The 288,358-nt window shown below is 43.9% G+C and overlaps 2 protein-coding genes across 3 annotated transcripts in view; one reads left to right on the forward strand and one right to left on the reverse strand.

Moving 5' to 3' along the window:
• The first annotated feature begins 8,240 nt into the window (after nt 1-8,240).
• Nucleotides 8,241-164,976, forward strand: STK32A (serine/threonine kinase 32A). Its single transcript, XM_066589824.1, has 13 exons — nt 8,241-8,281; nt 16,871-17,035; nt 71,883-71,938; nt 74,037-74,188; nt 93,457-93,630; nt 117,198-117,235; nt 127,749-127,838; nt 134,523-134,620; nt 136,146-136,262; nt 158,524-158,649; nt 159,717-159,845; nt 161,866-161,930; nt 164,308-164,976. Exons 2-13 carry the CDS (start codon nt 16,984-16,986, stop codon nt 164,390-164,392), a joined length of 1,182 nt encoding a protein of 393 aa, XP_066445921.1. The 5' UTR covers nt 8,241-8,281; nt 16,871-16,983; the 3' UTR covers nt 164,393-164,976.
• A 29,811-nt stretch (nt 164,977-194,787) lies between these two features.
• DPYSL3 (dihydropyrimidinase like 3) overlaps nt 194,788-288,358 on the reverse strand; it is a 140,932-nt gene continuing 47,361 nt past the window's right edge. The window contains exons 1-14 of one of the 2 annotated variants that reach the window (XM_066591264.1): nt 267,442-267,631; nt 240,686-240,774; nt 234,607-234,791; nt 233,190-233,354; nt 227,652-227,713; nt 227,287-227,367; nt 218,959-219,027; nt 214,706-214,826; nt 206,849-207,005; nt 205,244-205,385; nt 203,417-203,587; nt 200,324-200,503; nt 196,905-197,067; nt 194,788-195,297 (exon numbers count right to left, since the gene is read on the reverse strand). In XM_066591264.1, coding sequence (XP_066447361.1) covers nt 195,206-195,297; nt 196,905-197,067; nt 200,324-200,503; nt 203,417-203,587; nt 205,244-205,385; nt 206,849-207,005; nt 214,706-214,826; nt 218,959-219,027; nt 227,287-227,367; nt 227,652-227,713; nt 233,190-233,354; nt 234,607-234,791; nt 240,686-240,774; nt 267,442-267,480 — 1,716 coding nt within the window. In that variant the 5' untranslated portion in view covers nt 267,481-267,631 and the 3' untranslated portion in view covers nt 194,788-195,205. Of the gene's footprint in view, nt 195,298-196,904; nt 197,068-200,323; nt 200,504-203,416; nt 203,588-205,243; nt 205,386-206,848; nt 207,006-214,705; nt 214,827-218,958; nt 219,028-227,286; nt 227,368-227,651; nt 227,714-233,189; nt 233,355-234,606; nt 234,792-240,685; nt 240,775-267,441; nt 267,632-288,358 lie in introns of those variants that run through there. The other variant, XM_066591263.1, reaches the window with a different exon arrangement.

A 288,358-nucleotide genomic window follows, 5' to 3' on the forward strand; every position in this document is an offset into this window, starting at 1 on the left:
TATTGGACAACAACTTGCCGGGTTTTCCTCTCTGGCCATTGTACTTAATGGGGCTTTCTGAGTTATTTCTATCATTACCTCACTGGAAAAAACTTGTAGACATTACACCCTGTAAACCTTGGATTGGCTGAACTATCACTCCACATTTAACAATAATTCCCTTGGGGTGTCTATATTGATCGTTAAAATTGGTACATTCCTGTCTCCAAGAACTCGAAACAAATTCACAGGGTGGGTATGTTCTTCTACATTGTCTTATAATGTTCCGTCCTCTTACTTTGATAGTTGTGAACGTTCCACCTTCTGCAAATTTAATACTCATCCAAGATTTAATATGTTATACTTTTTTTTCCGGGCATCCCAGTGATATGGATAGTACACGTTAATATGCTGCTTCATAGAGTTAGACAAATTCAAAGACATGCCAAGTCCTCCAAATCTGCACCATGTAACAAACTACCTTGTGACTCTACAAGAAGACAAAACGGTAGACATTTTGTGTCACCTAGACTCCTCAGACATTTACCTGATATTGTGTATACTAGGATTGCTAGATACTCAACAATATTCTTCATCTCAAAACTATTACACAACAGACTCTGCCATGGGTTAATTAGATGAATGATACCATCTCCATCTTTACATAGGGGGGTGCTGTGTGCATTGGACTCCCCTCATAGTGGATCCCCAGAGACTTTTTACACTATATGGTCCTTATAAATCCATTCTCCTCTTACACATATTGCAAGAAAGTAGTGAGACCATGGGACTATTATTTGTGTTGCATGGTTTTTATCACGAATGTTAGCGCAATATTCACTAGTTGGTATGTTTTCAGGTGGCCAAATTCAAAGAGTTAATGCCTGAGTTTGAGAAAGCTTACAAATCACACACAGCATTAAATGTAATAGGAAGTCATCTGATATATTAGATAATCAGAAGAAATATTTATACAAAGACATTTGAAACTAGGCTAGAAGACGCCTCACTCGTAAATATCTATAATTTATTATAATTCATATGTATCAACAAGTACAGTGACGTCTCTTTAAAGGCAGAACGTTTTTCATGAGACCTTGGTAAATAGCCATTGGAAACGGACTTGTAGGTTGCAAGACACAATGGAGGATAGAAAATATTATGGTTTCTCTCAAATGTATTTGTTCCAGATTTCCACTTCTGCTTTTAGAGTGCAGAAGAGACGCTGGACTCAAACAGACTTCTATTTGTAATATTTTTTTTTATTGTATGTCTAATGTGAATCGCAACTGTATTCTATCATACGTTGTATAATGTTCATCCTCATGGGGCTTTTTTTTTGTCAAAAAAACATTTTTCTCAATACTTAGGAAAGAGTTTCTACGTTTTCTGTATGTTAATTGAAGTATTAAAGATGTTTTCCAAGAGTAAATTACTGATATTCTCAGGATAGATCATCAATAGTTGATCAGTGGAGGTCCGCTGCTTGGGATCCCTATGATCAGCTGACTAAAGAGACTGCAGCACTCAGGTGAGCGCTTTGGCCTCTACTCAGGCATGTGATATCACATACATTGCTCACATGGCCCAACAGCAGGTCAGTCCCATTCAAGTGAATCAGATTGAGTTGTAGTACCAGATACAGCCACTATACGATGTATGATGCTGCGCCTGGTATGGACTGAAATGAGAGTAGTGTTCAACCAAGTGCTGCTGTCACTTCAATCAGCTGATCGGCGGAGTTCCCAAGCATCAGACCCCCTCTGATCAACTATTGCTAATATCCTGAGAATAGGTTATTGATGATCCTTGTCAAAAACCCCTTTAATGACAAACAAAGACAATTAATGAACTTTATTTCTGCCTAGAATAAAATATTGATTTATGTGTAGAAGAGTGGTTGCAGGCAATGTCTTAGTCTTCTTATGCAACATTTTGTTTAAGATTTTGCATCTTACATGCAAATGTAGTAAATCGCTAAATTGAGTGTATGTTGCTTTAGGCAGCTTGAGGCCCGGGCTGCTTCAAGGTGCTGCACAGGAGGAGACAATACAGCTGCAGTGAGTGATGTGTTTGATTCTGTGACTCCTCAAGTTCAGAGTTGGTTCTGCCACATCAGAAAACCAGGAGTTGGTTATCCCTCTGGGAATATGGAGAGAGAGAGATGGAGGACAGGTCTATTCCCGGTATAATAGACAAAACTAACCCCCAGTCCGGAATATACCCAGGGTTAAGGCTAGATTATACCCTGGTTATATTATGGCCTAGGCCAAACTATACCCGGGGGTGTAAAATAGCCTAGGCCAGACTGTACCCCTCCAAACCAGAATATACCCCTCATAGCATAGCCGGTCATTTGCAGAACGAAGTTAGCTCTTGGACTGAAGCAACAGCTCTTCCAGATAAAAGTGCCAAGTCGGTAGCAAATTTTTGGTACTCAGTTATTTGCTGCCTTGGCTGTATGGACACTCTGATTAGCGACCGGAATCGAGAGTTTGTGAACTCAATCATCGACAACCTGACGGAGCATTTTCAAACAGATCACCGCATTTCATCTGCCTACCACCCACAAACAAATAGTCAGCGGGAATGTGATAATCAAACTCTTAAAGAATCTCTTAGTAAGCTTGTCAATGCCCAAAGAAACAACTGAGACCAGTCCATCCTTGGTGTTCTGTTTGCCTATCACACATCTGTGCATGCCTCAACCAAGTACACTCCATTTGAAGTCATGTATGGACGGAAGGCCAAGCTTCCTATGAACCTGAAATCCTCAGAAGCTGACACTGTGGACCCCATACCCTTTTCAGATGATGCCAACCCTGATATGCAGGATACACTGACAACTATTCATAAAAAGCTATGGTTAACTGTCAGTACCAACATCCACTCTGCCCAGGAACACCAGAAGCGTGCCTTTGATTGCCAACACAACAGCAACAAAGAAATCATTGCTGGCTCCATCGTTTATCTCAAGAATCAGTGCTGTATTCATCGCATAGGTTCAAAGATGGAACCACGCTGGATTGGACCCTACGTAGTTGTGGGATCCTTGACCAAGGGACGAGTAAATCTTAAGAACAATAAGACTGAGAAGATATTGAGCAACACCTTACATGCCAGCAACCTTAAGATTTACCAGGATAAAGAGGCTTTTCTACCACCCCAGTCCCCTGATGAATGTCCCAGTGACACTGCCAATGACTGTCCAAAGCAAAAGACACTCAAAAGATCACGTGAAGAACCAGACAATGATGATGTCTACATCTCACAGAAACACAAGCAGACCACCAAGACTTTCAACCCATCATCAAGTTCAGGAAGGAAGTATCTTAGCACCAATCTTGGCCTTCTGTTTGGTAAAGTTGTGTACTATGGATACACAAGGGGCCTTGGACAACCATAGCATACATATAAGAACAAAGGGAACTACTGATTCCAGGCCAACACTCCACTCCATTGCAGGAGGAATTTTTCATCTTTGTGTAAGTCCAATATTTTTACTGATTGAAGTTTTTCTGGTTGAAGTAATAAAAGTCTATGTGTTTATGGTTTTAAGTCAGTTAGTTTTTTCACTTAACTTTCCTGACAAAGCTGAACCCAAAATAAAATGTTAAAACATTAAGTAATTCTTGTGTATATTACTCAACACTACTGTTATCTTGGGGGTATAATCCGGCCTTAGGGAGTATGAATTGGCCTAGGCCATAATATACCCGGGAGTATAATCTAGCCTAGGCCCTTTTAACCCGGGGGATGGTACCCAACTTTCCGGGACTCTGCCGTCAACCAGACAAGCAGCCATCACCTTCTGCCACAACGCTACAGCAATCCACCTAGTCTGTACCCAATATGGCTGAGATTGCAAGCTTAAAGTCTTTAGAACACTGGCTGACTTATATCCAGCTTTCCCAGACTTCTGCACGCATGCAAAGCGAAAGCCCAAATCATCTACCTGGCCAATCCAGCACACTCCACAGCTCTACAATCATCACACAATACAATCAAACGCTTGATAATGGCCTCTTTCCTCTTGGTTCCCGAAGGCTCTGCCCTGTCTAGACTTCCTCTCTCTATCAGGGATAAAAGAGACTCCTTCCATTCCGGCCTCCTGCACTGCACTTGACCAATCCATTAGGCCTGACTAAGTCTGACTGGCTTAAGCTCCACTTTCAGCCTCCTCACTCTGCTCTATTTTACTGCCAACCACCTCACTCACTAACCACTACCTTACCAACTGCTACCTCAAAAACTAGCCTCTACAGTTATATATACAACTAAAGGGTGATTTGCTCAGCCAATCCCGGGGTTGCTTAAAATTACTGACAAGATATGCAAGGTTAGGGTGAATTCTGCACAGTCACTCAATATTAGGTTACACAAACACCAGACAAATGAACTTACCCAGACAAGGCAATACACATAACAATACACAGTCTACCCCATTTAACAGTACAAACACATACACACCACAGAAGGTAGATATTAAAGGGGTTGTCCCGCGCCGAAACGTTTTTTTTTTTTTTCAATAGCCCCCCCCGTTCGGCGCAAGACAAACCCGATGCAGGGGTTAAAAAAGAAAACCGCACAGTGCTTACCTGAATCCCCGCGCTCCGGTGACTTCTTACTTACCTGGTGAAGATGGCCGCCGGGATCTTCTCCCTTGGTGGACCGCAGGTCTTCTGTGCGGTCCATTGCCGATTCCAGCCCCCTGATTGGCTGGAATCGGCAGGTGATGGGGCGGAGCTACAAGGAGCCGCTCTCCGGCACGAGCGGCCCCATTCAGAAAAGAAGAAGACAGGACTGCGCAAGCGTGTCTAATCCGGCGATTAGACGCTGAAAATTAGACGGCACCATGGAGACGAGGACGCTAGCAACGGAACAGGTAAGTGAATAACTTCTGATAACTTCTGTATGGCTCATAATTAATGCACAATGTACATTACAAAGTGCATTAATATGGCCATACAGAAGTGTATAACCCCACTTGCTTTCGCGGGACAACCCCTTTAAAGTGCTGGAGGGTCCCTACTCTGGGACACTACAGTCCCCCCCTACTTAAAGAAAGCTGATCCCGGCGCTCTCCATAAATCAGAGATTATAGCAGAGATGAGAATCCCTCAGTGAACTTACCCATAAAACATCCTCTAACAACCTCCATTAAAGATGGCTTTTCCAGATTCGAGTATTGAGGGAAAATAATCTCTAGACAAGACTGGTGAGGGCATATTTTAACTCTCTGGTTGCCATTTGACATTCAGCTTCCCATTTCTAGAGATAGAAGTTTAATTATGATAGCATGCAGAATTTTTAGGACTTGCCAGTACCTTTTTGAAATCACTGCTGAGTCAGGTGGAACCAGGGATGCATCAGCATATGCTATGGGGCCCTTACAAAATTATTCTCCCCGAAGCCTGAAATAATGAAACACACTGATACTGACACACAGAAAGAAATGGGTGTCTTGCTAGGGTATTGGGTAGGAGTGACATGAACTTCACCTCCTCCTCCCTCGACTTGGCAGACGGCCCATATAGCCTACGAACGTCCAGATAGAACTAAATAAATAAAAACACAAAAAGAAAATGGGGATGTACACCAAGAAGTGCACAAGCAGACACTGGAAAAAAAATTTAGGAACTGGTTCATCAGCTACTGACACACATCCTGTACACTCTTTTACAATTAATTGCATACATTTCACCATAAGGATATCACTGTACTTCACCTCCTGTACATTCTCTTTAAATCAGTTTTAAACAATTTTATAAACCTAAACATCTCAGGACATTTTTAATATAAATATGACTTTCAATGCATCTTCACATATACTTTGACTCAAAATGATCATCCTGAAAAAAAATCAATTTTCTGATTACTGTTCATAACAAAATAGAACCAATGTCTCTGCAGCGGTGGACAGTAATGTTTGCTGGTGAAAGGAATCACCCTGGAAAACCAACAAGGATAAATGGTGTTCCCATCCCAGGCAAACAAATGAAAAGGTAGTTCACATGACACGGGAGTCCATTAAAAGTCTTTTCTTTCAAATAACTAAGTGCTCAACCTAAATGGAAGTCCATGATTGCAACACACAAACAAACATCAGTGATGTAATCAAAAGTCTCAACGCTGTAATGAGTCTTTAGAATCATTGGAAAAAGGGAAATAATGTATTAATAAGCCCTTCTACTGAGATGAACCCAGGGAACTTTGTGCTCTTCTTCCTCCTCAGTAGTGAAACTTGTGTGCATTGCATTGCTCCCAAAAGAACTAATCCCTATTGAGGAACATAAGGAAGGGCTCCAGCAACAAAAGTCTTCACCACTTAAGTCTCCTTCCTCAGGGACAGTGTTCACAGAAGGTTAAAAAACCATAAGAAAAATTATGGTCAGAATACCCAACCACATAGGGCCAGAAATGTTTGGGAATATAACGAAGGCCCTCTGTGTCTTATCACGGTGGATAAGGATCCATGGTGGATACTTTGAAAGAACAGGTCTGGTTAGGGTGAAGGACCCAATGGCGGATTCTACAAATGAGGGCTTTTCTTTAATGGGGGCAACTGTCCCGACTGGGGACGGTATCAAACTATGTAGGACAGGGCTGGGCCCACTTACCCCTGCATACTGATGGCTGATCCTCAGCGGGTCCCTCTGTAATTGGAGCCAAAAATATCACCTCTTACTGGCGGGGTTGGTTGTAGTGTCAGCCAAGGACGGGATTTTGGGTGGCCGCAGAGATCTCAAAAGAGGCTTACGCAAAGGCAGGAGCTCCTATGTCCCCTCTGTCAGCAGACGGGTCACTTCTGGCTTCTTCCTTCAGAGCTGGGGCATAATAGGAACAGTAACTGCAGCAGCACACACTTCCTCCTTGGCAGGGACCTCCACAATGGGATGAGCAGACACCAGCTTCACTATAGACATCAGCTCCAACACCTCTTTCCCATCCCCAAAAGGCCTGCAGGGCTCCAGTGGCGGATAGCCAGCAGGCACGCCTCTTTTAGGCATTGCGCAGCTTGGTGATGTCCCACAGCCTCTCTTAGTCCTTCTCACTTGCTCCCTGCTTCCTTCTCTCTTTCACCCGCTCCTACGGCACTCTGCGTAGATTCTGCCCAGAGGGCACTCGAGTAAACTCTCACCATCTACTTTAGGGTGGAAGTCATGCCCCCCTACTTTTTCCTCACCTGTGGTGGGCTTTTTCCTTGGCGCCAAAGTTTTGCGGGTCTCTTACAAGTGATAAAGATGAGCCGGTGCCATCTTGCAACACTATGGCGCCTCTTGAATTTTCCTACAATTCGCTGCCATCTAGTATGGCCAAATCGCCCAGTAAGACCACACAGTCCCTTGGAACACATAAGGTATTTTAACCACCATTTTCCCAATAAAAGTTGCATTTGTAATCCACAGTTTAGGGCATAAAAAAACTATTTCTGCATGCTCTGACGTGGAAGGCACGAAGATATCATCCTCTACGTGATGCTAAAGTCAATTCCTGCGCACTTCTTCGACAACATCTGGCTAAAATTGTCATATTACCTATTACTAGAATAAATGTTGAGTGATGCAGCATTCCAATGATTTTTTTAATCATCAGGCTCACTAGTCAACGCATACAGCCCAACCCCACCGAAGACCGGAAGAGCAGGTAGGATGTTATGTACAACATCTGCCTGAACAACCAACCACTAACCCGGAGGTGGTCCTATGAGAAGCAACGATCTTCTGAGCCCACCACAGACCGGGAACCTCTCCCATTTTGCCTACCTTGACCATTTCTAAAAGTTTTATGGAGAGGTGATTGAGGCAATGGTGGTTATTTTTCAGGATGCCTACTGTATCAATAGCAATATGGTAAAGCTACAATCACTCAAATACTTTCAAGACATTTATTAAAAGATCATGTTTTATTCTAAAGTGTCTAAAGCCACAGCACAGAAAATCTTTGCAAAAAATGTCATTTGTTGGATTTAAATCACTTTGGAAATCACCGCTTTGATGATTCACTGAATAGGCATATTATCAGCACAGCTTTTAGTACCGTCTTCATTTGCTAAAACTTTACCAAGTTTTATTCTATAATGGCTATCTTAGCACTTTCCTCTAGGGGGCAACAAAGGCTTCAGTCAGCAGTAAGCAGAGAAACCTCCCAGGGACTTCCCTTTGTAGTGAACTTGTGCTGATGAGAAGGAGCAGCCTGTATGACTGGCATCCAGTGTCCCTCTGTTACCTCCTCCAGCATCTTCTCATGAGTCACCTGTCTTCCAACCACAAATTCTCCTTTATTCTCACTATGAAGCAAGGTAAGGCAGCTGCACTGTGTGTGAGTTCTTACTATTACTACTATTGCCCCTGACTTAACTAAGTGCCTATATCTTATTATTATCACTAGTAGTGTTATTAATAATAGTTTTGGTACTATTTATAATCCCATTTCTATTGGAAAATGATTTATTTTTATTGCTCACCTTTTACAGTATAATGAGAAGTGAATGTCTGATTTGTATGTTTCATATAGCAAAAATGTTATTCTAGTTTTCTCTATTGCACAATTAACTGAATGTATCAACCAGCATCAGAGGAAGATTATTTTATGCTGCTTCCAGAAATGCATGTGTTTGAATGTAATTTCTCTATATATCACTCTGCTTTATTACTAATGCAGATCTCAAACAGATGAACTCTGTAGAACAATATTGTTTGCCCATCATCACAATGCTAGGGCTTCATTTGTATTAAGCAAATTCATGCAATTCCTGGACAATTAATTTCATCATTTGTATATATTCTTGGCATATTGTTGAGAACAATTAGCATTTCGGTTTCACAAAATCAATGTTCATATATTCCTATCATTGGCAATTGTCCTGCAACAGTTGCACTAGAAGAACCTTGTGTAGTCCACATCTGAGGGAAGCAAATGCAGTAAGTGCAGTGTGATATTTTGTGTCAAGTACAAACTGCTACATGTCTACATGATGAAAATATTATTACATTGTAGGTAAACATTGTAAACTTTGTAGCTTGCACAGCGTATAATGAATTATAACTCAAGCACAAGCCATAAACTAATATAAAGTGTCAAAGATGAAGGCAAATGCCCTCCTTTCCACTATTTAGTAGGAAATTCTGAGAAGTTCAAATAACATTATGCTTAGGAAATAAATTGAGATTATTTCTGCTTCTCATTCTTTTACATCCGGCTTGCAGTATTAGTTGCTTTTGGTCTCATGCACCAGGCAGAGCCATTGCACAGCCCATGAATTTCAATGAGCAGACTCCCTGCGACTTAGTACTTCGGCATCTCAGGTACTCTGCTTGGCATTCTTTGGTAGATCAGTACAGCACTATATGCAACATGCAATGATTTCTGGCTGTGCCTGTATTGGGCAGTGTTAAAGTAACCTAACTAACTGGTTGATACTAATTCATAGGTGATTATTAGTACATCACATAGTCATGTTATGCTGCCGGTTCTACTAGATTTGGTTTCTTTAAAATGTATCCAGCAGGATAGTGTTAATAGCAGTTTGGTGCTTCATTAAATATCACAAGTCTAGACAGAGTGTTTTGTCAGTGCACACAGATCAGAATCCATCAGCTGAAATAGTAAAGATGTAAACCAGATGATTATATGGCCTTGTAAAATGTGTGCAGTCTATTAATTCAGCAGAACTGAACTGCAAATCATTGGACTGAAGACTTCATCCTAGGATTGGTTCCTCTTATAGTCATTTATACTATTACTTGATTTTGGGCCACAGACACACAGACCAAAGCCACACAGGGAATTTTGGGGAATTACTTTTAGTTTTTTTGTTTCATTACTGGAAAATATTAAAATATGACTTCCCATTCACACACAACATTCTGTGTTGCTATAAAATTATGATCTTGATGCCTCATTGAATTTAGCATTTTCCCAATAATTTGAATTGAAATAACATGCATGGATAGATATTGGTGATATTTAGCATATACTGTAGTACCACATGTGTGTTTTCTTATGGAGCGAGTTCTAGAAACATGTCAGAAGACTATTTGTTTAAATAAAAATGTCCCCAGAATACTAAAAAAATATGAAAAAATATGGAAAATTTTCTGTCGACATATAGTATCACAGTTTATGTATTTCATATTGTATTTATATAGTACAACCCCAATTCCAAAAAAGTTGGAATGCTGTGTAAAAGGTAAATAAGAAAAAAGAATGCAATGATTTGGAGATCTTGTATAACTATATTTTTTCACACTAGAACAGAGAAAATATAAGAAGGGGAAAGTGAGACATTTTTCCATTTCATTAATATAAAAAAAACAAAAAAACTCCCTCATTTTGAAATTAACGGCAACAAAAAATCTTACAAGAGTTGGGACAGGGGTAACAAGAAGCTGTAAAAGTAAGTGGTACTTATGAAAAAACAGCAGGAGGGTCAATTTTTTTACTGAGTCCCATGACGGTGTATAGAAAGAGCATGTTAGAGAGGCCGAGTATCTCAGATGAACTATTCTTTCACTGCGGCAGAGGAGTCGAATAAAGTAGATCTATCTTCACTGTACAATTCCTTAAAACGTAACTTTTATTTGTTATCCTAAATGAGACAGGCTTAAAGAGACAAACAAAAACATAAGAAAATAATTTTTCGTATCTGGAATCCCAGTAGTACAGAGATAATAGCAATTATGAGGCAAAATAAGTAGCTTCCCTCAAATACCAAAGAGGTATGCCCAGATGCAAATATTAGCTTTTGAGATTTGTCTGGACGGGAAAAAAGGGTACTTAATAGTGATGAGTGAGTATACTTGCTAAAGGCAATTGCTCGAGGGAGCATTGCCCTTAGCGAGTACCTGCCCGCTCGAGACAAAAGGTTCGGGTGTCGACGGCGGGCAGGGAGCTGCGGGGGAGAGCGGGGAGGAACGGAGGGGAGATCTCTCTCTCCCTCTCCCCCCCCCCCCCGCTCCCACCTGCTGACTGCCGCTACTCACTGCTCCCCCTTTCGTCTCGAGCAGGCAGGTACTTGCTAAGGGCAATGCTCGCTCGAGCAATTGCCCTTAGCGAGTATACTCGCTCATCTCTATTACTTAATATTCATAGACCCTAGTCGGAATACTGTTATCCCGAAACCAGATTCGGTATCAATTGCTAAATTGTGAGAAAAGTAGAGAGAACACCTTTTACGGCGTTCCTTCTTCCTAAAGGCACTCAATGCTAGATCTATCAAAAAGGTGGCTCAATGCATTTCTGCCGGGTAACCGGTCCTCAGAAACCATAGTAAACAAATGTTCATAATCTTGGTGCTATCTTTCAGTATAGTGTCACCGTCTTGCGCAATAGAGTTAGTTTCTCACAGAGTTTCACCTGATCCTTTGAAATAGAGGTCAGGAAAAGCAACTCACTTCACTTGAGATTTTAGGTCCCTAATAAAACCTAGGTCAATACCATAGGATGTTAGGACTGTGTCTCTCACCAAAAACACCAGGATAAATTCCTCAATAAAAGAGGACAAGTATCCCAGAGGAGATTATACTGGTAGCCCATCCAAAATGGAGGATAGAGCTATCAAAAATTAGATCCCTTAATAGCAACCAGGGAAAAATGCCCTGGATTAGTGGAGCAAAAAACCCCTATGAGATTTAGCTAGAGGAGCTCCTGATGGTCAATCCGTACAGCGCCTAGTTATCTATGCCTGCCTAAATAGGAAGTCTTTTCTAGGCTGGCTAAAGTAGAGGAGATTGTGGTGAGGAGCACCAAAATAATAAGCAAGGAAGCAGAGCTGCACCTCCAATCTTGATGGTAGACTAGAGTTATATTGGCCAAGTATCTCAGAAGCAAAGATAGTCAGAAGTTCAACAATCTGTGAAAAACTGCACCTAAATATTGTGGAACAATTGCAGAAAAATGTTCAACGTAAAATTATGAAGACTTTGAATATCCCGCCATCTACATATATATTATTATCAAAAGATTCAGAAAATCTGGAGAAGGCCAACGGTCAATATTGTATGTGTGAGCTTTACAGGCCCTCAGGCATCATTGCATTAAAAACAGGCATGACACTGTAATGCACATCACTGCATGGGCTCAGGAATACTTCCAGAAATCATAGTCTGTGAACACTGTTTGCTGTGCAATCCACAAATACAAGTTAAAGTTGTATCATGCAAAGAAGTTATATATTAGCACAATCCAGAAACAGCAGCATCTTCTCTGGGCCGAGCATCATTTGAAATGGACTGAGACAAAATTGATAACTGTTGTGTGGTCAGATGAATCAAAATGTGAAATTCTCAATGGAAACCACAAATGCTGTGTCCTGTGTGTTCTCAAAAGGAAATGGAGCATCCAGCTTCTGATCAGTACACAGTTCATAGCCTGCATCTCTGATCGTATGAGGTTGCTTTAGTGCCTATGGCATGTACAGCTTACATATCATGAAAGGCACTATTAATGCTGAGCAACATACAGAGGGTTTAGAAGAACATTTGCTCCCATCCAGACATCTCTTTGCATATTCCACCAAGACAATTCTAACCCACATACTGCCTCCATCACAACAGCATGGCCTCACAGATGAAGAGTCCGGGTACTGAACCGGCTGCCTGCAGTCCAGACCTTACACCAATAGAAAACATTTGGTGCATTATGAAGTGAAAAATGCAGAGAAGATCCAGGACTGTTGAGCAGCTAGAATCCTACATCACACAAGAATGGAACAACATTCCTGTCCATAAACTTCAGCAATTCGTCAGATGTTTACTGACTGTTGTAAAAATGGTAGACATGGCCCTGCCCCAACTTTTGTGAGATGTGTTGCTGCTAATTATTTTCTAAATGAGTTTATTTTGTTAAATGGAAAAATGTCTCATTTTCACCTTCTAATATGTGCTATATTGTGAATAAATATGGTTATGAGATGTCCAAATCGCTGCATTCTTTTTTTTCTTAACATTTATTTATATTTTACACAGTGTCTCAGCTTTTTTGGAATTGGGGTTGTATATTGCACCTTTTTATATGGGCTCTGTATGTGTCTAATAGGCAATGCAAAGAGCCACTGGAAAGAGCAGCTCCAACTCTTGATTACTTGCCATGACTACGTCCAAGGCCTCATGCCCACGGCAGGGTTGGATTCCGACTGAGAAACCTCGCAGCGGAATAAGAGATGGTGCCAGCCAAAGACCCTATGCTCAACTGTCCAGATTTGCGGCGAGTGTCTTGGCCTGCGCGTCAGCGCGCATGTGCAGTGCAGGGCATGACGCTGCCATCGCATCGGCAATGACGTGGATCCACGCCGACTTGCGGCGGGGCAGACGGCTTCCATTAACTGCAATGGAAGAAGTCTGTGCAATTTTCCACACAGGATAGGATATGCTGCGTTTTCTTCTCCCGTGAGCGAAAAATCACAGTTGATTTTCGTTCGTGGGCAGGGAAGAATCTTTTAACATGGCATGTCTATGGACGGACATTGCTGCCGAATTCGTGGCGGGCATCTGGCCGCGAATTCTGCAGCGATAATCCATCCGTGGACATTGGGCCTTACATTGTAGCTCATTCATTTGAATGGGCACCTTGTAATATAAGAAACCACACAGATTCCATGTATTGCCATGCTGCTGTATGTATGAGGCATACAGATACTGCAAAGTTGAACTTGATTGTGATAAATGTCTGCGACAAGTTTCCTTATCTGAACCCATTAAAAAAAAAATATTAACTGCAATTAAAAGTGTAAAGAAACCGTGGCACAGAAAGGTATCATAACGTGTTAAAAGTCATGTTAAACTCTGATACAGCTATAAATGTTGAAAATTTATTCTGAGGTATACTCATAAAATAACAACATACTTTAATAAGGTTAGACGATGACACAATGCTATGATGTTCTACAAATTACTCCCAGTGGTGATCTAGAGGAAGACGAAATGACGGGGAGGCATTACCTCTCTTTGTATGTACAGTTCTGAGATTACACTTTACACCAAATGACATCATTCCTGACTTGTGACATAATAGTACATCATAAACAGGAGGCAGTTAATGCCCCCTGATATACTATTACATCATGGTAATGGCACTGTCACAGGAGCTGTGCCCATATCACCGGGGAGAGGGTAGCGGTGGATGTTATTAAGGCAAAATTCTGTGCCATGACCAAAGGAGAGTCTCCAATTCCGGGCCTGTAAATCAATGTTTTTAGCTTTAATATAACCTGATCCCAGCCGTTTCACCTCTTAGATGCCATGGTCAATACTAAATTTGGTATCTAAGTGGTTAGGCAGTAAAAGAGACTCTTGTCGCCCCCTCAGCATCCCTAAAATGTGATTGCGGAGTGACAATAAGTTGCAGTGCTCGAGTAATGTGCCTTAGCCGAGTATCTCCCCGCTCGTCCCTAAAGATTCAGGGGCCGCCGCGGCTGACAGGTGAGTTGCGGCGGGGAGCGGGGCAGTGCGGCCGGGAGAGAGGGAGAGAGAGATCTCCCCTCCGTTCCTCCCTGCTCTCCCCCGCAGCTCCCTGCCCCGCGGCGGCACCCGAATCTTTCGGGACGAGCGGGGAGATACTCGGCTAAGGCACATTACTCGAGCGAGTAGTGCCTTAGCGAGTATACTCGCTCATCCCTAGTATTTACCTAAAAGGTCTTGCCTAAGGCAGGGTCTAGTAATGTAGGTTGCCTTTTGCTAATTGACTGACTGGCAAACGTATATGAGTGTTCACAATATTGCAAAGTGAAGTTCCATCAGGAGACAAACAACACTAGGCATTAATGGAGGTTAAAAATAAATCAAATTCATTTTATTAACATTAAAAATCCCCATAGAATGCAAACATAGTAAAATAAAAGAAAATATAAATATATTTGATTTCCCTGGATTCTCTGTTATTTATGCCATGTGCCTATAATATAAAAAACACCAAAAGATGATGGTGAAATTACCTTTTTTCACCCTCTTTTACAAAAATTTAAAACATCAGAACCCCTAATGAATGAGTTGTGTGTAATCTATAATGGAATCAATGAAAAATGTAAGTTATCCTGAAAGAAAGAATTCCTTAAAGTTACGTCGATGGAAAAGTCATTGTTTTCGGGAAAGTGGCAGTTCAAAAAATTTTAGCAAAAAGTTTTTTATTCCAAAAAAGTAACACAAAACCATACATATCAAGTTTAATAATATTTTTACCTTCATTGAACAAAGTAAAAAAAAAATTTTTTTGTTGCTGTTTTATCTTGTTCACCCCTCCGCCCTTCAAAAATGAATAAATTAATATGTTACCTAAAAATGCACCACTGAAAAACATAATTGGTCCTGCAAAAACTCAAGTCCTCATCCGGTTATGTCAATGGAATAATAAACAAGTTATGGCTCTTTCAAGAATGAAAAAAAATTGCTGCTTCCTGTTCCTGAAAGCCAAAATAGGTAGTGTCGTTTAAGGGGTTAAAAATCAAGGACTGGGGGCATAGAAGTGGGTATAGAAAGCAAAAGTGGTAGTATTAGAAAAGAAAGATAGTAGATACATACAGTATTACAGCACACAATAGTACATGCCTATATGGATCAAATTGCCATAATATAGGAATAAGAAATATCGTGTCTGTAGCCCTAATCATCCTCTTCTGTTTAAGTGGTTTTATCACTGTACTATTAGGGTATGTCTATGTGAAGTAGCAGCAGTGTGTGGGCTAGCAGAGGCCTAGAGTGGTGGTGGCCACAGGGCAAAGAGTAGTGAGAGTGGAGCTGTTCCCCACGCAACATCAAAAAGGCTCAATGACCAGAGGCTGAACATGACTAAAAGCCGCATGGAAAGAGAGGGAGTCTGCCTTCCTGTAGGGAATCTGTCCTTGAAGTAGATGATCTGGGACCCAGATGAAGGAGCAAGCTGCTAGAAACCTGAGATCAGTCCAACGACTTTAGTGTGCACACACTAGAGGCAATGCCGATGACAGATGAGTTCAGACTGGGGGACTACCTCCCTGAAGGAACTGTGATGCACGGGTTGCAACATGGGGTTAATGGTTGCTGGTTACCTGTTAGTGAGTGATGCTGGGTGCCGTACAGTTAGTGAGCAATGGGAGGAATCATGACATTGTAATAGGGCACTACAATCAGTGGCGCTCTGTGCTAGTTTGAATAGTGGTATTATACGCCAGTTTAAGTTTACGTTAGGTGAGACGGTATCCCGGGTGCAGTGAGTATACCCTGAGCCCGGGATACTGTCAGGCGGGGGAAGAGAGTTTAGCTCTGCTGAACTGCCTCCCCCTCTCCATCCCCTTGCTGGCTGCCAGCAATGGGAGGGGTCAGAATGGAGTGGGAGCTAGTGTGCTAATATCCCGCCTCCTCCCTTTGCTGGCAGTCGGCAAGGGGTGGAGAAGGGGAGGGAAGGGGGAGGGACTTTAGCAGAGCCTCTGCTAAACCCCCTCCCACCTCCCTTTTCCGGCTGGTCACATAGGCTCCCATAGGAGTCTATGGGACCACCCGCCATATTCCAGCCGGAAGATACTTCCAGATATATCTTTTCTGGCCGGCCATTTTTACGCACTGGAAAATCGACCATCCGAACTGCCAATATACGCTTGTGTAAATAAGCACTTATGGTGCATTTACACGGGTGAAAATCGTGTGAATTTTGTTCGGCACTAAACTCACATGAAAGTGCCACCCGTTACTTGTAATTTCTGTATTTACAAGCGTTGAGAAGCCGCAGCATGCTCTATTTTCGTGCGATTCTCGGGCACGACTCGCTCCCACCTGTATGAATGCACTCAGTCACTGTTTATAGAGTGTAGGAGGAAATACAAAACCCAGGAGAACGTTAGGAGAACATACACGTGCCATGCAGATCTTGGCTTTGGTCAGCTGATCCCCAGTGTGCTAATAAGTGTTGCTTCTTTCTGCAGGATGAAGTAGACAAGTCTCTCCGGTCTTCCTGCTAGATATTCGAGAACTGATAATCAGCGCTGTGGATCTGATGAGGATGTAACTACGGGACGTGAGCCTTGCACAAGTGACGATGGGAGCCAATAACTCAAGCAAAATCCCCGTGTGTGATGACAATGAGGATGGTGAGGGAGCCTGGCTGAATTACTCTTCCATTTAACATAGTTTGAATAATTGACTCGTTAGTGAGTGATTATAGAATACACATTTCTGGAGTTGGGCTCCTTTTACACAGAATGATAAATCGTTTGATAACAGAGTTCGCTGGCTGTTCATACAGGCACATGAGTCATTCCCAATTTTATTTGGACTTACTTTTGCAAGTCGTTCAATCAGTCACATTCACTTCACCTGTGAACGACTAGTCAATCGCTGTTCACATGCAACAACTCACCAACAAGTGAATGATTTTTATGCCTGCAGAAAAGGAAAGACTAACAGGAAGTGAACAAATTCTTTCGCCCAATCGTTGGCCGTGTTTGCATCGAACGATTATGGTTCAAATTCACATGATCCAACAACACTTCAAACAATCATTCAATGTAAAAGGGCCCCTACAGTCTTGAACTCTGGTCAGTAAGGCTGCCTGTCCACGGGCATTGCGGTATCCCGAGGCGGACCTCCGCCGCCCGAGAGCAGGAGCCGGCAGGCGGATCTCCGCTGTCAGCCTTATCTAATAGGTAGGCTGACCGCGGAGGACCGCAGAGAATCACGGCAAATTGCAGCATGCTGCGATTTGCCATCCCCGAACGGAGAATCGCAATGATTCTCCGCTCTTGGACAGGGGGGAAGCGCTCTCCATAGCAGCGCTATGGAGAGCTTTCACTATGTTCCCCAAGGCCGGAATATCGCCGCGAAGAACACAATGAAAACCCGCCTGTGGACAGGCAGCCTAATAGTTGAAGGAGCTGCTATATACTATCCTGCAAAAGGTAATTGGGCAAGAAGTAAAAGTAGTACTTATTTACATATTTTAATACTTAGTGGGGCCTGTTTTCACTATAATGGCATTGGATTCTCTCCATGGCATACTTTCTATTACCACTTGATACTCTTCGGCTGCTATTTCCCTCCATTCATTCTGCAAATGTCTGGTGATTTCTCTTAAAGAAGATGGATGCTGTTTATACTTCCTGAACCGACGTTGCAGATCAGTAGGATCCTGGTCGGGACTACTGATTTTTGCTCAGGTGTCCAATTAGAATAGTGTAAACTCCCATCTAAATATTGGGTTCTCACTTTGCCTGTTTACGGTAGTCAGCATTTATCTACAGGCTCTATGATAGGGATCTTTGAGGGATTACAAATCTTAACTGAAATGCCAAAGCCTTCCGGTAATTGAAGCAGTCTCTTAAATAACAGTAGACTTCTATTGTAACAAACTTTAATGTAATGAAAGGGTTAAAATGCAGCAGAACCCCTTATTTCTCAATGATATAGCGGTTGTTTAGTAGTCCTCTAACTACCATTTTGAGAGTGCATTTAGTGGCATCCTCTAGTCTGGCACTTCTCAAAATATGAAGTGAGGGTCCCCACCAGTGCCAGACACAAAGCAGAAACACCAATGCTAAAGCTGCACTGACAATGTTATCTTTGCATTATCAGTGCACTTTCTGTGTCTAGAAGGATGAAGAACCTGCAGTGATATCCGGGTCACATCACCATGAGTACCAGTGGGAGTTTGTAGCTCTTGCAACATTCTTGCTTCCACTTCCAGCCTTTGTCCCTTTACAGGGGATCAACTGTTGGGCAAATGATACTCGACACTCATCCCAGTGATGCTCGCTCCTGCACTACTACACAGGAGCGAGTATCGCTGGCATCGCTCACTGCACTGCCGGAATGGAGGTGAAGCGGGCTAGGGAATTTTTTTTCCCACCTGCCTCCATTCACAGTAAGTAGATAGTCTTTCAGAAGTGAACGACTGCTGAATTGTCAGTTGTTCAGTCCCTGTACGGGAATCTAAACGATTCTGAATAATCGGCCCATGTAAAAGGGCCTTTAGACTCATTACCTGTGCTCCAGCCCGTCTGCAAGGGGTGGGAAAGGATGGTTTGTGGGAGAATGCTATTGTCATTAGGAGAAGAGAAAGTACTGTAAGAGCAGTAAGACTATGGAACTCTCTGCCTGATGACATGGTGATGATGAACTTGATAGAAGAGTACAGAATGGGCCCAGACGTCTTTCTTGAGTGTAACAATATTTCATGTTATAGTCACCAATTACTTCAGAATGATCGGTTACCCGGGGATTATTCTGGTTGCCAGATTGGAGCCAGGAAGGATGTTTTTCCCCTTAAATGGGGAAAATTCGCTTCTAACTAGAGATGAGCGAACGCGTTCGTCCGAGCTTGATATTCGTGCGAATATTAGGGTGTTCGGGATGTTCGTTATTCGTGACGAACACCATGCGGTGTTCTGGTTACTTTCACTTCCTTCCCTGAGACGTTAGCGCGCTTTTCTGGCCAATTGAAAGACAGGGAAGGCATTACAACTTCCCCCTGTGACATTCAAGCCCTATACCACCCCCCTGCTGTGAGTGGCTGGCGAGATCAGGTGTTCGCCTAATATAAAAGTCGGCCCCTCCCGCGGCTCGCCTCAGATGCGGTGTGAGTTAGATGAGGGACAGTGCTGTTTATACCGGAGCTGCTGTAGGGAAAGAATTGGTAGTTAGTGTAGGCTTCAAGACCCCCCAAAGGTCCTTATTAGGGCCACTGATAGCTGTGTGTTGGCTGCTGTTAGCAGTGGGATTTTTTTTTTTCTCAAAATCGCCTCTGCAGACCGTTGCACCTGGCATTAGGGACAGAAGTGCTGCATAGGCAGGGAGAGTGTTAGGAGTGAGTGTAGCCTTCAAGAACCTCAACGGTCCTTTCTAGGGCCATATTTATCCGTGTGCAGTACTGTCCAGGCTGCTGTTGGCTGTGCTGCATTTTTTTTGGGCTTCTCAAAATCGCCTCTGCAGAGCATTCCACCCTCCATTGATACTGCAGGGAAAGAATTGTATAGGCAGGGCCACAACACAGTTATTATTCATAGAATATACGCAGTGCTGCCTGTTGGTGGGAAAAAACTGAAAACAAATCTATTTGTCCAGCCTGTGTCCGTCCTTACGGGCGGTGGACACGTGTGAGCTGCGTGAAAAACATTGCTAAATCATACGCAGCCAGCTACGCTTTACTGCTGGCTTCGCCATTTGCTTTCCTTAATTGGGAAAAAAAATACCTGCTCTCCAAGAGTTATAATAACTCTGCTACCCTCACGTTCTGTGACACATAAGCAGGGACACAGCACAGTTATTAAACTTCTCAGGTTCATTGAATATACGCAGTGCTGCCTGTTGGTGGGAAAAAACTGAAAACAAATCTATTTGTCCAGCCTGTGTCCGTCCTTACGCCTGTGGAGACGTGTGAGCTGCGTGAAAAACATTGCTAAATCATACGCAGCCAGCTACGCTTTACTGCTGGGTTCGCCATTTGCTTTCCTTAATTGGGAAAAAAAATACCTGCTCTCCAAGAGTTATAATAACTCTGCTACCCTCACGTTCTGTGACACATAAGCAGGGACACAGCACAGTTATTAAACTTCTCAGGTTCATTGAATATACGCAGTGCTGCCTGTTGGTGGGAAAAAACTGAAAACAAATCTATTTGTCCAGCCTGTGTCCGTCCTTACGCCTGTGGAGACGTGTGAGCTGCGTGAAAAACATTGCTAAATCATACGCAGCCAGCTACGCTTTACTGCTGGGTTCGCCATTTGCTTTCCTTAATTGGGAAAAAAAATACCTGCTCTGCCACAGTTAATAACTCTGCTACCCTCACGTTCTGTGACACATAAGCAGGGACACAGCACAGTTATTAAACTTAGATAATTCATTCACTAGAGGCAGTGGGGCCTTTCGTTTTCCAAAAAGGGCAAAAATTATATTTGGCCTGCAGTCTTGCGCCAATTTATTTCCTGCCTGTGAAATCAAATCACTGGTAATACAGCATGCTGAGGGGTAGGGGTAGGCCTAGAGGACGTGGACGCGGCCGAGGACGCGGAGGGCCAAGTCAGGGTGTGGGCACAGGCCAAGCTCCTGATCCAGGTGTGTCGCAGCCGACTGCTGCGCGATTAGGAGAGAGGCACGTTTCTGGCGTCCCCACATTCATCGCCCAATTAATGGGTCCACGCGGGAGACGGTTATTAGAAAATGAGCAGTGTGAGCAGGTCCTGTCCTGGATGGCAGAAAGTGCTTCGAGCAACCTATCGTCTACCCGCAGTTCTGCGCCGTCCACTGCTGCCAATCCGAATCCTCTGTCTGCTGCTCCTCCTTCCTCCCAGCCTCCTCACTCCACTACAATGACACCTGCTCAGGAGCGGGAACACTCCCAGGAACTGTTCTCGGGCCCCTGCTTAGATTGGGCAGCAGCGGTTCCTCTCCCACCAGAGGAGTTTATCGTCACTGATGCCCAACCATTCGAAAGTTCCCGGGGTCCGGGGGAAGAGGCTGGGGACTTCCGCCAACTGTCTCAACAACTTTCTGTGGGTGAGGAGGACGATGACGATCAGACACAGTTGTCTTGCAGTGAGGTAGTAGTAAGGGCAGTAAGTCCCAGGGAGCAGCGCACAGAGGATTCGGAGGAAGAGCAGCAGGACGATGAGGTGACTGACCCCACCTGGTGTGCAACGCTTACTCAGGAGGACAGGTCTTCAGAGGGGGAGTCAAGGGCATCAGCAGGGCAGGTTGCAAGAGGCAGTGCAGTGGCCAGGGGTAGAGGCAGGGCCAGACCGAATAATCCACCAAGTGTTTCCCAAAGCGCCCCCTCGCGCCATGCCACCCTGCGGAGGCCGAGGTGCTCTAAGGTCTGGCAGTTTTTCACAGAGACGCCTGACGACCGACGAACAGTGGTGTGCAACCTTTGTCGCGCAAAGCTCAGCCGGGGAGCCAACACCAACAGCCTCACCACCACCACCATGCGCAGACATATGATGGCCAAGCACCCCGCAAGGTGGGACAAAGGCCGTTCACCGCCTCCGGTTTGCACCCCTGCCTCTCCCCCTGTGCCCCAACCTGCCACTGAGATGCAACCCCCCTCTCAGGACACAGGCACTACCGCCTCATGGCCTGCACCCACACCCTCATCTCCGCTGTCCTCGGCCCCATCCAGCAGTGTAGTTCAGCGCACCGTTCAGCCGTCGCTTGCGCAAGTGTTCGAGCGCAAGCGCAAGTACGCCGCCACGCACCCGCACGCTCAAACGTTAACCGTCCGCATCGCAAAATTCATCAGCCTTGAGATGCTGCCGTATAGGGTTGTGGAAACGGAGTCCTTCAAAAGTATCATGGAGGCGGCGGCCCCGCGCTACTCAGTTCCCAGTCGCCACTACTTTTCCCGATGTGCCGTCCCAGCCCTGCACGACCACGTCTCCCGCAACATTGTGCGCGCCCTCACCAACGCGGTTACTGCCACGGTCCACTTAACTACGGACACGTGGACAAGCACAGGCGGGCAGGGCCACTACATCTCCCTGACGGCACATTGGGTGAATTTAGTGGAGGCTGGGACAGAGTCAGAGCCTGGGACCGCTCACGTCCTACCCACCCCCAGAATTGCGGGCCCCAGCTCGGTGGTGGTATCTGCGGAGGTGTATGCTTCCTCCACTAAAGCACCCTCCTCCTCCTCCTCCTCCTCTGTCTCACAATCAAGATGTGTTAGCAGCAGCATGTCGCCAGCAGTCGGTGTCGCGCGGTGTGGCAGCACAGCGGTGGGCAAGCGTCAGCAGGCCGTGCTGAAACTACTCAGCTTAGGCGATAAGAGGCACACGGCCCACGAACTGCTGCAGGGTCTGACACAGCAGACCGACCGCTGGCTTGCGCCGCTGAGCCTCCAACCGGGCATGGTCGTGTGTGACAACGGCCGTAACCTGGTGGCGGCTCTGCAGCTCGGCAGCCTCACGCACGTGCCATGCCTGGCCCACGTCTTTAATTTGGTGGTTCAGCGGTTTCTGAAAAGCTACCCACGCTTGTCAGACCTGCTCGTAAAGGCGCGCCGGCTCTGCGCACATTTCCGCAAGTCCCACACGGACGCTGCCACCCTGCGCACCCTGCAACATCACTTTAAGCTGCCAGTGCACCGACTGCTGTGCGACGTGCCCACACGGTGGAACTCTACGCTCCACATGTTGGCCAGGCTCTATGAACAGCGTAGAGCTATAGTCGAATACCAACTCCAACATGGGCGGCGCAGTGGGAGTCAGCCTCCTCAATTCCTTTCAGAAGAGTGGGCCTGGTTGGCAGACATCTGCCATGTCCTTGGTAATTTTGAGGAGTCTACCCAGGTGGTGAGCGGCGATGCTACAATCATTAGCGTCACCATTCCTCTGCTATGCATCTTGAGAAATTCCCTGCAAACCATAAAGGCAGCTGCTTTGCGCTCGGAAACGGGGGCGGGGGAAGACAGTATGCCGCTGGATAGTCAGGGCACCCTCCTGTCTATTTCTCAGCGCGTACAGGAGGAGGAGGAGGAGCATGAGGAGGATGAGGAGGAGGGGGAAGAGACAGCTTGGCCCGCTGCTGACGGTACACCGGCTGATTGCCTGTCATCCTTTCAGCGTGTATGGCCTGAGGAGGAGGAGGAGGAGGATCCTGATAGTGATCTTCCTAGTGAAGACAGCCATGTGTTGCGTACAGGTACCCTGGCACACATGGCTGACTTCATGTTAGGATGCCTTTCTCGTGACCCTCGCGTTGCACGCATTCTGGCCACTACGGATTACTGGGTGTACACACTGCTCGATCCACGGTATAAGGAGAACCTGCCCACTCTGATTCCCGAAGAGGAAAGGGGTTCGAGAGTGTTGCTATACCACAGGACCCTTGCGGACAAGCTGATGGTAAAATTCCCAGCCGACAGCGCTAGTGGCAGAAGGCGCAGTTCCGAGGGCCATGTTGCAGGGGATGTGCGTAGATCGAGCAGCATGTACATCCCAGGCAGTGCAACAGTCTTTAAGGGCCTGGCCAGCTTTATGGCTCCCCACCAAGACTGTGTCACCGCTCCCCAGTCACGGCTGAGTCGGCGGGAGCACTGCAAAAGGATGGTGAGGGAGTACGTAGCGGATCGCACGACCATCCTTGGTGACGCCTCTGCCCCCTACAACTACTGGGTGTCGAAGCTGGACACGTGGCCTGAACTAGCCCTGTATGCCCTTGAGGTGCTTGCTTGTCCTGCGGCTAGCGTGTTGTCGGAGAGGGTGTTTAGTGCGGCTGGGGGAATCATCACAGATAAGCGTAGCCGCTTGTCAACCGACAGTGCCGACAGGCTAACACTCATCAAGATGAACAAAGGCTGGATTTCCCCAGACTTCTGTTCTCCACCAGCGGACAGCAGCGATACGTAAGCAATACGTAGGCTGCACCCGCGGATGGAAGCTACGTTCTCTCTCACCATCCAAAACGGGGACATTTCTGCTTCATCAATCTGTGTCTAATATTCCTCCTCCTCCTCCTCCTGCTCCACCTCCTGAAACCTCACGTAATCACGCTGAACGGGCAATTTTTCTTAGGGCCACAAGGCTCACTCAAATAATTTTTCAGAACAATTTTTATAAGTTTCAATGCGCTTAAAAGCATTGGAACTTTAACTTGAACCAATTTTTCGTTACACTGGGCTGCCTCCAGGCCTAGTTACCACTTAAGCCACATTAACCAAAGCGATTAATGGGTTTCACCTGCCCTCTTGGCTGGCCATGGCCAATTTTTGGGATGTACATTAGTACTGTTGATACAGCAATTTTTGTGGGCCCTCGCCTACAGTGTAATCAAATTAATTTTTAGCCCACCTGCATTACAGCTGACGTTACCTCAGCTGTGTTGGGCAATGCAATGGGATATTTCTATGTACCGCCGGTGGCTTCCTGGCACCCACCCAGGCAGTGGGTCCACAGGGAGTTAAACCTACATGTGTCCACTTGTAAAGAATCCCAGTCTGACTGGGGCATGCAGTGTGGGCCGAAGCCCACCTGTATTACGCACGACATTACTACCTCAGCTGTGTTGGGCAATGCAATGGGATATTTTTGTGTACCGCCGGTGGGTTCCAGGGAGCCACCCATGCTGTAGGTGCACACTGAGTTTTTAATACATCTGTACACTTCTAAAGAACCCGTCTGACTGGGGCATGCAGTGTGGGCCGAAGCCCACCTGTATTACGCACGACATTACTACCTCAGCTGTGTTGGGCAATGCAATGGGATATTTCTATGTACCGCCGGTGGCTTCCTGGCACCCACCCAGGCAGTGGGTCCACAGGGAGTTAAACCTACATGTGTCCACTTGTAAAGAATCCCAGTCTGACTGGGGCATGCAGTGTGGGCCGAAGCCCACCTGTATTACGCACGACATTACTACCTCAGCTGTGTTGGGCAATGCAATGGGATATTTTTGTGTACCGCCGGTGGGTTCCAGGGAGCCACCCATGCTGTAGGTGCACACTGAGTTTTTAATACATCTGTACACTTCTAAAGAACCCGTCTGACTGGGGCATGCAGTGTGGGCCGAAGCCCACCTGTATTACGCACGACATTACTACCTCAGCTGTGTTGGGCAATGCAATGGGATATTTCTATGTACCGCCGGTGGCTTCCTGGCACCCACCCAGGCAGTGGGTCCACAGGGAGTTAAACCTACATGTGTCCACTTGTAAAGAATCCCAGTCTGACTGGGGCATGCAGTGTGGGCCGAAGCCCACCTGTATTACGCACGACATTACTACCTCAGCTGTGTTGGGCAATGCAATGGGATATTTTTGTGTACCGCCGGTGGGTTCCAGGGAGCCACCCATGCTGTAGGTGCACACTGAGTTTTTAATACATCTGTACACTTCTAAAGAACCCGTCTGACTGGGGCATGCAGTGTGGGCCGAAGCCCACCTGTATTACGCACGACATTACTACCTCAGCTGTGTTGGGCAATGCAATGGGATATTTCTATGTACCGCCGGTGGCTTCCTGGCACCCACCCAGGCAGTGGGTCCACAGGGAGTTAAACCTACATGTGTCCACTTGTAAAGAACCCCAGTCTGACTGGGGCATGCAGTGTGGGCCGAAGCCCACCTGCATTAAGCACGACATTACTACCTCAGCTGTGTTGGGCAATGCAATGGGATATTTCTGTGTACCGCCGGTGGGTTCCAGGGAGCCACCCATGCTGTGGGTCGACAGGGACTTCACAATAGGGAGTTGTACCTGCCTGTGTCTATGAATTAAAAAGCCCGGTCTGACTGGGGCATGCAGACACCTTGACAGAATGAATAGTGTGTGGCACATAGGTTCCCCATTGCTATGCCCACGTGTGCAGCTCCTGATGGCGGTGGCACAGGATTCTATTTCTCATTTCTTCTGTACAGCATTGTGGGCTATCGCTCCGCCACTTTTAAAGAGGGTCGCTGCCTAGCCGTGCCAACCTCTGCAGTGTATGCCTGCGGTCCCTCGTCATGGCAGACGCAATTCTAAATAGACATGAGCGTGGTGTGGCATGAGGGCAGCTGAAGGCTGCGCAGGGACACTTTGGTGTGCGCTGTGGGGGGGAGGGGGTGCGGTTGGGCAGCATGTAACTCAGGAGAAGTGGCAGTGGAGTGTCATGCAGGCAGTGATTGTGCTTTGTTGTAGCTAGTGTGGTGCTTAGCAAAGGTATGCCATGCTAATGAGCGCTTTTCAGAAGTAAAAGTTGTTGGGAGGGGGGGGGGGGGGCCCACTCTTGCCGCTATTGTGGCTTAATAGTGGGACCTGTGAACTTAGGATGCAGCCCAACATGTAGCCCCTCGCCTGCCCTATCCGTCACTGTGTCATTCCCATCACTTTCCTGAATTGCCCAGATTTTCACACATGAAAACCTTAGCGAGCATCGGCGAAATACAAAAATGTTCTGGTCGCCCATTGACTTCAATGGGGTTCGTTGTTCGAAACGAACCCTCGAGCATCACGGGAAGTTCGTTACGAATAACGAACACCCGAACATTTTGGTGTTCGCTCATCTCTACTTCTAACTCATTGGGGGGCAGAGCTAGATAGATATATGACTTTTTTTGGCCCAACATACTATGTTACTTAATGCTGCTGCCAGAAAGGGGGGGGGGGGGGGGGAGAAGGCAGACAATGCTGTTGCCAGAAGGGAATGGGGGACAATGCTGCCAGAAGTGGGTTGGGGACAATGCTGCTGCCAGAAGGGGATGGGAACAATGCTGCTGCCAGAAGGGGATGGGGACAATGCTGCTACCAGAAGTGGGTTGGGGACAATGCTGCTGCCAGAAGGGGATGGGGGACAATACTGCTGCCAGGAGGGGATGGGCGACAATGCTGCTGCCAGGAGGGGATGGGCGACAATGCTGCTGCCAGAAGTGGATGGGCGACAATGCTGCTGCCAGGAGGGGGTTAAGGAAAGGTGGACAGTGTTGCTGGTAGTAGTGCTGCATAATGGTTTTTGGCCGTTCTAGCAAGGTATTGTGTGCTGCACTGTGGTGACTGTATGGAGTTGATGGGGAGGTATGTTGTACTGCACTGTAGCTTTCAGTGCTACTACTGGGTATTTTGTTTACTGCATGGTGGTTTGCACTGCGGGGAGTAATATGGCATTGTTATATTTGATCACTAGTCCCGAAATGAAAGTTTCTCTACCATACAAGGACTTAAAATATTTATGGTTTTGTTCGATTTTTTTTTTCGTTTTCTTTTAAAATTTTATTGTCTGCGGCAGGAAAAACACTTATATATATATATAAAAAAAAACGCTTGTCATTAGTAGAAGTATATAGAAGTATATAGAGTTTTCTGAATTCTTCCTGTATCCTATGATTCGTATGTACCATCAACCTATATACCAGCACACACAATATATTAGAGTAAACCTTGGTCGGTTAGTCCAAATACACATATAAGACTCCATTCACACGAGGCAGTTTGGTTGCAAAAAAAACCACACCAGACAGTGCATTGGTGAAACCAGGAGTGTTTTTACTGTGTTTGTAGTAGAATGTGGCAAAAAAACAAGCGCAGTTTTGCAAATGCAATTTTTGGTGTGGCTTTTATTGCTACTGGACTGCCTTGTGTGAACGGAGCCTGACTGGCATTTTACACAGGATGGAATAGGCTGCACAACATAGCCCAATCCACTGTGGAATTCCACACCAAAATCCACAAGTCTAGCTGCGGAATTTGATGTGGAGTTGCAGGCAGATTTTAAGTCATTTTCAATTCTGCATCAAAATCTGCAGGTAGTCTGCGGAGTTTGATGCGGCATTTACTGCAGTTTGCGGTGCGTTGTGTAGCCTATTCCGTCCTGTGAGAAAGGTCCCTTAGAGGAAATGGTCCAATTAAACAGTCCTAATACACTCTTAGAGCTCCTGTTCACGGGCGATTTTGCATTGCGTTACATATCGATAATCCGGCCGCAAGTAATGCACAGCCCCCTGTCCAGGAGCGGAGAATCATAGCGATTGTCCGCTTGCAAGACTCAAATCGTGGCATGCTGTGATTTATGGAATAGGCTGCACAACATAGCCCAATCCACTGTGGAATTCCACACCAAAATCCACAAGTCTAGCTGCGGAATTTGATGTGGAGTTGCAGGCAGATTTTAAGTCATTTTCAATTCTGCATCAAAATCTGCAGGTAGTCTGCGGAGTTTGATGCGGCATTTACTGCAGTTTGCGGTGCGTTGTGTAGCCTATTCCGTCCTGTGAGAAAGGTCCCTTAGAGGAAATGGTCCAATTAAACAGTCCTAATACACTCTTAGAGCTCCTGTTCACGGGCGATTTTGCATTGCGTTACATATCGATAATCCGGCCGCAAGTAATGCACAGCCCCCTGTCCACGAGCGGAGAATCATAGCGATTGTCCGCTTGCAAGACTCAAATCGTGGCATGCTGTGATTTGCCGCAAGTCTTTGTGGTGAGCCTATCTGTCAAATAGGCTCACCACAGAGAGTGGACAGTTCTCACCCCCTGCTCCCCAGAGGCGAAATATCACTAAAGAATACACAATTCTAAGCATTTTTGCAATATGTCTTATCAGCCTATTTTGTGATTTTTTAGTAGCGAACATCTTATGCAGCTATGTGACTCCAGCTATGAGAATCCATTGCTAGGGAGATCTGTCATCAACTGGCGACATAGCTGAATATAGAGCTCTACTCTTCACTGCGCCTGCACTGTATCTGTAGTGCAGGCACAGCAGCTTACGTACAACAGTTTATTAATAATTGCTGCCTTTTATTTGATTCTTATAACTATATATATTTTACCAAATACCTAAAGCAATTTACTACAATGATGCAAAACATGCCACAAATAAGGTATCACGAGATATATATTTCATTAGATACAAAAATATAATACCAATAGAAGATGATTCACACAGCACAAAACGACACTAACGTAATCTTGTATTCATAATGTGGCGATTATTATTTCGCTCTGTCTACCTGCCATTATGAATATGATAGGGGGGAAGTATTTTTCATATGCAGTTCCATTTTACACCTTTACATTCTGTAAAATTATTTGCACTTTTTTGATGTGTTCTATTTGTCGTTTATGAACTTTTTATGTATGAACTTATTTGCTTCTCGTACGCTTTCTGTTGGTGGCCACTTTTGTGTTGTGTGAATCACATATTTTATTAGATACAAAATGCAAAGCCAATAAAAGATGTTTGATATTTTATTCGGGGCATTTTTTGGCATCATTTTTGCGTATTGGTTTAGAAATTTGTTCTGACTAGAGATGAGCGAGCACCAAAATGCTCGAGTGCTCGTTACTCGAGTCGAACTTTCAGTGATGCTCGAGAGTTCGTTTCGAGTAACGAACCCCATTAAAGTCAATGGGCGACTCAAGCATTTTTGTATATGACTGGTGCTCCGCTAAGGTTTTCATTTGTGAAAATCTTAGCAAATCACCAAAGTCATGTAAAGAACACAGAAATGGGTAGGGCAGGCGAGGAGCAACATGCAGGGCTGCATTTCGGGCTCTGAGGTCTCACTATTAAGCCACAATAGTGGCAAGAGTGAGACCCCCCCCCCCCCCCGCACTGTCAGCATAAAGATCGTTCTCCTCTGCCACAGCTGTAACAGCTGTGGCAGATCAGAACGATGTTAGCCCATTGAATTCAATGGAGCCGGCAATACAGCCGGCTCCATTGAAAGCAATGGGCTGCCAGCGAGCGCGGGATGAATTTTCGGGAAGGGCTTAAAAATATAAGCCCTTACCTGAAAATCATCCTAAAATGTGTAAAAAAAAAAATAGAAACAGGCTGGAGCTGTCCAGCGCATTGAATTCAATGGAGCCGGCAACACAGCCGGCTCCATTGAAAGCAATGCGCTGCGGGCGATCTCACGATGAATTTTCGGGAAGGGCTTAAATATATAAGCCCTTCCCTGCAATTCATCCAGAATTGTGTAAAAATAAAAAAAATATATATACTCACCTGGTCCCGGCAGACGGAGTTCAGCCGCGGCCGGCTTCAGTTCTCCTGAACTGCTCTCTGTAGTATTCAGCAGCCGGGATTTAAAATCCCCGCCTGCTGAATGAGCTGCCTCTGATTTGTCACAGCCTGACCAATCAGAGGCAGCTCTCACTAACACCCATTCATGAATTCATGAACGACAGCTGAGAGCTGCCCCTGATTGGTCCCTGCGCTGAGCCAATCAGAGGCAGCACTCACTCACACCCATTCATGAATTCATGAATGGGTGAGTGAGAGCTGCCTCTGATTGGTGAGGCTGTGACCAATCAGAGGTAGCTCATTCAGCAGGCGGGGATTTTAAATCCCCGGCTGCTGAATACTACTCACAGCAGTTCAGGAGAACTGCCGGCCAGACGCGGCTGAACTCCGACTGCAGCGGAAAGGTGAGTATATATATATATTTTTTTTTTACACATTTTAGGATGATTTTCAGGTAAGAGCTTATATTTTTACGCCTTTCCCCAAAATTCATCCCGCGCTCGCCGGCAGCCCATTGCTTTCTATGGAGCCGGCTGTACTGCCGGCTCCATTGAATTCAATGGTCAGTGCTCGTTTAATCGAGACGAGTACCGCGTGGTGCTCGTCTCGAGTAACTAGCATCTCGAGCACCCTAATACTCGAACGAGCATCAAGCTCGGACGAGTATGCTCGCTCATCTCTACTGACAACACATCGGATGGGGGGGAGGTGGGGGGGGGGGACATCCAAGACATGGTTCAGGCATCTGTAAATTCTTCGGGAACAAACAGGACAATACATGGTTTAGGTATCTGACAACCATTTGAACGGAAGGGACTTGCGTATTCACCCACCAACAGACAGAGTGGAATGCACCACACCAGACTTGGGCATCCAACAACCATTTGGACAAGTGGCACAAAGAGGACAGGAAATAGACTAAACGTGGATAATACTGGATCCAGCAAAGGTCTGCCCAGCATGCATGCTTACAGAAGAATAACTGGCATCCACGTGAGGGCAGGACTGGAATAAACCCCTCCATTACAGCTGGTTGGCTGACTAGGGAAAACTCCTCACTGTTGGCCATTTAGTCCATGCATAACAGGAGCTCTAGAAGCTGAAAAGAGAAGGAAACATAAAATACTGAGGCATTCCAGAGAGACATCTAAGAGAACTTCTGCAGAGACAGAGAACAACGAAAGACACGTGACAGACCACTCCTAAGGAAAGTTCTGCAGTGACTGGAAACACAGAGGGATTTTCGACAGTTGGCTCCTAAGGAAGTTTCTGAAGGAACAGGAAACAGGCACTCATCCACAGTGTGGAATGATAGGGCACATGCACCAGCAGTGCAATCACATGGGCCAGAGCTGACGACGGGGCGCAACCCTGTCACTGCCTGTTTACAGATGGCAAGCAGCAACACCATCCTATGCTTAATATAGATTCTATTCTTCACATCATGCCTGCTGCCCACTGGGATCTGAGTCAGAGTCTTACACCCAATGTACTAAGAAACTGACACAGTACATTGAGTCCTGGCGGTGAGCAAGCGCGATGTGAAGAGTGGAAGCCATATTCAGCATAGGACAGCTTCTCCTCACACAGCACTCATGGCTTTAGAAAATGATCCTATGGGGGGGAATATGTTGTTAAATGAATCAAATAATAGGTTATTTTTTATTAGAATTGCAGCTCATAATTTATAAAAAAATAAAGGAGATCCGCTTTAAGAATGGACTATAGAAAGAGTAGAGAGAAGGAAACGAGCAAAGACTATTATATTGAAGTACCTTGGATATTGTGGAAACAGGGTCATGACAGCCCCCCTCTGCTGAAAGGCACAGTAGGCTGCCATTTATGGTGTATTAAGACATATAAATGATCCAGAGCTTAACATGCTGCATGACCTTGTTGTGTCCCTGCTCTTCTCTTTAAGTCTTACACTATGAGCCTTTTGTAGCTCAGATATCAGAAAGGAAAAAGCCTCAGGTTTTGCCTTAGGCTTTACTCTGTTTTATTTGCCAGTCAATGATGGAATTTTCTATATTTGGGGCTCCGATTTAAAAAGTGCTTTTATCTGAAAGTGTCCTTGTTGGCCATTGCAACCAATTTCCATCTTTTATTCATTCAGAGCCGGTCCGAAAATGGCTTTTGAGTTGACACATTTTGTTAGGATATATATTATGCTACTGTGCTTCCCTGAAAAAGAGACCATGTCTTATATTAATTTTTGCCCCAGAAGAGGCACTAGGTCTTATTTTTGTTGGAGGTCTTATTATACTTAGCAGGCTCAGTCCAGTCCTCCCGCTCCTCTTCATAGCCCCAGCGAGCGCTTCCCGCAGTCCTCGGGGCTCATGCAACATCACTTTCTAGTTACAGGATTCATAAATCCCACCTCTAGGAAGTGATGGCTATGATTGGTTCATCAACCGCTGAACTAATGTAGCGCTTGATAAACTAATGCAATGGCTGTGATTGGTTCACCCAATGCTGCATTGATTGGCTGAGCAGCGGTCGAAGAACCAATCAACAACCAGCGCTTTGTGGAGGTGGAATTTATGAATTGCCTTGTCTGGAAATCATTCAGTTCAAACAGAGGCGTAACTTGAAGCTTCTGGGCCCCAATGCAAAACCTGTAACAGGGCCCCCAACTATAATGCTTTATTCATAGTACTAGGCTCCCTATATGGAGAAGAGAGGCCTTATGGACCCCTAAGGCTCCTGGGCCCGGGTGCAACCGCATCCCCTGCATCCTCTATAGTTACCCCCCTGAGTTCAAATACCAATTATTCAGTTGTTCTCATTCACTGGTGCAGTGAACGTAAACGATTTGCGAGTCAATAATGTATCTGCCTGTATTAACAGGCTGTACAAGCAAACTCTGTCATTCGTCGCGTGTTCACTCATGCATACAATACATTGTCCCGTGTAAAAGCACCCCTAGGGTGGCTTCATATTGGCATATGTGCAAATGCACACACTTCAGTGCAAAAGTAATAATCTTACTAAACCAGAAAGAGGTTGTTTATAATAGAAAAACCCTTTATTCCCAGGCTTTCTACGTGGGCGAGACCATGCCCCCTTCCATTGTGTTGTGTGTGAATCTCTGCTTTGCTAGAGGCGGGAGATGAGGGTCAAATTCCAAGAATAATTTTGGACCTTTTCAAGAAGGCTCCTGTTTATTACTCCAAACACAACTGCTTAAACAATGTCTCAGAGCTTTAGCTGCCTTTCTTCTCAGATGGCAATTTGTTACTGACATTTTGAGAAAGGCAAAGATCTTCCAGCTACGTCTGATGACCTTTGCTTGGTGTAACTTTCCACCATCAACATGTTTTTGTTGTCTACAGTAGGAAAGACTTCAGGACACTAGGGCATAGCAAGGTGTAATTTGACACACAATGGAGGACTAATTGTGCACATTTAAAAGTCACAGTATAAATATCTAAATTATAATCCTGTGCAACATAAAGATCAAACACTAATGACTGCAGAACAAAGTACTGGATCTACATCTGCAGAGTCTGTAGGCCAAGACGGGGCTGGCACTCCGCGAATACCCCAAATTCCTTCTAGATGGCCAAGGGCAGCCAAGTTTCAAGTCACTTTGTCGGTATTTGTAAACTAAAACCAAGAATGGTACCAACACAGGGAAAAAGGATCATGAAAAGATTTGCACCTCTTCTACTTTTTGCCCTTCACAGACTAGACTCTTTAAAATGATTATTCTTTATTGAAAAGTATCTAAAAACATACATTGTAGCGCACCCCATCATTGTGATGGGCGATGAGGCGCGCTAAATGCGGTAAAATAGAGAACCATTGCTTATTGGGGCCAGAGTGGGGGTCCTCTTACTAATTGAGGCCACAAAAGGCTCACTACTGCAAATTGGGTCCACAGTGGGGCTTCATAGATGTCATATTACTTAGAGGAACCACAGCAGTGGCACTTCTACTTTTTGGCACAAAAATGGGGACACTATTAGTGGAGCAACAGAGGGTGTGCTATTACTTTTTCAGAGTACAGCAGGGGCACTGTTATATAGTGGGACCACAGTGGGGGACTGTTCTCTAATGGGACTGTAGCTGGGGCACCATTACTATAAGGAGACACTGAGGTTCGTTAAGGGTTACAGAGGCAAGATGGGGAGTGGGCAGAAGCAAGTTATGGCTGGAAAAAATCTCAGTTGTGGTCTGGAGAAGAAAACTGAATATGGACAACTGCAAACAGACAACATCGCGTCTGATCACTGGAGTACATTATATGATAACTCTAAACCTGCAATCAAGCTGGGACATTTGTCTGAAACTGACCATATAGAAAAGAAATATTGTTCCTGGTTCTGGTGCTGTATTTATTTTATAAGCTTGATTCTGGTAGTCATTTTTTGAGCTTCGTTCTAGAGCTGTTTTTGTTATGAGATCAGTTCTGGGCCTGTATCTATGTACTAAGGTTGGCTCTAGTCCTATATTCATTTTATGAGCTTGGTTCTGGTGACGTATTGATGTACTGAGGTTGTTGTGCTGTATTTATATTACATAGATAAAAAAGTTAAGAATGGAAGGATACAGTGTGGCTGGCTGCACACAGCCAGGTTACGTCCACCCGCAGGGGCCTTTGGCTGCACAATTTTGTCAGTAATTTGCATGGCCATGGTTTGGCAAAGTGTGGCCATCTGCAGCATGTGTTTCTATCCTTAGGGTATGTTCACATGGGGAAATCCAACGCAGATTTTTCCATGCGGGTTCTGCATCAGATCACCATGCAGTTTTAGCCCTGTCCATGGGTAATATCCACGTGTGGAATTTTTTAATAAAGGCAAGCTGCGGTTTTTTGTAACCATTTGGCACTGCTTAGGATTTTGTGTTAGACTCTCAGTAATAGAACCTTTTAGGCACACATAGCTTGCAAGTGCCATTGATTTAAATAGATATTTGCATTCAGTGCTGTGTCACATTTTCAATAGCAGTACTGTGAAAAGAAATTGAATGTTACATCTAGATTCTGTAGCAGATCCTGGGGTTTTAACGTTACTTGCTTGTAACTTATTTTTTAGGCCATTTTTCAGGCTCTGTTCACATCTGCATGATGAAAAACACAGCATGGTGTTGGATCCACCTTGTGATGGACACCAACTGCACCGGATGGAACCCAGTAATGTCTAATGGGGTCTGTTGGGTCCAGCTGAGGTGTCCGGAAAACATAGTACTGTTTTATTTTCTCCATACAATGGAGTCCCCAACACAAAAATCAATGACTGTATTTATATCATTTCACAGTTGCATAAAAAATTCTCGAAAAAGATGCTCTTAATTTAAAGAGGTTCGTCCTTGTAATACCGTGTTTTCCTCATAAGACCCTGTCTTATATTAATTTTTGCCATTAAAAAGAGGCACTAGGGCTTATTTTAGGGGATATCATATTATACTTACCTAGCAGGCTCAGTCCAGGTCCCTCCCGATGCTCTCCTGAGCTCTGACGCGCTGAAACGCGGCATTGATTAGCCAATTAATAAATTCTGATGGCTGTGATTGGCTGAGCAGCAGTCGAAGAACCAATCACTGCAGCCCAATGAACCAATCACAGTCATCGCATTGGTTCATCGAGCGATGCATTGATTAGCTGAGCAGTGTTTGGGAACCAATCAGAGCTATCACTTCCTGGAGGTGGCATTTATGAATCCCTTAACCAGGAAGTGATTTTCTGTGGGTGAACGAGGACTGCAGGACACACGGCGGAGCTCCGGACAGCAGCAGGAGGCCCCCACTACTGAGCCTGCTAGGTAAGTATTCCTTTTTTAATGTTATACAGCCAGGGCTTATATTTCAAGCCTCCCGGAAAATTCCCAAAAATCAGGGTATGGCTTATTTTTAGGGTAGGTCTTATTTTTGGGAAAACAGGGTAGATATGAGTAATATGTTTATATTACAAGCTGTATAATCTTTTTGCACTGTTTTCATTAGGACCAGTATTCCTGAGATTTGGCCACAGCGGTTACTGTGATAGTTTGTCTTACTGTCAGGGGTGTTCCATTGATGATGCAAAATGAGCCTCCTGCCTTAGGCAGTGCCTCCTAATTGGAAGGGGTGCGGCACAACAGACAGAAGAGGAGAGGACCTCTGATGTGTAGAAGTGTTTTCTGGGCCTAAGGACTCGCGAGCTGCATGTATAATAAATCATTTTACTGTGGAGTGAGCCGATGTATCTCCGCGTATGGCAGGGATTTTTGACTGTGCATGACCACGTATTTCCCGCACGTTGTCATGTGCCGTCTTCCTGCTTTCATCATTTTATTTCCCATTCTGTCACTTAGCGACATTGCATATAAATGCTGCACATACGCGATGTAATCGTGCATGTATGGCGTTTAGTACGCACCTATAGAGAACAATAGGCCTCTATTATGCGTAATGCGCAGTAAAATAGAAAATACTGTATTCGTTTTTACTCGTATATTATACACAGTGAAAGAAATGTTAGTGTAACAAATGTATTTGAATTGCTGCGATGTACCGCGTATTATACGCGAGCATAAAGCGCAATTCAAATACGCTCGTGAGAGCCTGGCCTAACGTAATGGTGTTTACAAGTTACTGTGACTTGTAAAAACAGAAGTCAGCAGTGAGTGAGGCCCCAGCAGAATGTGTCCTTTGTGCAAGCCTTAGGGCGCCTACCCACTTGCGTTGCCGATTTTCGCGCGTGAAAAATGCGGCGTTTTTGCGCGTCTTCCGCGCGGTTTTCGCAGCGTTTTTTGCGTGTTTTTTGCAGCCCTCCATTGACAATCATGGGTGCATTAAGAGAAAAATAAGGAGACATATGCAACTGACAGTTCCTATGTGAAAAAACCCCACGAAACGGAAAAAAAAACCCAGATGGACGAGAACACATTCTATACTAATTGCTCTTGAGAAAAAATGCAAAACAGCACAGGAAAAAAAATCGCAAGTGGGTAGGCACCCTTAGATACGATAATTGCCAATTTCAGCATTTAGTAATTGTATGTTTACAGTAAGCCTGAGATAATGTAAAGACCCATTTACACGGAGTGATGATTGCTAAAAAGCGATCGTTTTTTTAGCGATAATCGTTGCGTCTAAACGCGCGGCCATCATGCACTTTTCGTGCACTGCTAGGTGATTGTTAAATTCAGTCCAACCTAAAAATCGTCCTTCAGCCTTATCAGCAGTTCTCCATGGGAAGTGCTGATAGCATTGTTTCCCGCTGGAGAACAAAGGATCTGAATGCAGATAAGAGCCCTCAGGCTATAAACTGCTTTCAGCTAAGGCTTCATTTGCACACTTAATTGCTCTTAAGTAGCTGAGTAACTACTTAACAGTTTATGCAAAATGATCGCTCAAAGCTGTCATTCAAACTGTTGTTTGAGCGATCGTCGCTCCCTGTAAATGGGCTTTAACTGCTAGTATTAACATTTTACAATTTTATATGTTCACATGTAGATTTCAGCTAATGTAACTAACACGTTAGTTGTAACTTTTAGAATATTTTGATAATTATTGCTGAGTTGGGAAAACCCAACCCATCAGTCCTATGATGATTGGATGACAGCCGGGGACGTCTGCTCATGATCAGCTTGTGCTGCAGTGTGCTTTTATATATACTTTTTACTCAAAGAGCTTCAGAAGAGCAAGCCAATCTTGAAATGCCACTTGTCTGTTTCAGGGCTCTTTCACACGAGCGCCTAAACAGCGAAGTTTTTACACCCAACTCATATACGTGACCATCTGAGCCATTGGTTTCCAATGCATCCGTTCACATGGGCGAATATACGGCGCGTAAAAAAACATTGAACCGTGAAAAATAAAACATACGCGACTGAAATACATGCCGACGCATATATGCTGGGCAGAAAGAGAGTTCTGGAACTATCTTTTGCCCCAAAAAACGTCGGTAGCTCTCATAGACTCCTATGGGAGCTGGACAAAGAAAGGGAGGGGGAGGTATTTTAGCAGCATCCAACACTGCGAAAAGCTTACTGTTGCCTCTATATAGGCATTGGAAGGTATCCCAAGGATTTTTGCAGATTGAGGGTTCTCCGGAGTGCAATGTATTTTTTTGCTAAAAACAAAGCTCATGGTCGTGTGAATGGGCGAGAAAACACTGTCGTGATCGCAGAAAAATGCCCATACTGATAAACGGCATAGGGCTGTATTCTTGCATCGAATTTGGCATACCTGATTGAGTATTACCTATATTAAGTGATTACTCTGACAATATGCATTACCTAGTATGAGATTGTTGGGAATCTGACTCCGGTCACCCCAAATGATTAGTTGTTTGAAATGAGTGTTGTGGCCTCTTTATTGTATACCAGACACAGGACAGCACATTTTGTAGTGGCAGTGCCCGGTATTGCAGCTCAATCCTATTTGATATGGAGTTGCACAAAGACCATATGACCAATGAATGTGATGTCACAGGCCGAGAAAGAGCCACATCCACAGCTCTTCAAACAGCTGATCAGTGGGAATATCGTGAGTCGGCCTCCCACCAAACTGATACATTAATATTTAAGTCCTGAAAAAAACTTTAAACTCTTACCCATTTAATTTGTTCTATAAGGTTCTACTTGCAATAAAATCTTTTTGATGCCGTGCACAGATAAATCTTTCTTATGTAGACAAGTAGCTGTACTGAGTGCACAAAGGTGGTACCGGTATTAGTGTATCTTGACGCCACCAGGCACTGCTGGTGGAGTCAAGATTGACAGGGGGATGATGCCCCTTGAACGTGATTGGCTGCACGGCTGCTTGCCCTGTAGGTCCTGGAAGAACATTAAAGAATTGGCAGCAGTGGAGCGCAGAATGGGGGTAGCCGACATAATGGAGCCCCGAGCCAGCGGAAGACAGCACAAAGATGTTAGGATGGCTAGCGGGACGCAGCACAGACCGGCCGGCCACCCACCTGGATCGGCGGCGAAGCGCATCCTGCGGCCGCAGAAATTCTGACCGGAGAGCGGGGGAGCTGACGTTATGGAGCCCTGAGGCGGCGGTCCCCACGGAGGTGACAGGCAAATGCCGGGACACAGTGGACAGATGCCGGGCGACTGTCCCGGCGGTGTAGCATATGCACAGCCTGCTGCTGCGGAAAGAATAGGGAGCAGTGAGCGGGGTTCCAACGGGCATCAGGGATCACAGAGGCGGCAAGCACGGCACGGACCTGACAGCCAGAATCCCTGCGGCTTCTGTGTGTGTATTGATTAGTGCCTGGGCTGCAGCCTCAGCCTGAGGGTTACTTTCCTTCGTAGCCTTACATAATTAAATGTTAATGCAGGCCAAAAATGGCAACATTAACATCTAATAATGTACGCCTGCGAAGACAAGTAACCCTCAGGCTAAGGCTACTGCAGCAGCAGCCCAGGCACTAATCAATGCACACTGTGTGCAGTTAGGACTTTCCCGTCTTGAGCCAATCAGGGGCTAGGGGTGTGAGAGGGGTGTTCTCCCTGTCAAACCCCTAGCTTCCGGTGGCGTCAAGATACACTAATACCGGTGATACCTTTCATTTGAGTTGCATGGTAATGGAATTTGCAATATTGCTGGTCTGTTAGCAGCCTGAAATGTACAATTTTGAGAAATGTCATTGCAATAAACAATGACTATTTAATCAACACTATGATTTCTGATGCCACAAGATGACTTTACAACAGAGATTCTTGCTTCCAGTAAGTATTTCCAATCAATTATCTTAATCAAAAAGCTTAACTTGTCAGGCGTTTTACATAAGGTATAAATGTCTTGCCTTTTATATTTGGCTCTGCAGTGTAATCAATCTGTATTATTAAAATTTGTTAGCATTTATTGCTGATTCAACCCTGGCACAAGAAATAATATATGACTAAAAGGGGGGCCGGTTGTAAAGCTGCATTTGGGTCATACATCATCCAGGCAAGTCCAGCAACTGCAGTGCTACATTTAATTTTGTTGTTCTTAAGTCCCTACATAATACATTGAAAACCTGCAAGGGGTTATGTGGGTAAACTTTTTATGAATCCTTATGGTCCTACTAGCAAAATACAGTTGATAAACAAAAATTTGTAAGGCTGTGCCTTAACAAGTATTGACCTTGTAATGTCCAAGTGCTGCATGCAAGATGCAAGTATGGTGGCCTCCAAGGACGTCACCAACACTTCAAACTAAAAGGAATTAATGTTTGCAATGGACCAATAAAGACATCAAAACATGGGTAATACAAAATCTGGCAAGTAACAGTAACAGAAATCAGGGAACCATATGGCTAACTTTGATATGGCAGACCCTGCCTAGAAGCAGGACCCCCCAACACACACACAATATAATGCTCCACATCAGGAACCTTAGGGGCCTAATCTGTCCCTAGATGGAGGATAAGCAAGATGTTTAATGCAGATGGAAAGAAAAATGTATATAACTGTTTTTGGTAGAAGTGAGTAAGCCCCACACAGAATAGATAGCCACAGGGACCAAGCTGATAGGAATCTGCTGCTTCACCAAACACATCAGGCAGGAAAATAATCAGCACCCATGTGAAGGTTGGCCCACTATACACACACTTGAGTTATGGCTGATTGGCCAGCTAGGAGAAACACCTCCCAGTGAGCCAATCAGTCCAAGAAGGCCAAGGGCAAGAAGTAGGGTTGTGTAAGAAGGGCACACTATACCGTGAGCCGACTGAAGGATTTATGACAAAGACCATCTCAGGTGCATTCGGCAGTGACAGGACGAAGGCACCAATGGTGCCCAGTGCAGAATAACAGGGCACACGCCCATGTGGACCAAGGCTGCCGGTTTTTGCTATGTCAGCCCAGCTCCACCTCCTGATCACAGTTGGTATGCTATAAAACAAAGTTATTTTTTGACATTAAATGGGTTACACAAAATGACCTTTCTGATTAGTTCACTAGACATGCCATAAAACTCTGATAGGTAGGGTCTTACGTCCCCTGAGAAGGGACAGATGCCATGCACTATTTGTGTGTCTGCAATGAAATGAATAACCGTATTTCTTTTAGGCCAGTTTCATGCATGTACAGTTTGACCATTTTCTTCTTGATGGGTTGTTCTAGTTTAGTCTTGGAATTAGTGATAATGTTGAGTAGACTGTTACTAAACAGAAGAGGATTTGGAATATCCTCTGGTGGTCATACACTATTTAGCTGTTTTACTACGGTGTTTTCCCAAAAATAAGACACTGTCTTATATTAATTTTTGCCACAAAAGAGGCACAGTGTCTTATTTTCGGGGGGATTATACTCACCTGATCTGCAGTGTCCCAATGGTCTCCGGTAACATCACTGAATGGCTGTGATTGGCTCATCGAGCGCCGACTGTGAGTAGCTGCTGGCGCTCGATCAGCATATCACAGCGCTAGTTTTGCTGGATGCGGGATATTCAAAGCCCCGTCACCAAAAGAAGCTGAGATGGCAGGCGGGAAGGACTCTGCAGTTTGCCGCAGCGCTGCCGGAGACCATCGGGGCGCCGCGGACCAGGTGAGTATTGATTTTTTTTTTGGCAGTTTAGCTAGGCCTTATTTTCGGGGGAGGCCTTATATGCAGGGAAAAATTGTATATGCAGAATTAAAAAGTAAAAGTTTAATTTTGTTAAACTATGCCACAGGGAAAAACGCTGTTATTAATCTGTAAATTAGGCTGCTGTCACACACAGCGTTGGTTGCCGCGACTTTGATTAGCATTTTCTAATGCCTGTCACTGTAAGGAGGTGAGTAAAAAGTGCAAAAAGGCACAAAAATAGAGCAGACTGCGCTCAAAAATTGCTGCGTTTAAATGCTAGTCTGCGAGGCCCCATTGAAATCAATAGGAGCGTTGCACTGCAATTTGCACAGGGTTTGGAACACCGCGCTAATCGTGGCAATAATCGTCTTGTGTGAGAGCGGCTTTAGAGTTTTCCAATTGAATACCTAGTTACATGCTAATGTTTCCCAATTTCAACCCTTTTTGCTAAGAATTCAGCATTCCGTTATTTATTACACTGGCATGTAAGAGCAGGTTAGTGGCGTACAAGATTTCTTCATGAATGGTGGAGAGAGGTTCTGTTTAAAGGGCATTTCCTTGCAAAACATGAAAAGTAGCCCTTATTGGTAAAACAGAATTTAGGGTGAAGGCCATTGTTCGTAATATTTCTTTTGTAGTTTAACATGTAGAGCTTACTTTAAAAAGTTAGTCCTAGAATTGACATTTATCACCTATCCAACAGATAAGTGTTAAATGTTTGATTGCTGCGTGTCCCGCCACTGGGACCCTCACTGATGACAAGCATGGGGGCCCCGTGTCCACCTATCCTCCTCACTGTACTTACCGCAGTGAAAAGAACTTGAAAGGAATGACATTTATCATCTATTCTGTAGTAAGGCAATAAATGGCAATCTGGGAATACCCCTCTAACTTCTCAGGTAACCGGTTGACTTGTTCTCATTATGTCTTTATTGCACTGCAGTTTGTTAAATGTAAGGACAACGAACAATTCACATTGAAAATTGAGATGTTCACTGGATTCTCCCTTTAAGGAAATTTGAAAGTTGGGGAGAGGCAAGCATTTGTAGCCATATTTGAGCAGACAAATAAGGCAATCCTAAGGACATGGGTATATCTATCATGGTATCAGGCATGGCAATTGCTCTGTGGCCAGGCAACCAAGAAGAACTATCTCCCATTCAGAAATGATATGGATGATGGAATAGGAAAGCATTAAGGGGTAGAGGAAAATAGAAAATTTCATATAGACATCAGGTGGACCTTGAAGAGGAGGATAACAAGCATAGTGGAGAGCAAAATAGTCATAGGCTTTTAAAATCCTCAATTAACTTGCTGTTGGGTTCCATTCTAAGTTTTTGCTTTAGAGCCCCATGGATAGAGATACTAAGTTTTCTTAGGGGTAGTTAGTTCAACTCCCTACAGCAGTGTTTCCCAACTCCAGTCCTCATGGACCCCCAACAGGTCATGTTTTCTGGATTTCCTCAGTATTGCACAGGTGATGTAATTATTGTCAGTCACTGGCGTGATTAGAGAGGATGCATGGGATGCGGTTGCACCCGGGCCCACAAGCCTTAGGGGGCCCATAAGATCACTCTTCTCCATATAGGGAGCCCAGTACTATGAATAAAGCATTGAGTTAGGGGCCCTGTTACAGGTTTTGCATTGGGGCCCAGGAGCTTCAAGTTACGCCTCTGTTGTCAGTGCTTCAGATATTGCCACAGGTGTTCTTACTATAGAATATCCTGTAAACATGACCTGTTAAAGCTCTTGATGATTGGAATTTTGAAACACTGCCCTACAGCAATGCTTCTCAAACTGTGCAGTACTTACCTCCCAGTTGTAGGTGAGGCTCAGCTGGGAGAGGTAAAAGGGACTTATACCCCGTAAAAGCTTTGTACAGAATATAGATTGTAAGCATCACTGTTGTACAACAGTAACTATGTTAATGTCTTGATTGCATGTTGGATTGATTATGTATTCTGCAGAGCAGTAATCAGCATAACTAATGCGATGTCCTAGATCAGAAAAAACTCTAAATTTACCTGCGGAAATCAAGCATAGAATACTACTTATTTGCAAATTCCTTGCATTGCCACGCTTATGTAGCAAAACAATGCTTCAATGTACCCAGACTAGAAAAGTTTCCAACGAAATAGCTGCAATAAAGGGAAGAACTCCTTAAAATGCACTTTTTGGAAATAAACTATTCCTCTAAGCTCTTGCCCTCGTTTCCTGCTTACCCAGTATGCCATGGAATTGGGAATTAGTTGGCAACTGAAGCTTCCAGATTTTGGATGAAGATCACATTTGTGTTTCTGTAATTTCTTTGTCTTCTTTTCATTATGGCTATTAACTCCTTAAGGTGGTGATCCAGGCCAGCAATAGTAGATGAGTAGGGATCAGATCACTGCTTATCAGCTGTTTGAAAGGGCCTGAGTTGTAGCCTCCCTTATTTTAACCAGTATAGAGATCAGTTGGTTCTGCCAGATGCCATAATGCAGTGTATTGCATCTTCCTTCCATTCACTTGAATAAGATAGCACAAACGGATCTGTTGACCAGTGTAACCATAGTGTTAGGGATCAAACCGGGAACCTCTTGCGCTCCTATCAGCGGCTCATTTCCCTGGGCTATCCAGGCTTTGGACCATTTCTTGCTGAAACCCAGCCTTGTTCTATGTTTCCTTGCTCCTGTTAAGTCCACTTCCTGTTTCCCTCTTCTGGCTCCACCCTTCTACTAATTGGGACATCCTATAAGAGCCTGACTGTGCCTCAGATCCAGCACATGATTATTGTGCTTCACAAGCCCTTGATCAAGCTCCTCTTCCTCCTGCTCATCTGCAATTGTACTGTTACCTCCTGCTGCTGACCACTGGATTCCATTTGATTACACTTCTGTCTCATCCCATTGTACTGCATACCGATACCTCCTGCTGCTGACCTCTGGTTTCCATTTGACTACGCTTCTGTCTCATCCCAGTGACCGTCACGACTACTACACCTGCAACTCCTATCCAGCGCCAGTAAGAGTTAAAATATAGAGCCTGGAGCACCAGCCCCCTTTAAGAGCTGATCAGCGGGGTCCTGCGAACCACACCTCCATCAATTAATTTTGATGGCCTATCCTAAAGATAGGCCATTAATTTTAAAAGCCCAGAACCCTTTTAAGAACACAACCAGTTTTCACTTTGAGGATTTTGAATATTTATTTGTGCCTGACTGAGTTCCAACAGGCGTTACGCTTTATGTTTCCCATTTACATACTAAAATATGAGGATTATTTGCAGGACAAGTTGTTATATTTAATAACACCATTTTGACATATATCTTGGAATTTAATTTCATTAAAGAGAAACACTAATACAAAACAAAGCGATTTTTGTCTTGTTTTTGGGGGGGAGTTTCTACACAATGAAGCATGCAGTATTTATAATGAGACACATTGAAAGGGGTATTCCCATCTTCTCAAGTTATCCCTCATCCACTGATTCCTAGATTTAGTTCCTGGCACATCCAAAAGTTTAAGGGTTGTCCAGTCTCATCAATCAACTTACTTATTGCTGCTTACTGTAAATGATCTATACAGTTCCTAACTGTATATTACTGCCCAATATGTATATGATTTCATCATATGGTGCAAATCTGATCTTAGAAAAACTTAGTTTATGGGGCTAAAAGTAGGTGACAGATTCCCTTTTAACCCCTTATTCACATGGCCCTTTTTTATCCCATTTTCGTCCCCCCCCCCCCCCCCCTTTTAAAAAATTGTAACTCCTTTATTTATCCATCGACATCGCTATATGAGGGCTTGTTTTTTGCAGGACAAGTTGTATTTTTCAATGGTGCTATTTAATGTACTAAAAAACATTTTAAGAATTCTGATCAGAGTAAAATGAAAAAAAAAAACAACTTCCACCTTCTTTCGGTGTGTCTCGTTTCTGCAGTGCACAAATTGCAACAAAATTAACATAACTTTATTCTAACGGTCAATACTATAACCATGGGACCAAACTTTTATAATTTTTTTTTTGCTATACTACTTTTATTTATTTATTTTTTAGAAAAAAATATTTTTTTAAATTATTTTCTGTCGCCATTTTCTGCGTCCAATAGCTTTTTATTTTTCCATCAACATAGTTGTAGGAGGGCTCATTTTTTTGCGGCACATCCTGTAGTTTGCGTTGGTACCATTTTGGAAAATATATGACTTTTTCATAGCTTTTTATAGCATTTTTTCTTGGAGACAGGGTGACCAAAAAAGCACATTTCTGGGTTCTTAGTTTTCTTTTCGGATGATGTTTATCCTGAGAGGTAAGCAATGCATTACTTTGATAGATCAGACTTTTACAGACGCAGTGATACCAAATCTGTATATTTGTTTTATAATTTAGATTCTTTTATTGTAAATATGGCAAATATGGTGTTTTATTATTTTTTTAGTTCCCAGAGGGTCAACAACTAGTGATGCTTTGATCGCTCCTGCAGGGGTCCGTACGTTGCCCCTAAACATCGTTCGGGGGATTTAAATGCTGATGTCAAAATTGACAGCGGTATTTAGATGGTTAAAAAAATAGCTCCACCTAGTCACGCAGCTGAGCAGAGCTGTTGCCGCTGGGTGTCGGCTGTAATAAACAGCCAGCGCCCATGCATTATGAATGGAGGTCGCCCTGCGATCTCCCTTCATACATACCCCGACCACGCAGGACGTAACTGTACGTCTTATAGCGGGAAGGAGTTAAAAGTGCATTCAGACGACCGTATATCGGCTGGGTTTTTACGCCCAGCCGATATACGGCGTCTCTCTCTGCAGGGGGAGGAGGCTGGAAGAGCCAGGAGCAGTGCTCTGAGCTCCCGCCCCTCTCTGCCTCCTCTCCACCCCTCTGCACTATTTGCAATGAGAGGAGGCAGGACGGGGGCGGGCCTAAGTTCCAGGAATTAGCTCTGCCCCCGTCCCGTCTCTCCTCATTGAAAATAGTGCAGGGGGGTGGAGAGGAGGCAGAGAGGGGGCGGGAGCTCAGAGCACTGCTCCAGGCTCTTCCAGCCTCCTCCCCTTGCAGAGAGAGACGCCGTATATCGGCTGGGCGTAAAAACCCAGCCGATATACGGTCGTCTGAATGCACCCTTAGGGCGCCCACCCACTGGCGATTTTTTTTTTCCCTGCGAAATTCGCAGCATTTTTCCCTCTGCAGGGGTCTATGGGACTTGTAATGTTAAAATCGCGATCGCGCAAAATCGCGATTTTGCGCGATTTTAACATTACAAGTCCCATAGACCCCTGCAGAGAGAAAAATGCTGCGAATTTCGCAGGGAAAAAAATCGCCAGTGGGTGGGCGCCCTTATGCTGAGCTATAAAATCTGTTTTGTTTTATTTATTTATTTTCTAAGCATCTGAAAGTTTCTAAATTTGGCAAATAAACCTAATTTGTAATGGAGGTTGAAAAATTTTGATTGCAGCTATATTATGCACCTAACTGGCTTTCTGCCAATAACTTGCAGACAAAATATGTAAAGTTGTGGAGTTCTTTAACTACAGATAGTTCTTAGTTAAACTTGCTTAGGTCAAGATGACATGGGCTGAAAGAATCTCAAGGATAATGGAAAGCGTTATCTAACCACAGAATACAAAAACAAAACAAGATACTTGTCTTGACTAGCAGATGCACACTGCGCCCTAGTATGCATCATTAGCCTAAGACCCTACACACCTGCGTTAATGGTTCAGTGCATGAGCAGCATTGGCCAGTCACATCAGCATGTAGTGTCTTAGACTACCAATGCGTACTATGCACAGTGCAGTGTGCGTCTGGTAGTCGGAGAAGTAGACGGCCACCTTTGTTTCTCCAGGACCGAAGGCTTACTTCAGGCTTCTTCAAAGGTTTGTTATTCCTTAGAGATTCCAACTTCATATTGAATCTCTTTTTATCAGTGGGGTCTCAGAGGTCGAACCCCAAGTAATCCTACGTTGATCGCCAATCTGGCTTATAGGTAATAACTGTTTTGATGTCCCAACACTTTTAAAGGTTATGTTAGGGAATTAAATTATGAACAATTTAGTAATATAACAAAAATGAATTTACCTGGTTGACTTTACAGCAGCAACCCTCTGAAGCATTGGATTCCAATGCATTCGTTCAGATGGGCAATTTTCTGGCGTGTAAAATTGGCCAGAAAAGATGGCACATACGCTGTGGATTCCAGCCATGCAGCTGAAAAAGATAGATCTTTCCCTATCTTTTGCGCACGATCACCTGGCAGCTCCAATTGAAGCCTATGGGAGCTACCAGCAAGGAGAGGGGAAGAAAGGGAGAAGGACTTCAACAGCAGCTCATGCTGTTAACTTATCTCCCTCTCCCATATGCGTCTATGGGAGTTTCTATTGACGCGATCAGTTGGCAAAGGGAGGGTGAGTAAGGGGAAGACAGCTTGGCATTGCTAAACTCTCACTCCCCGGCCGATGAAATTCCGAACTGCGGCATATATACGCCACACCCGGCTGTGTGAGTGGTTGAGAAACTGTGAGATTTTGCCACAAATTGGTCGCAGCTTTTTTTGGTTCATGCGATTTTTGGTCGTGATACATGCAGTGACCTGTGTGAAAGAGGCCTGAGTGTGAAAACACCCTTAACCCTTTAGTGGCACACCCGGAAGATCTCCGGGGCTTACTGCACTGACCATGCAGTTAAAATTGTTATAATGTATTCTTTCATTACAAAAAAAAGTTGCAATGTGATTGTTGCATTCCTTAGTAAATACTTGCGAGATTAAATTGCATTGTTGACTCATTTAAAAAAAACCCTGCTTTGTGAGGCATGACATGGTAATACTAAACCTGCCACTGAAGGGGTTAATGGAGCAATTCCACTTATAATATACAGATAGAGCATGCACCAAACATCCAAGGCATAGCGCTATTTACTGAATGTGCCGGGTGTTTGTTCAGCGCTCTAAGCTGTTTGCATAGCACATGGGAAGTGCTTGAACAATACGCTACGCAAATAATTAACATGGTATTTGCTACATCTGTAATTAGATCTGAAATTAGAAAATTGTCTAAAATAATACTTAGGCTGGATTCACACGAACGTATGTCGGCTCGGTTTTCACACCGAGCCGATATACGTCGTCCTCATCTGCCGGGGGGGGGGGGAGGATGGAAGAGCCAGGAGCAGCAACTGAGCTCCCGCCCCCTCTCTGCCTCCTCTCCACCCCTCTGCACTATTTGCAATGAAAGGAGGTGGGACGGGGGCGGGGCTACGTTTTACAAATTAGCCCCGCCCCCGTTACTCCTCTCCCCATTGCAAATAGTGCAGAGGGGTGGAGAGGAGGCAGAGAGGGGGCGGGAGCTCAGTTGCTGCTCCTGGCTCTTCCACCCCCCCCCTGCAGATGAGGAGGACGTATATCGGCTCGGCATGAAAACCGAGCCGATATACGTTCGTGGGAATGCAGGCCACAGGGGCCTCCAAACCAGAGTTTCACATTCAGTAGTAAAAAGGAAATATATTAGATACTAATAAGTGGATTGAATTCTTTCATGATCGAAAAAGTTTCTATGATAGTTTATTGTGAAATACGGTAAGTGATGACATTCAGAGTTTATGATGGAAGAGGCATCAGTGAATAAATCCCTGTAATTACTGTACCATGCTATTATTCTTGGTTCTGTAGCTCTCCTTTCCATGAGCTGGAGTTTCCAGCCAGGTTAACTCAAAAGTAATACAGCACATAAGCACTCAAGAAGAATAATAACACGGTGCGGCCAATTCTATTCCCAAAATGGCAGGTCTGTGCAACAAAATAACCGTATATTAGTACAAGCAGATAAAAATGGCATCGCTATCATCCAATAAACATGGCACAATACCTAAAAATAAAAATGCACCCACAGGGGCAAGTTTACTAATCCTGCCTAATAGTTAGTCTGTGTTCACATTTCTCTTCTGGCTTTCCGTCATGGTTTATGTCATAAATGCCAGGAAAAAAAATAGCACAGCGTGCTACTCGATATTTTCGGGTAAAATGACGCAAACCAGACAGAATGCATTACATTCAAGATACAGGTCTATACAGGCACAGCTAGTTTCTGTTGTTTGGCAGACCCTGCATGCATTTTTTTGCCTTTGCTCCATGGCTGAGCAGATGAGCGTTAATTTAAAATGGAAATATGAGCACAGTGTATCTTGGACCAGGCAGTCTAGAAAAGCACCAAAATTCTCTCAGTGGTTTAAGTTGGATGATAAATTGGTATATCATTTATTGAATGGCTTAGTTTGCATTGGAATACCTGTTTGATATGGCATAGAAAGTACTATGACACCTCACTGGTGTGAAGCACAAGAGGCAGTGATTGGTTGCAGTGGCCGCATATGTATATGGGTACCTCACCACTACAGTCATGTTAATAAACCTCAGTGGGGAGAAATGGTTCAGACTGTATACTTCTAATATTTTCTAAGATTATCTGCCCTCAATTAAATTTTTCTTAAAGCATGCCTAACTTTTCAGAATAATCTGTGATGTATATGTACATGAGGAACACTATTACTGATCATTATATGACTTGTATATAGCATTGTATATAGTTTTCTGCAATCTATCTCTAACTCTCCATTTTCCCTGAGCTGTTGCGTAGACTAGCTGCTATGATGTCTTCCATGCACTGCACACACAGAAGACAGAATCCTGCTCCCTTATCTCTCTGTAGCACACCCTCAGAAGTAGCAGCAAGATTATACAGCAGTAGCTGTGAGTCCAGCACTAAAGTGCGATAAAAGATTTACTAGAAGCTGAAGACATGTCTTTGTGATTTGTGCCTCTGTCTCCCTTCGACAGCTCTCTACTGCTCTTCCTCACCTCTAGATTGTATGAGTACATATGGTGTAGAGTTATTCTACTGTGAAATCATTGCCACTCTCATGCCATTTTAGCTCTGTGCTTGGGATTGATTTTTTTTTCCCCCATTAGGGACCTTTCACATAAGACAAAGGTACTAGTGTAGTATGTCTCCACTGAAAGATATGGTTGGCCAGGCTGCACTAGCTAGTCACGTCCGAGCGACCTCCTAGCTGGGTATCTTCCCCTAGGACCTGTGTGATCTGCAGAGCATTCCACGTGGACAAGATATCTGTGCGGTGGGGAGAGCTTGGAGAGTGGAGTGTGTGTGTGTGTGGGGGGGGGAGCGGGGGCTGGTGGGGGAGCGGAGATGAGTGAGCTGTCATGGGGATGGTCTGGTATGCAGGGAGAGGAGACTACAGCCCAGAGGGGGGCACGGCATAGATGATGAGAGCAGGGCCAAAGGGGGAACGGAGATATGTGAGCTGTCAGAGGGATGACCGGTACATGTGAGTGAGATGTGTTGTCGTGGGGATCTGAGAAGGTGTGTGTGCGGGAGCCAATCGGCTGCGGGCGTGATCTGGGCATTACCTGTAGCCCAGCCTGGCCAACCCATGTCTTCCAGTGGAGACATACTACACTAGTACCCAAGATAGAATATTCTGTAACGCATTGTGGAATATGCCATCCTGCAGCATATTCCACCCCAAAATCTACACTTATCATGCAGAATTGAAAATGGCAGAGTCCTGCTGGCAATTCTGCATCAAACTCCGCATATAACAGTACGGAGTTGGAATTCAAGGATGGCATATTCTACAACGCTGTTCCATCCTGTGTGAAAGGTACCTAACAAATTAAGAAAAGCAAAGCCTGCAGGGCATACAATGAATTGAATAGTTGGACTTTATTTTTATTTTAATTTTTCTCTACTTTGCTTTTGAGACATCAAAGAATATTTTTGTTGAAGTATCCACGAGGTAGAGTTTACAAAGCTTTGTTTCCTCAATGTCACATCTCGTCCTCATGGGCAGCTTTAAAAGCGCAAAAGAACTTAATGGTGCTTGAAATCTGAGGTGTTTAACCGCAGCTGTTAGTCATGGCCCTTAATCAGGAGTAGAGAGAAGGAATACAATCTCCTGGGGATTAGCAGAGGCTCTGCAATGCAAAATTGTCTGTGAATATTGTTTTATTAGGAAAACTTGATGCATTCATTAGTAAGATTGCAGGGACATTCTTGTGCTACAATGACCACAGCTGGAGGAAGGCGATATATTAGAACCCAATTAACAGTGGAAACTCTGCAAGTACCTAATCCAGGTCTCAGGATTCTATTTCTGTTTGTGTGGAATCTTGTGATTCTGTTATTTTTCCTCTTTCAGGATATTCAGGGCTTATTTATTGTGATTCCTTTATTTTTGAAAACACAAATATCAAGTATGTCAAATAGAAATTATGATATTTTTTATTTACCAATAAACATTATATTCTTGTTATTATTATTGGGGTGGTGTCACATCTGTGTTGCTAAAATGCAAATTTTAGCTACTTCTGTATTTGGAGAATGGCCTGTGAACAAAATAAAACTTAGGCTGCCTGCAGACGAGCGGGTCGGATCCGGCAGCAAGAATTCTCGCCGCGGGACCCGACCCGAGAGCCGGCAGGGACGAGCGCATACTCACCCGCGCTTGGCGGCCCCGGCTCTTTCATGTGCCGGCTGCCGCGCAGCCGGTGCATGCGCAGACCGGAGCCGGCGGCCGGGTAAGTGCGTGCCCCGCACAAAAATAGGACATGCCGCGGTTTGTTTGCCGCGCGAGATTTTGCGCGGCCAAACCGCGGCTGTCTGCATAGGAGTGCGTATTGTAATGCACTCCTATGCAAACTTTCAGTGGCGGAAATCCCGCGGGAAATACCGCCGCGGGATTTCCCGCGGGCTTTCCGCCACTGAAAGTTTGCATTACAATACGCACTCCTATGCAGACGGCCGCGGTTTGGCCGCGCGAAATCTCGCGCGGCAAACAAACCGCGGCATGTCCTATTTTTGTGCGGGGCACGCACTCACCCGGCCGCCGGCTCCGGTCTGCGCATGCGCCGGCTGCACGGCAGCCGGCACATGAAAGAGCTGGGGCCGCCAGGCGCAGGTGAGTACGCGCTCGTCCCTGCAGGCTCTCGGGTCGGGTCCCGCGGCGAGAATTCTCGCTGCCGGATCCGACCCGCTCGTCTGCAGGCGGCCTAATTTTATGTGCAGTTTTTCTGACAGATTTCCTGGCAGTTTTCATACTTTTTTTTTTTTAGCCAAAGCCCAAAATAGACTCAAATATTACAGGAAGTATAAAGTAAAATGTATCCCTTTGCTATCTGCTCTATCCATTTTTGCACAGAACATCTGCAGCATTTTTAGGCGGGCTTCACACAGGCGTATTTGTGCTCAATATGCAGAGAATAAAATCCATTGATCGGTTCATTCATATTTCCATATTTTGCTCTCGTTTATTTTGCTCTTGTGTATTTGTGTACCAAAGGTCCCCATAGAAGTCAATGGAACTAATTAGCCATTTCACTCGGTGTCTTTGTTTGCTGTGCGCAAATGAACATGCCTTGCGGGCACAAAAAGTACAATGAAATACATTGATGCATGTGCAAAAAAAATCACTCTTCATTCGCAAATACACGGCACATAGGCATGCCCAAATATGCATACGCCCGTGTGCAGCTGGCCTTACAGTCGTAGTGAAATGGATTCGATTTTCAAAATCGCATCCACATGCTGTCTAACAAATGTGTACTAAGTCCTTGTACAAATTGCGGTACGAATCTTTTATCTGCTGCAGGTCCGTTTATACTGTGGATTTTCAGTGTGAATTGTACCTGCTCAGACGAAGTGCTGAAATCCACAACAAATAAAGTAAATCCACTTCTGGGTTTGGATCTGCATCAAAACTGTATGAAAAACCGCCACATAGAATGTGTTAGAACTAGAGATGAGCGAGCGTACTCGGAAAAGCACTACTCGCTCGAGTAATTTGCTTTATCCGAGTATCGCTGTGCTCGTCCCTGAAGATTCGGGTGCCGCTGCGGCTGACAGGTGAGTCGCAGTGGGGAGCAGGGGGGAGCGGGCGGGAGAGAGGGAGAGAAAGATCTTACCTCCGTTCCTCCCCGCTCTCCCCTGCAGCTCCCCGCTCCGTGCCGGCACCCGAATCTTCAGGGACGAGCACAGCGATACTCGGATAAAGCAAATTACTCGAGCGAGTAGTGCTTTTCCGAGTACGCTCGCTCATCTCTAGTTAGAACCCACCCTAAGGCCAGATTCACACCGGGATATGCATATTTGCATGCACATGAGTGTAGCATTTCTGTGGCACTAGCAATGCCTATTAGGGCGCACATTGGCGTATTTTACTGTAGTTTTTGCACCCACAAGGCATGTTCATTTGTGAGCGGCAAACAAAGACTTACCAAATGAAATGGCGAATTTGTCTGAGTTCCAGATGTGTACTTTTTGCAGCAGAATTACACAGCGTATTATACATCTCTATGCAGATTGCCTGCGCATTTGCGCACCCCCCCCCCCATTGACTTCTATGGAAACCTTTTGTCGCCCAAATGCGCAGAGAAGTAGAGCAGCTACTTTCTTTTATTTTTATAATCTCTTTGCGAACGCAAAATACAGAAATGCTCATTTTTTCCTGCGCATTTCAGTCGCTCCAAAAACTCACAGCATAATCTATTTTTCTGTCCCAAGAGAAGTCAATGGGGATGTGCACATTTTTGTGCAGTAACCCAGGAGATGCGTGAAGCACTGCATAATTATGCCCTGTGTGCAGAAAAAGTACAGTAAAATATGCTGATGTTGGAGCAGAAAAACAGTGTTCTTTTTTTTTTTTTTTTTTTTCTTAAATCAATATTTATTGAAATTTTTCATATAAACATACATACTAACACAGAATGGGTCTGAGCACGGTATCCACCCGGCTCGCCAAGACAGAATATATGCTCTTAGTGAAGCAAATAATAGCTTGAGCTAGCACGCAATCCCAAAGCGGGAATAAACTTAAACGACGCGCCTAGGCACAAGAGAACATTTTCAATAGGAGACATAAACATAGACGTAGACCCCTTATACATAAGAGAAAAGGGTGAAACAAACGGGTGCGGGGGCTAGGGGGGGAGGGGGAGCGAGGGACGGGTGGGAGTAGGGAGAGGGGGGGAGGGGTTAGGTTGGGTTAAGAAGCTCAGTCTGCTCCATGGGGTTTACATAAAGCGTATCAGAAAAAAGGAGGGCAACGGATGAATTCCAGAGAGGAGACGCCTCTAAGAGGGGGGGTGACGGCGGGGGGAGTTGGGACTTTGTGGTGGCCCATTGTGCAGGGTCAGTGCAAGGATCTCAACTTGTCGTCTGCTCCACGTTGGCTCCAGGACGGACGTACCCCACTGCTCGCCAGGGGCCCCATGTCTCTATAAATTTATCATGGGTTCCATTCGCCCAGCTTGAGAGCTCCTCTAGGTTAGCGAGGAGGTTCACTCTATCCCTCCATAAGTCTACAGTGGGAGGCTCTTTTTGTTTTCAAAGCAAGGGAATTAGGGCCTTGGCAGTGTCCAATAGCAGAGCGATCAATTTGTGTTTGATGGGGTGAAAGGTAGAGGTCGGTCTCCACAGGAGAACCACCCCAGGGGAGAGCGACAAACCAGGTGACAGCTTTTTCAGAACCTCGCCCACGTCTCTCCAGAAGGGGGATATACGGGGACAATCCCACCATATATGTAGATATGAACCAGTATCCATCTCGCATTTCCAGCAACTGTCTAGTGCAGCTAGTTTGTGGTCATAAAGCCATTGTGGGGTTCTATATCACCTTGCTAGAAGCTTGTAATGTGATTCCTGAGAGGTGACGCAAGGAGAGAGACCAAACGCAGTCTTTAATATGAGCTTAGTATCACTAGGAGATAATGATATATGAAGTTCTCTCTCCCACGAGACGAGGAAGGCAGGCTTCGCAGGCTTTGAGGGGGAAATAAAGTGTTTGCGGATGTAAGATATTTTTCTAGAATTGGAGGAAAGCCCTTCAATTACCAATTCAAATGGGGTGAGTGGTCTGGGGGTTTTGTGTGTTTTCAGAAAGTCATTTAGGACTTTCAGCAGATGGGTAGAAACGAGGAACGAAAGCGTGCGACCCGGGAGAAGGTCCTCTAGGGAGGAAAGGGGGGCCACATTTGCTAGGGACAAAGCATCTTGAAAGTTTTTATCGTCTAGGATCTTCCAGAGTCCCACGGAGCAAGAGTCTATCGATAGGCCCATGAATCTATGTAATGCTGACAGGGGTGCATATGGGGAAGGACCAGGGGCGAGAGTCTTCCCTAGCGTTGCCCAGGTCTCTATTACACCTCTTAAAAGGGGGTTGCTTCTCTGTCTTCCCCTACCTCTCCCCCGCCGGAACCACATATCCTCAAAGAAGGTGGGACCGTAGGCTCCCTTAGCCAGGGACTGGATCATAGGGTCCTTAATCGGGTGGACCAACTCTAACTAGTGGTTGAGTTGGGTAGCCAAATAAAGCTCCCGAGGGCATGGCAGGTCCACTCCTCCTTCCGATCGCCTCTTGATGAGTAGACAATGAGCAAGCCTAGGTCTCTTGCCCGACCATAGGTATCTGGTAAAAATTGTGCGTAGAGCCTTGAAAAAACTGGATGGGATGTGGATCGGAAGAAGTCTTATTTTGTATAGGATAATAGGGATAATGTAGGATTTTAATATATTTTTTCTTCCTAGCCAAGATATGAACGGGAGATCATAGGATCGCAGTAATGTTTTAATTTTCGGCAATAGCGGGGGGAAGTTTGTCTGGTACAGGTCATCGGCTTTTTTTGTGAACTTAATGCCCAGAAATTCCATGTTTGTGTCCGTCCAGGCAAGTGGGGATCTATTTTTAATGGCCTTAAAGCGATGGGGAGGTATTGATATATTTAAGGCTGTCGACTTGGCCAGGTTAATTTTAAAGTTGGAAAGGGTTCCAAAGTTCTCGAGAAGGGTGATGAGACGGGGGAGGCCAGATTCTGGATTTGTAATGAGGAATAAAATATCGTCTGCATAGGCAGTGGCCGTGAGGGTCTCTCCACCTACTCTTAGTCCCTGTATCAGAGGGTCTAGTCTGATTTTTTGAAGGAAGGGTTCAAGTGCCAGTATGAATAAAGTAGGGGATAGAAGGCACCCCTGCCTCGTGCCGTTATTTATATTAAATGCGGGGGAAAGTGAGTTGTTAATTTTGAGTCGCGCGTGGGGCATCGCATATAGGAAAAATATTGCTGAAACAAATTCCGGCGGGATGTTAAACTGCCTCAGAGCTTGCTCCATGTACAGCCAATTGACTCGGTCAAACGCCTTTTCGGCGTCTGTGCCGACAAAAGCGAGAGGTATATTGTGTGTTTGGGAGTATTTCGCTGCATGGAGGAGCCTGAGGCATCCGTCTCTGCCCTCCCTTCCCTTAACGAAGCCCGATTGTTCTGGGTTGATTAGTTTAGTGATGAATTTTTCGAGTCGTTTTGTCAGAATTTTGGCCCAGAGCTTCATATCGAAGTTGATGAGGGAAATAGGGCGATAGCTCCCACAGGATTCGGGGTCCTTGTTTTCCTTAAAGACAAGAGCAATATGAGCTTCCTGCGCCTGTCTTGGGAGGGGGGGTTCCCTGGAGGAGTGAGTTAAAGAGATCGATTAACTTTGGTATAAGGGTGGTTTTAAATGTTTTATAATATATAGGGGGAAGCCGTCTGGGCCTGGGCTTTTGCCCGGAGGAGAAGTACTTATGAGATCTTCAATTTCCTGGGAGGTAATGGGAGTCAAAAGGGAGGCAGCCTCTTCCTCATCTAATTTAGGGAGGTTGAGTTCTTTGAGGAAAGAATCAACCTGTTTCTTGAAGTTGAGAGTAGCGTCGGGGGAGAGGGGATCGCGAAGATTATAAAGGCGGGAGTAGAAACTTTGGAATTCCCTAGCGATTTCGGGTGTGGAGGAAACTCTATGGCCTTCTGTGGTTTTAATAGTTTTAATGAAATTTCTAGTTCGGGCCTTTTTAATAAGTGCAGACGTATATCTACTACCCTTGTTCCCCTGTGCATAGGTGACATGTCCGAGGTAAAGGTATTTTTTATTGTACTTGGATTCAAGTATGAGTTTGAGTTCCCTTCTAAGGGACGCCAATTCCTCAGAAGAGGTCTTACACAGGGAAAGTTTCACAGCGCGTTCAAGTTTGGAGATTTGAGAAAGTTTGTGGTCGATTTCTTTTTGCTGTTTTTTCTTCGCTCTAGAACCAGCAGCAATCAAGAGACCTCTTGTAAAGGCCTTATGGGCCTCCCATATCACAAGGGGTGGGATATCGTCTGACTTGTTTAGTTGAAAGAATTCTTCTAGCCTTTCCTTAAGCTGCAGTCTTTCCTCTTCTGAGTCCAGAAGGGAGGGGTGGAGTCTCCAGCGCCATTCGCGAGGGAGGAGGTTCGGAAGGTGTAGGTCCAGATGGACCGGAGCGTGGTCCGAAATTACTATAGGGACGATTGAGGCCTTTTCTACATGTTGGAGGAGGGGAGAGGACACAAATACATAATCAAGGTGTTGGAAGGAGGAGTGGACCCGCGATAGGAAGGTGTAGTCCCTAGAAGTCGGGTTCAGAGATCTCCAGCTGTCTACCTGATCCAACTCGGAGAGGGAACGAATGAGTTTGCTCAGTTTCCTCTGGGATATGTGCGATTTCCCTACCGAGGAGTCTAGCAGAGGACAGAGAGTGAGATTTAGGTCGCCGCCGAGAATGATCAGGCCGTTAGCGAAGTGTTTAAGTGTCTCTAAGTGTTTAGTCAGCCAAGCTACCTGGTCGGTATTTGGAGTATATAAGTTTGCAAGGGTTATTTTGGTATTGTTAAGCAGTCCTCTCAGGAAGAGAACCCTACCTTCCTCATCCGAGTGGCGTGCCTCGCAAGTGAAATTAAGTGATTTGTGTAGCAAGCTAGAGACCCCTTTTGAGGCAGATGATGGGTGCGAGTTGTGGAATGCGAGTGGATACTGCTTACCCGGTAGGGCCAGGCATCTGTCTCCCCTGAAGTGGGTCTCCTGCAGGAACACAACTCCGGAACCGTATCTCTTTAACAGCAGTGCTATGTGGTGCCTCTTAGCTGGGGAATTCAAGCCATTGACGTTAAGTGTGGTGACGCGAAGGAGGTCCTTCATGTTGCCAGGACAGAGCAGACGAATATTTCTCCTGCTTGAAGGGAAGAAGAGGAAGAAGAGTTACCCGCTTGATAAACTATGTTGTACTGAGCTTGATTTACCTCTACTTTAGCCAAAATGCGGGCAGAGGCTAGAGGGAGTGGACTCGGAGAGCAGGAGGGGTGGTAAGGTAAGGAGAGGAAAGGGGGGGGTTGGGGTATAGGGGTGGATGGGTGGTAGGAGTAGGAGACGGACAGACAAAAATTACAATCACATGAACAGATAGTAAATTAGTGACACCAAGTCCAGGTGAGCGTGGACTTGAGTCTAAGTGGGAGCGAGTTGTCTCTGCTTTAAAATTAAAGGACAGACAACTATGAAATCAGCCTGGTCAGACAGGCGCTCACCGGGTCATTTAACATTGAATGAACAGATGTAACAGTCGCGGAAAGAGGAAACCTTCTCAAAAAAGAAAAAGGAGAGGAAGGAGACAAAAGTTAAACAATGCAACAGCAATACACAAGTCAGCTGGGCTGATGAGTAGAGAGGGCAATGCCTATCTTCTCTGGACCACTTGATGGAGAACGAGACCCCATAGGGCCTGGTCAAAGGGGTGAATGCAGACAGAAACGTTGCCTCGAACAGTCCTGAAAACTAGGTCCTTGAGGGCAGTCCAGCTGAGTGCAACATCAGACATAGGAAAGAAGGAGGTGCGCCTTCTTGCTCAGGTATCCTGAATGGTTGGAGGTTCCTTCATCTTCTTTCTTTTTCCTTTGGGGGACTTAGAATTACCAGCCACCTGCCATGCTTCAGGTGGAGAAAGCTTAGGCAGGCTTGGAAACTCAGGGAGAGGTAGCCAACAAGGCAATTCTATAGGGTCCATCTCCAGGTGCTCCCAGCAGCTACGAAGATCCTCTGGGGAGCGGACAATGAGTCTGCAGCTTTTGTGGAATATGTTGATACCGAAGGGAAACAGCCAGGCATAACGTATGTCCCTCGCTCTTAGAGCCTCCAGGAGGGGACGGAGGATGCAGCGTTTTGCTAGGGTGGCCGGGGAAAGGTCTTGGTAAATCTGAATAGGGGAGTCCCCGTACCTAACACCTTTGCTGAGTCTTGCGGCTTTTAGTACAGCAGAAGTGTCCTGGAAAGACAGCAGTTTGCAGACTACATCCCGGGGAGGATCTGCAGGGGGAGGAGGGGGTCTGAGAGCCCTGTGCACCCTTTCAATGGTTATTGAGGCTGCTCTGTCTGCACCAAGGAGCTGTTCAAAAATTTCTGAGGTCACCTTTTGCAGAGACTCAGTGGCCCAGGTCTCAGGAAGTCCCTTGAATCGCAGATTGCATCTCCTGTTGCGGTTTTCCAGGTCCTCCTGGAGGATAAGTGCACGGTTCAGACAGTCATGATGTTCTTTTAGTATATTGGCAGTGGCTAAAGCATGGGAGGTATAGGAGGCTGAGGCAGTCTCTAAATCTTCCACCCTGCGGCCCATCTGTTTGATATCTTCTTTTATTTCTGTGAGATCAGCCATGATGGGGTTAAGGGCATTAGATATTAACTCCCTCATAAAACCTCGGGACACACTCTCAGAGTCCTCCTCATCCGAGGAAAGGTCACCCTCCCCTTCCTTACTGTGAGCTGCAGCAGGTCCCTGAGCCGGCGCCATCTTGGAGGACGGATGTGGAGAGCGGGAGCCTCGCTCCTTCAGGTAGCGCTGCATGCCTGTCTGATTTTTGGATGATTTGGGGGTGCAGGGTTGTTCTGCTCCCTTGTCCCTCGCGATCCTTCTCATTTCCGCGGCTGTGGATGAAGCGGAGCGACCTCGGGGAGCGCCGTGCTGAGGGAGCTCTGGTCTCAAACAGCCATGTTGCTCCACGGCCAGGCGCCGCCCCCAAAACATTGTTCTTTGCACAGAAACACTGTACTCATGCACAGGCAAACTTTCATCTGCTCTAAGGCACAATGGACAGTAGTAGTGCAGGCTGCATCTTTAAAACACTGCTGTGCAGCCACGTAAATAGATGTATAGACTTACGTTTGCTTCGTATTACATTCCAAAAAACACGGAGCAATAAGTAAAAATATGGTCATCAGAAAGCGTCTGATTACTGTAAATATATCTAGATAATGGCAGACATTTCTGCACTGACTCCAGTAGGGAGCTGGCAGCCTTTTCCTACATGTTCCCACCCTGGAGATGTTAATAAAAATCTTTCATGCTTGAGTTTGTCAGACAGCAGAAGTCAAGCAGGAGTTTGTCATTTCTAATATGTCCTTGACCATCTGAAACTAATTTCTCCCAGTGCACCATTAATCTTGACGCTGATCTACAGCATTCTGCATTTTAGCTCCACTGCTTCTCTGTAATTGCATTGCTGCACTCCCAAACCTATAGATTCTTCATGGCAGGGGGGTCCTAGAATGTTTCATACACCTGGGGGCCCATTGAGTAAAAGTTAGACAGTCCTAAAATATGCAAGTATAGATCACCTATTAGTTGGCTTAGTTTATACCATAAATTGCACCAAAATGTTGTCAACTTTTGGCACAATTCAGGTCACGCCCCATTTTCAGACTGTCTGAAAGTGACTAAAAACACATGATAAATATGGCACAAGCATGTAGGATAGTTTTCTTGCAGAATTTACACCAGTAGGGCTTATTTAGACGACCGTATATCGGCTCGGTTTTCACGCCGAGCCGATATATGGTGTCCTTGTCTGCAGGGGGGAGAGGATGGAAGAGCCAGGAGCAGGAACTAAGCTCCCGCCCCCTCTCTGCCCCTCTCCACTATTTGCAATAGGAGGGGGTGAGACAGGGGCGGAGCTAAGTACCGGCGTTTAGCTCTGCCCCTGTCCCGCCCCTCCCATTGCAAATAGTGGCAAGGGGCGGAGAAGGGGCGGGAGCTTAGTTCCTGCTCCTGGCTCTTCCATCCTCCCCCCCTGCAGACAAGGACACCGTATATCGGCTCGGCCTGAAAACCGAGCCAAAATACGGTCGTCTAAATAAGCCCGAAAACTATTTATTTTGAATGGTAAATAAGTCCCAGTCTGTTTCTTGTCAAACTCTTCAGGCTGGCTTCACATGGGCGTATTTTCACACGCAATACATAGTAAATAGAACCCATTGATTTCAACTGCGCACTTTGGTCACACAATAAACGCAGCATGTTGTATTTCCCTGCGCATTTGGACCCCAAAAGACCCCATAGAAGTCAGTAAGGATGCACAAATGCATGCACAATACACTAGGAGGTGTGTGGAACACTGCGTAATTGCGCAAGATGAAACACATCTTGAAGTCATTAGACTAAATTACGGCTGGGAATATTAGTGCGTATTTTTTGGCATCCACAAGAAGTTCAGCAAAATATGCCAATGTGCGTGTAAAAAGCAACATTTCTGCAAAAACCACTGTGCTTGTCCATGCACTACTACGCATATGCTTGTGTGAGATGACCAGCAAGATGTTAATGGTAGACACATCTCTGTATATAGATAACACTTGCTTACACCACTGAGAATATGTGATGGACACAGAGCATCTTTGCGTAAGACACTCTCCTATAGAAGACAACACATATCTCAATGTGGCTGTTGTAAAGCATGTCTCTGAATGCTGCAAACAGCAGCTCAGGCACGATAATTACCCCATAACCCGGTACAAAAAATTGAATAAAACAAATCTAACATCAGAAAATTTGAATAATTTAGTGAAAAAGAATATGTATCATTGTCTGGTTGTAGAAATATGGGTGATACATTCCCTTTAAGACCTCTATAGACTGCTTCATATACAGGCAGAATCATTATAGCACAATTTAAAGAGGTATTATTACATGTTAGAGCATTCTGCTGGGATCTGTTGTACTACATGGTTTCCAGCAGCAAAGCTTCGCTTCACAGCTTGTTGATTGGGATGGTTGGGTGTGGATTTCTCCAGCCAGCCAATCCCCTAGGTCCCTAAGTTTCAGCGCAAGGTCGTCCATGTCGGGACGATCACCCCGCATGCAGGCAGGTTAGTTGTCTGGAATAGGAACCCCCGAGACCACGAGTACCCATGAAGTGGTCTTGCGTGCTTAAGTATCTAGGCCAAAATACGAACAAATATATTGTACATGTGATAGTTAATCCATCTGGCTAGGTATGCAGGTGAGTGTTTTGTACGCTTGGCAGTCTTTGGTTTAAATCTCTCGACGAGTATGTAGTTCATCTCTCAGTCCTGCAGTTCTGTCTGAGTTCTTCTGAGTTCGTCTGACGCGAAGTATTAAAGTCTGTCCGTGAAGTCTGTTTCTCAGTGTTCGTATTCTGTCAGAGTTCCTGAGTTCTGTCTATACCATCTGAGTTCTGTTGGAATTCCTGAGTTTGGACATTTAGAAGATGTAACACTACAGACAGGTTCTCCTAAACTGCCGCCAGTCCTTTGGTATTTTACATGGTGTTGGTGGTATATTATTACTATAATTTTACATTCCTTTAATTTTATACTAGTATAACTTAAAATAGCCTTCGAGTCCCGTACAAACGAAGATGGCCGCACTACTTCTCTGACTACCTGATGTACAGTGTGCATTCGTTTGCATTGCCAGTCTTAGACACGACATGATGCTTTAACCCTTTCCAATCCAATTTGTATCCTGGTTTTCCTAGGGGGCTTACTCTTTTTCTGCCGTTATACATTGGTGCTATCTGCTGGCTAAAGCCAGTACTGCATGAGGTGACACGGTGGATAGGCTCCGACAGCAGAGAGGCTGGCAAAATACAGTAAGAGAACCCCAACGGATGTCTTCCAACATCGGAGCTGTACAGCCTTAAATCATAATGTCTTCAGAGGTCAGACAGTGGATTGGAAAGGGTTAATTGGCCAGTTCTGCCCATGTGAGCAGCATTGGCCAGTCAGAGCAGCATGTGGTGTTCTGCACTACTGATGCATACTATGCAGTGTATATCAGCTAGTCAGAGAAGTGGTGCGGCCATCTTTGTTTGTCTAGGACCAGAGGGTTAATTTAATGTAAGTGTTCTCTTTGTAATATTATTTTGTGCAATTGGTTACTGATGTTCATATAATGTAATCTAATCATCCTCAGATGTTTCACTTGTAATTATGAGTTATTGGGTTAAGTAACGTAACATTCATGAAGAAATAAATATGTGTTTGGTTATTGAGTGCACATTGTTTTCCTAGTGATTAAAATATCATAAAGTCTTGAAATAAAAAGTAATAGCGATATCTACCTTGTTTCACAATGAACTCGTCACTTCTCAGGATATACTGTTGGGCGGCATTGAACTGAGGTTCATTGGGCCCACCAGTGGAGAATGAGTTCTGAGGACAAACCCCTAATCTGTCCAGTTGTAATATCCTCAGTAAGGTCAAATAGATAAGAAATAACACTCTAGGGCAAATGATGACTCCAAATAGGGCTGTCTTCTACTAGACCACTCTGCTGGTGGTTTTCTTTTCATTCATTATGTAACTATTCCCCCAATTCTAGTGGACTACTATACTGTGCCACCTGTGACCAGACATTTAAGACACATTCGAGCGCATGCCAGAAGCAGGGTGTCGCTGTCAATGGACACATCGTTGATGACATCATCATCTCTCCAGTATATGAACTTTATTTGCCATTTTTCTGCCCAAGCCACGAGCTTATCTAGGTCCGTTTGTAGCCGCACATTGTCCTCCATTGCATTGATTATCTTGTATAATTTTGTGTCATCTGCAAATATTGATATTTTACTGTGCAGTCCCTCTATCAGGTCATTGATAAATATATTGAACACAATGGGACCCAATACTGAACCCTGTGGCACTCCGGTTGTGACTGTGGCCCAATCAGAGTATGAACCGTTTATTACCACCCTCTGCTTTCTATCTCTAAGCCAATTCTTTACCCAGATACACCCGTTTTCACCCAGCCTGAGCTGTCTCATTTTATACATCAACCTATTATGTGCCACGGTGTCAAACGCTTTAGAGAAATCCAGATATACGAGATCAATAGATTCTCCCAGGTCCAGCCTAGAACTTACTTCATTGTAGAAGCTGATCAGATTGGTCTGACATGATCGACCCCTCATGAACCCATGCTGGTGAGGAGTTATTCTGTTGTTCTCCTTGAGATATTCTTGGATGGCGTCTCTCAGAAACCCTCAAATATTTTTCCAGTGACACTTAGTTACCAGGCTCTCTTTTGGACCCCTGTTTGTATATTGGAACTACATTGGCAATGCGCCAATCCAGCGGTACAACCCCAGTCTTGATAGTATCCATAAATATTAGATGTAGCGGCCTAGCTATCACATCACTTAGTTCCCTTAGAACCGTTGGGTGTATTCCATCTGGGCCTGGCAATTTATCGATTTTTAATCCTCTTTAATCAGTTCCGTACTTCCTCCTGTGTTAGGTATGTAATATTTTGCGATTCCCCTGCATCTCATGTGGCATTTCCTTTTTTAGTTCGTGAATGCACTTGAAAAGAAACCATTTAATAGATTTGCCTTCCCCCCCATCATCTTCAATGATTTCTCCTGCAGTATTTGTTAAAGGGCCAGTGCTCTCAGTGCAAATCCTTTTACTATTAATTAGAGATGAGCGAATGTACTCGTCCGAGCTTGATACTCGTTCGAGTATTAGCGTGTTCGAGATGCTCGTTACTCGAGACGAGTACCATGCGATGTTCAAGTTACTTTCACTTTCATCTCTGAGACGTTAGCGCGCTTTTCTGGCCAATAGAAAGACAGGGAAGGCATTACAACTTCCCCCTGCGACGTTCAAGCCCTATACCACCCCCCTGCAGTGAGTGGCTGGCGAGATCAGGTGTCACCCGAGTATATAAATCGGCCCCTCCCGCGGCTCACCACAGATGCATTCTGACATAGTTCAGGGAAAGTGCTGCTGGTGCCGGAGCTGCTATAGGGAGAGCGTTAGGAGTTCTTTTAGGCTTCAAGAACCCCAACGGTCCTTCTTAGGGCCACATCTAACCGTGTGCAGTAGTGTGGAGGCTGCTTTTTGCAGTGTTGCACATTTTTTTTTTGTATATCGGCCGTGCAGAGCATTGCGTCCTGCAGTAATTTTACATTGTCCAGGGCCAGTAGTGGTGAGGCAGGGACAGAAGACATATTTAGTGTATATAGGCAGTGGGCCTTTCCAAAAACATTTGGGAAAAAAAATCTATTTGGGCTGCCTGTGACCGTCCTCAGTGTACAGGGTCTTTGCTGGGGGTAGTTGTCCTAATTCATACGCAGCCAGCTAAGTGTTACAGCAGGCTTGCGCAAAATTCTTTCCTGCCTCTGTGTTGCCTGTTACATCACCGCTGTATTCCTGTCCACAGTGAAACAGTCTGCAGTAATTTTACATTGTCCAGGGCCAGTAGTGGTGAGGCAGGGACAGAAGACATATTTAGTGTATATAGGCAGTGGGCCTTTCCAAAAACATTTGGGAAAAAAAATCTATTTGGGCTGCCTGTGACCGTCCTCAGTGTACAGGGTCTCTGCTGGAGGTAGTTGTCCTAATTCATATGCAGCCAGCTAAGTGTTACAGCAGGCTTGCGCAAAATTCTTTCCTGGCTCTGCTGTGCGTTCCGTAAGCGAAGTCAGCCTCCAACCACAGGCCAATAAGCGGCACATTTAATTACAGCGTTCTGTTTCTGCACTACTGGTAATACAGCATGCTGAGGGGTAGGGGTAGGCCTAGAGGACGTGGACGCGGGCGAGGACGCGGAGACCCAAGTCAGGGTGTGGGCACAGGCCGAGCCAGTGCGGTGGCCAGGGGTAGAGGCAGGGCCAGACCGAATAATCCACCAACTCTTTCCCAAATCGCCCCCTCGCGCCATGCCACCCTGCAGAGGCCAAGGTGCTCTGAGGTGTGGCAGTTTTTCACAGAGACGCCTGACGACCGACGAACAGTGGTGTGCAACCTTTGTCGCGCCAAGATCAGCTGGGGAGCCCCCACCACCAGCATGCGCAGGCATATGATGGCCAAGCACCCCACAAGGTGGGACGAAGGCCGTTCACCGCCTCCGGTTTGCACCACTGCCTCTCCCCCTGTGCCCCAACCTGCCACTGAGATCAAACCCCCTCTGAGGACACAGGCACGAGTGCCTACCGGCCTGCACCCACACCCTCACCTCTGCTGTCCTCGGCCCCATCCAGCAATGTCTCTCAGCGCAGCGTCCAGACGTCGCTAGCGCAACTGTTTGAGCGCAAGCGCAAGTACGCCGCCACGCACCCGCACACTCCAGCGTTAAACGTGCACATAGCCAAATTGGTCAGCCTGGAGATGCTGCCGTATAGGTTTGTGGAAACGGAGGCTTTCAAAAGCATGATGGCGGCGGCGGACCCGCGCTACTCGGTTCCCAGTCGCCACTACTTTTCCCGATGTGCCGTCCCAGCCCTGCACGACCACGTCTCCCGCAACATTGTACGCGCCCTCACCAACGCAGTTACTGCCAAGGTCCACTTAACAATGGACACGTGGACAAGCACAGGCGGGCAGGGCCACTATATCTCCCTGACGGCACATTGGGTGAATTTAGTGGAGGCTGGGACAGAGTCAGAGCCTGGGACCGCTCACGTCCTACCCACCCCCAGAATTGCGGGCCCCAGCTCGGTGCTGGTATCTGCGGCGGTGTATGCTTCCTCCACTAAACCACCCTCCTCCTCCTTCTCCAACGCAACCTCTGTCTCTCAATCAAGATGTGTCAGCAGTAGCAGCACGTCGTCAGCAGTCGGTGTCGTGCGGCGTGGCAGCACAGCGGTGGGCAAGCGTCAGCAGGCCGTGCTGAAACTACTCAGCTTAGGAGAGAAGAGGCACACGGCCCACAAACTGCTGCAGGGTCTGACAGAGCAGACCGACCGCTGGCTTGCGCCGCTGAGCCTCCAACCGGGCATGGTCGTGTGTGACAGCGGCCGTAACCTGGTGGCGACTTTGCAGCTCGGCAGCCTCGCGCACGTGCCATGTCTGGCCCATGTCTTTAATTTGGTGGTTCAGCGCTTTCTGAGAAGCTACCCACACTTGTCAGACCTGCTCGGAAAGGTGCGCCGGGTCAGCGCACTTTTCCGCAAGTCCAAGGCGGACGCTGCCACCCTGCGGACCCTGCAACATCGGTTTAATCTGCCAGTGCACCGACTGCTGTGCGACGTGCCCACACGGTGGAACTCTACGCTCCACATGTTGGCCAGACTCTATGAGCAGCGTAGAGCTATAGTGGAATACCAACTCCAACATGGACCGCGTAGTGGGAGTCAGCCTCCTCAATTCTTTACAGAAGAGTGGGCCTGGTTGGCAGCCATCTGCCAGGTCCTTGGAAACTTTGAGGAGTCTACCCAGATGGTGAGCGGGGATGCTGCAATCATTAGCGTCACCATTCCTTTGCTATGCCTCTTGAGAAGTTCCCTGCAAAGCATAAAGGCAGACGCTTTGCGCTTGGAAACGGAGGCGGGGGAAGACAGTATGTCGCTGGATAGTCAGAGCACCCTCATGTCTATATCTCAGCGCATTGAGGAGGAGGGGGAGGAGCATGAGGAGGAGGGGGAAGAGACAGCTTGGCCCACTGCTGAGGGTACCCATGCTGCTTGCCTGTCATCCTTTCAGCGTGTATGGCCGGAGGAGGAGGAGGATCCTGAAAGTGATCTTCCTAGTGAGGACAGCCATGTGTTGCATACAGGTACCCTGGCACACATGGATGACTTCATGTTAGGATGCCTTTCTCGTGACCCTCGCGTTACACGCATTCTGGCCACTACGGATTACTGGGTGTACACACTGCTCGACCCACGGTATAAGGAGAACCTTTCCACTCTCATACCCGAAGAGGAAAGGGGTTCGAGAGGCATGCTATACCACAGGACCCTGGTGGACAAACTGATGGTAACATTCCCATCACAGCGCTAGTGGAAGAAGGTGCAGTTCCGAGGGCCAGGTAGCAGGGGAGGTGCAGAGATCAGGCAGCATGTACAGCGTAGGCAGGGGAACATTCTCCAAGGCCTTTACCAGCTTTATGGCTCCCCAGCAAGACTGTGTCACCGCCCCCAGTCAAGGCTGAGTTGGCGGGAGCACTGTAAAAGGATGGTGAGGGAGTACGTAGCCGATCGCACGACCATCCTCGGTGACGCCTCTGCCCCCTACAACTACTGGGTGTCGAAGCTGGACATGTGGCCTGAACTCGCGCTGTATGCCCTGGAGGTGCTTGCTTGTCCTGCGGCTAGCGTCTTGTCAGAGAGGGTGTTTAGTGCGGCTGGGGGAATCATCACGGATAAGCGTACCCGCCTGTCAACCGACAGTGCCGACAGGCTTACACTCATCAAGATGAACAAAGCCTGGATTTCCCCAGACTTCTCTTCTCCACCAGCGGACAGCAGCGATACCTAAGCAATACGTAGGCTGCACCCGCGGATGGACGCATCGTTCTCTATCACCATCAAAAACGGGGACCTTTTTGCTTCATCAATCTGTGTATTCTATTCATCCTCCTCCTCCTGAAACTTCACGTAATCACGCCGAACGGGCAATTTTTCTTAGGCCCACAAGGCTCAGTCATATAATTTTTCTAAACAATTTTTATACGTTTCATTGCTCATTAAAGCGTTGAAACTTTCACCTGAACCAATTTTTATTTTAACTGGGCTGCCTCCAGGCCTAGTTACAAATTAAGCCACATTAACCAAAGCGATTAATGGGTTTCACCTGCCCTCTTGGTTGGGCATGGGCAATTTTTCTGAGGTACATTAGTACTGTTGGTACACCAATTTTTTGGGGCCCTCGCCTACAGTGTAATCCAATTAATTTTTTGCCCACCTGCATTAAAGCTGACGTTACATCAGCTGTGATGTGCAATGCAATGAGATATATTTATGTACCGCCGGTGGCTTCCTGGCACCTACCCATGCTGTCAGTCCACAGGGAGTTGTAACTGCATGTGTCCACTTCTAAAGAACCCCAGTCTGACTGGGGCATGCAGTGTGGGCCGAAGCCCACCTGCATTTAATCAGACGTTACCTCAGCTGTGATGGGCACTGCAATGGGATACATTTATGTACAGCCGGTAGGTTCCAGGGAGCCACCCATGCTGTGGGTGCACACGGAATTCCCATTGCGGAGTTGTACCTGCCTGTGACTATTTATAAAAAAACGCGGTCTGACTGGGACATGCAGACACCTTGACAGAATGAATAGTGTGTGGCACATAGGTTCCCCATTGCTATGCCCACATGTGCAGCTCCTGATGGCGGTGGCACAGGATTATATTTCTCATTGCTTCTGTACAGCATTGTGGGCTATCGCCCCGCCCCTTTTAAAGAGGGTCGCTGCCTAGCCATGCCAACCCTCTGCAGTGTGTGCCTGCGGTTCCTCCTCATGGCAGACGCACTTATAAATAGACAAGAGGGTGGTGTGGCATGAGTGCAGCTGAAGGCTGCGCAGGGACACTTTGGTGTGCGCTGTGGACACTGGGTCGTGCGGGGGGGTTGGGCAGCATGTAACCCAGGAGAAGTGGCAGCGGAGTGTCATGCAGGCAGTGATTGTGCTTTGTTGGAGGTAGTGTGGTGCTTAGCTAAGGTATGCATTGCTAATGAGGGCTTTTCAGAGGTAAAAATTGTTGGGAGGGGGGGGGCCACTCTTGCCGCTATTGTGGCTTAATAGTGGGACCTGGGAACTTGAGATGCAGCCCAACATGTAGCCCCTCGCCTGCCCTATCCGTTGCTGTGTCGTTCCCATCACTTTCTTGAATTGCCCAGATTTTCACAAATGAAAACCTTAGCGAGCATCGGCGATATACAAAAATGCTCGGGTCGCCCATTGACTTCAATGGGGTTCGTTACTCGAAACGAACCCTCGAGCATCGCGATAATTTCGTCCTGAGTAACGAGCACCCGAGCATTTTGGTGCTCTCTCATCTCTACTATTAATACAATTGAAGAATAATTTAGGGTTGTTTTTGCTCTCTTTGGCGATTAGTCTTTCTGCCTCCTCCTTAGTAATTTTGATCTTTTCTTTGCATATTTTGTTTTTTTCACTGTATGATTTTAGCGCTTCTTCGCTGCCTTCTTGCTTTAGTTTGCAAAAGCACTGTGTTTACTGCAGTTTCAGCAGCGTTGCCATGTGTTTTTTACAGCGTTTTGGTTGCATTTTCAGCTGTGGTTTAAGCACACGTTTCCCCAAAAATAAGACCCTCTCATATTAATTTTTGCCCCAAAAGAGGCACAGGGTCTTATTTTCGGGGAATGTTTTTATACTCATCTAGCAGGCGCCGTCCGGGTCTCACCCCTGTTCTCTGGCATGCCCGCAAGCTTCCGTGCAGTTGTAAGCACCAACAGAACGTCTCTTGCTGGGAACGGGGTTTGAAAACCCCGCCTCCATCAAGATATTGCTCTGATTGGCTGAGCCACAGCGCTCAAGAATCAATCAAAGCCAGCGCTTGATGCATCAATCACAGCCATTCATTGAAAACGCAACATTAAATGCTGAAAAAAAACACCTGTGTGAGGGAGGCCTTACTGCTAATAGAGGCTCCTGTCACACAGTTATAATAAAGGAGGTCACAGTTTATCCTCCTGACTGTATAATTATGGTCTGTAGTTTTTTTTAGGTGAATATAGTATGCAGAAATAATGGCTGTGTCCTCCAAGCAGGCAGAGATGGTACTGGCCCTAGCTGGTCATGTGATGTTCTGCTGTTGCATCATGTGTATGCCAGCAAAACAGAAGAAAAGTGAGCAGGATGAAATCTCAGCATCAAGATGGTGCCTGATAAGCATCAGACAGAAGAATGCACTGCATGGAAGTGACTGCAATATACATGGCAAATGTACAGAGTGTGGCAGGCAATTAGGTGGGGGAAGGGGGCAGGGATGGAAAATATGCTTTTGCTGAAATGGCCCTTTAAAGCCAAATGACTTGGGTGATGCTTAGTGACTCAAATTCCCATACTCAGTGAGCTGTTTGTGTATAGGATTTCATTGAGTATTTGCACAGGTATATAATCAGTTTTTTTAATGTGTTTTTTTTTTTACTTCTCTTGCAGTGAACTTTAATCATTTTGAAATTTTAAGAGCGATTGGGAAGGGCAGCTTTGGAAAGGTAAATGATTTTACTAACATTCTTCTTAAAGGTTATATGCAGCAAGTCTCATGCACTTCCATTTCAGATCAGACATCCTATTAGTGTATATGAATGCAGTAGAGGACCCACCCTCCATTAATCCGAGATCTACTGTTAGCAGCCACAGTATTAGCTGGTCACCCCTTGACTGCAATGGACATTGTCTTATATTGCAGCAGCATCCAGCTGACAGCAGTGCTTCTTGCAACTGGACCTGCGAAATCAGCTGATTGTTGGGACAGCTTCATTTTTAGGAGGATTTGTTCAGTTTTACATTACTATGAGAGATGAGTGAGCACCCAAATGCTCGAGTCCGCGTTATTCGAATTGAGCTTTTCGTAAAAATTCAAGAGTTCTACTCGAGTAACGAATCCCATTGACTACAATGAGAGACTCGAGCATTTTGGTATGTGGGACGCCGGATGCCGAGCTTTTTGTTTTCCCTGGGTCTCTCTCTCTCTCTCTCTCTCCCTCTCCCTCTCCCTCCCCCCCCCCCCCCTCCCCTGCCTGCCAGTCAAAAAATTTGCCGGGGAGGAGCCAGAAACTGGGGCGATGTCAAACTCGGCTTGATGCTCGTCTGTGTGATGAGCACCATCGACATCGAGCACGCTAATACTCGAACGAGCATCAAGCTCAACAGAGTATGTTCGCTCAACTCTAATTACTATATAGTTATTTATCCTGGTTGATTCCTCTTATATTTTTCTTAAAAACAAGACATGTTTATGGATTACCTTGGTTTTAAGGCAATGCAATGAATAAAAATCATTTCCTTTTATATTACATGTGACATGTAAATGTTAACACGCAATGTTAACACTTTTAATGCCACTATCGTTGTTTTGAGGGTCTCGAATTCCCTCCCTATGATGAGATTCTGAGGCGCCGTTCAGTTGCCATGGCAGCCTTAGACCTTCAGAAGATCCCCAGGACTACCATGACTGATTAGCTATCAAGACATGCCTGTGGCACATCTTGATGGACTATCTGTTAGAACACAGTATAATGTAATACTATGGTATTGCATTATACTTTATGAGTAGAGATGAGCGAACGTACTCATTAAGGGCGATTTCGCAATCGAGCATCACTATTTTCGAGTACCTGACTACTCGGGTGAAAAGATTCGGGGGGCGTCGGGGGTGAGCGGGGGGTTGCAAAAGGGAGTGGGGGGGGAGAGAGAGAGAGAGCTCCCCCCTGTTCCCCACTGCTACCCCCCGCTCCACCACGCCGCCCTGAATAGCCAGGTACTCGAAAATAGCGATGCTCGATTGCGAAATCGCCCTTAACGAGTACGTTCGCTCATCTCTATTTATGTGCAATCAAACAATTACAAGTTCCATTTCCCTATGTGGACAAAAAAAAACAACTAAAAAGGAGTTTCAAAAAAGTGCTAATTATTAGAAAAAATAAAAAGGAATCAGTTTTATTACTATATAGTAATAATAATTTTAAAAAAATGGTATTGCTACATCTGTAAAGGTTTGATCTATCAAAGTTAAGTATTATTTATTCTACATGGTGAGTGTCATCAGAAAAAAAAAACACAACGCAATAATTTTTCAATTAGCAACCTCGTTTCCAAGAAAAAATTGAATAAAAAGTGATGAAAATGACATGTGAACTCCAAAAAGGGTACCAAGAGAAACTGCAGGATTTTACCCCAAAAAAGAGCCCTCGCACAAAGATATTGCCAGAAAAATGAAAATGTTAGGGCTATCAGAAGATGGCGGCAGAAAATAATTTTATTTTTGCCCCAAATATATTAAATTTTTTTAATAGTAGTACAGCAAATAAAGCTGTAATTTTTACCTCAGTGTATAAGCTATAAAATCCAGACATCTCCACCCCCAAGGATGGTGGAATTGCATTTTTGTAAGTACATTATATGGTACAATAAGTAGTACTTTTGAAAAATACAACTCGTTCCGCAAAAAACAAGCCCTCAGACATCTGCATGGATGGAAAAATAAGAGGAGAAAACTAAAATTTTAAAAAGGCACATCATTAACGAGTTAAAAGTATCAAATTTGAAGAGCTATGTCGCCTGAACAGTAACACTGTCCTCCTTTACCAGGTTTGCATTGTTCAGAAAAATGATACAAAGAAAATGTATGCAATGAAATACATGAACAAGCAGAAATGTGTGGAGCGCAATGAAGTGAGGAATGTGTTCAAAGAACTGCAGATCATGCAAGGTCTGGAGCATCCATTTCTAGTCAACCTCTGGTGAGTAGTCAGTTATTAATTGCTTGGTCTGTAGTCACTGACGCAGATAAGATAGATGAACTGCAAAGTGTTACTAAATGTGTGGATGGTTACCGTGAACTTCATGAGGTCTTCTGAATTGTTGTGTAGACCTTTCATTTAGAGCACTGTTAATGAACGCTTCATCATAGTCTGTTTTTCAGCTTGCTATCGCCTACCATCAGGTAACATTGTCACCTGATCTTGAGGCAACGAAGAACAAGTTGCAGTGTTAAGTTGGATACAAAATGTTTTCTAGAGATGAGTGAGCACCCAAATGCTCGGGTCCGCGTTATTCGAGTCGAGCTTTTCATAAAATTCAAGAGCTCTACTCGAGTAACGAACCCCATTGACTACAATGGGAGACTCGAGCATTTTTGTATGAGGGAAGCCAGGTCTCAAGCTTTTTTTTCTCCCTTTCTCTCCAAAAAATTTGCCATTGCCACGCGCTCCGTCACAGCAGGGAGGGGCCAAAAACTGGGGCGGGGTCGAACACCGCTTGATGCTCGTTCGAGTAACGAGCACCATCGAGTACACTAATACTCGAACGAGCATCAAGCTCGGCAGAGTATGTTCGCTCAACTCTGTTTTCACATGCTTCCAAAAATTTTCAATGCAGCATTTCTTTGTCAAGTATTAGCCTTTGAGCACACAGCTGTAATGCGTTTTTGAAATAGTCAGTCGGTGGCACCGCAACTATTTAGAGGTCAATTCTACTCTTAAAAAAATGTCTAAAAAACTTTGGTCAAGAAACTTATCAGTATGTTGTGCTTGTGTTAAATAAAGTCAGTACATCAAATTTTAAAGGGTTTGTCATTACTGGACAATCACTATCCCAGTGTATTATGGAAGATGGACAGCAATTTAGGGACCTTCACTCACTTGGGATGGCTGGTATTAGCCAAAGCAAAGATCCACTAGAAAATATGACTGCTATTCTGGTGGGCTTGGTGCAACCATGTATATTTTATGACTGTCTATTCACTTAAATGAGTGTTGTGTAATATTGTCTTTTCCTTTCGTGAAGTGCATGACTAGGAATGGCAAAAGCTAAACTGTAATACTTAGTAGCAATCTTAACAGAAAAAAAATTCTCAAAGAGCTTTGCATATTGTGTGTGGTTGCTCAGCCACAGAAACCCAAGTTGAGACCACCAGTTATGGAGCATTTTGTGAACGGCTTCCATGCAGAGAACTCTAACCTCAGTGCCAACAAACAATCCCTTTCAAGATGAACTGGAACATTAGTCACAAGCCAGACCACTGCCTAAACTCTAATGCTTTTGAGTGCTCACAGCCATGCTACAGAATGTAACAGAAAGTAGTCCTATCGAGAAGAAGTATATTAGCCAGTTGTCCAACAAAAAAACATTATTTAGAGTTAAACCCAGCCCATAATTATATATATTTTTGTATTTATACTTATTAAAAAATATATTTCTATCCCCAAATATTCCAGGACTAATGTTAGAATAGTGCTATGTGCTGTTTCTGTTGAAGAGCCTTACAGTGTCCAGTCCACCTCGTTAAATGTTCTAAGGTGGTCACACATACTCAGTCTTGCGTCTCTACAGTAATGCTGTCTGTTTTCTTACAACATCTTCATCATTTCTTCTAACATTAGAGAAGACTCAGCAACTACTTCAGAAGTAGTCGCTCACCACACCAGGATCCCTCCACTAACCCAGTGGAGCAGGCAAGACTGAGCAGGTGGAACAATTACTGAGGTGATGAACAATAGAAACAGCATGCAGCACTATTCTAATATCAGTTCTGGAATATTTGGGGATGGAAACCTTTTTAAATAAGTGTAAATACAGGTAATGTTTATAATTATGGGCTGAATTAACTAGAAATAATATTTTTGTGGGGCAACTCATTTAACAGACAATGGCACTGACCAGAGGCATAACTTGAAGCTCCTGGGCCCCAATGCAAAACCTGTAACAGGGCCCCCAACTATAATGCTTTATTCATAGTACTGGGCTTCCTGTATGGAGAGGATAGGCCTTATGGGTCCCCTAAGGCTCCTGGGCCCGGGTGCAACCGCATCCCCTGCTTCCCCTATAGTTACGCCAGTGGCACTGACCAACCCCAAGATTTATACGGTAGCTGTTTTTTTTTTTTAAAACATTCTCTTTTTATTGAAAAGTATTGCAGGAAAAGCAATTTAAAACAGTTGGGTCACGCAGGACCTCAATAGAACCTGCACAATAACATAATCATTCAGCTAGTAGGACCAGAAAACAACCAAAAATAATTCCGCAAATTATATGGATCCTCTAGCAGCATTTCTAAAAATAAAGAAAACACAGTTGAAAGGGTAAGACTAGGAAAGGGCATGAAAAAAACCTTGGATTAGGGAAGGGGGTGGTGGGGTAAGTGCAAGGGTGAGTAAGGGGGAATAACATACAGCGAGTGCATTTGTTTACTCTTCGAATAAAGGCAGAGAGATGTAGGTCTAGTAATTCTTGTACAACACAAGGCAACTCAGAAGGTTGTTAGGGATTGAGGATTGTTGTCTCTTTTACCTCGGTTATACGGTAGTTTTTGAATGAGATAACATAAGAGCAGATGGATGGATGCGTATATAGAAGTATGCATGTATGTAATGACTTTTTGGTTATGCCATTGCTGCAGCAGGAACCTATTTACCATAGAAAATAGCAGAAGCTATGAAAATAGAAATATATGAGAAATGACACCATTATGCTGTTGCCTTTGAAAAATTGTGATTTCAGTTCTGGGGGTCATCGTTAAAAGCTGTGATATTCAATAAGATGATGAGACTTGGCAACCCAATGAAATTAAAATGGAAAAATTTATTATGGAAATATTCCTGCCCAGACAATAATGAAACAGTGGGACATCCTCCAAAAAAGTCCATTAAGGCTTCCAAGCCGCATTCTGCTTTGTTAGACAGTTAAAAAAAGAGTAGATTGGTAGCTTAAAAAAACGGCAAATCAAACACAGAGCATTTTTATTTTCACGCATTACAGTCATTCCTGTCTTGTCTCGTCTATAAATTGTTCATGTCTTCAGTGTAACCTAGATGAGTCAATTTAGTGTTATGACTTAGATAGCTATAAAATATGTGTATATTTCATCCAGGATTACTGCAGAAGAAGTTATACAGAAGGTAGTAACGTCTGGGATGCCTCGGGGATATGCTCACATTGACACAAATAGCGGCTCTTGCTACAATAGCATGGGTTGGTTTGATAAACCCAATAATCTGGAGGTGTTCAGGCATTGCTTTATGAAGGAGACAACCATGTGCAGCTCTTGGAGAGAACGTTGGCTGGGTTCCACCATGAAGCTTTCTGCAGCTTTGTGCCACTTCATTTCAATAAGTAAATGGAAGAACTGGCAGTGTTTGAAAATTAAATGTGGCAATGAATGGACTGAAAGATCAAGATTTACATTATAATCAGTCAATGTTATGGTCTGGCGTGAGTCCTTCTTTCTGCTGAATGATATTTCTCTAAGGACAGTAAAGTCTAACTTTGGCACTTAGGGACACAAGATTAATATGTACGAGCCTTACACACCTGCGTCTAATGCTGAGCATTACGCTAACTGCACTACAGAAACTTCTGTCTTCTAAGTTAACCCTTTCCAATCCACTGTCTGACATCTTCCTACATTCTGATTGAAGCTTGTACAGCTCCAATGTCAGAAGACGTCCGACAGGGTATTCTTACCGTCCACTGCCAGCCACTCCGCTGTCGGAGCCTCTCTGGCGCACACACACTGGCTTTAGCCAGCAGATGGCACCGTTGTATAACAGCAAAAAGAGAAAGCCTTTTAGGAAACCCTGAATCCAAAATTGGATTGTAAAGGGTTAATACATTGCGAATTTAAGAGAACAGTATGTTGGCAACCTACATGACTCATGCCTGCTAGCAATAATTCCACTCTGATTAATCAAATGCAAACTAAGTGTACCTATTAAATCAGGGCTACACGTAAATACATGAAAGTTTATAAACCTATCTTATTACGCAAAACTCTCATCATTTTGCTTCCTTTGACTGTGGCTAAGATTTAGTTCATTGCCTTGTTCGTGTATTGAAATACAGAGGCCCAATGAATGGACTGTAGTTTATGCCTGAAACTGGCAGAAATTATAGTGCAAATCTATGCAAGCTCATAGCTGACATAAATTTGATTTCCTGGCACAAGGGGATGCGCCAGATGTATGAAGAGGAGCATGCCATTTTTGACATACTTGCTTTACGTAAGGTAAAAGGGTCATTGGAGTTGCTGGCACCTACTGCAGCTGTTATTATTTGTAGAGAGGGTCATATACATCTAACCTGTCTTGGATGTTGTAGCTGAGTTCTTGTTTTATTTTCCTAGTGTAGTTTAGAAACTAAAAAGTAAATTTTTATTTTTGTGGGCAAGGAAACTGCTTATTTAGATAGCAAATTACTGTACAGCTTCAATTTTCAAGTCGCTTTTAAGGGGGTTTCCAGACAATTGTTGCTGATTGCTTATCATCAGGATAGGTCATCAATGGTTGATCAGGTGGGGTCTGCTGCTTGGACCCCGACCCATCCGCTGTTTGCTAATTTTTAATGAGAGCTGCACTTGCAATTACCAGCTCTGGCTATTACACAGGGGTCAGAGCTATCTGCTTCCACTCTGTACACTGTGTGTGTCATTGGCAATGGTTTTGTCGATCCGCCTTCCAACACTCAGGTTTGACTTAGGGCTATCTGAAGCAGTACCTGCTTAACCCTCATTTTTGCCCTTGAGCGGGGGCGTAGCTATAGGTGATGCAGGGGATGCAGTTGCACCCGGGCCCAGGAGCCTTATGGGGCCCATAGTGCCTCTCTTTTCCATATAGTAAGCCTAGTACTATAAATAAAGCATTATAGGTGGGGGCCCTGTTACAGATTTCGCATTGGGGCCCTGAAGCTTCAAGTTACACTACTGCCCTTGAGCCTTCCAAGCAGGATATGGTCTTTGCTGTGGGGTCCCCAAGCCATTACTCACACAGTCCCACTTGTGTGGCTGCTTATGCTCCACTAGCCAGGGCACAATACCTGATGGTGTGAACAGGTGCTTGTCCAGAGAACAGGTTGTAGTTAGGACTTGCGGCACAGATGCAATAACAAGATCCAAGCAGAAGGTCAGGGCAGCAGGCTATAACGAAGTATAGAGTCGAGGTCAGAAAGTGAAGAATTCAGAATAGTCAGGAGTTAAGCAGGAGTCAGAACCAGAACAAACACAAATTTGGGCTTTATCACAATAGCTGATGAGACTGATTGCTTAGGCATCCTCCATGGGGGTGGATGCTTAATATAGCTGGAAGTGGATGGTGGTTTGTGAGGGACCTGTTAGGAGCGTATTTATTAGCCCTTTAAGTGACTGGGTGGGAGCATGCACAAGCCCAATGGGCAGACAGAATAGTGCTATTGGTGAAGCAGACATGGCTTACAGGATGATGGTGCCCAACCACTGACCTGGCAGCAGGTAAACCAGTGGAGCAGCAGCAGCACACTGTGAAAATAAGGCTCTCTAATCCCAGCAGACCACCAACCTCTAAGGTTTTGTAGCTCAATGTACTCCACTCACTCACTGGCCTGTAGCTTGTAGAGTCTCATAGAAGGATTGTCCCTTTTAACCAAATGCTGGTGCACAAAAAGATATTCGCCCTTTCATCATCCTCCAGAGAGCCATAACCATGAAGACCGTTGAATCAGTGTAAGGGGTCAGACTGCTGTCTTTGATAAGAGTGTATTCTCTTTAACAGCATCTTCAGGCTGGACTGTGTTCTATTACAGGGTGCTGAGGACTTCCTATAGTAGTGTTCTCTGTGCTGCACAGATAGAGAATACTAAAGTGACTAGTCTGGTAACCAGCAACATTGAATGAGGTCTGTTGGTTAAATCATTTTAGTCACAGATAGATTTGTGCAAACCATTACTATGGAAACTAAACTGATCTATCAGGAGAAGGACCTTGGATTATATCACTAGTTCTGGAGCCACTGATACAGCCCTTGTTTAGTTATGCAGCTGAAGAACCTTAGAGGACTGTGACCTGCCGCTATAAGAATTTAGGGGGCCAGGAAGGAAGTTATGCAGCGATTGGAGTGGAGCGGAGGGTGCAATTAGGGTGACAGAGGTCACATACTAAGGGAAGCAATGAAGACCACATCTGCTGCCAGGAAATACTCCAGTCTCCTCAGCAGTGCCAGTCACCAGGTCAACTGGGCAGCTACAGAAGATGGAGGTTTGTGGCCAAAAGGAAGACATTGGCTAGCAATTGAGAGGACTGTTAGAGTATAGGCCACAAGTGAGTAGCCCAGCAGAACAAGGGTCCAAGCAAACCAGAGGGTCCAGTGCAGGTTGGCTGCGATGAATGCGTAAATGGGGCCTGATCAATACAGCACCAATATGTGATGGATGAAAGGGAGTTTTCCATTCTGCTAAGATGACCAGTAGTGTCACTGACTAGAGAGGCAATGGGACGGTGATGACCAGACTGCTAAATTCAAAGATGAAAATCCAGAATGTTTGCGCAGTGTGTGGCATGAAATGCAAAGGAGCTGATATGGTGCTTCCATAGGTGCGGTGCTGAGGAAGTCATTGTGGTAGCAGGAGCAAGTAAGCTGACAAAGCTGCATTGTGGTGGTATCCCTGTTGAGGGCTTAGTCATTACTGGAGTTTTCCTAATTTCTGCTGGAAGAGTTGAATGCCTGGGGAATAGACTGCTATGAAGTTTATGCAAGTGAACGTCGCCATGGATAGATGGGGATTCTGGCCAGGCCAGTTCGAAGAGCATCACCCCCGAAGCAAGGAGGAACCCTACAAAACTAAAATACCTAAAAGACAATCCAATAAGCCCCAGTTACAAGATTGCCTGTCGATGGGCATTAGGTCCACATATTAAGATTTGGAACTGTTTCTAGATGCAACATTCACATAATGTAACCTTCTGTGGAGTTCTAAATCCTGATTATAATTTTCAGTTTTAGTTAAGTTTTACTTTTGCTGCATTAAAAATGCCTTTGCCTCCATCTGTCACCACCATAAAATCACATACCTATCATTCACCTACTTCATCAGATGTTTCCAACATGCCTGTGTCTCAGCGCTTTCTCACACCAGACCAGAAAGCAGCCTTCAGACCCTTTTCCTCAGAATTCACTAGTTCCCAATTGTAAAGTGCTTGGTACTGCGCCATCCCCCAGTCACAACACATTTATTCCAGCCTATCAACTGCTGGAGCCTCAGTTACAGCTGCATCTTTTGCCTCAACTTACAGCACTATTGCTAGGACTTCTACCTCCTGCAGGACCTATGGCTCATCATCCCAGTAATCAATTTCTCTTCGGCTGACTCGAAATACCATCTCCAGACCAACTCTCAGTCATTATGTTTACCAGGTTAGTGCACCAAATGTAACATGGCCGGGCAGCATCCTGGCCATACTACAAGTTTGCACACATTGGAAACAGAATGACCTGGACTCCATAACAATATTTTTTTATTGGCAGACAACACCTCAATTTATTATTTATCTGGACTTGCAACACAAGGGTGGCAGTGGTATGGGGCTTTGGAGTCACTTGGCCTTAACATAACTCTTCAGTTTAGTTCTTCAATTTGGGGCACTGCCAACTTTACTCTTTTCCAGGCATATTCACTGGCAAGTATGGACACAACTGTTGGTTACTCCTTGGGCTGACACTACTCAGTGGTGTGGACTACAGTGTCTCTTGTATCCTGCAGTTGCACTTGTATCTCTCATGCACTACTTGCTACAACTTTCACCTTTCATTATGACTATAATCAATGTAATCAACTGCATCGAACCAGGAACAGGACAATCTATATATTGTCTTTTTGGGAGACCTGCTGTCCATGTGATATAGTGTGGCTCTACCCCCTCACATTGCCCCATACCATAGTGGTATTCCTATAGCAATATAGTTGTACTCCACTCGGTATCGTTATACCACCGACTTGCCATTGTTTCTTTTCGCCAGCATCACTGCACGATGAGTTGAGTAATGTGTTTTATTACATACACCTGACTGTACTGTAATACTCTGGAGTATAAAGCTCTTCCTTTTAGTCATGCAATTTGAAGTTACCTTTTGACCCTACTTAAATAAATGTTGTTCCATTTCCCCATTTGAGAATTGTACAAAGCATTTACCAAAGTTTATCCCTAAAGAGGAAATTTCTTTGCGCCTCAAGGTGAAGATAAAAATAATGGAGTGTAAATGTGTTTTCCATTGGGATTTTCAAGGTGAAAATGTATTTTTATAGTTATCTAAAAAGTGTGGAAATGAAAGCTCTGCAAAATAAACGTACATTTTGGGAACAGAATGAACTAAGACCACTGCTGTTGCACATACTTGACGGTCAATAGTAACTTTAGCTTTACATTATAGAAGAGTTTTCTTGGCAGTCTATCCTTTTAAAGGTCTCAGGTACAAGGCACAGCCATGGTACATGGAGCTGTTATATTGCAACCATGGAAGTCTGTAACCCTATACTATACTTCTGCATGCCTTGGATTTACTATGGAGGCATACAGAGGCTTATTTTCATATTGAACTTTAGTTGAAAGCAAAAAATTTAACTGTCAACCACATCCTGTAGCATAAGCTATTCTCTTAACTATACAGAATATTTGACATATATATATAAAATACAATATACAGACACACCTACTTCCAAAAAAGTTGGAATGATGTGTAAAATGTAAATTAAATAAATTAATTAACTCATTTAGACATTGATGGCAGCAAGACATCTCAAAAGGTTCACACAGAGGAATGTGCACCATTACAATGCCATGTAAATGTCTCAGAGGTGAGGAAACTATTTGCCAGAGTTTTGGGATAGGAATGTTGCCCCATTCTTGTCTGATGTAGGATTCTAATTGCTTAATAGTCCTGAGTAGAGTTGAGCGAACATACTCTGCCGAGCTTGATGCTCGTTCGAGTATTAGCGTACTCGATGGTGCTCGTTTCTCGAACAAGCATCAAGCTGTGTTTGACCCCGCCCCAATTTTTAGTTCCTCCCCGCTGTGACGAGAGAGAGAGACGGACGGACCGAGGTAAAAAAAAACAAACTCGGCACCCGGCGTCCCACATACAAAAATGCTCGAGTCACCCATTGTAGTCAATGGGGTTCATTACTCGAGTAGAGCTCTCGAATTTTATGAAAAGCTCGACTCTAATAACGTGGACTCGAGCATTTGGGTGCTTGCTCATCTCTAGTCCTGAGTCGTCTTTGCCGGATTTTTCACTTTATAATGCGCCAAACGTTTTCTATTGGTCAAAAGTCTGGACTGCAGGCGGCCGGTTCAACACCCGGGCTCTTCTTCTGCGAAACTACGCTGTAGTGATTGACACAGTATGAGGTTTAGCATTGTCTTGTTGAAATATGCAATTCCTTCTTTAAAAGATGCGTTGTCTGGATGGGAGCATATTTTATAAAACCTCTGTATACTGCTCAGCATTGATACTGCCTCTCAAGATGTGTAAGCTGTCCATAGATTACTAGTCACAAAAAAATCAATGTGCAAATTTTTTATGGGGGACCCTCCCAAAAGTTGCCATGTGGTAAGAAAATGAGTTTTTGAAAGTTTCTGGTGAATTGGATAATGTTAACCTGTGCATCATAAACCTTGTAGTTATGATTTTAGAGAGTTTTTGTTAAAAAATTACAGTTCTTCACTCATAAAAAAAACAACTATTTGTCCTAGAAACCTGATCATGGTCTCATTTTATTGATAATGTTCTTGTCCACAAATATATGAATCAGGCCTAAAAAGGGGTTAAAGTAATATTAGTAAATTTTCAGCGCTGGTCATGCTCTGGATTCCCAAAATCCATATTTCCTGAAAACACCCAAGTTCATGGCTACATGCCATTATCTCTGATTTTAATGTCAATAAATTTATTTTTTCGTGTTTAGAATTGAAGAACAGTTTATGTAAAGTACAGAATGTGTTTTCATAGAAATGTTGACAAACCGAAGATGAAAAAGGGTATTGTATGAGAAAAACACAAATGCGAATAAACTACAAGAAATGTATTTCACAGAAAAAAGATGATTTATTACAAGATAGAAGAATCTGTATTACAAAAAAGAGTATTAAGGTGTATTGTGTCAACTAAAAAAAACATAAAAGAAGTTTGATATTTACTTAAATTTTACATGCTTTAAACATCAGGAAGGGGCTTAGAGAGGGCAGCTTTTGCAGTATCAGGGTAAAGTTTCCTGCATTCTGCTATGACTTGTAACAAGAATTGGCGTTGTTCTTCGTTTTTGGTAATACTTGAATTAAAATCTTGGATCAATTTGACACCCCTCTCTATTGTGTCATTTACCTTTAATTGTTCTACTATCATTTTACCTCTCAAGTAATCAGCATTTTCTAACCAAACACCTGAATCCCTTTCCAAGAAAAAAGTTGCAATTTTGAACCATTGAAAAAAATCTAAGGTTTGAGGAAAAATAAAAAAATCTATTTCCTTGATCAACAGCAAATGTGCTTCTTCAAGGCTGAATTGTGCTCTTACATTTCTGTCATTTAATTCATTTTCAACCTCCTGCTCTTCAAAAGCTAATTCGAAAGCCATTTTTCCTAACTTCTTTATTCAAAGTTTAATCAAAAAAACCTAAATGCCACTTGTTCTGAATTTAGATACCACAGGTGATTTATAAATTTGCCAATTGTTTTTTCTGATACCTCTTTAGCAATTTATTTATAATCAATTTTAACAATTGCAAATCTTGGTTGGGGGCCATAGCCGCCTAGGGGGCATTAAACCAAGCTTTCACATCAATATTAATAATAAACAAACAGATTTGGCCTATTCCATTCTTTTCCACATCATTCAAAGGAAACTGATCCCTAAGAATATACATTTTTAGAGAATAAATGGCTTTGGCCATCCACCTAGCATGATGAATGGCACCAGGTCCCCTGAGAGAAATTTCTTCTTCAGTAGTACATCCCAAAAAATTAAACCTAACTTGAGAAATTCTTTATAGTCATTCCTGGGCGGCTGCTGTTTTAGTTCTTCTAAAAGAAAGTTTGAAATCTCTTTGGGATCATTTATTTTGTTTTTAATATATTTATCCTCAATACCACTTTTTATTTTCTTTTGTCTGTTAGACCACTTATTTTGAAACTTTTTAAAAATATCTGGTTGAGGACCAGTGGTGCCTTTAAAAAGATTTTTAAAATGTGATGACGACTTGCCAGGTATAAAAGATTTTTTCAAACATTTTTTCTAACAGAACACATGTTCCTCTGATATGACCTGTTTACCTCAGTGGTATCAAAACACATCACCTCGATTTTTCCAACTGCCCCCCCCCCCCCTCTTCTACTTCAGAGAATACAGCTTTTGCTTGAGTGATCTCCATGCTATTTTAAAGCTGAGGTACTCCTATCAATTGATCTTTTGCCCAACAGCTAATGAGAATAGCTAGCCTCTCTATACTTTCTCTTTTCAAAATATCTGAAAGCAATTATCCATTCCAGTGTAAAACAACAGCCTCTAAATCTGAATTTTTTAAACCTACTTGTAATTAGCTGGGCCTTTTCCTGTCGAAAATGTTGTCCACAAAGTCACACTGTACTCCTACTTAAAGGGGTTGTCCCGCGCTGAAACGGGTTTTTTTTTTTTTTCAATAGCCCCCCCGTTCGGCGCGAGACAAACCCGATGCAGGGATAAAAAAAAAACAACTGGTAGTACTTACCGAATCCCCGCGCTCCGGTGACTTCTTACTTACCTTGCGAAGATGGCCGCCGGGATCTTCACCCACGGTGGACCGCAGGTCTTCTGTGCGTTCCATTGCCGATTCCAGCCTCCTGATTGGCTGGAATCGGCACACGTGACGGGGCGGAGCTACGAGGAGCAGCTCTCCAGCACGAGCGCCTCATTCAACACAGAGAAGACCGGACTGCGCAAGCGCGTCTAATCGGGAGATTAGACGCTGAAAATTAGACGGCACCATGGAGATGGGGACGCTAGCAATGGAGCAGGTAAGTGAATAACTTCTGTATGGCTCATAATTAATGCACAATGTACATTACAAAGTGCATTAATATGGCCATACAGAAGTGTATACCCCCACTTTGTTTCGCGGGACAACCCCTTTAAGGCTAAAATGTCTACATTTTCACCTAACGTTCTGCAGTAGCTGATATAATTCGCACTCCATCCCTGTCCGAAGTATTACATCTATCCAACAATGACAACTTTTTGGTAAGAATTTCTTTACTTCCTCGAGAGTACTTCATTTTCCTTGCACTTGGCTCCTCTTCCTGATGTGTTCCTGGGATGTCCTCAAATTCATCTTATGTCAGCTCCTCGTCTTCTAATGAGCTGCTTAGAAGAAAGTCTAAGTCTTTTTTTTTGTCGCCTGAAAAACAAAAAAATGCCAAAACAACCTATTAGTATCTCCCCTCTAATAAAACGACATGCAATTAAAAAGAGAGCAAACACACCTACTTGTTGGGATTTTTCCAATCTTACGATCTGAGCTGATTTCCTCTCTTCTCTCTGTTTTTCTGCTCGCACAAAAGTCAACTCCTCCCATGCAGCCAGAACAACCTTTTGTCTCTGGAGTAACAAACACCTAGTCTACTTCAATAGTATTGATGAGTGCATCCTGATGAACAATATCGAAAAGGTCATCAAGGGTTGACTTGAAGGCCTCCACCTTTTCATTTTTGAGCTGCACTTGAAGTTCTGCCAGCATTTTTTTGCAGTCCATAAGGTATGACGTCACACACACGCACTGAAGGTAGCCAGGAGGCAGGGGATGTCACCCAGAATTGCAGTGAGCGATCCTCGGGCCCATGATGCCATTATCCAATGGATAATGGTGATCACGGAACAGTGAAAAAAGGTAACGTTTCAGCTCCCCTCATGGATCGGATCCATTAAGGTAGGTGAAAATACTTACCTCTGTGATGTGGCGTGCATGCTCAAAAGGCCAAAAAGCCCGGCAAATTTAAAATCTCCCTGCGCCCGGCATCAAAGATAGCCAAGTGCAGAGAGATGTCACCAGGGACCGCTGTATGTAAATAACATTGGATAACAGCGGATGCTCCTGTCTGCAAAATGGCAGACGCGTTGGCAAAAGTCGAGACTTGCCCAAGAAATTTTAAATCTCCCTGTTCCTGGTTACCAAAGGGAGTCGAGAGACTGGAGATTTCACTGGAAGCCGCAGTGAGTAGTCCCTGGTCACGTGATCAGTGTTATCAAATGGACAATGGCGATCACGTAAAAGTTTTTAAAAAAGGTCAAGTTTCATCTCTCCTCACCGATGCGTTCAGTGAGAGGAGATGAAACATCTTACCAGAGGCCTTCACATTTGAACCCCAATGCGATCCTCCTCCAAGGACCTTCCCTGGCTTTTGCGCATGCGCCCTCTGGCAAAATGCTGGACACATGTGCTGGAGCTGGGGATGACCTGGGAAATTTAAAATCTCCTTACTTCCAGCTACCAAAGGTAGTCGAGATAAGAGGTAGCCATCTACGATTAGGCTGGGCTCACAGGAGCGTGTAGGAATTGCAGATTCCACAAGCGTTTGATCCGCGGTTCATTCGAATGCATTGGATTACACTAATCGCTCATATTAGTGGGTCAGAATAGCGTAATCCACTCGCAGAAAACAGAACGCAGCATGTTCTATTTTACTGCAGATATCCACATCATAGAACCCATTCTGCTCTATGATCGCAGATATACCCGTAGCCCATATGTAACTACATTGTGTACGGGCTGCAGGCACCCAGGTCATTGCTAAGCGACACCACGGGAAATATAAACAAAAAAAAGGTGTACTGCGCATGACCGCCTGTGTGAGTACGCAGTTATGCGAAGTAGTATACGAGGTCGTATACAGAGCCACGGCCGGGCTCACAGCTGGGATCCTAATGCGGGTCCACAAGCAGATTCCATATACGGCCGTGTGAGTCCAGCATTATTTAGATAGCTACCTGCAATGCGTAATTTACACAAAGTCCTCAGCTTGCCTTCTTGCAGTTCCAGGAGCAGCTTGTTGAGCGCCTTCTGTGTGAGACCACCACACCTCAGCAATTTTGCGAAGCCTCACATCCCTGCCGCTGAGGTCAAGAAATGCCCCCCCTAGAAAAGCATGGGTGGAGGAGGGATACCCGGTTTTATTGCCACATGTGCCCATCCCAACCAGCCTCTGTAATTACCCATTTTCAGAAATACCACACAGTTTACATTATTACTTTTATCTAAGATTTAGGGAATGCCAAAAAGGAACGGGGGGGGGGGGGGGGATTATTTTTAGGAAGTTAATTTTTTTTCTGCTCAAGTGAGCAATGGGGCCTGGACTTTATCCAGTTGTGCCCTGAAATCCAGTGAGTGTTCCCTCCATTATAGGCCTAGCCATGTATCCAGTAAGCAAATTGGGGCTACAATGGGTGTGTTTCTAAACACAGGAAAAACAGAGATTCATTTTGTGGTGTAAATCTTTATTCATATGTGTGCTATACCAAAAAAAAACCTGTTTCTAAATTGACACAATTGCCAAAAAATGAAAATCATAATTTTTTTTCCTTCTGCTTTGCTTCAATTCATTCAAAAACTGTGGGTTTAATATAGGCAGTACACCCCTAGATGAATTCATTAAAGGGTCTAGTTTTCAAAATGGGGTCATTTGTGTGGTTTCTCTGTTTTGGCCCCTTAAGGGCTCTACAAGTGGGCAATGGGACCTAAAACACCTTCTAGCAAAATGTCTGTTCTGAAAGCCACCGGCTGCTCCTTTCAGTTTGGGCCCGTTGTGCATGAAGACATAATAATAGAGCCACAATGGGTATGTCCCTGAACACAGGACAAACAGGGGGATCCATTTTTGGATGTAAATCCTCATTTTCATGTGCACTACAGAAAAAAAAATTGCCTTTAAAATGACATACTCGCAAAATATAATTTGTCTCCTCTAAATTGCATTAACTCCTGGAAAAAAAAAACGTGGGGTCAAAATACTCCTGACACCCCTTAGTGAATATATTAAGCGGTGTAGTTTTTAAATTGGGGTCATTTGGGGGGTTTCTATTATTCTGACACTTATGAGCCTTTGCAATCTTGGCTTGGTGTAGGAAAACAAAATGTTCCACTAAATGGTAATAATTAATGTTAAATTTGTATGTCTCCTAAATGGTTAAAAAATAGAGATGAGCGAACGTACTCGGTAAGGGCGCACTCGGGTGCGCTGTGGGGCGGGGGGTTGCAGAGGGGAGTGGGGGGTAGCAGCGGGGAACAGGGGGGAGCCCTCTCTCTCTCCCTCTCCCCCCCACTCCCCGCTGCAACCCCCCGCTCACCCACAGCGCACCCGAGTACTTTTCACCCGAGTAGTGAAGTACTCGAAAATCGCGGTGCTCGATTGCGAAATCGTCCTTACAGAGTACGTTCGCTCATCTCTATTAAAAAACTAAAGTTTTTCAAATGTGCATCCAGAATAAAGTAAACAGTTTAATATATATATATCTCTTATTATGTTTGCATGTATTTGAGATATTGCAATTGAAAATTTGAAAAAAATGACAATTTTTCAAAATTTTCTAAATTGTGGCGCTTTTAATAAATATACACAAATTCTATCGGTCTACTTTTACCACCTAATTGAAGTACATTATGTAATGAAAAAACAATGTTAGAATCTCTTGGATATGCAAAACCTTTACAGATTTATTCTATGTTACAGTGACACATGTCAGATTTCGAAAATTTGGCTTGGTCATTAAGGTGCAAACAGGCTTGGTTACTAAGGGGTTAATGTTATCCAACTGATCTGAAACTTTGGGAACCTAATTTTCTTACCAATTGACAACTTTTAGGAGGGTCACCCAAAAGATATCGCAAGAAAAAAAATTTCCCCATATACCCTGCAACCACCCATGCCATAGGCACTAATGCAACCCCATACCATCAGAGGTACAGGCTTTTAAACTGTGCTCTGATAACAAGCTGGATCATCCCCCTCCTCTTGAGTCTGCAGGATGCGGCATCTGTGGTTTCCAAAAATTTGAAAATTTTCATTTATCTAACCAGAGAAGAGTTTTCTATTTTGCCTCAGCCCATTTTAAATGAGTATTGGCCCAGAGAAGGTGCTGGTGTTTCTGGATTGTGTCAATTTATGGCTGCTTTTTGCATGATACAGCTTTAACTTGCATTTGTGGATTGAATGGGCAATTGTGTAGATTAAACTGTGTTCACGGACAATTGTTTCTGGATGTATTCCTGAGTCCATGCAGTGATTTGCATTACAGAATCATACCTGTTTTTAATGCCTCCTGAGGGCCCATGGATCTCAAGCATCCAATATTTACCATCAGCCTTCTCCCTTGTGCACAGAAATTTCTCCAGATTCTCTGGATCTTTTGATATTGTCAGGACTCGAACCTGGGAGCTCCCATGCTCCAGGCTATGCCTCTTTTGATTGAGCTATCAGTCCTATGTTTAGCTCCAATCCAAAACCTTGCCCTTGTTCCTTGCTCCTAGTTCCATGCTCCTGTGTTTCCCTGACTGGCTGCACCCTGTTTTTTCCCTAATTAGTTTCCCTATATAAACCTGGCGCTGTCACTCCCTCCTTGCATAATTATTATGCTTCCAGCCTCTAGTCAAGCTCCTCCACTTATGTGCTCCACTTACAAAAGATAATTGCTCCTGTGTATCAACCTCTGTCTTCCCCTGACTACGCTACCTGCCTGCTCCTCTGTACTACACTTTATACTTCCCATGTACCGACCTTTGACTATGCTACCCGCCTGTTCTGGTTCCGACTAGGGACTCCGAACCGGAATCTGATTGCTACAGTACTGTAGATGGTAGGATATTGAAAGTTTTGACAATTTTACATTGAGGAACATTTTTCTGATATTGTGCCACAATTTTTGGACGCAGTTTTTCAGAGTAGTGAACCTCTGACCACCTTTGCTACTGAGAGACTCTGTATATAAAAGAGCATGTTAGAGAGGCAGTCATGTGACTTTGTAGATAATTGACCCTCCAGCTGTTTTTCATTAGTACCACTTACTTTTAAAGTCTTCTGGTACCCATGTCGCAACGTTTGTGAGATGTGTTGCTGCCATCAATTTCTAAATGAGTTAAAGGGGTTGTCTCGCGAAAGCAAGTGGGGTTATACACTTCTGTATGGCCATATTAATGCACTTTGTAATATACATCGTGCATTAAATATGAGCCATGCAGAAGTTATTCACTTACCTGCTCCGTTGCTAGCGTCCCCGTCGCCATGGATCCGTCTAATTCTGATGTCTTCTTGCTTTTTTAGACGCGCTTGCGCTGTGCGGTCTTCTGCCTGGTGAATGGGGCCGCTCGTGCCGGAGAGCTGGTCACCGCGTCGTCATCGTAGCTCCGCCCCGTCACGTGTGCCGATTCCAGCCAATCAGGAGGCTGGAATCGGCAATGGAACGCTCAGAGCCCATGGTGCACCATGGGAGAAGACCCGCGGTGCACCATGGGAGAAAACCGCAGTGCATCCCTGGGAAAGGACCGGCGGCCATCTTTGGGAAAAGGTTTTTTAAAGTCCTTATTTCGTCGGATCGGTGAGTAGCAAGCGGTTTAAAAACCGCTTTCATTTGCTATTTTATGCCAGGGGGGTGACAGGGGGAATGGGGTAAGGTAAAATTTTGAGGTTTGCCGCGAGACAACCCATTTAATTTTTTAAAATGGAAAGAGCACCTATCAGAAAATGAAAGTGAGACAATGTTCTACTGTGAAAAGAATATGGTTATATGAGATTTGCACTGTGTGTATGTATGAACGTATGTGTGTGTATATGTATATAATATAATATTAATAGGTTTGTGTATTTTTAATGGAACTATATAATCATGTGGAGTTGGAAGGGACCTCCAGGTCATCTGGTCCAACCCCCTTCTCAATGCAGGATTCACTAAATCATCCCAAAAAGATATTTGTCCAGCCTTTGTTTGAACACTTCCATTGAAGGAGAACTCACCACCTCCCGTGGTAACCTGTTCCACTCATTGATCACCCTCACTGTCAGAAATTATTTTTCTAATATCTAATTTGTGTCTTCTCCCTTTCAGTTTCATCCCATTGCTTCTAATTTTTTCTTGTGCAGATGAGAATAGGGCTGATCACTCTGCACTCTGACAACCCTTCAGATATATGTAGACCGCTCTTAAGTCTTCTCTCAACCTTCTTTTTGGCAAGCTAAACATTCCCAGATCCTTTAACCATCCCGGTAGCCCTCCTCTGAACTTTCTCAAGTTTGTCTATGTCTTTTTTAAATTGTGATGCCCAGAACTGGGCACAGATGAGGTCTGACTAAGGAAGAGTAGAGGGGGATAATTACCTCATGTGATCCAGACTCTAAGCTTCTCTTAATACATCCCAGAATTGTGTTTGCCTTTTTTTGCTGCTGCATCACACTGTTGACTCATGTTCAGTCTATGATCTATTAGTGTATATAATTTGCTACTCTAAAAAGTGTAATTTTAGAGGGTAGCAACGTTACAGAGTTGCAGTTCTGCCACATGTCAAAATACAGAATGGCTCTCTGATGAATAGCTATTATTAAAGAATTATGCTGTTATCATAACATGAAAAATAAGGAATTGTCCCATTTACATTTAAGCCTCACTGAAACAATCATGTTTAAATACCGTTTGAACAAAGACCTAAATACACATGCATGCATAATTTGGATATATTTAATCCATATTTACAACAGTGCTCGTGTGCATATTTTATCCATACTGAATTTTCATCCATATTTCATTAGTGTTTATTTCCATATTACATATAGAAATACAGATCAGATAATGACACTAGATCAAAATAAGAAACTGTTTCTTCAGGCCAACTTGATTTGATGTAAAAACTGCTTAATACATTTTGAGCTGCATTATAAATTTGGACCACCGATTTAATACACTACATTAATCAAAAATGCACAGTTTTGGATAGCTGCATTAACTAACATTGGTCCATATTCAGGACAGACGCCATATACATAAAGCACATTTATTGCAGATGTATCCGATATGGGTTTGATTCCCATGCTACTTTTCTTAAATTATTAAATGTCTCTTCTTAAATGCATTGGAGATCGTTGGACATCACACATCGATAACGAAGGATCTGGAGACGTTTCTAACTTCTTAATGTTTTTGGATTTTAGGAAAGGATTCCATATAGTCACATTTTTGACATAACATGCTTCGTATTCCAGGTATTCATTTCAAGATGAAGAGGATATGTTTATGGTTGTGGATCTTCTTCTTGGTGGTGACCTTAGATACCATCTGCAGCAAAATGTCCGTTTCTCTGAAGCCTCTGTTAAGCTCTTCATCTGTGAAATAGCCATGGCACTTGACTACTTGCAGAGCAAAAATATAATTCATCGGTAAGTCTGTTCTATTTTCATGCATTTGCTTTGCATGTGCGATCGTATTAAGAATGGTTACAGTTTTCCTTATACTTTAACCTTCACTTAGACCAGTTGTAAATGGGCGATTAATAATACAGGCATTCCCGTGTGCCTCCATCACAGCTGCTGGACCCAACCCAACCCAACCAGAGGCCTAATGACCAAACTGGCAGCATTGTTGGGATCTATGGGGCTGAAGGTTCACATCGCTAGACATGCGGCCAGGACCTGTGCCCATACGCGTACATATATGCTCCTGTACCGTTAGCCTACGGATTATTTTAACATAGTAAAGACAGAAATGGAGTTTAGATCAGTTGTCCAGATGAACGTTCATCTAGCAGCTACCACCCCTGTATTCCCTATTATTCCTGGCTTGGCTGAATGTAAATATAATGGGGATATAGTAGAGCGAGCAAAGTTTCTCTTCCTCTGAGGGAAACAATAGACATACAGCAGATATCGGGGACTATCTAGTATCCCACCATAGACTTTGCACTGTTTGGTCCTGCTGATATTGCTCTGGTCTTCCTTCTAAAATCTAATGCCTATAGCCTGCTTTATGGATTTTTCAAAAACTTGAAAAGGAAGTAAAATACCACAGAGGCATCTTATCTTATCTATGATAACCGGAAATCTGTTATTGTGGAATTTTTCAGCATTTTTTAAGTTTGTTTTTTTTTTCATGCTGCCACTTGTTTTAGTAAAGTCTTAGGGAAATAGGAAATGTGCTAAAAAGGCTGGAAAAAATGCATTCTGCAAATGTAAGGGCATCGGAGAAAATCCACCTTCACATTTCTTCTATAGTTTTGTAGCTTGATGCCACCAAATTCTAATGTTGGTCTTCTCCATTCTATGTGATTAGTCAGCGTGTGACTATCCTAGTGGAGGAACCAGACCTAGAATTTTGTTTTTGTCTACAAAATGCTTTAAAATCCATGTTCTGTGAACTACAGTGCGAATTCCCATTGAACACAAAATCTGCAGAATACACATGGAACATCCAAAACGTGAACGTACCCCAATACACTAAATAAACTGCAGCAAAAACACTTGTAAAAATGCCATGAATGTTAAGTATTTCTAATTGTGTTTATAGCAAGTGAAAAACAGAAAAAAGGTGTATGTCAAGAAAACCTAAAGTTGTCCCCCACTGCCCAACTGAAAGATATTGAACTCTGTAATAAACTTATATTCCACATTGTCCTTTTCCGCTCTGTTGTCAGGCTCCTCGGATTTCTGCAGTTTTTACATAGTGGTGCAATGACATAATATCCATAATGACTGTAAATGAGCACAAAGTTCATTAACGGCTGCAGGATATTACTTTACTGTGAACGAAGTGCCACCAAAGCCAACTGAAGGGTTTTACAATTGTCAGAAAAACTCCTTCAGGGCTTATTCACAGGGGCGAGAATCTCACACATTGTGATATACACGAATATGAACTCAATATGAACAATTTTTTTGAATGGACCTATTGACATGAGCGATTTCCTCCCCCCTTGTGATGCTGCCAGGATAAGTATGGCAGCATGTTCCAACTTTTCACGTTTTCATAGAACCCCTCTCCTGTTGTTTTCAATGGGACCTTTAAAGACATTGCATGCCATGTGATGTGCATACAAGTGCAATGTAATGTTTCCCATTGAAATCAGTGGGAAACACTTGCCGATCCTTTGACTTGCGTAAAACATGAGCCTGAGGTGTTCAATTTCCCCAAAGCGATACAAGGCTTAAAATGAAAAACGCTTCACATCGGCATGAAAAGCATACCTTGGCGAGCGCGTTATGGGGCGCAGTTTCTTGGCCCAACATTGCCCTCGGCTGTGTGAATGTAACCTTAGGCTGCCTTCAAAGATGTAGAATCTCTGCTGGTGGAATTGCTGCAGCAAGGCATGTGGAGGGCCGTTCTAAAATCTCCCTCACATGGTGCATAACATTTCCACTATGCAAGTTTCTGAAAAGTGCTGCATATTCTAAATGTCTATCTATTGTGTGGATTAATGCTACAGAAGCCATACGAGGGTTTACTCCCACGGTAGATTCAAAAATTGTAGCCATATGTCCCCCAGTTCAGTGTAGATTTGGCCACTACGAATTTACAGGATAATGGCTGCAAGCAGGGGCGTAACTAAAGGCTCAGGGGCCCTGATGCAAAATGTGAGCTGGGACCCCCCTCCTCTCTGTTTCTGTACTCGTACCCATACCTAAACCATGCTGCACAGAGACATAACTTGAAGCTTCTGGGCCCCTATGCAAAACCTGTAACAGGGCCCCCAACTATAATGTTTTATTCATAGTACTGAGTACCCTATATGGAGAAGAGAGGCCTTATGGGCCCCCTAAGGCTCCTGGGCCCGGGTGCAACTGCATCCCCTGCATCCCCTATAGTTAGGCCCCTGGCTGCAAGTTTTCCTATGATGATATGATTTCATCCAAGGTGTCCAAAGAAGCTTGTAATGCAGTGCATGGAGGCTGCACGGACTGTGTGCGATCTACATGAACCATTAGGCTCTATTTGTATTAGTGCTGTCAGAAACCTGACAGGCCCATTATAGTCTAATCATTCTGAAAACAGAAACCACGATGCTACGGTGAACAGAGCCGTACCTGCAGTCAACTTGTGATCTGGTGATGATGGGGAATATAATGAAATCTTGAATAAAGCATGAACTATGAACCAGGAACGGACAAAAAAACACAAGAACAATCAAATCCATCCCGAATAAATAAGCACTTTGTAATAGAAATGATTAGGAGCAGTGAGACGTCTTCCGGGACGGACTATTGTATACTTGATAGAATCATTCATGCAGAAGTTGGTGCGATAGAAATGAATTGTTTCTCTGTAATGACACGTAGATTAGTCCATATCAGTCAGTTCCAGGCGGCCAGTTTTATACAGATGTTAATGCCGTGCCATGCTTTGCTGAAGAGTGACGGGCGATTTAAAGCTTTCTTGCCAGAACATTCACATGCATTGCAAGCCTTCCTACACCAACATGTTCTAGCAATGGCCAAAAACATACAGAACATTGATTTACTGATGATTTAGTGATCAAGTCCGAAAGTAGTAATTCCATTGATCATCACCATTGCCTTCTACTCCCCGCTGGTACTGGTGTCGAAGAGAGCAGTGTTTGCCCTTTTTGTAGCAACAACACCAATTCTGTATCAGTTCTGAAGGTCTGAGTGCAACCTCTGTAAATAGATGTGTTATACAATATATTACATGGCAGATTTGCTTCTTATTTGCCCCGACAATGTATGGCTCTTCAGTCCTGGCATTGGCTGGCTGATATGAACAAAAAAAAGTATAAAGTCCTGCAATCAAGCAGGTTGAGTCCTCGACTGTTAGCCACAGCCTGTGCCCTGGAGGACTGGGCAGAAGTGGTTTCTAACTGCTTCTGCCTTCTTCTTTCCAGGCTCCAAAGCACTAAATGAGCGCTATGCAGTGTCTAAGAGAAAGCGCAAGTGAAAACCGGGCAATATGTGCACATTGTGAGATGCATAAATCTTGCACAAATATGAACCCCATTCTATTGAATGAAGTCATATACATGAGCGACTTTTATGTATTTATTTTTCTCCCCCACATCGTGGTGCGGGAAAAAATCGTGGCATGTCCTAACTATCTTTGGGCGTTGCCTCGGAATGTATCGCCCATTGTTTTCAATGCAGCTAGCAAATGCATTGCACCAGAAGATAGCAACTGTATTGAAGTGATCGGAGGTGTACACCTGGCATCCACAGGGACATCGACCTGTGCACGAGCGCGATATTAAGACGATTTTCACTCCCCGATATCATGCTTGGCCGTGTGTAGGAAGCCTAATAGAATCCTATGGATGCCCCAGCTAAAGTGGAAAAGTCAGAAATAACGTGAATGATACCCAGAGGTCTTATTTGACGTCACAGATGTTAAAAATAAAATAGTTACAAAAATAAGTAGTAAAAAAAAATGACAAAATTAAAAAAAATGTATATATACATAAAGAAAACGCCCCTCTGCCGACGCCAACCAAAGCCCTCGCCCTATGCGCCCTGTAATCCAAGACTATACAAATTTTCATATGTAAAAACATCCAAAGCAAAATGAGGGGCCCATTCCTGCATTTTAATTTAGCGGAAATATACAAATTTTAAAAATAACTATAAATTTAAAAATAAACTTTCTTTTTTGCTTTTTATCCCCAAAAACTAAACTGAAAAAAAAAACCTGTGAAATAAGATATTACAAAACAACCTTATAAAAAGATGCCAACTGTGGTTTTCCGCTTGTGTCCTGTTTTGCTATCTGTTCCATTTAAATAAAAACGGATCCATTCAAAACAGGGATGAAAATGCTGATGTGAATGAGCCCTACAACAATTAATAAAATCTGCAGTACCCGTTTGTTGGAGTATTCTGTTCATGTGTCCAAGTGTATTAGAATGTAGGCCCCTTTTAGATGTATAGTGGTACGGCCCACTGCACGCGAGCATAAGCAGTTTTGCACTGTGATTTTGTGGAATTAAAGTTGCATATTTGCACACGCATCTGCGCATTTTACTATACTTTTTTGGGCACACAATAAAATATGCACCGATGCTCTCAGCCACAGGAACAGCCAAATTCTTTAATGAGTGCCAGATGTTTGTTTATTTATTTTTTGTATGAGCATGGAAAGTAGAGCGTGCTGCATTTTTTTTTTTCTTGCGCACTGCAGTTACACACCCAAAATACGCTCTTGTGAACAAACCCATTGAAACCAATGGGTTCTTTTTTCAGCATATTGCGCACACAAGTGTTTCATGTTCAAATGTGCAGGCAAATACGTCTGTGAGAGACCAATCTAAGTCTGGTGTCACACGGGCGTGTTTCTGCGAGTATTTGTCAATGCAAATTAATACGCATACGGTGACAGCTTTGGGTCATTTTCTTTTCTATATACATATATATTTTAATTTTTTTCTGTAATTTTTTTAACTTTTATTTTTTTGTAAATATTTTTTTCTACTATCTCTGTCCCCTATGTCATCATGTAAGACCTCTGGGGGTCATTTTCATTGTCTTTTCTTTACACTTTTCCACTGCAGCTGGGGCATCCATGGGAGCCCCAGTTATAGGGAAAACATCCCCCCGTAGTAACATAAGTCACTGGCAGAGCTGATTAGGGTCTGCTAAGACCCTGCAGCATTGCTGTAACAGAGGGCACCCGGGGTTCACATGATGGTCGAATAGCGGAAGAAACACTTCCACTTTCCAATTCACTACATAGCGCTCATTGAGTGCTATGTAGCCTGTAAAGGAGGAGGCATAAGTGGTTAAAAACTGCTTCTGCCTTCTCCTGATAGTCCTCGGCTGTGACTAACTGCAAGAGCTTTAATCCCGTGCCGTATTTTTACCATCAGACAGGATTAAAGCCCAGGAATAAGTGCCGTAAATTTACTGTGCTTGGTCCTTAATGGGTTAGAAAAAAAGTTGACTTTTTTTTTGTTGCCATCAGTCACCTATAGACTCCCATGTTAAAAACTTATACATTATTGTATATATATATAGAGTATTGGAACAAGTCACATTTTTTTTGTCTTCTACTCCCCTGCGTCTCTCTATTACAATATGGTACATGATGGATCCATATTACTGTAGTGTGCGTGGACTTTTAATTGTTTTAAGTTCTTGAAAAGGATATAACTAGAGATGAGCGAGCACCAAAATGCTCGGGTGCTCGTTGCTCGAGTAGAACTTTTCGCGATGCTCGAGAGTTCGTTTCGAGTAATGAACCCCATTGAAGTCAATGGGCGACTCGAGCATTTTTGTATATGACCCATGCTCCGCTAAGGTTTTCTTTTGTGAAAATCTGGAAAACCCAAGAAAGTGATGGAAACGACACAGAAACGGATAGGGCAGGTGAGGGGCAACATGCTGGGCTGCATCTTAGGTTCCCAGGTCCCATAATAAGCCACAATAGCGGCAAGAGTGGGCCCCCCCCCCCCTAACAATTTTTACTTCGGACAAACCCTCATTAGCAAGGCACACCTTAGCTAAGCACCACACTACCTCCATCCAAGCACAATCACTGCCTGCGGGACACACCCCTGCTCTTCTCTTGGGTTACATGCTGCCCCAACCCCCCCCCCCCCCCGCCCCGTACGACCCTGCATCCGCAGCGCACACAAAAGGGTCCCTGCGCAGCCTCCAGCTGCCCTCATGCTACACGCTCACTTCATGGCCACACCACCCTCATGTCCATTTATAAGTGCATCTGCGATGAGGAGGAACCGGAGGCACACACTGCAGAGGGTTGGCAGGGCCAGGTAGCGAGCCTGCAGTTGAGAATCAATGAGAAATTGACGTTTGATCTTCATTCCAATAAAGTGCCAATCTCCGTCAGGAGCTCCAAACATGGGCATGAGTTACATAGCTATGGGGAATCCATGTGCCCACACAGTATTCACTCTGTCTAGGTGTCAGATAGCTCAATCGACACCGCAAAGGGAAAGCCATCTGCACTTTGCCCCCTACCCAAGTCAGTCAGTGTATTTGTGCCAGACAGGTCAAACACCGCGATGGGAAGTCTGTGTGCACCAACAGCATAGGTGGGTCCAATGCAACCCCAGACATGAACAATAAAGAAATCAGAGTGGCCAAACATGGCAGACTACACTGCACCGACAACATAGGCCTCGGGCCACAGCTTCAGCAATCGTAGGCATGAAGCGGACTTCAATGCTAGTACACCTGTGAAGGTCTCATTAAATCACTTACGTTTTCTTTCACCACTCCAAAGACTGGATTAGCCAGGAAAAAGTTCCACAGGCCCAACATGGCGCCGTTGCAGTTCCCCCGAGACATAGGCCTCGGCCAACAGCTTCAGCAATCGTAGGCAGGAAGCGGACTTCGATGCTAGTACACCTGTGAAGGTCTCAGTAAATCCGTTACGTTTTCTTACACTGCTCCAAAGACTGCATTAGCCAGGAAAAAGTTCCACAGGCCCAACCTGGCGCCGTTGCAGTTCCCCCGGGACATAGGCCTCGGCCAACAGCTTCAGCAATCATAGGCAGGAAGCGGACTTCGATGCTAGTACACCTATGAAGGTCTCAGTAAATCCGTTACGTTTTCTTTCACCGCTCCAAAGACTGGATTAGCTAGGAAAAAGTTCCACAGGCCCTACCTGGCGCTGATCCCCTGACCCCAAGCAGGAGGAGGAGGTGGCCTTACAAGGCCAAGACACCATGACCAGGACCCGCTATAGTCTGTGTGGGAAGCACATTAGCAGGCCCAGGGTCAGGCTCGGTTCCAAGCCTGCACCTTTGTGACCCAAGGTGCCCTGAGTTACATTGCAACGGGAAATCCATGTGTCGCGACATAGATAGTTCAACACTGGAAGGGGCAGTCTTTGATTTCCTTGGCCTAGCCTGTACTGTAAGTGCAGAAAGATGGTATAACTCAGGAAGAAATCGGAACGCCCAACCATGGGAGAGTTTCGCTGAGCCAACTTGGCCTCGGCCAGCAATTCTGGCCTAGTCAGTCACTGTATTATTTGTGCCACATAGGTAAAACACCGCGATGGGAAGACTTAGTGCACCCATAGTATAGACAGACCGCAGTAACATTCCTGTTGCAAAGGTATAAACAGACCCCAGGAACATTTTTGTAGCTGCAGTATAGGCAGACCCCAGTACCATTTCTGTAGTGGAAGTATAAGCAGACCCCAGTAACATTTCTCTAGCAGCAGTATCAGCAGACCCCAGTAACATTTATGTAGCAGAAGCATATGCAGACCCCAGTACCATTTTTGTAGCAGCAGTATAGGCTGTGAGGAAGGAGGAGCAGCAGCCAGAGGATTCAGAGTTTCAGCAGTGGACTGTGTAGAAGACTGGGTGCCTGATACATTGCTGGATGCATTTTCTGCCATCCACGACAGGACCTGCTCACACTGCTATGTTTGCAATAAAGGTCTACCACGTGGAACCATAAATTGTGATATGAAGCTGGGGACCCAAGAAACTTGCCTCTCTCCTAATCCCGCAGCAGCCGGCTGGGATACACCTGGACCAGGAACTCGGCCTGTGCCCCCACCCTCACTTGGAACTCCGCATCCTCGCCTGCGTCCACATCCTCGACCCCTACCCCTCAGCATGGTGGATTACGAATAGAGCAGACACAGACCGCTGTAAATAATTATGGAATTATATGCGTACACTTTCACGCAGAGAGCGGAATCGTAACGCTAACCCTAGGCAGAAAAAAATGGAAGGAAGGCCGCAAACAGGCCTAGCAATGCAATAGTGATGCACCAAAACTCCCACCAGGCACCCAGTAAAATGCAGACGGTCAGAGGTAGCCCAACCAAGCAGCTTTTTGGGGTTTTTTTGAAAAAGAAGATAGGCTATATACTGTGTATATCACTTTCCCTCTATAAGTACCTGTGTTGGCCGTACGCTGAGCGTCAAATTCACTGCAGACACAGGCCGGTGTAAATAATCTTGGAATTATGTGCGTAGACTTTGTCGCTGAGAGCGTTATAGTAAGGCAAACTCCAGGCAGAAAAAAATTGTCAGGAAGGCCGCAAACAGGCCTAAGTGCAATAGTGATGGACTAAAACTCCCACTAGACAACCAGTGAAATTTAATCAGTCAAAGGTAGCCCAACTGAGGTGCTTTTTGTTTTTTTTGGTCAAAGAATGCAGGCTATATTGTGTGTATCACTTTCCCTTTATCAGTCGCTGTGGCCGTATGCTGTGCATCTCTAATTCACTGCAGACACAGCTGGTGTAAATAATCTTGGAATTATGTGCGCAGACTTTGTCGCTGAGAGCAGTATAGTAAGGCAAACTCCAGGCAGAAAAAAAAAAATAGTCAGGGAGGCCGCAAACAGGCCTAAGTGCAATAGTGATGGACTACAACTCCCATCAGACAACCCGTAAAATGCACACGGTCACAGGTAGCCATAAGAAGGAGCTTTTATTTAAAAAAAATTTTTGAAAAAGAATACCGGCTATATAGCGTGTATATGACTTTCCCTCTATCAGGGGCTGTTGCCGTACGCTGTACGTGAAGTTGACGGCAGACACAGAGTGGTGTAAAATTTTTTAGAATTATTGGTGTACAGTTGGAGGCTGACAGCGGTTATGTAACACTAACTGCAGCCAGAAATTTTTTTTACGGAAGGCTGCAAACAGGCCTAGCTGTGCAATAGTGATGGACTACAACTCCCATCAGACAACCTGTAAAATGCACACGGTCACAGGTAGCCCTAAGAAGGACCGTTGGGGTTCACAGGATCCTACACTACCACTCTCCCTATCTCAGCAACGCTGTCCCTATACTATGTAATACAGACTGCAGCCTGAGAACGCTGTAGCTGTAATAGGGCTGCCCGCCCGATATACAAAAAAAGAAAATTTGCAAAACTGCTACCAGCAGCCACAACAGTAATGCACACGGTCAGATGTGGCCCTAAGAAGGACCGTTGGGGTCTTGTACACAGGATCCTACACTTACACTTTCCCTATAGCAGCAGCAGCACTGTCCCTGATCTCTCCCAGTGTGTGACTGTGGCGAGCCGCGGGCGGCTCCACTTTAAATAATCGGGGGTCACTTGATCTCGCCAGCCACTCATTGCAGGGGGGTGGGATAGGGCTGGAACGTCACAGGAGGAAGTTGCAATGCCTTCCCTGCGTTTCTATTGGCCAGAAAATGGCGCAAAACTTTCAGGAAAGGAAATGGAATTGACTCGAACATCGCGTGGTGCTTGCCTCGAGTAACGAGCATCTCGAGTACCCTAATACTCGAACGAGCATGAAGCTCGGACGAGTACGCTTGCTCATCTCTAGATATAACCAAAAATGTCTGAATAATAACTTTCAAAGAATTATAGTAAATTATTATTTTTGATTTTATTGTGTTTTAAATGCTTTCTTCCCTTTCTGTGAAATTGCTGTGAATATCATGTGGCAGGTTCAGTCGGTTTGCCCCGATATGCTCACATCACAGTTTGCACACCCAAATCTTTTCATATGACTTTCATGGTTCTGTTTTCTGATGGTTTTGTTATTTCGGTGTAAGGCAGGCTACAATGTATCCCAGGTAATTGCAATGGCTGGTGAACTACAGATGTGATTGGGCCGCGTGCTTTGTCACATTATTGCCGCCATGCTGTATAATTTCCATTCATGTAAACACGCTCTCTCAATCCCTCTGTGGGTTATAAAGGCCGCACATCTGTTCCAAGCTGATCTGTGATTCTCCGTCAGCCTAGTCACTCATTGCATTTATTTTGTACCCCATGGGTGAAAACACTTGTAATTAAAGGCTATTAAAGATGTGCCAAAGAGGTTTCATCATGTTGCATGTGTTGGCTTGACATAATTCTGCTGGTTTTGCAGCCTCCCTTGTGAGTCGTACCAATTAGCCAATTGCTTTATGTCAGAATAAGTATATATTTATTGGGAAGTTGATTTTCATTTTATGTCTAGTATTGGCCTTTGTTATAGACAACACCCAATGAGGCATTTAGATCTCATCTTCCTTGGCTCCTGTACCATAGATATGGTTTGGGGGGAAACTAGACAATGCAAAACTGTAGTTCCAAGTTATGCAGAAGACAAAAAAAATTATTTAAACTAATTAGGGAAGCCATAACGCCATGACTGGTGGCATGGAAACTATTTACTACCTAGCATCACATGGTGCAGCAACCTATTTTTCCATAGAAGCACTTCTAAGTCTATGAACATTTTTTTAGAAATGCATTAAAAAGCTGATTTCGGCAAAGTCTTTTTTTTTTTTTGCAAAAACATTGTCTTTTGTACAATTTTGCTGGTATTTGCTCCATATTTTCTGATAAAAGTAGCTATAAGTCAATAGGGAATTATGAAACATACTGAAAACACAGCATTTTTTGTAGTGGTGTTTTTCTTTCCTGGCAGTACATTATTTCTCTCAGTGGTCTTTTTTATAAATCAGCATGCTATCCAACATCTTCATGTAAATTTCCCTATAGGCAAAAAAAATCTTGCAAAATGCATGTATTTAGCAAAATATCACTGAAAAAGCTTTAAAAAGTATGAATGTTCTCATTTTTTTTAGTATTTAATGCATCTTTTATTAAATTGCATATAAAGTCATATCCTATACAGCAGCACTGTCGATATTACAGACCTGTAACCGGAGGTATCGATTCTTCTAGGGAAAAGCATCCCTGTATGGTTCCCCTTATAGCACTTGTAAAAACAAAACACATTTGCAATTTTAAAATGCAATTTTTGCACTAGTGCTACACTTTTTATTTCCTTTTTAGTTATTTTTTTAAAAATTGGCTTTAACTTACTGCCTTACCGTTGAAATCTCACAAGCCTATGGGAAAATGCCAAAGATAAACCATGTATAGTATTTGCAGGTTTTTTTTTTAAGAGTCGCTGACCCTAAAAACCAAAATGCTGTGTATGTAGCCTTTTCAGTGCTTTGCACAGACTTTACACTCTCATGCCAGAAGTTATGGTTACTTTCCCTCAGTGAAATACAAAAGAGTACATATGTGCGCTCCTCAAATATGTAGGTCGGGAAGGGTATCATTTCTCCTTAAGTAGAGCACCTGGAAGGTGTTTGAGGAGACACCTATGGGGTAAGGGAGAAGACTTGTAGGGCCACACTTGATGAGAGGCAAAAACCCCAAAACAGCTATGGTATGGTATGTGTATGGTTTTCTGGCTTTGGGTTTTCAATTCCCAATCATCTATATATATAAAGACGAAAGCCCTCACTGACTCACTGACTGACTGACTCGCCAAAAATTCTCCAACTTCCCGATGTCACAGAAACATGAAATTTGGCACGAGCATTGATTATGTCCAAAATAGGAAAAGTAAATGGGTCCCAACTCGATTATTCAATTCTAAGTGCAAAAGAATTAGCGTCCAAAGTTCAGGTACAGAATCTAATTCTCTCACTTCCCGATGTCATAGAAATTTGAAATTTGGCACGAGCATTGATTATGTCATAAATAGGAAAAGTAAAGGGGTCCGAACTCGATTATTCAATTCTAAGCACAAAAGAATTAGCGTCCAAATTTTACGTACGTAATCTAATTCTCTCACTTTCCGATGTCACGGAAACTTGAAATTTGGCACGAGCATTGATTATGTCATATATAGAAAAAGTAAAGCGGTCCCAACTCGATTATTCAATTCTAAGCGCAAAAGAATTAGCGTCTAAATTTTACGTGTGTAATCTAATGCTCTCACTTCCCGGTGTCATAGAAACTTGAAATTTGGCACGGGCATTGATTATGTCATAAATAGGAAACGTTAATGGGTCCCAACTCGATTATTCAATTCTAAGTGTAAAATAATTAGTGTCCAAATTTTATGTACGTAATCTAATTCTATCACTTCCCGATGTCATTTTATATAAAGGAAACGTCGCATGGTTACCTCCACGTGTGTTTTCTGGGTAACGCAAAGAACCATGCAAAATGGTGAACATTTTTTTCCCTCAGTCTCTCTAAAGTAACCACGATTTCATAAGATTTTCCGTGTGAACACCAGATAAACACAAGTACCAAATTAACTTGGGGTGAAGCCGGGTATATCAGCTAGTTGTTATATAAAGACTTGTATACAGGGTCTGAAATTGATTTGCAGGAATGCCTCTCTTCCAATAGGTGGAGCTGTAGAGATATTGTTCTATCTTTCTTATTTACTTCAAAAATGAAGTCACACAAGTGAAAGTGGCTGCTCTCAGGTTCCACAGAATAAACTGACAGACCATAGATCACTGCTGTTCACAATTTCCATTCAGTGCAGTTTCAAAAGTGATCAATGAACAGGCATGTAAAATGAAAACTTCTACTTTTACCTGTGTGACTACATCTGTGAGGCACCTGAGGAGCACACATAAGTACTTTTTCAACTACCGAAAATTAAACACATGCACCATTGATGACTTCTACCCACTACCACGTATTATTATCAGCCCTCAGAAAAGCTCACGATTTCTCCACTCTGGACCTCACAGGTGGATATTGCCAGCTGCTTTATCTTGCCTATGGGACTGTTTGCCATTTGGATTGACCAATGCTCTGGGCACAATGCTTCAGGGGAAGGTGCCTTGGAGATCTCAACTTCGAGTCTACCCTCATATATAACTGGACAAAGTTTTTGTGTATGCTGCCACCTTTTGAGGAACATCTTGAGCATCTAGGTCAGGTCTCTGGATGCATTTGGAATTAAAACGTAACTGTTACGTGTGCTGCTGAGACATGTTGTACTACTGTGCTTCCAGCAGCACAGCACTCTCAGGGTTAATTGATTGAGCTGGCTGGGTGTGTTACTTCCTGCTAGCCAATCTCCTGGATCTGTGCTCACATATAAACCCAGCTCCTGGTCAGTCTCTGTCTGGTGTTCAGGGTGAGTACTCATGAATCCTTGTCTGTTGCAAGCTTGCTGTGGGATCTGTGTTTTGCTGGTTCATGTCCGTTTGCTCATTTATATTCTGTCAGTTTTGTGTTAGCTTGCTGTGTGACCTGCTATCTGTGTTCTATGTGAACTGTGACCGGTGCCTCTGGACTCCTGGTTATTGTAGGGACTAGCAGTATAACCAGGAGCCGCGAAATGGCCCACTAGCTTTCACGTTTTGTACAAAATGTCAACTAATAGCTGGTATTTATATTCAGCTTCCTATATGTTACTTGTGGTTGCATTTTGGCTGCTGTATGCGGTGTATTCTGGCTCTGTGTGTCCTGTTGTTCAGTCCTTGTCATGTGGCATGTGAATGTGTCTTGTTCTGGTGCATGGCTCCTAGGATCAGCTAGGGCCCAGATCTGAAGACTGCTGGGCTGCCCTTATTGGGGCAATGTCCCCACTTAGGTAGGGCCAGGTCAACCTCCCAGTAGCACAGGGTCAGTTTGCCAGAAACCCGTGTGTGTACCCACCACCGAATTAATGTTGTTAGAAGACAATGAGAGACCTGACTTCCAAAAGTTCTCCTCTTTGCTGGTACCTCCTTGGACAGATCAATGCAGACTGGGAGAGAGTGCAAGTCATTGATCCCAGAACTGGTGCATATAAGAAAACTGAGTTGTCCAGCAGCAAAAGCCTAGCAAGGAAGAAATGCCTTGACCTTCGGGGCAAAATAACTACTATCCCAGTGGGAGCAGTAAAAAATAGAATACTATACTGGTGGATCTATCTGCTTACAGAGATGGACATGAAGTAGCAGATTCACATACAGTACCTAGGAAGACAGCCAAGCCCATAGCAAAAGAGATGCATGAGTGAGGGGCTCACTTTGATCCTACCAAGACATTTTAATAGCTGCAGAAAATCGTGTATTGCCCTTAGCTGAGCAAGACCGTAAACTACATGTGCAAATTATGCTGAACAGTGGGCCCCAACTCAAACAATCCGGACCAATGACCACTTGAGGTTCTTATTAGAGACTGTGTACACATTGGGCCATAAACCAGCGAGCATCAATATTGCTTAGTAATGACAGACCATTTTACTAAATTTGCTGTGGCCATCCCTACGCAAGACCAAACTGGACACTGGTGCTTAGGAAAGATGTTGCTGTGCTTGAAGGGGTTCAAAGGAGGGCAACTAAATTAATAAATGGAATGGGAGAACTGGTATATCCGGAGAGGCTATCAAAATTGGGATTATTCACCCTCGAAAAAAAGTCAGTTAAGGGTGCGACCAAATAACTATATATAAATTAGGGGACAATACAAGGATCAAGTAACAAGAGGGCATCCTCTACGTCTAGAAGAAAGCAGGTTTCATCACCAACACAGAAGGGGGTTCTTTACTGTAAGAGCAGTGAGACTGTGGAACTCTTGCCTGAGGAAGTGGTGATGGCAAAATCCATAGAGGAGTTTAAGAGGGGACTAGATGTCTTTCTAGAGCGCTATGATATTACAGGATATAGACATAAAATAACCAGCGGGGTTGTTATTCCGGGTGTTGGAGTGTGGTAGGAACTTTCAAAACGTTGATCCAGGGATTGTTGGTGTCGGCAAGGACCTCTCCCCCCCCCCCCCCCCCAAATGTGCTAAATTGGTTGCTGCCTCATTGGGCTTTTTTTGCCTTCCTCTGGATTAACAAAGGGGGTGGAAACTGGCTGAACTAGATGGACATTGTCTCCTTTCAGCCTAACATACTATGTTACTATGTAAACTGCTGAGTCAGCTGCTCATGCTGTCTGACAGAATTCCATCAGTGTTTCCATATATTTAGACCACGGAGCTTGCTTCCAGGGTCGAGTAATGGAAGAACTGCACAAATTGTTTGGCATGGAAAATAGGAAATTCGGTAGTTTATCGATCTTGCACTTTTGATGCGTGCGAATAGCTTATTTTCCTACGCAAATTCTGGTTATAACGCAATCAAACTGAACTCTTGTGGGAAAATGGTTTGTGTGAATGCACCCTTAGGCTGGTTTCAGACAAGCGTGTAAAAATATGTCCGTAATCCATATGTATTCAGGTTAGTATTACTATATGTCATCAATTTTTCATCTTCCTTTTTCTAACTTTATATTGGGCAAATACTGATCTGCATTTCCCCAATAGAAAAGCATACAAATATGGAGGCAAATGCGCAAAAAATAGAGTGCACTGTGTCTTTGAAATATACCCATAAATACGGCCATGAAAGCAGACGAAAAGTGATTGTGTTTCTCGTTAATAGCTGTTTTACATTATTTGCTTATTTCCACAAACGTGAAGCTTGCGAGAGCTCTTTGTGGTTGGAAACGATATGCTGCTGGGAATTTCATCTATCCACACTTATTTATTCTAAACGCCTGCTCCAATTTCCGTATTTAAAGAAAGTCCCCATTTTGCATGTCACATGGTCAATAAAACACCAAAATGGAATTGGTAGTGTTCGGAGGATGTAACAGACACTCATATATTATTTGTTAGCTGGGAGCAGCTGCAGGACTGAGGTCATTAACTCAATCTCTTCATTACCACACTACACTTTGCAGCTTGGCTGAGTGACGTGCTGCGTGAGTGAACTCAAAATGAGCGATGGGAAACGAAAAACCACAAGACTTTCTAGTTTAATATAATCAATTTCTATGTGCTTATACAGAGGCGTACTGGAGTTGGAAGCTCCTGAGTCCTAATGTAAACTTTGGATACAATCATTTCATAATATACATTGTAGCAATATTTCTACGCCAAATGCCCCTTGGGGATTGTGCATATGGACCTATGGGTTCTATGTGCCAACATAAGGCACCTCCTAGAAGGCTTCCTACATCAGCTTGAGAAAGACCTGTTTGCTAGGTCGAACGTCACACTAATGATGCATGAAGAATAAAATAAGTCCTATGGATGAAATATCATTGCGCCATTGTTGCTGCCGCTTCATTTATACGTTGGACTTCTCTGGGATTAGGGTCTGATCCCTAGTGGCGATCACCAGATCCACTCCGCCCAAGTTGGGGTTATCAGTGAGTGCAGCTGACGAGCATTTGTCTGTTTGGGCTTCCTACACACGGGCGAGCGCGATATTGGGCAGTGAAACTCTGCCCTATATTATACTCACCAACGTGCGGTTTACCCGCGGATGCAAGGTGTTTCTCTTTAAAAATGCCTCCCATCGCTTCAGGTAAAATGGCAATCCTATTCGGTGATGTGTTCCAAGGGAATACCCAGGATAGGGCATGCCGCGTTTTTTTTTTTTTTTTTTTCCCCGCTCGTGCATACGATCCTATTCAAAAGAATGAGGTTTATATTCGTGTGGGATTTGTGCGGCTCGCAACGCTCACAAATTTCGCATGATTTTCTTAGCTGAATGAAAGCGCCCTAAGCAATGCAGGAGAATAACTCCATAGTAATAAAGGCAATGGAGTATTCTATATAAAATTCAAGCCGATAAATAGATTTGTGTAAGGCCATATTGATCCATGAAAATAGATGAGAATAGGACGTAGGGACCTCTCCCACGGACGGAAGAGCCCGCACAATGCACCGCAAAGCTTGGTCAATTCAGCACCAAAATCTGCAGGCTATCCGTGGATTGGAAAATGGCTTAAAATCTGCTTTCAATTCTGCATCAAAATCCACAGTTAGGGCTCATGTCCACGGGCAAAATAAGAATTAAAATCCGCAGCGGATTTTAACTCTTCTCCCGCGCGCGGATCCGCACCCCATAGGGATGCATTGACCACCCGCGGGTAGATAAATACCCGCGGATCGTCAATAAAAGTGATTTAAAAAAAAATGGAGCATGGAAAAATCTGGACCATGCTCCATTTTCATGCGGGTCTCCCGCGGGGACGGCTCCCGCGGGCTTCTATTGAAGCCTATGGAAGCCGTCCGGATCCGCGGGAGACAAAAATCAGATTTTACTCACACGCTCCGGTTCTTCTCTTCGGCGCGGCGCCATCTTCTTTCAGTCGCAGCCGGATCATTTTGCTTCGGCCCGGCGCATGCGCGGGGCACGTCACCGACGTCATCATGCACATCCGCCGAGCCGAAGAAAGAAGATCCGGCCGCGACGAGAGAAGATGACGCCGCAGCGAAGAGAAGAAACGGAGCGGATGGGAGGTGAGTTAATTCTTATTTATTCTCCTTTTCAGCGCTCATGTCCGCGGGGCAGGAGGGACCCGCTGCAGATTCTCCATGGAGAATCTGCAGCGGATCTGATTTTCCCCGTGGACATGAGGCCTTAGACCTGCGCATTTTGGTGTGGTATTCTGCAACTGTGGATTTGACTGCGTCCTGCGGCGTAATTCCGTCCCGAGTGAAAGATTTCATACAGATATTTCTTGCACACAGAAAATACCCAGATGTGAAGCAGTCTCTAGATTGTAGTTTCATGGGGTGGTTTGGGTGGGGTAAAATAGGCATTCATAAAACAGCATGCAGGGATTCTGTGACAGTAGCTCTAAAAATTGAGAGTACATTGGAAACCATGGCAAAAACATAGCTGTCACAGCTGTGGCAGAAGTCCGTGGTATTCTCCCTATGTTTTCAATGGAGCTAGCGCTGCTGCCGCTGGCCCCATTGAAAACACTGACAATTTTCCAGCGTTTTTCTTGCGCTGCGAGGCAAGTGTTTTCACTTGCTCTCGCAGCGCAAGATAGAAAAAAACGCCAGTGGGTGTCCACCCTAAAAGTGATCCTCTGGTCCAGAAAAAAGATGGCTGCACCAGTTTCTGCACTACCTGATGCACACTGTGTATTAGTATACATCATTAGACCTCATTCACACAAGCGTTTTAGCGCAGCTATTGGAGCTGCATTGAAGAATTGCGACCATGTGAAGCATTGAATTCCAATGCATATATTCACATGATTTTTAGAAGAGTGAAAAAATAGCACTGTCAAAACCGGAAATTGGCAACCGTTTTTGGTTGCCAATTTTTTTGCGCTGCGTCTTGACCTATCTTTTGTTGAAAAACCCTGACAGCTTCCATAGACTACCATGGGAGCTAAACAAAATGGGAGGCGGGGTGAGTTGACCTGCGTCCACAACTCGGGAAAGAAGACAGCTGTCTCATTGAAGCTATTGAAGCTATAAGAACTCATTCTGAGGATTTCTGCCGACCAAAGGAATCCTGCGCTGCTTTATGCTTGGGACTTCATCATGGCTATTCTTCATTGATGCGATTTTCGGCCACAATGTGGCCAGCATGAAAATACATGCGCTCGTCTGAAGACACCTGCTTTGATTGACCAGTGCTGCCCATGTGATTGGCCAAAGCTGATCCCATCAGCATGTAGTCTTCGACTACTGATTACACTAATATACAGTGCACATCAGGAAATCAGAAAAGCAATCGGCCATCTTTGTTTCTCCAGAACAGGAGGGTAACTTTAATTTTTTTCGTGCCATTCCTGGCTTTCCAGATAACAAATCTAAAGTGAAATGCATGTTCCTATTGCTGGTAGCTCAGCGTCCTGGTACTGAAGTTGTTAATTTTCTGAGGCTACCTAGGTGAACATTAGTTCCACTTCATTGTGCCATTCATGGTGATGTATCACATTGCAGGCTGTCTGTGTATATGATCAGGACATTAGTGAAGAAGTGATGTAATTAGCCTGCGTATTCCAGGTAATGTCTTGTAAGTCTACTCAAGTGCATCTTGAAGGCAGATCATATGTCCCCCTCCACAGTGCCTGCTGGCTAGTAGTTGGCTTTGTATAAACTAAGAAAAGTAATATCAAGCCTTTAGAATAGAGACAAGGAGCAGCACTGAGGCACCTGATGACCGCCTTGGCACATGGGCACTGCAGTTCTTAAAGGGGTTTTCCAGACAATTTTTATTGATGACCTCTCCTTAGGATAATAGTTGATCGGCTGGGGTCCACCGCTTGGGATCTGACTGATCAGGTCCTTGGGTGCCTGCTGTCATCTATAAAACACACAGGAGTACAGAGGGGAAGCAGATCATTCCCACACCTGTGTTGGGGCTGGCACTGGTAATTGTAGCTGTCATTGATTGTGAGTCATCTGAATAGCCTCATAAGCAGGGGCGTAGCTAAAGGCTCATGGGCCCGGGTGCAAAAGTTTATCTTTGGGCCCCCCAACTTCTCTCGACCTCTTAAGGCAGAGGCATAACTTAAAGCTCCTGGGCCCCAATGCAAAATCTGTAACAGGGCCCCCAACTATGTAAAAGAACCAATGGTTTCCTATAGAAGCGTTCACATGAAGGAATTTTAGATGCACAAAAAGCTTGCACCAATCAAAGATAGGACATGCGACTACAATACTCGCATCTAAGGTCCGTGCTGCTAGAAAAGATAGGACCTGACCTATCTCTGGTGCGCGATGCGAAGGAGTGTCCATAGACTCCTTTAGTGCAGTATACTCGTGATCTTTTCACAGGCTATTCTGCGCTAAAACCACGCTTGTCTGAAGGAGCCCCTAGGCCTCCTTCACACGGGCTAGAAAATCGCAAGACATTTGTGCGTTGTGAGATGCACAAATCTGAACCCCATTCTTTTGAATGGAGTCACACTCGTGAGTGATGTTTTCCCACATGACTCCGTGATGCGATGCAGGAGACATAACGCAGCATGTTTTATCTTCCTGTGTGCTCTTTCATCGCAACACCTATTGTTATCAGTGGAGCTGACGGCAGCATCACACCACCTGCCAGGGGCACACGATGTGATGCGATGTCTCTCATTGATAACGATGGGAGAAACTCTGTGATTCTATCAGCCGGGTTTGACATGAATACACCTCGCATCCGTGGGGAATTCACTTGGTGGGGAGCGCGATATGAAGTTAGGCCTCATGTCCACGGGCAAAAGAAGAATTAAAATCCGCAGCGGATTTTAACTCTTCTCCTGCCCGCGGATCCGCATCCCATAGGGATGCATTGACCACCCGCGGGTAGATAAATACCCGCGGATGGTCAATAAAAGTGATTTTTTTAAAAATGGAGCATGAAAAAATCTGGACCATGCTCCATTTCCGTGCGGGTCTCCCGCGGGCTTCTATTGAAGCCTATGGAAGCCGTCCGGATCTGCGGGAGACCAAAATAGGAATTTACTCACCTGCTCCGGATCTTCCCTTCGCCGTGGCTTCATCTTCTCTCCGTTGCGGCCGGATCTTTTTTCTTCGGGCCGGCGCATGCGTGGGGCACGCAACCGACGTGCCCTGCGCATCCGCCGAGCCGAAGAAAGAAGATCTGGCCGCAACGGAGAGAAGATGAAACCGCAGCGAAGGGAAGATCTGGAGCGGACGAGAGGTGAGTTAATTCTTATTTTTATGCCTCATATCCGCGGGGCAGGAGGGACCCACTACGGATTCTCCATGGAGAATCCGTAGTGGGCCGGATTTTCCCCGTGGACATGAGGCCTTTTAGTCTCATCCCAGTTTCAGACCCGCGTATTGTAACATGCCCGTAATACGGATCTGGAATACAGACATGTTACAGATGACATTACAAAGGTATGTCATCAGTATTTCATCACTGTTTGATCAGAATTTGCTCCATTTTTATCATTGGTCTTACTTTTTCCGGGGTAAATAATTATTTGTATCTGCCCATTAGAAATTTTACCAATACGGAGGTAAAAACGGCTAAAGAGGTTATGCTGCACGTTTAAAAAACTGCAGTGACATAAACAGCCATGGACACATGGATTTACATTGGTGCTATATTACAGCCGGCAAAGCAAGGACCAAATATGGAGGCAAAATACACTTGTGTGAAAGTGGCCATAAGTCATAATTCTTTGCATCAGTTAGACATATATTTATATGGGGGGAAGGGACTTGTTATTTTGTATAGCACCAACTTACTCCGCTTTCAGGTAATTTATTTATTACCCCCCAGCAAGCTGGGTACTTATTTTACTGACCTCAGAAGAATGGAAGGCCGAGTCAACTTCGAGCCGGCTACCTGAACTGTGCGGCGATTGAACTTGCAACCTTCAGGTTGTGAGTGAGAGCTTAGGACTGCATTCTGCTGCCATAGCACTAATATATGGATGGATGGATAGAATTATTATATATATATATTTTTTTTATTTTTAAAGAAAAATAAGATGCATCTGATAATAATGGGTAAAATGTTAATGTGGACTCAGCCTTATCTGACACACTAATATGAAAGTCTTTGTGTATTTGGAAGATATATATATATATATATATATATATATATATATATATATACAGGGTGGAGCGCGTTAAATTGCTTTTTTGAGTTGCAGGTTGTGGCAGCGCTGTTGGTCGAAGAGAGGGGAGAGTGGGCGTTGCTTATAGTGGCTGACGGGAAGTTTGTCTGCAGCTGCTTTTCAGTTGCCATCATGCAGTGGACACGTGAGGAGCGTTCATTTTGTGTTGAAGCGTATTTTTCAAATAACCACTCGATCATTGCAATGCAACGTGCTTTTAGTTTGCGATTTGCTGTTCCCCCACGCGGACGTGTTCCTGGACGGCAATCAGTTGTAAATTGGGTAAATGCATTCAGAACAGCAGGGAATGTGTCATCTGTACGAAGAGGACCTGCGAGAAGTCTTACAACATCACAAAACATCGAACGAGTTAGAGCAGTGGTATTGCAATCTCCGAAACGCTCTGCTCGGAAGCAAGCACTTGCTCTTGGCATTTCAAGACGTTCTCTCCACCGGATTCTTCATAGTGAACTGAATTTTCACCCGTATAAAATGTGCGTGGTCCAACAATTGTCAGCACGGGATTATGTTACACGACGAACATCTTGTGAAGACATGCTTGCAACCATACCTCGTGACGCAATTGTGTTCTTTTCTGATGAGGCACATTTTCACCTCAGTGGGTGTGTAAACAAACAAAACATGCGGTACTGGAGCGATACAAACCACAGAGAAGTTCACCAGAGACCTCTGCATCGGACCGCGTCACTGTGTGGTGCGCCTTATCACCAGTAGGCATCATTGGCCTTACTTTTTTCCGGCAACTGTGAATTCCGAACGTTACTTAACTATGCTGCAGGATTTTTTCCAGCCAGCACTCGAGGCAATGCAATTAGAGGATACATGGTTTCAACAAGATGGTGCCACTGCACACACAGCGAGAGTTACCATGAATTTTTTGAGGCAAACGTTTCCTGAACGGCTTATCTCTCTGAGGGGTGATCTTAACTGGCCGGCACGCTCACCAGACTTAGCCCCATGCGATTTTTTCCTTTGGGGTTACCTGAAGTCTAAGGTGTATTGCAACCGTCCCAACACCCTGGAAGACCTAAGGAACAATATTGACGCTGAGATTGCCAGAATACCAGTCGACATGCTTGAAAGAGTGCATGAGAACTTCAGAAAACGTATGCAGCAGTGTGTGGATAGCGAAGGTCAACATTTGCCAGATACAATATTTAAAACCAAATAATTTGTAAATTCCACTACTGTTCAATGTAAATAAAATATAAAATAAAGTTTTTACAAGTTCATTATTTTTTTATTTCACTCCCAAATTAGCAAATTACCGCGCTCCACCCTGTATATATCGAAAAAGGGTATTTTGGTTACACAAAGTTTACACTGTCGAATGGCAATCAAAAGTTATTATAGTTTGCAGTGTGGTTCTGCTTGGGATTGTGTGTCTGTAACTCTATGAACCATCACCTTCTCCTGGGGCTTCAGGAGTGTTTCTTCAGAGGCTTCCTCTGAATACAACCTGTACGTATTAAAGCGCTACGGGTTGGACTTGCTCAGTAGGAATGACCAGGAGAGACCTTTTTTCTCTTCAGCTCTTGGGGCCAGATTGCTGACACTTAGGGCCACACTTAGTGTGTGTGTGTGTGTGGGAGGGGGGGGGGGGGACAGGGAGGAAGTACAGAGTGGAGCATTTGTGATAAATATAGGTTCAAGTTGTATGTTAGCGGGGATGCTGCGGCCATCTTGGAAAATAGCAAAGCGGGTAAACATCAGAAATAGAGGACAGGATAAGACGGTAATGGCTACCCATAACCAGCTGTGTATTAACAGGGCACAGACACCTTTCTTATCTGGAATGTTTAAAAAATTTGCTTCACAACTTGAATAACCCCTTCAACTATATTGTAGTGCTTGATGTATATAAATACTAATGTGTGTTTTCTTTACCAGGGATATCAAGCCAGATAATATACTGCTGGATGAACAAGGTAAGAGGGGTTCACTTATTTACAGTGCGTATCGCCGTTGACCTGTAAATGTGATGTCTTCTGTTATCTAGAGATTAGCTGTTCACAAACCTGCGGTATTCACCCAGAGGAACCAAGTAAATGCAAGCAAAAAATACTTCATCGCAATTACGTTTAAAATGACACCTAGAATATCTTCATGACTAGGCTGCATTCACACGGGGCAGTTCGGGTGCGATAAAAACCACACAAAAAAATGCATTTGCAAAACTGCATGGTTTTTTTGCCACATTTTACTTCAAACATAGTAAAAACACAAATGGTTTCACCAATGCACTTTTTGGTGTGGTTTTTATTGCAACTGAACTGCCTTGTGTGAATGGAGCCTAAGACAGAGATGTCGTGCATAGAGCCTGTACGGAGGGACGAGAAGTCATAGACATTGTATACCGCTGTATGGTAGCATACAGCACCATGTTGTAATATAGCCAACAGAACATAAAACTATAGAAACTAAAACTACTGGTCCAGCCGTACCAGACTGAAACCACACAAATACAATTAAGTAATAATAACATAAATAACTAATAATATAAAGGCTAAGCACACCGGCATCCACCAAAATGTCTAATTAAAAAAAAAAAATGTTATAGCTCTTTTCGGTTGGGTATATTATATTATATGTGTTGTATGTTGAGTATATCTGAGTATACGGTGATGGGTATACGGCAAACAAAGGCACACATTGAAATGGCTAATGAGTTCCAGATATGTTCTTTTTCTAGCAAAATTACGCAGTGTTTCATGTATCTCCGTACGTATTGCGCGTTCATTTGTGCACACCCCACTCCCATTGACTTCTATGGGGACCTTTGGTGTGCAAATACGCAGAATGTTAGAGCATGTTCAATTTTTTTTTTTTGCACAACTCAAATGTGCGCACAAAATACAGAAATATGAAAGAACCTATTGAAATCAATGCATTCTATTCTCTGCGTATTGCGTGCAAATACAGACTTGTGAAGATCAGTGTGTTATTTTTTTTTCTTTTAATTACCCATTTCATGGATGGAAATGGCACCCTGTTTCCCTGAAAATAAGACATAGCATGATTTTCTAGAATTTTTGAGGATGCAAAATGATTTTTCTGGCTTTTTGAGGATGCTTGAAATATAAGCCCTACTCCAAAATTAAGCCCTGCTAACAGTTAATTTAAAAAGTCAATTTAAATAGTGTCCAGGCAGCTATACATGTAAAAAAGCTAAACCTTTTTGAACAAAAATTAATATAAGACACTGTCTTATTTTCGGGGAAACACGGTATGTTGGGTCAATGATAGCACATGAACAGGTTTCTGTGCGCTGGCCAATGTGAGTTGTGTCTCTTGGGTAGCACTCGTATAGGACCGTCTTAAATCAAACAGCCATTGATTTTCTAAATGTCTACACTTGAGAGACTTGGTTCTGTGGGGTCACAGATAATACTAGTCTTTAATATGCTAATTGCCTGCCGCGTGTTGCATTATAATATGTAGCATTTGTGACATTGTGCACACTTCATGCGCTGTATGGAAAGACGTTATTAGGACACTCATCTCCTGGGTATAAATGTTCGCTAAGAGAGAACAAATGGGACATCAGTACTGTCAGATCTTCACTTGACTGCCTGATGTATGAATGGTGACAGGTGCTTTATTCCAGCACCCGCTGCATTGCAGATTGTTCATGCATCCATCCCCCAGTCACCGTGCCTGTATAAAATATTCATGGAGGTAGATACACAGGACTCTAGTGGGACTGTCTGTCTCCAAGTTCACATTGAAGTATAAACACCTTTAACAAAAAGAAGAATCTTAGCAAATGTTAACCTGTAATGCCCCGTCCTCGGCACTTACAGGGGGCTTCTGCAGCCTCTCTTTTTAATGCCATTTTTTTTGTAACCATTTTATGTAACTTTTCCTCTCTGAGTCAAATCTTGCAACTCCAAATCGATTCTTTTTAAATGTTGCATACATATTCAGCATTGATGACAATACAATGTTTCCGTCATTTCGACCCTCAGCAGCACAAGCCAAACCGTCCGTAAGCCTGAGCTACGCTACCAAGGCTGAAATTTGATGAAGCTGTACAAACATGTTTGAGAGAGATGAAAAGCGAACATCCTCAATATGAGGTTGAAGGAATTCGGGATGTTGTTTGAGTCCTAGTAGGCAAGTCTTAAGCAGTGCAGGATGTTGATGAAAGGAAATATAATACGTTTTTTCAGTAAAATCATTTTAGTACATTATTGAGCAAGTTAGAAAAAGGTAAAATAACTTTTTCTTGTACCACAATTTTAATAGTTAGATGTCACTTTAAATAAAATTGAATTCATTCAATGAAACAGTGTTAACTTATGTGCTGCACGGTTTTATTTAAAGTGAGTTATAACTAGAGATGAGCGAGCATACTCGCTAAGGCAATTACTCGAGCGAGCATTGTCCTTAGCGAGTACCTGCCCGCTCGGAGGAAAAGATTTGGGTGCCAGCAGGGAGCGGCGGGGGAGAGCAGAGGGGAACGGAGGGGAGATCTCTCTCTCCCTCTCTCCCCCCTGCTCACTCCTGCAACTCACCAGTCACCCGCGCCGGCACCAGAATCTTTTCTTCCGAGTGGGCAGGTACTCGCTAAGGACAATGCTCGCTCATCTCTAGTTATAACCATCAAAATTTGTGGTAGAAGAGAGTTACTGCTAACATTTTTGTGCATTATTGATCAAGTTAAATAAAATTGTTTAACCCTGAAAAACTTGTCTTTATGTTTTTTTTTATTCCCAATGCCAGCTTTCAGGGAAGACATACAATAAGCCTATAGGGCATTCATAGATCAAGGGCTTATTGCATGTCATCCCTGAAAGTTGGCAATGGGAGTAAAAAAAACCTAAAGACAAGTATTATATATATATATATATATATATATATATATATATATATATATATATATATATATAATATTTTTTTATTTATTTACTGCGTCTTGAAAACTGGATAATTATGAGTCAGTATGTTTATTTGTGATATAACATTATGATTGCAAATTTTTATATCTGTTTGGCTTCCAAATTTGCAGAAGGTCAAGGCAAAGTAGACAATTATGGTCTATTTCCTGTGTAACTTTCATCATAGTAAATGTGTGTAAGTTCGCATTCATTCTTGGCGAGGGCATATGTACCATTGAGGCAGACCATATGGCTGCACTGGTGTCATCATGTGCAGAGCTTCCCTCACCAGAGGAACTGCATTGTCAGCTAAGTGTTGAAATAATTGATTCCTTATAGGGCGAACCCAGCAAAAGCACATTTTGCCATCCCTGCCCCCCTCACCTGATTGCATCTGATGCTCTGGGGGTTTCTTCTGTATATTGCAGTCACTTCCATGCAATGCATCCTCCTGTCTGATACTTATCTTTCATGGCATTAATGCTGAGATCTCCTCTATTATAACTGCATGGCAGGAGCTGTATGAACATCAAGATTTAAAGCCCATTTACACAGGACAAGTGTGGAGCAAACAATGACACAGAGAGAGTGCATTCTATCTGGGAACCCTTTTACATGCTGCAATCTACATTGATTGCGGCATGTAGAGCGTTAACAGCGGGGATCGCTGGTCTTATTTATCCCTGCTGTTGCGGTGGCAAACTGGCTATCAGTCACATCTGATCCCGTGCCATTCACAGCATGGACATTTACGTCCTGTTGCCTTTCTTTACTGCGAATGGTCCGCATGGCTCGCAGATACAGATTTTTTTTAAACTCCTGCTTTTCACATGGAATTCGCAGCACGTTTGTACTGTCAATCGCGAACAGGATGCGGGTCGTACTACTTCCATTGACATCAATGGAAGCCATCCGTGTGGACACCGCAGGAAAATGGAGCAAGCTGCATTTTTTTTTTATCTGCGGACTGAAATTGGTTTCCGCTCGTGTGCACGAAGAATCACTTTTCCATAGCATGCCATGGGCGGTATTTGCTGCGGAATCCAGAGGCGGACGCCCACTCCAGATTCTGAAAATTCAAATCCGCCCATGTGCATTTACCCTAATGCATACACAGTAGAATTGCTGATCTACGTATCCAACAGAATTGGGCTGTATATACAAATAGTATAAAGTTGTTGATAGCTGCAAGGGTTTTCAATTCATGCACTGCAACTGCTGTGACTGAAGAGGAAGCACCAGATCTGGGATGAATGTAGCCCAGCAGGGAAGAGGAAAGCCTGTGTGGCATAACAATGGCTTTATATCCCATTCACAGCACAACCCAGTAAATGTTTTCATGATAAGGAAACAAAATGCAGAAGGGTTGCAGAGAGCATCGCAGACGTCACTGCCCATACGGGCACAAGTGGAGGGGTCGGGCCTGACAAGTGAAATAGTACTTTTACCTCTCGGCTATACATTCACTTAGTTATGTCTGTATTGGTGATTTCATCTGTTAACTTACACTTTCAATGTTTTTCATTCAGGCTGGATTCACATGACCGTATTTGCACAAACAAAATTTGCACGCACAATATGGGCTCAGTCAGACGAGCAGGTTTTACACGCTGCTACAGCAGCGTGTAAAACCACACTTCTGTAGCAACCAATAGGTTGCTATAGAAGCGTTCACACAGACCCTTTTTAGAAGTGCAGAATCGCCTGTCAGCTCCGTGGTGGCACTGTGCAGTGTGCTTTCCATAGGCTCCTATGGGAGCCGTGGAAGCAGGCTGCCCGCACCACTGATGTGTTCCCGGGCTGCTCCACGGAGCTAGAGACAGTCCGGTAATGCAATCTTTTCCTGCATGTCAGGAGCATACTTTTACATGTTGCTTAGCAGCGTGTAAACCACGCTCATCAGACCGAGGCAAAGTAGTGCATAGAACTGATTGATTTCAAGGGGTTCATTCTCATATTTTGTGTGTGCAATTTGTTTATTCTGTGCATTTGCACAGGAAAATAGAGCATATGGAACTAATTACACTAATTAGCCATTTTACTTTCTGGTTCCCAGCAGCCTGTAGTGGCCTCACCGGACCAGCAGTGCCACATTTGATCAGGCAGCTGGGAACCAGAAACCGATATACTTACCTCCTCCTGGTCTTCGGAGCGCCGCTGCTCCTCTTCTCAGCGCTGCTGTGGGTGGAAGTGTGTGCGCCTGCAGCAGTGCCTCCTCTCCCCCTCCTCTCCTCCTGCAGAACTAAGGAGAAGAGGTTAGGGGAGGAAGATCCCAGATGCACACACTGCCATCAGTTTGTGCATTGGCAGCTGTGCAGCAGAATGATTACCAGCTGGGAATCTGCGGCACCCCATCTGGTAATCACTTTAATGGTGACCAAACGTCCCAAAAGCAGGACAGAAGTCCCGGAAGTGGAACAAATGTCTCTGTCACTGGCGTCCTAGGTGAAAGCAGGACACTGGTCCCAAAGCGGGACTGTCCCGCCTAAATTGGGACTTCTGGTCACCTTACGTAAGCGAGACATTGTAAGTACATATATGTGACTGAAGGTTTGTTACACACACTTGTACCAGTATAGGTTTCTGAATATGGAACGCTTGTTTCATATATGTTCATACTATATTCTAGAGACCTCCCTATGGAGGTACAGAATAGACCTACAGATATGTACAACATCTGAGGCTTTAATATGTAATAATTGGTGTACCTCAGATTATCTAAGACTTTACAGATAGGATTCTTCTTTGCTACATGCATCCTTTTTAAAAATGGCACTACCACACATGTATATTCTCCGCATTGAATCACACTGCCTTGCTGCATTATTTTCAGTGCTACTGGCAGGTGTTCTGTAATTACTGATTCATTTCTAGGTTTCTTTGCATGTCATCTTATTTTATGTGGTTTATCTTAACTGAGTATTCTTGGCATTAACTGTTAATGTCTTATCATCTGGATAGGTCATCAATAGTTGATCCTTCAGCCCACTGTCAGTGCAGCAGGTCTGAATAACTGCATTGGCGGTCAGGGTCAGAAGTGTAATAGACTGCTTCACTCCCATTGAAATTAGTGAGAGTAATGCCTACTGTTACACTTCTGATTCTGACTGCATAGAGGAGCTGGAAGTGCAGTTGAAGGCATCTACTGTTGGAGTGTCGTCATCTACTGTATTACACTTCTGGCCTTGACCACCAATGCAGATGTCTAGCTGATCAGCAAGGATTTCAAGCTGCAAATCTCTGCAAATCAACTATTTATGACCTATCCTGAGGATAAGTCATTAGTATTTTACTACTAAGGGATTTTTCAGATTTTTCAACGGAAAGGTGGCGTCACCCGTGACAACCCTTATATCTGTTTGCAAGTTTATTGGGCATCCCTCTCTGAGGGGTGCCCGAAAGAGGCCCAGCACTGCCCTAGCTGAGGCCATGCGCGTCCCTCCCGGAGGGAGCATTGTAAGTGCTGTTGTGACAAGCCACCATCTTGCCCTCATAGCTCCTCAACGTACACCCTGCGCCCCTAATCTTTTCAGACTTTAACATTCCTGGTTGTTAGTGTTGCATGGATTGGCCTCCTAAGAGACCCAATGATGCTGCAGAAAGCTCCAGCAGACCACGGTCAGCAGTAAGGTGGAACGGGGGCCCTGAGCTGAACTTTTTACACCTGGGCTCTTGAACCTTTAGTTACGCCCCTGGAGAAACTTTCATTATGGCCATGTGAATCCAGGCTTTGATGTTTTCATTGTTTTAACTTTTTCTGTTCATATATTATTTGATAAGATTATTGTATTGCCATTTTTTACTTTGTGTACATAATATATCGTGTGGCCTTTTTTTTTCTTTTATTTCCATGGCTTTTGAGCACCCTCACCGTTGTTTGATTTGGTGGTGGGTATTATTTGCCTTTTGTTCATACTGTTACCTTAAATTATATGGTTTGATTATCTTTCCATCATTGCACTCTCCTACTTACAGCAAGCACTGATTTGGCTTTTGGTGAGACCGAACACAAGCAAATGGGAAAAAGGCCTTTGTAGTAGTGTTAACAAGTAGCTATTGTATTTTATAAACTACCATTATTTATTATATATACTTCTGTCCTAGAAAATGAGGTTTAATAACTGCAGCTTTTGTGCAAAGAAAGAAAATTGCAGTAAACATTATGCAGAATTCTGGTTGAGAAAAGCATAATGTACTGTCATATGGGAAAATAAAAAAGATGTTTCAAACTTACAGCGTTCCTGTAATTTCAGAATATGATGGCCAGAAATAGTGCCACAAATGGTAGCGTAATACTTATTACAGCCTTCAGCCGCCTTTTTTGTGTGTCACTCAGACTCATTAGCCAAGCCACAAACCTACTGCACACTGAGGGGCAAAAACCCTGAAACAGCTGTCTGTGTATGATTATCTGACTTTTGCTTTTCAATTCCCAGTCATTGTTCTAAAGACATGTATAAGGGGCCGGACATTGATTTGCAGGAATGCTGCCATCCAATAGGTGGTGCTGCAGAGGTATTGTTCCATCTCCCTTATTTTCATACTCTGAGGCCGATACTGCCTCCGTGGTAATACACAATACAGTTCCTTAGCATATGCAGGGTCACCGGCTGGGCTCACAGACGGAATCCACTGTGGGCTTCCCGCATGCAGAATCTGAAATGCTCGTGTGAGCCTGGCCTGACTCTCATTCTGCAGCTCCTTCATCCACCCTTTGCCTTCTGCATAGGCATCTATGGCAACATGTATCCTGATCTGCAAGTGAGCTGATCTGTCTAGAGATGGATATTTTATCAGTATTCCAGTGTGAATGATCAGTGCAGAGGGTGTGGGGGGGATTTATCCAAACCAATGTCTTCTCCAAAAGAAAAGGATACCCATCTGTAGACGGGCTGTTTTTGGTTGTTTGCTCATCGTCAGTGTAGAGTTGGGTACTGGTTAGTTGGGAGACTTAGGCGGGCTGCACATGACTGGGTTGGATTGGGCATGCGGGAGCCCGCATTGGAATCCAGCTCTGAACACTACTGTCGACCCTGCGTACCTGCTTTCTCCTGTATTGCAGATGACCGTGACGGCTTGCCGTCAGTCATGCACAATACAGGTTAGTTTTTTTTAATTTTTGTTTTTCCTGTGCAGTCCCTAAGCGATGACGTGGGTACCCGCGGCCTATCCTCAATGTCCATTGCAGACAGGCTGCGGGTCGGATGACTTCCATTGACTTCAATGGAATCCGTCCGTGCATATCCCACTGAAAAATAGAACTTGCTGTGATTTTAAATGTGGAAATTGCAATTGCTGTCCGCTTGTGTTAGCGGACCTATGAATATTCTATTATTCCAATAAGTGGGGAATACCATGGATTATCCGCACTAGTGATGATAGCAGATCCCGCAAATTCAAATCCGCCCGTGTGCATCTGGCTTATAAAGGTAAAAGTTTTTGGCTGGGTTCACACAGGATGGATTTGCCAGGGAAATTCCGTGCAGCATTTCTGTGCGGCAAATCCACCCGCGGCTCCTAATCCTGGGATTAGCCAGCCATGTGGACAAGATTTTGCAAAAATCTCGCCCACGCAAGGCGGCCAATCCATCACGGCAGAACCGGCAATCCGGTGCAGAATTGACAGCATGTCAATTCTTTTTTTTCCATTACGGCCTCATTCCTCTCTATGGTGGGAGAAAGCCGCAACCCAAAGCTGCGTCTCTCCTGCGGAAATCTCACGGCTTTTTGGTGCGGCCAAGGCACAAAATTTCCATCCTGTGGGAACCCATCCTTTAGGTCAGAAGACCATAGTTAAGTCCACATTGTCAATTTGATAATAATAAATGATAAAGTCCACATAAAGAGTACCTTAGATAAAAATTCTCAATTACTCTACAATTCACATGTGTAATGCGCAAAGCCTTTTCCTGCAAAACTTGCCAAACTTTTAAGACTATGAAATATGTTTCAAACGTGATATCCTGGGTCTGCAGTCTTGTTTCCTGGTTTCCTTCCAAGCTTAAAAGCCTGCATTATTACATCATGTCCCTGCCTGTCAGTATATGTGCGCGTCCATTAGCTTGTTGCTTTTCTTTCAAAATTAGGAATTTATGTGACATATACTTTTTGTACTAGCACACAAAGACAGAAAAGTAGAGTCGACACTGGTTCTGTATTAATGTCTGTAACGAAGAAGGCTCTAACAGTGCTCTACCTAGATATTTTTGGTTGTCCTGATCATTTATGGGGCTGCATCAAAATTTTTCTTAATGATGGGCCCCACCCCTTTTACATTAAGCCATGCACTTTGTGACCCCTTACAGTAATAGTGCCCCTTTGTGTCCCCTCACAGTACTGATGACTCTGATATTTTATGTATGGTTGCTCTCCTTCCCTGGATGCGTCACTCACCTTAATGGTCAGGCTGAGCAGGAAAGAACAATGGTAAGGATGAGTGCATCTTCATCCTGCACCATGCCTAGCCTAATTTTCCTTGTGGCAGTGTCCAGTGGCCAGCACCTAAGACAAGGGGTATATTGGCAGAAGGCCTCCTCTCTATCCTGTTTCAGTGGCTCTGGGGCTTAATGTATATGTGTCTTCTGATGTCATCGTGGGCACATGCACACTGCAGGTAGCAGAAGTCACAAGTACACAGAACTTATGGGACTCCATAGCAAAACTCAGAATTGGACCAACCCAACCACCCACTTGTTGTTTTCTCCCAAGAAAAGCAAAATATGTATTCTAGAAGATATGTTTTATCACCCGATGGACTCAGATATAGAGACTCAGCTCCACTACACATCTAAATAAGGCAATCACCAGATAATAGTCAGATACCAGTTCTATGCAGTGATGGTGGTTACAGAGCAGTTACTTCCAGTGCCCACAGGTTATATCATCTTTAATGGTGTTGTCTCTTTTCTTCTCTATCCTGGCCCAGTCTGCCATGAAGAGATCTTCCAGGCATGAATCATCGGCAAACACCATAATCATCCTGTCATTATCTCGAATGGACCTCTCAGTGCCCCCTCTGTAGCCCCACAAAGTAATAATGTGCCCTCTATGGTCCTACTTTGTTACAGCACCGCCTCTATACTCCAATTTTGCTGTAGTACCCCCTCTATGAAGGCACTTTATTATAATGCCACACCCCTGTCCATTGCCAAACCCCAGACTTTTTAGCTGCTACTTGCTGGATCCAGTTGCTTATGGAGCAGGAGCCTAAAGGTGGGTGGTAGTATATGGCATTCCTTTCAGAGTTGCAGGACAACCCCCAAAATCTGAGACTGGCCCGTCGAATCAGGAACTGTTGGGAGCCTTATTAGGAGCCTCCGGTGCAGATTCTCTCATTTTGGCAGTATATAGAACTAGTTTGTCCATTGGTGTCCATTGTGTGATATGTCCGGCACTATTTATAATGGGATCCTCAATGTGGATGTGAACACAGCCATGACTCTTTAATCAAGAAAGGTCCTGCCAAGTCATATTATTTACAGAATTTCTATTTCAATTATGTATTTATCTATATTGTACATTGGTCTTTCTGCAAACACTTTCTCCTCTTGTATTTGTACAGGGCATGTACACATTACCGATTTCAATATTGCTACCATGGTCAATGAAGGTACAAAGATCACAACAGTTGCTGGTACAAAACCTTACATGGGTAAGTATTTTATATCCGGCATTTCGACCCATTTTAGGATGTGCTACCCCTAGGGGAATTGGCTTATTGCTTCGGATCTGGCTTCCAACATGTCCAACAAGAGTTGATTTTGCTAAGGGAATTACCGACCAGCCAGACCTCTCCTCTGCAGTGGAATGTAGCATTACATGGTGGCCATTCAGATGAATGACCATCCATCCAGCTTGAGTCGGTCGGAACGGGAGCCGCTCATACAGAGCAGCTCCTTGTTCTGGCTCACAGAGCGTGACCACGAGTGTGCATAGAGCATATGAATAGTTTGCCTTCATACCTAGTTTTTTTTGCTAAGCTTTTGTCCCTTTAAGGTCTGCCTGTTGGATTTTATTTGTATCTGTTTAACTACTCCTTGAAGGTTGAACTGTATTCTAAGTATGTAAGCTCATTATTGATGCTGAAGGCCTTTTAATTATGCACCCATTCCCAGAATACTATTAAGCTGAACTGATACTTCACTTGTGCTTTCGTCTTTGCTGAGCCAGAACAGTCTCACAAATCAGCTGAACTGAAGCCAACCCGTATCTTCAAAGATTTGTGTAGTCTGTTCTCATTGCCAGGTCTCATTAAATAATACTCGGACCTACAAATAGTGCACCAACATCAACATTATAATGATAAGCATTTGTGCGGTGGAGCAACTTGTAGGACAAAGGAATAATACAATTCACCAATCTTTAATTGATGCCTATACTGAAAGTCATTAAAGGAACATAGGGCAAATTTACTGTAAATAGAAATATATACATATGTTTTACATTATTGTTGACCAGAGGCTCTATTACATACATTCACATAGGAAAACATGTGTACAACCGATAACTAAATATACCATATGGCATCCCATAGCAGTTTACCAGAATGACTGCCAGTCTCCTACATAAGATGTTGCACTTGATATATAATATATAAAAATATTATAGAAATTGTGTTTGTATACTGTATGCTGTGTGTATATCTATCATCTGTGAAGTGTACATTATCCTACAAAAAGTATGTGGACACCACTATCAGTTGAATGGATCGTGCCTTTTTAGCATGTCACTGAACCATGTACATAAGACGAAGACTCTTGGAGGTGTCGGCTATAGTTTGTGAAGGGAACTGCACACTATTGGATATTGAGTTATACCGCTGCACATAAGCCATCTGTCACGAAGCAATGCAATGCATTAGGTTGTCTATAATGATACAGAAACATCGTCAATGGACTATTCAGCAATGGAAGAAAATTCCATGTAGTGGCAGGTCATGCTAATCCATCTCCAAATCAGATGGATGTAGCTGATTGTGGCCGGTCCCCGGGGGAAGCCTTTTGCCTTAGTGTGTTGCGCCAACAGTAAAGTATGGCAGAGGTTTTGTTATGGTGTGGGCATTTTTTACGTGGCATGGTCTCGATCTGTTGGTTGTAGTGGCAAGAATCATGAACACGGAGGTGTACCCTGACATTAATGTGTTGCCAACAACGTGGCAATGCTCTGGGAATGGTCAGCAATCCTTCCAACAAGAGAACGCAACTTGTCACAAATCCAATGTTGTTTTGGGATTATTGATGTTCTATGACTGAAATGGACTGCACAGAGTCCCGACCTGAACCCTACTGAGCATCTTTGGGATGAACTTAAATGTTGGGTCGGGAAATCTGAACATTGTCCCTGTTCTTTGAGAGGACTTGCCAGACATTTGCAGGATAAATGTAGGGAAATATCAGCTGAAGTATACCAGTTGTTAGTAAAAAGAATGCAACAAAGAGTATCAGATATCATTAGGACGAAAGGAGGCCACACTAAGTATTAACATATGTAAATACTACTTTTGATTCTTACTCAATTCAATTACTTTTGGTAGGATACTGTATGCGCGATATATGTGTGTAGTGGTAGCATTAAAGGACATTTTCTCCCCACAAATGACATTTATCATCTACTGTATTCTGATAATTGCTTGGGGACCTCATTGCTAGAACAGGGGTCTTGAGTCTCCCATTCCTTCTCACCACACTAGTCAAAATCACTTTAAATCGAACATTTTTGCTCTATTTAAAGTGTGTGAAGTTAATGGAAATAGCTGCTTCATGAAGTAGGTTGCCTTCATCAACACACCTTGACTTTAAATGGAGCAGCAGTCGAGCATGTGTGCTGCCACTCCATTTAAAGTCCTCCTGACTCGTGTCATTAGGAAAAATAAAAAAACTTGGAACCCCCCGTTAGCCCCAGTGGAGGTGTCAGCAGTGGCTACTAGTGATCATATGTTTGTCATCTCTGTATTGGTAATAAATGCCATTTTTGGGGCTAAGAAAAATTTGAATTCAACTCTACAAATGGCAAGAACACACAGAATGGCCAACATTGGCGGCCAAATGCCCACGGTGGTGGCTGCAGGCAGCCAAGAGCCAGTTTTGTCAACAGATTATCAACACAGCACAATTTTGCAGGTGAGCAGCAGTTGTACCAACAATTAGCCTGTTAAGCAGCTACTTAGTGGATATAATTGCATAATACACTTCTGCACTTGCAAGTCAACCATGTTGGAATACTGTCCATGTCTTTTCTTCGGACTCATTGACACTGTAGTTCTAATATCATTCTGCTTCTAGACGTTTTTCCTAGACCACTATTTAGAATTGCATTTAGAATTGCAATTGTATTTCCAACTTTGCGGTAGCATGGCCACGATACTTTAGACTTGAATAATGTCACTATTATGCTGACATTAGCCAAATTACTTCTACCAAGAAAGGGGGAAATTTTATTTGGATGACAAAATGTTACCATTGTAGCAGAGAATCACTATGTAAGGCTGCATTCCCACGAACGTATATCGGCTGGGTTTTCACGCCGAGCCGATATACGTCCTCCTCATCTGCAGGGGGGGGGGGAGGATGGAAGAGCCAGGAGCAGGAACTGAGCTCCCGCCCCCTCTCTGCCTCCTCTCCGCCCCTCTGCACTATTTGCAATGGGGAGAGGCGGGACAGGGGTGGGGCTAATTTGCTGAACTTAGTACCGCCTCCTTACATTTCAAGTAGTGCAGAGGGGTGGAGAGGAGGCAGAGAGGGGGCGGGTGCTCAGTTCCTGCTCCTGGCTCTTCCATCCCCCCCCCCTGCAGATGAGGAGGACGTATATCGGTTCGGCGTGAAAACCCGAGCCGATATACGTTTGTGGGAATGCAGCCTAAAGGAGTTCAGACGATCAACCCAATAATGAATTACCTAATGCAGGTCTGATTGGAGACAGCATTGTAAGGTTACCACTATGGCTTACCTTGTAGGTGAGAAAATTAGCAATTCTGAAATGCTGCCCTCCATGTATCATTTTTAAAGTATTGGTGAATAATAGAAGCAGATGTATTATTCAGATTTGCCAAGTGAACTTGGGAACTGCAAGGAGCTCTCCTTGCTCTAAGCTCAAGTTGCTTCATCTTCCTGACCAAGTTATTGGGTTAAAGACCATATATTATGGAATGCCTCCTTATGGAGCCTAAGTTTAAAAGGCTGCTTCATTTTTGAAAAATTTTGCGGATTCTAAATCTTCAGTATGTCTATGCTTGTAACGTTTTGTTGGTCTGCTCCAGTATAGGAGCAAAAGAAAGAAAATATATTGGCGGTACTGGATACAGCATAAAGTATGCCGGGACACCAATAGTGCCGGATAGACCCCATTGACTCTTATGGGGTCAGTCAGTTTTCCTTTATAGTGTCCAGAATCTTACCAGAGAAAATGGTGAAGCAGGTTGGCGGATGGGCCCTCTGGGTGCTTACCTTGGCCACGTTGGATCTCTCCAGGTACTAACTGAATGGGATAAAAGAAGAAAAAAACCTCAGCGCTCACACCATAGAATAACTTATTCTATGGTGTGAGCGCTGAGTTTTTTTTCTTCTTTTATCCCATTTATGTTTTTCTCCTTCATGTCATGATTGGAGCTTTCCTCTAGCTGCTCTCTCTTATGAGATTGTTTACAGCACCTATGAATATTCGTTTTCAATTGGAATTCAGGATCATCTATCTACTACACTCTCCAGTATCCTTCTAGTGAGCGCTTTATCCTTATTCATCATCCTTCCAGGTACTAACTGAAATATTGGCAGGGACAGGGCTCTGGACAGGCAAGTCAATAAGAAGGCACAGGATTACTTTATGAGAATGTAGCAGTCGGTAACAGGCTAGAAATTTGTCTTCTGAATTTCGGTTTTCTGTAGTGGCCCATACTGTTTCTGTGAGCCCAATTTTCCCTAGCAGCTGCACTCAAGCATCACTCCCAGCAGTCCCAGTCCTTGGACGCACTTGCTCTGGTAGCCTACAAGCAGTACACTCAACGTCTCTGCCTCTTTAAACAAATATGCTGCATCAAAACCATCAGCTGCTCACATCATGGAACCTGTGTAGGCTCCGTGTCTCTCATATACGCTCATGAGACTCTGGTTATCACCAATCCGCACCAGCATTATGGTGTACTCAGGATTCTGGAGGCGGCAAGACTTAAAATAAACATTACAAGAAACAATTTTCCTTATAACAACTAGGAAAGGAGTTCCCATATCCTTACAATAGCGGTACATGCTCCATCGTAGATGAGAACAAGCCCTTATTTGAAGTTAAGTGGGTGAGTGACATGCAGGGCTAATAATTCCTTCACTGCTTTAATGGCTCCAGTCTAATGCTGCTGATGTTGGATACCTACAACACTGCATTGCCTGAAGGCCTATAATGTGGGTCTCATAGATTTCCTTTATAGTATAGTATATGTGGCTGTTTATTGGGAAACTATCACTAGGAGATCCTTGTATGTTGTAAACGTGAACAAAGAAGTCATGTTCTATGCTCTAAAGCCGAAGAGGTCAACATCTTGTGCCAATGAGAAGATTGTCCAAGAGTCTTCTGCTCATCTATGGTCAGAAGCCATTTTACCAGCAATGACACCTAAGAGGCATTTTTCTGTTTATTACATTATATAGTGTATCAATTACACATGCTATAAACTGATTAGTGAAGGTCTGACAGCTAGGATCCTCAGAAGCACAAGAAGAAAGGATCCTGGTTTCCATTTTTTGTCAGGGCGTTCACATGCAGTAGTCTCACACCACAGTAATCAATGGGAGGTATGGAAACAACCAAGTGAATTTCTATATGAGCAGTGGTTAGATATTTCTAAAACATATAAAAGATAGTGTAACTGTCTTGGAAAATCTGCATACATCCTGCTTACAATGTATTTTCACCGAGGAGGGCGGAATACAGCTTCATATATTACTGGCAAACAGTCCATCAATTAACACAGGGACCTAATGCCCACTAAGGGTTAACAGTCTCAAGTGGAAATAGCGTTTAAATAGTCTCACTCTTTCTCCCATAAGCACATGAGTTTCTTACCAGCTCTGAAGTCCCTTGGGGGACCTCCCTGGCACAGGGGCGTTTTTCTATGTAGGTTATAACCGGTGATGGAAATGACACTTCAAGCTCCCTTTGCAGCTATGTTCAGGCTCTTGTGGCTCTCCTTTGTTCCCAAGGTGTACTTAACTGTCTAAAAAGTGACACTGCTCTCTCCTTTGTCCAGCAGACAAGCTGTCTTTCAGGGTTCTACTACTTCCAAGTGCTGTCTCACCAGCTGTCATTCTGGTGTCACTTCAGTCTTCCTTTTTACGAACCTGGGCATTTCTTTGTTCCAGGGTCTTTAGCCCACATCTGCTGCAGCAGCTGCATCTGGACCACTGTCTATCATGTCCATGAGACTTTTCCAACCATTCAACCTGTCTACAATAGCCTCCACTGTTCACATCAGCAGTGTTGCACACTGGACCAAGATGGTGCCCACTGGTTCTAAAATACTAACGCCCTCTTACTCCTCTGACATCACTCATGTTACCAACCATGTCCAAAGAGGGGCATGGCTTCACGGGGAGAAGCAGCACTAACTTACTTCAAAATATGGGACTTGTTTACACCTATCTACGTTAGGGCTCCATTGGGGCTTTTTGTGTCTCTGTACCACTTTTCGAGCAGAGAAATGAAATTAAAACAGAAAAAAAGGATTCTATTTTTGCCCCATTGCTTTCAATGGGTTTTCAAAAAAAAAAGGACCACTTTCAGAATTATGCGTAATCTTGAAGGGGTTATATCACAAAGACCACTCCTTTTTAGATGGAAGCCACCATCGAAATTAGCTGATCACGGTGGGTTCGTCTTCTCACACATCAGGAGAACAGTTGATTTCGCTAATAGATAACCTTTTTGAGGCCACTTTTAGTCGAGAGTATTACAGACGAGTGTCCCAGCCCAACTACAGATCTACTAATTCAAACTTGATAGATTCCCATAATACTGTAAATGTGGGTCAGTAGATGGTTAGACTAGGACAGCTATCTGTAATCCGGGTCAAAAATGCACCCAAAATACGCTGATGTGAAAGTGACCTAAAGGTGAGTGTATTATAAAGCTTTTTTTATTTGCTATTCCAATCCACAGGATGTTTTTTTGCTACCGCTGAGCAATTGACATAAAATTGGAGAAGCCCATGGCCTGGCATCACAGGGAGATAGCCGGCCAGCAGCAATATATTCATGGTTACTACTAAATAAATTGATTTTCTGCTGAATTATAGAAGTGTTTTAATTTGTGTACAGAGGTCTAGAAATTTAATATAATTTTTCTGTCGCAGCTCCAGAAATGTTCTACCCAAGAGGTGAAATCTGTTATTCTTTTGGTGTTGACTGGTGGTCCTTAGGAGTTACAGCATATGAACTTCTAAGAGGCAGAGTATGTGATCCTCTTCTCCACATATACATTTGTTCTATCATTTCATTCCATTTGTGCAAATTATTGCATGGTTTGTTGTGATTATTATATTAAGATGCACAATGTGATTACTGCCAGGGTAGCTACAAAGAAAATACATTGAGAGAGACCTTTCATCAGAAGGCAATTAGCATTTTCAACATGACAGCATATTCTGAGATTCTGAGAATTACTCGGTATACATTTTTATTAGAGGTGCATTGCTTCATGCATATAAATTGAAAAATTCTTATATTAGCCATATTTGCTTTTTTTTATCATTTGAAGACTATGGAAATTACCAGGCAGCATATTTGACTAGTCTATACAAGAAGTGTCCAACTTCTGGCTTTCCAGCTGTTAAGAAACTAATAACTTCTAGCTTGCCCTTTTGGCTCTCCAGTAGTTAATTGGAGCCAACTGGGTTATACAGTGTCTAGAGAACCATTTTCTCATGGCTAATTGGATTTTGCTTAACAAACATCCTCTTTATAGGTGGATGACTCATGGAGATGTTCTCAATGCCTATGGCCCTTTTACATGGGCCAAGAATCTTACGATTCTCGTTTACCCGACGGAGTGAGCAGTTGATGTGATCACTAGCTAATTCGCACTCGGGCAGCCTGTTAAGATTGCTTGATTCTCATTTAATTCATATTCATTCCTATGTGAAACACTGAATTAGTAGTGTTTAAAGGGCACCTTAAGTACCCAAGCCGATGCTGGTTTTTATGCAGGCTGAAACTGAACGATGAACAAGAACTGCACGATTCTTGTTCGTTGTTTAGTCATTTGCCCGCGATTAAACCAAATGATTATCATTTATTTTTAATTTGTTTTAATGATTTTCTGAGCAATAATCGTTCTGTCTAGATGGGGCATTACACATAAGGTATTAGATAATAAGCCAAGGACAAAAGACTCCCATTTCCAAGAATATTTCCCAACTTTAGTCACATAGCATTTAACCACTGACTAGAGGAAGGTCGCGAAGAACTGAGTTTATAAAGTCCTAAAGACTTTAGAATTCTGAAGGCTACCCAAGTTCTTTATCAGAGGCATGTACCACTAGCTGTAGGACTGAAGAACTGGTAGGGTCTAATCTTCCCCAAATAATATAGACCAGAGTATTTGCTCTACCTACAACCAGTATGCCTGCAAATACTCAAGTGGCATATAGACTCCACACAGCTGAATTAAATGAATGCAGAATCAGTGAACTGAGAACAAAAGAAAACCATAGATTTACTAAATTGTTGAAATGATAACCAGCAAGAGGTAGTCCATCCAATCTAAAATAGAACAGCTCATACCCAGACTAGATGTGCTGTATACGTCACACAGCAATGTGCAAACTAATGCAAGAAACACTTGTGTGATAAAACACTTCCTGCATTACAATACGGTATATTCATAGTGGTATTCTGAAGATCTTCATGATATGTTATATGTACATTGCAGTAAGTAAGTCCTTTATAACTTTAATTGTGTTTGCTTTTTTATCCAGAGACCATTTCACATTCACTCAAGTAGTGCAGCAACAGACATAGTCCATGTGTTCCATACAGCGACTGTTACTTATCCTCCTGCCTGGTCACAAGAAATGGTGTCATTACTGCACAAGGTAAGGTATTGGCCCAGTCTTAATAGCTTAAAGGGGTTGTCTCGCGGCAGCAAATGGGGTTATACACTTCTGTATGGCCATATTAATGCACTTTGTAATGTACATCGTGCATTAAATATGAGCCATAAAGAAGTTATTCACTTACCTGCTCCGTTGCTAGCGTCCCCGTCTCCATGGATCCGTCTAATTCTGCTGTCTTCTGGCATTTTTAGATGCGCTTGCGCAGAAGGGTCTTCTGGCTTCTCTTCGGTCCGGCACGAGCGGCGTTCTGGCTCCGCCACTTCTACGTGTCATCGCGTAGCTCCGCCCCGTCACGTGTGCCGATTCCAGCCAATCAGGAGGCTGGAATCGGCAATGGAACGCACAGAGCCCATGGTGCACCATGGGAGAAGACCCGCGGTGCACCATGGGAGAAAACAGCAGTGCATCCCTGGGAAAGGACCGGCGGCCATCTTAGGCAGAAGATTTTTTAAAGTTCATATTTCGTCGGATCAGTGAGTAGCAAGCGGCTTAAAAACCGCTTTAAATTGCTATTTTATGCCAGGGGGGTGACAGGGGGAATGGGGTAAGGTAAAATGTTGATGTTTGCCGCGAGACAACCCCTTTAATAGCTGTCTACAAGGGCTGTGACAGTGTAGACAGATCAGCCCAATTCTCATCTGCACAAGGAAAGACTAGAAGCAATGGAATGAAACTGAAAGGGAGGAGAGACAGATTAGATATAAGACAGTGAGGGTGATGAATGAGTGGAACGGGTTACCACGGGAGGTGGTGAGTTCTCCTTCAATGGAAGTCTTCAGACAGAGGCTGGACAGACATCTGTCTGGGATGATTTTGTGAATCCTGCACTGAGCAGGAAGTTGGACCCCATGACCCAGGAGGTCCCTTCCAACTCTACCATTTTGACTAATAATCCAGTCAGGTTGAAGTTATAATCAACCCCTTCTGTTGCAGATTTACCACTACAGATTGGCTTACCCCCATCCCCAGTACTCACATTCTCTAACTTCACTTGCCTAGTGACCCAGTGGTCTCTGTATTGTAGCCTCCAGCAATAACTAGACACACGCGGCCATTGCAGCCATTAATTGCCTGCCCCAGTCATGTGTCAACGTAACATGTCATCACTGGGAGGCCAGGTTACAGAGACCTTCCTGGGGACAAGGCAGGTGCTACCACGGAAGCGCTGAGAAAATTGGGAAGGTGAGTAAACTAACTTTTTTTTTCTAAAGTATTACTTTCACCTACAGATTTTGCTGCGAATCCACAGGTGAACCCCTGTAAAATCAGCAATAATAGGGTTTTGTTGTGGATTTTCATTTTCCTTGGAACTCAATGAAGAAAATCTGCAACAAATCTGTGCTCAGTCCACAACAGGAATTGGCATGCTGTGGATTTAAAAATCTGCACTACATGTCAAGTTCCATGCAGAGAAAATCCACAATGCGTGAATGAAGTTTGTTAAATCTCATCCACTGTGATGCTACTCTATTCCACTACGGATCTCCTGCCTGCAAAGCCAAACTGAAAATCTGCACCATTTTAAGCACATGTAACTTAAACTAACGGTAGTCCTACTCTAGGATGCCAGACCATGAGATGTGGGAATGACAAAAACAGGACCAGAATTTAACAGGTCTGGACTAGAGATGAGCGAGCATACTCGGTAAGGCGATATACTCGAGAGAGCATCGCCTTTTTCGAGTACCTGCTGGCTCGTCCCTGAAGTTTCAGGGGGGCCGCGGGGTCGGGGACGGTGCGAGGCAGTGAGGGGGAGCGGGGAGGAAAGAGAGAGATCTCTCCCTCTCTCTCTCCCTCCCGATCCCCTCTGCAACCCCCCGCTCACCCCCGCAGCCCCCCGAATCTTCAGGGACGAGCCAGCAGGTACTCGAGAAAGGCGATGCTCTCTCGAGTATATCGCCTTACCGAGTATGCTTGCTCATCTCTAGACTGGACATCTGTGTGGCGACTACTGAGTTATAATTAATATGGTACAGCAAGAGGGGTTGTGTTAATTCATATCTTGGAAACTTATCTAACTGCCCTTATAAGGTCGAATAAGCATTATTAGCCTCAATAAGTTGTAACTTAATACAATAGTCCAGGGGGTTGTATTTTTCAGGTGGATCAAATAGCTACATCTGAGAATGGTGGAACTGGGTGGGCTTGTGTCTTTGATCAACCTATGTAATTGGACAGATCATATCGAAGCATTTAAAGAGTAACTAAACATTTCTGGGGGGAAATTTGAGTTTTAGATATGGTTTTAAAGACACTTTATAATATGCTTAATCTGATGATTTTGCTTAGTTTTTTTAGTGAAGGCACGGGGAAAGCAGATATTAAAAAAAAAAAAAATCTGAATTGCGCATGACTGACGGCATTACTGAGAATATAAGGTATGCAGGGTCGGCAGCTGGAGACAGAGATGGATTCCGCTGCGGGCTCCCACATGCAAAATCCGACCCGTCCGTGTGCTGCTGGCCTTTCTCTGGAATGTGATAAGCAGCTGATAACACAACCCCTCCATACACCAATAACAGACCCCTACCCCACTGCCTTATATTGAGTAGCTGTCAGATGCTCTGTTGAGGAAAGTTTAGAAACTGTTTTTAAAAAAAAGGCAAAATTGTCTGATTTTAAATATACAACAAAATGTTTTTAAACCATATTTACAACTCAGACCAAAAAAAAAAGTTTGTAAAGGCCCATTTAGCCCAACAATTCTTGTTCAAAATTCGCTCAAAGCCGTCTTTTGAGCAAGAATGGTTGGGTCTACACGCACGAACATCGTGCAGTTTTCGTTAACGAGTCGTTCATCGTTGTCTTCCAGCAAGCTGAAAGACAATGATGAGTCTTATCAAGACCGCGTGCTGAGTTCCTAGCAGGATACCACTGATACTATTGTTTCAGCTGGTATCCCACTTGCAGAACGCAGCAGGAGTATGCAGAAGACAAGCGGTCCAGCTGTGTCCTGCATACCCAGCTTGGAGCACTCAGCTGTATACCAGCTGAGTGCTTCGTGAACACAGCAGGAGTATGCAGATAACAGCGCTCCAGCTGTGTTCTGCATACCCTGCTCGGAGCGCTCAGCTGTATACCAGCTGAGCACTCTGGGAAGACAACAGCTGTATGCAGAAGATAGCAGTCCTGCTTGTCTTCTGCATACAGTGTGAGCCTTCATTTACACACTTATGCAAAGTGAACACTCAAAACTGTCACTCAAACTGCCGTTTGAGCAATTTTTGAGCGATCATCTTGCCGTGTAAATGCACACAACGATTATTGCTCAAAAGATGTCTTTTGAGCTATAATCGCTGTGTCTAAATGGGCCTTTTAAGCATATCTCCAATAATAATTACCTGACCAATCTGACATTGGGCATGGAGAGACGTTGGAGCACTCTGGGCAGATCAGTAGGTGAGGCATCCATCCGACGCCCTAATAAACGGTCTCCTTCATCATAATGTTTGAGAATATTATCTACTGTAATAACGCACGCATATTTTTTGTTTGTGTGCATTTTTACAGGTATTTGCCACCATTTTTTACAGGTGAAACGCAAAAACATTTTTTCTTTTTTTTGATCATTTGGTTCTGTTGGTACCTCTGTTAGTGTCTCATTAATAACAATCGTTATGGTAATTTCAGCTATAATGGGCTATCCTAGATGATAAGTACTTGGCATTATACAGAATACTCTGTATAGTATTTATCATGCGCAATGACGCTAATTATTTCATTTCAACATCCTCTTTGTTCCATACTGTTACCCCCAACGTGGACCCATTAATAGAACTGATTTTTCTTCTTGACTATCTTTTTGTAAGCATTACAGGATGTGGCAGCTGCCGTTTACCATCTAGTGTGCATTTAGCATCTGTCATCCCAGCAGCAGTCACAGTGACCTACCATTGTTACGTTTACAGGAAATTTCACTTAATGTTTCCAGCTCCTAATTCTCCCAGTTATTTCTCTTGCGGCTTTGCTGTGTGTTTTCCCCAGCTGTGTAATTCACGTAATCACAAAACAGATTATTTACGACAATTACCTGGGGAGCCTAGAACATTTACTTGCCCAACTGTCTGTCTCGCTACAATTCACATCAAAGTCTTAGAATCTACTTTGTCACATACTGAAAACACTATTGTTCCGCACACGTAAACAGATAATACCGCGGTTTAGACTGGTAAAGAACACAGCGGGCACCATGGATTTTTTTCTTGTTGATTTTTACAAAATACACAATAACCTCCAACGTAATTACTGTGTTTCTAAACATTTTGCATCAAATCCACTTTACAGGTTTTTATTACTGTATGTTCTAATATAGTAAACTAGTACATGTGCTAATGAAACATTAGGTGTCAATATAATATAAACTGAGCAATGGGAGGAAATCTCTGATTGAAGCCAGGCGCTCGCTCAGAGGCTCAGGCACAATTCGATTTAAAGAGTACATGGACAAGTGTAAAAACATGCATTAGCATGTCCTATTTCTCGTCCGTGATACAGACAGCAATAGGACGAGTCTTTTCATACATCAATCTGTATAGTCCCATAGGCTATAATGGGGCCATGTGCTGCCCATGAATTAACACAGACTACATGCAGCCCCAAATGCCCTAGCCCAGTGGTTCTCAACCGTTTTCAGCCCAGCGCACCCTTTAGGTATTGCGATGGCAGCCAGCGCCACCCAAGCCTTACTAATTTAAACCCAGTCAAAGCTTACCTTGTTTAAGTTAAAAATACAAATTAAAATACGGAATACTTTTTTCCGGAAAGTTTGATAATGTTTAACAGATTAGCATTAATTGTGAAAACATGTCTCTAAAAATTACCAAAGAAGTAATTTAGTCAGCTAAACTTTAGCTGCTAAAATGTAGGTGTTAAATATTTTAAAACAGGTTAATTGTGGATATTATAATAAATAGGTTTTATTGCAGAAGATAATGTTTTTTGGAAGCAAGCAATAATACCATCATATGATAGAAACGTATAACATATAAAGAAAATGCAAGATACACCTTATTCCTTAATGGTCAGAAGACTAATTAAAATGCAAGAACAATGAAATTCAACTAATAATGATAATATTTGCCACAATCAATCTATGTCATTAATGGCTGCCTTGGGCCTGTTGAGCGGACGCCAATTTCATGATATCTGGTTCTATCTTTGTCAATCACAGTCTCAAGTCGCCCCTTACACATATTTGAAGTTTGTTTCTTGCTTTTGTCAGGAGCTGCTGAACTGCGCTGAAGCCCCTCTGCACTAAGTACGTAGATGGAAAAGCTAACACGAGCAGTTTAACGTCCTGCCACAGGATAGGATAGGAATTCTTCACTTTCACCCAAAAACATTCATAGCCACATTGTTGGAAAAGTGCTTGGGCTTCGCTATCATGTTTCAAGTCCATCAACTGCTTTTGTAATCTGGGATCAAATTCTACTGCGTCTGCTGAAAATGGATTGAGTACCCACATTGGTATTTCAAGGGTACATAGATCATGAAACCTAGTTTGCATGTCTTCTTTGGCTTGAGGTGTGAGCAAAAAACATCTAAGTCTGCATCTTGTAGTTTGTCTCCGTCTTCATGTGCAATGTCTTGAAGACTCGGGAACTCAGGTTATTGGTATGAAGGTCCAGTTCAGCAATGAAGGAAGAGATTATAAGTTTAGCCTTAATTAAATTAATTTTGTCTCTTTGCAGCTTTGTGTTGACCTCGTTGAGTTTGTCAAATATGTCTGCAAAATAGGCAACGTCAAGACGTCGTAGTTGGATTGCATCACAAAGGCTTGGGTCAATCGGCTGAAGAAACTCAATAACTGTGTCAAAAGTTCGTAGAAGCGTCGTAAGCATTTTCCTCCTGACAGCCACCTCACTTCGGTGTGTAGGAGATGTTCAAATTCTTTGTCATGGTCTTGACAGAGCTGGTCGAAAAGACGTTCGGTCAAAGAGTGCGCTTTTATCTTGTTAACAGCATTAATTACATAGCACAGAGAATCATGCAATCTCTCACATAAATGTTTAGCAACAGGGTGCTGCCGATGGATCATGCAGTGGACTGCCATTATGCCAGGTATAGAAGATTTTAAATGTGCTATAAATCCACGATATCGGCAAATCATGGATGCAGCCCTGTCAGTTGTGCAAGCAAATATATTTGTTAACCCCTTAGTGACCAAGCCTGTTTGCGCCTTAATGACCAGGCCAAATTTTGCAAATCTGACATGTGTCACTTTAACATGAAAAAACACCTTAAAGGTTTTGCATATCCAAGCGATTCTGACATTGTTTTTTCGCCACATGTTGTGCTTCATTTAGGCGAAAAAAGACCGATAGAATTTGTTTATTTATTAAAAGCGCCAAAATTGGGAAAATTTTGAAAAAATCGTCATTTTTTCACATTTCCAACTGCAATATCTCAAATATGTGCAAACATAATATAAAATGTTTTGCTGAGATAAATATTTCCATCCGTTTAATTTATTTTGGGCGCACATTGGAAAAACTTTCGTGTTTTTTTAACCATTTAGGAGACGTACAAATTTAACATTACTTTTCAGCATTTTGAGGAACACTTTGTTTTCCTACATCAAGCCAAGATTCCAAAGGCTCATAGGAGTCAAAATGATAGATACCCCCACAAGTGACCCCATTTTAAAAACTACACCCCTTAACGTATTCACTGAGGGGTGTAATGAGTATTTTAACCCCACAGTTTTTTTTTAGGAGTCAATGCAATTTAGAAGAGAAAAACTAAAATTTCATATTTTTGCAAATATGTCATTTTAAAGACAGGACTTTTTTCTACAGCACACATGAAAATGAGGATTTACACCCCAGAATGGATACCCCTGTTTGTCCCGTGCTCAGAAACATACCCATTGTGGCCCTAGTATTACGTCTGTATGCACAATGGGGCCCAAAATGAAAGGAGCAACCGGTGGCTTTCGGAACAGAAATTTTGCTTGAAGGAGATTTAGGCCCTATTGCACACTTGTAGAGCCATTGAGTGACCAAAACGATGGAGAACCCCCACAAGTGACCCTATTTTGAAAAGTAGACCCCTTAACGAATTTATCTAGGGGTACGATGACTTTTTTGACTTCACAGTTTTTGAATGAATCTAAGCCAAGCAGAAGGAAAAAATTACGATTTTCATTTTTTTGGCAATTGTGTCAATTTAAAAACAGGTTTTTTTTGTACAGTGTACATAGGAATGAAGACGTTCACCCCGAAATGAATACCCCCGTTTGTCCCGTGTTCAGAAATATACCCATTGTGGCCCTAGTATTACGTCTGTATGCACAATGGGGCCCAAAATGAAAGGAGCAACCGGTGGCTTTCGGAACAGAAATTTTGCTTGAAGGAGATTTAGTCCCCATTGCCCACTTGTAGAGCTCCTGAGTGACCAAAACGATGGAGAACCCCCAGAAGTGACCCCATTTTGAAAAGTAGACCCCTTAACGAATTTATCTAGGGGTACGATGACTTTTTTGACTTCACAGTTTTTGAATGAATCTAAGCCAAGCAGAAGGAAAAAATTACGATTTTCATTTTTTTGGCAATTGTGTCAATTTAAAAACAGGTTTTTTTTGTACAGTGTACATAGGAATGAAGACGTTCACCCCGAAATGGGTACCCCCGTTTGTACCGTGTTCAGAAATATACCCATTGTGGCCCTAATCTACTTAAAGGAAACATGACTAGGCCTATAATGGAAGGAGCACCCGTTGGATTTCAGGGTACAACTGAATAAATTCCAGGCCCCCTTGCCCACTTGTAGAGACATTGAGCGGCTAAAACGAAAAATATCCCCAACAAATGACCCCATTTTGAAAACTAGACCCCTTATCGAATTCATCTAGGGGTGTACTGCGTATTTTGACCCCGCAGGATTTGACTGAATCTAAGCAAAGCAGAAGGAAAAAATTACGATTTTCATTTTTTTGTCAATTTTGTCAATTTAAAAACTGGTTTTTTTGTACAGCACACATAAGAATGAAGACTTTCACACCAAAATGGATACCCCCATTTGTCCCGTGTTCAGAAACATACCCATTGTTGCCCTAAACTACTTACAGGACACATCGCTAGGCCCATAATGGAGGGAATGCCCGCTGGATTTCAGGGTACAACTAAATAAATTCAAGGCCCCATTGCCCACTTATACGGAAAAAAAATTTACTTCCTAAAAATAACCCACCCCCACCATCCCCATTTTTTGGCATTCCCTAAATATTAGATAAAAGTGATAATATAAACCGCGTTTTATATCCGAAGACAGGGGTAATTACGGAGGCTGGTTGGGTTGGGCACATGGGGCAAGAAAACCGGGTATCCTCCCTCCTCTCTCACTTGGGGGTATTTCGTGACCTCAGCGGCGGGGATGGGGTGTAAAAAGTGGCCCTCTGTGAGGCTTTGTAATCTTGCTGCAGTGCGGCGGTCTCACACAGAAGGCGCTCAACAAGCTGCTCCTGGAACTGCATGAAGGAGAGCGTTCCCGGGGCTTCTTGTAAAATACGTATTACAGGTAGCGGTCTGAATAACGCCGTGCTCACGCAGCCGTAGGTGAAATCCGCTTGCGGAGGTCTGCAGCGGATCCCAGCTGTGAGCCCGGCTGTGACCCTGCGTACGGCTGCGTAATGTACTGCGCATAACTGCCTACTCACACAGGCGGTCATGCGCAGTACTTTTTTTTGTTTGTATTTTCCGCACCGTCGCTTAGCGATGACGCGGGTACCCGCAGCCCGTATACAATGTAGTTGCGTATGGGCAGCGGGTATATCCGCGACCATGGAGCACAGTGGGCTCTATGTTGCGGATATCCGCCGTAAAGTAGAACCTGCTGCGTTCTCTTTTCTGCGAGTGGATTACACAATTCTAACCCACTAATGTGAGCGGAATTGTGTAATCCAATGCGATTGATCTACGTATTACCGCTGATCCAACGCATGCGGAATCTGTAATTCGTATCCGGTCATGTGACACCGACCTAAGGTAGATCGCTACCTTTTTATCACGTGACCGGGGACCGCTCAACGAGGCCACCCGTCACTGCTCCAGGCTCTCGGCGACCGTTGGTCACTGAGAGCAAGGAGATTTTAAGTTTCCTGGGCTCCCCGACTCCTGCGCATGTGTCCAGTGTTTTGCCGGCGGTCGCATGTGCAGAATCCGGGAAAGTTCACGGAGGAAGATCACCCCGGGGTGCAAATACGGAGGCCTCCGTTAAAAAGTTTCATCTCCTCTCACCGATCGCATCGGTGAGGGGAGATGAAACTAACTTTTTTTTTTACTTTTACGTGACCGCCGTTATCCAATGGATAACGGCGAACACGTTATCAGGAACCGCTCACCACGGCCCCCCGTGAAATCTCCAGGCTCTCGGCTAAGTTTTGTAGCCAAGAGCAGGGAAATTTTAAGTTATCCTGGCAATCCACGGCTTTTGCGCATGCGTCTGCGGCTTTGGCGACGGCCGTGTGCGCAGAAGCTGTGATAAGGTCCGCGGAAAAATCCGGGGGCCTTAGGTACGTAATTTCATCCTCCCTCACGGATATGATCTGTGAGGGGAGATGAAATGTAAGCGTTTTAAACTTTTTTTAAAAACTTTTTTACCCTTTTTTTTAATTACTTTTAAATGATCACTGCTATCCATTGGATAACAGTGATCATCTCTGCAGTGACATCCCTCTGCTCCGGGCTACACATGGTAGTCAGGAGCAGAGGGATTTTACATTTCCCGGGTCCTGAGCCCGTCTGTGCACACGCCCGATGTCAATCATCGGGCGCGCATGCGCAGAAGGGGACTCAGGTGCTGGAAGACCGGGACGCCGCTGAGGACTGGGGGTGAGTATTTTCACCTCCCCTCATGGATCCGATCCATGAAGGGAGGTGAAATTAAGCTGATTTTTACTTTTTTAAAACTTTTTCGCGATCACCGCTATCCACTGGATAGCGGCGATCGCGGGTCCGGGGATCCAACAGGCCAGCTGAATCTTTAACTTTTCAAGCACTTTTATTTATTATTTTGCGATCGGCGCTATTCATTGGATAGCGCCAATCCCAATGCCGGGGGGGGGTCCCCGCAGCCCGGGATGACAGCTCCATGCTGTCGGCTACCTGCGGGCACCGACAGCATGGAGCTGTCACGTCCATAGCCCACGGGGCATTATTCTCTGCAGGACGCATGTTTTTACGTCCTCAGAGAATAAAGCCCACTTGGGCAGGACGTAAAAACACTATGGGCTGGTCGTTAAGGGGTTAAAGGGATGTTTTTTTTCTTGGAAAAATTCTTCCACTCTCTTGTATATAGAGGAGCCTTTCGTGTTGGTGGTTAAATTTCTGGTAAACAACAGTTCCTCCACTACCTTTTCATTCCGATTAATGAAACAAACGTAAAATAGCAGCAATGCTTCATTGTCTTTAACCTTTGACTTGTCAATTTGCATTACAATTTCTGTGTTCTTTAACAAGTGCAAAAGCGTTTCTTCCACATCAGCAGCCATCTCATCAATTCTACTTGAAACTGTGTTATTACTTAAAGGAATCGATTTCACCATGGCAACACGCATCAGGCCCCAGCATAGTACTGACCATCTCTTTAACCGCTGGTAACACAAGTGTTTCCCCAATAGTATGTGATTTGCCACATTGCGCTCTTATAAAGAAACTTTATAGGAAGAAAGGAGGCCTTTGTCAGCATTGAGAGCAGATTTTCCAAACAGCTTGCCTACAGTGCTGCGGTTCGCAAACATTGACTTTAAACCTTGGAAAAATGAAATCATCTTACCCACTTTGTCTGAATGCATTTTTGCAAGGTGATCACTCAGTCTCGAAAGCTTCATTCAAAAATGCCTTTTCACAAACGAGGCACAAGCGAAGCTGTCCATTTGTAGGAGAAGGGATGAATCAGAATTTCAAGTATTCATTTGAATATTGACGGCATTGCTTGTTCTCAGCCATTTTTATAAAGTATGCTTCAAGAATACATTGCTTATGTCGCTCCATCATATAATGATGTATGACTTTTATAACTTCATGACTCTGCTACAGATCAATCACACTGGATAACCTGAAGAACAACCTAACCCACTGTATTCCATAATGCCACTAATTCTCTGGAAATTTTAATTGTGTGGGTCTCTGGGAGCTGTAGTTTATATTAGTGTTCTGAAAAGACACTTGGCGTCCACTAAGACTACAACACCCAGAGACCTACACAAGTGAAAGTTTGAAGCGGTTCCGCCAATCAGCGGCATTATTGAATACAGCGGGTGAGGTTGTGCTGTAGGTTATCCAGTATGGGTGTTATAACATTCATACATTATATGATAGAGACGCACAGGCTGCACACAACTCCCATTACATGTAAGTGATTCATATGGAAATAATTGTCTCTGTTTTCATCGCTTTCGGATTTCACCGATTGTTTTAGCACAGATTATTGACGAAAACCGAGGTATTACTACAAATTTTTAGAAAAATTTAGTTACTAGATGAAAAAAATCAGCAAAGCAAACACAGAAGCCCCCCCCCCCACCACCCCTTTTTGTTCCACCGCCCCCTTGAGATGTAAAAACGCCCCCCCAGGGGCAATAACGCCCACGTTGAGTACCACTTCTCTAGCCTAAGGGCTCTTTCACACGACCATATGCGTTTTTACGTTCGCCCTCACATGCCATAAAATCACATGAATGAAGAATTGCCGCAATGGAGTCTCGATCTTTAGCCGCGTATTTCCTGTCATTCACATCGGTGGCTGCTGCATATCGGCAAAAAATACGCTGCAGCGCGGAAATCCCTTGGTCAGCAGAAATACTTGGAATAACTACTAATTAGAGATGAGCGAACACCAAAATGTTCGGGTGTTCGTTATTCGAAACGAACTTCCCGCGATGTTCGAGGGTTCGTTTCGAATAACGAACCCCATTGAACATTTTTGTATTTCGCCGATGCTCGCTAAGGTTTTCATGTGTGAAAATCTGGGCAATTCAAGAAAGTGATGGGAACGACACAGCAACGGATAGGGCAGGCGAGGGGCTACATGTTGGGCTGCATCTCAAGTTCACAGGTCCCACTATTAAGCCACAATAGCGGCAAGAGTGGGGCCCCCCCTCTCCCAACAACTTTTACTTCTGAAAAGCCATCATTAGCATGGCATACCTTTGCTAAGCACCACACTACCTCCAACAAAGCACAATCACCGCCTGCATGACACTCCACTGCCACTTCTCCTGGGTTACATGCTGCCCAACCGCCCTCCCCCCTCCCCCCCCACAGCGCACACCAAAGTGTCCCTGCGCAGCCTTCAGCTGCCCTCATGCCACACCACCCTCATGTCTATTTAGAAGTGCGTCTGCCATGAGGAGGAACCACAGGCACACACTGCAGAGGTTGGCATGGCTAGGCAGCGACCCTCTTTAAAAGGGGCGGGGCGATAGCCCACAATGCTGTACAGAAGCAATGAGAAATAGAATCCTGTGCCACCGCCATCAGGAGCTGCACACGTGGGCATAGCAATGGGGAACCTATGTGCCACACACTATTCATTCTGTCAAGGTGTCTGCATGCCCCAGTTAGACCGGGCTTTTTAATTCATAGACACAGGCAGGTACAACTCCCTATTGTGAAGTCCCTGTCGACCGACAGCATGGGTGGCTCCCTGGAACCCACCGGCGGTACACAAAAATATCCCATTGCATTGCCCAACACAGCTGAGGTAGTAATGTCGTGCGTAATACAGGTGGGCTTCGGCCCACACTGCATGCCCCAGTCTGACTGGGGTTCTTTAGAAGTGGACACATGTAGGTTAAACTCCCTGTGGACCCACAGCATAGGTGGGTGCCAGGAAGCCACCGGCGGTACATAGAAATATCCCATTGCATTGCCCAACACAGCTGAGGTAGTAATGTCGTGCGTAATACAGGTGGGCTTCGGCCCACACTGCATGCCCCACTCAGACTGGGGTTCTTTAGAAGTGGAAACAGATGCATTTACAATTCCCTGTGGACCCACAGCCTGGGTGGGTGCCAGGAATCCACCGGCGGTACATAAATATATCCCATTGCATTGCCCAACACAGCTGAGGTAACGTCAGCTGGAATGCAGGTGGGCTAAAAATTCATTTGATTACACTGTAGGCGAGGGCCCACAAAAATTGCTGTATCAACAGTACTAATGTACATCCCAAAAATTGGCCATGGCCAGCCAAGAGGGCAGGTGAAACCCATTAATCGCTTTGGTTAATGTGGCTTAAGTGGTAACTAGGCCTGGAGGCAGCCCAGTGTAACGAAAAATTGGTTCAAGTTACAGTTCCAACGCTTTTAAGCGCATTGAAACTTTTAAAAATTGTTTAGAAAAATTATTTGAGTGAGCCTTGTGGCCCTAAGAAAAATTGCCCGTTCAGCGTGATTACGTGAGGTTTCAGGAGGAGTAGCAGGAGGAGGAGAAGGAGGAATATTAGACACAGATTGATGAAGCAGAAATGTCCCCGTTTTGGATGGTGAGAGAGAACGTAGCTTCCATCCGCGGGTGCAGCCTACGTATTGCTTACGTATCGCTGCTGTCCGCTGGTGGAGAAGAGAGAAGTCTGGCGAAATCCAGCCTTTGTTCATCTTGATGAGTGTTAGCCTGTCGGCACTGTCGGTTGACAGGCGGGTACGCTTATCTGTGATGATTCCCCCAGCCGCACTAAACACCCTCTCCGACAAGATGCTAGCCGCAGGACAAGCAAGCACCTCCAGGGCATACAGCGCTAGTTCAGGCCACGTGTCCAGCTTCGACACCCAGTAGTTGTAGGTGGCAGAGGCGTCACGGAGGACGGTCGTGCGATCGGCTACGTACTCCCTCACCATCCTTTTACAGTGCTCCCGCCGACTCAGCCTTGACTGGGGAGCGGTGACACAGTCTTGGTGGGGAGCCATAAAGCTGGCCAGGCCCTTAAAGACTGTTGCACTGCCTGGGATGTACATGCTGCTCGATCTCCGCACCTCCCCTGCTACCTTGCCCTCGGTACTGCGCTTTCTGCCACTAGCGCTGTCGGCTGGGAATTTTACCATCAGCTTGTCCGCAAGGGTCCTGTGGTATAGCAACACTCTCGAACCCCTTTCCTCTTCGGGAATGAGAGTGGGCAGGTTCTCCTTATAGCGTGGGTCGAGCAGTGTGTACACCCAGTAATCCGTTGTGGCCAAAATGCGTGCAACGCGAGGGTCACGAGAAAGGCATCCTAACATGAAGTCAGCCATGTGTGCCAGGGTACCAGTACGCAACACATGGCTGTCTTCACTAGGAAGATTACTTTCAGAATCCTCCTCCTCCTCCTCCTCCTCCTCAGGCCATACACGCTGAAAGGATGACAGGCAATCAGCCGGTGTATCGTCAGCAGCGGGCCAAGCTGTCTCTTCCCCCTCCTCCTCATCCTCCTCATGCTCCTCCTCCTCCTCCTGTACGCGCTGAGAAATAGACAGGAGGGTGCCCTGACTATCCAGCGGCATACTGTCTTCCACCGCCCCCGTTTCCGAGCGCAAAGCAGCTGCCTTTATGGTTTGCAGGGAATTTCTCAAGATGCATAGCAGAGGAATGGTGACGCTAATGATTGTAGCATCGCCGCTCACCACCTGGGTAGACTCCTCAAAATTACCAAGGACATGGCAGATGTCTGCCAACCAGGCCCACTCTTCTGAAAGGAATTGAGGAGGCTGACTCCCACTGCGCCGCCCATGTTGGAGTTGGTATTCGACTATAGCTCTACGCTGTTCATAGAGCCTGGCCAACATGTGGAGCGTAGAGTTCCACCGTGTGGGCACGTCGCACAGCAGTCGGTGGGTGCACTGGCAGCTTAAAGTGATGTTGCAGGGTGCGCAGGGTGGCAGCGTCCGTGTGGGACTTGCGGAAATGTGCGCAGAGCCGGCGCGCCTTTACGAGCAGGTCTGACAAGCGTGGGTAGCTTTTCAGAAAGCGCTGAACCACCAAATTAAAGACGTGGGCCAGGCATGGCACGTGCGTGAGGCTGCCGAGCTGCAGAGCCGCCACCAGGTTACGGCCGTTGTCACACACGACTATGCCCGGTTGGAGGCTCAGCGGTGCAAGCCAGCGGTCGGTCTGCTGTGTCAGACCCTGCAGCAGTTCGTGGGCCGTGTGCCTCTTATCGCCTAAGCTGAGTAGTTTCAGCACGGCCTGCTGACGCTTGCCCACCGCTGTGCTGCCACACCGCGCGACACTGACTGCTGGCAACATGCTGCTGCTAACACATCTTGATTGCGAGACAGAGGAGGAGGAGGAGGAGGAGGAGGGTGCTTTAGTGGAGGAAGCATACACCTCCGCAGATACCACCACCGAGCTGGGGCCCGCAATTCTGGGGGTGGGTAGGACGTGAGCGGTCCCGGGCTCTGACTCTGTCCCAGCCTCCACTAAATTCACCCAATGTGCCGTCAGGGAGATGTAGTGGCCCTGCCCGCCTGTGCTTGTCCACGTGTCCGTTGTTAAGTGGACCGTGGCAGTAACCGCGTTGGTGAGGGCGCGTACAATGTTGCGGGAGACGTGGTCGTGCAGGGCTGGGACGGCACATCGGGAAAAGTAGTGGCGACTGGGAACTGAGTAGCGCGGGGCCGCCGCCTCCATGATACTTTTGAAGGACTCAGTTTCCACAACCCTATACGGCAGCATCTCAAGGCTGATGAATTTTGCTATGCGGACGGTTAACGTTTGAGCGTGCGGGTGCGTGGCGGCGTACTTGCGCTTGCGCTCCAACAGTTGCGCAAGCGACGGCTGGACGGTGCGCTGAACTACACTGCTGGATGGGGCCGAGGACAGCGGAGATGAGGGTGTGGGTACAGGCCATGAGGCGGTAGTGCCTGTGTCCTGAGAGGGGGGTTGCATCTCAGTGGCAGGTTGGGGCACAGGGGGAGAGGCAGGGGTGCAAACCGGAGGCGCTGAACGGCCTTCGTCCCACCTTGTGGGGTGCTTGGCCATCATATGTCTGCGCATGGTGGTGGTGGTGAGGCTGTTGGTGTTGGCTCCCCGGCTGAGCTTTGCGCGACAAAGGTTGCACACCACTGTTCGTCGGTCGTCAGGCGTCTCTGTGAAAAACTGCCAGACCTTAGAGCACCTCGGCCTCTGCAGGGTGGCATGGCGCGAGGGGGCGCTTTGGGAAACAGTTGGTGGATTATTCGGTCTGGCCCTGCCTCTACCCCTGGCCACCGCACTGCCTCTTGCAACCTGCCCTGCTGATGCCCTTGACTCCCCCTCTGAAGACCTGTCCTCCTGAGTAAGCGTTGCACACCAGGTGGGGTCAGTCACCTCATCGTCCTGCTGCTCTTCCTCCGAATCCTCTGTGAGCTGCTCCCTCGGACTTACTGGCCTTACTACTACCTCACTGCAAGACAACTGTGTCTGATCGTCATCGTCCTCCTCACCCACAGAAAGTTGTTGAGACAGTTGGCGGAAGTCCCCAGCCTCTTCCCCCGGACCCCGGGAACTTTCGAATGGTTGGGCATCAGTGACGATAAACTCCTCTGGTGGGAGAGGAACCGCTGCTGCCCAATCTAAGCAGGGGCCCGAGAACAGTTCCTGGGAGTGTTCCCGCTCCTGAGCAGGTGTCATTGTAGTGGAGTGAGGAGGCTGGGAGGAAGGAGGAGCAGCAGACAGAGGATTCGGATTTGCAGCAGTGGACGGCGCAGAACTGCGTGTTGACGATAGGTTGCTCGAAGCACTTTCTGCCATCCAGGACAGGACCTGCTCACACTGCTCATTTTCTAATAACCGTCTCCCGCGTGGACCCATTAATTGGGCGATGAATGTGGGGACGCCAGAAACGTGCCTCTCTCCTAATCGCGCAGCAGTCGGCTGCGACACACCTGGATCAGGAGCTCGGCCTGTGCCCACACCCTGACTTGGCCCTCCGCGTCCTCGGCCGCGTCCACGTCCTCTAGGCCTACCCCTACCCCTCAGCATGCTGTATTACCAGTGATTTGATTTCACAGGCAGGAAATAAATTGGCGCAAGACTGCAGGCCAAATATAATTTTTTCCCTTTTTTGAAAACGAAAGGCCCCACTGCCTCTAGTGAATGAATAATCTAAGTTTAATAACTGTGCTGTGGCCCTGCTAATGTGTCACAGAACGTGAGGGTAGCAGAGTTATTATAACTCTGGCAGAGCAGGTATTTTTTTCCCAATTAAGGAAAGCAAATGGCGAAGCCAGCAGTAAACCTGTATCTGGGTGCGTCTGATTTTTAAACGTTGCACACGCAGCCGACACGTGTCCACCGCCCTTAGGACGGACAGAGGCAGGACAAATAGAATTATTTTCAGTTTTTTTCCACCAAAAGGCAGCACTGCATATATTCAATGAACATGAGAAGTTTAATAACTGTGCTGTGGCCCTGCTAATGTGGCACAGAACTTGAGGGTAGCAGAGTTATTAACTCTGGCAGAGCAGGTATTTTTTTTCCCAATTAAGGAAAGCAAATGGCGAAGCCAGCAGTAAACCGTAGCTGGGTGCGTCTGATTTTTAAACGTTGCACACGCAGCCGACACGTGTCCACAGCCCTTAGGACGGACAGAGGCAGGACAAATAGAATTTTTTTCACTTGTTTTACAAGCAAAAGGCCGCACTGCGTATATTCAATGAATAATAACTGTGTTGTGGCCCTGCCTACACAATTCTTTCCCTGCAGTATCAATGGAGGGTGCAATGCTCTGCAGAGGCGATTTTGAGAAGAAAAAAAATATGCAGCACAGCTAACAGCAGCCAGCACAGTACTGCACACGGTTAAATATGGCCCTAGAAAGGACCGTTGAGGTTCTTGAAGGCTACACTCACTCCTAACACTCTCCCTGCCTATGCAACACTTCTGTCCCTAATGCCGGGTGCAACACTCTGCAGAGCCGATTTTGAGAAGAAAAAAAATTGCCACTGCTAACAGCAGCCAACACACAGCTATCAGTGGCCCTAATAAGGACCTTTGGGGGTCTTGAAGCCTACACTAACTACCAATTCTTTCCCTACAGCAGCTCCGGTACAAACAGCATTGTCCCTCATCTAACTCACAAGGCATCTGAGGCGAGCCGCGGGAGGGGCCGACTTTTATATTAGGCGGACACCTGATCTCCCCAGCCACTCACTGCAGGGGGGTGGTATAGGGCTTGAACGACGCAGGGGGAAGTTGTAATGCCTTCCCTGTCTTTCAATTGGCCAGAAAAGCGCGCTAACGTCTCAGGGAAGGAAGTGAAAGTAACCCGAACACCGCATGGTGTTCGTTACGAATAACGAACATCCCGAACACCCTAATATCCGCACGGATATCAAGTTCGGACGAACACGTTCCCTCATCTCTACTACTAATGCTTTAGTAGAGCCAGCTGTCTTCTTTTCACAGCGTTGGACGTAGCTAAACTCCCTTCCCTCCCTTTTTTTACGCTTCCATTGAAGTCTATGGAAGCTTCCTGTGTATCTCGGCAAAAGATAGGGCAAGACCTATTTTTTGACGCGGTGTATAAAACTGGTAACCGAAAACAGTCCTCAATATGCTATTTTTCCCGGCGTGATTTTTTTACAAACCCAAAAATCACTCATGGGAATAAATACATCGGAATCCAATGCTTCACATAATTACGATTTTTGGGCAATTTTTTTTTTTATTGATGCTACTAAATAGCTGCGTTATACGGTAGTGTGAATAAGGCCTAAGGGCTCGGTCAGACGGGCGTTTTTTGCCGCAATTTGCGGATCGCATGACGGTCACAGCCCTCACCAATCAGAGGCAGCTCTCACTCACCCATTCATGAATTCATGAATGGGTGAGTGAGTGCTGCCTCTGATTAGCTCAGCGCAGGGACCAATCAGGGGCAGCTCTCAGCTATTGAATGACAGCTGAGAGCTGCCACTGATTGGTCCCTGCCCCTGATTGGTCCCTACTCAGAGCAGTTCAGTAGAACTGCCGGTTGGCCGCGGCTGAACTCCGGCTGCAGGGACAAGGTGAATATATATATTTTTTTTATTTTTGAATGATTTTCAGGGAAGGGCTTATATTTTTAAGCCCTTCCCGAAAATTCATCGTGCGATCGCCGGCAGCCCATTGCTTTCAATGGAGCCGGTTGTATTGCCGGCTCCATTGAATTCAATGGGCGAACAGCATTCTTCTCTGCCACAGCTGTTACAGCTGTGGCAGAGGAGAATGATCATTGTAGTATATGTTCTCAATGGGGTCGGCGCTGCTGCCGCCGGCCCCATTGAGTGCATATAGAGAACACAAGGAATCGCAGATAGCCGCGATCTGCGATTTCTCGTGTCCTATAATTTATCGGACAGCCGCATAAAAAGCGGCCATGTGTCCGATACCATTGCAAAGCAATGGTTCTAAATATGCGCAGATCGCATGCGCAAAACGCCCGTGTGACCGAGGCCTAAGGCTGTATTCACACAGGGCAGTTGGGTTTGACAGCAACAAAAAATGCATTTTCAAAACAAGATGTGGTTTTGACAAAGTTTTTGAAGTATTTGTGTTTTTTTTACTACAATCACATCAAAAACTTCAGCAAAAACGCATGTGGTTCGCGGTTAGATTTTTACTGCATTGTGTAAATACATCCTAATTAGTTTTCTTTTAGATGGCACAAATCTATTTAATGAGTCTAAGGGCTTATTGAGATGAACGTATGCATTAACCCTTTGCAATCCACTTTTGGATTCAGGGTTTCATAGGGGGCTTTGGCGCCATCTGCTGGCTAGAGACCGTACCGTGGTATGGGACATGCTGGAGAGGCCCCCCGACAACAGAGCGGCCAGTAATATACAGTAAGAATACCCTGCCGGACGTCTCCCAACATCAGAGCTGTACAGCCTTCAATCAGAATGTTTTCAGACGTCAGACAGTGGATTGGAAAGGGTTACTATGTTTGCCTGTACAGAATGTATATTCGCATAAATGAAGGATGGAGATGGCAAGAAGCAGGCTGATACGTCCATGCTAGCTGATCGATTGTTTTTTTGCGACCAAAAATCCCATTCACACGCTTGCGTATAACATCCTTCCCGTGGAACAGAATGGCAATTAAATGCCTAATTAGTGCGAGCGTTCTTCTTTTCCCAGCGTTGTACGCAGGGTAACTTCCTCCCGATCCCTTTCTTTCAGCTGCCATAGAAGTCTATCGCAGCTTTCCGAATAACACGGACAAAGATAGAGCAGGTCCTTGTGGACAAAGATTTTGCGCGGAAAAAACATGTTCATCTGAACAAATCTATGGAAATCGAAGGCATCGCATCGCGTTATACTGGTGACTTTTTCACATGCAGAAATACCTCAGCAAGTATATTTTTAGGTGAATCTGCCCTCAGGGCGGTCTCACACGGCCGTATGTGCAAACATGTCTGCGCATAGTACTGTAATTTTTGGGCACGTAGTGCCAGTTCACACGTGCACGCTATACCCCTTCCGTGAATTAACGAGCTATTTAAGCCTAATGAGGTCCAGATGTGTTCTTTTCTTTGCAGTTTTGCACAGTGTTTCACGCATCCCCTTCTATAGGGGCCTTCGCTGCACAAAACGTAGATAGATAGAGCAGGTCCTACTTTTTTCCACGCTTGCAAAACACACTCATGAGAACAAACCCTTTGAAGTCATTGGGTTCTTTTCTCTGTGTTTTGTGCTCGTATATTTTACACGTGCATAAACATGTGCAAATACGATTGTGTGAAGAAGCGCTAAAGGTGGCCTTATATGTAAGATCCGTGGGATCATTTATTTGAACAATCCCACCGGGTACAGTATAGATTCTGGAAATCCAACAAAAATGTATGCACGGTTAAAATAAAGCAATTGGTCATACTCACCTTTTTAACTGTCCTCCCACCCAGCGCAGGAGTCGGCTCACCTGTGCTCTAAACGTGGATGAAGCTGGTAGCAGTCCTGTGTACAATGAATGGCATGTGGATGCTACCAGCTTCTTCCAGGTTCAGAGCATTTGGTGATCTGGACTTCTGCGCTGGGTGGGGAGATTCTTCAGAAGTTCAGTTTGACTTATTTCTTTATTTTAACATTATTCCAAGACCTGCAAGAAATGGCGTGATCAGCTAAATTTGATTTGCTGAAAATTTGCAACAAGCCCAGTCGAATCTTTGGCAGAATATAGTTTGACATTGGCTGTCGTACACAACTGTTCACATGAGTTTTGTAGCACTCTAAATGGTCAAAATCAGTCATTTAGGGCAACTTTTTTCTAAAGTGTATGTGCAGCTTTAGGTAAGATTCATATTAGACATATGGCTTAGTACAGCCTTCAGGTAGTATGGAACAGCAAAGGTATGGCCTCAAAGGTATTCTGTTTGGTTCTGCATGAAGCTTCATATGGTGGCCCAAAAATCAATACTTACCTATTCCTCCCCAGGCAGTCTTCTTCACTCATCTTCTCCCCGCCAATCTTCTACAGTCCCCCGGGTCACATCACTTCCAGCCGGATGAATCCTCTTCTTCCTGTGATGTAACGTACATCCTCAGTATTCTGCTCCCTGCAGGTCGATGTACCCAGTCACTAGTAGCGTCCACTGCCTAGCAGGGATTGACGAATCCTATGCCGGGCTATTGCTGCGAATGCGCAAGCGTGCTGTCTGGTGGGAATAGTATATGAACATGCACAGCGAGACATCACGCCTACTCAGTTTCGGCATTAGCCTGGCATAGGATTTGGCATTCCCTGCTAGGCATTGAACGCTACGTCACTAGTGTAGTGATGTAGCAACATTGACCTGCAGAAAGGAGAAAGCCGCGAATGTAAGTAACGTCACAGGAAGAAGAGGATCCGGCTGGCTGGAGTTGACATGACCTGGGGGACTGGTGGAGCCAGGAGAAGACAGGCAAGGAGAATATCTAGTAAGAAGGCTGCCTGGGGAGGAATAGGTAAGTATAGAATTTTTTTCTCAATGACCAAACTCCTTTAACAGAACAAATAGCAAAGTCTGCAGCACTATATTCTCTATTTAAAAATGGAAACCTAATGGAACAGAAGCAAACTGAGGGCTTTCTGTTTGTTTTTTTTTGAAACCCCATTGAAATCAACGGGTAAAAAAACAAATGTTTAATTTGGTTTTAATTTTGTTTCTCTACTCCAAAAACAGAACCCCTAACTGAGCCTTAATGCAGGTTTGAACAAGTCCCTATATAAGCAAGATAAATAAATCAAACTTTGGGGTGCCATTACTCTTTGTGTGCATTTTCTCTGTTTAGTGTTTTTATAAAGAACGGTATTATCTTATATATTACAGTTGTTAGACAGAAATCCAGAGGAGCGCTTATCATGTCTGAAAGCTATTCAGAACTTTCCTGCACTATCCGATATTAACTGGGACGCCGTCCTGCAGAAAAAAATGATACCAGAGTTTACACCTACGGTAAGATGAAAGCTTTACAGATGTGCCCATCTCGCTGCAGAAGCTGTCGGCTGCCACGGCATATCGAGGACATTGTATTCTTTTGTTTTCTTATTTGAAACAAATGGCTATTCTTCACTTTGCACCAATTGAATCAGTTAGTCTAATGTCATATGTTTACTATAACATTTGTAATTTAGGTATTTTATTGATGCTGCAGCATAAACTCTGCTCTTCTACACCTTTAGCCTTAGAATTACTTATCTGTTATTCTATTATCTTGTTGCTTATATCGTGCTAGATATTTTACAGGAATGCATAGATTGTCACCATTTGCATGATTCCTTGTCTTTAAAGGGATATTTTGGGACTTTTACTATTGATGACCTATCCTTAGGTTAGGTCATCAATAGTTGATTGGTAGGGCCTGCCAACTGATCATCGAGCCTGCTGTTAGTGCAGCAAGCTGGATGTCGTCATCGGTTATCAGGGAAGTGTAATAGACAGCTTCGCTCTCATTGAAATCAAGGGGAACAATTTCTCCAATTATGTTTCCGGCTCCTCATTGTAGTCAACTATTAATGACCTATCCCGAGCCTAGATCATCAATGATAAATGTCCCGTAATACCCCTTTAAGGGTACTTCCAATCTAATTACTCTAGCTCAGACCTACACTATGGCGACTTTTATGGGAGCCAACTAACCTACCTTTATTTTTTGAGAGTAAGGGATAAAACCCACATGGAGATCATATGGATGTTTCTTTAGTTGGACTCAACCCTGGACCCAGTGTTCAAATACGCTATCTACTGCGCTGCCCATTAGGCCTAGAATGTACTGGAGTAATGGCTGCTGACAGTCATATGTACATGATAAATTAGAAGTCAGTAATTTCAACCAGTGCTTGTCATATCTCACACTATTAGTGTCCTACAGAGGTTTGCCCATGGCTATAAGTTATGGCATATCAGTAGGGCATGTCTCAATAGTGATCAGCAGTGTCCAACTTCTGGTATCTCCACTAATCAATAGAACAAAGCATGTTACTTCAAATTCTTCATTGTTACTCATTTTGTTGTACAAGCAGAAAGGCCGACTTAACTGTGATCCAACATTTGAACTTGAAGAAATGATACTAGAATCTAAACCTTTGCACAAGAAAAAGAAGAGGCTAGCCAAGAGAGTGAAGGACAATGGGAAAAGTCGTGCAGCAATGGTAAGAGGACTACATGTGCCGCAACACAATACAGGCCAGTCATAGCCTATCAATAGAGAGAGAGGAAAGTTGTCATGATGTGTTGATGAACCTTACCCAACTCCTCTCCGCTCTCTAGTGACAGAATAGGGGTGCCATAAGCACCGTATAATAAGTTGTCCAGAACACAATTGAGGCAGGATGCACCCTTAGTAATGACAGTGCTTCTGTCCATCCTTACAAGACATTGGCTGTCCTTGCGGTAACTGGACAGCCATTCCTACTACATCTCTTACAGCTTGCAATAGTTCTCAGCAGGATTCCTCTGCATTCCTTTTTACAGATGTCTGGAACAGTTTTTGGCAGTAAAATTAGGGGCCGGGTTCCAATATGGAGACATTGATGAATGGGTCTAGCAAATTGCATTGGGAACAGTTAAAATCCTGAAGGCACTTAACCTAAGTGCTTTTTAATACTATTCAATAAACAAAGCATTAATTACCTTGAGAATGTTCAGTAAGAATGAATCAATTACAGTTTCCTGTTTTAATATTAATTAAAAGTGGCTTTCCTGCACCAAATCATACATTACAATTTCAGTTTTCCTAATGGGGTTGTCTGGTTACTAGACAATATGACCCTTTAGTACCCCCTGAGTTAAAATAAGAGGAGCAGCACGTACCTATCCCCTGCCGCTGCGATCCAGCTGTGGTCCTGGCGTTTTGCAGATGATGTCACCGGAAGTCAGGTGATCACTGCAGCCGCTGCGTGCATTGTTCTTTATTGCTACACTGTGACATTACTGTGGGCAATAACCATTTCCGATGAATTCACAGTATTTTTTTATCCATGTACTATATTGTCAATGGGTTTGTTATTACTGTTTGTGACATGTTTTGGTACATTGTATCTGCAGCTATCATCCTGCATAGCACTGTGATTTAATATCGCATTGGAGGTTTCTTTATATTGAAGGGGTTTACAGGGGTTAAATAAAGGGGTTTTCTTTTCTAGAAACTATGCTACACTTGGCCATAGGCTAAACTGTAATAGCAGACCCCACCATGGACAAGAGTGGCACAGTTTCTGGATTAGGTTCTGAACACACTTCCCTTGGTGACTTCTGTTTGGGGGCTTCATAATAAATGCTGCGCTTTTTTCTTCAGTACAATAAAATAAACTGGACCAAACCTATAATAGTCAGTGAGTTCCAACAGGCGCCACTGATTTCTGTCATTAAGTAGATCCTACATATCATCTGCCTTAAAAGGGCAGATCCCTTTTTTCTTTCTTCCTTTCCAATCCAATATTGGATTCAAGGTTTCTTAAAATGCTTTCTCTTTTTGCTGTTATACAACGGTGCCATCTGCTGGCTAAAGCCAGTGTGTGTGCACCAGCTAGAGAGGCTTCGACAGCGGAGTGGCTGGCAATAGACGGTAAGAATATCCTGTCGGATGTCTTCGAAATTAGAGCTGTACCAGCTTCAATCAAAATGTAGGAAGACGTCAGACAGTCGATTGGAAAGGATTAATCCTTGACAATCCTTTTAGATGTGATGACTGTGGTGTCAAAATTGGTATTTGGATTCTACTCCAGCTATCTTTGCAGTGAAAATTGGAGGTATATATTGGAAGGATTTCCTGACATGTACCTCCAAGAGATGCCTCCAACAAAGGCCACTGTAGTCATATAGTGACATATGTCATCCATAGGCTCCCATATAAAATAATGCTGCTTACCATGTTTTTCTTTAGACGTCTCTGTATAGAATAGCACAGAAGACTACATAGTTAATGCTGCTGACATAAAAGTACCAGCCCAATGAAGAGCAAAAGGGACTTTCTTTTGGCCTTTGTAAGATGAATGAAGGCCAATGGAATGGTTTGACAAGCATAGTGTGAATTCAGTCTTACTATTAATGGCTAAAGTCCATTTCTGTCCATATTTTAGTATTGATAAGCCTGTAGATGTCATTCTGGGTCATTAAATGTTTTATTTTTTTCTTAATTTCCTGCTTGGACTGTATTTTATGATGTGGAAGAATGGCAATTTGCAACAACATTTGGATAATGTGGAAAGAGATTTCATTGTTTTCAACAGAGAGAAGTAAGTATGGATACATAAATGATAGTCTAGCCTTTTACCTATGTATCAGTGCAAATAATAATGTATCAGTGCTTAGACTTAATTGCATTTAATTATAGTAGTGCTGCACTTGTGTTACTATTTTTTGCAAACATGTGTTTGCTTTCCTCTACTTTGCCATTTCAATGAATTGTGTCCATATGCACAAAGTGGTTGTGAATGACAGCTATGTTCCCCACCATACTCCATCATAAACATATGCTAGGATCAGCCAAACATGCATGTTACTGTAGGGGACAAGCAGTAATCTCCAGGAAGAGCAACGGCTGAAGGGATTGAGCGAATATGGCTAGTTATGGTCATAAAGAAAAGAATCCTCAACCGCTAAGTATGCAAGGCTTCATTAAAGTACAGTTTGACAGAGTTTACATAGCCAGATGGGTACGGCCAGTTTCACCACCAGTCGGAGGCTCTGTTACAGATCCAGCTCAAAATACCGGAAAAAAGGTGCTGCATGTAATGCTTTTACTTCCGTCCAAAAGCCAGATAGCTGAGTAGAAACTGAATGGACTCCATTATAGTCAATGGGGTTCGTTTGTCGAAATACGGTTTCATCGTCGAACAGATCCTTCGGCTAAGTGGATTCCCTTTCCTACTCCCCGAATGAAGCAGGAAAGTAGAACCTCGAGTGCAGATGTGAAACCACCGTAAGGGGCATTTTATTTATCATTATATTGAATACGAATAGGATGTGCAGTAGATCATTTTTAACACATGTATGGTACGGTATAATTTTCAGATCACTGCAAACTCTGCATTTTTTATATATAAACCATACAAAATGCAACTGGAAGTATTTTGTCCATAGTCCACAGTGTTTTATTAATAGGAATGCCAAAGAAAACCCAAGATCACAACGTTTTATGGTGCAGTGGTTAGTTCTGTTACCTTGCAGAATTGGGGTCAAATCCTTATAAGGGCAACATCTGCATGGAGTTTGTAGGTTCTCTCCATGTTTGTGCGGATTTCACCAACAATCCAAAAACATATGTAAAAGGTGAATTTAGATTGCAAGGGACCAATGTAAATGATGAAAATCTATATATCACGATGTGGAATGTAAATGCCCATATAAATTAGTAAAGTTAATAATGAGAATATTATAAAAAAAACATTAAACAAGCATGTAGTAATCTTCTGAGCTATGTGAATCCAATCATGGCCAACTATTGCAAAAAGCTGTAAGTGAGTTGCAGAATGGTCTCATGGTTTAGCACCCAGCGGCAGAGCTCTGTTATAAATTAAAGAAGAGTATTAAAGGCGGTCAATAATTGAAGAAGTGATTCCCAAAGTGACCTATGTCCAATTTCTGCAGAAATTGAGGCAAAAGTGGTTATGTTCTTTTCAGGATGCCTACTGTATCATTAGCAATATGTTATAGCCAAAATCACTCAAATACCTGCAAGGCATTTACTGCAAAGATCAAGTTTTATTCCAAAGTGTTCAAAGTCCCAACACAGAAAATCTTGTAGCAGATTTAATTTATCTTGGATTTAAAGTGACCCTCCGGGCCCGGATAAAGAAAGGTGGCCACCGCTTCTTGACTACCTGATGCATATTGTGCATTAATATGCATTGGTAGTCTAAGACACTACGTTCTGCTCTGCCTGGCCAGCACTGGTCATGTGGACAGCACTGTCCAATCAAAGCAGGTGTAGTTTTATAGACTAATGATGTCTTCAGGTAGTCAAAGAAGCAGTGCAGCCATCTTTGTATGTCCAGCTTGGAGGATCATTTTAGGTCACCTTGAAAATCACCTCTTCAGTTAATCATAGGTGTCTGCCTTCTTGCACCCTCATTGATTTGCACAATAGAAGCGCCATGGGGGAGGGGGATGCCCTTCAATTTTTAAATTGTTTATGCATCCATATGGGTTGCTGCCTCTTGTACTGCAGCTCGTTTTATCCATTTAAAGGGACAAGCTGCAGTAACTAGAACAGGCAACTCATATTCTGGTTACTGCAGTGTAAACAATGGGGGGATGCAGTGCATCACCTTAGTTGTGTTGATTGTCACAAGTTACATAGGTCAAACGCCCACAGAGTAAGCATTAATTTCCTATCCTGTGGGGCGAATGATAACTATGTGTAAACGTTCCCAAAGTATCTATTTTATTGGCAGAAACCCTTTCTTTTACTCTGGCTGCAATGGAGACCAAGCCAGGCTATTTCCCACTTTTTGTAATTAAGCCACACCCCTTCTAACAGTCCAGCAGTCCATGGAAGTAGACCCTGTTCCTTTGCTAGATTTATGGGAGGTTGATTGTTTCAGGGTATTTGCAGCCTTGGATTTTGACATATAGCAATCTGATGATATTATTTTCTGCATTTATTCACAGAAGTAAACAAGACCTCAGTGAATCCCAGGAAGATTTGTCTGAGGCTGAAACCAAAGATGAGGATGGAAAGAATAATAATCTATAGTCTCTGTGCTCCTTCTGCAATAGTAATACAGTCATTAATTATACTTTATCTAACAATTAAGAAATGACACGTTCTGAGAAGAAGGTTACATCAGACTTCTAAAGGTCATAGGAAATTGTGATCTTTACTTCTTGCAGGCTGTTAACCTAAGGGGGAAAATCTGCTAGTTGAAACCTATAGCATTCGAGCTAAACTTAAGTCATTTACTTTGCAAGTAATTACATGGCTTTACCGGAGAATTCTACATTTTGCACTAAAAATATATTTTGGAACATTTTTTTTATTGCGCTAGGAATATTTTCTAGGCTATTTTTATTTATTTTTGTTTTCTAGAAAATGTAGCATATACACGGATATCATTTTTGTAATGAAAACTTCACAGAAGCGTAGAACCAATACTGTATATTAATGTGTTTTTGCTGAAATGTTAATGAGCCATGTTAAGGAGACTTTAGAGTATACAGTGCGTTCAGAAAGAATTTAGACCTTGCCTCATTTTTTCGACATTACATCCTTATTCTAAAGTGCATGATACTGTAGTAGTATCCTTCTCATCAATCTGCATACAGTACCGCATAATAAGGCCTTAGTCAGACGGGCGTTTTTAGCCGCGATTTGCGCATGCGTCCGGCGATTTTATAAAACCATTGCTTTGCAATGGTATCGGACACATGAGCGCTTTTTATGCGCTCGTCCGATAAATTATAGAACAGAAATTGCAGATCCCGACCCCATTGAGAACATATAGAAGTCAAATCATTCTTCTCTGCCACAGCTGTAACAACTGTGACAGAGAAGAACGATGTTTGCCCATTGAATTCAATGGAGCCGGCAATACAGCCGCTCCATTGAAAGCAATGGGCTGCCGGCGTGCGCGGGATGAATTGTCGGGAAGGGCTTAAATATATAAGCCCTTCCCTGCAATTCATCCTAAAATGTGTTAAAATAAAAAAAAATTGTATACTCACCTTTCCGCTGCAGCCGGAGTCCAGCCGCGGCCGCTGTCAGTTCTCCTGAACTGCTTCTCGGCACTAATCAGCCGGCGGGGCTTTAAAATCCCCACCTGCTGAATGATCTGCCTCTGATTGGTCACAGCCCTGACCAATCAGAGGCAGGTTTCACTCACACACCCATTCATGAATTCATGAATGGGTGAGTGACTGCTGCCTCACAGCGCTGAGCCAATCAGGGGCAGGTCTGACTCACATCCATTCATGAATTCATGAATGGGTGTGAGTGAGACATGCCTCTGATTGGCTCAGCGCTGAGCCAATCAGGGGGCAGGTCTGACTCACACCCCCTTCACACCCACTGCAGGATGGCCGCGCGGAGCTCTGACTGCCGGGAGAAGGTGAGTATATATATATTTTTTATTTTTACACATTTTAGGATGAATTGCAGGGAAGGGCTTATATATTTAAGCCCTTCCCGACAATTCATCCCGGGCTCACCCGCAGCGCATTGCTTTAAATGGAGCCGGCTGTATTGCCGTCTCCATTGAATGCAATGCGCTGGACAGCTCCGGCCCATTTCTAATGAAACGCTGCTAGGAGCAGATTTTCGGGCGATTTGCGGGCGACTTGCGCGCACCGGTCACGCGATTTGCGGATGCGCATCCGTCATGTGATCCGCAAATCGCGTGAAGAAACGCCCGTGTGACTAAGGCCTAAAAATGCTAAATCAACTTTATAGAAATTTGTATAAATTCGATTTAAAGAGAACCTGAAAAAAAACCAGTTACATAAGTATTCAGACCCTTTGCCTAGTACTTCATTCAACACCTTCAGCAGTGATTCAAGTCTTCTTCAATATGACCTTTCAAGTTCAGCATACTCATATTTGGGGATTTTCTCCCATTCTTCTCTGCCGGGGTGGACAAAGTGTAAATGCACAGCTGTTTTCAGATGATGAATTAAGTTCAAGTTCAGACACTAACTGAGAATAGAGATGAGTGAGCATACTCGCTAAGGACAATTACTCGAGCGAGCATTGTCCTTAGCGAGTACCTGCCCGCTCGGAAGAAAAGGTGCAGGTGAGCGGTGAGTTGCAGGAGTGAGCAGGGGGGTGGAGGGGGGGGGGGAAGAGGGAGAGAGAGATCTCCCCTCCATTCCCCCCTGCTCTCCCCCACCGCTCCCCGCCCCCTGCTGGCACCCGAACCTTTTCTTCCGAGCGGGCAGGTACTCGCTAAGGACAATGCTCGCTCGAGCAATTGTCCTTAGCGATTATGCTTGCTCATCTCTACTGGAGAACTCAAGAACATTCACTGACTTGTCGCGAAGCCACTCTTGTGTTGCCTTGTTGTGTGTTTAGTGTCGTTGACCAGTTTGAAGGCGAATCTAAAGTCCAAAGCATTCTGGAGCAGATTTTCATCAAAGATCTTTCTGCAATACTCTGTTCATCCTTCCCTCAATATTAAATAGTCTACCAGCTCCTGCATCTGAAAACTGTGTGTGTTGCCTGGTTTCCTCTAAACATGATGCTTGGCATAGAGGATAAGGAATTTCAAGGTTGTCATTATTCCAGCAAAACGTCTTTCTCGTGATCTGAGAGTCCTTCAAGTGCCTTTTTGCAAACCGCTAGTGGGCAATCATAAGCCTTTTACTGAGGAGTGGCTTTCATCTGACCACTATCCATAAATGCCTGATTGGAGGAATGCTACAGAGATGGTCATCCTTTGGAAGGTTCTCCCATCTCCACAGTGGATCTCTGGAGATTTTTCAGAGTGACCATCTAGATCTTGGTCCCTTCCTGACCAAGATCTTTCTCCCCCGATTGTTTGGCCATGTAGCAAGTCCAACTTGTATCATTTAATGATAGTGGAGACCACTCTTTCACAAGTCTCCATCTCAACAAGATGTTCTTCAAAGGTTTAAAGACAATTATTTTTCCTTCATTGCATTGTTTCTGCTCTGCCATACACTATCAACTATGAGACCTTATATACTGTAGATACTTGTGTGCCTTTCCAAATCGTGTCCGATCAATTGAATTTACCTCAGCTAGACTGTCAAGCTTCAGAAAGATCGCAAGAATGAGCAATGGAAACCAGATGCAGCTGAGCATGACTTGGAGTCTGATTGCGAAGGGTTTGAATACTTATAAAGTAATGAAATCTTATTTATATTTTTACAAACTTCTACTAACTTGATTTCAAGTTCTCATTATGGAGTACTGCGTGTAGATTGCAGAGGGGAAAATTATACATACACTTTAGAATAAGGTTGGAATGTAACAGTAAAGTAAAAGGTTTTGTGTACTCTGTGTATTTATGTGTGCGTATATATGAATGTTAGTATAAACATGCTCAAAGTAGTAAAAAAAAAAATTTGGCCCTGTTCACATCATGCTATGGCTGTCTGGTGCATATGCGGGGAAAAGTACCCAATGTATACCTCCAATGGAAGGCTGCAACATATCCTACTATATAGGTGTGGGTTACATTGGCCATATGGTTCCATTGTAAAAAAAAAAGGTATACGGTGCAGTATAGATTCTACAGCATATCATTGTATGGAATATTGTAGTCTACTACACTCTTAGGCCTTAGTCAGACGGGCGTTTTTTCGCGCGATTTGCGGATCGCATGACGGATGCGCATCCGCAAATCGCGTGACCGGTGCCCGAAAATCGCCCGAAAATCTGCTCCTAGCCGCGTTTCATTAGAAACGGGCCGGAGCTGTCCAGCGCATTGCATTCAATGGAGCTGGCAATACAGCCCGCTCCATTGAAAGCAATGCGCTGCGGGCGAGTGTGGGATGAATTGTCGGGAAGGGCTTAAATATATAAGCCCTTCCCTGCAATTCATCCAGAAAAGTGTTAAAATAAAAAATATATATATACTTACCTGGTCCCGGCAGCCGGAGTTCCTCCCGGCCGGCCTGCAGTGGGTGTGAAGGGGGTGTGAGTCAGACCTGCCCCCTGATTGGCTCAGCGCTGAGCCAATCAGGGGGCAGGTCTGACTCACACCCCCTTCACACCCACTGCAGGCCGGCCGCACGGAACTCCGGCTGCCGGGAGCAGGTGAGTATATATATATATTTTTTATTTTAACACTTTTCTTGATGAATTGCAGGGAAGGGCTTATATATTTAAGCCCTTCCTGACAATTCATCCCGCGCACGTCGGCAGCCCATTGCTTTCAATGGAGTCGGCTGTATTGCCGGCTCCATTGAATTCAATGGGCAAACATCGTTCTTCTCTGCCACAGCTGTTACAGCTGTGGCAGAGAAGAAGGATTTGTCTTGTATATGCTCTCAATGGGGTCGGCGCTGCTGCTGCCGGCCCCATTGAGCGCATATAGAGAAGAGAACAGGAATCGCAGATCGCAGATAGGTGCGATCTGCGATTTCTGTTCTATAATTTATCGGACGAGCGCATAAAAAGCGCTCATGTGTCCGATACCATTGCAAAGCAATGGTTTTATAAAATCGCCGGACGCATGCGCATGCGCAAATCGCGGCAAAAAACGCCCGTCTGACTAAGGCCTTAGATGAGCCAATTCCCATTTGAATGAGTGAACAAGCGAGTGACTTTACCACTAACTCGTTCGTACTTGTTCATCCTGTAAAGACAGGCAGATCATTGTTGGAAATCATTCAATTCTCGTGCAACACTGACAGGGAAGTGTTTAAACACAACGATGAATGAATAAGCCAATGATTATTTTTATGCTGGCTGAAACTGAACAAGGAATGAAAAGGGAATGATTCTCATTCGATGTCGAGTCGTTCTCTCACATTTAAGCCGAGCGATTTATCTTTCCCTTTCACTTGTTTTGAATGATGATTGTTACATCTAAACGCAGCATAACCTACCTTTGTTTTGCATAGTGGCCTTCTTTTGACCTCCGTTGGTAAGTAGAGTCCTTACACTTAGAATGTCTGCCAGCAGCTTTTCCCAGCATAAACATGATGTGAACAGGGCCTTACCTAATCATTTCTTAGTGCAATTCTTCATCCAGTCTCCTCTTTACAAACCTTGCATCCATTGTAAATAACAGCCATGGTACAATGTGGCAATACTATAACATGTGATCCCATGACCGTATCACAAATGTCACATGCATTCGTATATGGTCTCTGGCCCAGGGACAATGCAATCACATGATCATAAGGATGTTATTTAAGAAGGACTGCATGTCATGCCTTGGACAGCTTAGGCTTGATATATTTTGCCTTTCCAGATCAAAAGGTAATGACTTTCTGAAGAAAAAAAAAACTCTTAAAAAACTCCTCTTCAAAATTAACTATATTGTTGATCATTATTCATGATTAACCTTTTCCAATCCACTGGCTGACGTCTTCCTACATTCTGATTGAAGGCTGTGCGGCTCTGATGTCGGAAGACATCCAACAGGGTATTCTTACTGTATTTTTCCAGCCGCTCTGTTGTTGAGGGGCCTCTCCAGCATGTCACATACTGCAGTACTGGCTCTAGCCAGCAGATGGCGCCATTGTATAATAGCAGAAAGAGAAAGCCCCCTAGGAAACCCTGAATCCAAAATTGGATTGGAAAGGGTTAAGAGTTATGTGTTTACAAATGCTGTTACATGTTTGTGTTTACAGATGCTGTTACATGTTTATGTGTTTACAAATGCTGTTACATGTTTGTGTTTACAGATGCTGTTACATGTTTATATGTTTACAAATGCTGTTACATGTTTAGTTTTAAATTCACCCTTGTGCAATGACTCCAAAAGTACTATATCTTCAGTAACTCACATAAAGGGTGGAGCTATAATCTTGTGTTTTCTGATTAGAAAAATACAACAAAAAAAGGTAAAAAATTGTTAGCTTTGAACAAAAACAGTTGGGGAAAAGCAGATCACCATAATCAGAAGCTAAGTCATTTGATAAACATCCAGATTGGATAAACTGGAATAGCAAGGAGTAGTGATAAAGCCATAATTTGGATACATCCATCACAACAGAGAGCTGTGTTCTCTTACATTGGCTATTTGGTGGCTCAATATTCTTTTCTGTTCTACACCAAGCCAGAGAAAACACTCAATATGTATTTTTGTGCATCCATTTTCAAAAGCGGAATCGGTACCGATGTGGATGATTCAAACAGTTACATCGATTGAGATGGCTATAACGATCAGTAGTAGATTTAGAATAGTGTAAGGTCTTCTATTTCTCCAACCACTATTCTAGTAATATCATTAGATCATTCTTCATTTACTGACCTACTGTGAAATGGAAAATGAATGCAGATATTGTTGTGCTAAGACTTGTAATAAAGCCACCAAAGTACAATAACCCTCCTCTACAGTACAACTCTTTTTTCATTTGCTCTGGTTGTTATAATCTGTTCATATGTTTACAGTGATGCATCCAATAATACTTTCTGCCATTCATTGTTTTATTCAGTGTGTCTGGAATAGAGATGAGCATGTATACTCGCTAAGGGCAATTGCTCGAGCGAGCATTGCCCTTAGCGAGTACCTGCCCACTCGAGACAAAAGGTTTGGGTGCCGGCGCGGGGGAGCGGTGAGTAGTGGCAGTCAGTGGGGGAGAGAGAGGGAGAGAGAGATCTCCCCTCCGTTCCTCCCCGCTCTTCCCCTCAGCTCTCTGCCCGCCGCCGGCACCCGAACCTTTCGTCTCGAGCTGGCAGGTACTCGCTAAGGGCAATGCTCGCTCGAGCAATTGCCCTTAGCGAGTATGCTCGCTCATCACTAGTCTGGAAGTTTCAGGAAGTAGAAAAAACTTGTCCCATACGAACTACAACAGGTGGTAGGTATAAAAGTTATTGATAAATACAAAAGTTAATAAAAGAATAAAACAAATAATCATTCTGTTTATCTGTGAAACTTTCAGCAACATTTTCGCTACAAGTGTTTAGTAGAAGTATCTAAAAAGAAGATACTTCTACTACAGATAAAGAATTGATATAGTCTCAGACATTCTGCAGCGACCTTCATTGGTAATATTCCTACCAGTGAGGTTAGTTTCACATGGCCATAATATAGGGTCTGGTTTATAGCCACAACATGGACCCTCATGGCTCTAGTGAAGATATCTTAGATGACTATAGTGATCTAAGTTCTGGTCAGTAGGAATACAGGTGTCTGGATCCAGCGGCCAAGTACTGCCATGTGCAACTGGCTTTAAATGGGTATTGCAGGTATTTACTATTGATGACCCATCCTCAGAATAGCTCATCAATAGTTGATTATAAAGTGTCCACCATTCGGGATCCCTGCCAATCAGCTGATCATCTGGCCCGCTATCAGTGCAAGGGAGCCAGACATCTGCACTGGTGGTCAGAGCCAGAAGAGTAGCAGAAAGGCTATGCAGTCAGAGGCAGAAATGTAATAGAAGGCATTGATTTCAGCGGGAGCAGTGAGGAGCGAGAAGTGTAATAGAAGGCATTGCTACCATTGATTTGAATGGGAGTGAAGCCTTTTTATTAAAGTTCTGGGTCTGACAACCAATGTGGACGTCCAGCTCGGCTGCACTGACAGTGTGCTCGAGTATCAGCGGGGATCCTGATTGGCAGACCAACACCAATCAACTATTGATGATCTATCTTAAGGACTGCTCATCAATTGTAGATTCTCAGAATACTGCTTTTAATAACAATGAAAAATAAAGTGCAAAATCAAATTTTTAATCATGACATGATTCTCATTTTTTCCTCGCTTTATTGTTATTTTTCCAGTGTGAGGGCTCCCACCCACTGGCGATATTTTCTTTCTTGCGCTGCGAGAGCACGAGAAAACTCTCACATCGCAGCGCAAGAAAGAGGCCGGTATAGAACCGGCATATCGCAAGTGGTTTCAATGGGGCCAGCGACAGCAGCGCTAGCCCCATTGAAAGCATAGGGAGAATGCCGCGGACGTCTGTCACAGCTGTGACAGCTGAGGCAGGAGTTTCCCTCATCCCCGCGGGGACCGCGGGGATGAAGGAATCCTCTGCCAAAGCTGTGACAGCTGTGGCAGAAGTCCGCGGCATTCTAGCCTATTGCTTTCAATGGGATCTGCGGGGCTTGCCAGAAAGCATTGATTACAATGGGATCAGCAGCAGTGCCGATCCCATTGAAAGCAATGGAATAGAATGCCGGGGACTTCTGCCACAGCTATGACAGCTGTGGCAGAGGATTCCTTCATCTCCGCGGTCCCCGCGGGGATGAAGAAAACTCCTGCCACAGCTGTCACAGCTGTCACAGCTGTGGCAGAAGTCCCCGGCATTCTCCATCTCTTTTCAATGGGGCTAGTGCTGCTGCCGCTGGCCCCATTGAAAAGACTGGTGATATGTCGGCGTGATGCCGAAATCCCGGCGTCATGCCGATTTTTTTCTCGCACTGAGGTGCGAGACTTTAACTTTAGTCTCCCATCGCAGTGGAGAAAGTATCGTCAGTGGGTGGGAGCCCTGGCTCTGTAAAAGCTCATGAGCACAAGTATATTAAAGGGGCTGTCCCGCGCCGAAACGGGTTGTTTTTTTTTTCAATATCCCCCCTCGTTTGGCGCGAGACAAACCCGATGCAGGGGTTAAAAAAGAAAACCGGATAGTGCTTACCTGAATCCCCGCGCTCCGGTGACTTCTTACTTACCTGGTGAAGATGGCCGCCGGGATCTTCACCCTCGGTGGACCGCAGGGCTTCTGGGCAGTCCATTGCCGATTCCAGCCTCCTGATTGGCTGGAATCGGCACGTGACGGGGCGGAGCTACGAGGAGCCGCTCTCCGGCACGTGCGGCCCCATTCAGAAAACAAGAAGACCGGACTGCGCAAGCGCGTCTAATCCGGCGATTAGACGCTGAAAATTAGACGGCAGTATGGAGACGAGGACGCCAGCAACGGAACAGGTAAGTGAATAATTTCTGTTTGGCTCATATTTAATGCACGATGTATATTACAAAGTGCATTAATATGGCCATACAGAAGTGTATACCCCCACTTGCTTTTGCGGGACAACCCCTTTAAGTCATAGTAATGCACCCACATAGACTCCTGTGAGCCCTGCTGTAATTTCCTATGCTTCTGATTTCATACACAGGCATACAGTTTTTTTCTGTTGGAATCAATGTGAATGTTATAGTAGCATGCGCCATTGGATGCCCCATTATGGAACTCCTTTCATCTACATTCATTGCTTCTAATAGTGAATAACTGCTTTATGGTGCCATATGGTGCACCATATAGCAGAACACAGAGTGCCTATAGCTTTGACATTTGCATAAGTCCTTAAAGGATATTTTTATATTGCCCTTTTTATTTCGTAAGGCAATGTATTTTCATGTACAGACATGGTTGTCATTATACATGTGATCGTTTTTAACTCCTCATAGCTAGTTAGCCTATGGCTGTAGAATAATTTCCCTTCTTTTGGGACAGAGTTGTCAATTTGACAGCACTTGGCAAAGAAGTGGAAGCCATCTGCACTCCAGCAGGGAACAGCCATGTGTTGGGAGGCAGGCCACAGCTGGGGCAGACCTTGAATAGGAGGCACAGAGATTGCTGAATACTTAAGGATAATTCTGATGAGCTTTGATCACTGTAGCAAACTATATTATGTGTGTTGGTTTTAGCTAATTCTATCAGCGTGTGCCCTTGGCCTAAATACTTGTGAAAGAAACAAACTTTTTAGACTTGTATTCTTTTGTTGTGATGTTCCATAATAGTTTTGCTACAGAAAGCTCACAGCTAGTAAACAAAGAAGGAATTACAGAATTAGTTGAAAAAAGAGCTAAATATATCCGTTATATGAACTGAATGGCATGAGACCAATAGCCAGACGTGTATAGTATCTGCCTACCTATCTAGAGCCATTGCTGAACGTTTGTATAACAGCACTAACATAATCCCAAAAAAGAAAAATAAATTGCCCACCCGTCTATGTATACATTTACACTGTGGGACGGCCCTTGTATGATGTGGAGCGTAAATGGAAAAATCTTCCGGACTTGCAAGTATATACATGATGGAAAAAAATGAAAGATTCCAGCACTTCCTCAATAAAGGATGATCTTTTATTTCTGTACAAAACCAATAAATGACGGTGTTTTTATAGAGCGCTGCAGTCTTTCCCATTTTACGTCCACTAATATAATCCTGTCCTAATCTTGGACTTCACTGGGTAAGAACAGGTAATTTTCTGTTCTACTGGAACATGTAATTTACACTTTCAACAAAAATAATGCACCAACAAGGAGCTGTTAGAATTGAATGAAACTATAAGTGTGAATGTCATGATGATATATATAAATGATTACAATATGTAGAGGTGCACTACAGAGAATGGCCTGTAGGCGGAAACAGACAGGCATTCTGGTGCCTGAGAAAAGGGAAAACGCCCATAGGTGTGGTGAGGAAGTTGGATATAATGGTACATTCCTGCTATGCCCAGAGAGATGTTGGCTGAGAGAGCCAGAGCGGACCTGTACAGCAGAGATAAGCTGCTGCAGGCCGGTGGTCTAGGACAGGCCAGAGTCTGACAGGGGTGACCACCCTGACCTTAACACCCAGGTGGGGTGTGTATGTGGACTTTTATGTTTCTGTTGAAGAACGTTATATGGACTCTGTTTATGTTGGTTGTACTATGAATAAAGACTGGCAGGAGCCAGGTTTAAAGGAAATCCGTGTCTCCAGAGAGTACTTCTACGTGGTCGGTGCCCATTCTGGTCTGAGAGTTGGCGATCCGCAGGCAAGTGCACCCCGCTTGCTACAAATATTAGAACGAAAGCATGAGTTTATTGGGGGAAAACCGTACACTTCACATGAGGCCCTAACTAATACCAGGCCCTAGTACCCTGCCTTTCTGCCTCTCAGCTTTATACATAGTAACACACGATCGGGCCTGGGGGTATACAAGCTCTGTATGTTATCCTGCAGCACATTTGACCACAGATGTTGCAACTGGACCTCTAGATCCTGCACAATCGTAGGCAGCTGAAGCTGGCGTCCCTGCTGGTCCTATAAATGCTTGACTGGCAATAAATCTGTCAATCGGGAGGCGAAGGAGGTGCAGTAACCAGACGGAGGCATTCCTGGTCAACCCTTGGTATGTGTGGACAAGCATTATCCTGCTGAACAATGCCGGTTGGAAGTCCTGCCATGAGAGGCAACGCATGTGACCTGCACAGATCACTGAGCTGTTAGTGTTCCTCGTACCACTACTACTGTGTTTCCCCTAAAATAAGACCCTGTCTTATATTAATTTTTGCCCCAAAAGAGGCTCACACAGAAAAAGGACATGCTGCGATTTGTTTACCATGCGAGTTTTCACGCGTGAAATTGCAGCTGCCTGCATAAGATTGCATTATCTAATGCAATCCTATGGCAGCGTGCATGGGTAAATATTCTATGGGAAATCTCGCCACGAACTTTCCGCCCGTGTGCATTTACCCTTAGAGTCATGTCTAGAGGTCAGAGATCTCATAATAAGAGGTGCAGTACACAGAAGTCGCCTCTGAGAGCCTTTTTAGAGTGAGGAAGTACTTTTATGGCCTCTGGTGGCAGGACCCAGTATCTAATCAGACCACAACTGTAATCATTTACATATCTGCCTGAGACGTAGCTGCAGCCTGAGTTTTGCGCAGTTTGACATTTGGTGCTTTTTTTTGTCAATGAGTGTAATTAATACCTTTTGTTCTTTCTTATACTTTAGAACATTGCGAATGACTCAAGGTAGATAAGTGATACTTGATATTCAGTTACTAATTTTTCATATATAGAGTTAAGGCCCATTTAGACACAAATATTATCACTCAAAGGATGTCTTTTGAGCGATTATCGTTGTGTCATTTACAGCGCAAGATGGTCGCTCAAGATGAGCGATCACCTTGCACTGCGAGCGAGGATGCAGAAGACAAGCAAGCTGTTCCCGCTTCTCTTCTACATCCAGCTGTTTTCTGCACGGAGCACCCAGCTGTTACACAGCCGAACACTCCATGCGGGGTATGGAGAGCAGAGCTGGACCGCTCTGTTCTCCATACCCAGCCTGTGATGAGGGAGCAGGATACAGCTGAAACAATAGTATCAGCTGTTTTCTGCTGTAAATCAGGATACAATGTTGAAAGACAACGATGAGTGATGGCTTAACGATAACTGCACGATGTCAGTGCAGTTACACACAACGATTATCACTCAAGACGGCTTTGGAGCAAATTTTGAGTAATAATTGTGTCTAAATGGGCCTTTACTTATATTAACGCCCTTTTACATGCAAAGATAATCTATCAAATGACTGAAGGACTGAAAGATTTAGCAATCTTTTTGCATAAAGTGTTAATGGCCATTAACACTTTATCATATTCATTTGCAGGTAAAAGGGCCTTCAGGAGCTGTTTGCAGAGCCCAGTGTGTGATTAATCTTGTGTGTGCATATGTATGTGTATATATACATATATATAGTGTGTGTGTGTGTGTGTGTGTATGTGTGTGTGTATATATATATATATATATATATATATATATATATATATATATATATATGTATGTATGTGTGTGTATATGTAGTCCATACATAAATATTATGTTTGTGTAGGATTTTAGAGATAGTTAGCATGATGAGAGAAAAAATTTGCTTAAACCAACTAATGGATAGTAGGAAGGGTGTAACCTGGGAGGAAGGAATTCCTACCTAAAAGATTGACATCACTAATAGTGCTAAGGTTTAATGACCAATTCATTAGTCACATGGCCTGGAAGTGAGCTGAAAACCAGGCACAACTACTATATCATGTATGGCGCTGTGACTGGTATGGACTGAAGTGACAGCAGCACTCACCCGAGTGACATTGTCACTTAAATTTGTTGATTGTTGTGGACCTCAACCGATCAACTATTGCTGACCTAGCTTGAGGATTGGGGCTTCAATCGGACACTCCTTTAAAGACCTCTTTTCAGAATCTTTAGAAATGTCCTCGGTCACCAAAAAGCATTGTAGTGTAATACTAAACATTATAGGGGGGGGGGGGGGGGAGTGGAGTGGGGGTGCGGCAGTTTCTGTTTCTCTCTTTTCTCCTAGAGGGTTTACCAGTGATCCAAGTACATCCGACTTTATTGTGACCGCACAGTGCTGCTACCTGGTAATAAAACCGCTAAACTGGACAACAGTACAAATACTTTAATACTCCCATTTACAAACGTGAATAGTCTGTTCAGCTTGAGCTGTGCATAATTCATTGCATTAGCATAAAGAGTCATCTCATTTGAATACTTGCGTATTCACTTTGAAATAGGGCTTTTGTGACTCTCACATCTCGGCTGAACCTCCAACCTGTCTGAAGCCCGCAGAGAGGGAGCAGGCGTGTGTCAGCGGAGAATGAAAACTGCCACTCAAGGCTCTTTCTTCTTTAAATTTGTTATGCTTTTTTACCAGTCGAAGTTTGAAAGGGAACTGAATGTCACGTAACATTTGTTCGGGTAAGTTCACCTACTCTATGAGAACGTTGGGTAAGTCATTGGCAAGCCTAGCAGCTCTAGTCCTTCCCTTTGCTACTTTGTATCAGTGGAGGAATGATTATATCCACTGCACATCTACTGATATATGTTAGATACGCTGTAAAAGTAAATGCTTATCTGTAACATTTTGTATAGTGAGGATGAGGAAAGATTTAAGGCACATCCAGATAACATAGGCAGGCCGGGAGGCTAAAGAAACTTATGGGATTATAAGGACATTATTGCATAAAAATATATTATACTAGCTGATATACCCGGCTTCGCCCGAGTTAATTTGGTACTGGTGTTTATCTGATGTTCACACGGAAAATCTTATGAAGTCGTCGTTACTTTAGAGATACCGGAAAAACATATGTTCACCATTTTGCATAGTTCTCTGCGTTACCCAGGAAACACCACGGGGAGGTAACCATGCGATGTTTCCTTTATATAAAATGACATCAGGAAGTGAGAGAATTAAATTCTGTACGTAAAATTTGGACGCTAATTCTTTTGCGCATAAAATTGAATAATCGAGTTGGGACCCATTAGCTTTTCCTATTTATGACATAATCAATGCTCGTGCCAAATTTCACGTTTCTATGACACCGGAAAGTGAGAAAATTACATTCCGCGCTTAAAATTTGGACGCTAATTCTTTTGCGCATAGAATTGAATAATCGAGTTGGGACCCATTAGCTTTTCCTGTTTATGACATAATCAGTGCTCGTGCCAAATTTCACGTTTCTATGACACCGGAAAGTGAGAAAATTACATTCCGTACGTAAAATTTGGACGCTAATTCTTTTGCGCATAGAATTGAATAATCGAGTTGGGACCCATTAGCTTTTCCTGTTTATGACATATTCAATGCTTGTGCCAAATTTCACGTTTCTATGACACCGGAAAGTGAGAAAATTACATTCCATACGTAAAATTTGGACGCTAATTCTTTTGCACATAGAATTGAACAATCGAGTTGGGACCCATTAGCTTTTACTATTTATGACATAATCAATGCTCGTGCCAAATTTCACGTTTCTATGACATTGGGAAGTGAGAGATTTAGATTATGTACGTAAAATTTCAACGCCAATTCTTTTGCACTAGAATTGAATAATCGAGTTGGGACCCAATTACTTTTCCTATTTTGGAGATAAATAGGGATGAGCGAGTATACTCGCTAAGGCACTACTCGCTCGAGTAATGTGCCTTAGACGAGTATCTCCCTGCTCGTCCCTAAAGATTCGGGGCCGCCGCAGCTGACAGGTGAGTTGCGGCGGGGAGCGGGGCAGAGCGGGCGGGAGAGAGGGAGAGAGAGATCTCCCCTCCATTCCTCCCTGCTCTCCCCCACAACTCCCCGCCCTGGGGCGGCCCCCAAATCTTTTGGGACGAGCGGGGAGATACTCGGCTAAGGCACATTACTCGAGCGAGTAGTGCCTTAGTGAGTATACTCGCTCATCCCTAGAGATAATCTATCCTTGTGCCAAATTTCATGTTTTTACGATATCGGGAAGTTGGAGAACTTTTGGCGAGTCAGTGAGTCAGTCAGTCAGTGAGGGCTTTCGTCTTTATATATATATATAGATATGTATATAAAGAAACTAAACCCTAGAACAAGGGGGCGCAATCCAAAATTAGCTATTGAGAAGATCAGAAGCAATGTTAGAATATATGTCCCATAAATGGGTTGTAGCAGAATAAGAAGTCTAATTGGTAGGGGGTCTCACTGCTGAGACTCCCATCAATTGTGAAAACAGGAATACCATGATTCCCGCTCTTCTCATCACTGTGGACCCGCTGAACCCATCCGCAGTAACATCAGATGGAATGGAGTAGCATTCGCACTTGCACAGCGCCACTCCATTCATTTCAATGGGGCTGAAGGAAATAGCCAATTACAAGCGCTTGGCTATCTAATGCAGTCCCATTGCAAAGAAGTGGAGTGGTGCCACACATGCATGTAGATGGCTTGAGGGGTGCAGGCTGGGGTGTCCTCTTATTATCAGGAAAGGAAGACTGGGCCAGTGAGGCTGCCCAGGACACCTCTGGGAGGGGGAAGCTTACTTCTGTCTGATTCATGGTCTGGGTCACTATTGGGTTTATAGCGCCCTTATACTCATATGTAGGTATTGGTAACCGGTAACCGGGTTCCTGCCACTCAGGTTCAACACTCGGCTGTGATTGCTATAAGGCCATGTAATAGTGCCTACCAAGGCAGAATTAAGTCCTCAGGAACAGTGAAACACTTGAAGCTGGGGTAAAGCCCACAGAGATGGCTGGCCCTGGTTCATTTGCAGTAGTGGCAAACTGTGAGTCCCTCTTTTCCTTCATCCCCTAGGGCAGGAGGGCTGTGTTTCTTTTTTCTCTCCGAATTCCCCTGAGGTAATAGCTCACGTTTCAGCAGATGTCTGCTTCTTTCAGGGACTCTCACCACACTAGTGTCTTTCTGGTTTCTGGTTTGTGACACAGTAGCAAACATAACACGGAAAGGAATAAAACATTAAAGCAAAAGCATAGCTCTAACAGGCTTCCCCCTTACACATTCAATTACTTCCTTAGTGCAGGGGTGGAGTGGGAAAGAGAACAGGACACAAGACCCCTTGGGATTGGTGGGGGTCTCAGTGACTCCCCCATGATCAGATTTTTGTCATCTATCCTATGGATAGGTGGTAAAAGTCTATTCTGGAACAACCCCTTTTTAAGAGCAGTAGTCGCTTTGAAAAATCTTCCAGCAGATGCGATTGAAAAATCAATACCAAGTAAATTTAAACATGGCTAGGATAAGCATATATCTATCCGAAGAGAAAAATAAAAGGGAAATATAAGAGCAGACTAGAAGGACCATGTCACATTTGGCTGTCGATGTTCTATGGATGTAGTAGAGATAGAGGAGTTGGGCCACCTTTCGCCCACTTGCGACCCTCTTCAGCCTGGCAGATTTGAGTTGTCCTTGTATTGTATGCCACTGCAGGTAAAATGCCTGGCTGTCCACATCTTCCCTCAGCAAAATCAGCTGTTCAACAAGCTTCCCATACACTAGTGCCTACAATGTAGGGAGACCATGTAGTTACTACAGGACCCACCATGCGCCACCTCCCCAATGATTCCTCACACACAGTGCGCTGAAACTCCATGTGTCATGATTACTTTTTGGGACAACAATGGGGGGCACTATTAGGTCATGATGCCACAGTGGGGACACTATTATTTAGTGGGCCACAGCAGGGGGTCCAATAATAATTAGAGCTACAGAAGTTTTTTTTTTACTAGTTTGGTTTACAGCAGGATCACTATTATTTGGGCCACAGCAGGGGCCCTATTATTAATTCATGCCACAGAGGGGGCCACTATTTCCAATTGGGGCAACAGTGGGGGATCTATTACTGATTGGGGCCACATAGAGGTCCTATTACTTAATGGGACCACAGCGGAGCACTATAACTTCTTGGGACCAGAATGGGGGCACTATTACATAGGGGGACAACAAATTCCTTAAAGGTTGCGAAAGCAGGATGGGGAGAATGTGTAGAGTCAAGTTGTGTCTGAAAGAAATCTCATTGGTGATCTGGACCCAGAGAAAAGAAAACTGAATATGGATGACTCCATACAGAAATGACGTCACTTGTGATCACAGGAGGTAGCTGCACTGTAATCACTATCATTGTGTAGAGATGGTATTCAAGTACATTATATGGTAACTCCATCTGAGATGTTTGCCGGCAAATGGCCATATAGAGAAATATAGTTCCTAGTTTTGGTGCTGAATTTATGTTATGAGGTTAGTTCTGGGCCTGTATCTATGTATGGAGGTGGGTTTGTGCTGTATTTATGTTACAAGTTTGGTTCTTGTGCAATATTCATTTTATGAGCTTGGTTCCGGTGCCATATCATGTACTAAGGGTAATTCTGGTGGGAATTTCTACGATGGTTTTAGAAGCGGAATCCGTTTGGGAAAATTCCACTTTGGATTTCACTGTGTGAACATATTAGGGTGGACTACAACTTAATGGCCAGTACTATATGCTTGCCTCCCAGGCTAAAATTTGCAAGCCAGTCTCTGGTGATGGGGAAGAGGGAATATGTTTGGTTGAAGCCGATGGCCTGTGATGTACTTAATTCACCACTAGGGGCACCATGGAGAGTAGTTTGTGTGAGAGAGGCAGGGGAGCAGACTGTGTGAGAAAGAAGGGGGCATGGATGAGTATATGCTAAAGAGGGAGCATGCATGGGAGTAGGGAACAGTCTATGTGAGGGGAAAGGACATGGAAACCGCTGCACTCTATTCTCAGTTTACACCAGTGTTTCCCAAACTGTATTCTTCATGACCCCCAACAGGTCAGGTTTTCAGGATTTCCATAGTATTTCACAGGTGATGGATTTATCGTCAGTCCTCAGACTGACTAGTTCTCTCTATAGGATATCCAATCATGACCTGTTGGTAGGTTGTGAGGGCTGGAATTTGGAAAACACTGATCTACACAGTCGGTTGCTTACCTTTTTTTCCAGCTAAAAGCCGGGCAGCGGAAAGCGAACGGACCTCATTATAATTGATTGGGTCAGTTCGGCGCACTTCGATTCCATCCTAAGACTGAGCCGTTCGCCCACGGGATTCCCCTTTCCTTCTCTCCAAATAGAGCAGGTGTGAAACAACCGTTATCCATTCACTGTATGGGGGTATTATTTAGTTGTGGTTGTAATATAATGGTATTATTCAGTTACTGCATTTATTATACCGCACAGGACTTTGTGATAAAACCACACCAAATAGTGCGAGTTTGGAGGTTGGCTTCCCCACGGCTGATTTGCCCGCTGCGGACATTTCGCTGGAAATCAGCCCCTTATAGATTCCATGAGAGTCAATGAGAACAAAGCCACAGCATATTCCAATCTATGCATAGCATCTAGTAAGAGTGTGATGCCTCAAAGAGCAAAGTATATGGTCAATGTGCTTGGGGTATGTTCACAGGGGGGAATTTGCTGCGGAAGTTTCAGCGTGAATTCCACATCTTTCTGCCATGGAGTGTGCCACGGACCCATATGCAGATTTAGCCCTGTCAATGGGAAAAATCCACATGCCTATTGACAGGGCTAAAACTGGATCCGTGGCAAAAAGACACAGATTTTGCAGCAACTTTTTTAAAGGCGGAATTCGCTGTGGAAAATTCTGCGGCGAACTTCACTGTGTGAACCTTCGTTTAGAGTACTATAGTTGTCACTTGCCTTCCAACACTCCCATTTGTACAGTAGCTTATACAAGGTGCATTACTTACTCGGAGGCTACAGTGAGCACAGGTGTAGCCAGGTATGTGCAGTATGTGGTCCAATCTGAGACCAGAAGAAAAAGAATAAAGACATTGGTTAGCACAAAGTAGAAGATATTTTCACCTTGTGTTACCTTCTAAACATAACTAAATGAGCTGTAGACCAGAAACCTAAAATGCATGATTATGTTGTTCGAGCATCTGTTCTATTCTCTGTTACCAGTGTAATATGTAGACAGGTCTGTTCTTCTCTAGCAGTTAAAAGGATGTGAAAAGAACTGGTATGGAGGCGCAACACTCTAAGCTACTAGAAGATGTAGATCAAAGTCCAATGTGTGATGGTGAAAGCACTTCTTTTTTATTATTTTTTCAGAAATTAAAAACCAGCAATGGAATACGCGTTTCGGGGAAGAACCCCTTCGTCAGTTCGGCTGGATAGGACAACAGGATGCCTAGGGGTGACACGATTCCAAAGATGTATGGAATGTGTCGGAGGTCCTGTGTGCAGGAGGACAGGGGAGAAAAAATTTTTTTTCTCCCCTGTCCTCCTGCACACAGGACCTCCGACACATTCCATACATCTTTGGAATCGTGTCACCCCTAGGCATCCTGTTGTCCTATCCAGCCGAACTGACGAAGGGGTTCTTCCCCGAAACGCGTATTCCATTGCTGGTTTTTAATTTCTGAAAAAATAATAAAAAAGAAGTGCTTTCACCATCACACATTGGACTTTGATCTACATCTTCTAGTAGCTTAGAGTGTTGCGCCTCCATACCAGTTCTTTTCACATCCTTTTCGCTACACTTACGCCCACACTGGTGGAGCGTCATCTGGTTGGCAGCACCTCCACCATTCAAAATACTCAATCATTGAAAACTCTTTGTACTCCATAAATATTCCACTACCCTCACTGGGTCTTGCTCCACCCTCCTTTTTCATTTCTTTTTCACTTCTCTAGCAGTTGTCTGCAGCAGTCATAACCAAGGGCATGAGCGGCAAGGGCCATTTTAACATCCATCTATTCATGCTTAACTTGATTACCTCACAGGAAATGATTATGGACTGGACTGACAGCTAATTAACTAATCATCTGGCAAAATATGCATGTGTATATTCTACAGTCTCGGTTGCTGTACAATATAACACAGCTTGCTGCTGCCTGGTAAAACAATCCTCAGTATGACATCACTTCACCTTATTCTCCCAGGATAACTTTCTATACTTTAGAATGAGGCACGAGAATTTCCCTACTGCCATACAGTAGATATAGAGAATAGTATTAGACTACATACCATATGGTGGTCTGAATGCAACCAAGCATATGTTAATCACGTAGAAATATTGCCCCTCTTTATCAAGGTACTATACTTGTGATTTTTTGGGGAGGGCATATTTTACTCCAAATTATTGTCCAATCTGCTGTGGGACACAATTCTTAACTATTTGTTGCACTTTGCTTGTTTCATGGGTTAATGGGATCCGCAGTAAAATTGACAATTTACACTGGTCAATCAAAATACTAGTGACCACCTGTCCGTGAGTGAGTTACATGCTCCACCCCTGATCCCATGACCGTCACATCATCATACGTCTTGTAAGCACACGGCTGCTGTCCGGCTAGGTGTTCTTTGTATTCAATAGCAACTGAGACCGCAGGGAGTTTGTGGGGGATGTAGTCCACCCATAATCTGCACAGGGATGAAGGACCTGTGATGACGTCACTACCATGTGATCAGCGGTGGAGCATGTAGCTCACCCAAAATGAAGGACCTGTGATGTCACCGTCATGCGATGAAGGGTGGAGCATGTAACTCACTCGGGATGATGGACCTATAATGACGTCAGAATCATGTGATCAGCGGTGGAGCATGTAACTCACTCGGGATGAAGGATCTGTCATGAAGTTACCATCATATGATAAGGGGCGGAGCCTGACAGTGATGTCATCACATGTCCTTCATCCTGAGAGCTGTGTTGCTTGTGATCTCTGTTGTATGGGATGAGGAATGCAAGTAGCAGAGCTGTATGTGATGTACATGTAGCAGTGCTGTGTGTGTGACGTGCATGTAGCAGAGCTGTGTGGTGCATTGTGCGACCAGAAATACTACTACTATAATTTCCTAATAATTACTAGTTCAGTATTAAAGAGGACCTGTCATGTCATCTGATTAGCCGGATGTCTGTTATAGCTTTGCAGCCATGGCCCAGCTCACTCTATCGAGACTCTTAATTTTTCTGTACAGCCCCCCATTCATCCACACCCATTTGGCTTTCGAATCTTTGAATCTGTCAGATGGGTGGTGCCCACCCGCCCACTGTCACAAGTTTCCTTCACCCATTGACAGCAAGAGGATGAGGCTGCCCAATCAACTGATTTAAAATTCTGAATCTAATGAAGTTTGGTACAGAATTGAGAGGAGAACAGAGAAAATATAAGAGCAACAAAGTCAGGGGGTCTGTGACTGCAAAAGGTTCTCTTTAAGTACCGCACCAACTTTTCCTCTTTAGAAGAGAAATGAACAGATGAACATAGTACAATCAACTCACGACTAATTAAAAGACTGTAATATTAGCCTTTAATGAAGGCCATATTCATCATTGCACTCTGAGACCAGACTGAGCATGCTCAGAGCGAATATGGGAAATCTTGTAATATATCTTGCTAGAGGAAATTCACTGAGACACTGCTGATTTCAGTAAGTGTTACATCTCACCCCAGTGCTGGATTTACAACTGCACTGCTCCTCACTGCTGTATAATGTCCTGCATGCTGCTGCTTCACAGAAATCAGGGAGCAGAATCTCCTATTCTCTGTGTGTGCTGTTTATGGGAGACATCAAAGCAAATAGTCTACATCCAACAGATCAGGAAATACTAACCCAAGCCGTCGGAATTCTGGGCTGTGGCATATATACGCTGCAGCCCAGACATCTGAATGGGCGAGAAAACGGGAGATTTAGTCGTGACTTGGTCACGGCTTTCTCTGTTCATGCGATTTTCAGCCGCGATGCGGGTGGCCGAAGATCGCAACGCCTGTGTGAAAGAGCCCTGAGAATGACTGATTTTATTGCTAGGAGTATAATTTAATGGGGTATTCCTGTGGCGTAAAGAATTTTCAATTTCCCTCCCATGCCTTAGTCTATGTATAAGCCCTGTTGATGGTTTTTCCCTTCCCAATCCAATAATTTACTGTAACATCCAGTCCTTGTGGCTGTCCTAGGTTCATTACTCCAGCAAGATAGGGCGCATGTTTTTGGAACAGTACACATCTTTCTCTGTCTAATTATTGTAAAATGTTAAAGCGACACTACAGTTTAGGAGAAAATTCAGTCCCAGGATTGGAGGGGGCGAGTGGTATATTACCTGAAGCTGTTCTTCTATGACTTCTCTCTGATCTACTGATTCTGCGTCCTGTTTTCCGGCATCCAAGATGACCATCACAATCTTCAGACCTAATCTCCACAGTGCATTGGTAGTGTTAGACTACCAATGCACTATACCTGCTCTCTGATTGGCCAGCGTTGCTCACGTGATTAGCGCTGGCCAATCAGAGAGCAGTGTATAGTGTGCATTAGGTAGTTAGAAAATTGCTGCAGTCATCTTGCGCAAGTGAAAATAGGGTCTAAAACGGGAGGATTGGAGGAGCAGCAGACTGCGAGTATTATACCCCCTCCCTCTCCAGCCCTGGGACAGAATTTTATCCGGAAACCAGAGGGTCACTTTAAGAGCACTATTTCTTTACAGCTACCAAACAGGAACAGGAGAAACTAGTAGACTGCACATACACGAGCCCAGAGGCGTAACTTGAAGCTCCTGGGCCCCAATGCAAAACCTGGAACGAGGCCCCCAACTACAATGCTTTATTCATAGTACTGGGCTCCCTATATGGAGAAGAGATTCCTTATGGGCCCCTAAGGCTCCTGGGCCCGGGTGCAACCGCATCCCCTGCATCCTCTATAGTTACGCCCCTGCATGAGCTAATGCTGGCTCACATGTCATACTATACAGTCAGTGGGGCTGATCTGTGAACTACTGTACATGCCCATTCAGACTGGCTAATAAGCATACAGGAAGCTGTCCATGGGGACAGGACTAGAGCAAACTGAAATGTGCTCATTAAAGGTACATATGTTTTATAAAAACTATGGAAAAACAATAACATTACATTGGTAAGTTTTATAGTGAATGGAATTGTATATACTAAAGTGCAATCCATGTAAATGGAATACCCCTTTAAGTAATTAATCGGCACAGAATGTCACACCTAAAAATGACATGGTGTTAAAAAGGGGGCATTTCTTTTATATCTAATTTGCTGATTTTGATACCTATTCAGGTTTATATGACTTCCACTTATACAGCATACAGTCTGTAGTGTGTAACTCTTGCCTACCAGGCTGGTATAGGTCCAGGTTATACGGATGTTTGTGCTTTTTCCATTTTTGCTCTCGTCGAAGATATAAAGTAAGTTACTTGTAAATTGTAGTAGAGGGTTAGATTATTATAGAGTCATTTGCAGCACTAGCACAGACATGTCCTGCTCCCATCTCCATCGCCTCTGCGGTAATACAACACCACATGATGTCGGCGTACGTGACGTGATATGTTTCACCGCTTCTCTTTATTGCTGTGATGGTGAGAGGTCTTTATCCTGTTTACTGCATACAGAAGAGATTAACGGTAGCTCTCAGCAGGTCCGATACCCAATTGTATTGGCTCGCGGTTAAGCACTAGATTGGAAGATAAAGAAATGGGGCCCCTAGAGAACCTTGTGTTAGGGAGCAATTTGCCTGGGGAATAAGGGTCATTTGTACCGGCCAGGCTGCTTTAAGGCTGCCTGTCCACGGGCGTTGCGATATCCCACGGCGGATCTCTGCCGCGGGAACCGCCGGCCGGGAGCAGGAGCCAGCAGATGGATCTCCGCGGTGAGCTTATCTTACAGATAGGCTTACTGCAGAGAATCGCGGCAATTCGCAGCATGCTGCGATTTGTCAGCCGTGAGCAGAGAATCGCTATGATTCTGCACTCATGGACAGTGGGGCTGTGCTTCCCATAGCAATGCTATGGAAAGCTTTCACGGAGTTCCCCGCAGCCAGATTATCACTGCGGGGATCGCAATAAAAATACGACCGTGGACAGGCAGCCTAAGTCAAGCCTCTGCTCGGTCATAAGGCCTGACCAGAGATATGGAGACGTTTGTCCACGGGCAGGAATCAAGCATTTACATTCCTGGGTCATGGCTGTCGTACGGTTCAGCATGTAGCTCTCCTGTAAGAGCAAGCGGCTGAAGACCAGCTCTCATAAGGCACCTGCTGACAGGTCTGCACTTCCTTAGCTGGCCTCATAAGTGCATTTGCGCATACCTGAGCGCTGCGTTTTTGTGGAATGAACTATGCTTATTTTGCCAGTGCATTGGCATATTTTGCTGTACCTTTGCGCCCACAAGGCATGGTCATTTGCATGTGGCAAACAAACGCACTAATTAAAAAGAAATTCTATGATTCTATGAATGGTATGACACGAGAAATGGCTAATTAGTTCCAGATGTGTTCTATTGCCAGCGCAATTACACAGCATTTCATGCATCTCCTTGCCAACACAATTGTTAACCCCCCTATTGGCTTCAAAGGGAACCTTTGGTGTGCACATATGCAGAAAAATAGAACATGTTCTATTTTTTCTTGCACGACTGAAATGCGCATACAAAATACGGAAATGTGAACGAACCCATTGAAAACAGTAGGCTCTATTCTCTGCACATTGCACACAAATACGCCCATGTGAAGCCAGCCTTAAGGTGATTCAAAATCTATAACTTTTTCATTTCTCTGACACTGATCTTGGTCTTTTGCCTTTTTAATGTCACCATTTTGGGGCCCGAATAATGTATAGAATATTTATTTTTATTTTTTTGGGCGTGAAAAAAAAAATGTCAAGATTGCCTTTTGTTTTTATGGCATTCTGTCTGTTGTATAAATGCGGTAATATTTAATTTCAGAGATCTTAGACTTGTAGATCTTTTTCTTTGTTTCACTACTAAAGTTTAGATTTTACATACTAAATACATAAATTAGTTTTTGTGTCCCCATATTCTTAGGCTGGGTTCACACAGGGCGGATTTGCCGCAGAAGAACTGTTTCTGCGGCAAAACCGCTTCAAAGGTTAATTTGGGCTTAGGGATTTTTCTGCGGATTTTCACGCGGAAAAATCCGCAAGCGTTTTTTTCCGCAGCGCTTTTTTACTTTTTGTCACGGATTTGGCTGCGTCCATAGAGGTCTATGGACAAAAAAGCGCTGCGGAAAAGACCGTAGAATGGACATGCTGCATCTTTGAAAACCGTGCCGCAGTTGCATTTCCACACTGCGGCTGTGCGGAAAAAATCCGCACTGTGAGAACAGCTTTTTAGCAAAACTCATTTGTGCTGCATTGCACTGCAAATGCAGCGGTTTTGCCGCAGTGCAGATATGCAACGACAATCCGCGGCAAAACCGCAGCAAATCCGCACTGTGTGAACCCAGCCTTAGAGACGTAACTTTTTGATGTTTCTACTGACATAGCTTCATAAGATCGTATGTTTGCGGGTTGTAGCTTTCATTAGTAACTTTTTAGGGTAGATGACTTACTGGTTAAACTTTATTCCTGTTGAAATTATTCTCGACAGACTATGAATTCTCACTGCTCTACTAAACCCTCACATCCCTAAATGTGCACCAACTCCAATATTGTTAAGACCGTATAAATAATTGTATATGATATTTATTGGTTTATGCTGTATCATGTAAGCCCCGGATATTAGTGGCACGCAGTGAGTTGCAATGTATGTAGATTAAAAAATAATAATTGGTATTGTTATACTGGTTTTATATACTTTGGCTATAAGAATATGCAAATTATTTGGCCAGACTAGTGAGTAAGCATGCCGAGAACCAAACCGATCAAATTCTGCAAATGTGGCTCTACAGAAATGTGAATTGTAACATACAGTTTGTTACAGATAATGAACTTTAAGTATAACATGCAGACTACTGCCACCTTGTGGACAAATAGTGACACTGCATTGTACGAAAGAAAAAAAATTGCATTTTGCAGAAAGTGTATTTTAGCTTTTTACGTCTCTGTGAGGCACTATATTCTGGCCTAGGAGCAATGATTGTAGGGAAGAATCTCTCTAATGTGCGTGCACAGTAGCGTATTTAGATCCGTGTGTCGTCCATGTTAATTTACGGACATCACATGCACCTATTATAGCCTACGGGACTATTCAGCTTGCCCTTTTTCGGATGACTCACATGAAAAATCTCATTGCACATCCTATTCCTGTCTGTATCATGGATTAGAGCTAGGATATGCAAATGCATACCACCCAGGCAGGTGTCCATGTGGAGTCCTTCTTGGTCACTTAGGGCTCCTTCCGAAGGACGGATTTCTAATTCGTGGCGGAAATCCGCTGCGTTGCCCGCAGCTATTAGGTTCTATTGAACCTAATAGCACAATGCTTACGGTGCGGAATTCCACACCGTAAAACCACCCATCCTCACCCGCGGCATGCTCTATTTGCCGCGGGTGTAAGCGTGGACAGCTTCCATTGCAGTCAGTGGAAGCCGTCCATCACAATATCTTCCGCTGTAGCACAGAGGAAGATAGTGTGAAACCGCTTCCGCGCCCAACAGCCGCGTCACGCGTTCTATTGCGCATGCGCGCCGAAGCGTCATGCAGGACCTGGCACGCCGAATCCGCAGGTAAGTATTGGGGTCTCTGGGGTAGGGGGGGGGCGCCGTGACGGGCTCCGCCGAGGAATTCCGCGGTGGAGCCCGTCACGGCCGTGTGAAGCCGGCCTTATACAGTGAATGTGAACGATTTCTTGTATGAATGAGGCAACAATGTATCCGCCTGTAAAAAACAAGCTGTCCGAGTGAACAAACAAACTCTGCCGAACAAACGAACTCTTGCTTAAGCCCTCATGTCCACGGGCGGGTCGAATTCCCCACGCGGGAGCCCACAGCGGAATCTGACCCTGCATACCTGTGCCGGCCTTCTTTTTTCTGTACTATGGATGTGTGCGTAAGGGCCGGCCGGCGCATAGTTTTATTTTTATAAACTCCTGTTTTCCCGTGGAATCCGCGGCCCGTTCGCAACGTCAATTGCAGATGTGCCACGGATCGCACGTCTTCCATTGACTCTAATGGAAGCCGTCCGCAAGGAATCTTCACTAAAATGTAGCATGCCGCGATTTGCTTTCTGCATGCAGTTTCTGAAAAACAAGTCTGCATGTGTAAATTGAAGTGCGGACACCCATGCAGCTTGAATGTATATTGGGCCTTTAAGGGCGAGTTCACACACAGGGGCCTTTTTACTAAATTTCAGCTGTAAACCAGGCACCAAAATACCACAACAGAAAACATGTCACAGAGACACGGCACCTATTCCAACGAGTTTCCTTCGTGACAATGCAATGAGTGAAGTCCACATTGAAAATCTGAACCAAAATCCACATGCAGACGTCATTGCGGATGTCCTCAGCGCTGTGTGATCATTCCCCGATACGTCTGTTGGAGCTTCACATAATTACTATCCATAAGGCCATAAACTGTAGACGATGCGAGGTGCGCCAGAGCTGGTAGGTATGGTGTTACTGATCTGCGTACTAGCTCGCTCAGATTCTCTGCTACATTGTAAGCATTGTAGGGATATATTTTGTAGGTGACCGTTTGGGGATAGTCGGCTCTTGAGGATCACCACCTCCGGGGTAAGCGGGTTGACACACAAAGCAACACATTTTACACAGAGGAAATTCATTTACAGGGGTTGCCTGATTAAAGGACAACATTCCTTCAATAGGGTCACCGGTTGTAAAATAACAAACTTAGCTATTCTTACCTCTCCACCGCCGTTGGGGTGTTTGTTGTAATAGCTGACATGGACAGAAGTTAGTTGACTGCTGCGGCCTCACCGCTCGTCCTCCTGGCATCCTGAGTGCCATGATGCCTGGAGTTTGAGGACATGATGCTGCAGTGATCACCTGACTTCTGGTGACATCAGCTATCACAGCAAACACTGGGACCACAGCGGGGCTACAGGGCTGGATCCCAATGGGGGAGGGGTAAGTATAGTCATATTTGTTTTGGTATTTTCCTACAGGCACCCCTATTGAAGGGATATTGTCTGCCAACAGGACACCCCCTTTAAAACTAACCTCAGCTTTATTCACTGCAGACTTCACAGACACTTGTTTTGCATAGTCGCTGCATCTGGCTACTGGCTAAACATGTAGCTCCCTAGCCATCAGCTCCGAACCCATGGTGGCTTGCACAGGTCTATCCTGCCCCACACTGAGACCCATTGTCAGAAGAGTTCAGCCATCTCTTATTGAGTCCTCTCACCTGGCTGCTAATTGACTGATTAGAAGGCACAAAACACAGGCAAAACTCTTTCCCTGTTGGCCCTTTCCTTACATATTGCCCCCTAGTGCCACAAGCATGCCACTGCAGTGGCTACTCTATTTGGTAAACAGTTTGGGACCTGTTAGCCAGTAGAAGAAAATGTTAGTGTGCTCAGTGAGAGACACAAATAGTGCATTTAGTGCACAGAATCAGGTACTCCTGGTCGTTGGCATGTTCTGTGTCCAGTATTGTGTACTTGTGGTTGGGCTCTCAATGCCCTGTTTGGGGGTCTTTCTATTCGAGAAATAGGACAAAAACTTAATACAAGGATGAGGTCTCACCACCGCACAATTAAAGAAAGCATCATTTACCTGCATTCTTGTAGCTGGACACACAGAATAGAAGATATATAGAAAGGCAACTTAAAATCCCAAAGAGACATAAGGGGCAGGGGTACAGATTTATATACAGGATGAAATATCTCATAAGGATTTATGGTGGCTATAAGATGTTTAGATCTGGTCCAAGTGTAGTGGGACACCCGCCGGGGTGTGTGTGTAGTATTATGTCACAGCAGTGTGATGAAGAGGCCTATGTAGCCTTGGAAGTTTGCCCTATTGACATCACTTTGTAGATATGACACATTTTCATGGCTAACAAAGTTATTTTGCTTCTCTTAGGCCACTTCCACACGGGCGATAAAACTGTACAATTTTGCAGTGATGCTATAGCACGAGAAAACACGCGTATGTGAAGCTCATGCTCTCTTATGGGTTCCTTCACATTAGCAATGTTTTCTCTGATGCTAACCTCCGAGAAATCCGCGGTCAGTACATGTCAGCAGGTCTTACAGTTCTTCACATTACAGGGATAAGTTCCTTTTTGTGTTTTCGAGGGCAATGCACTCCTGATTATAAAGTTACTCAAATGTGGAGGTTGCCTGTAATATAGGAGGATGGGGGGGGGGGGGGTGCAAATGGTTGGCCTTGCGTGGGGTGTGATGAAGTTTCCTTGCAGTTTTGCTTAGCACCTCTAGCTGTAACATAACATAGTAACATAGTATGTTAGGCTGAATGAAGACAATGTCCATCTGGTTCAGCCTGTTTCAACACCCTTATTGATCCAGGGGAAGGCAAAAAACCCCAAGAGGCAGAAGCCAATTAGCCCATTCCTTCCCGACTTCATAATGGCAATCAGAATAATCCCTGGATCAAACTCTGATTCCTACCTGGCTGTAAAACACGGATCAACAACCCACTGGTCACCTAATGTCTATATCCTGTCATATCATAGCGCTCTGGAAAGACATCTAGTCCCCTCTTAAACTCCTCTATGGATTTTGCCATCACAACATCCTCAGGCAGAGTTCCACAGTTTTACTGCTCTTACAGTAAAGAACCCCCTTCTATATTGATGATGAAACCTGCTTTCTTCTAGACGTAGTGGATCCCCTCTCGTTACCGAATTGTAGGTCACTACTAGAAGTAGATGATTATTTTCTTCATTCTCTGTGTATTGGAGTAGTTGACTTCTTAGTATCCTGGTGATCTGATCATTAATGTACGTTGGATGGTAGCCCTGATTTATAAATCTGTTTACAAGATGGTATAAATGTTCATTCTTGTCTGTTGGGCTGGAGAAATTCCAGTTGTATCTGATGGCCTGGCTGTAAACAATGGAGTTCTTAATGTGTTTAGGATGGAAACTGTCCCATCTGAGGTATGTGGGCCAATCAATGGGTTTTCGGTATAGGGATGTCTGTATTGAGTTTAAATTATTTTATAATGGTGTCCAAAAAGTTAATTTGTATATGAGTAGCTCAAGGTCAGGTTTATGCTGGGGTGAAATGCCCTGGCCTTACACAGAAGAGCAAGCTCTAGACTGGTGGTCAGACTTGGAATATAATGACATAGGTGACCATAATGAAAGGGAGGTTAGGGCACACATGCTCAACAGGTCGCCCCAGAGATAATCGTTCCTGTTACCCAAGAATGAGCATCACTAGTGAATTAAGGCGTGGCAGCTGGGGATCATTCCGACCCACCCACCTCCATTGACAGTAAGCAATCATTCATAACTGAACTACCGCCTGTTAACACGGGCTGCCATATCTGCATGCAGAAACTGATCAATGAACGAGAAGCGAACAAATTCACATTCGCCGTTCAGTCGGGGCGTGCAGTTACACTGAACGTTTAGATTCCAGCTGGATGTGGGCAACTAAACGATTTAGCGGCCCGTATAGAAGGGCCCTAACTGAGCAGAGATGAAACAAAGCACCTACTGTTGGCGAGTTGGGCTTCTTTAACCTGATCTACAACTCTTATCATGCGACGATGAAGAAGACGACACAGGAAAACACAACATTGGGTGGGACCTCCATTTTATTGCAATTCTTGTATAAAAACAGAAAAGCTTGTAGACAGAAGATCCAGAATTTTTCACAACTAATGTATTTATCCAACAGATGTCTGTGTTCAGTGCCTCATAAAAAAAAAATCATAAAATAACCACAGGAGAATGGAACCTTTCCGGACCCTCTCTGGAAACTGCACCTTACTGAACTGCATGCACTGGTTGAAAATTAAGGCTATGCAATTACGGAGAAATAAAACAGCAACACTTTTAAAGCTAGGTAGCAAAAAGCAATTGTAAAACATAAGGCCTGAAGGTTAAGAATTCTTCAGCTTGATCTTCACTCCAATTTTAATTTATCTGTGAACTCCTCTCTTAAATACCAATTGTACCATTTGGTCGTTTCCCACTCTTATGGCTCTTGGTCATTTAGCTGAGAGATGTTATATTGGAACGTCCACCAGGGGGATTTACGATTCTCCTGCTAGCAGAACGTTGGCCGCTCTCATCGGACAGGTTTCCTGTGAACGAAGTATATTGGAATATTAGGTGCTTAATCAGCATGAGAAATGCAGTTCTTAAGCTTTGATATGAAAGCACCGCAAACACGAATAAAACCAACGCTTTCACATTTTACGACGAGATTTGTGTTACACGTTATTACAGCTTCTGCACTAATAAAATGTCTTTGCCAACTTTAAAGTATACAGTGAGCTACTTCATTAAAGTATTAAGTAAGAGGCAGAAACGGGAGGCCACAAACCAACTCCCACAATAATGTTTAATAACACTCCAACTAACAAATGATATGACTAAGGTATACGGAGAGCCTACACTCCACTTATTAGGATGATAGGTATAAAGACATTTGCAAGAACTGGGAACTATGCACTTCAGAGCTGGCTAAGTGGCACTAGAGGTTCTAATACGTCCCACCTTCAGGATGACATCAGCACTATTTAATCAATGTGACTGCTTGGGTACAGTTGGTGGGTGCAAGGGGACTCATTGGTTACCTATCGTGGAATGGACTGTTGGTGTCTGCCTGCATCTAGTAGACATTGAATTTGTATGGTCACCTTTTGTAACGTAGTCCATGCAGGCCGCAGTGCTATCGGGACATGAGTAGTTAAGTTAAAAGGATCTTATGCCACTGTTCTTATGGGCACCATATAGTGACGTTTATATGCGCACAGGTTGTCCACTCTAAAGGTGCTTATAGACAGAACGATTATAGTTTCAAAAATCATTCCAATGAACTCAAGTGAATGATAATCATTCAGTTTAACCCTTCCCAATCCAATTTGTATCCTGGTTTTCCTAGGGGGCTTACTCTTTTTCTGCTGTTATACAACGGCGCTATATGCTGGCTAAAGCCAGTACTGCATGAGGTGACACGTTGGATAGGCTCCAACAGCAGAGAGGCTGGCAATATACAGTAAGAGAACCCCGACGGATGTCTTCCAATATCAGAGCTGTACAGCCTTAAATCATAATGTCTTTAGACGTCAGACAGTGGATTGGAAAGGGTTAAACGCTAGCCAATGACTGAACGATGAATGAGAAATATGCGCTTCATCCGCCTCGTCCGTCGTTGAGTTTCAGCCGGCATAAAAATCAGCCGTGCCGTTTAAACGCTGACCATTCAATGTGTCACATAGAAATGTGAAACCCTGAATGATTGGTGCATGAGAATTTAACGATTCTCAACGAGAGCCTTGCAGTCTGAACACGCTGCCCGAGCGCGGATGAGCTGGTGATGACGTCAACAGCTCATTCGCTCGGGCAAGCGAGAATCATGAAATTCTCGGCTTGTGTAAAACGGGCATAGCTCTGTACCCAAAGGGGCACATAATTCTGGAACCATTCCTAATCCTGCTATTGAATGATAAGGAATTTTGGAAGACTGAAAAAGGAGATTCGAAGCAACAAGGGCTTCTTTTAGCACTGCTGCTGTCGGTAACAGAAACTCAACAGTCAAGTTGGATACTAATAGTGGTCTACAATTACCATCACCCAACCAGAAAAAAAAGGCATTTTAAAAACACTGGAAAGTTCCTTCAACAAAATCAATATTTTGTACTTAAAATTTGTTTTTAAACGTGAGGGTCTGCATTTATATACATACCTCCTAGACTAAATCCAGAGTGGTGCAAGTTTCGTACTGGTGCAGACTGTCTGGTTGGAGACCCCTTGGCAGAGCCTGCAGGAGTGCCAGCTTTAGGAGTTGAGGATAAATCAAAGACTGGTCCGTCATACATACCCCGGGGCACAGCATGTAAATCTGCAATCTGTATGGAAAACAGTAAAAGTATTTGGCTATTGCAATATATATAACAAAGCACTAAGTCTTCGAGCAATCTCTAGAGTGTTACTACTGCATAACTCATTCTACCCAGGTAGAGGACAACAATATGATCAAAGCTAGAGCGGATTTATCCTTGAACTTCAACTCTATACAGCTATGTACACAAGCTGTTTGTAAGTTGCAAATAAGAGCCATGAGTTCAGAATGGGCCTTCCTCACAAGAGCGGACTTCAAAATGCTATACTATATTTCAGGGAGCTTAGAGTCAAACGCCTAACCTTCAGCATGTGTTGGTACATCCTATCTATCTCAACCTTCGTTGATGTGGGAACAATACTAGCAGCACAAAAAAATAATTGATCCCTACTTGCACTGCAGTCCTGACAAGTAAACCTTGAATGGCAAATCGTAATACACTCCATTTGGTATTGTATGGGGTATCTAAATTACCAGTCAAAAGTTTGGACACACTTTTTCATTCCATGGTTTATCTTGTTTTTTTTTTTTCTTTCCTACATTGTAAATTCATATCGAAACACGAAAACTATAAAAGAACATGTATGGAATTAACCAGAATGCTTTATATCTTAGATCCTCAGAGTAGTCCCTGTTGGCTTTGAGGACAGATTTGCACACTTTTCGCATTCTCTCAATCAGCTTCATGAGGAAGGCAACTGGAATGGTTTTTCAATTAAGGAGGTATGCCTTGTCAAGAGTTAATTTGTGGAATTTCTTGTCTTCTATATGTGTTTGAGACCATCAGCTGTGTTGTACAGAGGTAGGGTTGGTACACAGATCCATACAGTGTTTAGCCCTATTCAACGACTGTTCTAATCCATGCCATGGCAAAAACCGTTCAACTAAGAGAAACAACCGTACATCGTTACTTTAAAATGACGCGATGTTATAGCGAGCTTTCAAATCTACTATGGGTCCTTCCTCCTGAGTAGGTTTGAAAGCTTGCCATAACATCATGTATTTTTGTTAGCCATTGAAAGATGATATGTCTACAAGAATACTTGTTTTTTTGTTACTGAGAACAAGCACATTTTGCTCTACTGGCTAACAAGGGAGTAAACTTTTATCGTTACTTTAAGACCTGAAGGTCAGTCAATCCAGAAAATTTTAAGAACTTTGAAGGTATCCTCAAGTGTAGTCATGAAAACCATCAAACTCTATGATGAAACTGCCTGCCATAAGAACCGACCCAGGTAAAGAAGACCAAGAGTGACCTCTAATGATTTTATCAGCCTTAGAAATCACAAATTACCTTTTAAAGCTTTTACAAAAATCAAGCAGCACACATATTTCAGCCTCAACTGTTCAGAGACTATGAGAATCAGGCCATTATGGTTGAAGTCACGAGTGAAGAACATCAACAAGAAGAGAATTGATTGGGCCAAGACCACAGAAAATGCACATTAGACCAATGGAAATCTGTACTTTGCTCTGAGTCAGAATTGGAGATTTTTGATTCCAACCGCCATGTCTTTGTGAGGCACAGAGAAGCTGAATGGATGGTTTCTACATATGTAGTCTCACCGTGAAGTATGAAGGATGAGGTGTGATGTGTGGGAGTGCTTTACTGGTGACTCTGTTGGTTATTTATGCAAAATCTTAACCACCATGTCTACCACAGCATTCTGCAGTGGCATGCCATCCCAGCTGGTTTATGCTTAGTAGGACCATATTTGGTTTTGACAACAAGACATTGATCACAAACACTCCTTTAGGGTTATTTGACCATATCCAGAGTGATGGAGTGCTGTGTCAGATGACATGGCTTTTAGAACAATCTGACCTAAACTTAATAGTTTGGGATGGGTTGGACCACAGAGTGAAAAAAAAAAAACAGCCAACAAGTGCTCAGTACTTCTGGGAAATCTTCAAGACTGTTGAAAAACCATTCCAGGTGACTGCCACATGATTGAGTAAATGCCAAGAGTGTGCAAAGCTGTCATCAAAGTAAAAGAAGGTTACTTTGAAGAATCTAGAATATAAAACATGTTTTACGCTTTTTATTTTACTACCATTCCATACATGTTCCATCATGGTTTTCATGTTATCAATATAAATCCACAACATACAAAAGAAACAGAATGAAAAGGTGTGTACAAACTTTTGATGAGCATGGTATAGGTTCCTGTGCCAAAATTGAAACTGGACATGTTATCAGAATGTTTCAGTAGTACAGATTCAGGCCGCCTGCACATAAGCGGCTTTGCATTGCGGAATCCGTAGTGGGCGTCCGCCTCTGGGTTCCGCAGCTAATACAGTCCATAGCATGCCATGGACCAGTGATTCTTCCTGCACACAAGTGGAAACCAACTGCGTTTTTCGCTTGCAGAGGAAAAATTGCAGCATGCTTCATCTTTAGGCCGCCTGCACACGAGCGGAAATCCCGCCGCGGGATTTCCCGCGGGATTTCCGCCGCTGAAAGTTTGCATAGGAGTGCATTAAAATACGCACTCCTATGCAGACGGCCGCGGTTTGGCCGCGCGAAATCTCGCGCGGCAAATAAACCGCGGCATGTCCTAATTTTCTGCGGGGCACGCACTCACCTGGCCGCCGGCTCCGGTCTGCGCGGCAGCCGGCACATGAAAGAGCCGGGGCCGCCAGGCGCGGGTGAGTACGCGCTCGTCCCTGCAGGCTCTCGGGTCGGATCGCGCGGCGAGAATTCTCGCTGCCGGATCCGACCCGCTCGTCTGCAGGCGGCCTTACGCGGATTCCACACAGACGGCTTCCATTGAAGTCAATAAAAAGCCTTCTGAGCCACGATCTTTCCGCAATTGACATTAGGGATGATGCGGAAACCGCAACCTTTCCACAGGCAATGATGCGGGAAAAGCAGGAGTTAAAAGAAAAATAAAATCTGTACTGCGCATGTCCGACAGTGGGCCATGTGGATCATCCGCAGTACAAAAAAAAGCAAAGAAACAACAGGTACGCGCGTATGCCGCTGCTGCCAGGGCCATATTCCACTGCGGGATTCCGCATGCGTAATCCAACCTGCCTGTGTGCAGGTGGCCTCAGGCTTTGTGTCTGTCTTAAAGAATATCCACATGGAATAAGTATGACTGTATCAGAAATTTCAGAAACATAATAAACTTTTTTTTGAGTTTCACAGTGTTTCATTATACGGCGTTACCCTATTTATCTAGACATCTCTTTGTATACAGCATCGGTCTAATGAACTTAGCTTTAAAAAATACAAAACACATTTTCTACAATAACCTCACCTTAGTCCTGGCTTTGATTCGCTTGTACACGTAGTCAGAGAATGGACTACAGGGGATAAAGCGCCCTGTTCCCTGGGTCACATGTAAGGTACCATCCTCCATCATGATCTTGCCTTGGCAGATAACCACTAGTGGTGCTCCTCGTAGCTCCATGCCTTCAAAGATATTGTATTCTGCAGTCTAGAACATAAAACAGAGTTTTAAATTGCTGTTATTAAACATTTCTAATGAGCAACAATTATAAAGCCAACTAGCCTGTCCTCTGGTGCCAAATCCTTTAATACTCCGTTCTCTAAGAGGCTTCGATACAAGGCTTATTACAGTTACAAATAACCTATAGTGAGTTGTAGTGGAGTTGACTTTTCAGTTGTTATCTGTGGTTCATCAGACTGTACATAAACTTTCTAGATGATCTTAAAATGCAGCTCTTCTGCATCCCTATAGAATACATTTAAGGAACTCTTGCTAAAGATGAATTGGCGAAGATGAAGAGTAGTTATACACCACTTCCAACCAGGTGACAAAGGAGTGTAATATGTAGCTAAGTTGCTATTCTACACAGTGAAAACCTTACAAACCCCATGTAGGAGTGCAGAGGGCTACAGCCAGGCATTCTGGAAACAAAGAGTGAGAAAACACCTATTGGTGTGGCAGGAACTAGATAAAAATATCAGTTCCTACCACACTCAGGGTAAGAAAGCTGGCTGCTAGCCAGAGAAGCAGTGAGAGATGCCGCATCAGGACTGGGAGCATGAGGTCCATGCAGACCAGTTCTGGGCCCATTGCTAGTATAAAAGAGTATGACACCCTCTAGACACCCTGGTGCAGTTAGTGATGGTGACCCTGCAGGTGACGAACCCTTAATATTGTGTAATATGCTGTGTAAACCATACAAGTTGTTTGCTGTGTGCAATAAATGCTGGCAGGCGCCAGTTTTAAAGAAATTCCAAGTCTGGTGACCATTTCTACACGTGTTGTGCCCATGTCCGGACCGAGAGGTCAGCGATCCTCAGGGACGTAACCCAGGCTTGACACACTAAAGCCAATTTGATCTAAAAGGGTCCTTTAGTCTTCTATTTTCTGTTGGGACTGAAACACAAGAACATGTTTTTCTACTGTTGTGCGGCCATGACAAAACGAAACCACTGACTTCAATTGATTTCAGTGGTTTTGTTTTTTATTATCGGGATTCTCGACCGTTAAATTGTATGGGTGATAAAAGATAGGGCAAGTCCTATCTTTACCGCACATAGTTAATACTATGTATGGGAAAGATAGGACCTGCTTTTTCTTGCTATTTTTTTTTCAAACCCCCTGCGCTATGGCGTGAAGTTTAAACAGCAGGCAAGGAAAAAAAAACTTGTTTTATGTGCAACTAGGCTCTGTATGGGCGAGCATATTTGCGCAGACGGCTGCCTGAAACCACTCTTAATCCATTAGAAAATGGAAGCCATGAAGCAGGTGAGAACTGAACCTAGTATTTTCTCATATTGACCACTTTGTTGTGTACTTTCCCCCAAAGGATGTGTGCAAGCAGTTCTAGAATAAACTATATAGTTGCAAGTATAATGCTGATAAACTGTGCTAGTTCATGAACCACTTGTTGACAGTCCACAGTAAGTTTACATTGCTGGCTGCTGGGCTCAATGCAGCAGCAACATAAATTTACTCTCTTCACTCAGAGTACGATCATGTCCCCACTAAACACCTTAAATAGTTTGTTACTAAGAGAGAGTGGTTCAGGTGCCATCATCGGGACCCGATTTGTTCAAGTCATGATGACATCATCAGAGTGACAGCCACATGTAGTAACAAACTTTCCCAGCATTTCAGCTCTGTAAAAGCCTCTCTCCCCCCATCTCCTGCCAGTGAGATTGGAGGGGAGAGAGAAGATTAAAGTATTGTGAACCACCACGCATTAACCCCAAATAACAACTCCTATTACAATGACATACTATTTGCGATTATATAATGTAGGGTTCATTTTTAATAATTTATCTACAAATAAATTAAATTTATAAGGATACAGTCACAAGCAGCAGATTTAGGTGTGGATTTGTACCATAATCTGTAGCATATTTTGCACTGCGGAGTTTTACGCTGATCCACACCATCTGGTTCAAATTCTGACAGGGATTCTCAGACAATTTCACCCTTTCTAACGAAGGGGTAAAGTCTGTTGCGAACCCACGTCAAAATCTGCATCAATGGTTTAATGCGGAATTTGAGGTAAATTTTCCGCACCAACACCTCTGCATATGAATGTAGCCTTACATTAATTAGTAATTACATACATTGAATTTAATCCTATATAAAATTAAAAATATAAATGAAAATCAAAAACAATATAGTTCAAAATTTTGAAATACATTAAATTAGCAAGTCTCCTAAATTGCTCAGAAATATGCAACAGTTTTCAAATGAGCTTTCAAATTAAAACAAATGAAAATATACCTGATAAGAAAAAGTAATACAAAACCATTTTTCTTAAATGTTCCTTAATTTTGGTGCTTTTTTTAATTTTTTTTCAATAAATATGCAAATTGTATGGGTCTACTTTTACTACCTAAATAAAGTACAAAAAACAAATGCCAGGATTACTTGGATATGCAAAACCTTTACAGAGTTATTCTCAGTTAAAGTGACACATGCCAGATTTCCAAAATGTGGCCTGTTCATTAAAGGCACAAATAGGTTTGATCTTGCAGGGGTTAAATTAGGCTAGCTAACAGAAAAAAATGTCATCATTCATAAAGTATCATATTATTTTTGAATGCATTGGTTTTAACATTGACTCGGCACAGAAGAAATTTACTTATATAAGGGTTTTAATTTTATTGCCACAGACACATTATGGGATAATGAGGAGTTGCCACATTATTTTTTATTATCTAGATTAGTCATTGTTGACCAATCATGTCTGCTGCCGTACGGCTCCAACACACATTGTCATACAATTAGATGATTGAGACTTAAAAATTAAAAAGCTAATATTTTAATGATGCAGTAAATTACCGCCAGTCATCATCTACTCTACGTGTTACGACATGGCAATGCTTGAGCTTTTCTGCCACTGGGCTCCACGGTACTTACTGAGTGATGGCTTTTAGCGGACACAATTTTCACTGCATCTGGATCCCAGATAACCAAGTCACTGTCTGATCCCACAGCTATTCTCCCTTTCCTGGGATACAGGTTGAAGATCTTGGCGGCATTGGTACTTGTTACAGCCACAAACTGGTTTTCGTCCATTTTGCCTGTAGCCTAAGAACAACAAAACACACATGTAAGGATAGTCTATATACTTTTCACTACAGTTGGTCCACCCATAGTTGTTTCAAAAGGAATCTGCCATCAACACAAAAAGTTTTTGGGGAAAGGAATCACAGCCATGCAGTCTACCTTCAGCCAATCAGGCAAAGAGATCCCAGTTCTGCATATTAAGCACTTTTACTGGCAGCGATAAGGTGGTGTACCTGCTCAGATGGTTTTCGAAGATGCTCTAAAGGTACTTTTACATGGGACAACTGTTGGACTCTTTAGTGCCTGACATCTGTTCTAGCTCCATTCACAGTAAACAGGCAGTCACTTAGAGATTAAGTGACTCCTGTTTACATGCCCTAACAAGTTGCTTGGTTTTTAGGGGAGCCAAAAACCAAGCAACTCCCAACAAATAAGTGAATTGTCACTCAGTGCCTTGGCAATCGCTTATACATGGGATAGTGATCATTTCGGCAACAATTGTCCCATGCAAAGGTACCTTAAGTCACGTGGGCTTGTTATAATGGACACTAACTGTTCAAACACCTTCTGCTTATATTATAGGAAAAGTATACGTCCCTCTTCTGGACTTCCCATTTACTTTGAATCCAATTTTAGCTCTGGTCCAAAAAAACCTGGTGTGTTTTTTCAGAACAAATGCTGTGTCTGAAAGTGCCCTTAAAGGTTTTATATGGATTCCTTATAAGAATACTCAACTAGACTAAAATGCAGAATAAAATATACATAACATTTATTTTTCCAATCCAGTGTCGGATCTCATCGGACAGTGAGATTTACCTGCATAGCTCCACTGTCGGACAAGGTCCCACACGTTTCTCACTCAATACAGAAGAGATCTGTGATATCGGACCACTCTTCTGTATGTGTATATTACAATATGCAGGGGAGAGGTCTGACATCGCAGCTCTTCTCTGCATAGTGTAATATACCTATTAACTCAGGTTTCATTTTCAAAAAATTGCTAATAAAATCATTGTGACATCATTTGTATGCGTTTCTTTTGAGTAATTCCAAGGAATCCACAAAGTGTTTTCCCTCTCAAATTAAATAAGAGCTGGAGAGTGTGCGGGTGGCAGGGAAATTGGATTGGAAGGGGTTAAGGCATACTGTAAAAAAAAAACAAAAAAAAAACACTATACATCTAAAATAAAAATAATTAATTTACCATATTTACTTAAGTATAAGCCGACTTTTTCAGCACATTTTTTATGCTGAAAAAGCCCCCCTCAGCTTATACTCGAGTGAGGGTCCCGTACTCAGGCCTCATTCACATGAAAAAAAAAAAACAAAAAAAAAATGTATACTTGCCTCTCCACCGCTGCCTGGGGCTCGGCGTGTCTAGCTGCTTGTGTCCCGTCACCAAAATTAAGTTCTTTCAGCAGGCGGGGATTTAAAATCCCTGCCTGCATAAAGGGCTGTGTCTGATTTGCTGAACGCTCAGCCAATCACTGTTAGAGCTCGGCCAGTTATTGAATGACAGCTGAGCGCTACCTGTGATTGGTCACAGCGCTCAGCTAATCACAGGCAGCGCTCGGCCATTCAGTGAATTCATTGATAAGCTTGGACATGACTGCATACAGCATTCACCAGAACATAACAGAAGTAAAGATCATCATACTGGCACTGTTACTTTCTTACCACTGCCTTGTCCCAGATGATAGACATTCTCTCCTCGATACCATTTGTTCCCTCCGGAATAAGAGTAAAGTTGTCCTTCCCAATAGCCTTCTGTGCTGTGCTGAATGTAGTATGAGCACTGCCAGTCACCTGCAGATCTCCACTGTAAAGACAGCACAAAAGTTTGCTTGTTACACTGTAATAATTCGGATTCCGCTGCCTGACTTCAACATACGACCATTAGGTGGCAGTAATGAGTTTCTAATAACACGACGGATGAGTTCTCTGGCTGCACATGATTCGCAAGAAATGATAAACTATATCAAATGTCCGTTGAGAAACAATACATCATGGGGTGTTCTCTGAGGAGCAGCCGGTCTGCTTTTCTTCCAGTGAATGGCATTGAGTAATGAGGTCATTTATTCTGCAGAATGCAGCTAAGTAATTACATCTGACCAAGTGTCTCATTTACTACACAGCACGTACATAATAATGTATTCTTCACCCATTTTTTAATTCTGTGGACATCTACCTTTTAAGCAACTGACAGCGCTACTGTTCTGTAACGTGAAGCTATCAAAAGAGAATTGTCTTCTGCCCCCCCCCCCCCCCCCCCTCCCTCAAGCCTCAAAATTGGCTGCACAAGGCCTGTGGACCTCTGTATCCTAGAGAAATGGACCTTGACCTCAATAAAGATTTTTTCTGTCTAAAAATAAAATGATTTTTAAAACTGGCAGCACACTTTACAGTCACAGAATCCGAAACTAATATATATGACAGTGTATTCTTTCTATGAGCATTATTCCCAATTATGCTAAGATTATGTTGTTCTTCGTAGCCGCGGCTGACATTTTGCCCAATTTCCCTCCGCTGTTGGCCGTGGCACAGTCTCCCCATGTCCATGGCAGACATCCAGCCTCCTGCCTGTCCCCCTCTGCTGTCCGAAGGGCACACGACTGCAGCCTTAGAAGGTCCAGAGTACACTCAACTATTCTGTCTCCTGCCAATCATGGAGCACCTCTTGTTATAAGCAGGCACCTTCCCTCTGAGGAAGGTGCCCAAGCTTTTGGTTTTTTTTTGGTCTAGATGAAGGTACTAGTTGTTCTCATTTCCTGGTTTGGATTCTGGTTATTCCTGACTTCTCTGCATTCACCACTCCTGGCCTACGCATGTAAATTGACTGTTATCCTGTCTTCCGTCTACTGTGACTGTTGGCCTTGTTGAACCTGCATTGTGTACCCTGATCTCTGGACTGTGCCATGTGTTGAAGTTATGGTGCCTGCCTTTACCTGAATTTCTCTGACTATGCCTCTGTTCACACTCTCCATACTGCACTATTGTCTATTGTAACATCAGCTGCCACCACCTCCATGTAATGGCCTAGGAACCCCACAGTGAAGCCCAGACCTCGACTGGTGGGGTGAAAGGATGAAGACCTAGGTTCCTTAGATGTCACTACTGGATTTGGACCAAATTCAAACCAGTGTGTGGCACAGTGGCTCCATGCCCACTGATCCAAGCTAGAGGTTGGTACATGAAGAACACTTAACAGGTAAATTCAGGAGACAGACAAATAAGCAATGACCTAAAAGCCTGGCATCCAGTATTAGTAAGCTATTTCCTTACCTAGCCAAAAGGGAGTTGATATAGTCAGGGGTGGTAGGGTCAGGACTCAGGGGTGGTGATGTCACAAAAGCCGCAGCTTTAGCCCAATTCTTGCTCCAGTAGTGTGTACCATCAGTGCCCAGACTAGCCGTGATTGGTTCTCCAAAAACGACATTACCTGAAAATTGACAGTTTGATATGTTAACATTGAAGTAAAATTTAGTGCATCAATACATGTAACTCGTGTATCCAGAAAAATAGAATATAAAACTATATGTTCTGAAGCTACAATCACAGCTGGGGCCAAAATGCAACACATGCTAAGCCTGACAAAAAGAGACTATAACCTATAGTCTTCTGCCCCTGCAGCCCCCATGTCCCTCATTTTCCCTTAGGACTGCAGTGGAGTGGCAAAGTGACATGATCGCTCGTTGTCATGTGACATAGCTTTGTATGTCCAGTCAAATCACTGAGATTGTAGCAAAGGACCAGAAAGTAGATTTGAAAATTTGTTATTTTTCTATTGCATGAGAAAGGACAATGCTACATACAAATAGATGAAAGTCAAAATAATAATACCCATTGCTATGACTGTACAAAAGGAAAATAAAATAAAGGGATTACCAAAAACAAGACAATTGCAGGGAACTTGCGGCTGGGAGTGCCAGAGTAAATATAGATTTTAATCTATAGACAGCTATAGCTTAATAATGGTCTCCAAAACTGAGAGCTACACAAGGCATGAATGTCCTTGGCTTGGCTGCCGAAGTAGATGGCTGCCTAACTGCAGAGCTCCTGACTCAACGTGGCTCTAAAGCAACAATCTCTCATCAAATCCACAGCTAAATGGACCTCACCTGCTGCCCAGTTCTCCTGGATGTCGTTGAGACAGAAGCAACCTTGGCTGATCAACTTCTACTTCTTTCAGTCCCCGGCGCGGGACCAAGATGGCGCGGCTGGAGACTTACATAGAAGCTCCTGTGTCTGAACCTGCAGAACGCTCACCTGAGCATGCAAAATCTAAGGGGATGAGGTGAAGGTGCAGCTCTTAACCATTGACCAGCAAGAACTTTCAGCCAAACCTCGTAAATCCACTCAAGCTCAAAAGGAAAACCGTCAACATCATCAACTCTCTGACAACATGGCGGGTGTGGCCTCTTTTCCCTCGGTCAGCCCAGCAAAACAAAAAGACAGAGGATGAGCTCTCTTTGCAGACACACGGGTGTGTGACCAAATCTCTCTTTAAGCTATATTACCTGCTTTCACAGATGTTATTGAGGACATTCCTGTTATCATCATAATCGGTGACCGCTATGAAAACGATGCTAAAAGCCCTACAAATTTCCCTACAATCTAATTTTGCTCAAGTTATTCAACCGCTCAACTCAACAATCTCTGAAGCAGAATCCAGAATTACCCATATGGAAACCAAAATGGCAGAATTTATTTAATCGCACAATAATCTTATAGACTCACACTATGATCTAGAATTGGAACTTGAGAAACTTCAAAATAAAGTGTTGGACCTGGAAGACAGGTCACGCCGCAATAATATCAAGTTCAGAGAGATCCCAGAGACAATTCCTGATAACCCACAACACCACTTCCATCATCAAATCGTTAAATGAAGAAATCACCTTCCTGCAACAATGGAATCCAGACGTCTCTTTGCCTACTAGGGATCCTGGACAGACCAGTCATCTTCTTCCAGAGGAATAGCATGCAGTGAGGTCTCGCAAATAAAACCATAGTTGACCTTAAATTTGCCCTGCTGTTGAGACTTTATGAAACTCCCAATATTCAGATATATTGGGGAACTTTTATCCCTACACGCGATTCTCAGCTTCAGGCGAGCTGCTACATTTTCTTTCCCACTTGCAAAGCGGTGAAGGACTTTTTGCTGTTGTGGTTGTATCTTTTTGTTTTTCTCCATTTTCCTCCTTTACTACTTACCAGGAACCAGCAATGGCCAAGACGACACAAGAACGCTACTCCCATGAGGTCAGCCTTGTACTGCTTTTATTGAAAAAGACTCCATGGAACTATGCTTCTTTTACTTACTGGTAAACATGGTAATTTAGATAGCTTTTTAAATGTTAAAGGGGCTCAATAGCCCACAGAAACACGCGCTTATGTGTGAAAATGTTAAAAACACTGTCCCCGGATGTTTTTGTGCACGAGAAACACACATAAAATCGAAAGATGCCTTCCACATAAACAATCCTAGCTACCCCACAATCTTTCAGTCTCACTTTACTACGAAGTCGAGGGGGGCTCTAGTTGCAATTAAAAACTCTGTAGCATCTCAGCTTATTCAAGAGAACAACCCCCCCCCCCACCTCCCCCACACCTTCCAAGGCAGATACGTTATAATAGTCTGTTGTATAAATAGCACAGCATATATATTTTTTAATTTATGCTCCCAATAAAAAAGAAACAAAAAAATCTGCGATGATTTTAATGCAGTATCAGACAATATGGCCACCAGCTCCAACTTATGCAAACAGGCTCAAGTCTTAGCTGACATCTGGTGGAAGAAGGATCTTTTCAACATTTGTTGAGCAATGCACAACTTGGAGCGCGATTACTACTTTCACTCGAATGTCCATAATAACTACTCAAGGATCGACATGTTCATATCAGACAGAAATGTACTATTCTTGCTTTCTAAAGAATAGATGATTGAAACGATCACCTGGTCTGATCATGTCGCTATCTCATTGACCTTAGCTGAACTATACAACCAACCAACAACATAGTAGTAACTCTTCGCCATAGCAAATAGAACGTAAAAATAATTTAGAGAAAAACCCACATGCCTTAATGGAATGACCACAAAGCATGTATAGGAGGCTCCATTATTAGAAAAGGCCACCATAGAAAAAAGAAAAGACTAAAACCCTAAACAACTTACTTTAAAAAATAAAGGCTCGACACCCCAACAAGCAGAAAAGACCTTTTAATATAGACATAAACTCCAGAAGTTACTACAAAATTATGGGAAAAAAACAAACAGATTAAAGTCATAAAATAATAAATCTGTAAAGCTACTAGCGTCTGGACTTAAAGCCCAACATCTAAAATCACAAATCCCATAGCTAATTTTGGTAAACTCACAAAAACACTATAGATATAGCAAATAGATTTCAAGATTATTACTCGGCCTAATATAACCTAAGAGACAACTCTTTTACGTTTCCAAGTACTACACATCAAATTCAAAAATTCTTGCTAAATATTACTCTACTCACTCTTCTCGAGATCAAAAAGGTAATGCTAGATTCACCAATTACAACAATGGAAGTGCTCAAACATATAAACTCCCTGACAGTTTGTACATCACCTGGTACAGAGGGCCTCGCAAATGCCTACCATAAGATTTTTCAAAATATTTTATCCCCGCACCTGTGCAGGACCTTTCAATTGGTGGTTATGGAAGGTTCCTTTTCTAAAGAAAAATCAACAAACCCTAAGGCCTTATGTCCACGGGGAAAATCAGATTCGCTGCGGATTTGTAACGCGGATTTGGGCTGCGGATTCAGTGCGGATGCACTGTAATTGCCTTTTATTTTTCATGCGGGAGATCAATTGAGCTATGTGCTCTATGAGCTCCCGCACGCGTGATCCGCACTAAAATGGAGCATGCCTATTTTTTTTTCATGCTCCAGAAATTTTTAAATTCACTTTTATTGACCATCCGCGGGTATTTATCTTGCCGCGGGTGGTCAATGCATTCCTATGGGGCGCAGATCCGTGTGCAGGAAAAACGCTCCAGATTTTAATTCTTAATTTGCCCGTGGACATGAGGCCTAATAGTCACCCTAAACCAGGGAAGCAACCAAACACCCCCCAGTTCATTCATCCTATATCCCTACTAAGCACCAATATTAAAATTTGTCCAAAAATCCTAGCCTCTAGATTGACGTCTATCCTACCTTCTGTGATCATGGAAGATCATGCTGGATTTGTGAAAGGTCAACAGGCTTCGGATAATACTGGAAGGGTCCTAAACCTTTGGCTTTGACAGTACAGGGAATCCACAAAGGTTCTCTCAGTCTGTCTTGCTTTAGCTGGTAAAAAGACTTTTGATTGTATGAATTGAGCGTACGCTTTGCAACTCCAGTTAAAATGGTTTTTGGTGGCCTTTTCTTCAAAGCTATATCTGCACTGTACTCAAACCCATCGGCATGAGTATTCACCAACAGGACGCCATTGGATGACTTTAAATTTACAAATGGCACCAGACAGGGTTGCTCTGTGTCCAGTAATCCAACTAAACTTCATACTATCCCTAGAACCATTAGCCCAAACCCTCAGAGAATATACTTTAATTAAAGGAATACAGATCGGTGACCGTTCCCATCTAATATCACTATACGCAGATGATAGTCTCACATTAACAGATCCCATACCATCTCTTGATAATGCACTAGAAATCATAAGAGTTTTACCTATAAATATTCCAATGACCATCTACAAAGCAAATACCCCTTTGATTGGCAAAATGAAGGTATAAAATACTATGATAAAGATTTTTATGTAGAGCGGTCATTGTTATCAACACAATTTCAATCCTATACTAAGGGTATTTCAGGAAGACTGAAAATCTGAATTCAAAATATCGTGGCTAGGAAGAATTGCTACTTTCAAAATGCATTTACTGCCAAACCGGTTCTACCCATTTCGTACCCTCCCTATGAAACTACCATATTTCTAACGGATGTGAAAAGAACCCTATCCCAACTTGTTTCAGTGCAACATAAACCTTGGGTGACCAAGCACTTTACTTACTAAAGATAGATGGATAGAAGGGCTAGGTCTCACAGATATTCAAAACTACTACATAGCAACACTTGTCTCCTAATTAGCCCCATAGTGGAGGCCTGAAAGCCAAAAACATTGGGTCCACATTGAACACCATCTAGTTTCTCCTATCCTGATTAAATCTTTACTTATAGTTCCTTTGTGGAACTTTATCCACCCCACTTTTTCCCGCTAACTCAAACATCTTTAAAAATATGGAAACCATTTGATGACTTGTCAAAATAACGATGCTCTCTCCCGAAATAATATATTAGGTTACACTTGTTCCAATATGCCATCCCATATCTGAATGTTTGGAAAATATATACTACACGATTGTGCTAGTTTTCAAAAAACATACCCTCGGAACGAGTCGGAAAGTGAGCTAGGTCAAAAATTTAGTGACACAGTAGAAGCAAACCTCTATCTAACTCATAGGACACACAAGTGTAGCACTCATGAGGACACCATAATGAAAATCATAGTGAGATAGTATTACACACCAATCTGTCTGTCTAAAATATACCCTAATTGTTCGGCAGATGGTTGGAGAAATCGTGGAGGCAGGGGTTCTTCATATTGTGTGGAACTGCCCTCTTCTCCAGAAGTTTTGGGACTCTGTATTTCAATTACTATCTTCCTTAGTTGGTTCTACAGAACAGAATTCTCCCTCTTCAGCCTAATTCTACCAAAATTTCGAACCCTAGGCTGTAAAGTGCTAGCATTATCAAACTTGGTTATTCTTAGATATTGGAAAAGAATCCCTAAAATAGATGAAACTATCAATTTAGTCAACCGAACATTTTTTTCATGAAAACATATCCGCAAGTAACACATCTACATTCTGAAAATTCTTACACATAGAGGGAAGCCTGGATATCTTGCAATCAGTTCATATCTGTATAATTATAGGATTCTGCTGTTCTTGCAGAGCCATATACCTTATTAACCCACAGGAGCTTTGTCTACAATTTTGTTTCTCTTTGTTTACCCGGTTCTCGTTATTCACCTACCTTTCCCTTTTACTCATTTGTTTATACCAATGGATGTTACTTTCATCTCATAATTTATAAAATTCCCCAAGGTATAGTGGGACAGTTCACACATCATCACATAATGCAACTTCTCTGTCTTCCCTAGTGCTGATCTCTGACTACACAGACAAGCACAGGAACAAATAGCAACATTTAAGCATCTGGTAACTGGCTACTTGCATGCAACATGGCTGACACATTATTATGGGCAATTGTGTGTAAAGGACATACCTGAATAAAAAATTCTATGTTGATATTAATATTATGTTGGCACTATGATGTAAAGAATATCTGGTATTTTTCTATTAGCATGATATGACACTAGTGTCTGTAATCTACTATTTGGACCCACTCATGATCAGCATTCAATCTCTAGGTTGAGGACAAAGGATGGTATTTAAAGGCTATGTACACCTCTGCAGTCTTGGATATATAGAGTTCTTGTAATTGGGTCTTTATTAAACATTTCTAATTGTTTGATTTCTATGCTGGTATTGTTCTCCAATGCACCACAGAGGAAATTTTAGCAAATTCTGTCAGTCAGGTTGACGTGTTGTTTCTCAGCCCCTCCCCTCGCCTGCTCCCCTGTTGTGAATGTGCATTCATTGCCTTTCTACTGAGCTATTAGAGATGGTTGTATGACAGTGCTGGGGGATGGTGGAGGCAAGCAGGTGGACAGAGAACAGAGAAAGCTACTATTACGAAGGGTAGTAATTCACTCCTGGTGAATGTTCTGCTCTTATCAGCAGCGAGGGTGAACAGGATAAGCAGCTAAGCAGAGACGATGTAGTATTCAATGGGCATGGTTATGTTACACAGCTCAGGAACTGAGCCTGTGTGCATTCATGAGAGAGACAAGCTCACTAGTGCTGGGAATGCCACAGAGCCAGAAAATTGAATGCAGGAGAGCCTGCAAACCAAGTATGAGGTTTTCTAAATGCATAAGAAGGAAAATTCAATGCAAAAAAAAAAAAAAAAAGATAAGTGCATTTTTTTTTTTGCAGGGACCTTGTAAGATATGTGTCATGCACAAAGGTTTCTATAGCCTTTAAGTTGCAACAAAAGTTAGGGTGTAGCAAGAGTCCAAAAATGTTTCTATGGCTGAGGTTCCAGAACAGCATCTAGCTAGTAGTGTGATTGTAAAAATGCAGTTAGTTGGCTATACCTGTCAAAGGCATAGGGGCAGACCAAATTAGACAACCCCATAAATAGCAAATTCAGCTAAAATATTTCTATATATACTTATGATATACTACAACGTTAATACAGAATTAAACTGCAATTGTCAAACTGTCTGTTTGACAATTAAATGGGACAGATACACTATAGTTATTGCTATAACGAAAAGTTTAGATATATCACTATTATCTGATTTACATAACAACCAGACTCTTTGTATAAACTATATAGAAGGTATCAGTATCACTCTCAACCCTTGCCCAGACTATGCAGCATTATACATGGGTTTGAATATACAGCTGCAATTGTATTATAAGGTTACAACTATGTGGTATTCTGAGTTTTGGAGCCCATTATGTAGGAAAACCTGTCTGCAGAGTAAAGTGTATTCAACAATGTAGCACCGAAAATAAATTATTAGCGACCTGGGCTTTACAGAGATGTGCAAAATAATGCATGTTCACACTTGGTTCTATAGCCCTTTATGTGTTATTTCAGGTAAAACCAGTAAAAATGGGCATAAAATAGTCTTTGTATTCCGTTCCATCTTATAGACGTCTTAAAGCCGTTCTCACGACCTTTACAGTGCAGACTGGTCCCTAATTTATGATCCCGGTTGCAGGATTTGTAGGCCATTATATGTTAATTGATACATGCCATCCATACAGCACAGTCTATCCATGCACTATTTATACAGAACTAGAATTAGAGGTAATAATACTCGGCTCCATCGGGTTTCCAGGCTTTTAAATAGATATCTCTCACAAAAGAGATTTCAGTGGTCACCGTGCATTTCGATAATGATCATTCTTCCTCTACAGGCACTAAATTTAGCAGGATGCTCATATCTCTCGAGATTCACCTTTTTTCCTGGCTTGGGAGATGAGGTCTACTGAGCTTTTGCTCATCACTTTGGTCACATATAGTGGACAGTTTGTTTGGCTTGCAATGGTTATGGCACGAAAAACAGCTTCTGCTTCCAGCTGAAAGAACAAGGAGACACAGGACACTGAAGAACGTAACACAAGAAGAGTCATGAACATCCACAAACAGGTAAAAAAGCACTTGGATTCAACAGCAGTACACAAACGCCACTGGATAAATGGCTACATTCTGTACACCTCGTATATCTTATAGCATCTTTTATTAAGTAAGTATCCATTTAGCTAAATAACTTTAACCAGCAATTAGAATTTCCACGTATTAGTTGGCTCGATGGTCATCGTCCACACTCAACTGTTACATAGAATTCATCAACTTTTTAAAGGGGTTTCACATCAAATACCTGTATGAAGATACAAAAGCAGTGCGAGCCTGCTCGGTCCTAGTCATCATTTAATGGTATAGCCAGTCTAAATTCTATAGGTTGACCCCTCTATCCACTCCCATACTCCCCTGTTTAAAACAATAACCTAATATTCCCTGTTCCAGCACTAGGAACCCAAGACCTGCAAACTTCAAGGAGTACAAGCTAATGAAGAACTAAAGTTTACTTTTAAAGCCAACAATTGATTAGAAGAAGAACATCACACAATTTCCATGTGCTTCATTCTAATGTACACTGAATGGCCTCTTTTGTCGAGACATTGGTCCTTTCACAATTGGCAATTCCCTGTATGGAAATTAAACATGTGACTACAGAGGGCAGCATAAATTCAAGTAAACAAGTTTTCTTTGGATCAATTCCAGTATGAACCCACATTAGAACGGGGAAGAATTGAGTGATCTGATCAATTTCGACCAAGGAATGGTCATGTGTGCTAAACTAGCCATCACCAGAACTTCAAAAACTGCCCACTATGGGGGCTTACTTGAGCAAGGGTATGTGAAAGAGAATCCTGTAGATATAAACAACTTGTTGACCAAGGGGGTCAGAGGAGGATGTCAGAATCGTTCTGCCGAACAGGCGGTTAAGCAAACTACATTGAATATGATGCTGGTGCTTCAACTAACATGTTCGAATGCACAACTCATCATCACTAAGCGTAAATTGACTATGATAGCAGGTGACTAGTTACAGTGCCATTGCTGTTTAGGAGCAACAGGAAGGTAAGACTCCAGTGGGCGAAAGGAGATAAAAATTGGATCATTGAACAGTGGAGAAACATTGCCTCATCAGATAAATCCAGATTTATGTTACACCATGCTGATGGGAGGGTCAGAATTTGGTGCAAGTGGCATGAATGACCCCTTCCTGTCAGGGTTCTGGTGGATATGAAGCAATGGGGTGGGGAAGGTTTTCTTTGCACACCCTGGGTCCTCCGATACCTGTGAAGCCAAAGGAGTCCCAACGTACTATTAGATGGGTGTAATAAAAGTGGCCATTCAGTGTACAATATTTGCTTTCGAATATAGCATCAATGTGCATGGCTTAGGAAATACTATGGCTTAGGCATTTGTAAGTCTTTTAGGAATCAGCTTACACCAAATGTATAAAATGACAATTCACTAAACAGTCAATTAGAATATTGCTGGAAGAATGAAACGCACTGGAAAATAAAAGTATTATTTTCAGAAATTGTGAGCAATGAGATAATGGACATTTGTATAAAAGGCGGCATTTTATAGATCTGACCATGAACTGTTGACCCAAAATCTTCCACATTAAGTGCAGCTGCTACGCCGACGCGTCATCTTACGCAAGTAATATAATTTATGGATCTGTTTCCAATCAGTGCAGTGTACTTCCATTACATTAGTTTTGCTGGACTGTGAACTTTTATGGCTGAAGTCTGTCAACATAGCGCATCTCTTATTCATGACATCACAGCTAGTACCGAATGCAAGCTTGGGTTATATAAATTCCTGGCAAATACACTATATAAATGGTTCACTAAAAGGGAGGACGGCTTCCTGTGTTCTCAATACTCAGGGCGTTAGGCAGCACTGCTACGTGTGCACATCTTTTCCTCATTACATGTGACTTCCTCTCCCAATACTAAAATAATCATAACACTGTAGAACTGACTCTCGCTCAAGCATGGTCACAGCCAGGAAGCATTCCCATTCTAAGACCTAAATGCAGCCTTTATCTCTTCAAGATCGTCAGCTTGGGTTTGTTTACCTGTGTGTTTCGGAATGCCATTATTCTACTTGTATATATTAGTTATCTATTGTATATATTTCTACAGCGCATTTCCTCTTCCTTTCATGTAAATGTGGCTCCTAATATATAGTCAGGTTTATGTTAAGCATCTTAGGATGCTGTAACATTAGTAATCAGCTCAAGGAAATGGATAATCAGCACCAGATACAAACAGGATGAAGACACAGAAATAGACCTTGTTTAGGTTCCATAATGGCTCCACAACAATTAAGCACTGCACAACATTAACATCTGAAGGCTTCCATGTCATGAGTACACGTAAGAGAAATATACATAGTCCCGAATATGTAAACCGTTCAAAGATTTTATGTATATAAACAGTGTGGCAAATGTCAGAGCCATGGCAGATAATCTCCAATGGCCTGCGTGATAGAAGACAGTGGTCTGCGATTTCTCAAAATTAGTGCAAAAGAAAAAGTTGAGGAGTTGCCTACAATGACCTTCCGATCCCAGCTCTCATTTTTCAGAGGCCATTTTGAAAATTAAAAGCACTCTGATTGGTTGCTCTGGGCAATTGCTCCACTTTTCCTTTACAACAGGGGCATTTTGGGAATGTTCCATATAAACCTACTACAATGTGTTCTCTTATTATAATTTTACATTAGAACCAGGTCTTCATCTTCATGTGACAGCGCTACAACTTCCAATCATTATTAGTAATATTAGAATGCATACGCCAATCATAAAAGCAGTTTGCATCCCTAATGCCTGGGTGAATCACTCATTATTTCCTTATGTACCATTATAAGAGATGAGCGACCACCCAAATGCTCGAGTCCGTGTTATTCGAGTCGAGCTTTTCGTAGAATTCGAGAGCTCTACTCGAGTAGTGAACCCCATTGACTACAATGGGAGACTCGAGAGCATTTTTCTATGTGGAACGCAGGGTCCCGAGCTTTTTTTTTTCTTTCTAGTCAGTCAGTCTCTCTCTCTTGCCAAAAAATTTGCCAATGATGTGCGCTGCGTCGCGGCGGGGAGGGGCCAAAAACTGGGGCGGGGTCAAACACGGCTTGATGCTCGCTTGCGTAACGAGCACCATTGAGTATGTTCGCTCAACTCTAACCATTATCTATTGCACTACACTACTTTCATCTTTCCCCTCAGGGCTAATTTAGATGATTGCGCTTTTGTCCACTTATGAGGCAGTGACAATCACAGGACAAAACGAAAACCACTGATTTCAATGGTTTCGTTTTCACTAGCTCTTTTCTTGGTCGTTAATACTACGACAGGGAAAAGATAGGATATGCTCTATCTTTCCCACACGTAGTGAATACTACATGCGGGAAAAATAGAACCTATTTTCCCGCTTTTTTTTTTCAAGTTCCCGCATTATGGTGCAGAGTTTGAACGGCCAGTGAAGGGGAAGAAATTTCCCTCGCTCATGCGCATCTATGCTCTGTATCGGCGAGCGTAGAGCGCATATGGCGATCTGAAACTGCCCTTAGAATGCTGAGAAAGAAGAGAAATGAAGGACAACCAGAAGTAAGAAACCAAGCTTGTTAAGCTCTGTTCACATCATGTCAAGAGCCTTCCGTTGGATGTATACATTGGGAAGACTCATAAAGTATATCTTTAACAGAAGGCTGCGAAATATCCCGCTTTATAGGTAGACAGTGGGAACTGACATGAATAGGGTTTAACTGATGAAAATTGTGTAATATACTTTTCTTTACTGTATGCCTCTGTATGGAATACCATTAGTCAACTACACCATTTCAGACCACAAAAATAAAAAAATTGGAGCAACACATGCCAGCACTAACAGAGGCCAAAAAGGAAACTCCGTTGCGTAAATAAAGTCCTATGGATACATTTGGTGTAAACACCCAGATCTAATGTGATGTGAGCAGAGACTTAGTTAATATGTCAACATATGCTTTTTGACTACTTAGTTGGCTGGGGAAGTCAGGTTAGTGACCACGTTCATTTCTATCAATCACTGATCAAGTATTACATCAAGCAAAAGTGACCAGGCTTTTTTTTAATGCAATAATCCACCCACTTACCTCTTCTGGCCGACTCAAGACATGACCCTCTGGTCCAGTAATCCCCATTTCCAACATTCTTTGTTGTTCCTAAATTGAAATTGAGAAAAATATATAAAAAAATCTTATTAGAATTAGATTATTTATTAGTGTAAGCAAAAGAATCCCACAGGAGAAATGAGGCCTCCTCCAGGAAAAGATGCAGGAGTGGGACATCACATATGGTGGCATACAATAAAACTGCAACATTGCTCCATATGACCAGCCCTCCCATAAGACCCAAACACTGGCCAGTAGAGGAAGTATTATCATGGAACTACTTGCTTCAAAAAGCAAAACTGCAGACTGTGCTTTTTTTCATCTGAAAAAACATAACCCTGACGGAATGGAAACTTTCCTGTTCTTTTCAAACTCTGTTCAAGTCAATGGAGAAAAAAATATATATTTTTTTTAGTTTTACTTCAGCTTCTCTCATCCAAAAACGGAGCAACGAGACAGAACCCTAAATTGAACCTTAAAGGGGTTGTCCCGCGCCGAAACGGGTTTGTTTTTTTTTCAATAGCCCCCCCGTTCGGCGCGAGAAAAACCCGATGCAGGGGTTAAAAAAAAAAAAAACGGATAGTACTTACCCGAATCCCCGCGCTCCGGTGACTTCTTACTTACCTTGTGAAGATGGCCGCCGGGATCTTCACCCTCGGTGGACCGCAGGTCTTCTGTGCGGTCCATTGCCGATTCCAGCCTCCTGATTGGCTGGAATCGGCACACGTGACGGGGCGGAGCTACGAGGAGCCGCTCTCTGGCACGAGCGGCCCCATTCAGAAGGGAGAAGACCGGACTGCGCAAGCGCATCTAATCGGGCGATTAGACGCTGAAGATTAGACGGCACCATGGAGACGGGGACGCCAGCAACGGAACAGGTAAGTGAATAACTTCTGTATGGCTCATATTTAATGCACAATGTACATTACAAAGTGCATTAATATGGCCATACAGAAGTGTATACCCCCACTTGCTTTCGTGGGACAACCCCTTTAATATAGGTGTGAAAGCAGCATACAGCAATGTCCTAAAAAGTTCCAGGAAAAGTACACCATTCTACACAAGGCCTATCAGGTGTCTTTTTTTTTCTTCTTTCCATTATCATGTATCTTCAGATAATTATATTTGATTGATAACCTTCTGGGACACAATGTCAAGACAATTTATCTTTCAGCAGAAGTACATGATTTCTGATCAGAATCTGAAATGAATCAGACAGCACAGTGGCTTAGCACTATTGCCTTGCAGTGCTGGGGTCCTTGGTTCAAACCAACTAAGGACAACATTTGCACTAGGGTGGCCCATAGAGATATGGCAAAAAATAAAGTGGCAGCTATACAGAAAGGCACCTCCCCAATTTGTTACATCTGTTAATAGTAATGTTAGGGTAAAGTTTTAGCTTTAAATTCCAACTACAAAATGATGCTCAAAACTGATGTATATTATGAGAAATGGCGCTTATGCGCAGGATTTCCAATTACATGAGCTACAGCATTAATATCAACATTTTGCTTTTGCAAAAGATCCTCTATGCTTTAAAACATTAAGTATTGGCAACGGCATTTGTCCTGACAATCTACACATTTGTGCTGTTCCTACAAAAATACCTCCAAATATATGAAAATAGTCAAAATTACAACACAAATACTTGTCAGTCAGTGTTTAAAAGGGGTTCCTTCATTAAAAAAATTAAAAATATATTATATATTTACACACACACAAAGATACATACACTTACCTATTCCTCCCCAGTCAGTCTTCTCACCGCATCTTCTCACTGATCTTCTCCTGGCCCCTCCAGTCCCCCAGGTCACCCCACCTCTAGCTGGCCAGATCCTCTTCTTCCTGTTTTGGAGCGTCCATTAGCTGCAGTTAACTTCCTGCAGGGCAGTGAATGCTACCAGTGACGTAGTGTTCACTGCCGAGCAGGGAATGCTGAATGCTCGGCAGCCTGCCTTAGCATGCGTCCGCTATATCTTGCTGCTAGAGTTTCATATACTATATGAAATAGTGGCAGCGAGACATCACACATGTGGGGTTGCGCTAAAACAGGCTGCCGAGGATTCGCCATTCCCTGCTAGGCAGTGAATGTTATGTCGCTCGTGACATCGTGTACATTGCCCTGCAGGAAGCAATATGCCAGCAATGTATGCTTCATCACAGGAATAAGAGCATCGGCCGGCTTGCGGTGAGGTGAACTGGTGGACTGCAGGAGCCAGGAGAAGATCGGTGAGGTGAAGATCTGGTAAGGAGACTACCTGGAGTGGAATAGGCATGTATAGATTTTTTTTTTCAATGACATAACCCCTTTAAGGACTGGACAGCAAACATCTTGGTAGTCTGTTTTAGAACAGCGTTGTGATTTGCTTCCACGACTTGAAGCAACAATTGTTTGTCTTCTTGGTCATTAGTAAAAAGTCTGAAAATTCATGGTCTTTGAGCACAACCTTGTTGTAGACATTAGAACCTGGAACTGCCCCAAATAAAGGTTTGTTAAAGGGGTTGTCCCGAGGCAGCAAGTGGGTCTGTACACTTCTGCATGGCCATAATAATGCACTTTGTAATGTACATTGTGCATTAATTATGAGCCATGCAGAAGTTATAAAAAGTTTTATACTTACCTGTTCCGTTGCTGGCGTCCTCGTCTCCATGGTGCCGACTAATTTTCGCCCTCCGATGGCCAAATTAGCCGCGCTTGCGCAGTCCGGGTCTTCTGCAGTCTTCTATGGGGCTCCGTGTAGCTCCGTGTAGCTCCGCCCCGTCACGTGCCGATTCCAGCCAATCAGGAGGCTGGAATCGGCAGTGGACCGCACAGAAGAGCTGCGGTCCACGGAGGAAGAGGCCATCTTCAGCGGTGAGTAGAGAAGTCACCGGAGCGCGGGGATTCAGGTAAGCGCTCCGGTGAGCTTTCTTTACCTCCCTGCATCGGGGTTGTCTCGCGCCGAACGGGGGGGGGGTTGAAAAAAAAAAAACCCGTTTCGGCGCGGGACAACCCCTTTAAGAGAAATAAATTAGAGGGTGTCTTGCTTTGTATTTAAAAGTTGAGTTTTTTGGGCCACCCGAATCTGCACGCAGTTTGTAAGCTCGCTCAGCATTTGCTTGGGTGTTCTTCCACAGTCCAAAAACATAGTAGGTAAATAAAAAAGAAAAAATTGTGAGCCCCAATGGGCACAGAACCCATAATATCATGTGATGTACAGTGCAGCAGGATATGTGTGCGGTATACGAAGGGGATTATTAATTAAATTACTTTGGTATCCGAAATAAGAATGAATCTTAAACCCATAATTTACAAATATGTCAGAGTATAAATTAATCTGGTGCATGAAAGTTTCACAGACGTGATACAGTTTATATTACCAAAATTTCATAAGAGAGTGTTTTTCCCCTAGAAAGGTATTGCAACACACAGCACCACCTATGTTAACACAAGGGTACTGCACTCTGTGATGGGTCCACAGCCAGAACCCTGCTTTTGTCTATAGTAACACATGGGTTATTCATTGTAAGTTAATTTACGGTTTGATATTCCGAACAAGTTTCCCTTCCTAAACACTATTCCCGCTATTTTGTAGTCTAACGTACTGCTTGTAATCTTTGTAAATGTTCTGTCCTTTCTTCAGGGAGCGGATTTTTAGTTCAATGACTTCATCTTCTCCATTTTGCATTCCTGACCTCTTGCTAACATTTTGTATCAATTAAAAGGGATACATGAATGAGAGCCAACAAGGCAGTTCAGAGTTTGGAAGGGATTCTGGTTAAGATTCTATTGACACACAGGCCAAATCTGACTCCTTTCATCATTGCAATCCCTTGTTATGAAATGGAGAATCTTAGTAAAAACTGTTGAAAATGGTCACAGTCAAACCCCTAAATATATATTCTCTATTTATGGATAAGTAAGCTTAGTAAATGCAGTATATTTGCCTGATCTAATTTTGAGAGGTTAAGATGGTTTCCTTATTTAGGAAAGTAATTGAGCATAGTTTATTGGATTTGGAGTGTGAAATCCCAAAATACGGTTTTAGAACACCTCATTTTTTTCAGTTATTTTTGATACAGTTCAAGTCCAGCAAATAACGTGAAATGGTTCAAAAGCAAGTTAAAAACATAAAAATATTATGAAATTTTAACCTGAAACACAACAATTGTCTGAATGCACGATTTTAACAAAAGGGCTTTTTCAGGCTCTGGAGCACAGAAAGCAAATTATGGTTTGAAAGTGGATGCAAACTATGCCTACAGGTGTCTAAACCTTTGTAGATTACTTACAAACCCTCTGATTCTATATTATCTGTGCTGAAACAGACTGCATTACACCACCATCTTGGTCAGGATTTTTAGTTTTGCTATTCAGGACAGATATTTCTTGCCAATATGATAGCACATTGCTATCATATTGACAAGAAAAAGTCAATTAACCAAAGAAGACAGACATTTATAACTCTTAGAAGTGTAGGTCTGTCCTACCGAGAAATTGCCAAGAAAGCCAAGGTGGCAGTCAGCAGATGTCTTATACCATCAAAAAGCATTTGGAAACTGGAGGAAATAGACATCAAGAGGTCTGGCAGACCAACACCACTACAAAATCTGATGACAAGTTTTTGAGAGTCAACAGTTTGAGTGATTGGTGCCTTACAGCACAAGATCTTCAAATCTGCAGCAAAAAAATAAACAAGTTTCCATTTTAACTGTTAAGAGAAGACTTCTATCTGCAGGTTTAACAGGTAGAGCATCAGTAAGAAAGCCAATGCCAGTGGACTACTTGAGAGTAGAAGGTCTTAATGGACTGATTAATCAAAATGTAACCTTTTTAATACATCACATAGGGTTTTTATACACCCCTGAGTAGGTGAAAGGATGGTTCCTGAGTGTGTGACACCAACTGTCATACATTGAGGAGAAAGAAGAATCATGGCCTGGGTCTCTTTTGCTGGATCTAGACTTGGCAACCTGTACAAGATGACTGGCACACTGGACAAAGAAGGCTATCACAGTATTTTGATACACCGTGCCGTATCCTCTGGTATACGCCTAGCCAGTCAGAGGTTCATCTTACAGCAAGACAATGATCCAAAACATACTTCTAGGTTAGGTCAGAACTACTTAAGATGACAAGAAGAATCTGGTAGGCTTCAAAGAATGGAATGGCCTGCACAGTCTCCAGACCTAAAACCCATTGAGTTTGTTAGGGTTGAACTGGATAGATGGGTGAAAGCAAAGCAATCAGCAAGTCCAGCACACTTATAGAAACGTCTGCAACAATGTTGGGAAGAAATTTCTGAACAAAATCTGAATGCATTTGTAGAAAAATTGTGTAAAGCTGTTATATCAGCTAGAGGGGGCTACTTTGAAGAGTCAAAAATATGGATTTAATTTGGTGAAACAAAGTTAATTCATTATTTTTATTGATCTTAACTTGTTTATTTGTTCCACGCTTTCATTTCAAACATGCATTTGAGACATTAAACTGTGCAAATATCCATAAAAACTGGAAAATTTGAGGTGTTTAGAGATGAGCGAGCATACTTGCTAAGGGCAATTGCTCGATCGAGCTTTGCCCTTAGCGAGTACCTGCCCGCTCGGGAGCAAAGATTCGGCTGCTGGCGGGGAGCAGCGGGGGAGAGTGGGGAGGAACGGAGGGGACATGTCTCTCCCCCCCCCCCCCCCCCAACTCATGGCCGCAACTCACCTGTCACCCGCGCCGGCAGCCGAACCTTTTCTTCCGAGCGGGGAGATACTTGCCAAGGACAATGCTCGATTGAGCAATTGTCCTTAGCGAGTATGCTCGCTCATCTCTAGAGGTGTTCTAACATGCTTGACCAGTAGTATATATGTAGAACTCATGAGTGCTCTTCAATTGATCTCTGTGATCCAGTTCTGTTGCATCATGCTGTCACTATCATCTCTGAATATACAACCAGGCCAGCCCGTTGAAAAGCATATATGAGCTTTAAGTAGATCAACAATGTCATTCCACCCTTATTACACTGGGGCGATGTAGGGCGAGTGGTACAAGTTTGAGACCCCCCTTTTCTTTTAGTCTATTCATCTGGGTTATTGTACATGTATTTAGGGTTTCACTCTTGCTGTACTTTTGTTCATACTTTTTTAAAATATATCCCGTTAATAAAAGTTATGCTTTTAACGGTCAGTAAACTATTTGGATGGAGGTGGTTTTTCAGTCTTGGATGAGTCTTAAAATGAATAAATACATTAAAAACTTTCAACCTTTCAGAGAGTTAAAATTACAGGCAATAACTCATTTTGGGCGTTTGTCCTGTTAAGCCTACTTTTGTGCAATCAAATCACATTTCCCAACATCTACATCTTAACCTCTTGATTAGCAATCTAATTGCAATCTACAAATATATGAAGTATAGATCTCAGTCTAATCATCTTTATAGACTGGCCTATAATCATGACAAGAAACATCCTCTACATCGAGAGGTAAGAGGGTTTCACCATCATTATAGATGAGTGTTTTGTACTGTAAGAGTAGCAAGACTATAAAACTCTCTGTAATGGGATTTTGTGGTCATAATTAATTTACTGAACACGTTCAAGAAAGGCTTCTATGTCTTTCATGATAATCATAATCTCACAAGTTATGTTTACTAGATAATTAGCAAAGAGTCATTAATCCAGGGATTTTAATTCTGATTGCATATCTGAAGTCTGAGGAGGATTTTTCTCTTCTAAGATGCGTTTTTAGCTTTCTCTACATCAACAGAGTAGGATTATAGGTTGAACTTGATGGACCTTTCTCATTTTTCAACCTTAACATATATGTAACTAGCCCGATAGCGGTAAATGCTGTATATGTATACATATAAATAAATCTTGTTACTTGTATAGCGCCGACTTATTCTGCAGTGCTTTCAAGTGATTTATTTATTACCCCCCACCAAGCTGGGTTCTCATTTACCAACCTCGGAAGGATGGAAGGCTGAGTCGATCTTGACCCGGCTACCTGACCCATGCAGGTACTGAACTCGCAACTTGCAGGTCTTGAGCAAGAGCTTAGGACTGCATTTCTGCTGCCTTTAATGTACTGTGCAATTTGGTGTTATTACCCTTTAATTAGTCCCCGACTGTTCAATAAACTTGTGCTCATGTGATAGACAACTGATAGTAAAAATGCAAATAACTTGGTTTACCTAAAATGCTATCCTTGTGCTGAAAATGCCCCTAAAGTGATGGCCTTCAGAAGTCTCCCATCCTTATAATTTTCTGTCCACTGCCTGTTGTCAAGTGGTGTCCATCTCCAGTGACATAGCTAAAAAGCAGTGGAGGTGGGCGCTTTCTCTTATTGCCCACAGAAGTGTATGGAGAGAGGAGGGAATGAGGAGGCAGAGACACTGACACAGGACTCGTTGCAGCAGTTAACTGGTAAGTGATATACCGCTACTGAAATCCCAGCTACACTGCTCATCACTTCTCTAGTGTTTTCAATGATGATGTTACTTAATAACATAGTACTACAGTAAGGCTGGATTCAGACGAACGTATATCGGCTGGGTTTTCACGCCCAGCCGATATACGCTGTCTCTTTCTCTGCAGGGGAAGGAGGCTGGAAGAGCCAGGAGCAGTGCTCTGAGCTCCCGCCCCCTCTCTGCCTCCTCTCCGCCCCTCTGCACTATTTGCAATGGTGAGAGGCGGGACGGGGCTAATTCTCACCATTTAGCCCCGCCCTGCCTCCTTTCATTGCAATTAGTGCAGAGGGGCGGAGAGGGGGTGGAGAGGAGGCAGAGAGGGGGCGGGAGCTCAGTTCCTGCTCCTGGCTCTTCCACCCCCTCCCCCTGCAGATGAGGACACCGTATATCGGCTCGGCGTGAAAACCGAGCCGATATACGTTCGTGTGAATCCAGCCTTAGGCTTAAAAAAAAGACATACATCACGTTCAGCCTAATATGCTGCAACATTGATCCATAGGAAACAAAAAATCCCATGAGGTATAATTTTCCCCATGTTAGCTGAATAACAGTTGGTAAGGATTCTTTTCTGTGGGTGTGTGCACGCTATAGAGAGTTAGAGAGCAGAATCTGCTATTTTCCTAATGTGTAGTGTATCAGAGCCGCAGCAGTCTCCACCCAGCAGCTCAGGCAAAGCTGAAAAATAGAGATACAGCCTGCAGAGCAGAAAAACTGCAGAAAAATACCATATACAAATAGTGTTATTCCTCATTTACACACTTGTTCTAAAAGTTTATCTGAAAAATCAACTGAAAGAGCAGGTATGTCCTAAATCTATTTAATACTGAACGTGATTCTCCATTGTTGTTAGTACATACAGGGACTTGTCACTTACCTGGGCAATGATGTCTCCATTCTCAGCATGAACCTGAGCAGTTGCCCCCAGACTTCCAAGGAAAGTAAAGATCTCGTAAAGCTAAAATATACACAATCAGAATGTCAGCTTTGAAAACAGAAAATGTTCACGTTCATTACAAAAAGCGGACTTTTGGTGATGGAATGACAGCTATGACGCCATTATATGCATAAACAATATATAACAGAGACAAAACATGTCCCTTATTATTGGTTAAGCTTGTAAACATGTAGTAATTCTCCAGATTATAGTTTTGTTTCCAACAGACACAAAACTAAAATAAGAAGAATGTTCATTTCATTTGGCTCGTAGCCCAGAGAGGAAGGAAATAGAATAGAATTTACCTCGGTATTGGACATCTGATACAAATCCTTATAGGCCATGTAAACCATGAAAGAGTTAACGCCTGGGAATAAAAAAAAAAGCAAAAATGGAATTTCAGTGTCAGATTTTTCCTGAGTAATAGCTAGGGACATGTGATAATTATTACACTCCTGTGGAATGGAAGGAGTTGGCTGGAGAAGTTAAACATGTAGGGAAAGGTCTTGTTTGGCATTGCTACCAAGTATTAAGCTCCAGGAAGACAGAGCTAAGGAAACAGAGAAGGTAGGAGAGATATCCCAGATGGAATGTCCCTGCGCTAAGATACTAATAAACCCAAATGTGCAATGTCCTCTTTAAAAGTGTGCTTAAAATAACATATTTATGGCAGAACATATAAGTCATTAGCACCTCCTCGAATACAAGAATTATGAGCTTGGAAAGTGGAAGCCTGGGCACTGTGACAAGGGAAAACACAGGTTCATTTACTTGTAGCAGACGGGTACTGAAAGTGAGAATATTAACCTATTAAAGGATTGGATCAAGCAGCTGATGTGATGACAGACCCAATGACAGGGAAGAAGTGTCATAATATCATATAAATGGGCAATGTCTAGACCTAGTATACAAAACAGCAATAAATCCAAAACAACCATAGATAAAAGTCAATACCAGCAACCAACTTACAGAATTCATGTATACAAAACAACAACAAAAAACCACTTAAAGGGGTTGTCCCGCGGCAGCAAGTGGGTCTATACACTTCTGTATGGCCATATTAATGCACTTTGTAATGTACATTGTGCATTAATTATGAGCCATACAGAAGTTATAAGAAGTTTTTCACTTACCTGCTCCGTTGCTAGCGTCCTCGTTTCCATGGAGCCGACTAATTTTCGCCGTCTAATGGCCAAATTAGCCGCGCTTGCGCAGTCCCGGTCTTCTTCTTTTTTCAATGGGGCTGCTCGTGCTGGATGCCGGCTCCGTGCAGCTCCGCCCCGTCACGTGCCGATTCCAGCCAATCAGGAGGCTGGAATCGGCAATGGACCGCACAGAAGCCCTGCGGTCCACCGAGTGAGAAGATCCCCGCGGCCATCTTCATCAGGTAAGTAAGAAGTCACCGGAGCGCGGGGATTCAGGTAAGCGCTCTCCGGTGTTCTTTTTTAACCCCTGCATCGGGGTTGTCTCGCGGCGAACGGGGGGGGGGGGGGTTGAAAAAAAAAAAAAAAACCCGTTTCGGCGCAGGACAACCCCTTTAAATCTGGAACAGGAATATATAAAAAGCACCTACAAATCTGGTATAAACAGATATTTACACCCAGGGGCGTAGCTAAAGGCTCATGGGGCCAGGTGCAAAAGTTTATCTCGGGGCCCCCCCCAACTTCTCTTAAAGGGGTTGTCCCGCGCCAAAACGGTTTTTTTTTTTTTTTTTTTCAACCCCCCCCCCCCGTTCGGCGCGAGACAACCCCGATGCAGGGGTTAAAAAAGAACACCGGAGAGTGCTTACCTGAATCCCCGCGCTCCGGTGACTTCTTACTTACCTGCTGAAGATGGCCGCCGGGATCCTCTCCCTCGGTGGACCGCAAGGCTTCTGTGCGGTCCATTGCCGATTCCAGCCTCCTGATTGGCTGGAATCGGCACGTGACGGGGCGGAGCTACACGGAGCCCCATTCAGAAAAGAAGAAGACCGGGACTGCGCAAGCGCGGCTAATTTGGCCATTAGACGGCGAAAATTAGTCGGCTCCATGGAAATGAGGACGCTAGCCACGGAGCAGGTAAGTGAAAAACTTCTTATAACTTCTGTATGGCTCATAATTAATGCACAATGTACATTACAAAGTGCATTAATATGGCCATACAGAAGTGTATAGACCCACTTGCTGCCGCGGGACAACCCCTTTAACCCCTTAACGCAGAGGCGTAACTTTAAGCTCCTGGGCCCCAATGCAAAACCTGTAACAGGACCCCAACTATAATGCTTTATTCATAGTACTGGGTTCCCTATATGGAGAAGAGAGGCCTTATGGGCCCCCTAAGGCTCCTGGGCCCGGGTGCAACCGCATCCCCTATAGTTACGCAAGTGCTTACACCTAAACCTCCTTGCTAGATGCTTGTACATCTTGCACCATTACCTAATCATGTTGGGGAGTATGGCCTACTATACTGTGCTGTGTTGGACTAAGTTCTTCTTAATCCTTTTATTAATCATCTCGTGAATGGGATTTGAAATAAAGTTAAAATATTTCCTAATGACACCACACTATGCGGAACACAATTTTGAAATATTGCAAAATTATATATCCAAAAGCGCTGTGGTTGGTGTTCAGTAGGCCGTAGGAGACACTAAATATAGAGATACCATTCCAATCAGTTCCTCTGTATCAGCATGTTGGTAGAGCGAGTCGCAATGCTAATTACTATTATTTGTCATGAAATATGATGGTCATCTTTATTTTAGTAGGGGGCATGTGATTGATTGAGCGGGTTGTTTTTTTTGCTGGTGTGATGTGGTGTAGATACACTGGATATTGATTTGCACATGTGCTTTATATTGTATGGTCATTGTCATTGAAACGTGTTGGTAGGACAGGTTATGTAAGACCTATTATTGCCTGTATATCTCTTTGGTAGGGCCCTTTTACACTGGACAATTGTTGAGTGCAGAAGCACCTGACAGTCGTCCCAGGGATAGTGGCTTCTGTGCTTTGACACAGGAGTGAGGATCGCTCGATGAATGGAGGCCAGGCGGACTGGAGATCACTCGCTCCGGTCACCCGGCTCCATTCACAGTCAACAGGCGGTCATTTATAGATGAAACAATGAACAAATTGTCGCTCACCGTTCAGTCACTGCCAGCATTTACACTGAAAGATCATCATTCAGATTCCACAATCCAGCGAGAATCTGAACAACAGTGCTAGTGTCGGAGAGTGGGGTGAGGCAAACTAAGCAATTGTTCTCAACTCGCCTTTCCTGCGCCCTCTCCACTTCAGTCAGAGTCTTTCCAACCCCGCCAGTCTCTACTACTCATGTTCTTGCAGCCAATCCCTGGCCTCAGTATTGGTGCGGCTGAGCCAATGAATGGCAACAGTGATTACGTACTTAAGCATGTGACCGACTATGGGGATTGAGGCAAGTGAAGACCATCGGAGTCTGGAAGAACAGCGAGCAGTGCGGAAAGGAAGAGGAAAAGTTGACGTTAATACGATGCGTTTTCTTTTACATTACTCCATTGTTTTTAAAGACAGGTGAAAACTGGCACCATTACTGAGTGGGGCAATATTTTTATGTGGAAGGCATACAGGGAGCAATATGTCTGCTCATTTTTTTACTTCCAATTATGAGCAACATTATGAATTTTAATTAGTATTTTTTTTAAAAGTTCTGTTTTAGAGGCATCTCGTCAGTGATAGCTGAAAGTGGATCCCAGAATATTTTAAGTTTCACTCCACCTCAAATTAAAAATGTAAAAAAAAAAAAAATATGATTAATACGGCAGTAGGGAAAGGCCAGGCTAACTCTCCTTTCCATCTGTACCATGACAACTCTGAAGATCTGACTCATCCAAAAGACTGTTTGCTTGAGACACACTGCTTAATAACTTCACCGAAAACATTGTGGTTGGGAGGCAGTCTAGCCCTTCGACAACTTGCTTTTCAGTTGGCACCATTTTAAAGCAAGTAAAACTCAAGCCTGGCTTTTTTCTTCTTGAAAAACTTTGAAAGTGGATAGTTAATAACTAGAGATGAGCGAACGTGTTCTTCCGAGCTTGATATTCGTGCGAATATTAGGGCGTTCGGTATGTTCGTTATCCGTAACGAACACCATGCGGTGTCCGGGTTACTTAAACTTTCTTCCCTGAGACGTTAGCGCTTTTTTTTGGCCAATATAAAGACAGGGAAGGCATTACAACTTCCCCCTGCAACGTTTAAGCCCTATACCACCCCCCTGCTGTGAGTGGCTGGGGAGATAAGGTGTCCGCCTGATATGAAAGTCTGCCCCTCCCGCGGTTCGCTATGGATGCATTCTATATGCGCTCAATGGGGCCAGCGGCAGCAGCGCTGACCCCATTGAGAACATATAGAAGACAAATCCTTCTTCTCTGGCACAGCTGTAACAGCTGTAGCAGAGAAGAACGATGTTTGCCCATTGAATTCAATGGAGCGGCAATACAGCATGTTCCACTGAATGCAATGGGCTGCCGGCGATCGCAGGATGAATGGTCGGAAAGGGGTTAAATATATAACCCCTTTCCTGCAATTCATCCAGAAATGTGTTACACTAAAAATATATACCGGCGTATAAGGCGACGGGGCGTATAAGACGACCCCCCAACTGTCACCTTATACGCCGGTAATACAGTGGAGCAAAGAATAAAAATCATTACTTACGTTTTTAGATGATCTGCGGCGCTCCTGCAGGCTGTCACTCCCTCCTGGTCCACGGCAGAGTATTGCTTTCTCCACGAAAGACTTTAAATCCCTGCCTCCAGAAGCACACGTGCCTTCAGCCAATCACAGCCAATGACAATGATGTCATTGAATGGCTGTGATTGGCTGTGTTTCTGGAGGCGGGGATTTCAAGGCTTGAAATCCCCGCCTCCAGAAACACAGCCAATCACAGCCATTCAATGACATCATTGTCATTGGCTGTGATTGGCTGAAGGCACGTGTCTTTCTGGAGGCAGGGATTTAAAGCCTTTCATAGAGAAAGCTTGTCTGCCGTGGACCAGGAGGGAGTGACAGCCTGCAGGAGCGCCGCAGATCATCTAAAAACGTAAGTAATGCTTTTTATTCTTTGCTCCACTGTATTACCGGCGTATAAGGTGACAGTTGGGGGGTCGTCTTATACGCCCGGTCGCCTTATACGCCGGTATATATTTTTAGTGTAACACATTTCTGGATGAATTGCAGGAAAGGGGTTATATATTTAACCCCTTTCCGACCATTCATCCTGCGATCGCGGGCAGCCCATTGCATTCAGTGGAACATGCTGTATTGCCGCTCCATTGAATTCAATGGGCAAACATCGTTCTTCTCTGCTACAGCTGTTACAGCTGTGCCAGAGGAGGACGATCTTTATGCTGACAGTGGGGGGGGGGGGGGGGCACTCTTGCCGCTATTGTGGCTTAATAGTGGGACCTGTGAACTTGAGATGCAGCCCACCATGTAGCCCCTCGCCTGCCCTATCCGTCACTGTGTCATTCCCATCACTTTCTTGAATTGCCCAGATTTTCACACATGAAAACCTTAGCGAGCATCGGCGAAATACAAAAATGCTCTGGTCGCCCATTGACTTCAATGGGGTTCGTTGTTCGAAACGAACCCTCGAGCATCGCGGGAAGTTCGTTCCGAATAACGAACACCCGAACATTTTGGTGTTCGCTCATCTCTATTAATAACATTAATTTTATGGAAATGAGTCCATGTGCCTGTATTTGTTTTTTTCCATACACATCTTTGTGGTTTGCCTTCACAAATCTTTTCCCCATTCACGTAATTAAAACTAAAAATGTAATAAGACAATGCCTCATATGCAACCTTCATAATGGAATAAGCTACCTTTTTGCTTCACAAGTGCTTCCACTTCTTGTCTCACGCTGTCATTCCAGTGGGTGATATCTACATGCAGAGAATAGTCGCAACATGTCTTTCCATCAGCCCACTCTCTCCACTTCTCAAAAGCTTCAATGATGCTGCATTCTGGCTCTGGGATGACATGGTCAACTAAAAAAAAAAATAAACAAAAAAGTGACCGTTTTGTGTTAATTACTAGCATACTCTCCTTTGCGATTAACCATTTTCTAAAAATATCTATACATGAAATAGCAGTTGATGGAGTATTCACCCATCAACTACTTCACCCAACTGCATGATAAATAATCACATTAACTTTAGTCGGTAAAGTCCCCTGGCGCAATCACCGAGTCATGACTGACTCTCAGGGTGACATCATATCATTACATTTTCTTGGCAGACTGTTTTTGCGGGAGTCATCTACCCCAGTCATCTTTTACCCCCCACCAAGCAGGGTATTCAGGTTACCGATCTCGGAAGGATGGAAAGCCAGTTCAACCTTTAGCCGGCTACCTAAATCACGAGGGGATTGAATCCACAACCTTCAGGTCATGAGCGAGAGCTTAGGACTGCAATTCAGCTACCCTAACACTCTGTGCCACACGAGGATCTATAGTAGAGTACATGTTTATTTCACTAGGGAGTGAAATTAACCACTGGCGTGGCATCTCATCTTTTGCAAGATTCTTGCGTGTTGAAATCCACCTTACCTGTTTACTATTTGCGACATCCATTATTGTGAAAGGTCAAAGAGTCCAACTAGATAGGAGCTTGTACATTTTTGCTGCCCTAACTATAGTCTTCTGATTACACTAAACTATACCACTCTCTCTATAGGCAAGTGGGGAGATACCGGTTAATCAAGATTAGAGATGAGTGAGTATACTCGCTAAGGCACATTACTGGAGCGAGTAGTGCCTTAGCCGAGTATCTCCCCGCTCGTCTCTAAAGATTCGGGGGGGGCGGCAGCGGGTAGGAACGGAGGGGAGATCTCTTCCTCTCCCCCCCCCCCCACTCCCTGCCGCAACTCCCCTGTCACCCGCGCCGGCCCCCGAATCTATAGAGACGAGCGGGGAGATACTCGGCTAAGGCACTACTCGCTCGAGTAATGTGCCTTAGCGAGTCTACTCGCTCATCTCTAATCAAGATATATCGGACTGGGAGAAGTCAGAGGGGGAGCTATACAACAGGCAATTCTTTCTGAGCTCAGTACTTCTTAAAAGACAGAAATTGTCACTAAAATACCGCAGTATCAAAAATTTGTAAATTTAATGATATATTATGTGAACATTAGGCAAGATTGTATCTTTTGCTTTTTGTATCCAAACCTAGGGTATACCTATTATGGCTTGCAAAAGCCAACAGAAGAAATGTTTTTGGTCTTATAAGAAAAGACACTCACGTATCATGGTGGTTCCGCCTGCGATAGCAGCTTTGGTCCCTTGAAAAAAGTCATCTACTGTTGTCATTCCTCGGTAGGGCATCTGTAAGTGGGTGTGTACATCAATTCCTCCAGGTATCACCATCTTACCATTTGCTTCAATGATTTTTACACCTCCTGGTACAATTAGGTTGTCTCCAATTTGCCTGTGATGTAGAGAGATGAAAAAGGTTTTTATATGTAGTCACCTAAAAGAAAAAATGTGGTCTGGAGCAAAGTTCATGATTAAGAAATGATTCCATCTAAAGATACAGAAAAAAGTTCAACAACCTACAAGTATGCACGTTCACAGTAAAATAAGTGAGAACAACTGAACGTACTGATTAGACATGTCTAAATATATGATAAAGTCCCACTGAAGTTCAGTTTCAGATCCTCACTGAATGGGTTCTATAAAAGCTTAAAGGCAATGTAGAGCTTTGAGCTCCTTTTTAAAAAAAATTAAATTAATGTTTCTTTGGAAATTAGACCCTCAGCTCACCTCTCACCACTGTGCCATTTGGCTTAGAGATAGCACTGTCTTGTAACCAAGTGCACCATGCTTATCTGTCCCACAACCACCACCGATCTGACCCCTACTAGTAAATAATCACTGAGAGATAGCATTTTGTAGTATTGAATGGGCATGGCTGCACAGCCTCATAAAAAGGGCAGGAGGAGCTAATCTTGTGTTGGCCATTGCTGGAAACGCCCCCCCCCCCCCCCCCCCAGCCACAAATCTCAAAGGAGGACTTTACGTATTCCAAGTATGATGGTGTACAACTACTTAAGAAGGAAGACAATGCAAAAACAGGTAAATGCATTTTTTTCTGCAAGAACTTTGTACATGAAAAATCAATAGACACATATCTTACTAAGGTTTCTATAGCCTATAATTCACCTAGGCATGGACAACATCACTATATTGTAGCAAACACTAAACTGTGAGATGTATTAAGTGAGTACTTGGTTTTCATGCCTAAATTGGCATCATATAACTTTACGTTTCCCTGGCTAAGGCCACTGCAGGAGAAACACGTGGTTGCCTGCAAGCTTTCCCCAGGGATACTATCTGCACATCTGTGGTTTTAGTAGTTGTAACCAGCTGATCAATGGGCTAGTTCTATTTGAAAAAGGAATTACTAGAGTGAGTTATAACATAGTAGAGTTTTCAAAAAATGTTCAAAAGTAGCCCAGGTCTTCATTGGCTGCCGCTTTTCTGCTGTTTGCAACTAGTTTGAGCTTTATCAATTTACTTTTTTTTTTGTAGATTTTCCTATTAGAGATGAGCGAGTATACTCACTAAGGCGCATTACTCGAGCGAGTAGTGCCTTAGCCGAGTATCTCCCCGCTCGTCTCTAAAGATTCGGGGGTCAGCGTGGGTGACAGGTGAGTTGCGGCGGGGAGCAGGGGGGAGAGAGGGAGAGAGGAGAGATCTCCCCTCCGTTCCTCCCCTCTCTCCCCCACCGCTCCCCACCCCCCCGAATCGTTAGAGACGAGCGGGGAGATACTCGGCTAAGGCACTACTCGCTCGAGTAATGTGCCTTAGCGAGTATACTCACTCATCTCTATTTCCTATGTTTCTGTTGTCCTGCTGTTTGCAATCCACTTACAGGTGGGAGACTTGACCTAGGCAGACCTTCTGTCACTACTGTACTGGCTGGGACTTTCTCTCCCACACTTCCCATGATGCCTTGGATAGCCCTGATCCAATCAGTTACAAGGCAACATCAGAATGGCCAAACCTCTGTTGCAAGTAGTAAGTAGCAGCATCCCCATGTCCCTGTACTAGAAAAGCCAAATACCTAACAACAGGCAGTGGATTGCAAAGCTGCTTAAAGGGAAACTCCTAGTAGTGGCAGACACTTCAAACTTGATTTTAAATGGTAAAATAAAAACGTTAAAGGGTTTTGTCATTACAACAAAACCATATCCACCTGCTCGACCCAGCCTAAAAGAACAAAATATAAGAAGAACAGCGCACATTCACCTGTCCTGGAGCCCTGGGAAGCAGCTGAAAGCTGCCACTTGTATCTGTGGTGACTTCCCGGGTAGACAGCTCGGTGGAAGTAAGGTGTCCTCTGTGGTCAATCAGAGGCTGCAGTGTCACCGTACATATTTACCAGGAGCATGTACAGTGACGTATATACAGTTACTGCTGCCTCCGATTGGCAGCAGACAACACCTGACTTCCGCCAGGCCATCTACCCAGAAGTCGCTGCCAATATCAGTGGCAGCTCTTAGCTGCTTCCCGGGGCTCCAGGACAGGAGAGTTTGCCCTCTTTTTTTTTTTTATTTTAGATCGGGCCTAGCAGGTGAACGGGGTTTTTGTTGTGATGACAAAACCCATTTAATGCATATATATTACAAGACTGATGATACACATACGACATTAGATGAGCATAAGCTGTGTTATAAGTTAGTATCCATTTAACCCTTTGAAAAAAAATCCCATGATGCTAAATTTATACATGGATGATGATTTTTAGATTTTTCACTATTATACTTGCATTAGCAATATAGCGAAAGAAGCAAACATATTATATTTTGGGGCCTTGGGTTTCCTGCTATGATCCAATTGATTGCTGAAGGTACCAAAAGTGCCACAGGTATTGATAGAATCACTGAGAGTATAAACAGTCCATGGCAAGTATTATTCTTTATATATCCAACTTTTAAAGTGATAGTTCACCAGTTTAAGCAGATGTCAACATCGATTCAGATATCTACTATATGGGGTGGGTGGGGTCATACCGCAGATGCTCTCGTATGTCTCACAGACATTCAGATTTGACAGAGTGGTTAACGGACCTTGAAGGGATGAAGACAATCGACTCCTACTATGCAAGGCCAACAGTACAGGTATTTTATTATTGTGCTGGATGCATATTAAATAAAGAAAAAAAAAAACTGTAGAAACCTGATCTATTTCAAAAACCAAACCCTGGGGCTTCTCTACAGCGGATGTGAATTTCAGCTTCAGCTTTTTAGAGTATAAAGATGTGCAGCTGTTCTTGTGTCTTTGGCTATTAAGTACCTCGTCATCCTACTCACATCCTACAGGTCTCATTACAAATGCAAGTTTTTTTAAAATTGAGATTTAAGAGAGATGCATTTCCTACTTCTAATGCGGAGAACAATGGATGTTCTGTTGTGAAGAAACTCTATATTACATGACACTATTTATAGTGGATTCCAGGTTCCTGGCATTGTCCATGCTAGCCCATCGCAAGGCCCCTAAAGGGCTTATGACAAGACTAAAAGTTAGGTGATAACTATCTGATTGGTGGGTATCCAAGCACCGGAACCCCCACTGATCATAAGAAGAGGGTCTCAAAGGTCCCTGAATGAATGAAGCAGCAGTGAAGCATGCATGCTGTCACTCCATTCATTTCAACAGGACTGCCGGAGATAACAGAGTTTAAGTGTTCGACTGTCGCTGGCAGTCCTACTGAAATGATTGTTGTGGCAGTGTGCGTACTCTACCATCTCTTCATTTACATGGGGATAGACATGGGTGCACACAGGATCCCTACTCTCGGTCGGTGGGGGTCCCAACAGTCGCACGCCCATCAGAAAGTTATTCCTTATCTTGTGGGTGGTGGGTAACTTTTAATATTGGCAAGACCAATTTCAATGCCCTACTAGGGAATTCTAGGTAATAGCAGGGGTTTCCTGTTCAGAAACCTCAACTGGTGGCCAGATTTAAAAGCAGCTATAGGTTCTCTCACTTTGGAGGACTAGACAGGTCCTTGCATTACATGGACAATCTATGAGGAAATACAGAAGACACAAGGGGTGCAGGTGTGTGTTGTATACAATGACCCAACCATCTTTTATAAATAGGGTGGTATAGATAAAGCTCTATGAGCCAATCACTAGCCCGTATCTGTGTTGTACAGAGAAGAAGTGCATTATGGTGTATAGGGTCAGTGAGGATACTGTGATCAGGTTCTGGAGAAAGAATATAGAAGAGGGGTAAAGAGGGAATAATTAGTTTAGGGAATATGATACGCCTACTGTGACAGACGTGTTTAAGCCACTAGGCAGCAAGATTTCAGGAAAATGGTCAGCACTACTTTGGAGCTGAATGGTTATGCTCCACTTGAGAGGTTTGTTAAAAAAAAGCTGTGAGACTCTTAGTTGTGGCTTCAGGTCTACTGAAAAAAATAGGCCTGTGGGAGCTGCAGGCCACAATAGGGTAAGGAACACACCCTGTGCAGATCTATAACTTGTGTAGTTTTGGGCGCTTGGCCTGAACTATAAGTTTAGTAAGAGGCCAGATGGCCAGGTGTTGATTTACTGATACACTGTGTTGATGTAAAGTGCTGTGGAGAAGTGTTTGTTGTGAAGCTGGTAGGAGCCGGCTTAAAAAAAACTTTGGCGTGGAAGTGAATTTACTCTGTGTGCCATCTGTATTATGCAGGAAAATGGGTAAGCTTGAGTGACTAATCCTCCAGATGTCACCCTCCCTAAAGAAATGTATTTTAGGGCTAGCTTAAAACTGTGGGTATTCGGGATTAAGCTAATTGTCTGGGTAAACACATTCCAGAGGAGTGGAACAGCTTGCAAGAAGCCTTGGACACAGAGTGGGAGGTTTGGTCCAATGACCTTAACTAGTACTGCTTTTGGAAGTCTGGTGAAGCTTGTCAGCAGATTTTCTGCACTGAAATATGATGAAAATATCTACAATTTTGGGGGATTGAAAATTTTAGAAGTAACAGTGGAAGGAAATGGTCAAGTCCATTTATAGTTTAATTATATTTACAGGACAGAGTCCTGTCTCATTGTGTTTCATCAGCTGATGTCAAATTCCTTACTAATTGGACTAGGTTTCTGCTTTCCCTTAATTCTAAGACAATGGTATTATGTAAATTAGGGTTATTATTGGTACATATCTACTAATCATGATGCATAGTCAGTAGATTTGTACACCTTCATCTGTGTTAGGGCAGACACCCACTGTCGTTTGTTTCTCCATTGCGCTGCGACAGCAAGTGAAAACTCTCTCCTCGCAGTGCAACAAAAAAAAAAACAGGATGACGCCGGTATATCGCCAGTCTTTTTAATGGGGCCAGCGGCAGCATTATAAATTTCAAGTCCTTCCCCAAAAATCATACTGCAGGGTTTGCCAAAAACCACTGCTTTCAATGGGACCGGCAGCAGCGCCTATCCCATTGAAAGCAATCGGATAGCATGCTGCACTTCTGCCACAGCTGTAACAGCTGTGGCAGAAGTCCGCGGTATTCTCCCTATCTTTTCAATGGGGCTAGCGCTGCTGCCGCTGGCCCCATTGAAAAGACTGGTGATATCCCGGTCTCATTCCGGTGTCTTTCTTGCGCTGTAAAGTGAGTGTTTTCACTTGCTCTCGCAGCGCAAGATAGAAAATATCGCCAGTGGGTGTCCGCCCTTAATCACTAATCGCACTATATTGAATTGCTACTAAGCATGATATGTGACCCTCCCTGAGAGGCTTTTAAAATGCACCAACATTTATCGTATTACGGAAGATATATTACCAGAAAACTACTGGAGTCTTAAGTATTAAATTAATTTGCAATTAGCAGATTTTGCAGGACATGAGCTACATGTGTAACCGTGCAACAATTCTGTATGGTCTCATTACAAGAGAGAAAAATAACCTAACTGCCTGAAATATATATCACATAGTAGCTATAAGTTACGAAAAAATAATGGTAAAATTGTAAAAAAAAAAATCAGTATGCACAGAGATTCCAGACACTGAAACTAATAACTAAGTAAGAATCTATGGTAGCTAGAGAATAAAAAAAAGAAAGAACGAACAGCACACCAAAACCAAACTATACAACCTACCTTAGTCCGAGCACTGTAAGGGTGTGTTCACACGTAGCTGATTTGCTGCAGGTATTGGTGTAAATTTGCTGCAGGTTACACTCCCTCGATTTGAACTCACTTGAAAGGGTTTAAACTGCTGCAGATCTGCACCAAAATCTGCAGCAAATCAGCTACGTGCGAACACAAGCTAAGGGTGATGCAGAGCAATATATGGAGGGCAAAACCATGATTTCCTAAGGCTTACTTGATGAGGCCATCTTCCATGTAGATGTCTGCATAGAGAGACTGGTCATCGTTCACTATCCGGCCTCCTTTGATCAGAAGACGATCACTCTGAAAGTAAAAAATATATATATAGTAAGCAATCAGTTATAGATCAGGTGGTACTAATATTCATGCACTGAGCAAAATACAACAAATTTGACAAATATTGCCCATAAGATTGCACATTCCCACCCATGCTCATATTTGTGTTAGGCCGAGCTCACATGACCGGGTCGGATTCTACATGCGGAAGCCTGCAGCGGATTCCAGGTTGGTGACCCTATGTACGGCATGTATCTGTTTTTTAGATGACCGCGGAGGCTCGCAGGAGCTCATGCACAGTACAAGGTTTTCTTTGCTTGTATTTTCTGCGCGGTTTCTTGGTGATGACGCAGGTACCCACAGCCCATACCCAATGTTAATTGCTTACGGGCTGTGGGTTGGACAACTCCATTGACATCAATGGAGGCCGTCCTCATAGATTCCATAGTAAAATGGAGCATGCTGCGATTTTTCTTCCACTCGCGAAATCCGCAATTCATATCTGCGAATGTGAAGGAAAAGTGGAAATGACAGACATGCCTTCCAATGCTCGCGTTATACCACGAATTGTCCGTGCGGACACCAATCGCGGAATCCGCAATTCAGATCTAGTCGTGAGAGACTGGCCTTATGGTAAGACAGGAGGTAATTACTGTAATACAGACAAATCTTCCTCCAATCACATTTCTTCCTGCCAGTCTTGGGTTCCTCTTGGACGAGCTGATCCTCGTTTGAATGAGCGAATGATGTCACCGCCAGCTTGTTCGCTCTCGTGCAGCCGGTTTATACAGGCAGATACATCGTTGACTCGTTCAGACGAGAATAGTTCAGTCTTTCACATTCGCTGTATGAGCGAATGAGAGGGACTGACTGATTGCTGTTTAAGCTTATTAATTAGCGAATGAACCAATGATAATTTTTTTTGCTGGTCCAAAGTAAATGACAAAAAAAAGTAACTGATTCTCATTCGTCATTTTAGTCATTGCTCGTTTAAACCGAACAATTATTGTTCACTTTCGCTCTTTTGAAATATATTGTTTTGTATAAAAGCACCTTTACTCTAAAAATACAATATCAGTGGCTACAAGCTACAGAAACAAGCAACTGGTGACGTCACTAGAGGTATTATAGCTGCAGCATAGGGTTGACAACCAGCCATCACATCAAAGAACAGGACCAGCACTGTATATCACAATCTAAATGGGCGAGCTACAATTCTGCAGCCATAGGGTGATGGGGTGCTCCAACAGTAAAGTCGGAGCAGGGGCATAAGTAAAGGCTCAGGGGCCCTGATGCAAAAGGTGAGCTTGGGCCCCCCTCTATCTGTAGCTGTACCCGTACCCATACCTAAACCATGCTGCACAGAAACATAACTTGAAGCTTCTGGGCCCCAATGCAAAACCTGTAACTGGGCTCCCAACTATAATGCTTTATTCATAGTACTGGGCTCTCCCTAGGGGAAGAGAGGCCTTATGGGCCCCCTAAGGCTCTTGGGCCCAGGTGCAACCGCATACCCTGCACCCTCTGTACTTACGCCCCTGAGTCAGAGTAACATTGCCAATACCTAACTCCTCAGACCTTTCCACAAACATGCAAGTTGGGTAGGTTAATTTTAATGAAGAGACTGAGTAAGTTACTTGCGGAACTTTTCATGGACTGAAATTGCGTATGCCTGTATGACTGAGCCCTAAGCCATATGTCTTCGTTGTGGCCTTGAGGCAGACTCAAAAAACTCTGCCGCTAACAAAAACAACATGGAAACAGCTCAACCATACTGAACCTCCGAGGTCACGTACAGGCTGGAAACTTATATTGCCTCAGTGCCTGGTCTACTCATAGATCAACGAGTCTTGACAGTTCCAAGGAGATGAGATGAAAAAGGCCCGGCACCAGCGATTAAAATCTTGTATCTTATTTTAGTTAATTTAAAAATCATTTAAATAACATAAGATTTTAATCGGCGGTGCGGGATACTTTTCATCACTTTGGAACGGAAAACTATGTCACTGCAGAAAGGAAGCAGTGATGTGATCTAACCACATTATATTTTTAGGACATTTTTGGACTTTTATTTCCTTGGGGGATCTTCCCGGTTGTGCAATGTTAATTCTCCTTCCCTCTCTTCCTGTGCAATGTTTATTTAGTTCTGCCAATTCTGTTTAGTGCTTTGTGATTTGTTTAGGACGATGTAACTTTACTGTATGACTTGGATCCACCAAATAAAATAGGCTTTGGAACGTAGTTAGACCACACCAGGAGCCCATTCAAACCTCTAGTAGTCTGGTGAGAAGAACTTTTATGAACCTCAACAGAAAACAGGAATGGCACTGTATAGGGGTAACATTGGGTAGACATGGTTTTAGGTGTTGTCTGGGGTTCATGATAAATTTATCACGTTTACTATTGAACATATTGCAACCCCTCCTCCCCTCCTTCACCCCTGAGTTGTGTTGAGAAATATCAGATCACTCCTTTTTAATAGAGATGTATATGAAGAGGCTATTGGCAGCATCTACTGGTCATCAGCTGTAAATGCAGTTACGATATACCATAAAAGGCAAGTTTACTATTGGTGAAGTTGGTCATGTGGCACGATGGTTGAGAAGGAAGCGAGACTCAATGCGTTCAGAGCAGCGGAATCCAATGATCTGAGAAGACGCACAAGCGACCGTCTGGCTTCTGAATCAGAGTGCCTTGTCTCAGAGAGTAACTGTAAAGTACCTCCAGACCCAAAAAGAGAAGATTTGACTACGTTGCACCACTTACAGTGGCCGTCACAGCACCTTCTCCTTAACTGGGCCTGCCACACGCCCTTCATTACACTGCAGAAATATTCCTCAGACCAAAGGTAGTGACTGCCTCAAAGCAAGTACCGCACTAGTTAGACAGATTCCGGACAATGGGAATTAATTTACCAGACTGCTCCTTTTAACGTAATATCCGTGTGATAGTATTGAATTATATTTTATGCTGTAGTGTCATGTGTATAATATTTCTGCCATGTGCATAGCAAGAAATATGAGTAAAAGACATACTGTAGTTAGATGCGGAGCATGCAACTTTGCACAATTAACCTTTGTAATGTTTTACTAAGATAGAAGTATCACACATGCTGTAGACTTTGAATTGTTGACTTTGTGGGGGTCGTTACACTATATAAAACCTCTTGCATTACAACAATAAAAAACTAAAAAACTTGAAAATATCACTTGAGTGTTTCTCATTTTCTTTGCTGATGCATAGTCTATATGTAGCCGCTATCGGCCAATCTCCCTGAGTATACAAGGCTGCACTCATGGACATTTCCTAGTGTATCAGAGAGAAATAAAAGCATATTATTGTAAATTGTTATATTCACACATGCAATTTTTTTTTTTTCAATTAGATGAACAATCCGAACAAGAAGTATCGCTACATGTCCTACTTTATAGCCACAAAAATCGCCAATTTAAGTCTATTGATGCATTAAAAGAATAAAAACGGATTGCACTTGTTTGTTGCAATTACAATCCATTTTTATTGCATATAACCATGGTAACCTTAAAAAAAGTGAGCAGAACCAGGAAGTGTGCATAACCCATCATGCATTCTTATGCGCATTAAAAGCGGATGCAAAACGGCTATAAATTGCATAGAAAAAATAAATTAATCGCAGAAACACAAAAATTGATGTGATTTTTCAGGACTGAAAAAAATGCCCATTTGAATATACCCTTCGTGTGGATTTTTTCTGCAGTGTGTGAACAAAAGCCTTTGAAAATCTCATTTATATTCACACTGCTGCAGATGCTGTGGACTCTCTGTGCGGAAAATCCGCACCGGAAATAAGCAGCAAATCTGCCACGTATGAACGTGACCTTACACATTGGATACACAACATTACATTTTATAAACTGACACATCCAATGTGGTAATCCAGTATATGAATGTGCTCTCTCATTTTGTTGTCTGTTACATCACCATTTGGGATGTACAAAGCACATCTGGTACACATTGTGTGTACTTCAGTCTGTTTCTCAATTAATTCTGTGTTTCCTGAGCAGTACAGAGGGAGAACTACTCCACGGCGAGCACTCATCTGCCACATGACTCACAGCTTAGGGGAAAACAGTCTGGACACAGCCAGAGGATCACATCATTCTCGGAGTAACATGAGGTCTATATTACTCACACTGCCCTACTGAATCCTAGCAGGCGACGCAAAGTGAACCTCAACTGAGGCTCAATAAATAATGGTCATGGGTATCTAACAGACAGCAGTAAAGAGCGCTGCTCCGGTCACTTCAGCAGCATGGACTGTAGACCCATCTGTAAACTCGCTAAAATGTAAGGAGGAGTCAAAAGTACTTCTTAAGTGTCTCAGAGAGCCAATTACCTGGACTGAAGCCTGCAGGATGATCTGCCCAACCACCCAATAAGACTGCAGAATATAGGTTCCCATTCACACCTGGTTTTTTCAAGACGTGACATGTTCTTCTGTCTATTTAGTATTAGGTCTTAGGCCAAATGCACATGGCCAGATTTGCATTGCCTCCGGATTCTGCAGCAATTACCTCCCATAGCAAGCAATGTTAAAGTGGGTTTCCATGCCCACGAGTGGAAATCAATTGCGATTTTCCGCTCGCGGGGAAAAGGAAAAAAAAATTCACAGCATAATCTATTTTGAGCCGGATTCCATGCGGATGGCTTCCATTGAAGTCAATGGAAGCCATCCGTTCCATGGCCCTTCCGCAATTATTGCGGAAAGGCCGCGGGATCCACATAATCGCCTAGCGATGACGTGGTCACATCTGTATGGCTCATGTGCGCCGGCCAGCACATCTGCAGTACAGAAGAAAAAGCATCTGGATAGGTACGCAGGGCTCACCGGCTCGGATTCCACTGCAGGATCCCACATGCGGAATCCAACCCGGTCGTGTGCATTTGGCCTTACTCAAGCACTGCAAATTGCTGCAGCTTTTGATGCCTTTTTGGGAAAAAAACTGAGTGGGATCATAAACAGTGGAAAAATATAATAGACAGATGATAGACCTAAAAGTACGGCTTTGGCTGAGAGAAATGAATCAAAAAGTCCAGTCCTCACACTACGTGAGGTTTTTGCTGACCCCGTTGAAAACAATGGGCGAGGCAGTCCGGGGGAACGCCAAAAGATAGAAAATGCTGTTCATGTATATGACCCCATTCAAAAGAATGGGGTTCATATGAGTGTGAGATTTGTGTGATTTTCTTGTCCGTGTGAAAGCGGCCTAAGGGGGTACTGTTACTGCAAATGGTCTTATTGTGGGGAGTTGGGGATACTCCTTGAGTCTGTGCATCTGGGCTGTTGAGTGAAGAGCAAGGAACATTCTCTGGTGTGAGAGAGACTGGGGTGTACAGGATCAGTCCTACATGGGCGAGCTCCTCAACCAGACAAAAGTGTCTGTTAGATAGAGGCTGAGATAAATACAAGCATTAGAGAGACTTCTGCCTCCTCGTTCCCCTGCTCCCTTCTGCCTGACAACGGTGATGGGATACAAAGCTGCCAAAGATTACATTAGCGGTGACTGGGTAAGGACTCTTGAGAAACCCAATACACAGGAAAAAGAGGACTTAGAGTGAAGCCTTGGATCCAGAGTAAAGATTTTGAGAAACTCGATATACGGGTATCGGACTTTTAACACAATAACGCTCATGAGAATCCTAGGATCCTCTGCAATAGCCGACTGGTAGATGGTCGCCAGTCCCCCGGGAGCAGGACTTATACCATTCATCTGTTTTCTTTTTACGTTCCATTAAGTTTGAATGCAAAGTCTCCTGGACCCTACGTAAGCCATTCCCGGTACCTCGGCCCTACTAACACCATTCCCACCGGGGAAACCCTGAACCAGATACCAAGGCCACCTCACACTACATAAGGCATGAAAGCCTGAGTAAATCAACTCACAACGCAAAGCATTTACATGTTCATAGCATACATCTGAATAATAAGCAAGAAAATGGGAATAATTGGCAATAAGACCGTACACCACCAAGTATGTAAAGCAGCCCGAGCGTATCAAAGGAATATGAATGAGTCTGCATGGTTAGTGGAACATGTGATTTGGAGACACGTCACAGTCAAGCAATTTACAATTTTCCTACTCTTGTAAAAGCACTGGCAGAAAATCTGTGAAATTATTTATTTTTTTTACGAGCTACTTTTTAGACTATTTAATGAGAACAAAAATGTGAAAGATACCTGGTAGTGCCGACTACTCCACCTAAATACTGGAGTGGGCACAGTGACCTAAACTGACACTCATTTAACTGCATTCCTTTCTTTTGCACACACTGCTCAGCCGCCATTCTGTAGACATGTAGGTTCTTTGATCACATTATATCTTTATCTTTACACCCACGCCATGGCATGGAAGGGTCTAGTTTAGCACATGTGTTCTCTGACATTCGTCTTTGGGTATGGAGGCGGGAGATGGGTCTCAGATAAGTTTGTTAATAACACAGCATGCCACTTCCTTTATACTTATAAACAAGTACGTCTTTGATTCCCCTCACATGTTCTGACACTATACAGAGCTGGTCATGCTGCAAAAAAAACTTGGAAAACTTAGCTTGCTTCAAGCAACAAACCAAACCTTTGTGCTCAAAATCCACTGAATTTCTTATTTCAAGTGGGCAGATAGAAGCCAGGGATTAGAGGAGAGGAGAGTTCATGAAATCTATGGCTTTCAGAAGATTAGCAATCAATATGAAAGAGTTCTTCAAAAGCTAAGTGATAAATGCTCGACTTTTTTAGTAAACTAAGATATTGTTCCTTTCACTACATCTCATGCGGCGTTGAGAACTTGACCCATTGTGGAACGATATGTAGTAAAACGGATATCACAAACAAAACTAAATCCAGCGTGTGAACTGCCTTAGAGGGGTAGCTATACTACATAGAAAGTAACATAACATGGGCCCCAAGAGCCCCAAGAAATGAACACCTATCAATGAATGTTTTATTATATAACCAGCCGGTTATGCGTTTCGAGGTACAACCTTTTCCAGGAAACATACATCAAATCCTCCAATGGATTTCATGGATGACACTTGGATAACAAGACCAAACAAACTTATTGGTGTGAGATGAGCACATTTCTTGGCAGTCAAAGGTCCAATGAGTGTATAGTCTTATGTTCTGACATGCTTGGCTGAACGTGGCACCATGATATATGAACATAATACCCCTCGTAGATCTGCCTCCTGATAAATACATATAAGGAAGTGGACTAAAAACCCCCTCACCCAAAAAAATTCCCCCCAACACCCCCCCCCCCCCTTCCAAAATGCAATCTTAAACTGCAAATTTACCTTAAGGCACTTTCCTGTGACGTGAGAATCATAGGTACAGGTCTAAACACTCCATGGCTCTGGCACAACCTGATAGCAGGTATTAGTTTGGTAGAAAAATAAGGTATTGGTGTATCTTGTCTCCACCAAAAGAAGATCTGTGGAGGAATGTCAGATAGCCAATCAGCAGCTGTGGGCATCCCCTAGCACTGCACCAGGATAATACAAGGTCTCCACACGTTCTTTTGGTGGTGACAAGATACACCAGTACTCAAATTGGTACCTCAGACAGCTAGGTGAACATATGGCAATAAGCTCAGCGATCCTTGCCCAGATAATGGCCGAGTCTAAAACCTTTATATATTAAAATGGCCATCGCTGGCGACTTTTGGTCTGACCCCTTTATATTATCTGGACCAGGACCACTGAGCACCTCACCATATGTTCACCCAGCTGTCTAAGGAAGAGGTTGTGCCTCGAAATGTGTAACCGGATGGTTATATAGTAAAACATTCTTGGTTCACCTAAAACTCTTGGCTTCACTTTACTTTCAAAGCCGGTTGTGCCAAAGCCCTAGAGTTTTTAGACCTGTACCTTTGATACTATCTGACGCTAATTCGACCATTGGTTGACCAGTATACTAGGCTGACAGCACCTTCTCACTGCATCATCTCACTACTTCTCTTAATAGCAGCACACCATATCACAAGTCTTACCTACGTGTTCCCCTATGTTGGGGGGCTTTGCCCAGTTTCTTTTTTCTTTCTTCATGCTCTGTGATGTCAGGACACAGATCCTGTTCGGAGAGTGGTCTTCAACAATAGGTAGAGCTAGAGTGCTCCACTATGAGAAACAGTCATGTTCCATAAAAGGGGACAGCAAAAGTTCCCAAAACAATGCTACCATAGCAGTTACAACCACAGCACTCCAATACCAACTAAAAAAAAATCCCTTAAATGAGGTGTCCAGTATACAACAATGCCCTTTCTATCCACAAAAATGACATGTGAGCAACCAAGCATCTCTATCAAAGATCAAGGTGAAACAGGACTACCCATTACCTGTTCAAATCCCAAACTATTTTCACCAAGCAAACCTCATACGGTGCCCAAAAAGCCGCCAATGACTGCAGTTAGTGACCAAGGGTGACATACTGAAAATTAGGCATGGTTCCAAGTGTGTAACATTCAGTAACCACCCTCCTCTTATTAATGTTGGAGGGATGCAATATGACTGACCATTGTAGCTATTATAGGACACTACTGTTAGAAGGATTACCTTTATCACTCTATTATTTCATATGCCAAATCTTTACTGCACTATAATGGGACATAGATGGACAAATCCCTGCACTACTATTCAATGTCACACTACAAAAAAACTGGACAAATACAAACCACACACTAATTGGCGAGTATATGAAGTGTACTCAACATAGCATATCAACCAAGCACTTTACTATTAGTCTAAGGAGGAAACATATGTATTTCAGATGACTTGCTCTAGGCTAAGATATACCATGCAGTGTATCACATGAACATACTGTATATACCTCCTTCCATGATAGATTACACTACATACATAGAGAATGCTGAATTGATGGACAGTTATAGACAAACATACAATTAGAAGGCAAATGTATCTGGTTCAACAGTTTTCTGATGTAAGCAGCTTCTTTCCATAAGCCATTGCAGTGGGGGTTCCATAATACCTCACTGTATTAGCTGCAGCCAAAGACCACATCAAGCACAGCTCTCTGGCTTGGAGAATTGCCTGTGTCAATTGGAAGCAACCACCAATTGTTCTCACAGTGAATCATGTAATTCTTCATTTTCCAATACTGAGCAGCTGTACGAAGGCTCCCCCTATGATAACTGCTGATCGTGGATGCCCCCAAGTGTATGGAGAAAACTGCAAATATTTATTGTGAAAAGGTAAAAGTAACCTCAAAACTCTACCCCCCTCCCAAAAAACGACTACAACTATGTTTATTAGAAGTCCTTCAGAATCACGGGGTAATCAAAGCAGGTGTGCATGCACACAGCCTTCTGAAAATAGTCAAGCTGGTGTGGGTTCGCCAACTTCACTGGGGAACATCGCAGGAACGGGAGACCAGGTCAGTATGAGAAGAGGCTTCCTGGACATCACCTAAGCTGTAAGCACCATATCTTAGTTTATGGTGCTTATAGTTGATGGCAGGTTCACTTTATATCTACAGATGTGTCCACCCTTTCCTTAGCTCAACCTTGGACAGAAACTGCAATTTCTCATTAAACTAATTCAAGACAATATTATAGCATGCCAGCAAACCCCTTAACAGGCTGCAGTTCACACCACAAACAGTGGGTGGCCACAATAGACACATATAGCATAGATATCTCCCGACAGAGCAGGACAAAGTCACGTTTTGAAAAGCTGGTCACCTCACTCCATACACATCTGTATGTCTGCGCAGAGGATTTGGAGCTCTGTATAGTAATATGTAGCTCCAACTGCTATAAAAAAATACTAAGAAAATAATGCAGAATTTGGGGCCTAAAATGACATAGCATTAAAAGGTGGAGGAGATTCACTTTAGAAGGTGTTACACTACCATCAAACTTCTCAGACTTTAGTAATGCCGCTCTTATTTCTGTATATTAAGTGGAGCTAATGACATTGTGGTTTCCAGCTGAGCTAGTTATAACTTAGCATCACACTATAGAATTACAGTAGGCTGCTTCACCATATGAATACTGGGTAATTCCCATTCTTTCCTTTTACCTTTGTACCACTAATGCATTCTGACATATGATATAGGATATTGAGGCCCACTGTTTGCTCACACGTCAAGTATAGTTGTCTTCTATTTAGCTCTTACTGACAGCTTGATAAAGGTTGTTGACCGAAATGTTGTATTCTGATTATATGAAAATTTTAACCCTTATGTATTTAGTTCATTAAAAAGGGGTTATCCAAGACTTTGTTTTGATGGTTTATGCATAAGATAGGTCCTCAGTGCTTGATCGCTGCGGGTCTGACTTTATGGACTCCCATTGATCAGTATAATTAAGGGTCTGCAAGTTTATATGGGCACATCAGCTTATGTGTACTGGCAACCGTGCCGGGTATTGCAGCTTCTTCCATTTGTTTGAATGGGATGAGCTGCAGAGCACCATGGCCCCTTCACTGTGGTGATCTGCGGAGGTCTTTGAGGTTGGATCACTACCAACCAAACACTCATGGCCTATCCAAAGCTAGGTCGTCAACTAATAAAAAGGGTATTCCAGGCGTTCACTATCGATGACCTATCCTCAGAGTAGATCATCATTACTTGATTGCAAGGGGGCTGCTGCTTGAGATACCCGCCAATCAGCTCGTCCTCTGGTCCACTGTCAATGCAGTGGGGCTGGATGTCTGCTTCGTATCTTAGAAAAGCTTCACTTCTATTGAACGCAATAGTAGCGATGCCTTCCATTACACTTCCTACCCTCATTGCAGTCAGAGCAGGAAGTATATAAGAAGGCATCACTCCCGTTGAGTTCAATAGAAGTGAAGCTTTTCTATTCTATTTCTAGCCCTGGCACCAGTGCAGATTTCTGGCCCCACTGCACTGACAGTGGGCTAGGGGGTCAACTGAGGATCCAGAGCGGCGGACTCCCACCAATCAACTATTGATGACCTATACAGAGGATAGATCATCAATAGTAAATTGGTGGTATACCCCTTTCCGACCAGACAACTTCTAGAACAGCATAAAGATTGACTTTTTCTGCACTTTATGAAGTGGGAGTGCTGTCCTATAAATTTTCACATAAAACAGATGCTTCATAAGCAGTTTAGCTAATCATAAAAGCCTGACGAACAACAAATTAGGACAGAATCAAAGCAATCAAGGCATAGCTCGTGTTTTCAGTCACGTAATTATGTGTTACCAGCATTCCTTTGGTTATTACAGTAAATGAAAAATCTGCAGTGAGCATCAGACAGCTTCTAGATCATTATATGTGCAAATAAACTTAATTCACAAATGTCTTCTGTACGTGCGCTTAAGATACTGTGTGGCAATATATGCAACTGTGAGGGATCACAGAGCCCAATCAGATTACAGTTGCCACTTCTCCAAAGCAGGTCGCAGAGTGACAATAACCGTCTCATTGGCTCCAATGGGCAATACTTTACTATTTCCTAATTTCACTCAGTACAAGAAGATACGGAGCAAGTGTGCAAATAAAGTGGATAGAATGTAAATAGGAAGGACATTCTTGGATAAAGACTCTGTTTGATTTATGAAGTGGTTCACAACTATGAAACTTGAAATCTCCTTGGTACATTGCTTCATATCTAGGCAAGAATGGTATATATAATGGAAGGGGTATTCTGACCATAGATATTTATGGCATGTCCATCTATTGAAAAACGTCTGATAGCTGAGGCACCTCCAACTTTTAGTAAAACAGAAAATATGGGGCTTCTGCAGCCACAAACGAGAAGCAGGCTTTACTTTTATAATGCAAAATGGAAGTCACAGGATGCTCATTCTCCCAATAGATGGAATCCTACATGTGAGACTCAGGATAGGGGATAACTATGATTAGTGGGAGTCTCCCTGCCGAGACCCCCACTGACCCAAGAATGAGAGACACATGTCCCCCTCTGCTCACGACTCATGCTTCTGTCACTCCCAGTGACATCACAATGAATGAAGCAATGCCTGCATATGTGTGGCCACCAGTCCATTAACTTCAATGGGGCTGAAGGAAATTGCCAAGCGCTTGTACTTGGCCATCTCTTGCAGTCCCATTGAAATTGAATATTGCAGCACCGTGCATGAGAAACCATCACTCCCTTTGATCTCTTCACAGAGGGGGATGCATCAAGCCTGCAGTGAGGAGGACCTGGGAAAAAGGACCATTGTTCTCAAGATTGGTGGGTGTGTCAGTGACCCATCAGAGACCCCACCAAACAAACCTTTAATAATGACCATAGCACATTGGCCTGGGTTGGTATTGCAGGCACAACACCCACTGAATCTCAATTGTTGGCATCAGAGAATGGGGTCCAGTCGGCTTCCGAGTGAAAGGAGCAGGTGTGCCATTGCTCCTTTCATGTCAACGACAGCAGGAGGAGGATGCTGAAGTGCTTGATATTGGTAATCTCCGCTGTTTCACTGAAGTGAAGTGAATGGGGCAGTAGCCTCAACTCCATTCACTCGAGGACTGACTGGACCACTGTTCTCGGGATTGGCTCCCATCAATCATAAAGTTAGTGATACCTTGGGTTAAAAGTGCCTCAGCTTACAAGCTTTTTGACTTGAGAGCAGACTCTCTCCTGAATTTTTGCTCCGATTTAAGAGCAAAAACTTGGGTTACGAGCCTTGCTCTCAATGGCCTGCCAGCAACCCCTGCAATGATTTTCGGGGAAGGGCTTTAAATATAAGCCATTCCCTGAAAATCATCCCGAGCTGTAGTAAAAAATATATACTCATCTGTCCGCCTCTGTCAGGGCTCAAGCATGTCTAGCCAGCGCTTGTTCTCTCTGCATTTTTAATCCCCACCTGCTGAAAAGCTTCAGAGCAGCGCAGGAAGGACAAGTGGTGGCTAGATGCGCCTGAGCCCCGGCAGACAGGTGAGTATATATTTTTTTTACTACAGCTAGAGAGGATTTCAGGGAAGGGCTTATAGGTGCATCCTATTGCATTCAATGGGGCAACGCCATCCCCATTGAAATCAGTGGGAGAGCTTCGCGACCCGGAACGGATTAATGGCTTTTCCATTCATTTCAATGGGGAGAATTGATTAGACTTACGAGTGCTTAGGGTTAAGAGCTCCGCCACGGAACAAATTAAACTCTTAACCTAAGGCACCACTGTATTCCCTATCTTGTGGATGTGAGATAATTTTATAACTTGGCACAACCTATTTAAACTGGAATTTTTAGGTTTTGGAATGGAGTGAAGTTAAAATGTTGATAGGACTCTAAATGTGTGTCTATTTTTAATGCTGTTATCTTACATGTACAGATGTCTGTAAACGAGGGCAGTAATAAAATGCCAAGCTAAAAATAAACCTTAATAAAGGAGTACAAACTGGTTCATTAGTTATAAATAAGACAACCCCGGGTTTATTCTGGTAACCTCAAAATTCCACAATTCAGCCTTGAAAATGAGCTAGAAAAAAAAAAGAAAAATGGTCCTTCGGAAAATGCATTATCAATGGTGAATTTGGCCAGTCCCTTCTGAGCACAACAGAGTACAACACATACACTGTGTAGTGTGCCAAATATCATCTGTATGTTCAATGGCCAAAGGGAAAGATGCCAAAATCCTCTCTCATCACATCAATGGCCACAAAAGCATCAGGAGACTAGGAAACTAAATCAGTTTTTTTTACTTAAACTGTTTTATACAACACAACAGGCCTGGGGTAATACTAAGAGGTTTAGGCTAATTTTCTGGTATGTACAGTATTTGACCTCGTATTTCCAAACAGCCTCAAGAGTCCCAAGTGGCCACCAGTAAGGCCAGGCCTGTGGGCATCTTTTTTTTCATCTATGCAGGGTCAGACAAAAGTCTGGACACACCCGTTTTAACTGGTGGAATAAGAAAATTGACTTCCAATGTGGGAACGTTTAAATTGGGACAGAGACTGCATTTTTGGAGATGTTTTCAGCAGCCATTTTGAACTCTGCAATATTGAATTTAGCTCATGTTTTTAAAATGGGAAGGAGGTCATGTGATACATCAATCTTGGCTAGAAATTACTCAGAAACACACTGGAAGGGTTAGTTTTTCTCTATCTTTACTTGTTTAGAAGTTAAATGAAAGCCAGGTTTCACAAAGGGCTTCACATGACATGTTTGATGTGTCCACCATTCTGCAGGATGCACATGGTGAAACATTTAATCCAGTCTTTTTGAACATGAACAACAACATGAAGAACTGCGGGTGATATTTCGTCACAGCACTGTAGGATTCAGGTGAATGAACCATATTGCATATTTTTTCCCACATACACAAAGAGCTTTAAATGGCCCCAGAGATAAAAGTCCAAATGCGTTAAGTCTAGTGACCTTATCAGCCCTTTTACCAGACCTGTACACTTAATCCAGTGCCAGGGAATTGCACACCCAGCCATAACAAAGTGTGGAGGTGAGCCATCCAGTGGAAAGTAACATGGAAAAGCACTGTTCTCATTGAGCACAGATGGGAATACGGTATCTTGAAAATATCTGGGAGGTACTTTTCATTGTTAAGTGATCCATCAGAAAAAAGGCCCTGTATGTCAAACAATTTACCAACCTTGCCCCTGCTTATTTCCTAAACAAGTAAAGATAAGACAAAACTGACACTTCCAATATGTTTGAGTAAGTTTTAGCCAAGACTGATATATCACATTAACACTTTCCGTATTTGAAAAACCTGAATATGGTAGAGTTCAAAATGGCTGCTGAAAATGTCCCCCGCCCACCACAAAAATGTAGCTTCCCTTCTAATACTTTCACACATTGGAAGTCAACTTTCTTATTGCACAAGTTAAACAAGCGTATCCAGACTTCTGCCTCACCCTACATAACTAGTAATAACAAATGCAGTCGCTGCCTCTTTATACCAGGATTGACATTTTTACTTAGTTATTTAAATTTCACGCAAGTATTGGCAAAAAAAAACATAAAACAAAAAAGCATCCAATTGTCACATAAATGCCAATTCTATACAACAAGTTACAAATTGTAGCATGGAATCGCAGTGGCTTCCAAACTTGAGCAGAGCATCACCAGCTAATTCTAATGTCATTTCCCTGATAATTCATGTCTACCGTTCAACCATATGACTTGGCTTTGTTAACGCCCGGAGGAGATAACAAGGAGTCTGTTCAGTTCAACAACTGCGGCCATATGCTAGGTTGCCTTATTACGACTACGGGTCCTCCATGGACTAAATTATACTTTCAGCTCATTTTAAGACTTATAAAACTTACCATTTATAAAAGGGTGAGTCACAAAATCTTAATTACTAAGTCATGAAACAAAGCAGCGCACTGAGCCCCACCCTACTGCATGTTCTCAAATACATCTTTGTGCTAGAACACATTGGACTGTTGTCTAGAAATTAGTGGTCTTGATGGAAAGACACACAACATGTTTAACTAGGATACAACAGTGCTACTACATTACCCTATTATGGATAATGATGCTCAGAAACTAGCGCACCAGACCCGTTATTTTTAACCCAAAATGTATATTCATGAATTATTGTCCAAAGCCTCAGCTTGTGGTCCTTTGTTGTCACAGACTTTGTACGTGTGACACAGAGAAGAGGGCCTAAGAAGTCTATAGGGAATAAAAGATCTGTCTCATCAAGCCAACATGATAATACTATACCACCCAACCCCCTATTGTAAAGAGCCATAAGCCCTGCCCCAAAGTATAGATATTTCCCTTCCATTTTCACACAGGTCTAATATGTACACCTGCCTAGCAACAGCCCTAATACTGATGGAAAAGACTGGACCGGGAGAATAAAAAGCAAGAAGAAAAACAAATAGAATTCTAAATAATCAAGTCATTACTAAAAATATAGCAAGGTTTCAGTACTTAATATTTGGAATCCAATGGGGACATTACGGCTGTGTTCACACGTTGCCGTCTAATCAGCAATTTTTGCAACATAATAGCAAAAAGTCTCGGTTTTATGAAACCACTTCAAAAATCAAAGCCACATTGAGCTACAAAACCATGATGCATGAAATAGCTTTCCAAAAACAGAAATTACATGTCAGGACTAGCTGATGACAAGCCAATCACATCACTGGAGGGCCGGTGGCTGAAAACCTACCAATATCAAGTACAAATGGAACAGGTAAGAGTGTATCTCACATATTTGCACTGGAATCCATGAATCTTATGGAAACCTACAGAAAGGACTCAGAGAGAATAGTGCTAAGCAATGGAACCACCTCTATGATCACATATGTTCTAATAGGACAACTCCATTAAGGCCTCATGTCCACGGGGAAAATAAAATGTAAAATCCGCAGTGGATCTCCCGCGTGCGTGATCCGCACCTAAAATTTCCCATTGGAATGCATTGACCACCCGCGGGTAGATAAATAGCCGCGGATGGTATTTTAAAGTGATTTTAAAATTTCATGCGCGTGAAAAAAAACGCGACATGCTCCATTGAAGGCCGGCTGCACACGGCCGTGACGGGCTCTGCCGCGGAATACCCGCGGTGGAGCCCATCACGGCGCCCCCCAGAGACCCCATACTTACCTGCGGATCCGGCGTCCTGGGTCCCGCATGACGCTTCGGCGTGACGCGCCGCAGCGTCATGTGACACGCCGGTCACGTCACATGACACGCCCACAGCGTCACGTGACGTGGCCGGCCGTGTCATATAAGGCGGCGGTAGGCGAAGAGGCGATTTCACGCTATCTTCCGCTGTCCTACAGCAGAAGATAGCGTGAACGGATGGCTTCCACTGACTGCAATGGAAGCCGTCCGCGCGTACACCCGTGGCAAATAGAGCATGCCGCGGGTGAGGACGGGAGATTTCACGGTGCGGAATTCCGCGGTGGAATTCCGCACCGTGAGCCCTGAGCTATTAGGTTCAATAGAACCTAATAGCTGCGGGCAACGCAGCGGATTTACGCCGCAAATTACGCGGCGGAAATCCGTCCGTGGGAAGGAGGCCTAAGTGCGGATTACGCGTGCTGGAGCTCAAAGAGCTCATAGCTCAATTGATCTCCCGCATGAAAAAACAAAAAGGAATTTAGCTCATCCGCACTGATCCGCAGCAGAAATCCGCGTTACATATCCGCAGCGGACCTGATTTTCCCCATGGACATGAGGCCTTAAGAGCTTTTACTCTTTATTATTAGAGCAAACAAATATAGTAAATGTCCGAAAAAGTTAGGTTAACCGCTACAATGCTATAAATCGAGTTATGATGTAGTGCCAGTTTTGTTAAAAATTGTTGAATCTGCACAAAAATACATGTAGCAATAATATATAAAATGTTAGCATTGGCCAAAATCATTACTTTTGTCATTAGTCTGTACACAATACCTCTTAGAATGCCTTGCAACATTTACAAAATAGCGCTATTATTAGGCATTAGAGATGAGCGAACCTACTCGGCCACGCCCTGTTTTCGCCCGAGCGCCGCGATTTTCGAGTACTTCCGTACTCGGGCGAAAAGATTCGGGGGGCGCCGTGGGTGAGTGGGGTTTTGCAGCGGGGAGTGGGTGGGGGGGGGGGGGAGAGAGAGAGGGCTCCCCCCTGTTCCCTGCTGCTACCCCCCGCTCCGCCACGCCTCCCCCCACCCCCCGGCGCCCCCCGAATCATTTCACCCGAGTACGGAAGTACTCGAAAATCGTGGTGCTCGATCGAGTAATTACTTGAAACGAGTATATTCGCTCATCTCTATTAGGCATGTGTTTCCATGTTATTTTAGTTTGACGAGTTTGTTAATTATACACTACAATGTAAATAGCCCCCTTTCCAATGCCAAAAAAAAAAAAGACAAGAAAAATGCTAAAGCCGTCAAAAGGTTTCCCACTACTAGATGGTACCAAGTGGTCATAAACATGATTTTAACCCAGGGCCCGTTTTTTAATTGACGCCATTATTGGGGGTTCTACATAAGCATGTGTTTTGTCTATCTTCTCCACATAGACTGTAAGGGCCTCGAGAACAGGGCTGAGCCTCTTGTTTAAATAGTTCATGAGTTTATTGCTATGTTTTGTCTGTAGATGTACCCTCTGAACTGTAAAGTATTTGGAATATGTTGTTGCTAAATAAAGATGATTGTTCCAATAATGTTACATGGGGCGAAATAACAGTTGAGACAACCAAGTAGAATATCCAATATCATTAGGGACAATGGAGGCCCAACTAAGTAGTAATGTATATAAGCAAATACTACTTTTGATTCTTTTCAGGTGTCCACTTACTTTCAGTAGGATAGTGTACATGTAATAGAGAGAAGTAGCTCTCCATAAAAACTAAAACTTTTATAACTTTTTTGCTGCAAGGCTGCTTGTGTCTACTGAAAAATCTTGCCATCAGCATGTCAAAATAGGCAACATCAACTTTAACCCTCCTGGAAAGATACAACAGCCCACATTAAGGGCTTATTCAGATGACTGTATATACGGCGTCCCTGTCTGCAGGGGGAGGAGGCTGGAAGAGCCAGTAGCAGTGCTCTGAGCTCCCGCCCCCTCTCCACCAACTCTCCATCCCCTCTCCGCCGCTCTGCACTATTTGCAATGAGGGGAGGCGTGATGGGGGCAGAGCTAATTCCCCATAACTTAGCCCCGCCCACATCCCGCCTCCTGTCATTGCAAATAGTGCAGAGGGGCGGAGAGGAGGCAGAGAGGGGGCGGGAGCTCAGAGCACTGCTCCCGGCTCTTCCAGGCTCCGTCCCCTGCAGAGAGAAATGCCGTATATCGGCCGGTGTGAATACCTGGCAGATATACGGTTGCTGTATAAGCCCTAAGGCTGTTTTCACACGGGCAACAAATGCCACAATGCTATAGCGCAATAAACCGCATGTATGTGAAGCCTATTCTTCCTATTAGGGTCCTTCACATTAGCGATGCTTTCTCTGATGCGATCTTGTGAGGAAAAAAAAAATTGCAGCATGCTCTATATTGCTGCGATTTGCCATGTTTTGTGGCCCAGGTTTCCCTATGGAGCCTTCATTTTTGCTGCATTGCACGAAATTGCAGTTTTCATGTGAAGCAATGCAGCTTTAACATTAAAAAGTCCTATTCTCTTACTAATGAATACATCATGGCAGAAATTGCACTCGAAAGCCGCGATATCGCACAACAGTCGCAGGAACGGAGGTGCGATATCACCATAATTTTCTTGTGGCAATTTCTCTGTTGCCCGTTTCAAAGAGGCCTTAGACTGGCCTTTTATACACCAATCTTGAAGGCCGGCTTCACACAAGTGTAATATTATTTTAACGCATCTAAGCACTGCAATTTTGCGGAATGAATTATGGGGTTTTTTTGCGTGGGCACTGGTATATTTTATTGTACTTTTTGCCCCCACAAGGCATATTTACTTGTACGTGGCACACAAATGGCAATTAGTTCCAGAGGTGTTCTTTTACCAGCACAATTGCACAGCGTTTCATACATTCTTGCCCACCCCCTCTCCACTCCCCATTGACTTCTATGGGGACCTTTGGTGTGCAAATCCAGAAATGTGAATGAACCCAATAAAATCAATGGATTCTATTCCCTGTGCGCAAATAGGTCCGTGTGAAGCGGCCTTAAAAAAAAAAGGGATGATCGTGGATGTGGTTTGTGCCACAGAAACCTATCAAGTGATTTATGCTATTGCATCTGATAGCAGCATATGATAATGGGAGAGAAGCTGAGCTCAATTACATTTAGGTTTAAATGATGGGGGTAAGATTTCTGAGTACAAGGTAGAGCAAATCCTGGCAGGACTCCTATTAGTCATTAAAACTCCTTAACCTCACAGGCGCAAGCTGATTGACAGCTCTCCCTGCATCAGTGTGATATAGAGCAGGCTGTCAATCATTCTCTGTGGGTGGGTTAACCGGAATTTGGCCAGCACAAATCACCTGACAGTTCACTATAATACATTTGATGCATTTTCTTTTGGCTGAAAGTTCTAAAAGTGAAAATGTAGTCCTCATATCAGTAGGAGTAGATGTGTCTTACATTCTGCGCCCTCTACTGGTAATTGAATAAATTTGCCTCAAGCATGCAAGCTACTCCCCCTCCGCAGTGACCATGCCCTTTTTTCAACTTTTCGTGATTGCAGTGTAAAAAATGAAATTTTTGGAATAAATGATGATTTGTGACAATTTGCTGCAAGTTACTGTAAAAGCTGGCACAAATACATTGATTAATGCAGGTCAACATATTTCACCGTGTGATATGCAGGCAGAACATGGTCTTGTCCTGACATTGTTATTAGACTGCAAACTAAACTGCAGCTCTAGAAGAACTCCCTAGATTTCCAACGAGTTCTTCCAGAGAAGACTACATACCCTGTTTCCCTGAAAAAAAGGCGTACCCTGAAAATAAGACACAGCAGGATTTTTCTGGATTTTTGAGGATGCGGAATGCTTTTTCAGTATTTTTCAGGATAATTGAAGTATAAGCCCTAATTCAAAATTGAGCCCTATTTACAGTTAATAAAAAAGGACAATATAGATAGTGTCCAGGCAGCTGGACATGTAAAAAAGTACAACCTATTGGAGCAAAAATTAATATAAGACACTGTCTTGTTTTGGGGGAAACAGGGGTATTGTGTATATTATATATTTGCTGTACATCTATTAAATACTGTAAGCACTGATATGATAAGCATGCATATATACACATGTGACAAAACAATGTCTAGCCATACAGAAATTAATTTTCTAGGGTGTGGTCTGTACTGAAAGAACGATTCCCTTGGCAGCCAGGTTCTCTCATTAGAAATTAACGGAATAGTCACCTCTCTCGGGAGAGCAGCCCAAGGGAGCGGGTGTGGTATTGTTCAGTATACCAACAAGTAATGTGTTTTACATACTGAAATGCATCATCTAGAATTACCCACGGAGAAAGTTGTCCTAGAATGACAATGATGAACGCAAAAGACACATTCTTAACCATCATAGTTGTATTTGTGGGAATATAGTAACATACTGTATGGCAGATTTCAAATGGAAAGTTGGTCAAAAGTGATATACACAGGGCTACACTTATTTACACGAGCGCATATACGGCACATTTTTACGCCTAACTGTATATACGCATCCATCTGGGGCATTGGTTTCCAATGTATTCGTTCACACGGGTGATTATACGGTGCGTAAAAAAGGCGACCCGCTTAAAATAGAACATACGCGACCAAAATATGTGCCTAAGCATATATGGTGGCCAAAAAGATAGTTCTGAAAGTATGAACAGGCAAGAATACGCTAAGTATCTCTGGCCGTGATCGTCGGAAAATGTCCTTTCCAGCTATTATATGCCACGAACGTGCGGATGTAAATACGCCTACGCTCGTGTGAATAAGGACTTTGAGTGTACAGGTGATATGGTTAAAGCTAGATAAAAGAAAAAAAAAACATTTTCCCAGATAAGGTTTTAATGTAACGTTGTAGCGCACAGTTAGACCTTCTCTCCATAGAAAAGAAATATATATATGTCTCACAGGACACAGTCATGCATTGAGCAACTTAAAAATCTCTTAATTCAGTTCATTCAAGTGGGTGACCAGCAATTTCTGTAAAAGGGCACTGCTCACCACGGGCAGATGTGCCCATTGCCCCTGTGTATGTATTAGGGTGCATTCAGACGACCGTATATGGCATCTCTCTCTGCAGAGGGAGGAGGCTGGAAGAGCAGGGAGCAGTGCTCTGTGCTCTGAGCTTCCACCCCCTCTCCAACACCCTGCACTATTTTCAATGAGGAGAGGCGGAGTGGGGCGGAGCTAATCCCCCCTTTGCCCCGCCCTTGTTCCGCCTCCTCTCAATAGTGCAGAGGGGCGGAGAGGAGGCAGAGAGGGGGTGGGAGCTCAGAGCACTGTTCCCGGCTCTTCCAGCCTCCTCCCTCTGCAGAGAGAGATGCCGTATACGGTCGTCTGAATGCACCCTAATACATACACAGGGGCAATGGGCACATCTGCCCGTGGTGAGCAGTGCCCTTTTACAGAAATTGCTGGTCACCCACTTGAATGAACTGAATTAAAAGAGATTTTTAAGTTGCTCAATGCATGACTGTGTCCTGTGAAAACCCAGCTAATATACGGTCGTCTGAATGCACCCTTAATGTGAAGTACTACTTTAAAGTCTGATTTGGAATGGAGTTCTGAGTCAAAGAGGCGGCATCTCCTTACCTGTATCATGCACCGTGATACTTCTCTGCCTATACACAGGCAGGGAAAGAGCTGTCACTCAGCTTGCTACTGGGAGGAGCGGGTGGGCTGGGCCGCCTCTTTGACTCGGAGCTCCGGTCAAAAACTTTAAAGTGTACTTATTCTGAAACACCCATACATGGTTGCAATAGGCATGGCCGTCTTGGGTTCATGCTGACCATGGTTCAGGCAGTATGAACCCAGTGACAGATTCCTTTTAATCACTACATGGTGGGATTTCTGAGCAATTTTAAATAGTAGCAGCTACTTTTTTCCCTCCATAGTGGAATAGGAAATATTGCTCATTAGGACTATTCTGGTTAGTGGCCATAATTTAAATTTTTTCTGGCAGTCCCATTGAAGCTGAATGGCCCAGCAGTGCGCTTGTGCAACCTGCTCTCCATTCACTGCAGTGGGAAAAGAAACCATGGAGTAGTACAGGGGAACAGGATCCCCCTTCTCAGGATTGGTGGGGATTCCCGCAGTCAGACCTTCACCAATCTATTAGTTTTCCTCCATCCAGTGAATGGTGAAATCTTGAAATTATGACCGCTAACCGGAATACCCTTTAAAGGTTTTAATTTAACCCTTTCCAATCCAATTTCTATCCTGGTTTTCCTAGGGGTCTTACTCTTTTTCTGCTGTTATACAACGGCGTTATATGCTGGCTAAAGCCAGTACTGCATGAGGTGACATGTTGGATAGATTCCGACAACAGAGAGGCTGGCAATATACAGTAAGAGAACCCCAACGGACGTCTTCCAACATCGGAGCTGTACAGCCTTAAATCATAATGTCTTCAGAGGTCAGACAGTGGATTGCAAAGGGTTAAATATATTTAAAAAAGTCCAATCTTTTTACAAAAAGTCCAGATGTAGCCGTCCCCTTAGAAGCAAACGGATATGTGTATGGTCAGTTTGTCTTTATATATTAAAATTTAAAAAAATAAACAAAATACGCCCAATAACTTGAATGGGTATTTTTGTAAAAAAAAAAAAAAAATAGGACGTGCTTTTTTTTTTTAAATACTTAAAGGGGTTGTCCCGAGGCAGCAAGTGGGTCTATACACTTCTGTATGGCCATAATAATGCACTTTGTAATATACATTGTGCATTAATTATGAGCCATACAGAAGTTATAAAAAGTTTTATACTTACCTGCTCCGTTGCTAGCGTCCTCGTCTCCATGGTGCCGACTAATTTTTGGCCTCCGATGGCCAAATTAGCCGCGCTTGCGCAGTCCGGGTCTTCAGCAGTCTTCTATGGAGCCGCTCGTGCCAGAGAGCGGCTCCGTGTAGCTCCGCCCCGTCACGTGCCGATTCCAGCCAATCAGGAGGCTGGAATCGGCAGTGGACCGCACAGAAGAGCTGCGGTCCACGAAGACAGAGGATCCCGGCGGCCATCTTCAGCGGTAAGTATTGAAGTAACCGTAGCGCGGGGATTAAGGTAAGCGCTCCGGTAAACTTTCTTTACTTCCCTGCATCGGGGTTGTCTCGCGCCGAACGGGGGTGGGGGGTTGAAAAAAAAAAAAACCCGTTTCGGCGCGGGACAACCCCTTTAAACTATTCATCCGATTAGAAAGAAAATGCACGCATTCCATTTGCATGTGATTTTGGACAGTTTTTTTTAGTCTGAAAAATCATCCGGTGTGAATATATCCTCAGGCTAACTACACACAGCCAAGTGTGATATCGGCTTGATATTGTGCTCGCCAACGTGCGATTTACCCATGGATGCGAGGCGTTTTTCTTTAAAAACACCTCCCATTGCTTCAGGTCAAATAGCGATCCTCCAGCGCGGTTGATACTCGGATCGATATCGCACTTGTGCGATGTACCAGCGGATGAGAAGTGTTTTTCTGTAAAAACTGCCTGCGATCACTTTGTTGAGATCGTGATCCTTTGACGCGGCTTTTAGCCACATCTGAGGATCCTCAGGTGTTTCCCATAATTTTCAGTGGGAAACCTCCCATCGCATGACATGCAATGTGGCTTCCTATCCCATTGAAAACAATGGCGATGCATTCCGAGGAACGCGAAAATATAGGCCATGCGCTCATGTATATGACTCCATTCAAAAGAATGGGTTGTAGATTTGTGTGTTTCGCAATGCACAAATCTTGTGCGATTTTCTTGGCAGTGAGAAAGCAGCCTAAATCTGATCGAGCTACCAATAGTATCCAAATTCATAGATGTGCTTATGAATATCAATGCATAGTGATGCAAACACACAAAATGGGGCAGATTTATGTAATTATGTATATTAGATCTGGTATTTGGGTCAAGCAACATATTCATGAAGACCCTGATGAACATGTGCTACTTTGTCAGAAAGAGCAGTTGTAGTAACCCTACGTTTTAACTGCTTTTGATTTGAGCTCTTAACACATCTGTGTGTGCCTAGTTGCATGGGGAAACAGATCTTGGCATGCCATGGATACAGAGTGCCCATAAAATCACCCACGGTATTCTATACTTCATTGTATATTCAGCACACATACAACAGTCTTGATTCATGTCCTCCATGGTTGCCACACCTCCTAATTCGCATCCCTTTTCTCGCAGCAAATGGCCGTATACTCTAAATCAGGCTCAGGGAAACCTTACATGGTTGTTGCCTAGCAACACTGACTATTTCCAGGAATGACACGTTTATATGTTGCGTGTACTTGGTTTTTTCAGACCTCTACAAACAAGCAGATCCACTTCTCCTTGCATATAACTAAATGGTTGCGCCAGAAATGCCACCTGCATGCCAAGCATTTCTTTATTGATAGAAAATCCACAAGGTATTTACATAGCTGGAGGCCATGGATGCTACCCTGACTTTAGAACTACTTGGAATATTAGATCATCCAAAAAGGTTGTGTGCTTATGTTGCAAAGAGCTCCCATCAACCCCTTAAAAAATATTTGAACATAAGGAGTCATTGTCCAAAGGGCTAAGTAATCCTTTATAGGACAAGATGGGCGCTGCTGAGGACCGCCTGAACATCCCCCCACCCCACATGCTGGAGATACAAGAATGCAATGGATTGTCAAAATACTGCAGAGACAGAGACTTCTGGATGACTGCATCTGCCTGCTTGCCTCTCTAGCCCTGCACATGCCCAGCAAACCACACAGGCTTAGTGCCAGCAGTCACCAGGCTGCTCATACTGGTTTACATGCCACATCTCTTCACAAGTGCATTCCATAGAAATCCTTTGTCATTTCTGATAAGAACACATTCAGCTTCATATCTTTCATTATTCTACCTACAGGAGGATGGATCAGCTACCCATATGTGTTAGTAAACACACTGCAACATTGTAGCACCTTCTATCAAAACAAATGCAATTTAGTATCAATAATGCCACCCAAATACAATACAGCTGTGAAGGAGGCAATAAGGAGTGTTCTGACAGTCCATGTTCCTTTTGTCTGCCTGGTAAGGATGGAGTAGCTACTACCTATTCCACTCCCAGTGCATCCCCCACCCATCACCCCACCAAAGGTCTAATTAAATTCAGCACAGACAAAGCCCAGCTGCACATCTACAATCTGACAATGAAGGGCAGGCCTGCTACTGAACACAAGGAGGCCAATGGCTGTCTGCAGAGCATTGCATTGCACCTGCGACAAATGGAGATTTTCCAAGATCTTGAGAAGATGAAGGTGGAAAAATATGGACACACACATGGCGACCCAACCCTGTCTATGATGCACACGGTTACAGCCCACGGGATCTGTAGGATTTTGTCTAATTTTTTTTTGCACACATGTAATAATACAAATTTATATATATTTATATATATATATATATATATATATATATATATATATATATATATATATATATATATATATATATATATATATATATAGCGCCAACACACTTCATAGCACTACATAAGATTCTAGGCAAGATAGTTGGGTTCACACCCCTATATTCTGACTGTAGCATAACAGTGGTAGATCATTTCCACTAGTCTCCTAAATCTGCTAGCAGATACAATACTATAGTAAGTAAAATGACTGCTGACGGAAATCATGATAGATAAGGACATGGGAGTCTTTTCCTGAGTACATTTTGGGTGGTGCAGTAAGGACCACCCCTAACCAGGGTGTCCCCTTGATGTAAGAGCCCCTGCAATAAAAAGAAATCACTGCTATACTATATATATCCCCTGTACAATATACTATATAACATGTATGTGCTGCTATATCATCAGTATAATATGTATAACCAAGTGCATGTGATACTCTGCAGATATCAGACACCCAGGCACAATTATTGTGCGCTGATAAAGATGTATCCACCTGCCAGAGATTACAGAGCCCTGAATAACTGATCCTAATACAGTCAGGTCAGTTTCACCTTCTTAGGATAATCCAGGACACAGAGGGACTATTACAGTGCAGTGTCCATGAGCAGAGCTGCTCCCCAGTAGCAGACAATAAATGTGGATGTGCACACCCAACACTGCTCCTTCCAGACATGACAGCTAAGAAGATACAAGAGATGCATTGACTCACTGTTATCCTAGGAATGTTCTTCTTGCCCTGGTAAGACATGATGCTCTCCTCTGCTGCTCCCTTTGTGTCTGTTTTACAGCAGATCAGGTAAGGGGATTTAGGTTTATTTTTTTCCTAGCTGCCTTAGACAATAGTAAATCCCTTTTTGCAGTGCCAGCTGGGACTCTGAAGAGAGAGAGAACGAGCAGCTCCGGACTCCTCCCTCACTAGTACTAGCTAGCAGTGGCCTCACCCACTCTGCATCTGCACTGCTTGTCTATGGGCAGCAGAGGGCGCCAGATACACTGCAGATTTCAGCACCGAATGAAAAAACTAGAAAGCAACATTGTAATATCATCTTTTCAGGAAGCCAACCCAGGGGTGGTGTGATGTCTGCAAGCCGGAATCCCTGGTGTGACCCGAGCAATGATCCTGAAGTGACCTGCACTAACATGTTTCCAATATGATCACTACTAAAAATCTGATCAACTACATATAAATCTGATGAAATACATGTAAATCTGTTGTGTACCAGAGGATCCTTAGAACACAATAACCCCCAGGGGACAAATCCTGCCTGATTCTCAATTAGCAGAGTATCAACTTCTATCACTCTAAGCATCTCTAATTGGCGCGTTCACATCAGCATTTTGATTTCCTTTAAAGAAAATCAATAGCAAAACGGAATTGAAACAAAACCCATAATGTCCGTTTACTTTAAGGCCCCTTCACATGGGATCACACGTAATACGCAGTGAATGGAACACACAGATTTCAATGAGTTCGTTCATGTGTACGTATTTTTCCTGCGCATTTTGACGGCACCAAAAAAAAAAAATGACAGCATGCTCTACTTTCCTGCACATTTGCGCACCAAAACTCCTCATAGAAGTCAAGGGAGATGTGTAAATGAGCCCAAAATGCGCTAGAAGATGCATGAAATGCTGCGCAATTGTGCAGGAAGAACACACTTGGAACTCAGACTAATTAGCCATTTAAATTGGCGCATCCTTGTTTGCTACATACAAATAAGCATGACTTGTGCACGAAAAAAGTACAGTAAGTTATGCTGATGCGCAAGAAAAAACATTCAGTCTGCAAATATGCATACGCTCATGTGAAGGGAGCTGAAGGGCTTATTTATATGGGCGAGAGTTTTGCATGTTGTAAGATGCACAAAACTCGCACAAATATGAAATCTATTATTGGGAATGGACTTACATGACCAATTTTTGCCTCGCAGCATGTTCTATCTTTGGACGTTCCCTTGGAATGTCTCGCCCATTGTTTTCAATGGGACCTTTAAAGACATTGCATGGCATTCGCATGCCGTTTATTGTACATGCAAGTGCGATGCAATGTTTCCTATTGAACTTGTGATCATCTGACATGCATGAAACATGCGCCTGTGGATCACAATTTCACGGAAGTGATGGAAGGTGTCTTTGAATGAAAAACGCATCACATCGGCAGGAGAAACATTGGTAAGTGTGATATTGGTCAGAGTTTCTCGTCCTGATATAGTGCTCGCCTGTGTGAATGTAGCCTAAGGGATCTTGTAAGACAGATCCTTTCGAAAAATGGTCACTTTCTAGGTATTAGTGTAATATGTCACCTCCGGAAATGTGAGCTGAGACATGGGTTGGCCGGGCTGAACTCTCAGGTAATGCCCGCAGCTGGGTAATTGGCTGCCGGAGACATTGTTGCAGTCAGCGTGGGTGGTCCTGCAGTCATCCGGCTGCTTTTAGCGCCAAACACAGTGAGGGCAGAGAGGAGCAGCAGCGGTGGTGGGGTAGATGCAGAAACTGGGTGGCACATTTGCAGCAAAGGAGAAGATGCTGGAGTGGTAAGCTGGGATCACCGGCTGGGCACTGAGTCAAACTCCGCTGCAGGAATCCCACATGTGGGGTCCGACCCACCCGTGTGCAGGAGGCCTTAATTAATTTGTGAGCACTGGGGGTGATATAACTTTTCTGGGGCACAAAAGGAGCATTATTATTTTGTTGAGGAGAACTATTATTATGTGGAGACACAAAGCATGCACTATTTCTTGTGGTGGTCACTACATTGGAATTATTACTGTGTGTTAGCAATATTGCTTTGTGGGGCTCAAGAGGGAGCACTGGTACTGTGGGAGGCACTGTGAGGGGCGTTGGGGGGTAGCAGCAGGATGGGGAGAGTGTGCAGAGACAAGTTGAAGCTTTCTGTCAATAACTAATGATAATTACCTGACCCAACTTGTACAGGACCTGACGAGGGGACGGACATTTTGAACTTATTACTATCCACCAGACCTGACAGAACAACGAACGCAGATTTGGGTGGTGGTGGGTACTGGGGGCATCTGAGAAATAGTGACTATTATATAATAAATTTTAACTTGTGATAGAAAGCAGAGGGTCGTTGTTAATGGTACATCCTCTGATTGGGTCACCACTACTAGTGGGGTACCACAAAGGGCAGTATTGGGCCCTGGTCTTTTTAATATATTGATTAATGACCTGGTAAAGGGATTGTACAGTTAAACATCAATATTTGCAGATGGTCCAAAACTATAAAGTAATTAACACAAGAGAAAATTGTGGTTGTAAGTAGAACTGGATAAGGGTGAAGTCACACGAACGTATATCGGCTCGGTTTTTACGCCGAGCCGATATACGTTGTCCTCGTGTGCAGGGGGGGGGGGAGGATGGAAGAGCCAGGAGCAGGAACTGAGCTCCCGGCCCTCTCTCCGCCTCCTCTCCGCCCCTCTGCACTATTTGTAATGGGAAGAGGCGGGGCGGGGGCGGGGCTAAGTTCCGCGAATTAGCCCCGCCCCCACCCCACCTCTCCCCATTGCAAATAGTGCAGAGGGGCGGAGAGGAGGCAGAGAGGGGGGCGGGAGCTCAGTTCCTGCACTTGGCTCTTCCATCCCCCCCCCCCCCCCTGCACACGAGGACAACGTATATCGGCTCGGCGTAAAAACCGAGCTGATATACGTACGTGTGACTTTACCCTTAGTTGTAGGTTTGGGCAGAAAAGTGACAAATGAGGTTTAACACTGATAAATGAGGAGAGGCGGGACGGAGGTTGGGCTAATTCTCAGAACATAGCCTCGCCCCTGTCCCACCTCCTTTTTTTGCAAATAGTGGAGAGGGGCATAGAGGGGGTGGAGAGGAGGCAGCGAGGGGGCGGGAGCTCAGTTCCTGCTTCTGGCTCTTCCAAAAGCCCCCCCCCCCTGCAGATGAGGACACCGTTTATCGGCTCGGCGTGAAAACCAAGCCGATATACGGTCTTCTGAATCCAGCCAAAATCTCATGCTTCCATTTATTTAATAGGCAATTAAGTTAATTAGTTCAAAATGTGCTATTTTCGTGTGCAAATGCACGGGAATTAGAGCATGCTGGGTATTTTTTGGCACAAAAGAAATGTGCTTGCAAAATTCACTTATGTGAATGAATACATGGAAATTAGAGATGAGCGAGCACCAAAATGCTCGGGTGCTCGTTACTCGGGACGAAATTTTCGCAATGCTCGAGGGTTCGTTTCGAATAACGAACCCCATTGAAGTCAATGGGCGACCCGAGCATTTTTGTATTTCGCCGATGCTCGCTAAGGTTTCCATGTGTGAAAATCTGGGCAATTCAAGAAAGTGATGGGAACGACACAGCAACGGATAGGGCAGGCGAGGGGCTACATGTTGGGCTGCATCTCAAGTTCACAGGTCCCACTATTAAGCCACAATACCGGCAAGAGTGGGCCCCCCCCCCCTCCCAACAACTTTTACTTCTGAAAAGCCCTCATTAGCATGGCATACCTTAGCTAAGCACCACACTACCTCCAACAAAGCACAATCACTGCCTGCATGACACTCTGCTGCCACTTCTCCTGGGTTACATGCTGCCCAACCGCCCCCCCTCCCCCCCACAGCGCACACCAAAGTGTCTCTGCGCAGCCTTCAGCTGCCCTAATGCCACACCACCCTCATGTCTATTTAGAAGTGCGTCTGCCATGAGGAGGAACCGCAGACACACACTGCAGAGGGTTGGCACGGCTAGGCAGCGACCCTCTTTAAAAGGGGCGGGGCGATAGCCCACAATGCTGTACAGAAGCAATGAGAAATAGAATCCTGTGCCACCGCCATCAGGAGCTGCACACGTGGGCATAGCAATGGGGAACCTATGTGCCACACACTATTCATTCTGTCAAGGTGTCTGCATGCCCCAGTCAGACTGGTAATATGTACCTTAACAGTAACCGCGTTGGTGGTAATGTGGTGGTGACTGCGGACCTAGTAGCGCGGTTTTATTTTGTTGGTTTTCGGAATGTGGCCAGGATTAAGTGGGCCGTGGCGGGAGGATGGTGGGGGGGCTCTCTTGTTGTGTCGGTAAAAGTGAAATTCTTGGACTGCCACCAGACGAACCAATGCAAAGGCATTTGCCAAGAATGTTTTCATTGTTGGAGGAGGAGGGGGATGTTTTTGAGGCACTATGTGTCCTCTCCACGTGTCCGTGGTTATATGCACCTTAACAGTAACCGCGTTGGTGGTAATGTGGTGGTGACTGCGGACCTAGTAGCGCGGTTTTATTTTGTTGGTTTTCGGAATGTGGCCAGGATTAAGTGGGCCGTGGCGGGGGATGTTTTTGAGGCACTACGTGTCCTCTCCACGTGTCCGTGGTTATATGCACCTTAACAGTAACCGCGTTGGTGGGAAATGGCCTCGCCGCCATCATGTCTTTGGGAAGCCTCTGTTTCCACACCCCAGAGACATACCATTAGCAGCGGTATAGGCAGAGCCCATAATTCGTAACATTTCAGCCGTAGCATTAGGACAGGCCCCACTAACATATCACTAGCAGCATTATAGGGGGAGCACAGTATTAGTTCCATTTCAGTAATAGTAGCACTCAAGACAGGCCCCAGTAACAATTCCGAAGCAGCAGTATAGGAGGAGCATAGTCTAAGTTCCATTTAAGTAATAGTAGCAGCCTACACAGGCCCCAGGAACAATTCCGAAGCAGCAGTATAGTGGGAGCGCAGTCTTAGTTCCATTTCAGTAGCTGCAGTATAGCCAAGGCCCAAGTTACATTTATGTAGCTAAAGTGTAGGCCAACCCTACACACCTTTCTGTACCATGAGTGCAGGCGAAGAACATAGAAATTGCTATGATTACACTGTAGGTGAGGGCCCAAAAAAATTGGTGTACCAACAGTACTAATGTACCTCAGTAAAAATTGGCCATGCCCAACCAAGATGGCAGGTGAAACCCATTAATCGCTTTGGTTAATGTGGTAACTAGGCCTGGAGGCAGCCCAGTTTAACGAAAAATTGTTTCAAGTTAAAGTTCCAACGCTTTTAAGAGCATTGAAACGTATAAACATTTTTAAGAAAAATTATATGAGTGAGCCTTGTGGCCCTAAGAAAAATTGCCAGTTCAGCGTGATTACGTGAGGTTTCAGGAGGAGGAGCAGGAGGAGGAGGAGGAGGAATATTAGACACAGATTGATGAAGCAGAAATGTCCCCGTTTTGGATGGTGAGAGAGAACGATGCTTCCATCCGCGGGTGCCGCCTACGTATTGCTTAGGTATCGCTGCTGTCTGCTGGTGGAGAAGAGAAGTCTGGGGAAATCCAGGCTTTGTTCATCTTGATGAGTGTTAGCCTGTCGGCACTGTCGGTTGACAGGCGGGTACGCTTATCTGTGATGATTCCCCCAGCCGCACTAAACACCCTCTCCGACAAGACGCTAGCCGCAGGACAAGCAAGCACCTCCAGGGCATACAGCGCTAGTTCAGGCCACGTGTCCAGCTTCGACACCCAGTAGTTGTAGGTGGCAGAGGCGTCACGGAGGACGGTCGTGCGATCGGCTACGTACTCCCTCACCATCCTTTTACAGTGCTCCCGCCGACTCAGCCTTGACTGGGGAGCGGTGACACAGTCTCTTGCTGGGGAGCCATAAAGCTGTCCAGGCCCTTAAAGACTGTTGCACTGCCTGGGCTGTACATGCTGCTCGATCTCCGCACCTCCCCTGCTACCTGGCCCTCGGAACTGCGCCTTCTGCCACTAGCGCTGTCGGATGGGAATTTTACCATCAGCTTGTCCGCCAGGGTCCTGTGGTATAGCAACACTCTCGAACCCCTTTCCTCTTCGGGAATGAGAGTGGGAAGGTTCTCCTTATAGCGTGGGTCGAGCAGTGTGTACACCCAGTAATCCGTAGTGGCCAGAATGCGTGTAACGCGAGGGTCACAAGAAAGGCATCCTAACATGAAGTCAGCCATGTGTGCCAGGGTACCTGTACGCAACACATGGCTGTCCGCACTAGGAAGATCACTTTCAGGATCCTCCTCCTCCTCCTCAGGCCATACACGCTGAAATGATGACAGGCAAGCAGCATGGGTACCGTCAGCAGTGGGCCAAGCTGTCTCTTCCCCCTCCTCCTCATCCTCCTCATGCTCCTCCTCCTCCTCCTGAACGCGCTGAGATATAGACAGGAGGGTGCTCTGACTATCCAGCGACATACTGTCTTCCCCCGGCTCTGTTTCCGAGCGCAAAGCGGCTGCCTTTATGCTTTGCAGGGAACTTCTCAAGATGCATAGCAGAGGAATGGTGACGCTAATGATTGCAGCATCGCCGCTCACCACCTGGGTAGACTGCTCAAAGTTTCGAAGGACCTGGCAGATGTCTGCCAACCAGGCCCACTCTTCTGAAAATAATTGAGGAGGCTGACTCCCACTGCGCCGCCCATGTTGGAGTTGGTATTCCACTATAGCTCTACGCTGCTCATAGAGCCTGGCCAACATGTGGAGCGTAGAGTTCCACCGTGTGGGCACGTCGCACAGCAGTCGGTGCACTGGCAGATTAAACCGATGTTGCAGGGTGGCAGCCTCCGTGTGGGACTTGCGGAAATGTGCGCAGAGCCGGCGCACCTTTCCGAGCAGGTCTGACAAGCTAGGGTAGCTTTTCAGAAAGCGCTGAACCACCAAATTAAAGACCTGGGCCAGGCATGGCACGTGCGTGAGGCTGCCGAGCTGCAGAGCCGCCACCAGGTTACGGCCGTTGTCACACACGACCATGCCCGGTTGGAGGCTCAGCGGCGCAAGCCAGCGGTCGGTCTGCTCTGTCAGACCCTGCAGCAGTTCGTGGGCCGTGTGCCTCTTATCTCCTAAGCTGAGTAGTTTCAGCACGGCCTGCTGACGCTTGCCCACCGCTGTGCTGCCACAACGTGCGACACCGACTGCTGGCGATGCGCTGCTGCTGACACATCTTGATTGCGAGACAGAGGTTGCGTTGGAGGAGGAGGAGGGTGGTTTAGTGGAGGAAGCATACACCGCCGCAGATATCACCACCGAGCTGGGGCCCGCAATTCTGGGGGTGGGTAGGACGTGAGCGGTGCCAGGCTCTGACTCTGTCCCAGCCTCCACTAAATTCACCCAATGTGCCGTCAGGGAGATGTAGTGGCCCTGCCCGCCTGTGCTTGTCCACGTGTCCGTTGTTAAGTGGACCTTGGCAGTAACCGCGTTGGTGAGGGCGCGTACAATGTTGCGGGAGACGTGGTCGTGCAGGGCTGGGACGGCACATCGGGAAAAGTAGTGGCGACTGGGAACTGAGTAGCGCGGGGCCGCCGCCGCCATCATACTTTTGAAGGACTCCGTTTCCACAACCCTATACGGCAGCATCTCAAGGCTGATAAATTTGGCTATGTGGACGGTTAACGCTTGAGCGTGCGGGTGCGTGGCGGCGTACTTGCGCTTGCGCTCAAACACTTGCGCTTAGCGACGGCTGGACGGTACGGTGCGAGACATTGCTGGATGGGGCTGAGGACAGCGGAGGTGAGGGTGTGGGTGCAGGCCAGGAGACGGTAGTGCCTGTGTCCTCAGAGCGGGGTTGGATCTCAGTGGCAGGTTGGGGCACAGGGGGAGAGGCAGCGGTGCAAACCGGAGGCAGTGAACGGCCTTCGTCCCACCTTGTGGGGTGCTTGGCCATCATATGTCTGCGCGTGCTGGTGGTAGTGGCTCCCCGGCTGATCTTGGCGCGACAAAGGTTGCACACCACTGTTCGTCGGTCGTCAGGCGTCTCTGTGAAAAACTGCCAGACCTTAGAGCACCTTGGCCTCTGCAGGGTGGCATGGCGCGAGGGGGCGCTTTGGGAAACAGTTGGTGGATTATTCGGTCTGGCCCTGCCTCTAGCCCTGGCCACTGCACTGCCTCTTGCAACCTGCCCTGCTGCTGCCCTTGCCTCCCCCTCTGAAGACCTGTCCTGAGTAGGCGTTGCAAACCAGGTGGGGTCAGTCACCTCATCGTCCTGCTGCTCTTCCTCCGAATCCTCTGTGCGCTCCTCCCTCGGACTTACTGCCCTTACTACTACCTCACCGATAGACAACTGTGTCTCATCGTCATCGTCCTCCTCACCCACTGAAAGGTCTTGAGACAGTTGCCGGAAGTCCCCAGCCTCATCCCCCGGACCCCGGGAACTTTCCAATGGTTGGGCATCAGTGACGATAAACTCCTCTGGTGGGAGAGGAACCACTGCTGCCCAATCTGAGCAGGGGCCCGAGAACAGTTCCTGGGAGTCTTCCCGCTCCTGAGCATGTGTCATTGTAGTGGAGTGAGGAGGCTGGGAGGAAGGAGGAGCAGCAGAAAGAGGATTCAGATTTGCAGCAGTGGACGGCGCAGAACTGTGGGTGGACGATAGGTTGCTCGAAGCACTTTCTGCCATCCACGACAGGACCTGCTCACACTGCTCATTTTCTAATAACGGTCTCCCGCGTGGACCCATTAATTGGGCGATGAATGTGGGGACGCCAGAAACGTGCCTCTCTCCTAATCGCGCAGCAGTTGGCTGCGATACACCTGGATCAGGAGTTCGGCCTGTGCCCAAACCCTCACTTGGCCCTCCGCGTCCTCGGCCGCGTCCACGTCCTCTAGGCCTACCCCTACCCCTCAGCATGCTGTATTACCAGTGATTTGATTTCCCAGGTAGGAAATAAATTGGCGCAAGCCTGCAGGCCAAATATACTTTTTTCCCTTTTTTTTAAAAGGAAAGGCCCACTGCGTCTATTCAATGAATAATAAGTTTAATAACTGTGTTGTGCCCCTGCAAATGTGTCACAGAACTTTAGTGTTGCAGAGTTATTAACTACAGCTGAGCAAGGAATTTCACAGGCAGGAAAGAAAGTGGCGCAAACCTGCTGTAAAACGTAGCTGGTTGCGTCTGATTTTTTTACGTTCTCCACGCAGCACACACGTACCCAGAGCCCCGAGGACTGTCAGAGGCAGGCCAAATATACTTTTTTCCCTTTTTTTTTAAAAGAAAGGCCCACTGCGTCTATTCAATGAATAATAAGTTTAATAACTGTGTTGTGCCCCTGCAAATGTGTCACAGAACTTTAGTGTTGCAGAGTTATTAACTACAGCTGAGCAAGGAATTTCACAGGCAGGAAAGAAAGTGGCGCAAACCTGCTGTTAAACGTAGCTGGCTGCGTATGAATTTTTTACGTTCTCCACCCACCACACACGTACACAGAACGCTGAGGACTGACAGAGGCAGGGCACATAGAATTTTTCCCTTTTTTTAAAAAGAAAAGGCCCACTGACTATATTCAATCAGATAAGAAATCTGTTCCACAGAAATGCAGTTATATGAAGTGCAGCAGAGCGGTGATTTTTCACAGGAAGGCAGGAAATAAATTGGCGCAAGCCTGCTGTCAAATGTAGCTGGCTGCGTATGAATTTTTTACTATCTCCACCCACCACACACGTACACAGAACGCTGAGGACTGACAGAGGCAGGGCACATAGAATTTTTCCCTTTTTTTTAAAAGAAAAGGCCCACTGCGTATATTCAATCAATAATATATGTCTTCTGGCCCTGCCTACACAATTCTGTCCCTGTAGTATTACTGCAGGGCGCAATGCTCTGCACAGCCGATTTTGAAAAAAAAAAAATGCAACACTGCTAACAGCAGCCTGCACAGTACTGCACACGGTTAAATGTGGCCCTAAGAAGGACCGTTGGGGTTCTTGAAGCCTACACTCACTCCTAACACTCTCCCTGCCTAACCACCACTTCTGTCCCTGGACTATTACTGCAGGGCGCAATGCTCTGCAGACAGCCGATTTTGAAAAAAAAAAAAAAGTGCAACACTGCTAACAGCACCCTCCACAGTACTGCACACGGATAGATGTGGCCCTGAGAAGGACCGTTGGGGTTCTTGAAGCCTACACTCACTCCTAACACTCTCCCTACAGCAGCACCAGCAGCAGCACTTTCCCTCAGCTAACTCAGTCACAAGGCATCTGAGGCGAGCCGCGGGAGGGGCCGACTTTTATACTCGGGTGACATCTGATCTCCCCAGCCACTCACAGCAGGGGGGTGGTATAGGGCTTGAACGTCACAGGGGGAAGTTGTAATGCCTTCCCTGTCTTTCAATTGGCCAGAAAAGCGCGCTAACGTCTCAGAGAGGAAACTGAAAGTAACCGGAACATCGCGTGGTACTCGTTACGAGTAACGAGCATCCCGAACACCCTAATATTCGCCCGAGCATCAAGCTCGGACGAGTACGTTCGCTCATCTCTAATGGAAATCAATTGGTTCTGTTTACTACATATTGCGTCTGCATATAAAATTTGGTCTGTACTGTAATAAGTTGTGTATATTCCACATGCAAGTCTGCAACCAAAATACGCAGCATATATGCCATACAAACAGGTTTTTTTGCAGTGTTCTGTTTGTTCTATTCACAAGTTTTTGTGTTTTTTTTTTAGTTTTACTTTTCTAAAGAGCGATATAAGAAAAATCATATAAAACACCAAATCTACGAACGGCTGTGTTTGCAGTAAAAAATAATGCGCTTGGGCCAAGAAATAGATAAGTAGAATAAAAGTCACCAAAAATACATGGTGTGCAGAGCACTTGATGTCTCCTTGCTGATGGGCAGCTAACATCGGGCCAGGTGGCGGTTTCTACCTGAAAAAATGATGTGAATAAAACTAGGAAAAACATCACAAAAAACATGCAAATGTTCCTAAAGCCCTGTGAAACTACCTCGAGGGACCTTTCACACGGAATGGAATTGTCCGCAGCACGCGGCTCAAATGTGGATTAAATGTCAATCAGTGTGGATTTTCTTGTGATTGTAACTGCCGGACGCGTTCTATGAAATATCTTGCAGAATTTATTGCATTTAATTCCACAGACTTCTATTTGCGCAATTACATCTCCGGTATGCTAGAAATCCACAACAATTCTGCAAGACGTCCTAAACCCAGCCCATATACGCCCGTCGGAATAAGCCCTAATTCTGTAGCAGAAGGCTTTTCCGCTGCAGAATTCAAGCCCAATAGGAATAACATTGTGACGCAGAAATCCCTGTGCGGACTAATTCTCTCTTGTGTAAAAGGTCCCTAAGGGCTTACTCAGACGACCGTATATCGGCTGGGTATTCACACCGGGTATACGGCGTCTCTCTCTGCAGGGGGAATAGGCTGAAAGAGGCGGGAGCAGTGCTCTGAGCTCCTGCCCCCTCTCTGCTTCCTTTCCACCCTCTCTCTGCCCCTCTGCACTATTTGAAATGAGAGGAGGCGGGATGGGGGCGGGGCTAAGTTCTGGGAATTGGCTCCGCCCCCATCCCACCTCCCCTGCAGAGGGACGGAGAGGGGGGGCTGGAGCTCAGAGCACTGCTCCCGGCTCTTCCAGCCTCCCCCCCCCCCTGCAGAGAGGGAAGCCGTATATCGGCCGGCGTGAATACGCGGCCGATATACAGCCGTCTGAATAAGCCGGCCATTGCTTTCAAACGGGCAGAATTATTTTGCAGGGCACAGTGCAGTTGCAGATTTTGTCAAATAACATCAATGCTGTCCTGTTTTTAACTGCTCATGCAATTTGTGGAAGATTTTGCAGAACTTCCTGAATGTTTTAACTGTAGACTTTAATTGCAGAATTACATCACCTGCAGTTTAGAAATCCGCAACAACAACTCCGAAGACATGGTTAGTTCCGCAGTGGTAACCCTCTACTGATGTGGATTTGAATTAAAGACGTGGATTTCACGCCCCATGGGAATACCTGGAGCTGCAGAATAGGCCGTGCGGAATAATTCCACTCTCATGCAGCCCCCTTATGGACCTTTCACACGGGTCGCAGTTAGGACGCTTGACACACCCAAATTGTAACACAAAGTCATTTTTAAAGTAATGAACAATGTTGCTGATGTTGCTTAATTCCAAGTTCACAAGAATGTGATCCTGCATACCTAAAGCAGCAGTGCCAAGAACTACTCCTTAACCCCTTAAGGCCGCGGCCCTTATTTTTTCATTTTTGTTTTTTCCTCACCACTTTAAAAAAATCCTAACTCTTTTGTCTATGCATCAATGTAGCTGTCTGAGGGCTTCATCTTTGCAGGACGAGCTGTATTTTTCAGTGGTACTATGTAATGTTCCATATAATGGACTGAAAAACCTTTAAAAAATTCTAAATGCAGTGAGATGGGAAAAAAACACAATTCTGCATTCTTTGGGGGAGGGGGTGTTGGATTTGTCTCTACGGTATAGACACTGCAGCAAAAATAACATGATAACTTTAATTCTATGGATCAGTATAATACCAGATTTATATAGTTTGGGGTTTCTTGCTGTTTTTTTTACTTTTAAAAAATAAAATGTTTCTGGGGAAAAAAATGTTTTCTGCTGCCATCTTCTGACAGCCATAACTTTTAAAAATTTTTGTTGAATTTTTTTTGCAGAATGTCCTCTAGTTTCTATTGGTAACATTTTAGAATACAAACAACTTTTTGATCGCTTTTTATTACATTTTTTCCTTGGAGACTGGGTGGCCAAAAAAAGCACAATTCTGATGTTGTGTTTCGGTTATTTTTTCTGATGGCATTCACCGTGCGGGGTAAATACTACATAACCATGATAGATCAAATTGTTATGGATGCAGCGATACCAAATATGTTTGTTTTTTAATTTAGATTTTTATTATACATAGGCAAAAGGGGAAGGCTGGGGTCCATTTTTTTGTTGCCATAGGTACAAGAGCTTTGGAGGGTTGCATTACTCCTACAGTATGATGTGACACCAGTCTATCAATCCACACCACAGGCACGGCTTGATAGGCAATCTGCAATGGCAGCTCTAGGGGCTTTCAGAAGGTCCCCGGCTGTTATGGCACCCAAACAGCAGCCCGCGTTCTCATCGGCTGTGAGGTCATTGGCCCTCCGCTATATAATTGTGTCTGCGCCTGCCAATGCCTGAGATTGCTATTTAAGAGATAATGCATTGTACTTCTCTATCATAGCTTTTTTGGTTCAAGTCCCCTACAGGGAGTTAAAAAATGTAGAAAAAGTAAAAATGGTAAAAAAGAATAAATATATATATATAATTTTTTTTTTTTTGCACATTTTCCCCTCTTCGTATAAAGAAACATTAAAAGAAATTAACAAAAAAAAACATTCTCTATCATCATATCTGCACAATAAACTTTACAACATTTTTTTTCCTGCACGGCAAAAACTAAAAAAAAAGCGATCCAGTATACTTATTTTGTTCATTTCACCTCCAAAACAAAGGCAATAAAAGTGATCAAAAGAGCTGCATGTATCCCAATAAAAACCACAGATTGTCATGCAAAAAAACAAGCCCTCACAGAACACTGTCAATGGGAGAATAAAACAATTACGGGACTTAAAATGCAGCGTCTATTGTGCAAAAATGGAAAAATCTATGAAAAATATATAATTTTGCTATCATCATAATCATTATTTAGGGCGTATTCACATGAGTGCATATACGCTGCGTTTTTACGCCCAACCGTATATATGCTGGCAGCTCCCATAGACTCCTCTGGGAGCAGGGAAAAAAAGTGTTCAACGCTGTGAAAAGCTTACAGGTGTCTCTATATAGGTATTGGAAGGCATCCCGAGGATTTTTGCAGAGTGAGGGTTTTCCGGGGTGCGACGTATTTTTTCGTTAAAAACAACGCCCACAGTCGAGTGAATGGGCAAGAAAACGCTGGCTAGGATCACAAAAAAATGTCCATTCACACGGTTTTACGGTGCCAGCGGGCGAACGTAAAAACGCCTATGCTCGTGTGAATTAACCCTAATGGTGTATGATTAAGGCTACACAAACATGAGCGCAAAAAACTCGCCAGAATATGAACACCCTTCTTTTGAATAGAGTCATACATATACATGTGATGCTGCGAGGTAACAAAATCACTGCATGTCTTATTATTTTCACGTTCCTTGGAACGTATCACCCATTGTTTTCAAGGGGGCTTTAAAGACATCGCATGGTACTAGCATGCTGTGCAATGTCACGGCAGTTCGATCCGTCAAAGGATCTCAGTTTCACAGAAGCGACGCAGGGTGCTTTTGCCAGAAAAATGACTTGCATCCACGGGTAAAACACACGTCAACAAGCGTGATATTGGTCTGAGTTTCTTGGCCCGATATGGCACTTGCCCATGTGAATGTAGCCTCATGCTGTAAAAGTAAGCCCCAAAAAACAATGGCAAAATCGATGTTTTTTTTATTCCTGTCCTCCAAAAAAATGTATAAAATGATATGTACCTAAAAAATGGAACCAATAAAACTTGGATGGAAAATTTCAAAAAAGTTATGGCTTTTGAAAAGTGGAAATGAAAATCTCCCCCGAAAAATCGTTGCATCCTTATGGCCAAAATAGGCCATTTCCTTAAAGGAGATGTCCCGAGGCAGCAAGTGGGTCTATACACTTCTGCATGGCCATAATAATGCACTTTGTAATATACATTGTGCATTAATTATGAGCCATACAGAAGTTATAAAAAGTTTTATACTTACCTGCTCCGTTGCTGGCGTCCTCGTCTCCATGGTGCCGACTAATTTTCGCCCTCCGATGGCCAAATTAGCCGCGCTTGCGCAGTCCGGGTCTTCTCCTCTTCTCTATGGGGCTCCGTGTAGCTCCGTGTAGCTCCGCCCCGTCACGTGCCGATTCCAGCCAATCAGGAGGCTGGAATCGGCAATGGACCGCACAGAAGCCCTGCGGTCCATGAAGACAGAGGATCCCGGCGGCCATCTTCAGCAGGTGAGTATGAAGACGCCGGACCGCCGGGATTCAGGTAAGCGCTGTGCGGGTGGTTTTTTTAACCCCTGCATCGGGGTTGTCTCGCGCCGAACGGGGGGGGGGGTTTAAAAAAAAAAAAACCCGTTTCGGCGCGGGACATCTCCTTTAAGGGTTAAAAAATGTATTGATGGGAGAACCTTGAAATATTTTTTTCGATTTGCACAAGGAAACAAGACAAAATGTATTAGGCCTCATGTCCACGGGCACGCACAGTTTCCAAGTGTGCAATCCCACAGCGCTTCCACCCGTGCCCGCAGCCATAAGGCCCAAAAAGACATTTTCTTACCTGTCCAGCTGCTGTTCGGGTGTTCTACGTCTCGGCTGGATCTTCTTTCTTCTGCACGCCGGTGTCATGCTTTGTTTTTTTTTTTTTTTAATCTCCTGCTTTCCCACGGATTTGCGGCACTGACGCAGGTATTTAATTACCTGCGGATGCCCAATGATTCATCACACGCGGATTTGCTAAATGAATCATGCCCGCTGACATGAGGCCTAGAAGTGAAAGGTTCTGGAGGCTTTCGTAGGGGCCATGAAACGAATAGTACTTCCAATTTCTGGAGTCTACGTCCTCTCTGTTTTGTAATAGTCGGCTGTCACGCATCTGGCTGCACTGCTACAATTTCTTCTACATCATCTGCAATCTTTCCAAGTAAGGAGATCTGATTTGAAGTACTTATTAGATCCATACTGTTTATTTGTATATATATGGCTCTAATTCTACTTTAATGAGCTATTTTCCAACTTTTCCCACAGTTTTTACTTCATGCCTTGTACTTTGCCTGCCTTATGGCTCCAATTATTACTTTTTATAAAAAAAATAATAAACTTAGTAAATGTGGCTAAATGTTTCCGAATGGATCACTGCTTAAATGTGGTTCTAGGCTGAAAACAAGTCATGTTTTTTGGCTCATGTAGTCAACCGAGCTGCCAACTGGCCTTTTGTATGGGAACTTTATCCCTTAGTTGTAATAAAGTCTAAAGCATTTTAGTGTACACAAGAGCATAAAATTAATTATTCTTGGTATGTACAAATAAGGTACAAGAAGATACACACAAGCCACAACTATGTCAATGTTTACAATGACCTCTTACAAGAACGCCAGTGCCCACAAGCGCTTCGGATGCCGCAGACGTAAGACAAGCTTGAAAATTACCAGCTTTGCAGCTTCTAATATTTCATATATGTCTTACTGGCACAATGAATGGCCATGCTGTTTCATCACAATGTTTAGATACGTTAAGGCTAATCCTGGTGCGTATCACAAGCATCTGTTGCAGAGTAGCTGCCTCGGCGGTCATCCAGCAGCAAGCATGGGTTTTCTCTTTCTTGAGTATTCCTTAAAATGTGTTAGACTGGCTGCTTTCTACTCTTAGCCTCTTCGGTTTTATTGCACGTGTCACCTAAAAGAACCCATGATGTGGCTCCTCGATGCCGTCACGTGGAGGCTAACATTTTCACTTTCAAATCTGCTTTTCATTGCTGAGTCTTTGTTAGACTAGACATGGCTTTCTGAACCACAAATAAACATCTGCCAAAAGGATGCACTGAAGAACACGTTGTGCTACACTCAAGCGATTCGGCATTGGCCGTCAAAAAGTCCCTTTCATCTTCATTTTCAAAAATTGTCTGGTAAGAGAAAATATTGAAGAGATGATTACATGTTTATGGTTTGGGGAGAGAAGGCTTTGGTTTCATATTTTACAGATACTTCTCCGAAGAGTCAAACAACTGCAGTGCTATGAAAAAGTTTTGGCTCGGATTCCTTCAATTTTTGCTAATTGACCACATTAAAATGTTTCAAATCATAGAACTAAATATAAGCTAAAAGTAACCCGAGAAAAAAATGTATACAAAATTTATATCGTCCATTGAAAAAGTAATTGCCCCACTAAACTAATTGCTGGTGCCAATCTCAACCGTAACAACGGCAGTTCAAACATCTGTGATAGCCTGAGATGAATCTTTAACATCACTGTTGGGAAAAGTTGGCCAAATCTTCTTTGCAGAATTGTTTTCATTCAGTTACGTTGGAGGGTTTTCGAGCATGAGCTGCCCATTTAGATCTTACCACAGCATGTCAAATGGATTCAAGTCAGGACCTACTTTTCCACTCTAAAAAACTTTTTTGTTTCTTTTGAGCCATTCAGAGGTAGACTTTATTGTGTGCTTTGGATCAGAAAATCATGAAGGAGAAGGTCTGCCCATCATTTCATGAGCTAAAGCTCAAGTGCAGTTGGGTTATACAAGAAAAGTCCCTTGTATAATCCCAATGCAGTTGACCTTTTGCTCATGAAATGATGGGCAGACCTTCTCCTTCAGGATTTTTTGATAGAGAGTAGTATTTATAATTCCATCAATTATGACAAGTCTTTCAGGTCTTGCACAAGTAAAGCAGCCCCAATGCAAAACCAAAAAGTAAGTGAACAGTTTGGAATTACCTGTATTTCTGCATTGATTATTCATGCATTGTGATTGGATTGTCATCTAAGTCACAAATACACACAAACACAATATAATAAAACTAATAACATACAAACACTTTTACTGTTCGTGTGTTTTATTGAGCACATTGAATAAACATCTACAATGCAGGAAATAAGGGAAAATAAGTAAGTGAACCTTTCTGTTAAGTGTCACCTATACGACGGATAAAGGGTGGTTTACAGGTCTGACAGTCACCAACCTGTGACGTATGGCACCCAGGGGCAGACCGCAGGGTTGGCTTATTTCTAACTCTCCAAATCCTGCACCTATTCAAGATGGAGCCCAAATCTCACCCTGTACGGCCTAGCATGCCCCAACACACCTCACTGCTACCAATGACTATTTCTGACAGGTAGGTTAACATACTTCAGAGTTAACATTGTTGCGCCCAGACCGGACTTGCTGGATCTGTAAACCTGAAACTACTCACACAGTAGTTTCTAATTACACAAATGCTAGCCTTAGATAATCCAATATGGATAGAGTGCTAAATAAGCCCAGTGATCACTGTAATATACCACAATCATTATGCAACACTCAATGATATTCTGACCATCTTAGGCCAAAGCTTGTGGCTCACCTGAACTCACCATGCAATTTTTGATCACATAAGTTTCTTGAGCACAAAAAGTTGTCTCATTCCAAAAATAATTTACCTTCTCATGATTTCTAAACTAATTATACATCCATGCAAAACTTACACTTATTTTATTATTTGACCTCCGCGAGTGCATAGGACTTTCACAGACATTGCTATTTTCCCATCTAGAAGGTCTGTCATTGTAATAAATAACTCTAGTTTACAAGTGACTGTGCACCAGCAAAGATGAAGTGAAAAATGAGCAGAAAGGAAGCGCAACTGCTGGATGTCATGTCAAGCTGTAGCATGCCGGCTGATCAACAGATCCTATGAAGCAGCTTAATGACAAAACGCAAAACAAAAATTTCCCATCTAGAAGGTCTGGGAACAAAATGAAAAACATCAAATCTTGTAGAGCAAAAAATTCTCTTTCAAATAGAGCAAAAATAAAAAAAATGGAGTACATTCCGATTTTTGCCTCTGAAAAAAGGTAAAAATTTGCATAAAAATGTTTTTTGCCATTTTTGACTCATTGTATCTTAAGAGCTATGCATCCTTTTGGGTCCATAATGTGAATAATGAGAACCATTTCTATGGAGTACACATTGATAAATTCATAGCTGAGTTGGATTGCATTGATTATGAGTTATTACTGCTTAAAATATGAGTTTTATTTTGTGCGATAGAATTTTTCAGCTACTTTGACATGCAATGGTGGCAGAATGATGATAAGAGTGGCAGTCTGAGGAGCTTAGCTGGATTCAGCACCAAAAGTTCTCCTAGTGTGTGGAGTTTCATTGCTCTAGAGTCATTGGAACTGGCTTGGCAATGGATTGAAATCACCACTTTTTTCAGGTTGCGCGCTGTAATCACAAGACAACCCCCTAGATAAAGACCTGTAGTACGTGAACCAAAGCACTTTGAAGCCTAATATTCTGGCTATCTTAGTTTAGGGTCAGGGTCTATCTTTGTGCAAAGTTTCATTGAAATCTGAGATGGTCGACTGGGAGCGTTGGTTGAACTGACACGGAATGACCCTAATATCATTTCCACCAGAGTCAGAAGATGGAGAAACACATACAAAACCTGTACCAGACTACAGAAAGGAAGCGATCCCAGAACCGCTGCGACAAACATACTTCAGAGTTATGGATCCCTTAAAGCAGGGTCCCCAACTCCAGTCCTCAGGGACCACCAACAGGTCATGTTTTCAGGATATCCTATGGTAAGAACACCTGTGGCAATGTCTGAGGCACTGATGATAATTACATCACCTGTGCAATACTGAGGAAATCCTGAAAACATGACCTGTTGGTGATCCCTGAGGACTGGAGTTGGGGAACACTGCCTTAAAGCGTTCAAGGGCGACTAATAAAGTTTTAAGATGTATTCTAAAAAGGGTTAGCAGTGCTTGAATAAAGATATACAAAAGGAGATTTACATAAATGGGTAACGAGCATACAAATACACACAAAACAGTAAGAAAACAAAAAAAATTAAAGTAAGAGAAAATACTAGTCTGTGACATTGTTTTCAAATAGTCCTGGGCACAGAATCTATGTGGGAAGTGATTGTTCAGACTGCACTTAGATGCCACTCTTTGGTCTGACAACTTGGGGAGGGGACCCCCTTAGTTTAAAAACCTTCACAGAGCCATACCTCTGATGGCCTCCTTTTTACATCATCGATAGGCATGCTGAGTATATGGATAGATTATCTGGATGGAACCCCGATTTAACATTTTTGTTCACATTTTACCAGGAGGCACTCCAACAGGGTAGCTATAGCCACCATATTTCATAACATAAATTCTCCTATTTGTGGATATCAAACATGATATACGACAGCTGATCAGCTATGCATATATGCAATTCTGTGGGTTCTGGGGTTAGCACAGTGACGGAAGTAAATGCACTGGCTTCGTGGTACAGTCACTGTTACGAAAATTTAACTGCTGTTGGGCTGGGACCTTCAGCTGAACCATAATCCCAATTATAAATTTCTCTTCTGATAAATACATTATTAAGGTTGAGTGCCGCAATGCCTTCGGCCCGGTATATTGGATACAGGATAGGAGACAGATGCAAGGTGCAATATAATAATTGCCATCCCTTTGTCACTCTGTAACTCCATTAGTATCACAACAAAGGGCTTCCTTGCTGGTCCCAGAAAGAGCAAATCGCCTCAAAAACCCTATCTAGTTCAGGTGTGAACAGAGAGGAAATGAATATTGATGAGCTCTGCTTGACAGAAAATACACTTAACGTAGGTCAAATCAACTTTTCCCAGACGAGAAATGTGGCAGATTGGCACAGAATGATGGGTGATAATTAGAGATGAGCGAACGTGTTCGGCTCCGCCCCTTTTCACCCGAGCACCGAACTTTGCGAGCAATTCCGTGCTCGGGCGAAAAAAGTTCGGGGGTCGCCGTGGCAGCGCGGGGGGGTGCGGCGGGGAGTGGGGGGGAGAGGGAGAGAGAGAGGGCTCCCCCCTGTTCCCCGCTGCTGCCGCCCGCGCCGCCGCACCTCCCCCCGCCGCCCGGCGCCGGCCGAATACTTACGCGCGGACACTGAAGTCCTCGGATAAGCCGGTGTCTGGGTGCGTAAGTGTTCGTTAAGAACACGTTCGCTCATCTCTAGTGATAATCTACCGGTATCGTTATATCATATTAAGAGCTAATTGGCTAATTGGCAAAAAAGGATGATAGTATAAGAAGTATAGGTTTCGCAGTTGCTTTGCCCATTATTTAAAGGCACACCAAGCCTGGTTACTGACAAATATCTCAAGAA

This window comes from Eleutherodactylus coqui, chromosome 2 (genome assembly GCF_035609145.1).
Source record: "Eleutherodactylus coqui strain aEleCoq1 chromosome 2, aEleCoq1.hap1, whole genome shotgun sequence".
NCBI lineage: Eukaryota > Metazoa > Chordata > Amphibia > Anura > Eleutherodactylidae > Eleutherodactylus > Eleutherodactylus coqui.

Bases quoted from the DNA above. Each gene is read 5' to 3' on its own strand.
- STK32A (XM_066589824.1), top strand. From the start codon at position 16,984: ATGGGAGCCAATAACTCAAGCAAAATCCCCGTGTGTGATGACAATGAG. The intron at 17,036-71,882 runs GTGAGGGAGCCT...CTTCTCTTGCAG, and splicing joins GTGTGATGACAATGAGGATG to TGAACTTTAATCATTTTGAA. The intron at 159,846-161,865 runs GTAAGAGGACTA...ATGATGTGGAAG, and splicing joins GGAAAAGTCGTGCAGCAATG to AATGGCAATTTGCAACAACA.